This window comes from Poeciliopsis prolifica, unplaced genomic scaffold (genome assembly GCF_027474105.1).
Source record: "Poeciliopsis prolifica strain line A6 unplaced genomic scaffold, Auburn_PproV2 SCAFFOLD001, whole genome shotgun sequence".
In the NCBI taxonomy this organism is placed as follows: Eukaryota; Metazoa; Chordata; class Actinopteri; order Cyprinodontiformes; family Poeciliidae; genus Poeciliopsis; species Poeciliopsis prolifica.
This window is the reverse complement of record NW_026562376.1, coordinates 17,239,292-17,527,649: the sequence shown is the minus strand read 5'-3', so window position 1 is coordinate 17,527,649 and position 288,358 is coordinate 17,239,292. Positions and strand designations below refer to the sequence as shown.

The following is a 288,358-nucleotide window of genomic DNA, read 5'->3' as shown; positions in this document are numbered from 1 at the left end:
CTCTGCTTTCTCCCCTTTTGTTTGGTGGCGCAGATCAATTTCCTGCGGACCAGACAACAGCAGGCGAGCTGCGTGGCCCCACGCCCCCGTCATAATGTCAAAGAGCAGGTTAACACTGTTTCATATACATCGGTGTGTATAGGCTCGAGGTTTCGCCCCGGAGCAGCAGCTGTGGTTTACGTGGTTTCACATGTCAGGCCTCCGTACCGGCCGTCATCACAAAGGCTTTCATGTCAGCTACTGTACGGCGACACGCACTGCGGTTCCGGTGTCAGGCCCGATCACAGCGATGTGCTTCTATTTTGGATTTTGTAAGCTTTGGACTCGGAGCTCATATGATTTGCACATTTTTGTTTCTTTGAGATATATTTTGAAGCTTTTTGGAATTCAAACTTTTTTTTTTCTTTTTTTTAATACATTGATTTAGGATTCTGTTCTGTATGGAAGCTCAAAGATGCCAACATTTTAATACAAATAGATTTAGCGAAAGAACAAAATGGTCACAATTATTAAAATTTCATTCAAAAGTTTCCAACGTTAGAAGTTAAATTTATCTTCAGTTGCAGGTGCATAGTGTCCTAATAAAACATTTAGAGAAATAAAACTTGTAATGTGAGCTAATTTCTTCAGTTTGAGGAATATTTGAACTTTATGAAATCACTTGTGCTTCAGGTACTGATACTCCTAACAGTTCCTTTTAGGTTACTGTATATTAGATGTTTTTCTAATTTATACTTTATTTTTTTGTTGAATACTCTAAGAACTTTTAATCAATATGTAGCATGACTGCATGTAGCTTGTACTATTAATGTAACATGACTCAGAGACAAATTTATGCTAGCAACTGAGAGAGTAATAAGCACAAAGGAGATTTTATTTACTATTAAGGACTGGCAGCAGTCTGAGAACCACAAGTTGGTATGTCCTAGCATCACAAATCTCAGTAACAAACACTCCAGGTGGGTTTGCCATTAATCAGATCAAGAGGGCGATCTGTGTCTTTGGTTCTGGGTTCTTGACTATTGTGGATCGACGTGCCAGTTCAACGCTGTGCAGCGTACAGGAAATTACCTGCACTGTAAACAATGACCTTTCACTGTGAAGAAAGAAGAACTGATCCAAACAAGATGGCGGTTAAAGATAATTCAATATTTGGAAGCGTGGCCAACACTGGCTGAAAAGCTCCGCCGCCATTCCTAAAACTATTAGCGCAGAAAATCGACTTCATCGCTCACAACTTCTCCTTTTGTTTGCTGATTGGTCCATTTGAAATTCTATCAGAGGAATCCACTTCAATGGGAGAAAGCAAGAAGGTGCACCGAAGGGAGATTAGAAACGGAAATGGCCAAGCTAGTTTCCACTGGGTTTTTGTGACAGACTGTTGATTGAAAGCAGAAATGGTTGATTAGATACAAAATCAACTTCCTTTCTTTCTCTGGATGATCTACAGAGATGCTCAAAGAGGAATATTTAAAGTTCCCTCTGTCTAAAACCTTGGAGATGCCACAAGCAGATGGTACCAAAACGGCAAATAGTATTTTGTATCAAGTGTTAGCAGCACTGGAAAGTATTATGTCATTTGTGAAAAATGAATATTTTCATTCACATGGGACTTTTTTTCACTAAATGTAGTGAAATGTAGTCAAATTACTGAATGATGATAACAAAATTAAAAACAACTAAAAATATGTCTGCCACTGTAGAGCAGATGATCTGAAGGCAAGGCCTGGTTTATGACTCCATTTCGTCAACAAGGTCTGTGATGTGAATCTCGACAGACCCCTGTGGTTGATGCTGCAGCATGGCTGACCCCAAAGCACGGAGCTATGAATCAGAAAGCATTTGTTAAGCTGCTCCTTACAGCCAGACGTCACATTTTAAACAATAAAGGTTTAGTCTGACTTTGTGTCGGACGATGTGGGGAAATGGTTATGTCTGTTTTTATACAGTAAATATCTGGTGGGTTGTTTATGGCTGCACATCTAAAGCACAACCGTTTTGTACTTTGAGTTTCAGGTTAAGTATTTTCTGTTTTGCAGTGTGTGGAGAAATTCCCACACACCTACAGCCTGTAGAAAAGTGTTTAATGAAGAAAGTCCATAGACGGTGGCTCTGAAAAGTCAGCAAGAACAGATTTTGCCCTTTTATGTCTGTTGGACACAGCAAGGAAACAGCAAAAATAAAAATAAAAAATAAAAAAATAAATCACTTGTCAGTGTTTTTTGTACTTTTTCTGCCTGGTTAAAGGATTTTGTTGCAAACACGCTGCCTCACACCAACGCCTGAGACTGTGAACAAGACGGCCAGAACCTCTCGTTCAACTGTTTCACCTGGACTTGATCCCTGAGGCCCTTATATGTACCTGAGCAGATTGATTGTCTGAGTTTTTGCCTCACTTATCAAGCCTGAGCTGTTGCCACGGAAACAGAAATACCAGGAAGTTTAGCATTGATAAAAGTAACGCTGCAGCGTAAACTGTAAAATGTGAGATTCAAGGTCAATATGTTTAAATTTAAGCCAAACAATCGCTTCATCCCTTTTGTTTCGATGATTTGAACTTGATGAAATGAATATTGGCATTTGTTTTCATCTTTTTATGAGCGTGAGGAAATATTTTCTCCTGTCTTTTATGGCCAATAAGTGGATTCAGTTTCCAGAATACAGAAATTATTAATGTGGAATGAGAAACTCACAAGCCAAAAATGAGGTTTTATTTATTTTTTTCTGGGACTTTCGCCATCAAACCAGCTACAATACGTTTCTTTTAACTCCTAAAAATATTGACTGGTTTAATTTTCTTCTTCTGTCTTCTTTCACTTTTGTTTCCACCTAACAGCCACGTTTCCTCTGTTTATAACAGCCAGACAGAGCCGAGCTGATACTATCACTCTGTGGTGAGACTGCACCGCCTAAAATGTTTACATCACACCAACTACATGAAGTTTCATTATCTCTATAGATGTTTGTCTGTAATTTATGGAAACATAACCAGGAGCTCAAAGACGTGCGACAAAAGGAAACGATTAAAAACGAATGAAAAACAAAACACATCAATATAAGAAATGCCACCTTTAATTCAAGAAGATTTTTGGTTTCTGTCCTTTTTTTTTAAACACCTAGTGATATAAGCTCTCACATAAAGCTGGAGTTACCCAGAAATGGTTTTAAGACAACAAGGTAAAATGTTCTGTAGTGGCCCAGTCAAAGGCCAGACCTCTGGAAAAGTTTTGTGAGAATGAATGGAAGAAAACTGCAGCATCCAGATATGCAGGTCAGATTGGGATCGACCCACCAGACTGCATGGGAGCTAAAGGTGAATCTACAAAATACTGACATGAAGGGGTGAATGCTTACGCAGTCAGTTACATTATGTTACATATTTCTATTTAACTGTCATTATTTTTTAAAATCAGTTTTCATTATTTTTGTCAAAAAAAGCAAAATTTATCATGATTGATCTGTGAAAGCAGCAAAAGGGTAAAACATACAGAGGGATGAACGATGCATCAGCACTAACGGTGGTATCGGCTGATATGATGATATGATTTTTTTTTTACATGTCGGTATTGGCTCCTATAAACAAAACGGGGCAGATATTAACAACCGATACATACTTCCATCCTGCTGCAGGAAGGAGAGGCGGTTCGTCATGTGACAGTAGCTGTGTTTTGATTCACCATATAATTGTGGAAATTGGAATTACAAAAATAAACTTGCTTAATAGAAAGACGGCAATTGCGAAATTCAACGACAGCAGAATACCAACAATGTTTTGCACACATTTGTAGCGGAAACGCAACTACTGATACTGATGCATTGTGGGAAGTTTAACTAAAGCAAAGAAGCGGTAGTGAAGTCAGTGTTGTGGGGTTGTTTTGTGTGAGGTGTTGAAAGTGTAGTAAAATACATATAGCATTGGTAAATAACGGTTATCGTCCATAGCGGTAACAAGAGTATCGGATATCGGTACCAGTCGATATCCGATGTTCATATCAGTGCTTTTTACAGGCAATGCAGTCAGTCATTATGGTCTTTCGGAAGCGTAATTATTTAAAACATATGGCCAAAGCAACACAGAAAGTCGACACCAGACACAAAATCTACCTCCTTCCATCTGAATCCCCGGAACTACAAAATCCACCAGAAAAGCTGCAGGGTGCCACGCTAGTCCACATCTGAAACTGGAGTCTCTGATTTTCACCGTACCAGTGAATGTGACACATCCAGCCTTGGAAAACTGGGACATTCAGGTCAAGTTGTGGCAAAAAAAAATAAACCTTTGACATTAGGATCGGTAATGGTGACCTCCCTCACACCGCTTTAGACATGAAATGTGCTTGTAGATAAATCGTGTTTGTTCATGATCTCTGTAAGTTGGCACATATTTTCTTTTCTGTGCGATGGCGATGTGTGTTAGCCTGTGTTTGTGTTTGTCTGAAGTGGACGGGTGAGCTGTAATGTGATCCCCATCAGCCAGCCACCCTTCCCCTCCTTCTTCTGAGCCATTATAACTTTTCTTGCTCACACGCACCAACTCTGCCCGTCCCTCCGCCTCCCTCAGTCCTCCAGCGTTTGGGCACCTGCCAGATCCCACAGTCATTATCATAATGAGCACTGACAGCCAAACTCACTTTGGCTACAATACACACAAACACTCACATCCCGGATACCTGGGCTTTTTTTTTTTTTCTTTTTTCGTATAAATACACAACAGATCATCAGACAATGTCCCCAGCAAATACAAAACACTGTTAACAGCTGTTTTGGGAATTACGGGACGCATTTTTCCAAATAAAGATAAATGGTTCTGTCTGGTTGTTAACACTGTGGTGGTGTTGTTTTTTTTTTTTTTAAACATTATAAAAGTAGGCCAATGTAGACTTAATAAAGCGAGTAGAAATCACTTTATGTTTATGTTTACAGTCTATATAGGAATGGGGAAACTTTGAAACAGCAGAGCGAGCCTAAACAGAAAGAAACATTTAAATGCTATTTCAAAAAGTTTAAAAATTAACATGATTCGGTTTTCAAACTGGAGGCATGAAGGCTGCAGTGCACACATGCAAGATCAGACTTTAAATAAGGCACAAGCCCAGAGCACCAAGTTTCTGGGGGCAGCAAAGATTCATATCTACATATATATATTTTATTTTTATAAATGCATATTTTGCTAGCAAACTTATAAAAACTCACATACCCATATCAGGTGAGATGGCTTAATATTGTTGGATTTTTATGAATAAACATTTAATAATATTTGTGCTGTTTATGAACAGCATAATCAGATGAACTGGAACATTATGAAGTTACAGTAAGTCCTTTAGGATGCAGCCATCTGCCAGACATGTATTATTTTTCATGACATCGTTTCTTCCCAAATCAACTCCCCTAAAAATACGCACTTTTGTTTTCTTTGCCTGCAGAGAGCAGATTAACCAGGTAGGAAGTCGGACACAGGAAGCGCACAGATGGAGTCCTGGAGATTTTCAAAACAAACACCTTTTTTTTTTTTTTTTTTTTTTTACTGGATCTCATTTCACAACACAACAAAGCTGGTGGCAGTAGGTCAAAGATCAGAGGAAAGTCACTGGATTTTCAACACGGACCAGGTTAATGAAAACATAAAGGTTGCTACACGACACACAACGCCCATTTTTAATGATGGAAAGACAAGACAAAGAGGCGTGACTTTTTATTTTAGGAGCTGAAATCAGTGTTAGCTCTCTGACGTTTGGAAAACTTTTAACTTTTTTTTTTAACATTTTGTCACATTGAAACAACAAACTTTAACCTATTTTACTGCAGTGATGTATAACAAATCAACATGTGAGCACCATTGAGAAGTACAAGAAAAAGTAACATGGTTCTCACTTTTCTTACTGTTATAAATTTATGCCATCTCTTTGTACGTATCAACAGTTGTTTAAATATTGCAAGAAGGACTTTTTTTTTCTTAGAAATTCCAGATTTGTGGAGTGAAACCCAGTAGACAGTCTTCCAAGTTAGCCGTGGATCTGTGAGGCTCCTCCAGAGCGACTGTGATCAATGCTTGAAAGACAGAGTACAATGTGAATTTATTACAAGAAATCTATGTTGGACTCCCCTCATTTTTTGGGATATATTCGATGTGTGAAAATCGAGAGCTGATTCTGTCTCTCCAGTCGAAAATATCTAAACCAAACTTGATAAATGAAGCACAAATTCAACCCCATCATTAAACTGTCCCATCTTTAGCTTCTTTATATGGAAACACAGCCAATTACATGAACAATATGTGAATACTGACTGAAGCCGATTTAAAGGGGCAGCATTATGCACATAGAATCATTTTGTAGCACAACTAAGAAACTGTGTTAGCTTCAGTTGTTATAAAATTATATTCTACATGGCATATAATATCAAACATGACTCAAAAGTAATTTGACTTTGCAATGTAGCGCCTGGAAATTTGGCCTCGGTCTCTTTAAGAAGCTCCTGCTCTTTCTGACACTATGCCTTCAGAAAGTCATCACAACGCCGTTACTCCATTGAGCTTTTTACAGCGTTTTTAAGAGCATTTAATTGATAATGAGCTCAAAACTCGTGCATTTCCAACAGGTGTCTGCTAATTGCTGCTGGCTAGTCTGAAGGATCCGAATGGAGGAGTCATGAGAGGAGGGATGCTCTTTGAGGCAGAACATCGGCGAAGGTGGAAGAGCTTCGTCCTCGAAGGTGGAGCTAGGTCCAACTGGGCGTTTTGCACAGCTGAATGATTTCCATGGAGATTTCTCAAACATGCATTAAAGAATCAAAGCAACACTCCATATGTTATTGAGATAATTGAATGACACTATGACATAATATAACGCTTACAAAAGTCGATTTTATGTGATACCGCCCCTTTAAGAATGTAACTAGAGGAGGAAATAATGGAAATCCAACTCTATAGGAGTACAAATTCAAATTTGTACTCCTGTAGAGTACAGGAGTTACAAGCTATTTCCAAAACAAAATTTGGAAATAAATGATATTTCTGAGCTTTAATTCGATGATAGTCACACAATATGAGTTACCTCCCTCTACTACACATGAAGCAGCAACTTACAGCGGAGAGGCTGAAAAGAAATGACGGGTTTTCAAACCTCAGCTATTAAAATAACTGAATGGCTTCCAAAGTGAATGGATTTGAAGTTCAGGAAAGACCCTGTCTGCTCTGCGAGCTCCTCTGAATCCTTATCCCCCGAAGGTCACAGTAAAACCACTTCTGGGCGGTTCTCTTCAGACTAGACGGTAGCAGCACCAAGCGTCTGCTTCATGTGAGAAACGTCCAAGAGTTCAACACCTGGCTGCCTGAAGACCTGCAGCAACGTGACCTGAAGAGAGACGGAGCACTTCCTGACGCGACACCGCCTGTCTGGCAGCAACGCACACACACACACACAGGAAGCAGCTAAGCAAAGAGGCTGGTGTGTTCGCGTCTGTACGCACAGGTTACACCCTCAGGAGCGTGCAACATCACCGCAACTGTGTCTGTGGGAACAATACCACCTGTTGCTCCAGGCGACCAGACGGGAGGGTTTACAAAATGAAGACCACATCACCACTCACTTGAACCTTTGCACATTTTGTCAAGTTACAACCACAAAAAAGAAAACCAACAAACAAAAAATGTTACAACAGGCTTGACAAGTTTTTATTGGGATTGTAAGTGACAAATTGTAAAGTAATGATTGGTTTTCTGTTCAAACTCAAATTTAGATTTAAATTTGACAAAAAAAAAATGCTTCAAAAATTTGCTGTCAATGCCTGTGGGCAATAAGGATCTCCTGTAGCAGTTTGTATTACAGCAAGTCTGAAGAAGCCTCCGACTGAAGATGTTTGGGGATTGTTTTTGCAAATCATAGTTTTTACAAAATAAAATCTGAAAATGAGGCATTTTTTAATATTCAGCTGCCGTCCTGCTGAAAAAAAAAACAGAGTTGAGTAAAGGAGTGTCAGCGAACATTTAGCGAGTGAGAGCATAATAAAGTCCAGGGAACACAGCAGGCAGGCCAGTGTAAAAGTAGTGGATCAGTTTAGACATGCAGTGAGATACTTTTGCAAAAATATGCTTTTTACATGTTTGCTAAAACCGTTAGCATATCAGGACAGTCTATCATGAGACAAGCTGTGAGAACCTCCTTGCAGTCTTATCATACTGGCATGCTCTATAGTAGTTAAAATTTTGTTTTATTTTTTTCAGAGAAACATAAAATGCATTCCTCTGAGACGCAACCTGCGGTCGTGACCTTATAGAAAACTGGCAACAGCTGTGTCGCGCAGCGCCGGCGTTTGCACATTCAGAGCACTTTCAGACAGTGAGTGAAAGCTACTGAGGACTTTCACATCCACCACTTCAAACGCTCCCCCCATCGTCGTCTGCCTTTTCAACTTTACGTTGTTCCGCTTCACATTTTCGAGACGCGTGCGTTAACCCCTTCGCTTATCTGCTGAACGGTTGTGTGTACATTACGGCTAAACCGCCACCCTCACTCGCAATCAGACGCAGGCAGACGGCGCAGTCTGTGGACTGGGAAGGTGTATAAACAAACATTGCTCCTTGCCCTTTGCGTCCAGGTATCGCTCTTGTTCTCTTTTATGTTGTCTTCCCACACATTTAGCACCATTTTTCCTGCAAATATAGGAAGGAAAGATAAAATAATTAAAAATTCCAAACTAAGGCAGGTACAAATACATCTGAGGCTGAACACCTGGTATACAGAGATATATTTAACTCAAGGTTTAATGAATGAAGCCAATTTAGTGGAAAAACAAAGTAAAAAAGAATGGTAGAAAGTAAAGTCAAGGTTCCTGAGATATGATTACTTAACAAAATTTCAATTGGTCTCAGTCACCAGAAAAAGGGGTGTCCAAATGTTTCATAAAGTCAAAAGGACTGGAGGGCCAAATAAAATGTCCTTTACTTACTTAGAAAATAAAGTAATCATTGAGTACTTTAATTAAACAAATAAAGTAGTTATAATATAATTCCCTTTAAGAGACTGTTTGGTTTCCACCTGTTTGATTTTCCCTGAATCTCCACAGTGCACATGCATCTTCCACTTCCACACATGCAAAGCCCAACATAAACCAACTTATTTCAGTCACTGACCTGGCACAGGGGTTTAGTTGTCATCATTTGTAAACCCCATTCACAGACAGTGTCTGCACCGCCGAACAGATGCTATTTTTTCTTTTTCTTTTTTTTTCACTTGCATGCATTGAACTCCGGCTCTTAGCTGTCTCTGTCACACACACATGCTATTCTTGCAATTGGAAGCACGGGAGTGGTAGCTGAATGGATTTAGCGAATGTGGGAATTGTAGGTTTTCCACCCCGTCAGCGGCTGCCATCTGCTCTTTATCCACTTTGGCACCGAGTGTCGGTCCGGCCTTTGGCACCGGCACACAAGCACTCGTTGCATGCATAATATAATTGTAACATTGCCCAATAAAGTGAAAGGGCCGACGTGAAATGTTCTGGAAAGAGCAACAGCGACGCATTAGTAGCTAAAGAAAAAAGAAAGAAAATATGGTATGCCGGAGCCATAAAACGCAATTGAATCGGGCGTGTTTGCAAATTAAGAGCTAAAGTGTTATGAGCGGGTGAATGGAAGAGCAACAGTGAGTGTTTATTAGTGGGCTTTCCTCTGAGGGGGGTGACACTCGAGTGTGCATTTGTCAGCATTAAAACATGCCTCAGTGTTTGAGGGCGGTGAGACGAGAGGGGGCCCGCGAGTATTCGGTGTGTTTGTGTGTGAAAGCAAACCCCCGAAGAGATCGCCTCTTGTTTGTCAAAGATGAGGGTGGGGAAGGTGTGCGGCTGCAAGAGAGCTTTATCTCCTTTTTCTCGCTCGCTTGGCTCAGGTGGGGTGTTAGCACAGGAGAGCGTGCATGTGTGTGCCTGTGTGTTTGGGAATGATGCTGGTTCCCAAAACAGTCCCCCAACCCTCCAAAAATAAAAAAGCCGCACCTGTTATTTACAGGCTCGCACACAAAACTATTCATCTCGGCTCGTTTTGGCTACTTTCAGATGAACAGAAGGGCTTTTTTTTCTCTCAGCACTGCCACGTGAAGTTTCATTTTTTTTATCATGTCATTAAATGATGCTGAGATTTCTTCAGGCCAACAGATCATGGTAATGTTGGTATATATTTCTTGACAAACTCAAGTCTATCTGATAGCATGTGTTGAGCTAAGTTTTATTGTCGGTACTACTAGGAGTCCCCAAAATAAAAGTGTGTGCAAATTTGACAGATTCATCTTTTATTGTGAAGTAAGAAAGGAAGTAGCTCTTAGGCGTATTCATCGGCAACACCAGGTTGTCGAAGAAGCTAACTGTTAGCCTGCTAACATCGCTAACATCCGATTAAGACACTCATGGAACTGGACAAACTTGGACTGAAACAGTCTAAACTGATTACAGATGTACAAAAACACTGTTTTTTCCTCATTTTTATTTCTAAAAACAAACAAGAAAAATTGTTTTCCTACTATTACTTCTTTTATTGAATGCTTTAATATTGTGTGTTGCTCTCTCTCGACATTCACCAACCACCTAATGTAATGTAGAAAATATCCACTCTCACTTTGAATTTTCTGAAAACAGGTCTTTTGGGTTAGTTAGCTTGTTTTTGTTTCATGTTCAAGTTCCCACTGTACGTACTTCTTGGTTCAGTCAGATCCTGTTGCTGTCACGCTTGTTTCCTAGTCCATCTTATTAATAAATTGACAATTTAAATTTCACAATGTCATTAAACTGTTGTAGAATCAACATGGCGAGCTGCTCACACGCATCCTGAAAGCACTTAACACCAAACAAAACACAACCTCGTCACCTCTGCCACCATGACGCAGTTGCTGCTAGTCACGAGATGTGTGTATAGTGCGCGAGTGTGAATGCATGGATGTGTATGTTTGTGGCTTAAGAGTCAATCCTTCCTAACAGGACTGTCATTAACCCTTGTAGCTCTTGAGAGACCACCCAGATATTTGACTGTGTGTGTGTGTCTATGTGTGGCAATGAACTGGGGTGTGTGTTTTGTGTGTGGTCTACAAACTGCCGTTGTGTTGTCTAGCCACTCCAGTCTGTCCATTTGTGCGACTAACACAACAATCAGCGTCTAGAGAGGAAGACAGAGGTCTAACTCAGAGTGACAAAATTAATTAAATTCAGATTCAAATGAAATTATTCCAGATCTCCGTTAGGATATGGAAGTTTGAAAAGTAGTAGTTGTGATGCTCTTTTTGTTTGACCCACCGACAGCACTTTTACAGCCCAATGTGACACCTATAGTTTCCCTTCTTGCCCCAACGACCTGCTGGCAGGTCAGAGGAGGTGCGTTCAAAATGGATCATGTGTGCCATCTGTTCAGCCAGTGGGCCGTCTGATTCGCTACAGGGCCTCAATAAAGAGTCGTTGTCTTGAGAAACGCTGTGGGTTCAAATGAAGTCGCCACAATTTAGCAGAAAAACTGAAACAATAGGTGGCGACGTGACATTTTACTATGTGAGCAAAAACCATCCAGGTGAACGTTTTCCTGGACTAAAATAATCAACAATGCAAAATTGCTTGGTGTGACAATTATTATTATTTTTTACTAAACTGAAAATGAAATATTTTAATAAAATAAGCAAATTTGTCAAAGTTTTACACCTGTAACAGATTTGTTTTTGTACATTAAAAGAAGGTTTCTCTGTCAACTGCTTCGTTTCATTTTATTAGTCTATATTCTTTTTGTCTGTTCTCAGCAACGTTCTGTTCTCTTATCATTACTGTTGATATACTGTACCAAGTGTAATGAACAGGTGAAGGAAAGTTTTCTATTAAAGTAAAAGTCATTGACTTGTGTTTTCTATAAAATTAAGATGCAAGTGAAAATCATGGTTCATTAAAACATATTTTGTGTTGGGTATTTCCCATTTTAAAAATGTCCCAGTTCACCAGTAAAAATCTTATTCTAAAAAGATAAAGATTTTTAAAAAGTGTCCATCTAGATCAGGGGTCTCCAACCTGTGATTACTATTTTTTATGATTGCTTTTTTTGGCCCGTGCACTTAATGTACTTTTTATTATCATCACACAATAGATTAAATACACAAAAGTAGGTTTGCTGACACAATAGCTCCATTCAACGCCCATCTGACACTAACATATCTATAAATCCACCCTGTATGAACAAACAGCTGCAATTCCTTTAAAATACCAGATTTCTTTTAAAGCTAAAAACTTAAAATCTTTTTAAGTTTTAAATATTTTCTGTTTTGTATTTTCATTGACGAATGGTCCTGCCTGTAACACGGTCTTCATCCAACCCGGGTGTGACCGCTTGTACATGGCAACCGACTCGTCACAGGTTGTGGTCAGCTGTGGTTGCAGCTGACCACAGATCTTTTACGCTCTTAACAGGAGATTATCCCTGCTTCGTTATTGACTGAAGAAAGTTAAGAAAGCAGGATCGACATGGCCTCACAAAGGGTTTGATTCCTCTCTCGTAACGAATGTACAGATGTATTTGATGTACAGTTGTGGCCCCAAGGCTCAAAGGCAGCGGTCATGAGCGAGAACGTCACATTAATCCTGATGATCTTTGCTGATAAAGCGTAAAGCGTTCTTTTTACAGACTGGAATGATAATACAACACTCGCCGGCGATGATTTTATACGGAAGAATTTGTGGACAACAGGGCCGGCCCAACGCACACGCAAACTTAGCACCCGTTTAGGGCCCCGAGGCCGTGAAGGGGCCCCCTCAGTGGAGCTGATATATATATTCTTTTTTTAGTAATAATTTCTGTCATTATAAGATCAAAAACACACAATTTCACTATGAAGTGATTTGTTTTTACAATTATATATTTGATAATTTATGTAGAAATGACTATTTTATTGATAAAAAGAATAAATCAATTGCTCTTGGAGCCCCCTGGTGGTCAAGGTACGAACCGCACGCTTCGCGGTAACGAGCTGCCGTGCAATGAGCAGAGCATCCACATGTCCAAAGCTCCAGTCAGAAGTTAAGTAAACAAAATAATGTCTCAAAAAAGGACTTATTCTGCAGGGATGAGGGAGAAAAGAAAGAGGAAGAATAGAAGAAAGCCAAGATAAAGTTTTCTTTAATGTGCCTTGGTAATGTAATGTAATGTAAAAGATTTGTAAAGCTATAGCCTGGTAGTGACCTGGAACGGTCCAGTTCAACAGCCAAACATTTCTTCTCGGGTCTTTGTGTTTGTGTGAGTTTAAACTTTAAATTTGTTGATTTTCATGGTTGGCTCTGTATATTTCTGAGGTATTTTTGGCTTCAAAACGCCGTGTTTGATAACGTTTGATATCAATAATTAAAACTTCTCAATGTTTGACATTGTCTAGTAAAATGTTTTCACGCCAGGTCTCATAGCCGATACATGGATGAGCTGCTCTATGCTGAAGTTGGGGATTTGTTGTTTGCTGCTGAGCAGAATCATATGAGAAACCTCTGTTAAAATCATTTGCAGGCTCAGAATCAGTCCAGTATCATTACCGATCCACATTCTCAGGGGAGGAAGACGCTCCTGGTATAAATTACATTTTTAGCTATTGGAGTAACGCTCAAGAGAAATTTATTGAATCAAAGAATATCGGCTGCACCGATTGCAGTTTTCTGGCCGATCCCTGGTTACCAATCTTTAAAAAGCCTGACCTGCCGATTTTGATTTTAGTTGATATGAATTTATTTTTGTCTGAAATGTTGCTAAATATAGCCAGAAAGTCGGTGAGTTGGCAACAGTGAAGTGAATATTGTTGTTGGACAATCTTGAATTTATCAACTTTTTTTTTTTTTTTTAAGAAATATTAACATGAAGCCCAACTATGATTTAGATCAATGCTTTTTTATTACCACTGAAGGCAACATAGTTATTTGATTGTGCTATAAAATGGCACTATGTGTCTAGAAAATACATAATGCTGCCCCTTTAAAGCTGATTCTGATTTATTTTACCCAACTTTTTTTTCCTGTGGGAGGAAAAATCGTGTAAAGAAAAAAATGCCAAATCACTGTTTCTCATTCGGTCTAGTACTTCTGATGAATCAAATCGTTTTATTCAGCACATAAATTAAATATTAAACCTGAAGTAATTTTTAGAAGACTTTATTTTCAGTTTCAATATGTATTTTCAATGAAATTGTTTTGGGTTTATAGAAATGAGGAAATATTTTCTCATTTCTGTTCTGTCATATTTTTTAAATATTAAAAAAATATTTTTCTTTTAATATGTATTTCTATATTGCTTCCCATTGCCTCAAGTAACTTTATTTTCTTACTCAAAGAGGTTCCACTCTGCAAATTTTAGGACTTCATATAAACAGCACATAAACATAACTCAGTGTAAAGGTCAATTCGCTGACGTCCATCCACAAAACGTTTCCGGACTCTGCGCAAAGTGTTGAAGAACGTAAACGCGCGTGTGTGTGTTGTCAGTGTGCCAGTCCGAAAGCGCTGAGGAGTTTCGCCTGGATACACACTGACCACGTTCCAAGCAGCTAACGCCCCAGAGGACAGACGGGACTCTGTGCAGGAAACACAGGGAGTGTGAATGGAGGCTTTGGACAGGTGTGTAAGGCATGCGGCCTGCCAAATCAAAGTTTTTTACCTGAAAGGCCGTCATATTTTGGTATGCTGTTCCAAACATGTCCTGTGAGGAGGCTCGTTGTTTCCAGCAGGAAGTTACGAGGGCGGTGACGACGCTCAAAATCAAGGTGAAGAGGAGGAAAAGGAAGAGGAAAAAAGGTGAAAATGTTTTTCTTTTTCTTGGTTAAGCTGAACTTGTTTAACGAACAGACTCCTATTGTTTGACCTTATGAAAAGAAGGCCTCGCAAAAGTCTTCACACCCCTTGAAGCTTTGCACATTTTGTCACATTATAAGTCAAAACTTTTATCTTTTTTTTGTCGCAGGTTTGTAGTTTGTACTGATCCAAAACAAAGAATGGTGCGTAATTGTAAAATGAGAGTAGTACGGAGGAAATTTTTGTGCCATAATCCAAAAGATCTGGTTTTCAGTCTGAAAGCAGGGTTTGTTCTCAAAACTTCTGGCACTGCTAGCAGATGTAGAGTAGCCACACCAGCTACAAGGAAACAAATGCATCCAGTTCAACACTTTCATTCTATTGGCTGAGAGGTTGCCAGGCGACTTTGCCAAAAGGCAGATCAATGTTCTGTAAGCGAGCAAAGAGTCCGAGTAGAAACTAAGTGTGAGTGCGAGGAGAAGTTATGAGTTACAAGCTTTAAAAGTTTTGAGAAGAAAGATGTGAAGTTCTGCTCTCAAAATGAACATGTAAGCAAAAGTATTAAAAGTTTTTAGTACAAAAGTCATAAAGTCCTGCTTTCAGAATAAAAATGTGTGCTCTTGGATTATGGCAGAAAAATTCCTCCATAGGAGGAGATTTTATGGTATTTAAATATAATGTGGTTTCCAGTCTTTACATTTGCTTTTCACATGTATTCTCCAGTCAAATCAATTGATAAATCTTACAGAAAGACTACGTAGTGCAGATTCAATATTAAATGAATTAAAAAGGATGAAAAAGGTCATGCGTTCAACCTCTTGGCAGCACAGGGAGTGAAACTCGGCCTGTTGGCAAAAAAAATAAAAAAATACCGCGGGAAGTATTGTGTAATATTCACACACCTGGGAAGAGAAGGAAAAAGCTGAATGATCCTTACCAAACAGAGACTCAAACACTTTTGTTTACACACCTCAAAGCAAATACATTAAGAATGACACGGTATGCTTAACGTGAGCCCTGGTCTCACTTCACAACCAACCTTCAGTCCAAACCACCAGCAGTTTCAGATCAGGACAAAGACATTTAATGAATCACAAGACAATTTTTTGCTGCATTATTTAAGTGTTGCTTCTAAACTCCTCAGAGGCTTATGAAGCTAAACTTGAGTAAGAAATTTGATTGCACCGAATCGTCTGTTTTTGTGTGTTTTAGGTAGTTGTTTGGTTAGAAAAGGTTCGATTAGCTTTCATCAACACAAAATAACGATGAGAACGACTTTAGAGTACAAAGCAAGGCAAGTGTTATTAAACTTTGTTGTTTTGTAACATTTTTAGCACAAAAAAAAAAAAAAAAAAAAAAAAAAAAAAAAAAAAAATATATATATATATATATATATATATATATATATATATATATATATATATATATATATATATATATATATATATATATATATATGTAGTGCAAAGAAAACATACTTTAAAACTTTTAGCTCAATTTCCACTCCATCAGGATGCTGCAAATACATTAAATAGAGTAATTTATAGCTTCTTGACTTATAGCTTTACATTTAGACTAATATGAGAGAAATAAAACTTAAATTTAGAAATATTTCATTAATTAAATTAAACTCATCAATGAACAGCCAGAAAAAATACTACGATTGTAATAGGGACACTGTAGATAGAAAAGATAAAATAACAAAGGAGTACATTTGTCCCCCCCCAAAAAATCTCCTGTAAAGTGAATCAAAAATGCTTATACAAACACAGCCGTTGACCAACTATGTTGAACATTTTACCAACAAAGGTTTGTCCTAATTGATATTCTGTTTTATAAATAAATGAAAATACCGTTGAAATAAGGGCGAGATGGTTTCTCTGCACATGAGCACTAAATGAGTCAGCTGGGGATCAAATACCTATTTCTTCCACAGTCATTTTAGGCTTTGCACAGAATCTTGATCCATTTTTTTCATTTTACTTCAGCAAATAGAGCGTAACAAGGACCGACCTTACTCTGTACACGCCTTGTTGTACTCTGCTTTGTGCGCTTCACAGGGTTTTAATTACCACCTACCACAAAGTGTGGAGATTAACCTGTTTTCAAACAAACATACAAATTACACTGGGCGAATTGAATGTTTGGAGATTTCTTTTAGTGCATATTAATCAAACGGCCCGTTTTGACACAACAGCCTCGGTCTCGCAGTGATTGAGGTTACCTCGATTGCAGAAGTGCCGCAAAGTCGAAGGTTTTCCGCAACAGCAGAAAACGGCGGCGGAAGCTGAATATTTTTCAACTTTCTTTTGTCGCGTCTCCAGATTTGCTTAAAACAGCTCAAAATTTAATATGCACAAATTACAGCGGCTGTTTGGCTGGAGTAGGACAAGCCACTCATCGCACAAGCTTCACAGAAAATGAATGGAGCTTCATCTTCAACATTTAAAACAAAATTAATGTTAAAACCAGGGGAACTGTGAATCTTCAGATATGTTTGGTCTGACACAAAAAAACATTTTATGAAACATAAATAAATTGAATTTTAATTGGCTGGCATGAGGGAAGATCCAGAACTGAGTGCATACTCATATTTCAAGCTTTACAAAGTTAGTCACAGTGATTAATCATGATTAACCACAGTGCTATTGTGATTAATTTGATTAAATTTTTGACCAATCGACAGAAGTAGTAATATTACACTTAAAAAACAAAATATTGGCTTTTACATCTCAATCGCCAAAAAATTAAATAAAAAAAAGTCTACCTCTGCAGACAACCCCCTGCATCCATCCAACAATATATACTAACCCTCTCACCCTTTACTTCCTACTGACCAAGATAGTCGCTCTGTCTGACCTGACCCTTGACCTTTCCCCCTGCTATCACCTGCAATAAACGGCCGCAGTTTGAACAGGGCATTCCTTGTCAGGGGGAGTCTACAATCGGTACCAAGAGGTAACATTGGCCCCTGGGGGTCGGTGGGGAGGGAGGCTCTGGAGCCAAACTCCCTCTGCTTTATGGGGTTCACATGAGGTGACGGAGTTAAAGCTACGAAAGTGCGATTGTGAGCTGATTTAGGCTCAGTAGGCGGAGCCCAAGTGGTGCCACAGTCAGCTAACCATCAACAACTGATAAAACCAGTGAGGCTGACGCATCAGCGCAGACAGTAAATAATCTGAACACGTGTTTGTGCAATGAATTGAAATTCACTGCTGACTCTCTGTTGAGAAGCTGTGTAATCGCTCTGAGGTGTTCAAAAACCAAAGGAACAGGAAGGAAGAGTTTTAAACCGGTGACTCAACTCAGTTTATTACGTCCACTGAGCAGAGGAAACCAGAGTACCAGGACAGGAAGAGGGACGTCATGAGGGCACCACTCAAGAGTTTTTAACAGTGACACTGTCCCAATGCAGGCTCTGTGTCGTAATTAGAGGATTTGCTGATGCAACGTTTGTGTGGATGAAAGACAGATTCTAACAAAAGGAGGTTTCCTCAATGACTTTGGTCATGTGACATTAGAGAAACCCTTTTTTACTTTAGGCTGAGTAACTCACAAAAACACAAAATAGTCAATCACTTTGAACCCATTCAGAGGAAATTATTTGGATTCAGCATTTATTTAATATTGATTTTTAGTTTTTCAGAATTAAGTTCAACTCTCCTTAAATTTCCCTACTGATGCGAACATCTAGGATTGAGATACTAAATATCAGTTGCAAAAGTACTTACTCGTAGTGAGACACGCAACCTTTCTAAGTGAAACTGCATCGCGTTACTTGCGTACATAAGTTTCAAGTTCAGGTTTTGTTGACTTATTGCGTCCAAAAGACACTGGATATGTCCCAAAGTTTGGCTAGAACCGAGCAGCAGATGGTATGCGCCGACTTTTTGGGAAGATACCTTTAAACATGTAAGCCAATACTGGGAAAACACACAGAGATTGCATGCATATATGGTTTCAAAATATCTATGGAACCTTGAAAATTACTACTGATTGAATGATTGGCTTTATTCTCAGAAGGCATTGTATTTCTTTTTTTTTTAACAACTTTGAAATCAGTAGTTTATACACCCCCTTGAAAGATTTCTGCCCCTGTGCAAGGTTAACTTAACCCCAGGTTGCCTGCTGACGTGTGTATTGGTGTGTGAATGTGTGGATGTGGCTCTAAGGTAAAGCAATGTGAGTGGTCGCTACGACTCGTGAAGCCCTAAATGAATTCAATTTAGTACCATTAATGTGTCTGTATTAGTGAAATGCAGAAAGTTAGTTTTAGTCAAAAGGGAGTATGAAACTGCGCTGCGGTAAAGACTCATGTTTATGGTAGTTATGTTCTGTAAACATAACTACCTTGAACATCATAGTTTATGGTAGTTAATAAGTTCATAGCGCAAGTTGAAAACAAACTGAGCAAAGATGCTAAAGTATCAAATGGTTAAAGGTGCAAAACATTTTAATGTAAACAAAAGACCAGTTTTAAATCAATGCAATGCAAAACAGTTTAAACAGATCAAATAATAATTTGACATATAAACTGTTCGAGTCGAGCTTTGTGTTTGTCCTCCCTCACATCTGGACAGGCAGCGCTGCGTTTCTCCTGTCTCAGGGGGGGGGAAACCCCAGAAAAGCACCCAACCCCCACTGACTTTATTCTTTCTCAGAGTGTGTGCGTCTGTATGCGTGAGTGTGTGCGTGTCTTCATAAAGTGTGTGTGTATTCTCCCTTCCCAGGAGCGCTGCCATTGGTTGTCCAAATAAGTTGGAGGGAAAAAAAAAAGAAGGCAAAATTGGTGTGTAGCGGGGAGAGCGAGGCAGAGTGATAGTGCTGACTCAGGCGCTCGGCCCATTGTTCTCCCTCGCCTAGTAACCCTGCACCTCCCTCCCTCAGACTAGACAGCCCATTGGCCAGCCGCAAGTGCAGGAGCCGAGGGGACTGCGGTGTGAAACCGCACTAAAAAATCTTATCTCTTCCTCCATTAGTCTCACAAAGAGAGAATTCAGCAGAGGAAAGACAAAAATCACAATGGACGCAGGGCCGTCCAGCCTCTTAAGGGGCTTTACAATTTCTCGAGAGACACTTGGGTGATGTCCAGGCGAGCTGTTTCACCTGGTCGTTGTGTGTGTGTTAGCTGAACATGCATACTTTGTAAACCTAGAATCTGATTTGCGTGTTGGATTAAAAGTAATTGAAACTACGGCACTGAAGGTTCTGTGGTTAGGAATTGGGTTTCACACCATTTCTGGTATCACTGCAGAAACTAATGCGTCTTACTATTTCCAAAAGGTATCTTCAAAAGAATAGATTTTTCATTCTTTCTTTGTTTTTGTTTAACATGTCCATGTCTGATATGGCACTAAGAATTGTTGTCTGAGTGTCAAGGTGAAGCCCAACAGATTTTCTTCCATGAGAAATATGGATTTCTTACTGACTCTTCGCTGAAATACATATGAACTGTATAAAAAACTGCTTTTGCTTTATTTCAAATGTAATGCACACAGAGACCTGAAAGAAATGGATGAAGGAGACAAGAGTAGAGGAGAAAAAGAAGCTTAAAGACTCTTAAAGTTTGCTTCCAAATCTGCAGAAAGAGAAAAAAACTGAACCGAGAAACCACAACAATATGCTTAGATAGTACTACTAATAATAACATCACTGAAAAGTACAAGGTAATACAAGATGTATTTAATGGAAACCACAGTCTAACTGAGAGAGTACCTGCCAAACACCTGAATCTAAACACCTGTGGCTTTCAAGTTTAAAAATAGGTAAAAATTACCTGCAAGTTTAGAAAGCATTTTAGGAGATTTAGAGAGAATCTAAACAGGTGAGATTTCTGTAACCCCTTTTCTGCCATTAGGCCTGGAACAGAGCAAGATTCTCCCAGTAGGCTAATGATCAGTATATCAACATAACACTATGGTTTCAGATAATTTAGGTAAAATCTGAAACAAAACGTTTATCTTTCAACTGCTTAAATTTAATATGGAAATGGAAACTTTAAAATATTCTTTCAGGTAATATACCTTACCGTAATTTAACACCCATCTTGGTACATTTCAGATCAAATATTTGGAAGACAATTCAAGTCTATGTTCACATAACTTTTCTTGAAAACCATCCGAGTTTTCTTGGATTTTAGAATGTATTTGAAACATGACCGATTTTGATATGCACCATTTAGCATACACTGAATCGCTGACCATTGTTTAATAAATCCATCTATCAATCCATCCATCCATCCGCTTCCTATGAACCGCTAAGGGCAATTTAGCAAAAATCAAGCTAGCAGTCATGTTTTTGGACTGCGCACCCAGAATGTGGAGAATATTCGAACCTCTGGGAACAATATGATACAAGCAACTGGCACTGAGCTTCTCCACAACGTTTTGACCAACCTTGACCTTTTCAAATGCTGGAAGTCCTCATGTCTTTAAGAAAACGTCGCAATATCTCAGACTTCTTAAATCTTGCGCATGTGCGTGCGCACAGCTTTTTTTCTGGCTTTGTAAGCAGTGAAACTTGCCAATAATATCGTCATGGGTACACAGGATATGTGATACGGGGGCGGCGGGCAACGGCCGCCTCGGGGAGATGGATTAGCGGGTAACAAGTCAAAGCTCGACAGGAGCAGAGAGTGAGAGTTTCAGTGGCTCCAGTAATGGGATCCCTGGTTAACTGGGCCATTTAGATGCTCAAGGTGATAAATAAGTTCTGCCTGCGATAGCTAGTCAGCTGAAACTCGCAGCAGAACTCCCAAGCTGTACATTGTTGAAGTCATTGCACATCACGTCTTTGTCTTGGTTTGTATTATGCTGCAGGTTATGTGGATTAGATATCTGCAGTGACATAAGAGCAACTGTCTTTTCCCCCTTCTACAAAATTCAATGCTTGCTGTCCTTTCGAGCTTTTTCGATGGTGGAAAGAGGTTTCGTTTTAATTTTCAGTAATTTAAATGAGTGTTGAAAACACAACTGGGAACTGTCCAGTGATAAACTTGCATGATGAACTGGGAAGCTGGTAACACTGGCCAGCTAGACGGAGGAAATGTAAAGTGGCTTACTTACTGTACAGGTGGGCAACACAACAAAGAGATTGAATTTGTCTCCCATTGAAAAGACTAAACAAACCAAACCGCTAAAACACAAAACCTTACCAGGAACGCTTTGTCTAGTTTCTAGTACAAATATCTTAATTCACTTGATTTCACATGGGGGACAATTTATTTCTAAAAGTAAAAAGCGCACTACGATGTTTGCACTAGAAACTATACAATAAATACTTGGTAAGATTTTGTGTTTTAGCAGCACATTTCAAGCACACTATTTAGCCCTTTTTTTTTTTTTTTTTAATTATTGCATTTTATGTAACAATTTACCCAGAAGCAGGAACTGAAAATGCCTTCCCAAAGACTGTGCAGACTTGTAAATACTGCATGAACTTGTCAAACACCAGCTGATTGGGATAGTGAGCAGCTCACAAGCACCACTTGTTGTTTAAACTAAGTTGTTGATATTTTGAAATTTGTTTCCTTGGATGAATAAAAAGTCAAGTCATCCACAGATTCTCTTATTTTCATGTCAAAAGAAACGTGTTGCTAAAACACTAAAAAGATGACTTAAAATCCTAATTTTTCAGAGGTCTAAATACTTTAGGTCTTTACTAACCCTCACCCTAATGTCTATGGGCGTATATTAAACATAAATTAAAACTTTGGTGAATCAAATGTGGATAAAAAGACCATTGAACACACACACACAGACATATATAACACTAAAAGTTATGTCAAAATGAAAGCCTCCGATTTTTTACTTTAGAAACAAAACTAAAAAATGAATAAGCTCATGAAAAAACTGTACCTTAGTGGACTGAAATTGGCTTCCTCCACATGTGAGTAGACGTTTTGATTTGATTTCATCTGCTTTCACTCTGAAAATTTACATTGCATCTTGACAAAATTATGTCTGTACGTTGGGTGCAAACTACAGCCAAGTGGAAATGTGAAAGCAAGACAATGTTGCAATGTATACCCTCAGGCACGTTCACACGGATATAGCCACCCTCGTCCGCGTTCCTCGCGTTCGTCGCAGCTGACAGCCACGGTGATGCACTTCCGCACCGCCATAGCCGAGGCATTGTTTGCCATCGATGCCGGACAATTAACTGCCTTTCCCGTGTGAGACAACCGATTTCGCCCGAGCCCACGTTTATTAGATTCCGCCCTGCTTCTATGAATATGGAGGAGGGTTGGCACCGTAGGGGACAATGCCCTGCTCCTGTCCCACGCTGCACATTGAAAATTCTCCCCACGGCTGCGACACGAGACAACGAGGCTCTTTGAGCTCCGGGGGGCCGCTCAGACCCTGACAGAAATTTGTAAATTCTGTGTGTATGTCACTCGAGAGAATGTAGAGTGTAACTCAAAAGTCATAATCAGACTTGAGGAATTAGCCCGGTTTCTTGTTTTCATTGACAAATTTGGGATTTCAACATGAGGGATGAATTACAAGCACAACAATTTTCAGTTACTGTGCAAAGTTTCTTATTGTTAGCAATGACACAAGAAAGAAGGTACAATATTTAAATGGTGTTCAATGATTGGAGAGTGCCTGAAGGTTTCCTGTTAGGGTATCTTCAGAAAATCCTTTCAGACAACACTTTCAATTATGGCCTTGAGGGGTTAAGCTGATCTATTGCTGAGACTGAGGTAGTCAAGTGTGAGTTTGTGTGAAACTTTAACTAAGCGTTCGCTGCTGTCTCTGTTTCCACAATGCCGATTTCAGTGTGAGGCAGCGGTGATGCAATGAAGAGCGGATGGTGTTTTCTCGAGGTCAAGCAGAGGACAGCGTCAGAGAGCGGTTCAGGCAGGTGTGGACTGTCGGGAGCAGAAGGACGACTGTGGAACTGGTAAGGGTTTCCGTAACAGAGCGGCGGTGACTCGATTGGATCGGGGCTGGTTTGGAACCCAAAGATTTCCAACGAGAGAGACATAGAGAGTGAGGAGGGTGAGTAACTCTGAAGAGTCGTTCAGACGTCGCAGAGAAATTGCAGCCACGTGTGAGAGCTGCAGACTGCAACCATACTGTTAAAGGCAGTAAAAGAAAGTTATTCATTGTTGCTTCATATCTTTAGGAAACATACAAAGGTGCTAAATTGGGTGGTATTACTTTAGCAGATTCTAATTTCAGAAGCAGAAAGTCCAATATTACTTGATGCAGGGCAACCAGCCTAAGAAATCAGTTTAGAGCCCGTTCAGGCCCCATGACCTGACTGTTTAGGTCAGTTTTTAACATCTGGATGAATGCTCCTCAGCAGATTCACAGCTTCATTGTCTGTATAGAGGATATTGACAGTCAGCACTGCAAGTATTTCCACTGCGACTCAGAGATGTTGCTGTAAATCCAGTCAAAAGCAAAAACACATCAGTCTTTGTGTGGTTTCATATGCACCTACACTTGATGCTCCATGTTAAATACTTTGAGTTGCCTTGTTGATGAAATGTGGTATACAAACAGACTTGATTTGACTTTTCTCTAAATGTGTGTATCAACCCCAGAAGAAATGTTAAAGACCTTGTAAAGATGTTGGCTGAGGCTGGTAAGAGAGTCGCGTTAACCACAGTGAAACAAGACCCGTGCCAGTACGAACCGAAAGGCCTCTCAGCTAGGAATAAGCAAATACGCCACAAATCGCTTAAAACAATCTCTATAGCAAACAGACAAAGGGACAAACACCCAGATTTTTGGAAGCATGCCTTGTGGTTGAAGAAAATGTCTGAGGCGTGTAGTAGTAATAGCCATCGTTGAGTTTGGATAAAAACGGGGAAACCTTGAAAGTCAGAGATCATCATTCAAACTGAAGTATAACTGTAGTCTCCAATCGCAAACTAACCTTCTGTCTCCCATCCTCTTTGGATATTTGTTTCAATTTTACATGCTGGTTTTGTAAATGGATTCTTTTTTTTGTTGCTTTATGTCTACACTTCCCACCTCCTGCCTGCGTCTAGGTGCAGCAGTAAACAGCTTGGTCAAGGGGATGTACAGAATAATATTAGTTGTTATGAATAGAGTTCCAAATGCACCAAAGTGAAGATATGACCTGACCTGATAGGGGGAGAAAAGCAATTTCCCAGATTTCCTTCTGTAAACATATACTGTAGGAAGTTCTCTGAAGGCCATATACGTCCTACCCTAAGGAAAAAGATTGACCTTTTTAAGAGAATGTGTCAACACGGATTAGTTTATGAAACATTTTGCAAAACAAAACAAATGTTTTATTTTCAGGCATCGATCAAGTGTTTCCAGGAAAGAATATGAAAGAATTTGAACATTTCTATGGTCAACAAAAAGCCTCGACTACTCTTTTTAACCCAGGCGACGTTTTCTAGATCCGCTTTTACTTCTCTACCAGCTGCCCGTGTTCCTCCCCCCCTTTCCACTTTGCTCAGGGCATAAAATCCCACACAATCATATCTGTGGGGTCTTCTTTTTCATCTCCTTGTTGCTTCCAAGGACTCAAAGTGGGACCTCGCTGAGGTATTAAATATCTTTATTAAACTGCTGCTTACGCCCATTCCTCTTCACTCCCCTCTCTGCCTGCCCCCTTTTCTGTGTAAACTCCAGCTATCCCCACAAACTTGGCCTCTGTAGACTTCTCTTCAAAGGCTCCCGACATGCGGCGTCTGCCGGCTGCCTGCTGTGCTGCAAGATTATGCACAATAGTGTCCGCTGGTGCTCGCTGCGTTAAACCAGGCAAGCTCCACCGCACTCGGCTGGGTCACATCTGATGAGGGCCAGGCGAGGGTTGGGGGGTGGTGGGGGTTGGGGTAAGGAGGGTGTTGCCTGAGCAGACCATGCAGGATCAGCAAGTTGAGTGAGACAGGGGTTTAGAGAACGGAGCGGAGGCCTTCACAGGCTAGTTGTGTCATGGTTTAGTGACTGGGATCAAAAGGCATGCTCGAGTTGTCCCAGCACACAAACAGATGCGCCTTTAGATGTTTTCACTCATGCGCATAGCGGCACTGGCCTTCTGTGTATGAAGGAGTATGTGTATCTGTACACTTGCATATTTATCGCCTTTTTTGACCCACTTACCGCCAAAGACCAATGCGACTTATGCCAATTGCGACAGACACCCACTTCTGGGGTTAGGAGTCTTAACTATCCCCAGAAGTGGGGCACCAGTGGCGCCCAAAGTCAGTCCTCACGGGCCGGCATCCTGCATGTTTTAGTTCAGTTAAACTTAGACTTAGGTTAAGGTGAGAGTTACAAATACACTGGTGAAAATGCAGTGGTAGAGTTTAGATTTATGGCCCAAGCCAAAACATTTAATAAGCCAGCAATACATGCAGCACAGAGAAAAACAAAGAGAACGCACAATATAAAGTTGCGTTAATCTACTTATTGCATTCTAGAGGCGCAGGTATAGCTTACTCTGTTGAGGATAGAAAGAACGTAAGGTGCAGAACCTCTTAAGACTCTAAGGCACAGCGCACTGCGAAATAAATGCCCACAGCTCCGCTGCTATCAGTCACACATTGTCACAAGTGGCAAAGTGGAGCTGGAAAATGTTTAACAAAAGCTAAAAACTCAAGTTATTGTATGCCAACAATAGCAGAAAAATCTTAACAAAAACGTCACATTTACCACAGGCTCTGGTCAAGTCAGACTCGGATAAAATGTCCACTAGGTTGGACTTGGTTGTTCTGGATTTTTCAGGCCCGATTCGAACTCATTGCGTAATTACAAACCTGCAGTAGGTTGAATCTTACAACCCTGGACTTGAACAAGTAGTCTGTTGTGGCAACGGCATCACATCATAGTTTGCATGTAAATATCAGAATCTCATGGCTTAGCAACAGTGAAACGGAACAGAAACCGAGCGGAAACATCACCTCTTTGAGCATTTCATACAAGCATCTGCTAATGTCAGCAAGCATTTAGATTAAACCAAATCTGTATATCCACAACAGAAGATCCAAATGTAATTCGTCTGAATGATTGTTAAACATTGTTCCACTTAGCTCTGTCGCTACATGGCTGGAGGAAACGTCCTGCGTGCAAAGAAAATCTTTACACAGCTCAGCTGGGTTTTTTTTTTCCATCTCGGGTGGAATCACAGATATTTGCTCGGAGAATGTCACTTTCATCTATTCAGTTTTCTTCTTGTCTTTTTTTGGACACGGCGGCGATAGATTCTCGTAACTCAGAGCATAAAATTTTACATGAAGTTGTTGAGGTTATTTAGGTTGATACATTTATATCCACACAAAATGAGCATTTTACATAAGTTGACTTTTGCATTACAATGGCTAGCATGAAAAACCAAAATAACAACACAACAGAGGTGTCTCGTGGCTGTTTCAAAGCTTTTTCTTGCCCAACCCATTAGCTTAGATAAATTAGCTTTTGTTTCCCTTATGAACAAAAATGTCTGACATATTCTTTCTCTCACAATTGGGACATTTTGCAGATGGAAGTAATATTGATGATTTTAAATAATCTAAAACAAGAGAAGTTTTGTCTTATTTAACTTTAAGACAGTGAAAAAGGCCGTACATAGTATGTCTATGTACTCTATGTAAACTTTTGGCTCAAGGTGATCTGATCAAACATCTGATCAAACATCTGATCAAAGAGCTCTGCAGGCGTGTTATCGCCTACAACAATCACCACTGCAGAAATCTGCAAGTGTGTCATTGCTTCATGTAATCTCTGCATGACCGCTTACAGCTTAACTCTGTAAAGCTGGACGGTTTGGCAGCTTCTTTGTTTAAACAGGCAGTTTGTTTTGTCACCTGACCCGTCAGGGGCAGCATGCCGACCACAACAGCTTTAGAAAATTTAATATTGTTCTTTTTTGGGTTTTTTTTCAAAATCTGTTTTATATCATCTTCTTACTGACTTTTTCAAATGCACGTACTGGATTTATTGAAGAATTTGACTACTGCTTATTTTTTTCCGTCTTTAGTTTGCTGCACAGTCAGTCAACGCCCATAAAGTAGAGTCAGTAGGCCTGTTCCAATAAGCAATAAATCAACTGATCACATGATGAATTAAAACAAACTCAATAATTTCCATTTGTATGATTTGTCGTTTTTCTCTTTCTCCCAAAAGCTGGATGACAAAAGTCTTAAGTCTGGTGCTTTGCTCTCAATTATTTACTCTTTTAAGGGACAAATTTGTTTACGGATTTCAAAATTGTTCTATAATTCATTTTATTTGTTTTTTTTGTTCATTTATTTTGGATATTTAAAATGTTTTCCAGTTCGCAGTGTTAAATTTTCTGTTTGAGAATGTGTTATTGCCTCATTATGCCATCCAAAAATAATAATAATGCTTGAAAATGGTCTCAAAACGACAATATTATCGTTTATCGCGATAACGTCTGGGAAAATTTATCGCCCAGTGAAATTTGCTACCGTGTCGAACCAGGTCAATAACACCCATTCAGATTTAATCAACGTGAAATTTGAAAGATAGATGTGTATTACTAAAACAATAACAAAAAAGATAATTAATGAGAATTTTTCACAATACACAAAAGAGTCGAATTATTTTTTTTTCTAATTTTTTTTATTGTGAGCGTCGATCGTAGCGTCTTTAATTTCCCTCCCTCTGTTGATCGATTCCCTCCAGTGTGCAGTGGCTGCTTGTAAAACTACACTGCCGTAGTAGCTACTTACCCCCCAACTACCCCACCACTACCAGCCCACCGCCCCCACACTCGGCCCGTTGCAGAGCACTCTTTGTCCACCACAATGTGAGCCAAGGAAACAAAGACACTATTGCCGAGCCTCAGGTTTTTTGGGAGCCGTCTGTCACTCAAAGCCATTGTTGACATGTGGAGAGCTGGGAGGACAATGACGCTTTGTACAAAGGGGAGAGCCGAGACACACCCTGCTCCTCCCATATCTCAAACCCTTATCTGTCTCGCTGGCGCATTTCTCTGCAGCTCTGATTCGCAGGTCGTTTTTTCTTTTTTTTTTTTCAGGGTTGGGCTGGTTTCATTTGTTTTAAAAAGTTTTCTTTACTGTGAATTCTTTACAGGGGAGGATTGCAAAGTGGAGAGCTGCAAACTAAATGTGTGCTTGTCAAAAAGATGTGTTACTTAGGATTTTCCACTCATTCTTTCTGAAAATGTGGCGCAGCAGCATTCTTGTGTAAACACTCGAGCCACTTCGATTACCGACAGTGAGCTAACTCATAAACAATCAATTCCTCCAGTTTGACCAAAAATTGTCTTTTAAGCCAAGAAATCTCAATTTTGGGTGCCTTTCTGCTTTAAATGTTCGCACAATTAAGAGGATACTTGACCCATTTTTTAAATGATGTTTTGTTGAAATGTTAGGAGTAGTAAGTAACGGTTACTAGCAACTCATACAGTTGTCATTTCCCCAGAACTCAAACCAGTATTTCGTTTCAAACTGGTTTTCTACCAGGAATGTTAATCGATATTAGCATTTAAATTTTGTTTGTGTAATATGGCTTGCAGTTTGCTTGGACGGGAAAACTTACTTAGAACCATATGAAAGTCCAAGATTTGTTATTTGCAACACAAACCAGAATTTACACTTAATGAAGATGTTGAAATGTTGCTTCAGATAAGCTTTAATGTACTTATCTGGCATAATTTTGCTAAAGGGGCAGTGTTAAGTAAAATTAATTTTTTTGCTAGCTTTACATCATGTTATAATGTTATTCCCTCATCAAAAACATGCCTGGAGTGTTGCTTCATTCTTTCGTGCATGTTTAAGAAATCCTCTGGTCTCCCATGGCAATCATTCCTGGAGGGACCTAGCGCTGCCTTCGACGGCGAAACTCTGCAGGTTCAGAACTCCTTCATTGCAGAGCTGTCCTCCCCCCGCGATTTGCACGCTCCTTCAGACTAGCCAGCAGCAATTAGCAACCAGGGGCAGCTGTGTATTTGCTGAGCTCACTATAGGAGCCACTTCTTAGTGAAAAGCCAGTGAAAACGTTAAAGCGTTAATAGAGGAGCCATGTTGTGATGACGTCCTGAGTGCGGAGTTTCAGAAAGAGCAAGAGTTTCTTAAAAAGACAGTTGCCCAATTTCAAGGTGTTAAATGACAAAGTCAAATTTCTTTTTAGGTCATTTGATATATTTAGCATTTTTATAACAACTGAAGGCAACATAGTTGCTTGATTGTGCTGGAAAACACATTATGCTGCCCATTTAAAAATACAAAATTCAACGTGGATTTCTTTACTGACCAAGTTAAACATGATTTCCTGGATTAGAATATCCAGCTAACTACAAAATGCTGCATTTTCAGACTCGTTGGATCTCGATGGCATTTGTTCGTGGTTTGTGTTCATGTTTGTCTTGTAAACCTTCCAACTGTCTCTGCTTTGGTGCATTTTTATTTTTTTTCCCCTGTGGAAAACAGAAACTTGTTTGACAGATGAGGGAAAAAATGATTTATTCTGTGTTCCCCACTTTCAATTCTTTGTATGTCTACAACCCCACAGCTCTGAAGCGGGTCACGACGACTGAACGCAGGGCTTGTTTGAAGGCCACAGCCAGTCTGCATGACTAGGCATCACAATCCCGCCCTTTGACCCGATGACATCATATAACAGCCACTCGTGCGTCTTTCGCGAATTTTGGAGGTCAAGATTATTCAGTGGACTTTCAAACGAGTAAAGAGTGAGTGTCAAAGAGCGAGGGGGGCCTGACAATTATGTGACTGGTCTGAGAAGCTCTGCTCAGTGTGTCGCTCGGCATTACTGGCTTCTTTATTTTTTTCCATGCTGGTGAGAGTACGAAATGTCTTTTGAAGTATGCGAATCCGTCTTCGGGTCTTTCAGCGTGTGTGTTTCTGTGGATTTACGGGCAGACAAGTCTTTTATCCCTGTGTATACAGTAACTCTTTTCTTCTTGTCGGAGGCAAAGACATCATCTTTCCAGGTTATTTACATAACACAAGTGATGGTAAATGGTAAATTTCAGATTCTCATCAAAGCCAGCATTTAGTCCAGTCACAGTGTAAAACATAAGGGATAATAATAATTTACAGTGTCAGTTCTTCTGGTCTGTAAACCAAAGTGTAAAGCTCATTTCTTAAATGTACGGCAGTGTGGAAATACTGAGATATAATGAAAGGTTTTCTGAGTTCCCAGTCAAAAATACAGGATAGAAACCATTTTTTATTTTTTTTTATTTTGTCTATTTGGTTTTTAACAAATTGCATAGTCACAAGACTATTATTGTACTTATAAAATCAACTGTACAGTGTCCCATGTAGCATAATGGGAAGTTGCCCTCCACTCACGTTTGTTGACTTTTGTAAATTGTAATTTCTATAAATTTTGTTCTTCTTTCTGCAGTTATAACATACTTATCTGTAATTAATTTAACTTTTAACGCTACCATTAATTTAAGTGATTAAGAGTACACCGAGTGCTTGGGGCGGGTGCTTTTGTTTGGCAAATGTCCCGTGTGATGAAATCATTTTTACTTTATTTTTTACTACTTTTTGAACTTGAAACAACAATTTAAGCTGACTTTCATTTTAAAGTAAATTGTAAATGATTTTTAGAAGTTGTTTTTGTTTACATTTTTCCAAGAAATGAAGAATGTATTTTTTTTTACAATGCATGAATGACCTTAATTGGGAATATTTGGTTTTGGAACTTAAAAGGCTGCAACGTTGACACGAAGAGAAAAACAATATGAGCGGAAAAAGTTTGGGGTTTCTAAGAAAGGACAGTTTCTGACAAAAAAAAAGAAAAGAAAAACATTTCATTTTGTTCTCCATTCCTTCTTGTCACAACCTTCCCCCCTGTATGTGAAACTGCCTGTGAAACTGTGTTTTTGACTTTTTCAAACTGCATCTGTTTCCACATATTTTCTTTAATGGCAAAGTCATATCAAACATAGACTACTACAGTTGTCACTAATTTCCCTGCATATTTCCCTTCCACTTCAACCTCGCTTTCATTCAGAGGAACTAAGAGCGCTCCAGCGCTTCTGCTGGCGTCTAAGGTCAACAGGACAAGGGGGGTGGGGTTAAAGGTCAGAAGAGATAGAATGCTGGTAAAGACAAGAAAAAGGAGGGACGTCAGCATAGTTAAGGAGGACAAGCGCTTACACCACTTGGGGGGGAGGGAGGTAAAGGGAGGTGAAAAAAAATAAACAATGAGGGACGTTTTTGGCGGGAAAATGGAGTCTGGCCAGGAAAGTCACCTCCTGCTGAGAAGACGGTGAGTCAGAGTCTGCTTCTGCCTCTCCAGCGAGAGGGGCATTGAGTCACTCTCGCACGCTCACGCGCAGCCGAGTTGTGAAGGTATGTGCACGGACCCACACACACACAAACACCGACCCACGATGTCACTTAAATCCTCCTCCGTACACACACCTTGCTGCCTACACACTAGACATGAACTCCACCCCCGTATCTCCTTGCACCCTCCCCTCCATCCTTCACTGCAAACAGTCTTTTTGAGGAGATGATGTCATCTCTTTGACTGATGGAGTTTTTCCATCAACCTGTTTGTTTTTTTGTTTTTAAGTGATAAATGCATGAATGATCAGATCTAGACTAGTTGGATTTTCTGTTTTCGTGTGACTTAAAATCGGATGAAACTGCGAAACAGAAATATTAATAATAATCGCTAACAGGTACACACACGCCAGGAAGTGTGCGATTTCTAATCTTGTCCATCTCAAGAGAAAATTCCCCGAAGAGGGAAGCCAACAAATAAATCAATCCGTGTCGTAAGAACGCGCCGCAACGCTGATGAAATACACAAACAACTTGCTGCACAGCAGTGAGTCAACAGCGTGTGTGTGGATGTGCGCTTCTGTTTGTGCGTGAAGTTGAGTCATTAGGTCAAGGTCCACGTTTTCAGGCTGATGTCACTTATCAATGACTAATCCCTTTCTGGCGGGAGACGGCGGTTGAGGGGAAGGAAAGTTTCTTTTAGTGTGTGTTTGTTCACGTGTGTTTAAAAGGGGAGAGGTCAAGATTTTTAAGCGAGGTTTGATTCTAGAAGACGACAAGTTACACGCTGAAATGTCCCCGATCAGAACTTTAGCTCCTGATACATATTTATACACATTAGTCAAGTGAAGTTGGATGACACAATGGTGATGATTACGCAACGTTGGAGTTCCTCCTGACCTCCTGACCTGTCAGTGACAAACTGTTGCAAACTTAGTAACTTTCGGGCAAAATTTAGCAAGTTTTCAGGGAACTCAAATGAACTAACAACATGCAATGGGAGACTTTTTTTATAGCGACTATAAAACCTTCTCCCTACCTAAAAAACCATATGCTTTACTTCCAGATTAAAAGCAATTTTTTATTATTTAAATAATACTTAATTTGCACTTAGGCTATGGTAATGGGTTGACAAAAAGTGGGTAAACAACTAAATAAGTTTTCATAGTTCATATTCTGCCCTTCAATGAAAACACAAGTGTCAGTGGATGTAGAATCCCAAAGTTTTTACTTGCTATTTACTAATTCACATACAGCTGTTTGGGATGATACAAACTGTTGAGAGGTGACTAAGAAGAGCTTGCTTTGCCCCATCAGCCTAGAGGAACTTTCCTCTCAACAGGTATTTGAGGTGTGCAGCCCTCCTCTTTCGCACCACTTGGGCTGACACGTGGATATCCAGGACTGGCAGACTTCCTCTAAATGAGCAGCACATAAACACATTAAACATCACCTCCTCTCAAGTCCAATAATTGGAACCTTGGGACAAATTAAACATCCCCTGGACTCCAGTCTGGGGAAATGAGCTAATAGCTAAACCCATGACATGGACCAGTAGACATGAAAGGCCTCACAGAGCGGGCCGTTGTGGAAGAAAAGGGGTTAAAAGCGGACGGTAGCAGCAGGCCCGCGCGGATGTGGCAGGAGGGGTTTGACGTTAGCAGGCCTTGGATCGGCCGCGTGCTCTCCGGTGCCGGTGCAGGTGCTCTGAGGACGGATGCTCTCAGCACACAAACGCACCGCAATGGAGCCACGAGTGTTATGGTGTGATATATTTCCCACTGGTGCGAGAATTGTGGTGCAGGGGTGTGAAAAGAATACGTTTTTCTAAACCCTTCCATGACTTTTAAGATTTTCGTGAGCCTACGTGCAGCTAACGATTAATTTAGGAATTTAGTATTACGTTGATTATTCTGACGATTAATCAGGTTTTAAAAATGATTGACACATTGTGCAGATTTATTTATTTATTTTTTTTACAATATTAAAAACACATTAAAAGATAAATCAATTATTTTTTTTAAAGGAGAAAAATTAACATTTTACTACATTTTACTACTTAGTATCGGATGTAGATTAATTGACTAATGACCTCTGTTTCTCTCTGTTTCATTTTACAGAATTTGAACATGATAAAGTTAGCTATGTCGCTTGAGTAGTTTGTAGAACATATTCATACAAACATATTTATTTTTATTTTTTTATCTTAAATGCGAAATCCGTATATTTTTAACATGCATTAAATAAAATTAATTAATATTCTTATTACACCTAACTGGCACAGATGTAAGTTCAAAACCATATAGTGAGCATTTGTTTTGCATATTATCACCTTTCTAACATAATTTTTTGCCAAAAGTAATGTTTCTAAATAATATTTTGGCAATGTAAAGAGGGTGATATTTTGGTCAAATATAACACCATTTGGCAAAAATGACTTGGACCATTATTTTAGGAAGGTGACAATATGGGAAAATACACTTCCCTTTGAAATCACAGTGACTTCCTGCTGTAAGCTCTCACTTACTTTCCCCATACTTAATGCATAACTTTTACAGAAACTGTCCCAGGAGTCATGTTATACTGAAAACACTGAAGAGGAAGTGACACATCGTCCAGAGGAAGCAAACGTAGCAGGCAGTGGCAAGGGAAAAAAAAGAAAAAAATGCCTCTAAAATAAAACAGTTTAGGAGATTCTGTCTCAGACCATTGACCGAAAGGAAATAAATATGCAATGTTTTTGTTGGAAATGTTATTTCATCTTCTTCTTCCCAAGTAATATTTTCAACTTCATGCCAATCTGGTTAAAACAAGAAGTGTTGAAATCTTTAACAGTCACATGGTTTACTGCCAGGTGTGAGTCAATGCCAGAGAAAGCCTCTTTATAATAACACGTCAATTTGGGTTGGTGCAGATAATTCTGGGTTTATTGAAGAGCAACTTGACACTTTTTAGACTAAAATATGGAAGAGTTATGATTTTCATAGTCTTGTCTATTAAAGAAGTGTCCATTGTTATTCATTATAGGTTTGATAGGTCTGAACACTAAGCTATTTCACATTGTTTGTCTTTGCCTTGTTTCACCTTGAAGACCAAAACTCACTCAATCTTGCCTGTTTCTTTCTGTCCTTCACACACACACACGCACCCCCCCCCTTCACACACACACACACACACACACACACACTCACACCCACGCATCCAAGTTTCAGCGCTGGTTTGTGTGTGAACGCAGCTGCAACACAATAAGAGGAGGCATTTGACCTTTAGCTTGTCGAGAGGAAAGTGCACAGACCAGTGATCAGGAGCCCCTTCAGAAATCTGTGTCTGATGAATACGTTCACCCGAAGCAGCGGACACTTTATGCACACACACATGCAGGCGTTAAATCTGTCATCGGTCTGGGGATGTGTCCATGGCAACGATCCACGTGTTGGCGACCGGGGGAGGGGGATGGGGGGTGCGAGGACATTGTTCAGTTCGGAAATATTTGTTTGTTGGTTTTACTTCAGGTGGGAACAATAGGTGGAAGAGTGGAGGAATGAGTGACCGTTGGGGAGCCGAGGGCAGCTGCGTCCCGGCCTAACCTGGCAACTGTGACCTCTGAGGTTGGAGCGACACCGCGCTACACTCCCACAGCGCACAATAAAAGAGGAGGGATGTGATTTCTGTCATACACAATATGGATGTGGCTAAATACAGGACAGTCTTGGTAAAAAAAAAGCTAAGCTGTCATAGGCGGCATACAGCTGCACAAGATTCTCTTTTTAGCACACATATACTACAGGCTGAAACAATCGCATTAATCGTGATTAATCAACTATTGGAATCATTGATGACTATTATTGACTTAACTGGACTCAGCTGGTGGTGATATTTGAAGGGCATATATATATATATATATATATATATATATATATATTATATAATATATATATATATATATATATATATATATATATATATATATATATATATATATATATATATATTCCCTTCTCACCCACCGCGGGTGGTTCTTATCCTCTGAGCTCGGGTCCTCTACCAGAGGCCTGGGAGCTTGAGGGTTCTGCAGTATCTTGGCTGTGCCAAGGACTGCACATTTCTGGACTGAGATGTCTGATGTTGTTCCTGGGATCTGTTGTAGCCACTGCTCCAGTTTGGGGGTTACTGCCCCGAGGGCCCCGATGACCACAGGCACCACTGTGGTCTTCACCTTCCAGGCCCTCTCCAGTTCTTCCCTGAGGCCCTGGTATTTCTCCAGTTTCTCGTGCTCCTTTTTCCTGATGTTGCAATCACTTGGTATTGCTACATCTACCACAACGGCTTTCCTCTGGTGTTTATCCACTACGACAATGTCTGGTTGGTTCGCCATTACCATTTTGTCTGTCTGAATCTGGAAGTCCCACAGGATCTTAGCTCTGGCGTTCTCCACCACCTTTGGGGGTGTTTCCCACTTTGATCTTGGGGTTTCCAGTCCATATTCTGCACAGATGTTTCTGTACACTATGCCTGCCACTAGGTTATGTCGTTCCATGTACGCTTTCCCTGCCAGTATCTTGCACCCTGCTGTTCTGTGCTGGACTGTCTCAGGGGCCTCCTTGCACAACCTACACCTTGGGTCTTGCTGGTGTGGTAGATCTGGGCCTCTATTGCTCTGGTGACAGTTGCCCTGCTATAGACAACCATAAAAAAACAACCATGGAAACATACCAAAGACCAATTGCATAGAGCCTCTTCAGTTGTCCAAATTAATTTCCCAACATTGGACACAATCGCATTGATAAAATGGAACAAGATACAATATGTTTTTAAATGAGGCCTAACTTATTTAAAGAAAAACTGAGTTAAAAAAGCTAAATAAACTGAGTTAAGAAAAGCATTAGCATTAGCATGCTTAAGCATGCTAAGGCTCGCCATCGCTCCTTCTCAGTCTATGCAAAACCATTTATAAATTATTTTAAAAATTTATTTATTTTTAGGTATTAAATTTTAAGTGGTTTATTTTAACAACGTTATTGAAAGTGTCAGGGAGTGCTTAAGTCTCCCTGACACCCAGGTCTGACACTCCTGTGAAGTTTCTCCAAAAAAGCTTTAACCAATGCATGCAGGATGGACAGAAGAAGCCAGAAAAATATCTAAATATGCCTAAAAGCGTCACTTGACTAAGTTATTGTCAATGTTCACGATTCACCTAAAAAGAGGAGTTAGAGGAGATCAGATGGCCTCCATTCTGTGGTCAAAACTACTGCTGACCAAACAATCTGCTAAAAATCCTGTGCCTAATTCTCCAGGAAAATATTTTCATGATCCTTCATAACTTTGAAAAAGTATTTTCTGAACAGGGATTTTTTTTTCTCGCATTTTAGAAGATGTGTGTCATTGGTACTATTTCCAAGTATCCAAGCACATGTCACGTGATCTGTTCTTTGCTATTTGCCTTATCTCTGGGATTGAAGGAAATTGATAGAACCAGGAACTCTTCTCTTTGCTGGAAATGCTGAAGGAAAATGTCTTTACTTCATGACCTTTAACCTTAGCAAACTTGGCTTATGCAGCAGCATGAGGATCGAAAGCACATCGGGAAGTACACCTCTGAAACAACAACAAATCAAAAACAAAATTAACTCAAAGCTCAAGGCTTTTTTTGAGATTGAAAGTCTGTTTAAGCTCAAAAAACCTTCCGTTGTCGCTTAATTAAAACAGCTCTGCTTAGAAAAGTGAACCAAAATATCTCTGCAGTAACATAAAAGTCATCGGCAACAATTTAGGTAGAGGTAGTATTGTCTTTTTAAAAACTCCTGTTCTCTCTGAAACTTCATCTTCAGAAAGTCATCACAACATGGCTCCTCTGTTAAGCACAAGCTTAGAACCTACATTTCTGAGCAGGAGCAGCACCTCAAAGGTAGTTCTGGTCCACACAGGCATTTTGCACAGCTGAATGGGTGCCATCCAGATTAAATGATTTCTCAAACGTGCGTAAAAGAATCAAAGCAGCACTCCAGGTATGTTTGGGCAGTATAACGCTATGATTTTACATAAAAAAAAAAACTTGATAGCAGGTATCGAGGCAAGCAGACATTAGAATAGTTTATTTTCTTCTCCTTAAACAAAATTGTTCGAAAACTGCTGTTTTATTATATTCTGTGTGTAAGGGTGGATTTTGCCCTTTAACAGATTACACAAGAGGCAAGAAGCTTTGCAAAATTACAATACCCCATAAAATGCAATGTTTTATGCGTGTGCGTGCGTGTGTGTGTGTGTGTGTGTGTGTGTGTGTGTGTGTGTGTGTGTGTGTGTGTGTGTGTGTGTGATTGTGTGAGTGAGACAGAAAGGCACAGATTTATTTACACTTCCAGCAGGAGCGAAAGGAGAGAAGGTAGATCCATACCGCCTCCTGCTGGAAGGCCAAAGCAGAAAACAGTGCTGCTATTTTATTTGGTATTTTAAAATTCTTTCCCCTCAAACATGTTCTGACACGATCACGACCGGTTTAGTTACAACCTTTTATACAACTTAGTAAAAAAGAAAAACGAGTGAATATTTAGTGGATTGGTTTTATTGTATGATTCAGATTCAGTTATCAAAAAACTCACTTGTCTTGTGGAATAAAGGTTTGCAGCACAATATGTGTGATAATTAGTATTTTCAGTTATAATTATAGAGTAAGTGTCCCCACACAGCTTTGATATGAATTGATATATTAACAATGTGACTGTACCTTCAGAGCTGTAAAGAGTATTATATGAAAGGCAGCAGTATAAATTGGAAAAATAAATATGTATAAACTATATTTCATAATTGATGTTATGTAAAAAGTAATTGCCGCTCTTGTTAAATCGTACATTAGTCTATTTTACCCACATTTTTCAGAAGATTTTACAGAAGCTTTTAATAAGCTTGTAAAGATGATTTAAGTTGTGTCCTCTACAAACACCCCCCTCTACAGATTCCAACGTGCTACCGAGTTTGTTTAACAAAGATAAATCCAAGATGGAAAAGCTTGTGAAATACTCTGTAAACTCAAGAAACCTTGAAGCACTTTCTATCACCAGGACTCTTCACAAGCACACTATGAACACAAACGTCTGAATCTAATGGATGCATGCAGCAGCAGTCATGCAAACACAGGATGTGACCCTCCATTACCTGCACATATAGTATGAAGCTCATTACAAAAACCGCACTGTAAACAGTCACCCTTCAGCCATGCTAACTACATGCGATCAATGAATGCTCTCTCTCTTTCTCACATACAGACACACCCATGTAGGCAGCTAATATCGTGCTTTACTCCAACACTTTAACCTGACTTGTCTTTTATTTTAATTTCATTCATGCTGGAGGAGTTCCTCAACTAAGACCATTGACTTCCATTGCACCAGATGGCACTAATTCGGTAAGTTTCATGTGAGACTTTAGGGAACAGCTGATGTGAATCATTTGGTGGTAAAACAGAGGTCAGCATCACAAGTGGAAAATGTGATATGTATGACACAAAAACTGTTCTCAAAATAGAAGAAGAAACATGACATTTGGCCAGTGTTTCCTGCGCAGAGCGTGAGGCAAAGTGCGGAAGATCTGAATGTGAAAATGTTCAACTTCTGCTTTGAGTTACTATTTAGGATAAAAAGTTCAGATAAAAATGAGCTCAAAATAAAGCGGGTTAGATGATGACCATGAAAATTATGTGAAAGCTCAGCGGGAAAATTGCATGCGTTCTGTAAAAAGTTGTTTTCTTTTCCTGACTAATTCTTACAGAGTAAGACCAAGAGTCCTAAAATATCCCAGTCACTAATTCTGATTTTGCTGCTGAAATGAGGACTAAATAATCGTACATTCATGTCAGACTGGTGGAAGTTAAACAGCAGGAGTTCAGTTGTCAGACTAACGCTGCCTCCTACTGGTGACACTGATTAATACATAAACATAAATGAATAACAGCATCAGAATTCCCTCATAAAAAAAAATAAAATAACAGTGACATAAACTATTTAGGATGACAAATTATAATCAACTCAAAAATCAAAGAAAATAAATGAGCTTAAAACAAACGTTTAAATGAATCTATGGTCTGAGGAATGCTATACGTGAACTGTTCTATCATTTTGGGGCAAACGTGGATTTTGGGGGGTTTGCAAACAACCAGGCGGAGCAAAACTCATTGACCATTACCATGCGATAAAGATGAGAAGAGACCTTTTGAAAAAAAGTTACAAGTAAGTAGAACAATCCATGATCAGTGAGCTTTTAGTCATCTCTGTACTCAGAAACATTGAATTGACTTTTATTTAGCTACTTGAAAGAATCACACTAAGAAATACCTCGTTATTTAAACATCATAAAATACACAATTTTTCTAGAGTTTTCTCCCTCATTTTTTGTTGCTCTCTTTTCAAAATGCATCCTCTCATGACTTCTACAATAAGTCATGAGAGGATATTTGGAAAAACAGCCTGATAGCAAGGCCTAAAGCAGCTCTGTTAGATTCTGTGTTTAATCAAAGCCAGGAAACCTGATAAGCTCTGCCTCAAAATAGATGGACATTAAGTTCTTCACTCACAGCTCCAAGATAATATCTTAGCACAACCAGAAGGTCTGGAGGAGGCAACCGACTTCTGACATGTGGAAGAATGATTAATTTGGAAAGAGACAACACTAAGAAACTTCGGAGCAAATGTCTTCCAGAGAAAACTCAGACTAATGGAAACGTCCTGATAAAATCATCGCTCATCATTTGGTTAAGGTGACAGCTAATAAGTCAAAGTAATAAGCTTTTATTAATTTACTTTCAACAAATTTTCCCTCAGAGATTGCTAAACACATACTGAAAAGACCCCCACAAAAGTTAACTGTGCTATTCTCATAAAGTACTTAAAAACGTAAGTAAACTTTAAATTGTTCAGTGAGATGGAAGACTACTTCTACAACATTCTTACTGTAGTTTCATCTGTGCACTTGTGGATGCTAGACTGTTGGGTGAGACAGAAATAAAGAAGACCAGCTATCAAAATCAGAAACGTTAAAAAGTGTCCACAGTTTTATGAGTGGAATTGGAGTAAACATTAGGGAAGAAAATAAGCATGTGAAAGTTTGGATTTGTGAGTTATTGACCACAAATCAAAGTTTATAGTTTCTTATTTCAATTTCCACAAGTTAGCAACCTGCTTTTTAAATATTGTATACTTTTAAGACGATGCTTAAAACTTCCCTTTTTGATAAAGTGTATGCAATGCATTCCAAATTATTATGCAAATTAGATTTAAGTGTCATAAAGATTACATTTTTTGTTGTGCCATTAAATTTATAGATGGTATTGTGTGTCAGGGCTCTTTAATTAATTTCAGAGCTGGCTGATTAGTTTGTCTGGTGGCTCAATTAAAGGAAATCTACTTAAGAAGGATGTTCCACATTATTAATCAGGCCACAGGTTGCAAGAATTATGGGAAATAGAAAATCAGCAGATAGTGTAGTGCTATATGACAAGGTATAAAAATATTAGATATTTAACAAAAACTGAAGTGTTATACTGTGAAGTGATTTGTGTCTGATTCAGAACAAAGATGGGCAGAATGAGGAAGGTTTCTGTTAGAAAATTAATTGTATTAAGAGAGCAGCTATTAAAATGCCCTTACAACGCAGCAGTTATTTGAAGCTCACCATCATTTGCATTGACCAGTTAAGAAAATCTGAGAAAATATCACTTGCATAATAATTAGGAACACAGTGTAGTTGTAGTGGTTCAGGTTATCTCTGTGGTTATTCTGCTGCTTTTTCTCTCCTCCTAGTTACATTTTCCTACGGCTCTCCAATTTTACTTTATCTGACGATAACAACACATTATGTTATACAAACAACTGACTAAAAGAACAGCTTCAAATCATCATCATTAGTTAGTTATTTCCTTAGTTAGCCTTTTGCTGTGCTTGCATGAATAAAAATATTTAGCATCACATCCACAGCCTTTGTTCCTGCCAATGGTTGACCTGATGAAAATAACAAGAGCTTCTTTCCAATGTGCTCTTATTGCAGTCGGACCTCCAGGGACAATATGGCCGTTGCATCCTGCGAGTCCCCGAGCACAAAGTGCTCATTAAAATATGCAACGCAAACATGAAAACAGCTTTCCAAAGCCACTCTGTGCCCTGTCAGTCATCTGTCAGCCATTGTTGTGCTCCTAATCCCACCGTTGACAATAAGGGTCATTTCCACACCAGGACTCTGTGTTAATCTCAAGGCTCAAATTAGCCCAGTGCTATTAAAGAACCCTGCAAATGGTTAATTAATTGACCTCTGTGGTCATTAAACAATGCACGGATACAATGCATGATCAATGGCCGCCAGCGAGCTTTCATGTTCTGTGAGCAGATGGGCTGCGGCCCCCCTCGGATGAAACCATAACTGGATGACAGTGAAGATGACGTGATCATGCTTTATTTCTCAGACAGATGGATATGTACAGTCCCTCAACCTCTCCGCTCCTCCCCCCTCAACATACAGCAGAAGTTTCTTTATTTTGTTGTTGCTTAATCCTGTGGTACAGTATAGTTAATCCTGTGAGCCAAAAATGGAAACGTGTCTCTTTTAAATCACAAGTGTTGATAAACAATTGAGAATACTTATTGGTTTGACAAATAGAAAGAAATCTTGCATAGATTTTTTTTTCCATTTGTCAAACTAATTTTTATTATACACTTATTTATTTTCACAAATTGACCAGAGCTGTCTTTAAATCTTTTCCACAAGTTATTTATTTATTTTTTTACTGCTTTCTAAGAGGGATGTTTTTTGATCAGTTGATGACAATTCCTTGAAAAATGATCATATCTTAGGTTTCTTTCAATCTTTTCCACTAGAAAATGTGACATTCAGAACAAAAGTCCCTTTTTTCCAAATGAGAATTTGTTTTTCTTTTTGTTTTTCATCCCACAGAGAGATACGTATTATATCATGTCAACATGTCATTGTGTTAAATTTTTTTCCCCCTTGCTCTGATATAATCACACTGGAAGACAAAAGAAGCTCTGCTTTCTAGCTCACCCTTCTACCTCATTATCCCTCATCCTCCCTCCTCCGCCTCCCCGACTCATCTGACTTCTGTTCGTTTAAAGTCCCCAGACTCTCCCATCCCCCAGCCAAACAGAACAACTCGACCTCTACCGGACAAGCAGCCAGTGTGTTGCAACAGAATCAGCTGATTTTAACCCTCTCCAGGCAGGTGTTGCAGATTTGCAACAACTTAGCCAGTCTTTTCAAGTAATTTGAGCCTGAGAGGGTTAAACATATTCAAATAACCATTAAAATAATAGCAAAAAAAAAAAAACATATTTTTTTGTTTCTTTTGTGTACACCGTCACCAATTGCAGTAATACTACAGGCTCATCCAATCGCAATCATAAATGGACCAATACTCATGAATAGGCAACTTTGGAAACCTGGAACAATCACACCAATGTTATTTTATATTTTTCTCGCTTCAAAACCTTGGTACTAAACCGATGTTTTATCTACCTCTGGCTGAAATTGTTAACCTGAAGGTCACCAGGAGCACAGAATAACAGTTTCTAATTTATTCCTTTAAAGTTGTTTAAATAGGTTGACCAAAGTTGAAAACATATGATGTGACATAAAGTTTGTTCGTCGTAAAAATGGATACCATTTTATTGCAATAATTGGTTTAAACAGCTTGTAAATGGCAGCCATTTTGAAAAATGACTGTTATCCATAAATTTGAGTGGCCAGTTAAAGACATACGATGTGAGGGGTGAGCATGCAAGTTTATATTCTTATAAAATAGTTTTACAGTAATATGCTGCACTATGAGTGAAGTGATTGACCCAAACTTTACGCCAGAATTGTTTCACACTTTTCAGTTTCCTGTCAACTCTTTTTTAGGGTGTTGAATATTTATGGCTTCAAAGTGGAAGTGGGAAGATGCCACATCCTGAGTCACCATGTTGACAGCGACATCAGAACCAGACCAGACTTTTCTTTTTTTTTTTTAATAAGGAATTCTACGACTTGATGAGTGAAGCAGGTGCAGGAGTCACTGAAGTGTTGAGAACACTGGTGAAAGAGCAGCATTATGGAGGAGCACAGCAGACAGGTCAGGGATGAAGCTGTGAAGAAGTCTAAAGCATGGTTTAGGTTACACTAATAGGGTCATTAAGGTCGCATGAGACTTTGACCCACCTCCCATCCTTCGAGTCGTTTGGATCGTTAAACTCAGAACAGAGGAAGCTTTTCCGTCTCACCTCTTAGGATCCTTATGACTGAACCGTTTAGGTGTAGGTTTAATCAAAATTGTGTAGTTGTGCATGCTTAGATCCTGGACACACTGAGGACGATAAGATTTAGTCTGGACTACAAATCATTGTTTGTTTTATCTAATACTTTCAATGTACCATTTTTGAGTTACTGTGTGGCATTTTGTGGCATTACGTACAAAGCTTACAGCAGCTGCACGCAATACAAAAGAAGCCAATCGGAATACTACATAAAGTGGAATATTGGGGACATACAAATCCATTATTTTTGAAAACAAACAGAATTAAACCTTTGTGAAATATCACAAACTATGACTGCAAAACACTTGGTTGTAATTCTAGGAGGTTCTTGCAAAGTTTGTTAAAGTTATATCATTAGTTAGAGTTGGACGTCACTGTAGGTGAGCTATAAAGGGTAATCACCGTGATGGAACCATTAGTTCAGATTTTATTGCTGAAAATCTCAAGTTTCTATTTTCATAATGGGAGCCTCTTTCTCCCCCACCGACTCTCAGCAGCTGAGCCAGACTTCTGTCTTTCAGATGTTGTTGTTGGTGTAGGACTAGTAACATTCTCCAGGAGATTAATGCACATGAATATGAAAACACACACAAGAAAAAAAAAGTTGTAATTAAATATAGATTTCATGAAATTTATTTAGTCAATGAACAACATAGGAGAAGACTTTTGTGACTTGGTGTAAAATGCCATGATTGATTACCAAATTTCTATAATACTGTTGGAGTAGCTTAGAGCGGATTCATTTATACCAACCATATGAGTAAACTCAGCAATATGGTTTATGATTTAAAGCTCTTGAGCAGATTTCCACATGAAAGCATCAAGTGAAGCTAGATTGTAACAAAATGTATTGGTTGAATAATAATAAAATAACAGATTTGAAAAGATTTCTCTTTGTTTTCCCCAGTTGTTTAAGCTAATTATTGTTGAAGTCTATTTATCTGGTTCAAGTTTTAATAACTTTCCAAAGCGAGGACACAGATCACTATGGATGTAATGAATGTATCTAGATTTAAAAATATCATTTCAGCAATGACATCACATGTGCTTTGTCTTTAGTCAAACCAGTATGAACAGCCTCAGCCCCCTCTCCCTAGCAGCACAGGCCAGCTGTCTCTCCTTCAGCTTTCAGCTGACGGAGCATCGGGGAGTAGGAAGAGTACGAGTGAAGACGGGTGGGGGCTGGGTGGATAACAGCTGAGCAGATGAAGTAGCCCCTCCCGGGTTAGCAGGGGATGGGCTTTTTTCTCAGCCACCCGCGGCCGCGCAGCTGCTCAGGCACCAGCTGTCCCGACCATGGCACCAAGCGAACCGGGGACTTCCTTCGCCGTAGCGGCCGGCTGAGGACGGCGTTCAGGTGTTGCACTGTATGGAACAGCTGACACTATGGGAATAACCCCACCGCCCTCCACTACCACCACTCCAAAACGACCCCAGACACAACATGTGTGGAAATGTACCATTCTGTTGATGTCTGAGCCCTGGCATGTCGAGGAATTTGATTGGTACAGACAAATAAATTGGTGCTAAGTAATATGACCTGGTTGGATCCTATTGGGTGATCTACGAAAAGCTTTCTCGTGACCAAGGCAATCCCACAAGAAGCATTTCATGTGGTGACGGCTTAAAGAACTCTTTCAAGATTCTCACAGCCTCCCTGTTACAAAATATTTTGTTGACGTCATACGACTACACTTCTCAATCTACCAATCAGCACCACTTGCTACACAGGGCTCCACCGCTAAAGAAAAAGCTCATCAAGGCTCATTTGCAGTTTGTTGCATACCATTCTTACTGGCTACTGTATGCAGAGAAAACATAGGCCTGATGAAAACAGGTTTTACTCTTTGACTGTCATTGCACAATAGAGGAAAAATAGCAATGTACTCCCCAAAACACCACCTCTTCTCTAACACTACCCCCCACAACAATGAATCATACAACCAGAGCTACAATCAACTGGTTCAATTTAAAGTACACTGCTGTGTTAGAAAATTTAGGTGCTGTTAAATGAATCCATATTGAGTCGAGATCCATTTTCACCATTATGAATAATTTATTACGCATTCTTAAGAGCTCATCCTATATTTCTAATTACAATTCCAACATTTCAAGATCACAAGACGAGGAAAACAGAGCTTTGCTTGTCAAAGAATCCAAGAGTTCTTCAGTCTGACCTCCGCAACGGTACCACCATCTTCTGATCTTCTAAATGGGTCCTTTAGCACAGCTGGATAAACAGAGCAGCACGAAGGCCCACAGATCAGTGTGCAGAGACAGGACGCCTGACACCCAGTCAGATTTATTCAGGTTTTACGCAGCTGAGACATGTTTGCTTAAATTTATGATTTTTTTTTTCGACATTCATAACACACTCCCTCACACATCTGATAAATTTATCATATAGCTTAGTTTAATGTCTCGTTATCTGGAAATGCTGTATTTCTGGATAATACAGCATTTCTGCTGGATAATACAGCAGAAATTATAAATGTTTTGAGAAGTTGGTAGATTTAAACAAGTTGGTAGATTTGGTATAAAATACCAAATTTTCAGCCTGGTGACACTTTGTTACGTAGGATTGCTACGTAAGCAGTTGTAAGTTTTAGAGATTATAATGGTAGCATTGGGTTTCGGTTCCTTCATGTGGGGTAAAGATATCTGTGTGTGAGTGCGTGTGTGTGTGTGTGAATGCTGGAGGGAGGTGAAGCCCCCAGATGGTTGATGGATGGGAAGAGTTGTTTCCTTTTTTATGAGCTGAGCTCAGTCAGAAACACATCAACATGCCACTGAGGGTCAGGCCAGCTGACGCTAAATTAAATTACACAGCAATTGCACGAAATGAAATGGCACATAAAAAAACACTAATTTAATTTGAAATCTAAAGCGATCTGTATTTGCTTTTAGTTCAATGCCTCCAAGTGGCCAGAAATCAAAAGTAAATTCAGAATCAAAGTTGCCAAAAATGTATTAGAGCAGATGAAGTTTGACATTTTACTTTTAAAGTCTATGTCATATATTGTTTTTAATTTTTATTTTCTAACAGCATAAGGGCAAATATCCACAATATAAATATTTGCACAGATCAGAACTTTATAATTTATGGCTAAATACTATTCTGTATCTATTCTTTCTCCTAACTGTAACATTAAAAATTTAAGAACAGCTTTCAAACTTTCTTTTCATGCCTTCCTAATTAATGCCTTCATTAATTATTCATATAAGGAGCAGAGGTGACATCACACACTCTGTAAGAAAAAGCTGTCACTGTAAAACATTAACCCTTATTTTGAAAGCTAGAGCATCAACATTCTGGAATTCTGTTAATGTATTTTATTAATCCTTATTTTGAAAATCAATTGAATTATTTATTCATTTGTTTCCTTTATTATATTTCCAATATTGCATAAAACACCTTTAGCAGCTAAATGAAAAATTTGCAGGGTATTTTTTATGGGATTAATCAATTACGTCAGAATAATCAGTCGATTGATTGACTATGAAAATAGTCATTAGTTGCAGCTCTAATGTAATTTCCACCTTAAATATGAACTATTCTAAAATCAACTTTTCGGAAAGAAAAATGGTATGCCAAAAAGAAATACTATATGCTTTTTTAAGAAAAGGTGCTGCAACATCAATCATTTCAAGTTGCAACAATCTCTAAAAAAACAGCATCCCAGAGGGACTGACTGATTAGAGACGGTTTTGAACAAGTTTTGGGAGTCTGGGAGTTCTTTGGCTCGGTTTACTCTAAGATCAGATTCTCCCAACCTGCACAATCAGCTGTATCCATTAATCACAGAGGCTACCGAACTTGCAGCTCTGGACCAACATGGACGGGCGGAGGAAGAGGAGCTGCTCTGCAGTCAGACCTCAGCAGCTCACTGATGCCTGCGAACAGAACAGCAGGGTGGCAGCTGAGGAGCGGCGTCCCCTGTGGGTCAAAAGGAGCCTCTGTTTCCGTGCGTTGGCGTTTTCCTGAAGACGCCTTTTGCAGTGTGCAAAGAAATAAAGGAAGTCGCAATGAAACATAACAAAAAAACCCACCTGTATTTAAAGGAAACGAACCTTACAGACATCAAAGCACAAAGGAAAACAGGATTAAGTTGGAGGAAGAATCTCTTGCTCTGATGATCAAAAGCTTTATTGCTCTGAATTGATCCTGTTGATTCACAATAGTGTTACACCTGTCAGCCACCTTTGTTGCTTCTGCTTTGTTTTTAGTGAAGAATACAACCTCTTAGCAGAAACAAAGGTTTTTTTTTTTTTTGTTTCAAATTTGAGTCCCAAAGAGTCAAAAATACCTCAGAGAGAGTGAGAGATAGAGCTAAAAGAATCTGTTTTACACCCTCTTAAAACTTTTCGTTTTTACACGCAGCTGTGCTGGTTAAAGTGTGACCCTCTCAGTAGAGAAAAGTCTTATTTTTGTTAGGTATAATCCTCTTTAATCCTCCACTCTTCTCCGTTTAAAGTGTAGAGATTAGACAAGATTATCTTTGATTTTTCAAGTCAAGAAGGTATTGACGTAAATGAGTCAATTCGGAGCTCAGGGGAAGAGGAGCTGATCACTAACTGGTTAACAAACAGAGGACGGCTCTCCATCCACCAAACAGGAGCTCATCGGTGATGGTGAAAAACCTGCAGAGCGATGGAAGAAGTCAAAGTCTTCCATAATTATTTTATTTTATAATAGTTATTTTATGCTTTTTGGTGTCCAAGGAACCATCCTTGGGGCCATTTGTGGCTCTTAGAATGGGGCCCTTGTCCACCTTTAAAGAATTACTAATTTAATTTTACCAGACTATTAATGGTGAAATGCTGAAAACAGATGAAGAAAAAGAAAATGATGCAGATAAATGAAAATGGTCTTAAAATAGAAAACTATAACAACAACACAAACTACTAATTGTTTATTAGACACGATTTGTGCGACTAATAAATGGCACTTTTTGTAATTATTTTTATAATGGCAAGTTTATATCTTCTTGCTGAAAATGTTAAATACAACACAAAGATCTATTTTTGCTTTTATTTTTATCTCATAAAATTGTCTGGCGACTTGGGCACACCAATCCACGACACCTGGCTAAAACCAGCAAAGTTCATGGAAGAACATTCATTTAATACAATTTGCTGATTTTTTTTCTGTGTAGAAATCAGATCATTTTTCATAGCGAAAGAGATAAAACGTTTGTGTCCCACGATTATTTTTAACTTGACAGTTGTGGACCCCAGCATCACGCCGCACAGGGGGATCCTGTTGACCCCACACACAGATCCCAGAGTGTGGCTGGAGGTCCCGGTGCTGCGCTGCTCTGTGACCCTTCAGACTCCACTTCCTGAGGCCAGGAACGTGGGGAAATCTCCACCAGGAAGCACCGGTGGAACCATTTAACCCCGTCAGCAGGATTCCTGGAGGAACTGGAGTTCAGACAGGTAGGCAAACAATGTGACGTTAGGAAAATGATGTAAAATGATGAATGTCCAGAAGTGTTCATTGTGACTGTAAAGTGACGCAGTAATTTAAATATAGATAAAAATATGCTGTATACATGCATGAAACAGACATTTACTAGGTATTAAAGTGTGTAAGTAATTTAGAAATAATTTTAAAAGGACATGCCTCATTATGGGACGATGAACTGCAGTAAAGGAAATATAAAATTATTTTTTTAAATGCTGAAATAATTTTGTGTAATTTTAAAAGGTTTTACGACATCTGTGATATTGTTTAGTAATGACTTCAACATTTATTTTATGTATAATAAATCACTGACATATTATGAATTTATTATAAAAACAAAAATATATATTTTGTTATTATTTCAGAATACTCTACAAATCATCTTAAACTGGCATATTACATTAATTCAAGTGTGTGAATTTATTAGACATTTTGGTGGAGATGCCTCTGATCTTCACAACAGATTCAATACTGTGTGCCTATTTATTTAGGCACACAGTATTGAATCACTCATATTTTCCCCCCATCTTTTGTAACCAAAGATTACAGACCATAATCTTTGGTTATTGATTTGTATTTTTTGTAAACTTAAAACTTTTACCACTGCACTTTTTTATGTTGTATATTTGTTCAGGCAATGTGAATGCAAATACAGAAACTGCTGACAAAAAACCTGTTTATACATGTAAACATGTTACATTTTTAATTTGCAAAATGTTCAAAACTGAAAAAAAATCATCAGTAGAAGCACTGTAGCATTTTGAGTTGAGTAAATATTGCTGCAAAACATCTGAATCCATCTTCGTCTACTCCACTGTATTCCACTCAGACATATATAGTAGTGGAAACAGCTCATTTAATGGAAATTCAGCGTTCAAACACAATAAATCCTTTCAGGACGGAAACACAGGACAACTTTTAAAGCGTCGTTAAGACCTCACACTGAGACAGAGGCCAGCAGCTCAGCTCTATTGACACGTGGGCGTAGGTGGTAGGCTGAGGCGCTCCTCCGCCGTTTCAGGGCGTGTGCAGACCACACAGGAGAAATCAAATCTGTCACCCCAGGTGACCCGAAGAAGGAAGAAGTGTTTTGTGTTATTTGAATTTCATTTGGTTGTCATTTCAGCTTGACTGGATGAGGGAAGCTTCAGGCAGATACTGACTGTCAAACATACGTTGTAAGATGAGGCAATGGAGGGACAAAAAGAAGTAGCTATGCTCAAGATATCTAACTATTGCTTCAGAAAGGTACAAACTAAGTTTCTGTGATTTCAGAATATGTTGAAGTTTGGTTTGAGAGTGCCTCTTCAATGCAGCACAAAAAGGTTTCACAGGAAAACTATGGCAACTATAAATATGTAAATGATTTTACAGTGATTGAAATCACAGTTGGATTACATTAATAATCTGTTAAGTCTACAAAAAATTGCACAACAAAATTAAAACAAACCAAAACTAACCAATCCTGATCATGTAGAAAGTGCAGCATAAGGCCATAAAGTGACTTATATTTTCAAAAACAACAGAAAAAATGTGTTTTTCCAATGTTAGAATTTCATATTGGCAGAATTGTTTTGTTCTATTTCAGTATTTTTCTGTTTTTGCCACCAATTGTAGTTTCAACAAATAAATTTGGCGTATACAAATGTATTGTTGCTGTAAAAACATTAACATTTTGTTTGACTGTTTGCAAAAGCTTCTGTGAATTTAAACATGTTTTTCACTTCCAATATTTTTCTGATATAATTTTGTTTGTTGTTTTTTATGTGCAGCCATTTGATGCAGTCTGGATCTCGTGACCTCTCTGGTAAAGGTCACAGGATCTATAGATTGACTTGCAAAGTTTGTGAGCAGATAAAGTCACAAGAAAAATCCATACTGCTTATGTGTGTAAAAGAAAAGTGACTTTCAGCTGCTTCCATTCACAGCCACTATGCTTTACATAGTCACTGTGCAGCGCTCTAATTTAGATTATTGTGTTAAAGCAGGTGTTAAATTGGAATCCTGGTATTAATCCATATAAATCTGAATAATGACACTAATCAGAGCCAGAGCAGATTTGCCTAAAAGCTGACAGAATTTGAGTTTTTTTCAATGACAATGTTTGTCATTTGCCACTCAGACAATCTACAGTGCGGTCCGTCTTGTGACATAGCACTTTTACATTACTTGGTAGGATGCCAGTTTGCTAGATTTCCATGCTACCACTCTTAAGCAATATTTCATCTGAATTTTTTCTCGTAAAGGGAGAAATTGCCAAATCTTGAACTTCATCTGAAAAAGAAAAAAATATAATTGGAGCTGAACATTTTGCTGATACTACTTTTATCTTGGATGGCAGTGGCGCCATGTTTGTTTGTGTTGCCCTGTGATGGACTGGCAACCCAGTGATTGCTGGAGGTAAGCAGCACATTCCCAAAACCTGGTATCAATGGATGTAATATAAGGATATCTAACATAACCGTTTTATAACATCTTTATTCTATTCTTTGCGAGAAGGAAACTTATTAATCAAATAAATTGAAGATGGATAAAAATGGGACTTAAAGTTATTATCTTGGAACATGTTTGAGATAAACATGATGATTTTCTACTGTTTTCAATTTCTTGTAGAGTATTCTAGTTTTTGGCTTTAAACAACAGCCTTTCCTTGATTTTTCTTCCACTGTCGACACCTACCGGTACCGGCTTCGGTCCTGATTCAGGGGTCAACAGATGGAGACATGGTTGCATTCCTGAGCAGTTGGAGTCAACAGCGCAGCAGATGCGTTGCTTTTATTTCGACGTGTTCCTGCGGGTCATTTGGAGGTACCGCAGCCCGAGTGGGGACAAAGAGCCAAGGGCAAATGTCTTGGCTTTGTGGGGACAACAGCTGGGAGGAACTGACCGGGCAGCCGTTTCACTTCATTAAAGGCTCAGCATGAGAGCAGGAGAGGCTTTTGGAGCTCTCCCCACTCTCCTGAACACCACTCCTCCCTCCTGTCTGTCGTTACACGCATATGTACGCATATCCACTCCCCAAAGGAGATTACAAGGGGCGTTTTCTCATCTCTCTGAGGTTTTTACTTCACAGGTAGAAGGATTCTGTGCTTTTCTGTATGAATCCCTTGGATCATCTCATGCAAAACATTTCACTGTCTCATCAATGTTATGCTGTTGATATGCAGATCTACAAGTTCCTAAAGTCCGGTGATCTTAATAAAGCTCACCACTTTTGAGAAAATAAATAGTTTATGCTAATAAAGCACAAACTAAAAATGATCCAATTCTTACACAAACATGTCTGCCTTGACGGCCTCGACACACCACGACTTCATGATTTGCTCTTTTGAGCGAGTGATGGACTGGCCCCCCCTTAGTGTCACAAAAGAAAACACCTGTTAGAATCTGCTTAATCCCAGCCAGCGGCGGTGCTCCCTGGGCTCTGGGGGCCCAGTTTAATCTGCACAAGGGCACCAGGCCAATGCCAGGGCAGATTAGACCCCCAGCATCCATCCAAACATCCATCCCTCTACACACAGACACACACACACACCTCTTAAGTCTGCCTCATACAACAACTGTTTGAAATGGCTTCTTAATTTGCCCCCACCCCACCCACTAGCCCAAAACTCACTAGTCCCACTTCCACAGCACTCCATTCCAACCTCTTTTCCCTCCCCTAGAGGGATTTAAAGCCCATTGAGTTGTTGATTTCTCCTCGTTTGTTTGCAGCCACTGGAGTGCGAACTGGACATCCAGGGTCCAGAATACAGTGCCAGAACTTTTGGCATAGCAGATTAAAGTCCTAATCTAGACATCTGTGAAGGTTTAGTCTGCCTTCTCCTTCATGGTTCTGGCCAGTTTGTGAAGATACCAACTTTTTATCTGTAAACTGACAAGAATCTATGCTGGGGGAAAAAAGCACAAAAAATATTTGAATTTGAACTTGAAAGGATGATTTATTCCTAAGAGAGACTCCACCTACACCTACTGTATAAATTCAGACAAAATTATGACACTTTTTGTTTTCAGCGTGCATACATTGTCCAAATATTTCTCACCTACAAGTTATTTTTTAAATGAAGTTGTAGTTAGGATCCAAAATTATGATTATTTAAGTAAACTTAAAGAAGCTCAAAAAGAAAGTTAGGATTTTTTCAAGCGAGTTTGAAAGGTAAAGCAGATTTTCTCATGACAAAACAAATAAAAATGTTTTTTTTAAATTAAAATTAACATTTGAAAAATTATTTTATGAGATCTTATATTAGAATCATTTTATTAATGAAAAGTGGGACAATTCTTTTTTTAATTGTAACTATATGTGACTGAACAATAAAATAATCCCTGTTTTTTATGTGAAATAAAAATAATACACTGCTTTCAAAACATTTGTAGATATAAAAATCTGGTTTTGAGTGTTTTGTATTCAGCTCGTCTTCACCCTTTTACTCCTCAATTATGTATTTTTTCATAAACAAACCAAATATATGTTTCTCTTGTTAAATTTTGAAAACCATGATAATTTTTCTTTTACATAAGTTAAAAGAAATGGATTTATGTTGGTCTTAAATGTGAAATGACAATAAGAAACGTTGACCTTTGTTCTTCAACTTCTCCACATCTATGTGGAAAAGTTTAACATGTCAGACATTATGTTTCACATGCAGCTACATTAAAATTGTAATGCAGCATCTAATAAATATTAGATTAAACATCTCAGCTTTTGCAGTTTCTTAACAATGTTTCTTAGTCACAAGGGAAAAATTCTGGGAAGCGATCAATGAAAACCCAAATATGTTTTTATTGAAAAATTTGCATGAGATGTTTACGGCCTTTAAGTGACATAACATTTAAAAAACAGAACAACCTGCCATTAAATTAACACATTTATCTGTGCTATATAGTTTTATGCACCCTGCTAGAGTAGTTCCTGTATGTTTTCAGTAAGACTAAAATGTTTCTGTAACAGGAAATGACTGGCTCAGTTAATAATACATGAGTAATCATAACTCACATTCACCAAATGGAGACAACCTTGTCACATGGCAGCAGCTGGCTGACGCCGATTTTCTTCACATAATTTTTCTGCAGAAACAAATGGAAAGGTAAAGTCAGCAGCTTGCTCTAGGAATCAAAATGCATCCTCTTAAAACCACTGGAGGTCAGCAGAGATTATTAACAGTTGGCGTGGAACATAATGTTTCCTCACATGTTCTTACATTTATAAGAAAGAAATACGTAAAAGAACAACATGCTTAATGTTGGACTCCCCTTTTCACTGAAGCAAGAAATAATACATTTTGTTTATTCACTGGTGCTTTTTTGTTGTTGTTTTAAAACCATTTGTCTCTGAACTTTATAAAGTTCTTCTTAGAGAAAAAAATGGCTTCTAATGGAATTACTGCTTGAGTTTCTTGAGTGATCTTTTGGTAGAGTTTAAATTAGACTTAATTTTTAATCAGCTACTAACAATATTGCAAGGCCAGGAAACATGTTCATTTAAAAAAGTACCATACATGTCCAAGACATTTAGATATTAACCGAAATTAACAAAGTGTTTTAAAAAGCATGTTATATATTATTGTAATAATTACTGAAAGAAAACTTTAAAAATTTTAATTAAAAAAATTAAGTCATTCTTTAAATAGACAAACAGTTAATTAGTCAGATTGTTTGATCATAAAAAAATGCTGTCAGTTCAGAGCAAAAGGAATATAAACTAAATGCTGTTCTGGTGCTGGAAACACTGAATAAGTTGCCAAAATCAAATCAGTAATAAACTTTGGTAAATTAAAACTCCACCATTTTGAAAATATAACAGAACTCTGACAGCAGCATCACGGAAGAGCTGCCTCGTTTGTTTTTTGAATTCTTCTTGAACAGACCACTGAAGACAGCTTTACGGTTTTTCAGCGTCCCATTTCGAAAGGAAACAAATTTTCATGGCAGTGTTTTAAGATCATAGTGGTTGTTAAAGTCTAAAACAGCGTGCTTCTTTCTGTCCTTGCATTCCTCGGACCCAACACGATGACTTCTGACCTATTTGCAATAAATTGGAGGAAATTCTGACTCATCCACTCACTGGTGTCACGGACAGACTGACTCACTGATCACACTGGACTAATGTCTGGCGACGACACAAATAAAAAGCTGCGATTTCAGCATAAATATGGAAGCAGACATGGTTTTCAATAATTTAACAAGGGAGAAATCAGTCATGTTAAATTTAAGTGGGCTCAGAACGAATCCTAGAGGAATCCCACAATCGATTTATAAGTACCAAATGATGCAATGGAGTCTCTAATACAAGAACTTCTCCATGTGTTTTACTATATTTTACCACTTTCACTGAACTTCTGTTTTTGCTAAAAATGGCCTTCAGCACTCTGACCTCGGCAGCACTTGGTCTGCTGTTTACTCTTCAAAGAGGATTTTACAAACGACACTGAAGATAACTAGTTGGTACCTCGGTCACCAACAAACGCAGGAGTGTAAATGACTTGAATGTTTCTACATTTCTAAGTCAAAAGTGAAAACATATAAAAAGAGGGGAACATACTAGGTTGGCGACGCAGTCGGTGACTTTCCATACGCGGATGTATTTGCCATACTGGACTGCAACTAGGATCCCAAAGAAGACCTAAGACAATAACCTTTGTAGCCACCTGCAGTCAACAAATGAGCCACGATAAAAATAACTCTCCAACGGGTTCATTCCCTTTTAGGATCAATGTCATGGATTCGTAACGTAAAAGGTAAACGAAACCTGGACTAAGATTTGGAGAGCTGATTCTTTATCGTGTAGGTTTTTGAACAAAACTGAGAAATAAACTACTCATAAGTTACAATAGACAAGGTTTGTACAATATAGTCAATTTTTTCATCAAAATTACAGTTTGATGATAATTTCTAAAAGTAAAGATATTTATTGAAGAAAATATATATATATTTAATGGAGAATTTATGCCAAGATGCTTATTTGTAAGACTTATGAGAAGCATAAGTACATGCTAAATATGTGTTAAAATTTGTGCAGTTGCAAGATTCAAAGTACAGCAATAATCATAGAAAATTTTATAGTGTAAATTATTAAACCAGTAACTGTTTAAGAATCTAAAAGAAACAGGGAAACAAAGCTGAACCCTGAAAGTGGGAACAGAGAAAAACGATGTCTAGACAACCTAGAACCTTCTGCTTCAGTTCCAGGTTAAAGTGCTTCATGACCTAATATTGTTTTATTATTAATTTGAATCCGTGTCAAACACTTTGTGGTCTTAATCCAGTTTAATCCAGCAAGTATCAAGAGTCACATTGGAAGGACTTTTCTGCCATCTGGAGGTCAGAGTGTGAACTACGCCCGGTGGTGATTTTGTTCAGTTGGTGATATTACGGTATTAGATTTTAAATGCTGGATGTTTTTTTCTGTAACCTGAGTTACAAGTTAAACTCAAAGTGTCTGCATTGTTACAGTTACATCTGCACATCTTTTGAGGCTTTTGTTTTACTAACTTTGCTTTAGAAATAGATGTTTGTTTTTTTGTTTTTTTACACATTCTTTGCAAAACAGCTCAAAATGAGTCAGAATGGATAGAGAATCTGTAGCCATAGATTTCCATTTGGTTTCGATCTGGGCTTTGACTAGGACACTTTGGCTCAGTATTCTAATATCTGAACTGAATCTGTGGTTGTATGTTTGGGGTCTTTGTCCTGGTGGAAGGACACCCCTCTGCTATAATCACACAAATGTTTAAACCTCCATCAGGCTTCATTCATGGATTGTCTTGTATGTAGCCCCCAGCATGATACTCCCTCCACCGTGTTTCATCATCGGGATGGTTTGTTCAGGATCGCGTTCGGTTCTGGTCTCATGAGCAGAGCAACTTCTTCCACATGTTTGCTCAGCATGGCTCATGGAAAACCGAAAATAGGAACTAATTATTGATTTTGGTTTGCCAGTCAATTTCTGTTCCATCAATAGACGGTCAAATTTATGGGGGAAAAAAAAGTGTTACCCGACTCTCCCGATGTCTCTGTTTGAATTGTGCTTGCAATCTGCAAAAAAACTAAACTGAAACTGGAGAAGTTACTGTAAAGACGCACAGTAATAGCTTTTCGTGCCTAAACAGACCAGCTGCAGAAGCTGTCTCTGCTATTACTTTCCTCCAGAAACTCCTGATTATTGGCCCGACCACCAATCTGTTGACTTTCATTGTTTCTGAATCCTCAGCTTTTCCCCCTGTCTCTCTTTCTCTCTGCTCTCCTCTTGACTCGGGCCGAGTGAAGTAAGCCTGGTTCTACTCGCCAACAGCCTGGTTCTGCAAGTCCAACCCAGCACTAATAGGGGGCTCTGTGGAGAGATGTTGTTTTCACAGACCATGCCAAGAAAAGGGGCCCCTCCCACTCTCATCTGCATCCGTGGCGACGCTTGAGTCTCTGATTGGCTGATTTAAAAACAAATCTGGTTACTATCTTAATATTATTAATAATGATGATAATAAAGATGATGACAATAGTAATTACTATTATTGTAAGGTATAATAAATAATAAAGCAAAATGTATTCATAATTATAACAAGTATTATTATTAATACACATTGCCTTAGTATTTATTATGAATATTAATGATATAAAATTATCATTATTATTATTATTAAAGCATCAATTTTTTACAATTGCTATATCAGCAGCAAAAATTTAAAGCTTTTTTTTATTGTTAGTCTTAAGCTTATCCGTCCGTCTGTCTGTCCTTCCATTCATCCATCCAAAAAGGTTTCCCATAATATGGAGCTAAGGCGTAAATTCAAGCTGGGAGACAGAACACAGCTGATCTACATCACAGCTGATCCTCTTCAATCACGTCACACCCTGCTGCAGCCAATCAGGATCGGCGCCCTTGCGCGTCCCAGCCAATCAACGTCAAGCCGGTCCATTCAAGAAGACGAGCTTCCGGGGATCTGCCTGCTCGTCAGCTGTGCTTCGCCCACCTCCTCCCCATCTCCACCTTCAGCCCGATGACCATTCTCCAGGCGCCCTACGCGCTCCTCCATCCAAGGCTCCGCTCCATCACCAGTATTCGGACCGGGGGGGTAAGACTAGTGAGCTTCGCCGGACTCAGCATCTTCCCCCCGGCGATCTACGCTCACTAGTCTTCCGCCGGTTCGAGCGCCAAAGATTTGTTCATTAAAATCCTCTAACTGCTTATTTTCTCTGTGTGAGTTGATCCAGATTGAAATCAGATTCACTAATGTTGTGGCTAGACAGAGTTCTTCTTCTTGCCCAGGTCTTTTAACACATCTGCATAGGAAGGTCTTTATAATACTATTTGTTTAGCTTCCATAAAGGTCAGATTTGTGGAGCACTAATGCTTGTCAACAGATTCTCTAAGTTTAGTCGTAGCTTTTCTGGAGTTACCATGTGCCTCTCTGCTGCGGCGCTGGTTCATGTTTTCTTGCCGTGTCTCGGTAGGTTTGCAGTTGTGCCATATTTAGTTGCTGCACTTTGGTTTGGTCAAAGCAAGAGTTTTTTGTTTTTTTTTTACAACACAGCCCTGTGTTAAACTTCCTTAGTCTCCCTGCTGTGTCAGAAGGTCTTTATAATACTATTTGTTTAGTTATGAAACCTCCGAAGTTCACACAGACATGCATTGATAACAACATTAATCTGCACTATTAACTGTTGCTAATTAAAAAATTGCTATGCATTTTATTTGTGGACATTCATTAAAACAGGACAAATGTACTTTTCAGATTTTATGCTGTAAAAAATTTTCAAAACCCATATGTTGATTTCCTTGCTAGAACACCGAGAAGGTTTTCTACATCCATGTACAAAATCAAATGATAAAGCAACTTTAAAGTTGAGGCAGAACAATCTTAGCTCATTTTAAAAATTAGTGTGATAGGATTATGTTTCACAAGGTACAGAAAGTTGCAGAGGAGCTAATTACAGGGTAATGAACACTTTGTTGTCTTGGTCTTGATTAAATTAAAGTGTAAAACATCATTCTGCTTCTTTTCAAGCATGTAAATTTGGTTAAAAAAATGCTGCTATGATATAGAATTATATTTACAGTCAAATAGTCAAATAACACTTTGTTAGTACTCCATATAAAATCCATTGAAATCGGCGCTGATGATGTGACAAAATGTACAGAAGCTCCAGAGTACAAATATCCGAGCAAGACGTTTCTGCATGACATGCATTCTGCACTCTTTACAGCTCCAAAAAGTATTTACCCGCTTCCCAATTTCCAATTTTTCCCTTTTACACAATTAATGAAAATTAATGAAAACATTCATCTGTCATCCATCGACTGCTTAATTTTTTATTTTCAGTTCAATTTTCAATATTTTCAATTTTCAATAGTTCAATATATTAGAACTCTAATATTATATATTTCATTGGCTTACCATTTGATTTTGATCGACAACAAATACCAAAACTGTCTTGATGGTTTCAGAGACATCTTTTTGTAAGAGGTCTGGTTTGACACCAGTGCTTTGGGCCCTGGTGTGAAACTTTCTTCCACATTGCGCCATTGCTGTAGAGGGGAAAAAAAAAAAAAGCTCCTGAAAAGAGCAAGAGGAAGTACGCTCCTCCTCATCCTCCTCCTACTGTAGGGCCCAATTCTGTCCTGTAATTTGCCCTCAGACATCTGTAAGCATTTGCCTCAGACCACAGAAGGAAAATAGAAAGCTAGAAGCCCTGGGCTGTGATTTGGATGGATATAAATAAAAGAAAAGCTGCTAATGTGAAGGGCGTCAGAAGGAGCGCAACGCTGGAATCACAAGAGTGGCACAAGAAAAACCTGGTGGAATCTTGGAGATTTAGCGTGGAGGTGGCCACTGGACTTCAAATCAGCTGAGTGGGAATGTTTCAGGAAGACATGAACGTTACATGTTAACATATACATGTGTTGCATCACATAAGCAGGATTAAAGAGACAAATGAACAAATACAGATCATTAGTTAAAGTGGAATTTTTGGATTTCCATGAACTGGACCTCAAAACTGTAAATGTTCGTCATTGAATTTGAAACCTGCAGTTTTGGACTCTATTTGTTTTTCTTTGTTTAATGAATATAACAGTAAACTGTGGGACTGAAACTTTAACTTAAGCACGTCCAGCGTCTCTAACCAGTCAGGAAGCAACAACTAGAGCCAAGACCGTCTTTTCTGAAATGTCTTGGACCACTCAGTCTGAGTGGTCGTTCGTTAAACTCAGTACAGAACCAGCAGACTTGGACCGCGTCCCGTTCCGCTGCGGGCCTCCACATTCGGCCCTCTGTAGCGGTCATCCTGGGCAGCTCCGCCTCTCATCCGAAGGGCACATTCGACACGGTTCCCAGAACTGGATGTTTTGTGTGTACGTGTAAAAATGCTAGTGGGCCAAACACTCAGTTGGGAGCAAGACCCACCCCGGAGTACGGGCCACGGAAACCCAAAATGATCGCTTTAAAGCTGGATGTGGGTGCAGCGGAAGGAACCGCAGGAGCCAGCCGAAGGAACACCTCTCGGCACCTGTTCCCATTGGCTGCATGGAAATCTCAACATGGAAACTTAAATAAATCTCTTTTTGGTCTCTCTGTGATGTACTGTGCTAACATACAGTCTGATTGATTTATTTCATAGATTGAACACAATAAGGCAATACAACAGAAAACCTTCAAAGCATCAAACAACAACAAAAAAAAAACATAAAATGATGAAAAGAGATGTATAAAATAATGTGAGAAATGCTAGAAGATGAAAATGAATTCATTGTCCGTTGTAAACTTTGGCTCCACGTTTGTTTGTTATTTCAGTTCTCAATCTCAATCTATCCTGACCAAAGACAGTTCCAACCACCGATCAAATTGTACTTCACATAAATACAATAAATACCAAAAATAAAGCAGAGAAGCTGGATTTTGTGACTGGCCATAAATTAGCCTTTTAAAAAAAAACCTTAGGATTTCTAGGGTTTCTAAGGATTTCTGATGTAGTTTTAACATAGTTACATGGACATTGTCTAGCTGAGAAGACATTGACAAACGTATGAAATGTAGACAATATCTTCTGACATAGCTCCATGTTCCACATCCATGCACATTTTCAGTTAGTCATTTTAGATCTCAACCACACGCAAACAATTTTTCTCCTAAAACAAGATGTTGTCGAAAATACTTAGGTTCACGCAGGACCGTTTTCAGAAATGTTTCCTTCCTAAAAGAGGATAGCCTCATTTTTGACTCCTCCTCCCCTGTAGGTGGCGATAAACATGCACTGTGGGACATGTGCGTAAAGCTGCCGTAACAGAACAAACGCAAGTCTTTTGTGGAATATGTAATCTTTCATTGTTGCATTTGATACGTTTGAGGTTATAGGTCAGGCTAGATTGTAGGCTAGCATGTTGGAGATTTTTTTTTTTTTAAAAAGTGTTTTTGTTGTCCAAATACACAAGAGTGAATTTTTTACTTTGGAAAATGTAAAAAAAACAAACAAAAACAAAATGTTTAGGATGCCCAAAACACCATCTGCGTGTAAACATAGAGCAAAAGTTGTTCAAAACGTTTCTCTTTTAGCAAAAAAAACTGTTTTGTGTGGATGGGATGTTAACCTGTTGAAACTAGCTAAAATGCTGTTTTTGTGACTAGCTTTTTCACCAAACTCGTTGTGATATCACATCTTTTACCACAAGTACTTATAATAATTTTAAATTACTTTACTTCAAAAAATGCAAACTGTCCCTGTGATGTTTTTTTTTCTTTCCTTCATTTTGTCTTTGAGGCCATTTCAGCCTTTGGCTCACACACATAAAACATCTGCATGCTCTACATTATGTTGCCATTTTTTCCTTTTCGTACTAGCAACAGCTCAGATGTAAGTCACATTCATGGCACTGTTTCAAAAAATACTGCTTAAATCCGCCTTGACATTTTTGAATTTATCTAATTTTTGGCAGAGAGACGCTAATACTGCTAAAATAAGTTATCAGTGTTACAGTTAACTCGAATTGTAAGTAGAAGTTTTAACACATCTGCATAGGACAAGTCGAAAACAAACATTTAGACGCTGACTAATTCTAACGTCTGTCATCGTCTTCTGAATCCAATCAGAAATTTTTTTTCTCCTCCATCTACCAGCTGAACAGCTTGAGGAAGTTTTGGAAACCATCCTCTCCCAGGAAATCGAAGGAACCCTGAGAGGAGCCAAGGTGGACAAGCAGGAGGACGATCAGGACAATGGCCAGCAGAGGGATCAGCAGGTTCCAGCCGGCGGCCAGGATGTTGTACCATTTGGCCTTGTCTGAGCACTCCTGAGCCAGCTGCAGGTTCCCGAGAGTCTTCTGGTCCCGGGCCTGAAAAAAACACAAACATATCAGATTTAGTGCCCTGCAAATACTCCTTAAGATATATATTTTAATTCACACTTTGCCACAAACATGTTTGGGATGTGTTGAGGTTTTATATGACAGACCAACACAAAGTTATGCATTTCTGTGAAGTGGAACAGAATATATTTTTCACCTAAAAATCTGAAAACGGTGATGTACAGCCTCCGTGGACTGAGACCTTGTAGACGGTCTTTGGCTTGGATAATAGTCCAGTGTGGACTTTGGGCTGAATTTCCTCTGATCTGAACTATTCCATTACAGCCCTTTCTGTATGTTTATGTGGCTGTCCTGTGGGAAGGTGAGCCTTCTCCCCAGTCTCCTCTCTTTTGTAGCCTCTTACATGTTTTCTTCCAGGATTGCCACATGTTTATCTTTATCCATCTCCCCACCTTCTCAGTCTGTGCTGAAGAAAAAGCATCTCCACAGCAAGCTGCATCCACCACCATGTCTCAAGGGGAAGATGATGCGTTCAGGGTCTTGTGCTGTGTTCACTTTTTGCCCCAACAGGTTTAATCTAGATTCCAACTGACTTGAGAATCTTTCTGCCACCTGACCTTTGGATCTCTGCACCTTCTCAAGAGCCACCATGGACCTTAACGGTATGTTCCACACCTGATAGTCTGGCAGACTCAGTGCGATTGGAGTCCAAAAATGCAACATTTGTTACAGTTTCAGCTGGAGTGATTCACTTTCACATTGCAGTGTGTAAAAAGAGAGAGAAAAAAAAACCCTAGAAAAACTTGTTCACCTTCTTGCCTGTGGTGGCGCTGCACTAAGAACTACTGAAAGAAACGACACAAAAACCTCAGAAGAAGACACTGAACACAACTTCCTTCTTCATAAATTGTAAACAAAAATTAGGTAGCATCGAATTTTAGAACTTGTAAAGTTCTAATTTTTTTTTTTTTTTTTGTCTAAAAAAAGACAATTTTGGCTTTGGCAAAAGACCGTGATCCATTTCTCCTGCTAGCGCTAGACTGAAGCATTTGTTTCTGTTGTTTTTACCCAGAATGCTCTTGTTATAGAGTGTTTTCTGCTTTTGGAGCGGTCTCCAGTCTGCTTGGCGTTCACATATGCATTTGAAGTTCACTTTAGCCGAACCCAGACCTGGGTCTGGAGGTGGACCAGAGTTAGCTTGTTTTGGTCGGTATCAGCATTCGATTGCGCGTTCACACCTCTCCAAACAAACCGGACCTTCTGGTTAACAAACGAGTATTCAACTAAAGAGAACAAAGCAAGGCTGTTTCTCCGATTAACGCCTACCAGATTCAGCAAACAGCTATGTTTTGGTAATTTTCTAGTTATTCACACTCTTGTATTTTTCTTTCTACTAAGGTTTTCCTCCATAATGGATGGATTTATGGATGGCCCAACCAATAGCTGTTTTGTCTTTAAATTCTTCCACCTGAGCTGTGGATCTCTACAGCTCCTAAGAGGTTGGGGCACTATTTTACAACTTACATCTTCACAACTCTATGCCTGATCAGTCTTGTGTGTCATTAACGTTCTCTAACAAATTCTGATCCCTTCACAGAACAGATGTTATTTAGAGTAAAGGGAGATGAATATGAACATCCAAAGTGAATTTTTAGGATTTTTATTTCTAAAGAAAAGTGTTTGAATTTGACATTTTCCTTCCAGTTGACAATTATGCACTACTTTGAGTTGCTTAATTATATGGTATGTAGTTATAATTGGACAAAATGGGGGGAAAAATAAGCAAAGAGTCATGTGACCTTTGTGTCTCCTCAAGGACTCATCAGAGCGCAGTGTTACTGAACCTCTCCACCAGGACTCTCTAATTTCTTTACAGTACTTGCCCATTAAGAAGATGCCAATTATGCCATTTTTAACTCCCCACTTTGTGAGATACTGTCTTTAATTCTTGTCCTGAGCCAATCACAAGCCTGGGGTTCAAAAATATGCAGTCAGAGAGGGGGGGAGGGAGTGAAGTGACATGTGATTTACACACCCTTCTGTAGTAAACTTAAAAAAAAAAAATCCAGGTACAGAACAGGTTTTTTGTTGGTAAAACATCTGCCTGTCTCTATTCCTGTGGCTTAAGGCATTCCAGGTTTCTGGACAAGGACATTCTAGATGCTTTGCGGTTAAATGTGTTTTTTTTGCATTGAGTGTGATTCAAAAGAGTACAAAATACAACAACTCTGGGAGTCTTAATATATTTATAGACATTTTAAATGGTTATTGGTCTCAAGTCGACATTTGCACAAACAAAATGGTTCTTGAGGTTGACTAACGGAGGACGGCCTCCTGGTCTGCTGGCCTGGATTATTTTTATCTGGCTCTATTTCCCAGTGTGGCATTTGGAATATAATGCCTACTAACGTATCCGACTGTCTTTCTAATATGGCCAACTACAAGAAATTGGAGAAGGAATGTTGAATTGTTCTCATCAAATGTCACCGATTACCAAACTGCCTTCTTCCAAGAACTTATCTTCTCCATTTTGCGTTTTCTCTCATCTCCAGCTGTTGATAATTGTCAGGGTTTTTTTTATTATTAGTTAAAGGTAATTTAGACCGAAAGTCAAAGCCACTTAGTGCAAGTTTTCAAAGCTAAACTTAACTTCATTACATCAAACTGTTCTGGGTGTTGAATTGTTTTTTTGTTTTTTGTTTTTACTCTGGGTGCCATTTTAAGCTTCGTCTCATTTGAACGCCTCTTCGAAACGGTTCAAATTTCAAGTGAATTCAAGCAAAAAGGACCCGAGCTCACCTTGATGGAGTAGATGAGTGCCATGAAGCCAAGGCAGCAGAAGTTGACATAAAAGGTGTTGCAGAGCGACCAGAGCAGGTAGTCCCGGGGAGGGTTCTTCCCTGCATTGCCCATGTTCACCACGGTGGAACCCGCCGGCTTGCGGGCTGACTTGCAGTTTGTGAGTGGGGTGCAGTCGGATGGAAAGTTGTAGGAATGATTATCCATGCTGAAGACCTTTGGTTGCGACCGAACGGTTGACTTAGAGGATGGCGAGTCTCTTTCTCTCTCTGTTTGGAAGTGGTCCCCCCCACCACCACCCGGTCTGGGAGGCTTTTAAGGGCCCAAGAAAAGGGAGGCGGCTGTGAGAAGACGCATGGGCAGGGTCCTTTAATACACAGCAGGTCTGTCATTATGTGGCTGGGCCAAAAGGAGACTGAAATAGAGACAGAAAGACGAAAGAGGACGGAACTTTATACGAGACCAGTGCAGTCCTCCATTAGATGGTCCCTAATTTCATTTTTCTTGAAGGTCTTTTTTCCCAGCTGCTGTGTGTAGGAACGGGGTGGTGTAAGAAAAAAGAAAAGATGCAAGATCGTTTGTAAGCCTGAAGCTGAAGCTGAAAATAGCTTTAAAAAAGGAAAATACAGCTGCAACCAGATAGCCATGTTCCCCAAATTCTTACTGGTGTGACAGTGAGTTTAGATGCGGGGGCAGAGGTCAAAATCTTGATTTTGTAGCTGTCAAAAATCTAGCCAAAGGTCATCTTATAGAGTCAACATGTTTGTTTTAAAATCATCCTTTCAGTTAATTGATTTCAGCGCCTCTTTCTTCATAATGTGAGCGATGTTGACGCTGCTCTGATCTGAATGCAGGGAATCCTTTTTCTAAAACAGTCTAGCTAATGGAAAGAGTCAAGAAACTTTCCAAACAGGTCAAATTAAGTTTGTAGATGTGTAATGCTTGCACATATATATATATATATTTTTTCATAAGGTAAAAATGTTTGCCAGAAAAAAGGAAAAAGAACTGAAATAAGTTGTTAAAATTGATAGCTAAACCAAAGGTCACAGGCTAATATTTCCTAAAAACAAGATAAAGAATTTCCAGATAACAAATAACAACAAATTAAATGTCACATGCTATGTTAAAAAAATTAAACTCCACAGACATTCAGCATTAATAACCAGATTGTTCACTGTTTATGGTAGAGCAATATAATTGAGTATAGATAACCAACAAAGCATGGAGAAGCAGCATTCACCTTCTATGCACCACAAATCTGGAACAAACTTCCATAAAACTTCAAAGATGCTGAAACACTGAGTTTCTTTACATCAGAGCTACCCCCCCCCCATGTTGCCTTTGATTCATAGTAACTGGAACATTGACCGACATATTTGATGTGGAGTCATGATTCTGATGATGGCATTTGATAAAATGTAATGTTTTTATGGTGCAAAGCACTTTGAATTGCCTTCTTGTCAAAATATGCAAATGAACAAATAAACAAATGTACCTGCTGGTTAAAGGTTGTTCCTCTTTAAATATCTGGAATGAAATGGATTGTTTAATACATTTTGATCAAGAAGTTCATAAGAGGAGGGAATTATAGGCTGCTCAGCTTAAATGATCTCTAATGGTTTGATATGGAAATAGAAACTGAAAACTACAATTCAAATGGATCAAAAATGATGAAAAGACTCAAACAATTAGCAACCTATGGAAACACATGTTGCTTTTGTTTTTCTTAAGCCTGATTATTCCTAAATCAGAAATTCAGCTATTTGGGTTTGGTCTAGTTTGACGTTAGGATGCATTTACAAATGATTTTTTTTTTTTTGTCCAGGCTAAAAGAATGCTGTTGCTTTAAAAATGGGGTTCAGGCCTCACCGGCTGGTGGCTTACTGGGTAGTCAACTGGAATCAAGAGGGAAGAAGTAAAACATGTCATTGTGCTACGAATTGACACAAGGAGAGAATAAACGTGTTTAAATGTTCAGGTTAGCTCTGTTTGCTTCAGAACTTGTTACTGCACAACACTATTTTTTTTTTGTCAAAGAGAAGATTTGGCCTTTAAAGTTTTTTTTTTTCAATAAGGGAATGAAGGCCCTTAACGAAAGGGCTTTCATTAAGGGCATTTTCTATAAGTTAAAGTATCCCCGTCCTTTGTAAAGTCAGCAGGACTCGGTTGGCCAGCAGGGGGAGCCATGCCCCCGTTTCTCTTTCTGTCTTTGTAACGTTATCCAGATAAACTCTTCCTTCGGAACGTTGTTCCACTTCTTCTTTTGTGACTGATTTTTATTTTCAAGCAGTAAAGTAATAATGAAACATACAATCCGTTTAAATGATGATCAATTCCCAGGCTCTGTAGGAGAATGTTTTAGTTGGTGGCAATTTATCGATCTGTATCAGCTGGTTGCATGGTTAAAAAGGCAACCTACATATGCTATCATAGGTCATTTGCTTTCTTTTAGAGGAAAAATGTAAAAATAATAATAAATGAAAAATAAAATAAAGCCTAGCAGAGGATGGTTTCGATCCATCGACCTCTGGGTTATGGGCCCAGCACGCTTCCGCTGCGCCACTCTGCTCTTGCAATAGCAGGACCGCCTTAACTACACATGACTCTCTATCACGAAGTGCGCAGATGATATCTTTGCGTTTGTGGAAATGCTCAACGCATAAAGTACATCCAAGAAGTTACTTTACACGATATTCCACGGACATGCTCTCCAGGAGGTTTCACGCTGCTCACCCACTCTTGACAACGAGAGCAAAGGACACTTGACGTGGCCCATCATTAAATTATACAGAAGTGCAACGTTGTGTGCGTGCGTATTATGTAATAATAATAACAATAATAATAAGAAAAAAAAACATCAGTATCGACCGACTGTGCAGTCTTTATTTCATGACATGAGCCAACTTAGTAAATTTCTGTCTCAACATTTAGGGAACAAATCTGTTTAAGCTGAGGTCATGCATTCTGAAATGAGAACAAACGAAAACTTGAAAGATACAAAAAATCACATAGAGTGAAAGTCTGCACAGACATATGTGAACCCAGATATCAGTTCTACGCTCTGTGTCAACAGTCTTATGAAGTAAATTAAATTTAAGTCATTCAAACTGCAAATTATACCAGCTAAATGTTCATGATTATCCCATGCAATTTAATTCAGACAAGAAGCCAAGTTTTATCAATGCACTCACTTAAAATGTATTGGCTACTATGTCAAATTTACCACCAAACGTTAACAACACAGGAGACCAAAATATTTTTTTTTCTGAAACTGCACAGAACAAGTCAAATAGGTGTCATAAGAATTCTGTCTGAGGCACAAGCAGAGAGCTAACATCAAACTGAACCTAATAAAGCCACACTGAGTCGAAGCCCGGCTGGCAGCTCGGGAGCTGACGGTCCATCATCCTGGGTAAGAAAGTGCTGTCAGACACAGGTCACAAATGCGACGACCGTTTTGTCACATTTTGTTTTGAGATCACTTTAGATTTCTTGACCACAAGACATGCAGAGGACAGAGTGCTGTTAGCTTGGGAATCAACATGTCAAAACTTTCTGGTGCAGAGTTTTAACAATCAGAAAAAATAACTAGGCCCACACAAAGAGACACATTTAGCATGGCCTATAAACATGTCAGGGTTCTCTCAGGTGGCTCTGTGGAGGAGAATGCTCTCTTCACTGTCACTATCAGAGATTGCAGCTCCTGAATTCTCCTCAATAACCTGGAGGTGGAAGGAACCCTCAGGCTAATGAGAAATTGTTGCTGTTGAAAAAACTTTGAGACAGGTTTGGAGTGTGCATCTGCCTATCAAGCAAGAGATGGCAGTTTTTTTTTCTTTGTTCTTTTTTGTTTTATAACATTAAACTAAGATTTCTCTCTCTGTCTCTCTCTCTCTCTCTCTCTCTCTCTCTTTATATATATATATATATATATATATATATATATATATATATATATATATATATATATATATATATATATAGACAGACAGACAGACAGACAGACAGACAGATAGATAGACAGATAGATAGACAGATAGATAGATAGATAGATAGATAGATAGATAGATAGATAGATAGATAGATAGATAGATAGATAGATAGATAGATAGATAGATAGATAGATAGATAGATAGATAGATAGATAGATAGATAGATAGATAGATAGATAGATAGTAGATAGATAGATAGATAGATAGATAGATAGATAGATAGATAGATAGATAGATAGATAGATAGATAGATAGATAGATAGATAGATAGATAGATAGATAGATAGATAGATAGATAGATAGATAGATAAATAAACCAGAATGGAAAAGAAATATCCTTTTTGTCCATCAATGTGGAAATTCAGATCTGCCAGCTGCAAAGCCATATGCAACAATGTAGGAAGCTGTGTGATTCACACAGGTAAAATATAGTATCGAAAGTAAGAAATGGAGACTGTACAGTCAGGACAGATCTAGAACATCAGTAAAAAATGTTGTAGTTATTAAAAATAGCATGCTCAGGTTCAAAGAAGCAGGTAACTGGATAATATTATTTTTCTAGATTCCTTGTGTTCAAGGTGATAATTGCTTCATAAAATGACACGTAACAAAACGAAAGTGAGGGAAAAATACAAAAACAGGGAAAAATAGAAACACCCTTTTCAAATAACAATAGAAAAATCATTATTAGTATTTATAATTGCCTGCTTTTTGCTTGTTTCTGCTGATATTTTCACTATTTATGTTTGATGATGCGCACCAAGTATTAGTAGTTGGAAACACTCTCTTCCAGCACCGTAATATTTTGCTTCGTCTGCAGATTCTCCATGTCTCCAGCGAAAGATGTGCACTTTGAGCTTTGACACTACATGTAGGTTCTTTATTTTTTTAACATGTAAGGATTAATGTGCTTTTTTGTATGTGTAGGGGCGTTTCCATGTTTGGTAGTAGTGTTATAATATGCCATATTGTCAGTCAAGCCTTTGTGCTCGGGCAAATGTTCCATTAGTGAAGTGGATAATTATCTAGTAGCACCATAATCATTACTTGTGGGAAATAGAAGCAATTACTGGGTGAATTTTCTGAGGAGGTTTTATGTTTGACAAAAGGCATTCTCTGCTACAACTGGCCTCTTTTTTCAGATTCTGTCACTGAATAAAGCTAGCAACGTTGCTACATTTGACTTTTCAGCTGATGTGATTTCATTCAATAAATTTGCTTTTTCAGGCAAACCCCCTCCTCTCCCAAAAACCAAGAGCTTATGGATTTTAAGAGCTTCCAAGCCCCCACCTTTTGCAAACTAAACAGAGATGAGGGGAGTCAGACATTGGTTTTTTTATTATTTTACTTGAGACTTACTTGGAAATTGACTTTTTAGGACATTGGAGTTTTTTAAACCTAAGCAGAAATATGGGAATTAGGACAGCTGAACACGAGTTTAGCTTTTGCAAACTCAGTACTTTCAATGATTATGAAAACACTGAATAATTTCAATTAACTAAAAAGTGCTTCACTGAAGAACCATTTCAAGGTTATTTCAAGGATCTTTAAATATTTCTTATTTTCAGTCTTTGTATTTTTTTCAAACAGATTTAGTTGATTTAAAGTTGAATTGTAGAGAAAGTGTGTTACATTGATGGTGAAATTTGCTACAAAGATTTTTTTTTTTACTTCACATAACCTGGCATTTCCAACAGTTTTTTGTGGACCATGAGTTATGTAGATGAGCTTGCATTTCACACCCCAGATCTGACTGAAAGAGCTAAAACAAAAGATCCCTGCTACCCACTGATAGTCACACTCGACCAAAATGCCAACGCTCTGAAACACTACTCTGTCAGGCCTGAAGTCACAACTGCTTTATTCAATCAAAAAATTTGGGCTTTTCTGGGAAAAAAAAAAAAAAAAAAGAAAAAGAATCCCAGCCTTTTTCCGAGGTTTAAGAGGCTTAAAATCTTCAGAGGATGAAGTGAGATGAAAAAGTGCGAGGTGAACCCTCAGAGTCACGCAGGGTTAGAGGGATGAAAAACACAATTGAGGTGAAACTCTGAAACCGAATCCTTGTCTCAAGCAACAGCAAGCAAAATAAAAACTCGACTGTGAAAAGTTTAAAGTATAGTCTCAAAGAAACATTTTTTCTCCCCATCCATTCTTCCCGCTGTGCTCCAGAGCTTCACCTCAACTGACAGCTCTTTCTTTTGAAGTGACATCTTGGAGATGAGTAACCATTTCCGTCTCTTTTCTGATCTTTTTATTTGTTCCTGCTTCCCTTTCAGGCCCGCCATTACTTTTGGTCCCTTATTTGCGACGCTCATTCTCTGCAGCTTTCTGCCGGTTCCTCCCTATTAAATGTAGGAGCGTGTCATGCAGAGTGCGGAGTGTTATCAGCATCTGCTCTTGGTGTCATTGTGGAGCCCAGCAGCTGAATGACAAACAGACTCTTTACTATTCTATGAGCACAAGGAGCTCCTGTACGCTGATCTGCTGCAGACCACATAAATACTACAACAATCGTAGATGGTTCAAGGTTGGCATTGCCGTAACACCTTCGGCAATAAAAAGTCGTTAACAAATTAAACTTTTATTGCAAATTTAATACCCTAACACAGAAGAAATTACACATATCTGGACTTAAATTTAAGGGCATTTTCAAGAAGATTAAAATGATCAACGCTTAAAAAAATTAAATAAATAAAAGTTGACTCACTGACCTTCTCCGATAGTTCTTATGAAATAAATGCAAACTCTCCGTTTTGTGTTCATGAGAGTGTCCCAGAAGACTCTGGGTCAGTAATCTTTCTTTTTTCCTGGGTTGCAAACACGACATGACATAGAGACACACTTATCCACACTTCTAAGTGCCAAAATGCCGCTGGGATTTTAATTGTAATTCACTTTTTATTTAAGGATAGTATCAATTCACAACACATGCCATCTCAGGCACGTAACAGGCAAACAAGAAAAGTCAATTTGATCCAATCATACGTCCATTCCAATTGATCCTAGTTATCAAACAATGCGGTCAAGTTCATGTCGTTAATAGTGATGGATTGCAGGCTTCATACGGTCTGCTCTTTTGGCACCCAAACAAGATTATCATCTGTAGCCTCCAACAGTTGTACTACGACTGATACAACTTATTAAAACATCAATTAGACAGCTGCAGCTGATCCAGAAGGCATCAGCTCACATTCTCACTAAAATGAGGAAAATGGAGCAGATTTTCTTAAGTCCTCACAATGTAGCTCACAGAATAGACTGTAAAATGCTGTTGTTAATTCATAAATCTCTGATTTATGAAGCACCACCATACATGAAGGATCCACTTGTTGTATCAACCTTCCAGACTACTCAGGTCTTCTGGTTCTGGTTTTGCTCTGCATCCCCAGAACCAGAACGAAACATGGAGGAGTAGCATTCAGCATCTATGCACCACAAATCTGGGATAAACTTCTGGAGAGATTGTAAATCAGCTGAAACACTGAATTTCTTTAAATCTTTTTTGAACTATATTAAATGAGACGCTGACCAACATTTTGATGTGGTCAACAACTGAATGTGATGTTTCAATTGCTGACTGCGTGTCCTCTATGACTTTGTGTTTTTGTGTTTTTATGATATAAAGCACTTTGAGCCTTCTTGGTGCTGAAATGTGTTACACAAATAAACATGATTGAATGCATTTTATTTAAAAAGCGTCTTTAGGAAAACATAAGGCAACTGAATGTACAGCCTTAATAAACAGAAACAAATCAAAATATGAGTCAAATGTTTAATTTATCAGCTGATGAAATACAATATTGTTTTATATATAGGCTATCATAAAATGTTTCAATGAAACACAGAGACTCTCACAGATATAAAAAACACTCCACTTATCAGATATCATAAATATGTGAAGCTTTGAATAGCTCTGTTCACAGAATGTGCATCTTGTTCACAATCTGCGGAGAAAAGAATGTCAGCAGGAAATCTTTAAACACAAAAGCAAAGATAAATAAAGAAACCAAATTTATTTCAGGTTCAGTTCAGGGAAGAAAAAAAATCCCTCTCAGACTGAATTTAAATAGATCATTTGAAAATAAAAGGGAAGAATCAGAAGCCTGAATCTAATTGTCTTCTGTCGATTTCTAGAAAATGTGTTTGACTAATTACTGCAGGGGAAACCACTCTGTACATGAGGATGGGCATATTTTAGTCTCGTTAAATAATAGAGACAACTGCTCCATCCCACCAAGCAACCTCTGAAGCAGTTAAGCAGGGTTTCCCCTAAATAACTAATACATGAGGAGATCAGGAAGGCATTTCAATAGATTCAGGTCTTTTTGACTGTCAAAAGAATCAAGAAATAGAAATGGAGGATTTTGCTTTACTTGGCAATTACTTTTAGCACAGGGCGAGATTGATTTAGATTTTGTCCCTGAAATGAAATTATAATACCAACACTGCATTTAGCATTGGCTCTGATTATCTTGTTTGATATAAAAATAAAAAGTGAAATCAAAAGCAATCTGGAAGGAAGAAAACCTGTCTGCTCACAGACACACCACAGACTGCAACAACATAATGACGGCAAAGTAAAACAATAGATTGCTCAGAATCTGCATCTACAATTTAATGCATGACTAAAGAAAAAATGAATGGCTTGCTTGGTGTCAAATGTAATCAATGTGTGAATTTATGCTTGCATAAACATGCAAAATTATGTTTTGCATGTTTAAAACCGGATGAAGCAAACAAGACTACCTTCACTTGAATCCAATCATTGCCACATCTCTTCAAGATGTGGCAATGCTGAAAAGAGCTGAATGACTGCAGAGAATGTAACCTTGCAAAATATCAAGTCATACAAACTTTTGTGAATCTGAGGAATTTCAAATGATTGAGACTCTACAAGAAGTTGTAGAAAAGAGATTCAGTAGTTAATAAATATAAAAGCAGTTTGTGGCTTCCACCTGGGGTGAAAAGTTGAGCTGTGGACTTTTAAACTTGTTTTTCTGTGCTTTCCTCTTTGATGTAGATGTGGTATTTCATCTGGCTTCCAAGCCAAGCACCTGATTGATAGTGGAACAACATAGAGCAGCATAATTGAAGGAGATGTTTATGGATACTATGAACTGAGGACAAAGCCGTTTTCTTCTTTCTCAGACCCAGTATCAAAACCTCAAGAAAGGCTAAACTATTTGACAAAAATAAATAAATAAATAAATGACTTGTGATCAAGCGTAAAAACACTGGAGCAAGAATCCAGGAGAGTCTGATTAAGGTAAGAAGAGCTGTGAGAGTCTGAACTGAGGCACAGAGGGAGAATGGCTGAGGACTTTGCATAGAAACAAAGTAAACACAACAAAAGGAACACAAGGGAAATAATTCAACAAGACAAGATGAACTGAAACTGGAAAACATGTGGATGATACAATAACCATGAGACAGCGTGAGTAAACAACCAAAAATCTACTAAGATACAATACAAATCCATTATGGAACTGAAATGGTGTTGATACAAAACAGTAATTGTTAATGAAGTCTTCATAGTTCCGTTTATTGGCAAATATAAATATACAGAATAATTGTTATACATTCCTTTGATGAAATTGTCCCATAATTTTGAGATTAATAATCCATTACTTTTTGTTTCTTTGGTGCTTCTGCACACGCTTAGATGGTTTCCCCTTTCTAGTGTATTTACAAGTCAAAATAATGACAATTCAATTAAAAATATTTAACATTAAATAAGTGTTTGCATATTCTCATTCTTTTAAGTTCCTGACCTAATTCAACAGAAGTCTGACCAGTAGTCTCACAATAATTAAATTGGAGATCAACTGAAGTGACCATATTATAAATACACCTGTTTCTGTAAAGTCTGTTCACTGGCTCATCAGTTCTCCTGATACCTGATACATGAAAAACAATAACATACTTTGCACACAAACATACTTACAATAAGTCATGTGATTACCACTGCCTACCTTACATTTTCTCAAACAGCTATGCCATATCAAAGTTTTAACATCACAATGCAGGTTGTCATATTGTTTCTAAGGAAATAGTGTAACACTACTTCACTCTTAGAAGCGGTAATTAAACCCTCAACCATTGGCAGCCTTGCTTTTCTTGTAATGAATTCCCTCCTTTCAGGTGAATTGGACTGTCAAAGTTAATGTGAAGCCGGCGAAAACAGAGAGGAATGCTGGACAAAGAGAGCGAGAACGCCCACAGACTCAGTAGGCGGATGCCGAACGCTCGGTGCCGAGTCCTTGAGACTGAGAAAGCAGCTGAGCACAATCAACTCACATGTGACAGCAAAGGCAGCCCATAAACTAAGTGCTACTTTTAGAAAGTCCCTCAAGCGCAGTTCAGCCCCTTGATTAGGCAACCAATAACACATAATCAGGCTCCTGGGATCCTGCATCTGTGCCAAGGGAGCAAGGAAAATAAGAACATCACTGCAAGTCAAATGGAAAGTTACTGATCACTGCTTGAAACATTTATTAATACCTGGTTATTCAAGATACATTGATTTTAGCTGAAACAGATTTCTTTGAAGAAGTTGAAAAGGGCTGCAACCCCTTTAAATTTCAAAGAAAGGTGAGGCTCTCATTTTTCTTTGCATTTATCGGCTGTTTTGAACCCAAGTGCATTTGTGTTTGGCATAAAAAGTGATTGTTAGTGCTCAAGTGTGAAACGTGTATATTAATGTACAATACTCATAGAAAGTATGCACTCCCTTGAATATTTCAACATGCTTATTGCTTTTATAAATCAATCATAATAAAGACATATATATGTATTTTTTTTTTTTACAAAATATAACACACCCCTTAATGTTAAAGGGAAAACAGAAGTCTACAAAATGACAATTAAGTAAAAATATTCCACATAATAAGGGGTTGCATAAATATTCTCTCCCTTTAAGGTGACAAACCTCATTTAACAGAGGTCTGGATAATTGCAGGAAGCGTGAAGACAATACGACACTGCAAACAAATCTGAGAAAACATTATTGAAAGTTCAGTCCTGAAGGAACTGAACATTTCTTGCCGTTCAATTAAATTCTCCATCAGGAAATGGAAGGAATAAGGAGCAAATCCTGGAACCATTTCTTAGTCTGCTGCTGAATGACTCCATGTAGTTTGGATTTTCCTTCATCAGGGAAAATAAATGCTCATACTTTTATCACATCCTGCAGGTTTTAATCTGAGTGCTGCTCATACCTGCTCCCAACAGAGAGCGTTCAGAGTAACAGTCGAGGGCTGAACTTGCTTGGGAATATTTCCTCTGACAAGCTGAGGTTAGTGCCAAGAGACTCTGAAAAGCAATCAGTTTGCATGCTATTGCAGAAAGAGCACTGCACTCCGAAGCCATTACGTCCAACTATAGGTGGCTTGTGCATGAATCAGAGAGTTTAAGGCATAATACAGCATGATGAGGAAACATTTTTAGCCATGCATGCTTGAGAGCTGCACTCTCAGTCTGCTGGTTCACTATAATTTCCGAAGCAGAAATATTTTCGTCATAATTAAACAAAGATTTGTGGCTAAAAACAGAAACATCTATACGAGTCTAAAGAGGCTAATCTCATTCACTTCACATATGAAGTGAATTAACTTAGTAATATCACTGAGTTTATAGATATATTCATTGTGTTAATAGTATCACATTTAAAACAAAAATAGTTAGCTTCCTAAAGAATACTGTATGTCTTTATTAAAAGACATACATTACTTTACTGTGCATTACTTACTTATATTTGCAAAGAATCAGAAAGTTGCTTCCAATAATGTAACCAAAATAAAATTGTAATATTTCACGAAGATGGATTATTTATAAAAGTATTATAAGAGTTTGTAGTGTCGGTTTTTCTCTTGTTTTATATAAATGTAGAAACTAGATCATTTCAAACATCATTTCTATGATTTGTGTGGATGACTGACTGAGGAATGAGCTTTTTAAATGAGTTCGTCAGATGTAAATTTCTCAGGAGGGTTTAGTGGCAGATACATTTTATCTAAGTATGTACATTGTATAATATTAAACTACCCATACTGTGTTAAAAACAACTTGAAATGTTTTCTCTTTGCAGGTATTATAAGCCTGATGTGCTTAATTTCAATCTTTGCTCAACCAGACATTTAATCAGTGCAGTAACAAAACAATGTGGGCGAAAATAACACAAACGTCCCCGTTAAAAAGAAAAATATATAGGCGAGCTCTTACTCACCGACTCAAACTTTTCAATTAATATTTCCCACTTTATATAAATATACATAAATATGAAGATGCACTTTATATTTATATTGGAGTTAATGCATAAAAACCATTAACCCTCTCCAGGCAGGTGTTGCAAATTTGCAACAACTTAGCCAGTCTTTGCAAGTAATTTGAGCCTTAATCTGTGAGAGCTGTGTTCCCACTGTTGCCTCTACTTGAACAAGAAGGGCTTTTAAATTTATACAGTGTTTATGTTTTCTAATAGTTCAATATTGTGGAAGACCTCACAGCTTTCACAAAAAGCATGATTAAAGACTCAGTTTCCTGTTTCCTGCAGAGCTGCACAATGTATTGTCAATTTATTCTTATCGTATTATCATTGTGCACAACATGCATTAACTATGAGATTACTTCAGTTTAATTTTTGAAATAGTTTTGCTAAAGCCAGGTTTTAACACAGAAATAAAAAAGCAGTCATTTCAATAGACTGGGCTGCAGGTTGTTCATGATTTCAGTGGCACTGAAGCCAGAAGCAGGACATTTTTAAAAATGATCAAAACATTTTTTCAGGTCCACCCTACAGCACTTCAGGGTGGAAATACCAACATGGGATGATCTGTTCCCTGCTTTCAAGCATCACCTAAAAATCCCCCCAATCGTCTGCTGCATTTAGAAAGAGTTAGAGGTGTTAGAGGCCCTGAGAGAGGCGGGAAAAGAAAGCGATGAAAAGATCAAATCCAGACAAACCTCTTCAGTTCCGGAGGCAAACTAATCCTGGAGATGTTTTCCACCTGGCTGGAGAAGACAACTAGACGCTGTTGAACTGTCTTTCAATTAAAAAAAAACAAACAAACTTGTACCCCTCCTGACAACTTGTGTGAGTCAGTAGCTGCTGAAGAGTGACACTAGGGAAGAAAACATTTTAAAGATCTTAAAATGGAGCACTTTTTCCTGTCTCAAATTGAAAAAGAGAAAGCCACCTTTCATCCTTGTCACCTCAATCCCATTGATTTCCTGTCCTGGTTAAGCTTTTGCAGCATCTGTCTTTCAGACAGATTACTGAAAGGTATCCCGTACCAGCACACCACAATGTGACTTGGGGGTCATTTTTAATTTCAAAGTAGTGTGGAACAAAAGATTTTGCCAATCCCAAGACTGACTATGGCAAATTACCCTCTCTGACATCTACTCAATCAGTTACCAACCCGACAGAAGCACATTGTAACCTTGGAGTAGTTATGCTTTTTTTTTAAAATGGCTTTCATTCTTCAACTTCAAAACTTTAAGTGCCTGAGAAAAAAAAAAAAAAAAAAAAAACATCCAATAAAATCCTGACCTTTCATTTGTTGCCTTTGATTTTGGGCAGCCACATTGGGACCTGAAATGTTCGCTCAGTTTTGTGTTGTTCATTTTCTGAGGGTGTCTCTATATATGTGCCTACACTGCAAATTGTACTGCATCTAATTTATTTTGCTAAAGTCATTTTGTAAAGAGCTCTTTGTTTCCTATCATATAAACCTGTGATTCCTCAGAAATCCCACATGATGTCCAAACAGTACGGATGCCATTATTTTGCCTGTGAGTAAGATATTGCAACTTCTTGGTGTTGGTGAGTTTAAGAAGATGATGAGACTTCTCTGCTGCAATATTGTTGTTAAATCTAGTTTCAGTGTTTTATGTAGAAAACATGTATTCTTGTCATTGTTGGAACAACACAGGTTAAAAAAATAAAGCAAAAGAGGGTCGTCAAAAGGTAGCTGTCAACGGTCTTTGCTAAATAGGACACATAAATGGAGCAGAGCTTTTGGTAACGTTACACCTGAGGCAAAAGGCACACAGTTATATTTAGGTACTTACAAAGTTTTTTTTTTGTGTCATATTTATAAGAAAACATATTTCCCTGGTTTTAATTTTTTTCTCTCCCCTAATGTTTGTCAACTTGTATTTACAAACCTTACTTATAAGTAAAATTACCTTTACTATAACAAACAGTTGGGTAGGAAAGTGACTCTTGTACAAGTGGAGAAAACCAATCTGTAGGTTTATTGTTACATTTATAAAGAAAGTAATAATGCCTGTTATGTTTAATAAAAAAAATTATATATAAGGAAGGCATTAATGTTTCATTGACACCATGAATCAAAACAAGAATGATGCCTAGACCTAATTAAAGAAGCAACCAGTCCATTACCACTTGTTTGTTCTGGACAGAAAAATGATGGGAATTTGTAATGTTTTATAAAACCTGACTCGTTATTTTTAGCTACTTGAGGTGCGGAAGATCCAAGGCTTACTTTTTGTAATTTGCTCAAATATGTATTCAATTGATAACTTATATATTTTCAGTTTTGCTAATGTAAATACATATTTAAGTAGTTATCTAACAATTAAGTCAGATATTAAATTTCTGCACTTTTCTACCCTGTAGATGTAAACAATTCTGTATCATATTTTTTTATATATAACGGAAAAAAACGTGGCGTTTTATTGGTGATGAACATTTGTTTCAGAGGTTCAGAGTAGAAATGTCTTCATCTATACAGAAATGTTTGTGAAATATTCAGGCTACTTCAGTGCATTTTGAAAAAAAAAAAAAAGAAGCTAACTCTGAAAAAAGTATTGATTAAAAAATAAAACACAGCTAAAGAGCAAACAAGATGAAGTAAATATTGCTTGACTTTGATGTTTAACTTATTACGAATTCCTGAACAGCTCGAGAGCATTAAAGGCGGAGAAATCCTTCTCCTTTCACTCTAAAAGCAGTCCCTGTCAGCTTGACTGTCTTGTTTTTCTTTAATCATAATTATTTGTGACTTTTTAAAAGTCTCCAGATTTGAATGGAGTCAAGAAGGTGCTCTATAGTCTATGCCTCTCCGTATTAAATTCTCTTTTCCTTTTTATTCTTCTTCACAAAACAGATTCAGCCTAAGGTCACATCCTGTCAAGGACAGCAACTAATTAAAATTATAACTGGGAATGTTTGCTGATATGCACAAGGATCTCTGGGTCTGTATGTTGAAGCATTGCTTCATAATAAACACTCTTAAAAAAAGTTTGCAAAGATGAAGAGGTGGTCTTAAAATGTAATAAACGGTCTGCTCAGTGTCAGTGAATGGCTGGAAATCTTTCACAAAGGTTTATGGTGTTTTGTTTTGTTGACTTTCTGTCATCATTGTCCTTGAAGAGCTTGAGCCTTTGTGTTGTGTTAAGAAGGCTTTAAAATTAGACGACAAAAGAGACACAGCATTTAGACGTTGAGAGACTTAAAGAGACGGCTCCTTAACCGTAACTTAAAAAAAAAAAATAATAATTATTAAACGAAGGTCCACCGCAAGCTACTGCATTGTGAGGCAAAAGATTCAAAGTCTCAGATTTTTCATTGATATTTTTTTAGTTTGAGTAATATGTGCAGTGTAATAGCAGCTTCTTGTTAAGGCCCTTCATGTTCCAATAAATGCTAAAACTGAAAAGTTTCAGTTTGTGTTTATAGTCTGAATTTTTCTGTCTCACTGCACTCGCTCGTTTGGTCCATAAAAGAAAAGCAAACATTCATGCAGAGTACATTAACGCTCTTATTTCATGTGTTTTGTAATATATGCAGAGACTCAACTGATGCTGAAATACTTTTTAATGAGGACAATAATGAGTTTCATTAATTACCTCATTACCATGCCGAATGTGTCATGTTTGGCATTCGGAGACATCAGGCTGCTCATGTGATGCTGTGTAACTCTTCCTGCGAGTGGAAGCTCAAAGGTCACATTATTGACAGAGCAAAAGCAGAAAGCTGCTATGATATCTGAAATCAATGTCTCCGTGTTAGGAACACAAATATTTCACATCAAGTTTACCCAGCAAATTTCTCATTTTGCCAATGCTTCAGAGGAATTATACACAGTTTGTGGAAGTTCTGTTTTTTATTTTTTGCTTTCAGAATCGCTGCAAGGCGTATTTCTGTACATTTCATCAGTCTCCTTTGGTCAAGTTTCATCCCTTAACTGTTGGAACAGGATCTGATTGATGATTCTTGCTTTCCTGTTATACTTGTGGGGAGTATCTGTCTGGCTTTTCTGTACATTCATTCCCTCACAAGAAAGGTTGGGAATTAAAGATGACTTTTAACTAATCTTTGGCAAACACTTTCTCTTTGGCTGTGGTTGCAAATTGTTAATGTGTCATTTTCAGCGACCTTGTTGTTAAAAATGTACACGTTTTGGTTCCTCGGTTTTCTTCTTTTCCCTCTCTTTTGGCGGTCAGTTTGTTGAAGTTGTAGATGTAGAAGCAGACTTCAAATACATGAAAAGCTGAAACTCTCCACTTGTGAAAATAAATCTGGAGCTCTTCTCCTTGGGACTCGAACAACAACTCTACTGCACAGCCAGACAGGACCCAATGAAAACAAACAACAAAAAAGAATGGTTGATATACTGATAATTACAATGATAGGAGGAATTTGAATTTTTAAAATAAAGGTATGAATTCAATCACCTCATTTCTCTGACAACATGGCCCAGGACTTCCTGAATATTATTTCCATTGTAACCCTTTGGGTTTTTTCTTTTTTTTTTTTTTTACTGATCAAAGTAACCATCTGTATTTTCCACAACCCCAACTTCTGCAGAGGTTTTGATTTCATGACGTCCAGAAATGACTGCCTCCTGTTCAGGCCTCTGGAGCTGTCAGAACATCAGAACATCTGGTGGTGAAAGTGCGAGTAAGAACTACTCATTAAAACATGCTGAGTTGGTGCCCATTGCCTGTCTGCATTTACTGTGGAGAAAACACAAAACAGAGCAATGAGGGAATTATGACAGAAAACATACAATAAAAAAACTCTCCCTTCCTTTAATTTGATTATGCAGTCCCTGTCTTTTAAACAGGCACTATCAAACATCTACACACAGATACACAAACACTTGTTAATCTTTATGTGTATCAGATCATATAGAGAATGACATGAATAATATTATAGCCAAGGAAAGCATAGATAAAAATGAGAATAAACCTTTCTGAATAGGGAAGTTACTCTATTAGACCTGAAACCAATATTATTCCCACTAGCTGTACAGAAAAGCTTCATGTGGAAATTTTCTTTTTACTTTCTTTAAACTCATGAGCACTTTGATTCCATGTCATGGTTTTTGGGTGCAGTGATTTGTAGTTTTGTCATGGGATATTTATGGTTCATACATTTTGCATTAGTAGTGGTTTTTTGGTAGGTTTGTTTTCATGATTTACCTTCCTAAATAGTTCATGTTGTGTTTAGTTAATTCCAGTTTGAGTCCCTGACTTAACCAGGGACTTAACCAGTTTCTTGTGTTGCTCCTTTTTGTTCCAGTTCCTCTGTTCAGCTATTATTATCCCAGCCATCGGATAATTGAACTCACCTGCATTTTCCCATCTTAGTTATGTGACTCACCTGCTTCACCAGCTTTTTTGGTTCCTGGCTTTCCCTTGTTCTTTGCTAGATTCTCTGTTCTGCTTAGTTCAGATAAGCAGACCAGACAGACTAAATAAGTCTGTCTGGTCGAGTTGTTTTTGTTCTTTTGTTGTTTTGAGAAAACAGAGAAATCTCACTCTTTAGCAGTCATCTGCAGTATCTAAATCTGGCATTTTGCACTGTGCCAAAGTTGATTCAATTATGTTCGGCACAACCAGATCAGGTGTTGCGCAGTTGGCAGAATTTGGTTTTGTGTGTGAGCTGCATTCGTAACAACTCAGCAGGGAATGTTTTCACCCTTCTTTGCAAGTATATTTTTTCTTACCTCATGTCATCTTATTACAAACAGAAAAGTCGGGGCTTTGTTCTTAAAGAACTTTGAAGATTTATTTGAACGATAGGTTTGTGGCTCAACATTGTTAAACGGAACAATAAAAAATATTGCAAACTGAAACTTAAAATAGTCCAATCAATATTGAAAAAAAAAATAGAATTAAAAGTGCACCAAATTTTCATTCAGATTGATTAAACACTAATTACAAGTTAAAATACAGTAAAGTTTTTTTTTTGTATTTTTCTTTTCAAATCTCATACAAAGTATAATTTAAGAAAATACTGTGAATAACAGACTGTCTAAAATGGCTGACTGCTGTGTTATTTAAAAACAAGTTACACTTGTATGTCAAAAATAAATGTAGTGACTTATTTGTTACTTCCAGCTATCATGCATCAGAATTAATTTATGTTGTGTTTATTGCTTAGGGAGCAGTTTATGCTCTTCTGCATGAGTGCATGTGGTCACCTACTCAAACTCAATGTCTAGATTTACCACCAAATTACAGCGTACACATCTGAAAGGCTGAGTTGATCAAATCAGTGACCTCCACATTTTATTTTGTGTGTACTCCTTTGTGTGTGTGTGTGTGTGTGTGTGTGTGTGTGTGTGTGTGTGTGTGTGTGTGTGTGAGAGAGAGAGAGAGAGAGAGAGAGAGAGAGAGAGAGAGAGAGAGAGAGAGAGAGAGAGAGAGAGAGAGAGAGAGAGATTTCATGAGTGAATGCCAGACTGGAATAATAAAAATGTTCCCTCAGAAAATTTGGCACACAGCAAAACTTTAGAAACATGACTGCGGTACTATCAGATAGCAGATGACAAATTACACAGGTATTTCTTTTTTGTTGAATTTAACCACACTTTTTTTTTTCACCAGGAATGTATAAACAACACTGGTCTTGTTTCCACCTGTCTTTTCTAATGTTTAATTCAAATATATGCAAAACAAAAATACTCACAGTTTCATGGCATTGCTCTGGATATATCTAAGTTAATTATGCTTTGAATTTATGAGATTTAAAAGTGACTCAAAAAGAATTTTCTTCCATACATAAGTTAATTATGATTTGTAAAGCAAGTACTATTAAAACCCAAAAATTATATCATTCACAGAGCGGTGGTTCTTATGAATGATACCCAGGCCCGATGCAGGCAGCATTAGAAACGGGGCCATTAACATCCACTGTGAATGTTTTTATTTTATTTTTGAAAATTTCCAGTAAATTATGTTCTCTAAAAACAGAAATACTCCCAACAGTTTAAATCATTGCATAAGAATGACATGCCTTTTATATTTGTGTATAAAAGGCATAAATATAGTTTTATATTTGAATGAATTAAACACTTGGGTGTCAGATTTTTAATTTAATGTGGCAATTAGATGTTTATGGCTCTGTAAAAAAAAAGTACATGTTCTACCTTACACCAAAGCCGAACATGTCACATCTGTGTAAATATGAATTTAATTCATATTTATACCCAAAATTTGTCATATTTTGCTTTTTTTGTATGTTGCGTTGCCCCTCCACTCATTCTGTCATATTCTTTAACTGTTATGTCGTTATTGCAACATCTTCTATCCCTCTAATTTTTATTGTTAGCATTAGCAGGTCTTTGTTTGCCCCTGTTCCCAGACAGGTTGATGTGAAAACATTCCCATCTGTTCTTTCTTGTGGTGAGTGATTTTCCTGTAATGCATGGGTGAAATGGCCAATGGGGATCAGGAGGAAATGATTGAATTTGGTCTGTTCACAGAAATACCCCTGATGGAAATGTCTCCTCATCAACTTACATTGTAATTTATTTTACAATAGACAGAGAAATAGGCAGAGCTCTAAGATAATGACAAAAATGTCCCTACGAGAATCTCACGGCCGATTAACGATCATTTCTGTGGAAATTCTTTAAGTGATTGCTGAACGCATCTTCAGCTCAGATTACAGACTGATTGGCTGAGAGGTAGAAGTAGATTCAATGTGCATCCTGTGTAGTTCCTGTAACAAGAGCTCTGTTCGTTTTATGAAATTTCTCTTTTTCTTTTAGAGTGGAAGGTGTACTTACCACCTACATTATTAGGAATAACTTGAGGCCTTGCTCGTTCTGGGTTCAACCAGTCTTCCCTTTGACTGAAGTCAGGTCAAATTTACTGCTGCTGTCGCCCGTCTGTTTTAAAGTTTGGCATGTTGTCCTTTCACACAGCTGCATACCTTAGTTGTACCCATTGGTTGACTGAGCAACTGTTGCCTTTCTCAACCTGAACCAGTGAGGAATTTCTCCTCTGACCTCTGACATCAAAAAGATGTTGCTAACTCAAGACGTCTGAATTCACTGAATTGCTTTTCTGAGACTGGATGATTGAACCACCAAATGAAGATGCGCACCCGATGTAGTGGTTTATATGTAAAAAAGAGAGAGAGAGAGAAAAAAAAGCTTATTTGATCTCTTACAGAGTCAAGTTGTGCTTGGTTACTGGTGTGAATAAAAAATCCGACTTATAGTTTTCTAGACAATAGAAACATACAAAAACACGCACAAATTGCTAAAGTTTTTTTTTGTACTGTTAAACAATCTCACTTCCAGTTCAACCATGTAAGTGGAGACACATTGTTGATAAAATCATTATAAAATAACTTGCAGTATTGCAGTTTTGGCAAAGATCAATATGATGTTCACAGGTGGTAGAGTGTTGTTAGCAGCTGCTGAAAGTAACAAAAATTACTTTTAATATAACTTAGTTACTTTCCAAATCAAGTAATCAGTAATCTGATTAAAGTTACTTTTGCAAAGTAACTATGCCGTCACTATATATGTATTTATACATATCTATCGATCGATCGATTGATAGATATTATTATATATGTAATATCAATTACATATATATATATATACATATATATCTATCCAAGGCATGGCGAGACCTGTACGTTGATGTTTGGAGACAACCCCATCGTCAGCGTCATACTGGTGAGACTATTTTTAAGGACACTGCTGTCCATGTCCCTGACACTTGAAGACTACTGGCATACACTGTCACTGGGCCAAATTGAAGAAGTATGAAATTGTATTATGTAGAATGGTTAGAAAATTTTTCAAAAGTTTTTGAAAGTTTTATTTTCAGAATTTATTCTTTACATGAATCCGGCTTCAGCTAGAAAAAACTAAGATAATTTTTCTTCTTTATCCTCCTCCTCCTCAGAAATGTATTACCTTCACAAAGGAAAAATAGTTTTTGAAGACTATCAAAAACTGTCACTGCAATTATCACATTCATATAATTTAATGATCGCATTCATAAAATATTTGTAAAACATACATGTCACGTTTGTGCAACATAATTATGTTCTGTATATACTTCTTATCTTGATCCTGCTATCTAATGCAGATAAGATACATCATAAGTACTCTGTTCAAACCCATTTCTAAAAAACAAGAGAATGTTATTCATGCTATTCAAAACTACTTACATCAGTTAAACTAAAATTTAATACGTGGGTTGGTTAAAGTAGTTGGTAATCATCACCAAGAAACATTTGAACATTTTCCTTGTGATTCAACAAGAACACAATCTGCCATACATACTTTGGCCTAGAGGGGACAGGAGAGAGCTTCTCCACCAGAAACATGACAAGCAGAATATCAATCTACCAAATATCAATTACATGTTGATATTTGTGAGGATATTGTCCAAGAATGACAAACAAAACAAATCCAACAAGCCTGATTTTTTTTATTTTGTGATCTCTAACAAGCATTATATTAATATTGTTCTACCATCAGACTTTCAGTCACAAATTGCAGTAAACTTGTTTTGTATACCAGTTATACCCTTCCTGAGATGACTTAGATTGCCTCTTTTTAAAGTCCTCTTTACAACTTCTAATAACCCAACATGAACCTGGGCCGGCATTTGCACTGAGCCCAAAATATATAATGCCTATATTTTTTGCTTTTTTGCCGACTGGCTGGCTGTAGTAATAAACAGCAATTCCTTGTGTACCTCGCTGTTGTTGACCTCCATAGCAAAGCCTCGGTGGGTCAGAGTGATGACATTAGCAAAGGATTGTGAGGATATTGGCTCCTCACAGGCCACTGAAGGTCTTGGAATCAAATCTCAAACCTCAGTTTTATCTGTTAAAGTCAGCTTCAGCGGGAGAGGAAAGCTAACGTTTTCGAGTTGTCCAGTGAATTAAATGCTTGAGTGAGTGTCCCAGTGGATTATGTTTAGAAATGTTCACAAGAGTGCGTGCTTCAAAGATATTGCAAATAATTTCAGTCATTCACTAGTCAGATGTTAAATCCTGCTCCCTACAAAAACGAAGTTGCCTTTTGAGTGTCTTACTTAATAATGTCCATGCATCCATTTTCTCTGGAAGTCAGATCTGGAAATGGTCCAACCATGAAAAACTACTGATTTATTTAAGCCTTGTCACAAGGCTTATAACAATTTGGAATAAATGGAGTTCTTGGTATTTTGTACAATAAAGTACTGTGGCAACACCTTCACAAACAGAATCTGTACAGTGCTATGTATTTTAATGTGTGCTACCAACTGAGTGTTAATGCAGCAACCTTTATTGTACACAGTCAGAATTGATGGGAAACCACTGATTTAGGAAATCAAACGTCTACAGAAGCTGTTCCAATGGACTCTGGGCTTAAAACTCAGAATTTCTTACCATGCAAAACACCATCATCCTCCAAGTATTCACAGAAACATTACTATAGATTCAATCTGAGATAATTAACTTTAACAATTATGGTTGTTTTTTTAGCACTAATTAAGAATTACCTGCTTTTGGTTAAAAAAAATCATTCCATGAACATAATTTGTCTTGTGAGTAGTCATATTGAATTAAAATTATGCTTTCAAAGGTTTCCCAGAGACTCGTGTATGAGATTAACAGTGCCTCTTGATAATAACTTTTGAACATGTATTAAGCATACTTTTAATTAAGCCTACATTTATTAAAATGTTTAGTTTTATTGATCTGGTGTAATACTTTTTCATTAGGACATTCATTAGATGTTTAAACATCGACATTCTTAGTTTATTTGTGAAGTTGTTGAAAAGAAAATGCACCTCTGACTTTTTGCTATAATTGGATATGAAGGAAGAAGAATATCATAAATCGATTCCTTTGTGTTCTTGAACTTCCTGCACACTCCAAAGAAAAGGCACAGATTTTCCCTTTTAAAGCACAAAGCATCAAACTCCATATTAAACTCGCAGTTTTAAACTTTGGGTGGTGTTATACCACATCTCAGGAAAGATAAAACTGTCAGTCAGGACAGATAAGGAGAGAAGTGATCCTCCGTATAAAACTGGTTCTCTTCCACATCAAAAGAAACAACTGCAGTGGTTGAAGCATCTGTCAAGCATGCCTCCGGGATTCCTCCTAGGGACTTTGCAACATAAAAAAGATCTTGGCACAGACCTGGGACACACTTCAGCAATAATGTCTCTTGTCTTGCAGGAAAGAGCTTGAGGATGTGTCAAACTGCGAGATGACTAAGACCGTTATGTGCAGCTCCTTTTGTCTCAATCAGGATTTCAAGGTAATGGGAAACTTTTGAAAAGAGAAAAATTTCAAAGTAGGTGCTGTATTTAGACATCGTTTATCTGATTTATTTGGCATACTCAAGAAAATGTCTTTATTTATGGTTAAAAAGAACAAAAAAACGGTCAAATCCTAATGAGATAATCGAGCTTCGGAAACAAATAACTCACTAAGACAGAATCTTTGAAATGGTCAGCTTGATATTCACATCATTAATGGATTTTTGATTTGCTATCTTCTGAGACTAGAAACATCAATACATGTCGTTAATGAGCTACATCCCTGGGAGTGCATCTCTTTATCTGGAAGTCCTGTTGTAGTGAATGGAGAACACTAATGAAAGTAGGAAGAGTTTTAAAAACAGATGGCGTGGGAGAGAGCGCTTTATGGTGAACTGAGTCAGTCTTTCTCCAAGGCTCTAAAGTGCATCTCTTCTGACACACAGCGGCTGTCGTTGTCAGAGCCAAGGGAGCTGAACAAGGGACGTTTCTGACTGATAATAAAGAGAATAGGAGCGGCGCATTCATTTGTCTGTCTGATGAGGACGGTGTGAAAAGAGAAAGAAAAAGAAATCACATGTTCAGCATTTCCAAAAAAGACCAATGAGTTTAGATGAGTTAGACAGTTTTTATGCAGGGAAAGTGTGAGGAACAGAAAGAAAAATCTGCAGGGGTCAACACTGGGCTCAGCCAGCTGTGACACATTCTGAATGAAATTCCATAAGGGATTAAGCCCAGCGCCGTCGTGCAAATGAGTTACGGGTTGTCTGGGGTTCGCTGCAGCATTCTCTGGAGATTCTGCAGTCGAGAGATGTGATTCAGCTCTTTTGGTGGCTTCACTGAAGGTGTCTCACTACAAGTGTTTGCTAACTTGAGAGAAGACAGAAAGGAGGCAGTCCAGTTTCTATATTCTATACAAAATCCCAATGGAAGCAAGAAGGAGCATGGATGAGACTGGTCACAAACAGAAGAGTCTGGTAAAGACTTAGAAAAAGAGTACGAAGAAAAATAGGAAGATGATTACAAGGCTAGGAATGGGCAAGACTTTGGGAAGAATTAACAACCCACACCAATAAAAAATACATACCAAAATAACAAGAAATACATAACTGCAGGTCACAAGACATCTTAGAAACAACCAAGATGACTCTGCAAACAATTACAGACACCAGGAATATAGCAAGGTTTAACGTTGACTATTGCGTAACTAAAATGTAACTTCTGAAATACACATGAATACACTAAAACTAAGCTTTCTAAAGATTTCACATATAATTTTTCTTTGTTCATTTTTATGTAACTGGAGTGGAAACGATGATTCTGTCGACAAGCAACCGAGGCCGTCTGTAACAATGACTTTATATTCAAGTAGGAGTGACAACCTCAGAGGTCCATTTTTATTCAGTCGTAAATTATCTCTGAAGCTCTGTGTATATTAATTATAAGGAGTAAAAATTGGATCCATTTTAGATATGAACTCTCAAATCTGTGGTTTAAAGCATATTTAGGTTTGAAGGAAGAATATTCTGTTACAGCTGGAAGAACATACTTAGTGCCCAAGAGAGTGCTACTGCTAGAAGTAATTTAACGCATGGGCAAGGCTGTAGCACTGAAAAAAAAGAGACTGTAAATTGAAATGCGATGGCATGAGGGGAACTAACAGCATAATACATAACACATTTAAACGGAAGTATGCATTCAAACATATCTAAAGCATTTGTTGATGGATTTTATTGCTAACTTGTATTGTTAGAAAATATATTTTTAAGATCTGAGCTCCAGTTAAGTATAGTGTTCATTGAGGCTATAAAGGTCAGATCGCCGGGTGCTCTGCCCCGAAGCATTTTTACTTCAGAAAATCCATCTTTGCTTTCTGTTGTCATAGGGTGCAGAGATGATTTGGAGACCGTTTAACAGAACACCACAAGGCTTGTTTTGAGGTCTGTCTGTGACATTTATGAGGAAAAAGTCGCTGCGACAGCGAGACTGATTCTTTTAAGGTAAAGGCTAAAGCCGTTTACTTCTTCCCGCTAGTCAGATTATATCCACAGAACCCAGTAGGACAAGACAATTTCAGAAATAAGGATGAACGGGAGGAAGGTTTGTGCAGGTAACCACTCTGCAGCAAGGATGAGGAGGAGAGTGAGGGGTGACATGCATAACAACACAAATTCATACAGCAGCACAGCACAGATAAACATATTCACATAGATTCGTGGTAATACAGCCACAGGCCAACCATATCTGTGTCTAATACTTTCTGAGCAAATGCACAGCAGCGACAACAAAAAATGGCAAAAGATAAAAGAAAGAAAGGAAGACACAAAACAGAGGATAGAATGTATTTCTATCAATAGTTAATGAGATTTGTTCTATCTAGAGTAAAACTGCCACTTCATTGTTTTATGTTAGGAATAGTAGGAATGCTGCCATTTGTTATGTTCATTTATACAACACACTCTACAAAATGTTTTTTTGTTTTTTATTTTTAAAAAGCCTTGAAATAAAAGCATCGTTTAATGCACTGGCACCAAACATCTTGGTTCCCCTTTGTAAGTAAATATCAAATAAAGAAAGTTTGAATGAATGCAAATGGTGCGTGCATATTTACTTCAGAGCTCGTCATTTGGGAGACTATTAGGAAACCAGACTACATTTTTCAGTCATGAGATAAAGATAAGTGAGATGAATAGACTGATTAATCAGTAATTAATTTAAGTCATCTTACTCATGCATTCCTTGAACTTGTGCACTGTCCTTGAATGAATGTTATTAGGCCATGTCAACATGTCAACAAGAGTTAATGAGGGTTAAAAACTTAAATTAGTCCTCTTTGGTTTTGACAAAAGATAAGAAGCTGAAGGAAAATGAAGGCACTTTCCTTCAGCTTTACACTGCATGGCCGCCTTCTAAAAGTATTCAATTCATTTCTGAAGCCCTGTCCACACAGTGTTGCTTTTTTTTTTTCTGAAACAGGTTGCTGTTTTCAAAAACATTTGTGTCCGTATGAGGCCATTTTCAAGAATGATTTCATCCACACAGAAACACAGAGAATTCTCCCAGACCAGCAAGTGGCGCTAAACATGTCAAGCAAACAAAACAAGCTTGGCGTCTTTTGTAGAGCTGGAAAACCACCACAAACACGTATGATACCGTTATTGTGGTGGTTTTGTATGACTTGTATGGAGTTACAGGTCAAGCTAGAGGTTGGGCTAATGCTTAAGGGTTTTCACAGAAGATGCGTTTTTGCTGTCCACATAAAAACACAAGAGTGAAATTTTCACTCTGGAATCCATTTTTTAAATAATGCCTTGGGAGCTTTAAAATATTGTTTTCTTGTGGACAAAGATCACAAAGAGTTAAAAAGCTCTTAGAAACTTAACATCAGTTTGTGGATGGAGTCTGATTACGATGGACTCACAAAGTGTTTTTTGTTGACGCAACACCGTTGTTTGAACTGCAAGACAGACACAAATCTAGAGGAGGTGACAGACGGCATTTGTCACCTATTTCTGTATCTCATCTCACTAATCCGCCACATGTTGGTTGCCGACCTCTGCACTACATTTTATGATGATTTATGAGTTGCTTTACCAATTCACCTTCATCAAAACAAAACAAAAAAAAAATAAGACAGAATTAATTAAAATAGTTTACTGTTTTAACTTTGTTAGTTAAATTCAGTGTTCCAGTCTGAACAGCTTTAAATTATTTGAATAAAATAAAAAAAATAAAAATTTCCCTGATTTTTTTTTTTTTTTTTTGTGGCAAACTGACTTGTTATTCGTCTTGCTTTGTCTTCCTTAAAATCTCGCGGGGTTCTTCAGTTTGCGCACCATCTGTGCGTATTAGACACAGAAATATCTGAACAAGCATTTTCATAACATTACTGTGTCTCAAAATATATTTGCACCAATTCAGCCGAGACAACAGAATGATTCGGACATCAAAACTGGTTTTGGAAAGAGTAAAGCAGGCTCACAATAATGACTTTCCTAAATTCTAACCCTGTAAAAATGTTGTCTATGCCTGAAAATCTGGTGTGTGTCAGCTCTGCTATGGCATCAGGCATTTCCCACCAAAAGGTTAATAAATTTGATGGTCATCTACTTCGGAATATCAGTGTCAGATGTGTGCTGGTAAGTTGGTCATTATCTCAAGTATTAAATTTAAAGTATTAGTTGTTGAGCCACAAATTACAGCTGCCAAACTGTGTGAACACAGAAACAGATCCTTAGTTCAGTTTGAAATTTAAAGTATGACATTCCTGGACTGTAACTTGCCTGATTTAGAAAAGAGCTGCTAACAATAATTTGCTCTGACTGTGCTCAACAGATGGGTCTGGTTGTTGATTTGGGATGCATTGATTTAATGTGTTAAATAGTGCTTTACATTCTGAAGTCAATTAGAAGTGTGAAAACACTTTTAAACACTCAAGGGTTCTATGTATTTAAAGAAATAAATACATAGTTTCTAAAAACAAGAACTGAAACAAAAAAAAGCTATCGCAGCAATCTAGAGATTTTTTAAAAATAATTTAGGTTTAATTTTAAGGGAATCATCACATTACACATTTGAATGACTGAAAAATATGTTTTATAACTCAGGGAAGAGATTATGAGAAAATGCTGTGGAAAATAATTTTAAGACCCGGGAGAGAAATGGGTCAAACAAACCAAAGTTTGGCAGATTGTGATAAGAACAAACATGGCCAATCAAGATATGGTGAAAGCACGTAAAAAAAAAAAATCTAATTTCTTATACAAAACTCATTGTCCAGCAGCCATGCTTGAGAGCTAAAAATCTTTCTAAAGAAAGTCTAATATCATGTTTTTTGATGCTGCTTCATTCATAAGTAAGATTCATAGGAGTAAAATTTGACAGGGTTTGCACAGCTGGTACTGTTTTATGTTGTAGTCAAAATAATCCACATGCACAGTTGCACATCTGTGCATGCACGCTGTTTTGCTAATGAAACAAAATATCGTTATTATTATTAGTCTTACTCTGTGAATAACGTAAGAGCCCAAAAGGACCATTAAATTCTTAGCAAACCTCCAGTTGAAGCAAATACATTTGATGTAAAGTGCAGCAAGTTATAAAGAAATGTGATTGCAGAGATGCTGCCTTTTTAATAACATGTTTAAACACAAAACTACACATTTCTAGCTCCAATAAAGTCAGACTTTTTGCCAAGTTCTGATGGTCAATCCCAGATGCTAATGAAAGAAAAACCAACTTCCTAAAGTGAAGAAAAAGTTAGGTATTTTCATCGTACAACCTTCATGCTTCAGTTCTTCTTTGTCATTCATCTGAGCTTATAAGGTTATTAGCTTGCTGCACAGGAGGCTGCAGCTCTCATCCTTTCTGTCAGAGCAAACGCTTTTCACCACAGAGGGCTTTTCAATTGATCCACTCACAAACTGATTTAATTAAGCCCTTGTTGCACTCGGGCATGGCCCCACATAATCAGCTCTATATTGTCAGAGCCATTCAGAGAAATGGCATCCGCTGCTATGAAACTGAGATGTCATGCCAAAATGGAAAGGAAATTTTGACAGTTCCTCCTCCGCAATTATTTTTCATTTCACCAGAGATCCAGACCTGTGCTCCAGCAAAAGCTCCTGCTTTTCAGCAAACTTAACATAATCACATGACTGTAGATCACGTTGCACAGTTGAACTCAAGAATCAGGTAAAGTCAGGCAGCTGCATGCGGTTCTGTGATATAGGGACCGACATGTAGGAACCCAACCCCTTTATGGATTTTATAATTTCATCTGTATCAGTAAATCATTGCAAAATCTCCTAAATATGTTTCTCAAAGGGCATGCGGAAAAGCACTTGAAAAATATGGATGGTGAATAGGAAAAAAAGCTCTTCCAGTATAAGTTTTTGCACATTTGTAATAGACATTAAGACAAGCAAGCTAAATGTAAAGGTAACCTTTTAAAGATTGTGACTGTCTTAAAATGTACATTCTTCCTATGAGGATTTATTATGTTTCTTTATATTTATCTTCTGGTACTGGTTCAGTGTTTTAACAGCTGAATTTCGGATTTTCATTCACTGCAAGCCATTATCATCAAAATAAAAAATACCCGAGCTGAAGTTAGAAATGCATTGCTTCTTCATAAATGGAGATAATTCTTCTATTATATGTGGGTGTGTCTGTGATGGACTGGTATCTGTCTCGGGTAACCCCGCCTCTCCTCGCCTGTTGGCTGCTGGACATGGGCACCAGCACCCTTCACCACCACATTAGGGATAAGAGTGTATGATAATGGATGAGTTTGTCATTGTGTTAAAATCCAAATCAATTTTGCTCTTATGATTTTAGATGTGGAGGCGATAGTGACTCATGCATATGCTTTTAGAAAACAGTTGCTACTTATTTTATTGATCCTCAAGATCCTAAAAAGCAATAGAAACTTTATAGAATTACACAAAAAAGGATTCAGTCATTATTTAAGTGATTCGTGTTAAGACATACAGTGTTTCTAATTAACAGCTCATTTAATCAAGAAATCTAGTTTAGTGTAATGGGGTTTTTTTTGTTTTGTTTTTTCTGTATCCTTCTGCTCTGTTACATTCCCAGAGAAAACATTACACTTTCTGTTCCGCCACATTTACTCGACAGATTTACTCCCAGCTTACTTTTAAGTCGAAGGTTTTGCATTATGGCTTATATAACCATCCTTGTAAATCCAACAACATGTCGATGTTTAACCAGTCAGTTCAAATTTTGTGCAAAGTTCGGTCTTTGCCTCTCTGAAATGAGTCGGCGTTGGTCTTACTCAGCCCAAACCCATTTTTAAATTCCCAGATATCCTTCTGTTCAGTCTTCCCTCTCATTAACATAGTTTGATTTTTAAAGTCCAGCTTTCTGACTTTTCTTCAAAACAGATTATGTGGTCTTGGCTTCACTCTAGATGGCTGTGAGTTGTTTGATCAAAGCTCTACCAGTTTGGGATATTCTTGTTCATTCTCTCCCTTTTCATTAAGTGTTCAAATGATCTAATAGTCCAGGCAAAATCAAAGACCAGAGAAGCAGGTCTGGGAATAAAAATTTAATTATTTCTCTGCAAATAATAATAAAAAAACTGTTCAATAAAAAATTATTCAGACAAGATTTACCTCCATCAGATTCAGCTGCTTAAACTTTTTTTTCTATTTAATACTTTTACCTAGAAGTACTAGTTTATCTATAAGTTACTAGTTGACATTATGCAGAGCATTTTTACAATGTTTTTTTTTTTTTTGTTGAAGGAAATCTTTTTATTTCATCAAAGAAAAACCTGTGAAAAACTTGCAAGGGAAATTTTCTGCAGAACATTCAAACTAAAGAATTCACTTTTAGCTTGACGAAGACCCTGGTAATCATTTTTCCACTCTGATTGCTGCTTATTAAAGTGTGCGTATTTACAAGATCATGTTATTTTTTTTTTCTTTTACTTCAAGCACAAAGTAATCTGTAATCTTTTTTGCCTGACATATCTGGCTAAAATGAAAATGCAGCAAAACAAAAAAGGCGCAGACAAACTGACAGTTAGCTGGTCAGATAAGATTTGGAGGAAAAAAAAGCAAAGTGCAGAGAGCCTTAATATTTCACACCTAATGCATTATTTACACCCAGGGTGAAGTGGCAGAATATGCAAGGGCGCTCTTGGGTGAATGGTGAGTTTCTCAATTCTGTGCCACATGTGAGAATCTGCGAGGATTTTCTGTCTGATCGGCGGAGCAACGGATGAAAGACAAAGATGAAAGCAGCAGCCTGGAGGGCCTAACTGCAAGATCCATCTGCTAGTGGTGTAAAGCTCTGAAGTTTTTCTTGCTCTCAGGTAATCTCTTTGGGTGGTCAGATCACAAATGTACAGTCGGCGTGTGTGTGCTAGGGGAAAAGTCTCAGAAAGGAGGGGAAGATGCAAATGAGAAGGCAAACCTTGTCCAATGAAGCCAGGAAGGAATAACTTTTGACAGGACAGAATGAGAATTGGGTTCCATCAAACAAAAACATCTTGTCTTGTTGTCTTTCTGAGCGTTTGCCAGATAAAAAAAAAAAAAAAAAACTTCATCAGCCTCTCCCAAGTAAATCAGAACTACATGTCCAAATCTGAATATTGTTTTCATTTTTTTTTTAATTTGAATATCCTGCATTGTATTTTATATTTCAAAATGTATAAATGGATATTATATCATTTGTTTCTTTATATTTATCTTCTGGTACTGGTTCAGTGCTGAGGATTACAACTAAATAAGAGCTGGGAGAAAATATGCAGAAGGCTTTTACTGCAAGCCATTAAGTACGTAGAAATTGAGAATTTTAATGACTTATAAAGGTCGATTTCAGACGTAGTAGCTCTTGGTGGAGAACCAGCCTGAAAAAAAGTACAAAAACTAACTAAACTGTACATTCATTTGCCATTCCAAAAATTTTGAACTTGTTTTAGTCTTCCGAAATCACGAGGTCTGGTGAAAAATACTTCGATACTTGTGTTAGTTGGGTCTTGAAGTAATCTTGCTGCAGTGTGCACCAAGCGAATTTTCCCAAACTCTTGAAAAAACTTTGTCACACAATCTTCTCAAGGCTGCTATACTCTGTTGCATGCACTCGTTTTTTTTATTTTTTTTTATTATTACCACATTTTTCCTTCCACTCAACTTTCCGTTACCATGCTCTACGACTGGCCAGCTTCTTTAGCAATGACATTTTGTTGCTTACTCTCCTTATGCAGGGTGTGTCTGCATGATGACTGTGACTGTAACAGTCTCTGAGGTTGTTAGCTATAACACAGAGAGCACGTTACCTTCACATTTCTATTTTACTGATTAGAATAATTACATTTTTGATTTAACATACATTATTCAGATCAACAGTGGTGAATATGTATAAGAAAGAAACTATTTAACTTTTCTAAAATATTTTCATGTGATGAGATGTTCCTGTACTTTTGCGCTTTCCACAAGCCACCTGTTAGCTTTAAACCCACTCACCGCACTCTGTCTGAACTGCATCCAGCAGTTCCGTATCCGCCCGGGTCGATTGCCTTTCTGCGTCCATGCATTACCCTCCTACCCCTGCGCCTTCATCTGTGCGCTCCAGCTGTGAGAGGGGCCGGCAGAGGCCGGCAGATCCCGCCTCCTCTGCTGCGATTGGCCCGACGGGAGGCAACAGTGGGGATTTGCTGGCTTGTGTTTCACATCTTTGCAGCGGCTGAGCGCAGCGTGGCTCTCCGGCTGCACAGCGTGGGCTCTCTCTGAATCACACAGTCGGATGAGTTTCATTGAGGCCGCCGAACGCATTTGGAGCATTCTGTCCATGCAGCAGAGAGCGGAGAGCGCGGAGACGAGCTGAGCTGCGCGTTTGGACACATTCACCCCGGGCGCGGCGTCCGCCCAATCCACCTGCCCGCGCGCAGGAAGCCCGTGGAGGGATGTCGCGATGTTGTGCACAAGGAGAACTAAAACTTTGGTGTCGACGTGCGTGATCCTGAGCGGCATGACCAATATCGTGTGCCTGCTGTACGTCGGCTGGATCACCAACTACGTGGCCAACACCGGCGGCAAAGTTGCGGAGATCGGCGGCGGCGGGGAGACGGACAGAAAGTTGGAGGAGGACGGCAAAGGAGAAACGCTGAGGATTATGGAGCGCTTGGCGCGTCTGGAGAGCGTCGTGAACGAGCACATTAAAGGTCGGTGACGTTCCGCTGGGGGTCAGGAGCAGCTCTGGTACAGATGGAGGCGTTTCAAAGAGGCCAGCAGTTTCATCCACATGAAACTTTGGGCTGTTCTCGCTTCTTAAGGGAAACTTTGCTGTTTCTCTCCATCTTCTGCTATAGAGCTACTTATGTTAATTTTTCCGCGCTTTTAATATGAAGCCGGTTAAATGTCAACAGTCACTCTGGCATCTGTTGTCAGTCGCATCATATGAACACCCTCATATCACTTCATTTATGAAGACTGAGTGAAGTGGTTTTTTTTAAGAGGCTGCAGCAGAACTGTCCCAACAAAACCCAGATACCCCTAAAAGTGTTTCATATTAATGTGAGTTAATGATCCCCCTCAGACATTTTTAAAAGGATGCATCCAATTACCCTTTCTCCCCCTCTTCTGAAAAATCCAGCCAATGATTGTATGAAGAACTGAATCTGAAAAAAGTCAAATTTGTCCAAAAATGATGCTTTAAATTAAAACGTTACCTGCTTGGAGAAACTTTGCCCCTCGGTCGACTGAAGTGGAAATCAGCTAGATGAATTAACTCGGTTTTGCATTTCCATCTGAAGGCAAGAAAGTATAAGGTGGTCTTGCATGATATTTGGAATGATGGGGAAAAATCTTTCCAGCTGAGACACCACATTAGTCAGGAGAAACATTACAACCACTGAAAGAATGGCTGCAAACATACTTGAACCTATAAACTTCACTATTTTCAGCACCAAATCTCACTCATAACTTATTTCAACTGTATATTGTTTTCTGAAAATGTTGTGCGACATACTTTATTCTGGTTATGTTGCATTTGGTCCACACCAAGGTGTTGTTAAACATGGCATATTACCCCTAGACACGCCAAACTAACTCAAAGCAAATACAGTCTGGTATTTATTATTTATTGGAGACTCACATTTTTTTACCTGTAGATTATGACTAGAAGGAGGAACATTACTTGTTCAAGCGACTTGATCCTGGAAAGGTTGATGGTGGCAGATCATCACCAGCTGTTTTTTCTTTTGACTCGGGGTGAAAACTCAATATGTAGAATTGCACAAAATATTGAATTTAAGTTGTCATCACTGTGCATGCAATACAGCAAAGGATGAGTTGGATTCAACATTTGGTAGAATGCTACACTTTGTAGTAACAGATAATCAGGCAATCACACTGTGCATTTTAATATTATATTTTGCCAGTTGGACCATCTCCTGTTGCTCTGGTTTTTAGCTGCTGTAGCTCACAGAGTGGTGGAACATTGTGTAATGATAAAGTGTTAGGAACATTTGTGTGGGAATTTTTAGCAGCAGTTTCACAATTAAACAGTTCCTTAAAATTTTGCAGCCTTCGTTACAGAATTTTTCATGTCTATTTTTTCTTTAAAAAATTGTCTTTTCTTTTTTGACAACTTGCATTTTGTATTTGCCTGTGTAGCTCTAGTCAGTCATTTTCTCTTTAGTACAGTGTGTTGGCTGCGTTTCTTGCTCTTGCTCTATCTCCCAGTGACACTTATACTGTACGTGTTGTTAATCATAAACTGTTCAGTTTCTCCTCTTGGACAATCCTGAGCTCTGGCTTCACTGAGATTGGAAAATCAACCGGGGTAAATTAACATCTTCTCTCGCATTGCACGTAAAACTACATCTCATCTCCCACCACTAAAACACTTTTTGTAGCTGTTTGTTAGGAAAACACATTTTGAATTCAGAACTAAATTTTGGCTGTGTCCTGTTTGAGACTGCATTTACAGTGACCTGTTGTTGTGTTAATTCTGCTGCACTTTGACCTTTAGAGCATCAAAACTGCCTGAAGAATCAAATCCATTGGTTAGTGTCCTACTTTGAAGGACTATTTGTGATTGCATCCCTGGCCCATTTGCAGCAGTCTCTGACCAATTCCTTATCTAAATTCAGAAATCAGACTAGGTCAGTTCAGTTGTCAAGCAGAATAGCTTTCTGGGACCAAAAACAAGAGATCAAACTGGTTTGTTTACTGTTGTCAGAAAATGATACTGCACACTGCTAAATTGTTTCCGTTATACATAGGCAGGCATAGTGCTTCCTCCTGGGTCCTTCATGTTTAATTACTCCCCTTCTCAGATCAGCACAGCAACGAGTCAACACAAAACAGGAAGTGGGACAGACTCTTCTTGTATGGACCACTAAATAGGACACAATACTAACCGAACGTAGATTTCAGTGAAGAGATGCCCGCTGTGGCAACGGCAAGAGGATGAAAGCTCACGTTCTCTGGGGCGAGGTTTATCCTCTACTGCTCCAATCATCATAAAGTCATTCATGGGAAAGATAAGAAGCAGAGAAACTTTGTTTGTCCAGGATTATTATTATTTTTTTGTTTCAGATTAGCTTGCTGGGAACTGATTCTCAATCAGAAGTAAAACACTGTCAAGACTCAATTAGTGCTTTTAGGAAGGAAACATCCTTTCCATGCAGAGGCCACCTTACAAGAATAGAGATTGCTACACTTCAGTGACTTGGTTCATTTGAGCAGCAAATCATGTTGTTAGTATAACAATGCTCGAGACCTTCCTTTTGCCCATTTTTGTCAGTATTATTCTTTCATCACTTAAGGAGTTGAAAATTTTAAATGCTGAAACTTCACATAGAAGAATCCCTTTTAACAGTGCTGCTAAGAATTTAACAGGTGATTCTCTGAGCAGCAATTTCACAGACAAGATGTCTCTATGAATGGACATTGATCGGACAGACACTTCTAAGAGGTGGATCTAAATTAAATAGATATCTAATTGTTCAGTTTGAACGCAGTACAACAGTGAAAAGAAACAGACATGCTAAATTACATCTTTGTAGTTTTTTATTTTTTATTATTAATTTTATTTTATTCATATATTTTTTTACAGAAACAATTTTTTTAAATATAAAGCATTCTCTAAGCCAAATGTTTCAAGGCTGAAACTTGAAATAAAAAACTGTGCTGTGTGCACTGAGACAATTGACTGAAACACTCACCGACCACTGTATTAAGTACACTCTTCAAGTACTGGGTTGTGCTGTAATTTTTCTTTTGGATCTGTCTAATTCTCCTTGACATGGGTTCAAAAAATAAGCATGATATGTCATTTGTGCTTTGGAAAATTTGAACAAACTTTATTATTATTATTATTATTATTATTATTATTATTATTATGATGCAGGTTCTCAAAAATACAGAAGTACTCAACCCCCATCAATTCAGAAACAGTTTCCTAAGTGAAATGAGATGCAAAGATGTTCAGACATGAAAAAATAACCTAAAATTTCTCATGCATCTTTAATGTAAATATGCATTAGCCTTACCAGTTCTGTACCTTGGTTTTTCTTTTGCATTGCTCCTCAGAGATCTTGCTATGATAAAAACTCACTGATCGTTTGCATAGTGAATTGCAGGTTGATGGCTCACCGAGTTCAGAAGGTCTAACAGAATTTGTATGGATGTTGGGGTTAAAGTGTTGGAGTAAATTTAGCTTTATGAGTGCTTGCCTCACTCTTCTCCTCCACTTCACTCGGCCATTGGAGCTGGTGCCAGATTACATGAGCAGCCAGCAGCTGATGTGCTTATGCTCTGTTACTGATGCAAAAAAGAGCTCTTTGGCAGGAAGTGAATCATCGGAAGTCAGAATTGAAAACCAAAGAAGAAAGTGCTGCTTTTCATTTAGAACAAGCAAGATACTAGCAATAGGCACAACTGAGAAATGCTTTCAAACTCATACCCCCCCATCACGGAAACAACACAAAGAAGTTAATATGTTGCAGCTTTTAAGTTGAAGGCTACCGATCTGATAGCCGCTGTACTTAAGTTTGGCGTTAACGAATCCATGGTTTGGTGTTAGAGATGCAGGGCTGCGTCCTTAATATATCTATTAAGGACGCTGCATCCTTGTGGAGATACCAGTGGATTATATATGTACGTTTCCAGTTTTTTTAAAAAAAACTTTGTGAGTGCAGCTTATAGTGAGGTGCGCTCTATAGTCCGGAAAATATGGGTGTCTGTATTTGTAATGACTTTACAAATACAGACATTGTGGTTCTAATTTTGCTCTCCTTTAATATATTATGTTCATATTTTAAATACTAGTAGCAGAAAGCAGGTACTGAAATCTTCCAGTATGCAACAGCAACTAAGAAAAACTTATTCCACTACACGTGCGTTCATCTGACTCTGTTGTCTGTACTTTGCGTTGCGTGTAATGGCTAAAAGAAACCAGCACACGAGGACCACAAAACTTTCTGTTTAGGACAAAAATATTTTCAGTGCAGCAGTTCTTGGGCTCTGGCATCCCCAGATAGACGTCTCCCCCGTGCAGCTCTGTGCAAAATGTGTTCAGACCAACCAAAATTCTCAATTGTTTACAAGCAATAAACTAAAATCTTCATTCATTCAAATGGGGTGAAATGTAAAAATTTTTACACACTTGCTACATGTACATATAGTAGCAAACTTGCTCAGGAGACCACTGACATATGAGACGTATTTCTCCCCCACCGCTTTCTGATGCCGCCCTGAGCAGCTGTCCATGTCCAAGTAGTTTGTAGTGTAAACCATATATGTGTGCCAGATTTACAGTCTATAGCTCTTCATTTATCATCTTATCGGTCTGGCAGTGAAATGTCAAAAGATTCTTTTTTTTTATGTAGAAGTTTAGTTTCTGATGTAGGTGGGTAAAAAACAAACTCCTCGTTCTTGAATTACTTTGTTCTTTTCAATGACAAATATTTGGTGAAATAAATTTTCTTGCTGGTGGATTGTTTTCATAACATATTTTCAATGTTTAGAAAATATTTGTTCTTTTAGACATAATTCACTGAAGAAGGGTGATATTATTTTTACAAGTCATTTATGAAGTTTTGTGTGTTACTCTTCAGATATTAAACATTTGAAGGACAACAGAAACCAGGGGGTTATGTTGTGGTCTTGTACACGTACGAGTCGATGTTGAACAGGAAGTCAGTTTAATCAGAAACCAGATCCCATGGCTCTCCTTCACTGGATCTGTTGTCTTGGACAGGCGACACCTTCCCCCGTTGCTTCAGAGGACATTTAGGCCTCAGAACTGTGCGTACGTTTGCACATCCACAGGTGTTTGCTTCCTCACTTCTGGACAAGTGCGACGTCCACGTTTCAAGATAATTAATTCTAAATTATTCATTTCTGGTCACAATTATTTTCCCAGTGCTATGACTTGTTGGATCAGTTTTCAGCTCCTTTCCATCCTGCCAACCACACGTTTTATTTTTAGAAGTCTTTCTATGAGTCAATGCTGGTTGATCTGTTATGACAGTCTTATGAGGAAGAGGAGTGTGCGTGGACAGCGTCTGAGGCGCCGTGTGTGAGCATCAGTGTAAGTTGTGTGTCTCCCATGCCATCAAAGATTCATGCCAGTGGTGTCAGAGCTGTTGTTGTTGTTCCCGCCTCCTTGTGGAATCTCTGTATTGTTGCATGAGCAATTCAGTTTCTGTTAACATCCTGACATTAGTCAGTTTAGGCTGCCATGACCGTGTAACACATAGGTACTTTGGGAGGAGAAAAACAAAACATCTTTTGCTTCTTTTGTTTGTTTATTTTTCTCTCTCCCAGCTGTTCTACGGATGCCCAAGGATATTCTGATATAATACAGTTTAGGGGTACACCAGAGGAAGCATTGAAACACCGATCCACACAGATAGCCAGAAGCTGTTGGTTTATTGAATATTACATTAAAAGTTGCCCGAGTCCCATTGAAGATTTCAAACCTCTCCCCACCTCCCCTCCATCCATACTCACACCACCAACTTTCAAAGCAGAGTAGCAAGAAAGTTGTCATAAATTTGCAATGAATCCACCTTTACATTCGTCTGTGATCTGTCAAATGCAGGGAGGTGTGACACTCACAGTTCTGAAAGTGTCACCTTTTGCAGATTGAAGCCAGATGACTTTGTTGCACCTTCTCCACACACTTGCATCTCTGTCGGTCTCAGATGGCAGCGTACAGAGTTTAAGTCATGCTTCAGCAGCGCTTACAGGTGTTGGCAGTCGACAAAATTAACATACGCTTATGCATTTTTCTCTAAAGTGCAGTACATTTAAAGCACCAAGGGGGAATTCAACAGGCAGTTAAATTTCGTCCTGAGTTTGCTGCTGTTTTGCATGTGCAACCAGAGCTAGCCGGCTCTAACCTTTTTATTGCCTTAGGGCGGATTATGGTTTCAGCTGCTCCAACATTCTTCCCACCACCACCACCATCCCCCTTTCTTATTAAACATAAAATCTGGATCTCTTTAAAAAATGAACATATTTTCTGTCTCTATGGAGGCATTTTTTTTATTTTATTTTATTTTTTAAAGATTTATCTATTTTTCTTGCACAGCAATTATGAATGGATGGACATATGTGGCAAAAATGTCCTCCTGTCCAGGACAGATGTAAAGTACTTTTACCTGTTGCTGAGCAGTTCAAGCAGAACATTCAGCTGCAGCAGAGAGACTATTGGACGTGCTCAGCATAAATTAATTAGTCCAGATCATGGAGCTATAAAATAAAGGACATTGCAAAACATTTTTATAGTACCACAGCAGAATATGCAGTATCATGTTTAGGCAATTTGAGATTTCCTCAGACTAGGTGAGTTAAAATAAAGCAGACCCTCAACATAAAACAACATTGAGAAACACATAACTGTAGTTCTCACAAATTACTTCATAAATTTGCCTGTGAATGCTAAATGGTTACTCAACGAACCGAGTGGTTCTTGGGTTTTATTTCTGCTGTCCTTTGTTGTAACACGGCTGCTACTTCTCCTTATTCTGATTGACACTGAGAAAAAGAAAAAAACTAACTCTTTCTCTAAACTACATGTGTGTTTTGCACTTAACCAAAAACTTTTGTCCACTGTTAGTCATTGCATAGAGAAACTTACAGTCAGCTCCATCACAAGGCATAGATGAAGCCTGATAGATTTCTGCTACAATCTGGGTTTACTTTGACTAGGACTTCAGTGACAGAATGAACAGTGTTCTCAGTGTGAGTGAAATACTTTGACTCCCTCTGCCTATTAATTGCCCAAATAAGAGCTTAAATACTAAATGGCAATTTTAAATATCAGATCAGACAAAATTTGTTTAGACATGTCCTTCTGTGCTTTCATTTGTCTTTACGTAAGGGAAGCACAACCGTCTTCTTGAAATGCCGATTGAGGGTACAGAATGTTTCATTTATTTTGCAGTGCAAAAGGTTTGCCTTCAACTGTGTCTGCCAGGAAGTTTCAGCAAGTCAGCTAAATCGAAAGAAGGATTGTTCATTGTGTATGAACAACTTCACGGCAGATCGCTCACCCGGGAGACTGTGGATCGATATCTGCAGTCAAATGTTGACCGTTTCTTTTGTTCTTTTTAAAGACTTTTTGAAGAGTTTAATTAAAGAGCACTGAACTGTAATTCTTCCAATACCTATTTTATACAAATTTGAAGATTTTGTTGCAGCTCTGTTCATTTGAAGTACATTTGAATGCACAGTATATACTGCATCTTAAGATGGAGGTAATTTTCTGACCGAGTGGTGTATTTCTGCGTTTAGTACTGGGAGAACTGGGAAAACCAGAGGAGATCAATCTTTATTCTTTGATTCTGTCTGTGAATAAACCCACAGACAGATCAGTGTCTTTTGAGTCTTTAAGGACGTCACAATTCAGGTCCAGGTCTTTGAATCACAATTTGGTTGAATTACCCATGTTGTAAAATAAAATGGCTTTTTAAAAATTTTTTTGCATTTTGGATAAGCAAACCTAATATCCTGAAATCATTTTCCCATACAATTTAGGAAGCTAATCTCACTAGGAAAAATGTAACAACACATTTTAAAATTTCAGCAACTGAGATGTTAATTGTAGTTTATCACATAAGTTGTTAGCACCTCTTCTTCACTGATTTTGGACTTTTGAGACTTTTGACTTTTGATGATGGGGGATGCTTCTCTTTGAGATTCAAGCTGCTTTCCACAGAGCAATCAGTGTCGGCAAACAGGCCAATCACGCATGAAATGACATGAACTGATGTTACACCTCAGGCTTCTGATGGTCCAAAATAAAATCATAGAGAAACACTGAATGTTTTTTTTAAATCTAGCTACATTTACTACCTTTTCTGTGATCTGCTTTCAAGTATCACAAAGGTATTGAGCCTTTCTGAGAAAAGAGAAAGTGGATTATTGTAGCAGATGGTGATGTCTGCTTTATAGAAAACTACTAATTTAATAGCTTGAGGAGAAAAAATACTGCTAATGTGATATTTAGTTGGACAGGCTTTCTGGTAATTGCAGCTTGAAATAAGAGAACTTAAAGTTGCTTTATATTGCTTTGTCAACATTTCGCAGAGTAATTCAGTAACAGAATGATATAAAGAGAAGTGTACCAGCTGCATATTACTTTATATTTTCCAAGAAGCACCATTAATTCTCTGTTTAGATTAACGGGCCTTAAATCCCATCAGGGATCAAAATCTATAATGTTACCATTTACATTTGTTGAAGTTTTACTATCAGCCACCAGGAGTCCATAAAACTGTTATACTTGTTTGTTATAGCAACATCCTGCACAACACTAATATTATAAATATATGTTAAAATACTTTCCATAGGCTACAGCAAAAAGTTAATCAGATCATAATTTAACTTGGGACATAATATCTACAGTTAGTTTAAAACTAGTTATTTTTATGTCTTCCAGTAGAAGAAGGCTTGGTCAATTTGTAGCTTGTTCAGAAAAATTTCATGTATGTTCTCATCAAAACTATTATTGCTAATATTGTTTGTGTCTACTTCTTGTGAAGCACCTCATTTTTTACAGATCTATTTTTAACTTTCTGTTTTTGTGACAGCTACAGATAAACATTAAAAAGATGATTTTTGATTTTGGACGTTATATTTTTATAGCACCCTTTTGTTTTTAATTGTGTGCGCAAGGAACGATTAAAAACAAAGCTTCTCTTATTGCTTCTTTTTCTCACTTCCTGCAGCATCTTGCTATATTGCATTCATAATGTATCAAGTGGATAATTACTGTCGGCTGTACTTTTTTAAAATGATCATTTATGATGTTCTCTACAACAGTTATACATTTGTGTTTAATTTTTTCCCCCCAATGTTTACATATTTCTAATCTGCAGTAACTCCCCGTGACTCTTGTCTTTCTCCACCATTGGTTTCACGTTTTCAGTTTACTAATAACTTCAGACCAACCACATGTTTTGGGGCTGACAGTCAAACTATGCATTTTAGATGACAGCAGAATCGAATTGTTGACATCAGATTGAATATTATAATTGCAAATTGTAGCCACATTTCCCTTGAGTTGCACGATATTCAGAATGAGAGTGGAAATTAGAGCTCAAACTAAAATAAATGAAAAAGATCAAACTCCAGGAACCCAACATGAAAGATTTAGTTTAATCTCTGAGCCAAATCAGTCAGAACATGCAGCCTTTCTCTGATCAATAAATCCATAAACATAAATAAGAAATCCCTCTTAAATCTAAAAAAAGAGAGAAAAAACAAGAAAGCAGATTTTGTGCAAATCGGTTTTTCAAACGCAGTCCATATTAGCTATAGTTTTTATTTAAAACCAGTCAGATTATGACATGGCTTGTGCCAGTTTTCTTTAAACGACTCCAATTCCTTATAATTTAGCCTTTCATCTAGAATTGATTCAGAAAGAAAAACATAATTCATATAATACATTTTTGTTTTGACTTTGGTGTCAGTTGTACGACTTTGTTTGATATTTGTTTGTTTTTCATGCCACCTGTTTGTTATGTAAGCTGGATAATTATGGATAGACTTTTACGTCTATTTTTATTTTTCCTTTTTATAAATAAATCTGTTTACAACGGTGCTAAGAGGCTGTTACCAAATTGTAGGCCCCTAGAGAACAGTGAGTTAAGTGCTTTTTGAAAACCAGTTGACAGCTTCAGTTTTCCACTCAAATGCCATTAAAATCATCGAAGTCACAACATCTACGGGAAATATTTTAACAAAACCATAAACCTTGTAAACCTTGTAATGTCTATCATTGAAAAGTGAGCCAGAAAAATTTACATGAAACAAATGTAACATGTCCGACACAAAAGTATAATTTTTATAAAAAATACATGTCAATAATAATGTGTCAACATCAACCTAAAGATATAAAATAAGTCCATTATTTCTAATTTTCTCACTTTTAGCTCACGTTCAGTCAAAGCCACTTTTACTGAGTTGAATTCTGGGGCAGATTTTTTTTGTGACTGGAATATTGTGCCACGAACTGTCAGAATCCACATTTGTCCTTCTCGCCTGGTTGATCACACCTGCTCAGTATGTTGGAACAGAAACTTTGTGCTCACCATGTCGCTTGGATTCAGGCTGTCAGTGTTGCAACGTCAAACTGACAACTGTAATTGGCAAATAATTACAAAGAAATTAGTGTTTTAAAAGCCAATTTTAGCTTCATTACACCCACTTCACATATCAAAAGCCTTGAAATTTCAAGAAGTCTTGCTATCCGTGTGGATGTCACTGTGACACATGCCATCCAACAAAGTATTGTTACAGATGATGTACATCGTTTCATGGGAACGGTATTTTCTGATGGCTCTGGCCTCGTTCAGCAGCGTAATTCATCCTGTCACAGAACAGAAACTGTCAAAGGAAGATCTGAGAATTACTACAATTACTTTATGGTGCTGATTTTTTTTTTCCTCAAAATTTCCCAGATCTCATTTCTGAGATGTGTTGTACAAACATGTTTTTATCCATAGAGGCTCCTCTTTGCAGCTATCAGGACATGAATGATGCTACTGGTTTAAATTATGGTGCCAGATATTGCAACCCAGCTTCAGGAGCCAACATCAAAAAGGTTTTCTTAACATTTGACCAACAAATGATCAGTGGTGTTCATAATCTTATGTTTTCATTGGTTCCACTTGGGCTTTGGATTTTCTGTGGCCATGTTTAGTTATGAAAGTTTTATTTTGAGTTCACAAGTAGCTTTCTTTATTAAAGCAACCATAGTTTTCAGAGATCGTAAATCTAATTGGATCTCCAGATTATTTCCATTCAAAAAGACAAATTGTTTATTGAAACTGGGTGTGGGCTTTGGCAGAGGTCACTTAAAATCTAAATCAAATTAAATCAATCACTGCAGTACTTTCTAATCTCCTGGCTTTAATTGAATGTAAAGCCAATAGTTACATGTATACATTTTGAAGTGGTGTTTCCATTATTGACATTTCCTCCATAATAAGAGCTGACTTAATAAACACATTATGTGCAGGTCTGGCCATGATATTAGCTTGTTGAACTTCTTTGAAGAAAAAGCACATCCAATCAGTCCAGCTTATTTTAATGGTTTCCAATTTAGTAGTCCATATTAGCTAAGTATACTGCAAGTGACTTGTTTAGAAATGCAAAAGATGTCTCTGAGTTCTGTGATGACCAAGGGTGGCGGACACACTGCTTCATTAAAGAAGAGGCTGTACTCATAGTGGTAGGTATCCATCCTGTGAATTCACACATGCAAAAACACACAGACCGCACACTGAAGAATCCTTACCACAGAGACTGTGCAAGTAGTCATTTGTTACAGATGATGTACATCGTTTCATCTGCAGACTGGAATTTAAACAGAATGCCCAAAACTAGACACATTTTAAGTATAAGTGAGATACAATGAAAGCAAGCTGCTCCAAAGACTAATGCATAGACTAGATTCATCCTATAAGAAAGAAATGCTCCGATGTGTATGCATTTCACCATCTTGAGCACACGAGATGGGCTGCTTCAGATTTCTTCATTTGTCAGAGTGATTTCCTCACAGTGGCAGGCTACATGATCGCCTCTTCAGATTTCACACACGGTGTGTCCAACAGGGAAACCAACACACTGTTTGGTTGCCACTGTCACTCACTGCGGCTAAACTCTGCAGCGTATCGCCCTTAGGCTGCAACATAACACTGAGGAGAGGCTTTCCTCCATGCTGCCCCACAGCTAAATTCTGTCAGCAATGCTTTGGGAGGGCTGTCTGAGACAGTCACCTTCATAGAGTTGTCTTCTGGGAGCTGCTGGAAATGCTGCAGACAATTAGTTTTAGGCCTGTTTTTAGAGTGGTGGCTGTGCCATATATAGAACTCACCATAAGTAGTTGTTGTGTATGGTAGTAGTAGTACTATAATTGCTTTATTGGTAATTTAGGGCTTTGGCGATTCATTTTATCCACTCCTTTTTTACAGTAAAAGAAATGGCAAATGCCAATGAATTTTTAAGAAAATGATATGAGTTGATTCTTCTTTGCTCGACACAGGGGTCAAAATTGTACATACAGGTTTAAATTCTTATCAAATTCTGGTTGTCAAAGACCTGTGTGTTTGTCTTTAAGAATCCCTTTTACCTCCCATTCACTGCCTGCATTAATTGCACCTGTTCGAATGTGTTGTGTTAGAGATGCATTCAATCAATCAGACCCCAAACCTCTCCACCAATGCCAAGGCCAAAGAGATGCTTAAGAACACGAGAGAGCCAGAATTTTAGATCTGTGGAAGGCTGAAATGGGTCACAGGACCTTAGACAACTAGCTAATGTCCTGAGCAAGATGGCAACAACCACTGGTGTAATTATTAGAAAATGGAAGAAACTCAAGATCACTCGGTCTCCCTCAGACTGGGATGCTCTGCAAGACCATGGAGTATGAGTCCCGAGCGACATGGGAGGAACTGGTCAATGAACTGAAGAGAGCTGTAACTACAGTCTCAAAGGCTACCATTAGTAACAAGTGTCGGCCTGTCTGAAGCTTTCCAAAGGACATCTGGATAATCCAAAGGAGGCAGGGGAGAAGGTCATGGGGTCATAGGAGACCAAAATATATTTAAATATAACTACCCCTTATTGCATATTTTTTACACATCAAACGTGTTGCAGATATTTAAAAAATGTTCATGATGAGGTCTCATCCTCATTAGAAGGATTTTAGAGTAAATATTTTTGACGGGGGTGATGAGAACATTCTGGACTTCAGTTCATATTATAAAGGGATGTTTTTACCCTCTTGATTGTTGCCAGTGGAGAACTGAATGACTTGACTGGACATAATTTGTTTCTGTCACTCAGTCTGTCAGCCGGCATCAGCGGTGTCAACTCTTCAATCTGCTTCAGTGAAAATTGAGTTTGGACACAACTTCTCTTTCTGTTTTGTTCCTAAGGAGTATATATTGATTCATTGCTGTCCACTGCTTCTGTTTGCCCCAAAACAATCCCTGATGAGCCTCTAGCACCGGGTCTAGTTTTGAGATTAATCAGCAAATGAATATTTCAGCTTCACATGTGTCTGGTTTGTCCCTCCGAATCAATCAACTTTGCTTCATGCAATGTGGCGTTCTCTGCATAAAGTCCTAGTGACAGCAGGGGAGTTTATACAGCTCATAGCCAGTAGCTAAATACAGACGAGTGACATGCAGAACTGAACAAGGTTACCAACAGGGTCAAAGGAGAAACTCCTAAATCATTTAGATGGCTAGTGATAAGTCAGCTGTTACGAACACGGTAACAAGTTGCATAAACACAATGTGTCTTAAGGTTATTCTTTATCAGCATCTTACTGCAGTATTACAAAAAAAAATGTTGCAGTAAAACAAGTTTATGTAGAAGAAATAAAGAACAAGAGGTATGGTATTTATTCCAAAGGATCAATTGAGTGTGAAGGAAAGTTGAATTGAAATGATATCACAAAAACTGACGAGCTGATATAAGGCATGCAAAGTTTAGTTTTATCCTCTTTCATGAGGACACCAGCGTCCTCATGAAATCTGTGTTACCTCTATGGCTAAAGATCATGTGTTTATAACTGATCTATTTTACATATCTACAAAGCTAAGAGTGGTATGGAACATTGATGGAAGGTCTAAGTTAAATTAAACATTAAAATAAAACAGATTGTAGAGTTTAGCGAATGAAACTTAAAATTTATTTATATTTTTTTAATTCCCTGAAGAAGTTTTGGCAATTTTTCTGCATCTTAGGGTCTTTTGCTAATGAGAAACGATTAGTATTTTGCCACTTTGCCATGACCCTTCATAAAGGGCATAGCTTTTCTTTTTGACATGACAGCATGGTAGTTACCAAGGCCATAAAATGGACCCCTAAATATTTTAGCATGGATAAAAGGATGAATAAGACTGGACTGAAATGTCAAAGCATATTATGTCAGCATGACTGAAATGTCTAAAGTGCTATAAATTGTGAGGTGCCGTAATGGTAAACATGGAGGTGATGCAGAAAGCTCTTTAGCACTTAGAATGATTGCAAGTATACAAAGTAATCTCTTAGCCCTGACCCAGATTTAAATGACACAGATTTTCTTCGCATTCAGAGAGTCATCTGAAGAAGCACCTGAGCTCTTCAACCTACTCCGTTCCACTGCCGCTCACCACTGCTTTCTGTGTGGGATAATCTCCCAGAACGAAACAGCTGTAAGATGCAGGGCTCTGCACTACAAGCCACAAACTCAGCGGGAGTTGTTCCTGAGAGGAGACACTTGCCTTTTGCTTCGAAAAGATTATCTAAAATGAGTTTTCCACCCACTGCCATTCTCTGCCATTCGATGCCTGAAGCAGCCTTTGTGCGCCATCAACTTTCAAAGAAGTGCTTAATATTGAATGTCTTTGGCGCGAAGGATATCCTAAATGGCCATCTTTCACCGCACCTCTTACATCTCTATAGAGGGTCAGATCCAATTCCACTGGATGGTTGCAGGCTGGAGGACAGGATGACACTTTCAAATAAATTTAAAGGGCGACCATATTTTCTGTTTTTGTCAAAACACAGGGACTACTCTGACTGCCTTTTTAGCATCAAATAAAATAAACCTGTTACAAGAACTCCTCAACTGTTTTTATGTGCTACACTGGTCACTTTTTTATTGTGTTTTTTAAAAGCAGAGGGTTTTGCGCATAATATTTTTATGCTTAAGCATTTGACCTCCCAGAGCCTGATCACTCTGCCAAGAAGGTTTTAAGGCTTTCTTTGCTTTCTTGTGTCTTACAAGAAAGCAAACTTAGTTGAAAGTTTTCAATATCCTGAATGCGAGTTGTGTCAGAGCTCAGTATGATGAAACCATACTGATCTGAATCTTCACTGAATCTGCATATCAAATGTGAAATTTGATATGCAGAAATATTTTGCTCAGCTGAGAATGGTTTCATTTTCTTATAAAGCAGCTTTAAGTTCCTACATGACTTTAAGATCATTCTCAATCACCATACTCTTTGTGACCTTTTAACATTTTTGACAATGTCATTTGTGTGTAGCGAGCTTCAGCTGCTGTGAGATTTTGTCTTGACTAAATATTGCAACAGCAATAAAAAAACAACAACAACTTCAGAACTTGTAAAATACATTGGCCATCAATATACACTCTAAGTACTTTGCAATTTCAGTATTGCAATAACAATATTCACAATATCTTGTGCAGCTCTAATATAGTGCTTGCATGGGTTTTCTACAGATACACTTCAAAAACATGACTATTAGTTTAGTTGGACTCTGAATCTCCCTTAGATAAATGTGAATTCATGCTTCTTTGTGTCTCCATATTCCCCTGTAATGGGTTGGTGTCTCCAGGATGGACGCGCCTTTCACCCAACGGTTGCTGGAGTTGGGAACCAAACCCTGAAAGTCAGTTTTCACTTTCAAGGGAAAAAAGCAGATTTTAAAGAACCCCATTTCCAAAAATAAAAAAGGACAACATTACATTCAGTCTCTGGGTCATAGCATTTGGGTGCTTTAACCTTTTTTCCAGTGATGTAATAAAAAGTAAAGTCAGTGTTTTCCATTGATATGTGAGGCAGACTGCAGTGATGTTTTATAGTTGCAGCTCACTGTTAATCAGCTGGGAATGAACACTGATGGAGGGGATTTCTCCAAAACCTTTCCTTTCGTGTTAAAGGTTGGAATATTCAGTCAATCACGTTTATTTGTAAACCACATTTCTTCAACATGGCAACATTGTGAAGACATAAAAATAATCATGTTGTCAACAGTTGTCTGTTGACAACTTTGCTGTCAGAGCAGAGCAACACCTTTTTTATATATAACACCTTGCACTGCTGTGGCGTATGAAAGTGCATGACTTTAAATAAACTACACTCCAGACTTTCTACATCACTCTTTCTCTGGTGAGCGACGGTGATGTGATTTCCAGCTTCGTCGTGCTGTCATAGATTCTCTTGACATGTTGACAAATTTTGAAGCACGGGCATCATAACTCAGGTGCCACGTGAAACCCCTGCAGCCCACTGCTGCAAAATGTTTGCAAGTGTGACTCAAATTACTTAATATGTTATTATTGGGTAATTATAATGTTCTGTTCTATTATGCTGACCTGTCCAGTTTACTCGATGACCAGCCCCTCTGTGACCCTGCAAGGATAAACGGGTGTGGAAAATGGATGGATGGGTGGATGCAGCTGTTTATAGTTCTCTTTCTACTATAAGTCCGATCAGAATGGTGTATGTTATTTCAGGTAGCCTGTGTTTATTGGCTGTCCCACAGGGGTTGAGTCCCTTGATGGGTTTCTGCACAACATCCTGTGCCCTGCAGCTGCTTCGCTCCACCGTGGAGATCTCCTGTTGCTGCAGAGCATCTGCCTCTCAGTTGGACAAACAGCAAACTGCTGGGACAGCGAGACTTGGGATGTCTCTCTAATCAGTTTTTTTTCCCCTCTCTCTCTCTGGTGTTTTCTCCAGTCAGTCATTTTTAAAACAAGGCATTTCCCTGGGCATCTTCTGCTCTGTATCCTAATTGCATCTGAGTCGGTGTTTGAACTGTGTATCTTTTATTTTTTTACACGTTAACATTTCTTGTGTTGTTGACAAGGTTTTAACGAGGAGACATTTTGTTCCATGAAACGATAGCAACAGCGGAGCGGATGAGGTTACAGCCCTCCTGTGACAGATGAGTTATGTGCTGCCATTAAAAAAAATACAAACATGTAATTACTGCAGTCATTAGCAAAGTAAGCGACCTTAGTAACCTAGCTTGGCATATTTAGTCTCTCATGGTGATTTTAGTGACAGCTTAGGAAGCCTCTCTAAGAAGGTTTTCTTTTGTTTTTTGGATATTTAGCAATGAATATCACCAAGAAAGTATTCTACAAGATATAAAATGTTAAAAGAAAAACAAATACAGTAAGGCACATTTATATCACATGTGGTTAAATAATATTTTTGACAAAAGTGTTACATTTTAGAATGTAAAAACAGAGATGTGAACATTAAATTGGTCACAGAATCTCGAGCCTCAGCTGTGTTTTGTAATTAACAAAACAGATTAACAGATTGAAAAAGGCTGGAAGAGTAATCACACACTGAATGTAAGGTTGCAGATCTTTTTTTTTTATTATCATTACGCTCATTTACACCCACAATTTGAAAGCCAAACTATGTTAAGCTTTTTATTCAATATGTTTGCAATCCATAACGTCGTACATGAAGTACATTTTAGAAAGGCTGCAGCATCTTTGAACTAAAATTAAATTTGGCCAAATATCTCTTCATTTAGAATATCAGAAATAAATTTCATATTCACAACATGAATCTGTAGCATCCGAATAATGTTAAGAACAACTCGAGGCTGGCTTTCGGACACAGCCTGATCAATGGCTTTGTCTAAGAGAGTGACCTGGTGATGGAAGCAGAAGAAAAGTGATCAGTTTATTCTCCAGCAGTAAAACTGCAGCTTGAAGCAGCATAACAACGGTAGCTCAAGCTGTCTTATCCGACCTTTAACAAAAAAGAATCATTTTAAGCCTCCCCTTACGAATCTTGAGCCTCAGCTGTGATTTGAATCAGTATTGGTCTAATAATACCAATATTAGAAGAAGTCTGGAAAATCTGCAGGATCCCATAAATGAAAGTTTTGAATAAGATTATATTTATGAACCTTTCTATGAGGCAGATGTCCATCAGTGAATTTAGATGACAATATTTTTCCTTTTTACTTACAGAATTTCCTGCATGTTCATTGCAAATCATAGCACTGTTGTGTTTTCCAGCGCTACATGCTGTAAAACAATATAAGATTCTGCAGCTGCATTGTGAATGCTGTTGACGATTTAGACTCCAGTGACTCCTCTATCCAACACAGATGAGCTAAATGGCCTGTAGCAGCATAATATGACCGAAGCTGCATATTTAAATGCACTTTATCACATTGAAAGGACCCCAAACGCTTCATACCACATTCAATCATTCACCCATTTACGCACACATTCACTCGCTGACGATGCCAAGAAACTGGAATTGAAGTCCAACCGAATGAACCAAGAGTGCATTTAGACAAAAGCTGTTCTGACTGCATGCTGCTTCGTTCGTTTCAGCCTGAGTAGCTGTCACTTTCCTGAAGAACTACAATGTGATCTTTCTGCACATATGGGTTTAGCATGACTGGAGGTTTCAAAGAACCTGAGCTGTCTCATAAAAGGCAGTTTTATTCCAGAGTGAGGTGAATCAAAAATTTCCACTCCTGACGATGAATAGCACAGAACAGCTGCAGTCACCTACAGATGATTGGAAACTTCACAAAAGATCATTAAGCCGGCTGTTCAGAGGGATTTTCATAACATTATATAGTGGTAAAGCAATTGAAGTCGACCTTGGGAGTTTACAGGTACATTTTTGTTCCATACCAGCAGTCAGACTGCAAGGACTCCGAATCGGAATGGTGAAAGAATAGATGGAGAACTGGAAAAAAGGGAATGTGGGGAACAATGGATGGAGAGGAAGAGTAAATAACAAAAGAGTAATAGGAGGAGGGGAAGAAAGAACGAGCAGATTGAAGGAAACAAGATGCTGCTAGAAAGGAGGCATTGAGAGGAGTGAAGTGAACCCAGAAGATTCAGAGTGGAGATAAAAGGAAATGAAATGAGAATAAGGAAACTTAAGGAGTGGGTGAAGGAGTTTGAATCCATCTCTGGAGAATTACCTTTCGGCTTGATGCTCGGGCTCAAAGATAATCAGGTATTGCAGTTCAGTTTTCCCCAAGGATGTAGACAGAACAGTTAAGAATAAAAGGCATCCACTCTTTTTCTAATTCTTTTTTTTTTTTGTCCTTCGCACACATTGAAATCGGTGTAAACATTGCTGATGCTGCTTTGTTCATATTCATGTTCCAAATTCCTTAAGGAAAATATGAAAGAGCTTATTGTATTACATTCACCTGCAACACATTTAGGTAGGCTGGAGTATTCGCCTGAAGCAGCAACAAAACAAGGGAGTCGGTTAGATGTGTTTTTATGTCACAAGGGATTGAAAAAACATCCTGCTCAATCAGCCAAGAAGAACACACACAAACATCGTTCATTTTCTCAGCTTAAAAGATCCATTTTCACCATGGCATTACTCGTGTTTGGACATCAAAAACACAATAACCTGTTTGTAGTTCATGCACCTGGAGGCCATTTTATTTGTGGGGTAAACTGTAATGTTTTTATGTTTTTTTTTCTTTTTTTTGTCGGTCCTTGTTAGAAATACTCAGGTTTCATAATGAATTTGTGTCGCTTTAATGTTCACCTGTGAGCCTTGGGGAAACATTTCTTTTCCTCTTTCTTCTGTTTCACCACTTTAATAGAACCAATAAACATTGAAGGTTTTTTTTTTGCCCGTGTTGAAGTGTTTAAATGTCATGCTTGAATCAGCCAGACCACATTTTTACAAACGAGGATGTTTCTCTTTCTCTGTAGCATAGTCTTTATATATATATATATATATATATATATATATATATATATATATATATATATATATATATATTATATATATATATATATATATATATATATATATAAAATGAAGGAAACATAAAAAATGCACAATAAATTTTATCTGTACATAGCTTACTTAGTCTTTTAATTAACCGATGACCTGTCTGTATTGTGCCTTCCTCTTGTCCAACTACTGCCGGAGATTAGCACCGTTTTTTTTTTACTTCTACCACTTAATTTTCTCTACATGAGTTATGTGCGTAATATTTAACTCAATCTGTCATTTTACTTCTAGAGCTTGTCCTACACATTAGAAATTCAGAACTTTTAATGAACTCTAAATCAGCACTGCCACATAAAGAGCTTAGAGTAGTAAAACAACGCTGGCTTAAATAAGACCAGTTCTTTTCTGAATCATTGTACCAGTCATTCTCTCAGACGCTGCTGAAAATTTCATCAGTTTAAAATGCAGATTAACCTGAGAAGATGATCCATCTCTTCATCTGCTGAACTTGCTGCTGAGGTTCTGTTTAGCCGACTCCTGTCAGCATCTGCAATGGCATCCACTTCCTCCACCTGACATACAGCTGCACTGGTTTATTTGGACGAAATTGGCCTGTTATCGCTGGGAGGGAGATTTAAAAGTGAGTTTCAGATCATTCAGGTATTTTAATAAAGTTCCAGAGGAAGAAACCCGAGTCAGATGTGTTGTAGGTAAACAACCAGTCTCTGCCAGAGATGGCGTGTGGGTATATAGCTTTTACTAGGCGTAAAACTTCAAAAATAATTCATTCGGTTGTGGTTTTCTTTTTGCAAAACTACTGTAGAAAGGAGATTTTTCCATATTCATATACATTTTCCTTCTTCATCCTTTTGTTGAATGCATTTAACCAATAAAACCATTCTGCTTCAGTCAGTAATTGGATAAATCTGGTGCATAATATAGTAGCATACACAACACCCATGAGCTTTCGGGATGTTATTGTTGATTCTGTTTCTCCATTGTCTCCCCGCAATGTTGATTATAAAGTTTATAACTTTCTAAACTTTAAAGTTTATAACTTCATATGAAGTTATAAAGTGCTCTTGTTTCTCAAGCCCTTACATGAAAATTAATAAATAAAGTGATGATTAAACACCCAAAAGCAGATGTACTCCAAAGAACTGGATGATAGTCCACAGGTTTAAATGTTTGCTGATGATGGTTCTTTGGTCTGGGCTCAAAAATCCAGGGTTCTTCAGATCATCTCTGTTACAAGCACTATGTACATCAGATTGAGGATAGCATAGACACACTGAACGATAGTTGCATGAAATCTGACTGTCTTAGTAAAGAATAAACAAAAATACATTTCCCCCAACTGCATTTCAAATTCTTGTTGAGGGCTAATATATTTTTACAATACCAGTGTATTTTCATATATTCCCGTCAAATGCCATTAAACCGGATAATATCCAACAAAGGTTTTGACTTTGTGAAAATTTACAGAATCATCGCAAAGTACAGGAAAATGGCTAATTATTGACAAAAGCTAATTATTGACAAAACCATAGTCAACAGCCGGTGTCTGTTGACTATGGTTAATTTTTTAAAATTATCTTGCATTTCTCAGGTGACAAATTGATTTTATTTTATTTTTTTTAGAACCTGCTTGAAATACAATTAGATATTCTTGAATAATGTCAGGTTGGAAAAAGACAATCAATTTTAAATAATTTTCCTTACGATTCAAGGAAACAGCATGCTGATCGCATTAGTCACATCCTCAGGCTTGTCTGGCTGTAGCCAGACAAAATGAGAAGCTAAATCCTCCTTAGTCACATTTTCTTCCTTTTATACAGAAACTCGATCTCCTGGTTGAATCGGTCCTTGGAAATCCGAATCCTCTTCATGCTCTTTTTATATCTGCCGAATTGATTCATCATTCCTGCCTGTTTTCCATTTTAAACATTGTTTTTACCTGACAAAAAGGACTGGAAGAAGACCAGGCATTATTTGATTTTTCACTACCAAATTTAATATTTGATTAGTGTTTCTTTGCAATTAAAGATATAATTGTATTGGAGCATAGATTCTCAGTTCACAGTAAGTTTTAAACACTTGTCACACTTGGGGTTTTTTTCTCATCAGGACGTAACAACTGTCATGCAGCTCTGGCAGAGCTGGAGAGGAAGTCATGACTGTTAGTTTGTCTTTATCCGTGTCAGATAGACCAAAAAAAAAAAGTGATTTTTCAAGTGCTTACTGCTGCCAGAAGATTTGGCGGCCCTGAGAGCTCACCAAACAACAGCATAGGAAGACGCTAAACAAAACGAATGTGCCAGAGCACAGGCAGAGTTTTTCAAAGATTAAGATATCTATTTTGTGCTACTGCCATAAATGTCTGCTCCTTTTTCCACATTCTGTCTCCCAGGTGCTCCATTGTAGTGTTGCATTGGTGTTCAAAAAATGCTTCAAAGGAAATCAACCAATGGTTTAAACTTGCCTAAAAATAAGACAAGAACAAGAACATCATAACATGTAGTAATAAACCTCAATACATTATGCTGCAGCTCAATAAAGCTACTGGTTAGTCACATAGAGGAAAACAAGAGCAATAAACTGATTCACATCTGGAGCTTTGACCAGAGCAGCAGGTGCAGAAGTGGAAGGATGGAGATGAATTGTCTGCTCACGATAATCTGTTGTTGTTGACAGATGAGTACTTCTTCTTGGTAGAAATGAAAGCGCCATCTGTGGAGATGATTAAGATGGTGACTCAGCAATTAACCAACAACACAAACAAAAACTGAGATAAAAGATGCATATAGTAAACAGCTTCTTCTTTTTAGGTAGAACATATACTCTTGGAGGATGTTGAATTATTTAGCTTAAATTGAGTGCGAATCAGTATCAGTTTAGAATAGTTCTCCATCATTTATGTTGCAGGGTTTCCTCTGTGCACAGTACCCGTTAACATGCTAAAATATGAGCTGTTTAATGAATTCAGACTTACACAGCACTGAAAAATGCCTTGCAATAAAATCAGTCATTTCCATTCACACTGACCTGCTGATGATGGGAAGCCACTGGATTGTTAGCTGACCTGACAGAAACGAGGTTGCTATTTCTCGACATTGTCCTTCTGATCACCACAAGGTGAAGTATCTTTCCGAAGGACACAGTGGTAGAAATGGAGGGGATGGGTGTTTGAACAGGCAACCCGCTGATTGGAGAGTGAACGCCTTAAAATTTTTTAAAAAATACCTTTGATTTATTTTTAGAAGTAAATGTTTGAAGCGTTTAGATCAGATGTATGTGCGTTGCCTTTTCACATACACCACAAAACAAAACATAACTACTGTGTATTCTACATACTTTCACCGATGTAAAGTAAGAAAAGGCACTCAAGTTGTAATTATTTCCCAGTTGGCCATCCATTAAACTCTTGGTGTTCAGATTCCATGCTGAGGATATGAAGTGTTTTGTTTTAGGTCACTGCTCCGACTCATTTCCATGTTGTTCTGGTTTGTCTCTCAAATAGGTTTCTCTCTGTCGGGGCAGCAAAGTAATACTGTGATATGCACGACTTGGTGCATGCTAATGTGATTCGATCTGCTGAAGTGTGTCACTGTATCTAGTTTCCATACAAATTAATATCTACGCTGCTTAATGTCTGTTGCTTGTTCAGCAACAGACTTTTTGATTTTGTGCATTAATGAGATTTGCTCTTTCACGACATGATTTTCTTCGTTCTCTTATTAAAACACACAACCATTCCTTGAGTTTATTGTTTGCCTCAGTGCTTTTGAGCAACATTTCTCTCTGTGTAAAAGTCTCGCTGTTAGCCACTGAAGATTTGGCATTTTTATGACTGTTTTGCTCAAATATCCTCATACAAATAAGAGAAGCGTGATTTTTTTCACGTTGGAGAATGAATTTTTCCTGCACTGACGATTAAAATCTGGCAATATTAGTTGTCAAATTCTGTCTCTAAAATCTAGCTTTCGTTCAGACCTGGCCACAAGAAGAGGTAGATGAGAAGAAGTTATTCTATACTGTATGAAGCATGTTTTGTACAAATTATATTTGAAATATACAAATGTACTATATAGCAAATATTTTTTCTCTCCGTGGGTACGTAAATAAGATAAATTGTTTGAGAAATGATTCGAAGGAATCATTTTTTGAGGTGTTATACCAGGAAAAGAACTAAAACGGTCCTTAATGATACTGATTCATAAGGACTGACTTTTGATACAATTAAAAAATAAAAAAAATATGCAGTGCATTAAAACCATTGTGAAAAAAAAATATTCTCAAAAAATGGCAGTGGACTTTGACATTGTTTGTTTTGATTGGCAGTGGACGGATCACCTGAAATTTGTCACAGAGAGGCTTGCTCTCTCCGGATGAAATTTAATCGCAATAGTGATCCTGTGACTTTCAATTCAACACCTGCATAAATCTCTCCAAGCATCCATTAGCAGGTGATCCTGGAGAGACTCCAGGGGGACTGGAGCCAATCATTTGACACAGCAGAGAGTCAGTCACTTTGCTGACATGCTAGATGGCAGCCATTCACCTTCACATTCACACATATTTGAAACTTTAGACTCAGCAGACTAATCTAAGCTCTTCGGGTTGAACTTGCATCATTTGGAGGCAGAAGTCTTAAAAGCCAGAAATGTCAGGGACATTTTAGAAAGTTCGCTGTGGCGTTCAGGGTCGTAGCTCAAAATAATTCTCTGTATTTCAATGTCTAAAATCAAGAAACATGTACAAGTCATGAAAGAAAACACAGAGGCACCAGGTGTAGTTTTTTAATCTTAGCGATCCTGGAGCAGCCATCTTTCTGGTAGTTAAATCCTGGATTCTAACATTTTCATGATCCAAAAAGTTAGTTCAATGGAGTGGTCCCTTTTTGTACTTGAGGAGAAATCAGTCCTCTTCAACTGTTTTCATCTACATACGGGCATCTCTTTGACATAATCGAGAAAAACAAGAAGCTCTTTTTGTATTTTATTAAATATAAAATGGAGGTTGGCACTGGAGCTAAGACGATCTTTGAATCTTGCAAAGTTTAGGCAGTGGCATATTTGAATCTATCAGGAATCAGGAATATATATAAAATAAAAGGAAAAAAATCAATTTACATACTACTGAAAGGAAAAGCATTTATTCATAAATTTACATGGTGCAACCAATTTGATTTCAATATTTAACTACTCTGAGAGTTGGCATGGACATAGAGGGGAACAGAGAAAAAAACTTTAGAGAACAAATGAAAATTCTTCTTTTAAAGTGTGAAGGAAACCTCCAAAGGTCATTTGTGCTGTGAAAGAGACACTGGGGGGTCTCATGCAGGAGACTTTCATGCAAAAACTCAGCTTTAGATAAGTCAACAATACTTCAAAGAGTATGTACATTTTTCACTATTGAAGGTTGCACACAGTTTATCTACAAGAAGGTCAAAACTAAACATATAAATGGCTTAAAAAATGTTAGATTGACTTGAATAAAGAAAATCCATGAAAGATTTTCTTGTCTGTTTTTGTAAAAATTAGCAGTGGAAGTTTTAGTTTTCATTATTTGATTTTGCGGAGATAATTTTGCTGCTTTTACAGTGATAAAGAGTGCCTGCAAAAAGTATTTTAAAAAAGCTAACTTTTTTAGCACTGATAACAGCAGACAGCTATAAAGAGTACATACTTTATAAATTTTATTAGTATGCTGTTATTGACTATCCAGAACTTTTCTTGGTTGCTAATATTTCCTATGTGGTATTCAGTGCAGGTCTGTGCTGATTTTGAAACACATTTGTGTAAGTAAACATGGAGCATTTGCTCAGTGATGCTTTTTCTTTAATTGGAAAAGCAATGTGAATTCAGGGCAGATCTACAAGGTTCTACAAATATTACCGTCACAAAATGATGGAAAAATCTGCTTCCTTGGTTGATAAAATTCGGGATTCCACTTTCATCCACAAATTAATTTGACATTTGTCAAAGTAAATAAATCAATAAATCTGCAGTGTTAGTCATGCCAGAATTAATTATCAACACATCACTTTGAACTGCTGTTTATTTGCTTTTTAGCTGATTAAGTCTTATGCTCCAACTTCTTCTGACAAATCAAATGAGCTCTGAGATTCACAGAGTGCAAGTAAGAGAATATAAAAAAAAGATCAATGGCACTCAGGAGTATCTATCAAAAATAGCTGTTGATACCTTGAGCAGACCCATATGTTTATCAGCAGGTGGTTTTGGCGTAAAAAAGAAAAATTAATGTATGGAAACAATCCTCATCTATGATGAGACATCTTAGTACGCATGACGTCATGAGACTTTTGAAATCTTAAGCAAATAAAAACTGAAGAATGGGTCTTCACTTGGTCTTTCTGGAGAATAAAATAATCTATCCAAGAAATGCTTCATTATGCAGAAAAACATAAATCTGTGATGGAATGGAAGAATACAACTGAATAAATAGCCTTTGTTGACCCACAGAAATGTCAAAAATATATAAAAACAATTTCACAATAACAATATACTGTTTAAGATTATGACAAAAAAATACTATAACAAGCATGAGCTGAGCAGAAGACAGATGTGGTATTAATCAGTGATTTTAAAGAAAATTATTTCTCAAAGTGAGATTTTGTTGTCTCCATTTATTAAATATTTTCACATTAAATATTTATTCTTCACAACTTTTTCAGGAGTGATACTGACTTGAGAACATTGCAGTTCTGCAATATCTAGGGAAACAAATGTGTCTGAAGTCTGATCAAACTAGCATGTTTAGGAACTTTAATCATTTTCTTTGGGACAATAATTTATATCTAAACAGTTTTACATCTAATCACTTGTTTGATGTTTTTTTTTTTGTTTGTTTGTTTGTTTTGTTCCCACTTCACACATCACATAGCAGTAATTCAGAAACCTTTCTGTATGGGGGGAAAAGAGCGCTTGACATTTTATAAATCACCGGCTGCATATGACTATGCCCTCTGCGCTGGTAAGAACGTTTAATCCCTCCCGGGAAACTGAACATTTTCCACCCATCACTTCCGTGATTCACTCAGTTTATCAAACGGCTCCTCTGCAACTCCTCTCACTCTGTTGCTTTCTGCAGCACTGCTGTCTGCTTTCAGCCCACTCGCTCAATGAGTATATCAGAATGGAGATGTTTTTACGCCTCACTTTCATTTTTACACCCGTTTTACTTATCAGGTGGAACAGATTTCTGCCAAGAATAGACTTTGAGATACATGTGGCAAGTGAGATACTTGCTCAAGCGCACTTTGCTCAAGTTGGGAGACAAAGTTCACAAGTGACACGCAAACCTTTTTATTTATGTGAAAACGTATTTCATTTTACTTGATCCGACGCAATCAAATTGGAGCCGTTGCATCGGCCACCATATGAGGAAAACAATGAACAAACTTGCAGTGGCAAGAAAAATCAAAACACAAAGAAATCAGAAATGCCTTAGAGGAAACTGGAGACATATTTTCTGAGATTTCTTCCAATTGGGTACATTTTGATTATCCTTTCAGGTCAGTAGGTCTTAGTCATGTTTAATCTCTGGAGGCACAGAATGGTGGATCTTTCATGTGAAATCTCATCTGAGTGACATGAGTCAAGCTTGGGACTTAAATTATTTTGAGTTATTTCCTCTGACTGTCATTCTGAAGTTGTACGTCTGTAAAGTCTCAGAAAACGGAACCAAACAGAACAATTTATCAAGTAACTGGAAAATCTTAAGTTTTTATTTTATAAGTCGCAGTTTGGCCGGGCGTGCAACTTATGCTCAGGGGCGACTTATGTGTGGAAATTAACACATCATTATATCACATCACATGTTATTTTCACACAAAACCGCAAGAGGGCGCTCAAGGCCTCTACCTTCGGAGTTGTTTAAAAGCGACAATGAAGACGAAGATTTCATTGCATTTAGTGATTTGGAGTGACACGGATGGTTTGGTAAACATGTTAGCATGTTATTTATGCTATAGTTATCTGAATAACTCTTAATATAATCTCAGTTTGTTGTCATGTAACGTTAGCATATTATTCAGCCTGTTGTTGCCTCTATTCTATTTTTATTTTAAATTGCCTTTCAAGATGACATGTCTGTTCTTGGTGTTGGATTTTATCAAATAAATTTTCCTCGAAAATGCAACTTATACTCCGGAGCGACTTATAGTCCGGAAAATACAGTAGTCTTCTTTCATGCTGTTTTTTAAATTAATTTATACTTATCAATATTCCCACGAAAATTTAAGTTTTTTGTGATGCATACAATGCATACATAGTTATTTTATCATATTATTTGTTTTTTTTTTTCTGGTAGGAAGACAAGAAATGATGAGAATGATTGAATCCAACCACATCAGGTAGCAGCTGCTGTAGAGTTTCAGTTTTCAACAACTGTTGGCAACATCTGTGCTGTACTGCTAATTGTCTGTCTGTTTAAATGACACATTCAATAACACTAAGATAAAGAACGCTATAATGTGTTTTGTTTGCATTGTAGTTACATTACTTTGGTTTTAATTTAAAATAAGGGAATTATGAAGCGTTTTTTATTATTATTATTATTATTATTATTATTATTATTATTATTATTTCACTCTGACTTTTGAGTTGATTAAAAAAAAAAAAAAAAAAAAGAATCCTTGCACTCAGTTTGAAATGTGAATGAACTGAGCTATCAACATGTTTCCAAAAGCTGAAGTCAGTGGGATGTCTAGTGTCAGTTTCCAAACATTTGTCATTTTCTAGTGACATAATGTGTTGACTGGAACATCGAGTGCAAATCTTTTCCATTTTAAGGTTTATTTGTAGAATGATTTAGGAAGTTAAAGTCTGCTTTTCCAGGAACTGTGAAATATGATTTGGCTTTTGAACACATTTAACTTCATCTAAATCTAGGAATATGATGCTGAAACTTTGTCTGCTTGAATCACCTCCTACATACCGCCTGTGCAGCTGGATCTATTTATTGAGTGGTATAGGCAAGATCATAGCTGATGACAAGTGTGTGTATGTGTGTTTTTTGTGCTAAGCTGGGATTCTCAGAGGCATGAATAGGCTCGGCAGGAGTCCCTGCGATCACATCCAGCATGTCAGCTGTCAGCATTTCAGCCTCCAAATATCTGTTGATGAGATGGTCTCTGACAGGAAAGTGAGGCAACGAACTTTCATTGGACTGGGAAGATCTTTTTGTGTAAAACATGAGAGAAAGGGGAGATTCTGTGGAGGAAACTGGAGACAAGGAGGAGAGATCTAATAGAGCTTGAGATGATGATGTGACAAGTGAGACGAAGTAGTGAAATACACTGCAGACATGCAGTGCAGAGAAAAAGTGTTACAGATTTCCCCTGTTTTTGCTTCGCTTGTGTATGTTGTTGATCTACAAACAATAGTTAAGATCAGACAAAGACAACTTGAGTTTAAAAAAGAAGGTTTTAGATGTGGATTAAATTTATAAAAGAAAGCAAGCAATAAAAGCTGAATCCAGTGTGGAAAAACATAATTCTTCCAACCTAATAACTGGTTGTGCTGCCTGGCGACAGCGGTTGCTATCATCCTTTTAATATACCTGGCAATGAGTCTTTTTACGTCACTCTGGAGGAATCTTGGCACACTTCTTGTGCACAATTATTTTATCCTACCTAAACTGGAGGCTTGGAGGTGAGGGCCTGCAAATAAAGTGAAGATACTGCTGTAGGAATAAGGCTTGGCTCATAGCATTTAGAGGTAAAATCTAAACATGCCACACAAACGGAAAAGAAAAATGAAAAACAATTTGGATTGAAGCATGTATGGGAAGCCACGAGTTCCACAATTCAATCATTTTAAGTCATATTTAAAATTGATATTCATGCGTGTGCGCTTTTTGTGATATAAATCTATTTCATGTTGTAAATGCGTTAATTATATTTGCTTTATTGTTGTGCACAGCATCATGAATTTATTTATTTTTCTCCACATTACTGTAGATTTAGGTGATTGGCATGCAGCTCAGGTTCTCAGCAGGTCAGCCAAATAAATGTTTGGGTCTTTTTTGTAGATCGGCTACTTCTGGGGACGTTCGACCACTTCTTCGTGTTTTCTCCATCAGTGGATGACGATTCCCACTTTTCTGTATTCCTAAATATGAATAATGAGTCGCACAGAAGGGAATATAGACCTAAATGATCTGGAACCAAAGGGGAAAACCTGGCAATAAATCTACGAGAGACAAATGCCGAAATATAAGAATTAAAACAGAATACGTAGCTGGAAAACAAAATGCAAATCAATGAAACTTCACATGGCAAGACTTGTTAACAGTAATGAGGAACACAAAACATCATTAACAAGGAAGAGATAAAAACACTAATGAAACCCAAAGCTCAAACACTCCCGATGGTAACAATCTCATGTTGTCAGGTTCTGTTCTGGGGCTGGTTTGATTCTTTGGCTCGGCCCGTAATCTGACCTGCCTGGTAAACTGGAAACTAGCTTTCAAAAAATACATAATTTAACAAGAGGAACAAGTACTTTCTCATAGTTTTTTTTTCCCCCTTAATGAACTAAAATAATATCTAATAACATATATTTACTATATAATACTATATAAATACATCTATATTTGACTTTCAAAGAACAAAGTTGAGATGAATGTAAGAGAGAAACACAACAGAAAGACAATGAATAAAAAATAAACAGACTGAGCTCCCTAATGAAATAGACTTTCTCTCATGTCCTTCTGTGCTTTTATGTTTCATCTTTCCTGAGGATACCCTTTGATACTCTTCCATCAATATCTACATTGGGTTGCAAGAGGAGGAGAAATAATAATCCATATTTTATTTGTTATTGTCATTTGACAGATGTTCTTCTGTCTGCGTCGAAACCCGATGGAAGCCCTATGAAAAGTAAAATATAGTTTGGAGCTATAAAAAAAATATACAGAACAAAACATGACTTGTGTGCAGGCAGTCCCAGATTCAAGTGGTTTAGGAGGAAAGAAAAATATTGATAGCATTACATGCTGCTTATTCACATGAACATTTTAGGGATTTTGAAGGCATTCTTTGGACAATAAATGTGCTCAAAGGTTCACAAGATTCTCACATTCAGTATTCTACACAGATGAACTTTGTTGATTAAGCTATTTATCCACCCAACCCAGCTGACAGAAAGTGAGTAGATTAGATATAAAGGATTATTCGCAGATTATTTTCAGTGTGAAGGGATTTGGCATGGGCTGGTATGGAACCTACTACATGACTAAATTGGTTTTGTTTACAAAACAGAAAAAAACATAATAGTGTCATCACTGAGCTTATTTTTTTTGATATTATGAATATTTTTGATAGTCATATTTTTTAAACCTATTTTTATTTTGATCAATAATAAACACAGTGATCTAAGGAACATGAGTTCCACTGTAAACCAGTTTGAAATCAGAAAATGCAATTTAATGTATATTTGACTGATTTGTATTGGTCAGTAGGAGATTTTTATGCTATAATTACCTGAGCAGATTTTTATAGAAATAACACAAAAATGTCAAAGAAAAAATCATAAAGTATTTTTTTTATTTAAAGTAGCAAAGCATCAATATATTTACTACAATATAATTTTATTTGTGATATTTTTTGGTCTTTATGTTGATACATAGAGCAAATATAACTAAATAAAATCTAAAATCTTAATTTTCAAGACATTATTATGCAGAATATTATACCATTTTACCTTTCTGGTCACTTAGTAATTCAGGCTGTCTGCTCTGGTAGCTTTACAGATATATTGCTTGCAGATTGCTGAATGTAGTTTAAAACTGCACTTCTTTAATAGATGGAGGTGTTTTGTTACTTCCTATATAATACAAAGGGATGAAGTTGGTCCTTAAGTAGAAGATTATACTTGAATGATGCTCAGTGTTCAAAGTGTTTCAAAAGAATATACTCCACAACATTAAACCACCAAAAAGGGTCAGAAATTGTGAGTCGCCAAACCAGACTATTTCTCAATCTGTAATTGTCAGATTTCTTTTTTCCTGCATGAATAGCAGTTTGTTTCTTTTTCTTAGCTGACACAGCTGCTCTTTGTGTGGACTGCTGCTGCTGCTGTAGCACGTCTGCTTCAAGGTTTTGTGTTGTGCATTCAGAGATGCTATCCAGTATACCTTGTTTGTGACAAGTGTTGTTTGAGCTACCATTGCTTTTCAATCTGCTTATTCGTCTCTCGCCCCTTCTTCTTTTCAGACTATTCTCTGTGAACCCGAGAGATGATTATGTGTGACATAAAGGCCCAAGTCCAGCACATCTGTAGCCAACAACGACGCCATGTCCAAAAGTCCTTATATTCTCTTCCTGTTCTAAAACAGTTTGAATATTAACAAATTGTCCTTACCAAAGCTAGATCCCTTGCCATGATCACCTGCGTTGTTATTCTTCCTGACCTGTGGTTCTGTATATACTTTTTAAAACTGCATGTTCCTATTAGCACCAGGACTGTGGACTTGTATGGGAGGGAAATTACAAAAAGAGTTGTCACAGTTTACTTTGTCTGTCCTTTGTTGAATGCTGACAAGTCATGAATATGTGTTTGTGTGTGGGCGCTAGGCCTTTCCCATCTGTGCCAACCAGATTATTTTTTTTTGTAATCTTAATCCCTCTGCAGGCAAGCAAATACTGACCCAGTATCTGCTTCTCGGTTCTCATTACTGCAGTGTTTTTATTTCAACACACTGCTGTGGAGTTATTTGGCAATCAGAAACATTACAGCAAATGGAAATGATGCAAATTAGACCCAAACAATGCTACTAGATTACCTACCATCTGCCTTTTCCATCACATGATAGAAGTCATTTCTATTGTCAGATAGTTTTGTTTATGCATTGTGACATGTCGGATTTCTGATAAACGCATCTCGGCTTCTGTGCAAACACTGTGTGCTGATGACACATCTATCTTGATTTTCAACAGCGAGGCTCCTGAGATGCAGGAGTCTGGAAATGAAATGTTTTTCATGCATGCAGCCTCTCTCCCAACACGTTGGGTTCCCAAGGTCATCCCTGCTTGAATAACACTGTTACTGTGTCGTAGACTTTGAGGGGCTGCTGAAATGCAAACTTAGGAGATGGTGTCAAGCACAGTGAAGCAAATGGTCAAAAGTGGCTCGGCAAGCCAGGCTGTTGTGCCAGAAGCAGAAAATGTTGATTTTCATTCACCCGAAGTAAAGAAGATGCAGCTGAGATGTTCTTTCAGCAAATAAAGTCAAGAAGCAAAGACAGCAAAAGTGATTTATTGTCCTGGACCTTTGCCTAAGCAACACTGGCTTACTGTTGTTGTAAAAGCTTCTCGACACAAAAATAAAGTCTTGCGGTGCACACACAGACACAGACATGCTCCAATTACTTGCTGGATCTCAAACACATGAAGTCTGCATAAAAGAACATCATCCATAAACTACCTGTCTTTACTAATATAACTGCAAATGCATCACAGGTTTGGTGGAACCTGATTGCAGACAAACCTAATGTGGGTGTTTGGAAATAATAGCCAAACCTCCCAACACATGTGTACACACAGTCCTGAGGGTGTGTGTTTATTTTTCACACATTATTTTAGCTTTTATTGTTCAACTCTGGCTGAAAAAAGAAAAAGCTTTCTATAACATTTCATATTTAGGACAAAAATGTGGGAAAAATACCTGAGAATCTGAGAATTAAAAGATGCACACACCAGGTATACCCTGAACAGCTAGCAGCAAATGCTTAACCACACAAAAACACGCACACACACACACACACACACACACACATGCACAACCCCCCCACACACACACAGAAACGCACACAGGATGCAGAAACGCAGCATAATCAGTTTTAATGGCTATTGCATGACTATTAAGTTTACATTAACGCAATAAGATATTCACAAACTACAACAGGTCCCGACAAATATGTTGGTCAAACGGCCTGACCATCCATACATGCATCTCTTAAGGAATTATATGTTCAGAAGAAAATGCTCACTGAAGCTTGAATGCCATATATAGCTCACAAATTGAATGCTGAAAAAAATGCAAAAGGCTGATTAGTAACAATGTTAGTCCTACAAATGGAAAGGTTGCTCCACCATTGTTACTATGGAATATCGCTGACCAAACATTACGGTTGTATTGTTTTTAACTAGCATTAATTTCATCAATATAACTTTTCCCGCAAGTTTTAATTGTGAAAATGAAAAAAAAGAAGCATTTCTTTTCTTTGTCTATTGTTTTTGTTTTTTTTGAAAGCCATCAGCCCGACACATCTCACTAGTTTCAGTTTTGAAAGCATTTCTCCTTCTCACCTCAGGGGGTTGTGGGTTACCATCTGCCCAGGCCAGGCTGCTCTCTACTGGGCTTGCTCTTCTATAACTTCAGGACTTCCCCACTCTATGTGAAAGGGCCAGAAGAGGTTAATGAACCATAATAGCTACCTTCTTCACGTCCAGACTGGACAAACTGATCAGGCGTGCCGGCTCTGTGGTCGGCATGAAGCTGGACTCTCTGGTGACGGTGGCAGAGGCGAGGACACTGAACAAACTGCTGGACATCATGGACGATAGCAGCCACCCTCTACACGCCGTCATCGGCAGCCAGAGGAGCCTGTTCAGTGAGACTGCTGCTTCCCAAGTGCCGGACCAATAGATTCAAGAACTCCTTTGTCCCCCACGCCTTCAGACTGTACAACTCCTCACTGGGGGGTCGGAGGTGACACAGGACAGAGGGAAGAAGGAGTAGTTTTTTCTACAAATGTGAACTCCATATTTATCAGGCCAAACCATACAGTGCAATACCATATCACTGGTCAATCTATCCACCAAATTGCTATAATTTCCTTTTGTGTTGTATTTATATTCTTTGTTTTGTATTTAATTTGTATTTTTTTGTATTTTGTGTATGCTTACTGTGTGCCACATTTTTGCCTGTGAGCTGCTGGTAACTATAATTTCCTGAGGGAGTCTTCCCAAGGGATCAATAAAGTCAAGTCTAAGTCTAAGTCTCTAAGAGATGAACTTCCAGGCGCGATTCTGTTGAGAGTCTGGCTTCAGTTGAGAGATTGCACAAATGCAGTTTTAGAAACAAAGAACATCCCTTGGACCATTTAAGTGAGAATGGAAGCGTTTAAGTTTTTTGTATTGTTGCTGTGTTGATTTAACGCTGCTGAACTTCATCCAATTAAAGAAAGTACAATATAACAGGAAAATCTGGATGTGAGATAATCTTCAAATTAAACCAGACTGAAGGAAAGAGAACTACAATCTGTCCATTTTGTACATATCAAAAAGGGTGGAAGGCGATTTTGATGTCGGCAGAATCTATTGAGGTAAATGAGTAAAGAGTGACTGCATTGAGACATGCAGCAGACAGGGGCTGTCTTGAAGGCATTAAAGGTGATTGACAGAATTGGAGCTTGTCTGGAAATCCAAGTCAGGGTGTCATGCCACTGAAGAGGAACTAAAGAGGGAGGATGCTGAGGGGCTACTCAAACACAGGAGGCTGCTGTGTGCTTATCCTTGTCCTGTGAAAGCCTACACATGCATCTCAACTTATCTTCTGGACTCTGTTTGTCTGGGAGTCTGGAAGGTAATAGGAGTTGAGGCTGTTTAGAGAGGTTCACAATGAATTTCCTAGAGAGTATTTCTTTCACCCCTCAGAAGAATTTTCATTCCCTTTGATACCATTCACACAACTCTCAATATGTTTTGGCTTTTATTTTGGCTTTTATGCTGCCCATTTGGTCTGCTCCTGTTTGATCAGGCTGCAGCTTCTGCACTGGTATTTTTTCCCTATGATGTTTCTGATGGCTTTCTTCCCTGTGTGGTCCTGTGATGCCAAAGAGCTTGAAGGCTTGACAGAGGGATTGGCAACTGAAGTGTGCAGCGATCCCCGTTAGGCCCACACTTTGCATGCCTTTCTAAGCTCCACCTCTCCTTGATATTAGCTCTGCATACACAGCTCTTTTCTCCAGGGGACAGTCAAATCCACCTGGATATCAAGTTCAAGTATGCTCTTTTTGTAGTCTTTGCAATAACATATGAAAGCTAAGCTGCTGGTGGAGTCAGCCTTTAGCTGGCAGTGAAGTGGAGACTGAAGAGAAGGAATTGCCTAACAGGTGCAAACAGCTGCCAGTGTATTGCCTATGATGACACTTTCTCATGTCGCCTTCAATCTCAAGTCTCTGTGTTAAAATCTTAGAACAGAAATAAAGTAAGCTCAGATTAACCTTTCAAAGATGGGCATAAATAACCTCATGGTTGATGCCTTGATTTTAATCCCGAACATTATGTCTCTTAGGGGTTCTGTTGAGCTTGAAAAGGCAAGAATCTGGATTTTAATTCTGCTACTTTTCCTGAAGTATTCATACTACCACCATCCCAAACCCCCCAGTCCAGGCGACATTTCTCATATTCTCAAACATAAGCTTGACAGGTATGGGGCAAGATGAGAATTCATCTATTAACTGACTGAAGATGAATACATAATTAAAAGCTGGAGTATAGACATTTTTTATAAGCGTATTTGTGAGCCTGCCTCTTCATTATTAAATTTGAATATAATTTCAGATCTTTGTATCACTTTTCTTCAGGTTAACTTAGAAAGTAAGCGATTATTGTCACAGATTAGTTTTCTAAACTACAAAAAAGTAACTGTCACAGATGCTCAAAAATGAAATCGGACTGATATTGATATCTGATAGTAACTGGTGTTATGCCAGATTACCAATATTTCAATTTATCTTTTATTTTATCTGATTGCTTGATTACTTTTAAGAATAATCGATAGATTACTCATTACTAAAATATTTGTTTAGTCCTAATAGGAACCCTTAGTTTGTCTGGATGGTGCATCTGAAGCACTATAAAGCCACACACAGCCCCTGAAACGAACACACACATATATTTGAACAGCCTGCTTACTGTTTTTAACTGTGGAAATAAAGTTTATATGTAGCCATTTGTTTGTGGCTCCACAGCTTTTTATCACAACTGATGACAGAACTATGATAAAAGGATGTCACATTTTCTCAGGGAACATTGTAACTGCTAAGCCCCATGAATAACTAAGACCCAGAGGACCTTTTAGGAATAACACAGTGGATTTACCTAGACTTGAAAGTCGTGACATGTCGTAGCCGGTGATATCGCCCTACATACTGCTCCTGGGACTATTACACTGGTTGTATTAGAGTAACTTTAATGTGAAATCAGCAAAGTGTAAAAAAACAGACAGTATGAAAGTGACAACTGAGAAGCAGCAGTAGGTAGATAGCCAATATAACATCCTGAATGTCAGAATCATAAAACAGTTTTATAGACAAATGAGATAAACGGCTCTGGATGCAAGTTCCAGGACTGCGTTTATTTCTTGCGAGTGCAGCAATCACAGCAGGCAAACAACAACACAGCAGGAGCCCCACTGTCGGCTTCATTAAACGCTCCTCTTGCTTGGTGGATAGAAGTTTGGGATAAACAGTCCTGTTTATCCCAAACCGTGGGATAACCATGCAGAGCCTTTCCGGACTGGTAAGGTCAGCGTCCTCGCATGTAGGCGTAGAGAAGCTTCTCTGGTGTTGCCTGGAAACCGTATCTGAGATCTGCCTTATCTGACAATGTCACGTTCGTGCAGTCTGCTATCACCACATTGTATTCTTTGTGATTTAGCTAAACGTGAAACTCTGATTGGTATAAGTGGGCAAAAACCTGGAACATCTGTCTGTGTGTTTCCAAAAACAACACTTGTGTCATTTTGATATGTTTTAATCTAACCAACAAAATGTACAGTTTCAACCAACTGTTTGCAGCTCAAGGCCTTTTTCAAGGATTTCTACCATTTCCAAACTATGGGAAAGTGATTCCTGTATTCATTCTATATAGAATAGACTCCTGAAATACTTTATGCTTTAGAGTTAGCTGGTGGACTGGACTATCTGTCACTAGTCTAAAATGCTCCAGAGAGATAAACACATGACATTTGTTTTATCTTCTTTGCATTGATTCCTTGTGTGTTTTAAAATTATTTTCAGACATTCTTGTCTTTAAAGCATTATTTGGACTGGCCCCCGCTTACCTCTCAGACTGTGTACACTTCTTGGCAGCCGTTCGAGCGTAGAGGAGATTTGTCTTTAAATGTTACTGTGACCTAAACTTTGAAACCACAGGCAATTTCATATTAAGTCTTTTTTCCAACTCTCTGCACTTTTTTTACAACTTGGTTTTTACTCCTTGGCATTTAAACCATGCTGCATTGTGATATGCCTGGGAGAGCCCTGACTAATAGCTATGTGAAGAGCATCACAGTTCTTAAAGGTACAGGCCCACGTAAACCTTTAGACACAAAACAAATAGACAAATGCACATATGTATCTTTTTTGTGTAACTTAAAAGAGGTTTTCCCTGTTAAACCAATGCAAATTGCTTTTCATTCTGGATTTTTAAGTATCATTGCAAATCTATTTAACCATGATGATGTGGTTAAGTTAAATCTCAGGCGAGAGACTTTGTGTCTCAAGCTGTCTGTTACATTTCTCATCAACTGAAACAGCAAGTTCATCACTTGTGTGTTAGTCCTGGGTTGTGCCTCTAACAGCAAGATACTTTCCAGAAATGGCCTCACAACAGCTCAAGATTTTTAGAAAAATTATAATAGTACATCAAACAATTAGTGATTCTTAGAATGCTGACAAAAAGCAACAATGGCTAAATGAAACAACATGAAGAGTTTAAAAACATGATGTTATTATAAGCCAGGCTTTATGCATGATCTGCTGCCAGATTGCTTTGTCAAAAACAATAACGCAAAAATCCTAAGAAAGCACCAGTACATCACGCACTAATCAGCAATTCTTTTTCTTTTTGCTTTGTTTTTTCACACTAAAGTAGACTAAACCTTTCTTTTTTATGTCAGAAGTATCAAATTTATTTGTTAGCTAAATACAAGTGTAATAGACAAGATCATTTATGTTTTCCTTCATATGTGGTAAAGCTGCTTTTTAAACTGGTTGTCCATCCATCTCAAAACACTTTGCTGGAGTTTAGATCTATTCCTGCTGATCACATTCCTCAGTTAGAGATGTAAGTCACTGCAATCATAGGAATAAAAATACCAATAAACAAATAAATGTGACTTATTTTTATTTTGTTATTGAATGCATTGAAACTAGGAACTCTTTTTATTTTCAATCTATAGCATTCAACAGGAACTGCTATTGTTTAGTTTAATAAAAATCAGCTGAGATTTAGAGATTATGCTTTGATGCATAATCATTCGTATTTTTCTGTTTAGTTGTAAGACTACTTTCTCTGTCAAAATAAAATTACACACTTTTTCTTTTAAAAGATGTGAAAAAATTGAAAGTCAGAATCACATCAACTCAGGTTGAAGTCTGATCGCTTTCTCTCTTTATGCAGACAGTATTTTGCAAATTTATCTAATAGGATCAAACTGTCATACTGCTCAAGTTGTTTATGAATTTGTTTCTGTTGTTTTTTTGCCATCTTTCACAATTTCAAGGCCCGGCAGCTATTAGCATGTTAAACTTTTATGAATATGAAAGCATTTCAGTTGGGATGTTGAGCAGAGGTTTTATTGGTCAAGGGGTTATGTGTGTACTCAGATCACTCCTCCTCTTGCCTTATGCTTCCTCTGACTCGCCTTCATTGTCCATTAATCCCTGAAATCTCTTACTGCGTTCTTCCTCCTCCATTTCCAGCTCACCTCATTTCTTTCATTCGTTCACCTCCTTCCAGTTGCAGCCTTTGGCTCACTGCCTCGCTCATGCCACCGGTAGGTCACAGCTGACAGATGGCAAGATTGCAAGGGCTGGGGCTATAAGATGGCAGGCAGAATGGAAAAGACATCCCATACACTACATGACTCAAGGCTGAGGCTCATTTTTACCCTTTATTTATGTGGGGCCGGCTGACAGAGAGCTCTGTCTACATCCGGGCAAACCTTCTCGTTTTTGCTTTGGAAGTGCTGTGACATTTTCGATTCTGTTATGCTATTTTCAGACGACGGGGCACTTGACACATTCCGGGAAGGTAAGTACATTCAGACAGTCTTGTTTTTTTTGTTGTTTTACAAAGTTTGACAGGCTTCTGAGGGGGAAGCAGAATCTCAAAAACACCTTAAGAATTTTCCCTTCTGCTCTGACGAGGCCTTCGTTGTGTCTTAGATCAAATGGAATCCCTGCTTTCACTTTTTTACTTAGTTATTATAAAAATCATCCACGCACACATGCATCCTTTGATACAATTTGTTTCAATAAAATGCATGTTAGGAACCCTATAAATGTTTCTTCCTGACCGAATACCCTCATGATTTATGGGTATTCATAATTATGAGAGTATTCTCATGATATTGTTCTCATGAAATATTAGCATTATCAACAACTATCAACATGCAGCTATTTACACGGCTTGAACATTTACACTTTTTGTCGCATTGTAATCTCAAACTTCAATGCCTGCTAAAAGTAGCAGATAACAGTACAGTGGAGAGATGGCAATATAATTAAGAAACATTTTTCAAAACTGGACATATTTTAATTTTACCAACATAATTCTTCTGTTCTCATCCAAGACCTCAGTAAAATAGTTCAAAATGTGTGGTGTTTATGTGAAAAAATGTGGAAAACTTGAAGGAATATGACAAGATTTTGACAGCACGTTCATTAATGGACTCACTTTGACATTTCTGCATTAACTCTTCTTGCAGTGCAGCAATAACACCAGTGCTGTAATCTTACTAAGATTGCAGCAGCTTTGAATCGCACATTTTACACAGAGCTACAAGGCCCTGCTCTTAACCCCATCTCCTCCCACCATCCCCCCTGCCCATCAGCTGTACTCTCAGCCGAAGGCACAAAGCAGCGCAGTCAGGCAGGCGTAATCCAGCCCTAACCCAGCTCAAAACCCGATTTCCCCAAAAACCATAATCTGTCTGTCCCATACACACCAGCAGCAAATATTTGCACGCAGCTTTCTGAGGAGGAATTCTGCAAAAGAACTGTGTTAAAAAATAAGAAATTACCCCATGTTTTATAGTTTTTACCTTTTTTTTTATGCATCTCTTGTACTTCATAATCTGTGGGGTTGAAGGTTTGATGTTCTTGGAAGGAATTTAATAAAAAAAGTTAGCATGTGCTGAGTATTGTGCAATATTGTAAGTAGCCTAATTTATACGATGCTAACTTTTTGATTTATACTAAATTATGTAGAGCTCGCATGTAGAGCTTAACTAGCAGTACTGAGTTCAGAAAATCCTAAAGAGGTCAGCAGTTCAAAGAGTTTATGAAATTTTTTCCTGCTCCCTTAAATAGAGATTTGATGACTGGACTGAAATGACAAATGTTAGCAAATAGTTTTGACCTAAGTTCATTTTACCCAATTTTCCTTGAGGCTTTAACCTGACCCTACATTTTTAACATTCACGACAGGAGCTTCGCTGTCCTAATTGCTTCTGTGATGAAGGGGAAGAGTTCAGGTCCTTTACAGCATTTAACCCTTTAAAATGTTGCATTTTCAGGGCCATATATATAAAGACATAAGTTCTTTAAATGAAAAGCCATACAAATGTATTTTCTCTGTTGAAATATGTTCAATCCAAGAATTATTCTAATATCCTATGTAGATGTTTTAATAATGTTATTTCTATTTGTCTATATTTCTAAGTCTTCCAACAATCAGGGCAAAGACCAGAACATTTATATTCTTGTCACTACAACAAAAACTCAGTAAAAGCTGTTTTGTCCACAGAACCTCAGGAAATGTTACTTGGTGATCAAGGTGATAATTTTCACCCAAACAAAAGAAACATCCGAGTTTACTGGATGAAACCAACACACATGTATCTTCTTAACAATGGCTGTTCTATTACCAAATAGTGCAATTAATATTATCACTGTTTGTAAACTATTGTACCTTTGACCCATAAGAAACTTGGAAATCGATTATAGTCAGTCTTATAATGTACATTGCTTTTTAACCAAAACAAGGGCACAAAGAAAATATTAGCATCATCAACAACTATTACACTGTCCCTTTTATTTTCTCATTTCAAATAATGAATGCATTTTAAAATGTTAATTGCAAACAACGTTCCAATAAAATCCCTTCTGATATTTTCACATTGTTTTCCATATTTTTTTTTATGGTTTAGTTTTGTTTATGCATAAATACATACCTTGTACAAGTTTTAAATTATCCATCCCAATTGCACATTTCTTCTGTCATGAATAAAATAGTTATTTGTTTGAATATGTTTTATGTTTGCCTCATACATAATACTCCAGTATTATTTCTCTGAACCTATATTTTTACTTTGGTTGAATTGAATGCTTCCATTTACCTAAACTTGCTGTTGTTATGGGACATCATTATATTTCTATTCTATTCCTATTTTTTATGGGAAATATTGTATATGTGAACTATATTGCATATTATTATGCTTAATAAAATAAATAAATTAAATAAATGCAGGTTCAGACTCCCATTTGAACTTTGCGGGTCCATTGGCTGGTCAAACTTTGAGAATTGACTGTGATCTTTCCTTTTAAAATATAATTTCCTGATCAACAGTCTTGTCCAATACACTGACAATGTTACACTATTTGTAAAACCCAAACAAAAATATTTCCTGTAGTTTTACTGTTTGGACAAATTGTCCAATGTTAAGGCAATTACTGTTTCCTCTTTGATCCAACCTCGATAACAGAAAGCATTAGGCTGGAGCAGCTGAGGATCTGCTGATGTTGCCAGGTGTGGATCATAAATACACCACCAGGCCTGTCAAGGCAGCTAGCACTGAGAGACAGGGCTTGAGTTTACGCAAGTGGAAAGGCTCGAGCGTCCTGCTGCATCATTGCCTTGATGTGTTGCATCACAGGGCTTCTAACATCACGTCTCTTGAGTGAGCACACACACACACACCCACATACTGTACCAAACTTCATTTGGTATCAGAGGTACACTTGTTAATTAAGTCAGCTGGAGGAGGGTGGCAGGATGTCAGCGTCAGCCAATCTATAACGCTGCATGAGCCTGAAACCTGGCAGATGATGAGGAGCAAAAGAGAAAGTAGCTCAGTGTGCTTTCATGCTGCAGTTTTATTTGGGAGAGAGACAACTTTCTTCATCAAAATGAGGGCTTTCAGGTAGCAGAAGAAAAACGAGAATGTTTCCACAAGTTGCTCATTGGTGTGCAAAATCACTGCATATTAAGGAGGATTTTCTTGCACCAAGTGACTTTTATAGGTCTATCCAGCCAATTAGCCATCCACCACTTGTCTACATGTACTTATTAGTCCAGGGTCGCAGAGGTGATGGCTCCAGTGGCCACTGGGCAAAAGTTGGGGCACACCGTGCACAGCTCCCCAGTGCATCAAAGACTAAATGAAAACCCACAACCGTCCATGTACACGCTTATACCTACGGACAATTAAGAGAGTCCAATTAATGTAAAATTCATATTTTTCGGCTGTGGAAGGAGACAATCTAAGAGAAGGAGCATATCCCATGCTGATAAACCTGGCTTGGATAAACCTGCACCAATCTGCATCCCCAGTTTTAATGCTATGGAGGAATGAAAATCCTTCCACTCACAGACATTGCAGTGAATGAAAGGTAAGAGGCAAGTGAATGGCTCCTGCAGTTAGATAAATTACTTTCATCCTGCTTTGATTTAAATGATTGTTTGGCAGTTATTGTACCACTTATTGTCAATGACAATAATTTATTCTGATAGGACTTTGGATTTATATGATCTATGACGTCTGCAAAACCACTGAGCAGACTGTAAGTCTAAAATGGCTTCCTGTCTGAAGTGTTTTATTTACTGTTGATTTCACAAGCTCATTATTACATTTGACAAATATGATTGAATGCAATTATTTAATATAAAATATTCTTATTGCTAAAACCCAGTCAGTGTTTGTGAGTCAAGCATAGCTGGTGAGCTGCAAACCATATTGTTATTAATTTGCAGGGAAAGTAGATCTATGTGAATAAACTTTTCTCCTGAAGAAATGTTCCTCTTTTTAGCTTCTCGAGAGCTTCAGGCCAGCATAGCATGCAGAGCAGTTAGCAGATCTAAGCATAAGAATTTTATAACGTCAAGAATGGAAAAGAAAGTGCTGAGGCCAAAGCACAATTATGACAGAAGCAGTAGGACTGACCCAGTGGGGTGACTCTAGGCTCAGAGTGCAGATGATGAGTCAGAGATAAGAGATAATTTACTGGAAGGTCTTTAAAGTAACGCTAGAGTTCAGAGTCTTCAGGATTTGTTCCAGCTTTTTGCATGAATACCTAAATCTGGGGCAACACTTTAAAATTGCTGATGAATTACATTATTTATTCAGTCTGGCTAAGCTGGAGCCAAACATTCCCGAGATGTGCAAAACTGGTAGGGACACACCAAAAGATATTTACATCTGCAATTTCAGCAAGGGAGGGCTTAAGATGCGGAGTGTGACTTTTATAATTTTTTTTTTAAAAAGTGCTTTTTTACATATCTGTTAAAACTGTCACTGTTGTGACAGTGAGTAAAAAGATCAAGCTCCTCCCTGACCTACTAAAGCCAGCTGACAAAATGCATTAGTATTGTAAAAAACAACCAATCATAGCCTTTCAATCACGCTCATTTACGCACTGCTCCAGGGAAACTTTTCAGTTCATCTGACAGTATCGGTGGCCATGCTAACTAAACTGAGCATCCACGACAGGCATTGCTGTCAAGAAGAAGCTGCAGCTTTGATGTGAATACATGCAGCAATTTAAACATTTGTAATATATGCTGAGCAACATTTTTTTTTTTTTGTGCATTTGAAAACCAGCAAGCACCTCAGGAACTGACAGTATTTCACTTACTTGCAAACTGTTTCAGGACCAACAGGGAGAGATACATATGAGAGACAGTAAACATTTTTGAAAACGTTTACTCTCTGTCTGATGAGAGCAAATGTTGTCAGTGGAAGAAAAACAAACGTCTTAAATAAGTGAGAGTAGGAGGACTGATGCATAGTGAGAGGCAGAGTCACTCTGCTCGCAACAGGAAGACTCGAGACGCAAGAAATCGCTTCGTTACTATCAGTTTGTATTCATTTTCTCAGATAAACAAGAGAGCTTGGTTGTTGTCCTCCTCAGCATTTTCCTACTCTTTCACAAACTTTCTCAGAAAAGAAAGTCCATTCAGTTTGAGCTTTTTTTTGTCCTATGCAGCAAAGCACCTTGTTACACACAGCGTTAAGTGGTGCTTACAGAATAACTTGGTATACTTGAGATTGACCAGTCTTTTTCACTTAAGTGCTTATGAACACCTCATATCTCTTAAAACGTCGAAATATCAGCTAAATAGCAAAAAGCAAAAGGTGGCTCTGCCCTGTGGTACTCCTAAATAAGCTAACCTGTCCAAGCTGAGACCTCTCCACCTCCCAGGCGAGCGCTAAATGTGATCCGGCAGCGAATGTGAATAATATATGAATTCCTATGGAGCTGTAGTGATGCTCTGTGTCTGTGAGAGCAGTATGTATTGACTGTCCAGTCACATCCTCTCCTCCTGCTATTGTAACTGCTGAGGTTATCTGTGTCTGAGCTCCCCCCAGGTCAGCACATTATCTAAATGATTTAATATCACTGCAGCCACCTCGAACAGCTCCTGTCATTGTGCAGTGCAGCGTGGAAACAAAGCTCTGTAGAATGAGAGCTGAATACCTAATTGTGTTTTTTCTCGTCGGCGAAAAGTTATCACCAATGATCATAAACACACACGATCGAGACACACAAGTTTGAAAGAGAACAAGCTACAGAACTCGGTGTGAAATAGGTTTTTTTTTTTAAAAAAGTTTGTAAAGATTTATTTATTTTTTGCTCAGATTGTGTCCAGCAAATCTCAGTCAGGTTCGACTCAAACGACAGAGAAAAACTTGCATCTTCTGTCTTTTCTTTTTCATGAGATTCCTTTTTGTATTGATTTAATTCACAGAGCAGCAGCCAGGAGAAGAGCCTCTGTTGTTTGGGTTTTCAAGATGGTGGACACCATCCAGGATTTCACACAAAGTCTAAAAACATCAGAAATATTTTTCAAGCATGTGTTGGGTGGCTATATTTCCATCCAGTTTTCTTTCCTTGTCATTTTGACAAATCTCAAAACTACAATCCAATACTTTCTGAATGTATATATACAGAAAATAATTATATGCACATTCATTGACTACAAGACTACTTAAAAGCTGGGGGATTGTCTTACTCTTTAGCTTCAGCAGTAGCATCTTTTTTTTAATTACAATTACTCAAACTACATTAAAGTGAGATTGACAAATTAATGGAATTGCTAAGTGCTGTAAATGTTTGAAGCTTTGGGCAATTGCCTGAGGTTTCCAGGTTTTAGGCTTTTATGTGTACTTTAATAATACCTCTAATATCTACTTTACTTAATAAAAATGCAGGACAGTCCTTGATCAAAAGGATTATTTCCAGTTATAATTTGCAGTTGCGACTTTAAGCCTCAAAATTAGCATACAACTGTAGTCCGAACGACTTCTAAATGCTACATCATAGCCTTGCTAACAGCAATAAAGTCCATTTTGAGGCTGGTGATACTATCATAAATGGGTTATTACAATCAAAGGTGCTTTTTAAGCAAATCACAAAGACAAATATAAAACATAAAGTAGTGATCAGACACAGAACCACCAATGGACTCGAGACATTTTTTTTTTTATATTCCACTGAGGCTGAAAAGTATTTGCTTAATATTTTCTGCTAATCAAGCCCAATTTGGTAATTTTGATCTAAACTACTGCTTTTGTTAACATTTGGCTTACACATTAATAAATAGTTATCTATAGCCAAACCAAACATATTGTTACACATCATCAATAAAGATGCCAAGATAGGACATAATGTTTCCAAAGCTCGTAGAAATCGGTTTTGAGTACATTTTATTTAAAAAAAGGCGAATATTGTATTGTTTTAATTAATAAGTGAGTTAGTCAGTTAAATGTATTTATCTCTAAAATTAAATTAAATGTATTAAACACCTTTCATATTTGCAAGACAACATAAGGCTGAGCAATATAAATTGCTGTTGAGATCTACATATTCTTAAAACCAACACAAGAGCACAATGAAATCTTACATATATTACACAAATATGACAGTTTTGGAGAATAAAGAGGCTTTCAGCTGGGTTTTTATTTATTTATTTTTTGTTATTTTATTTTATTTTATTAATAAATCTCCAGAGTCAACAAAGCAAACCGAACGGTTTTGGAGCCACAGACTGAAAGGCCCTCAGTTTTGTACATTGAAGAGACCAGGTCACATCTTTGTAAAATGCATTTTTTTTTAAAATTATCATTAAAAAACATGAATGAGAAACATTTGTTGTGTAAGTAAATGTCTAATGAGGAGTCAAAGTAGCTCCTTGATTTTTACATTGGATTTAGTTGTTGGGCCTTAATTGAGTTTAGACTGCAGGTGACCAGGAGCTATTATCAAAATCTTTATCTTGTTTGAGCTTAAAATCAGAAAATAGATGAAGCCAATCACTGATCCAAGATAAACATAAGGACAAGGGCAGGTTATCTAGCGGATGCGCTTTAAAAGGTTCGCACAAATAGAGGTGCTCTGCATAGATGTGATAGGATATCAAAAAAGGACAGAATAATGCCAGCCAGTGGAAGAATGTGAAAAGGAGAAATGAAGGGTTCCAGATCTGACCCCAGCTGGTTTCCCACAACTTTGTTCTAGTAATTTACTGAGAAAAAGCAGCTTGGAAGTAGGAAGAAAGCTGCAAATGATGTTCCTACTTTGAGGAGAGACAGTTTGTCCATTATTCATCATATTTGTGAAAAATAGTTGAGACTGCAAACAAATTGTAAATAATGAAGGACATGTTGTCTTTGCTCACAGATTATGTTGCATAAATTCCACTGGTGTACATTTCAAGAGGATCACATGAGTCACAGATCAAATTAATCATTTGAGTAGCTGCTGAGAACTAAAGGAAAACAATCTGACTGGGCACAGCAGTCAGATTTAAAACTAGGACAGAACCAAGCTGCAGCCATCCTGAGGAAACTGATTTAAGTAACAAAAACACGTCTCATCTAAACATGCAGATAAGCCCATCTGATCCCCTAAACCTGACCTAAGTATTGAAGGAGCTTTTAGACTCCCTCAGTCTTTTCGATTCTGGTAGTTTCCACCAGTGACAAAAATTCTGCCCCGAGTATTTTCCTCTTCGTTTTCCTCCTCACTGGCCCAAAGGCTCTCTCATTCTCCCTCTGTCTCGCACTCAGAGACTCAGCGCACACACAAACAGTGGAGAAGCGGTCCAATGACCCGCAGTGGCTGTCAGATATTGCCCGTGTCTCTCATGCCGATGAATCAGAGAGAAAGAACGTGGAAAGACGGAGACGAGCGAGGAGACGATTTGAGAAGACAAGGCTTATTTCTGAGTCGCTGGAACAGAAACTTCTGCGGGCGCTGAAGAAAATCTGTGATGAACAGCATTATACAAGTGTGCTGTCGTCTCAAGCTGGTGATCAGTGAAGATGACAGAGAAACCAACAAAACTGCAGAAAGTCCCTGGAAGAAGAGAGGAATAGTGAGTTGAGTGCATTCATAACGAGATGGTATTTTCAGAGGGCCAGTAACAGTCACCTTGTCATTGTGCATTATGTTGCTGCCTAATATCCTTTAAGCAGCTACTTGCATCACTTAGGGATACAAAAACAAGCTCAGATTGTCCTTCACAACGCTGCTTTGACTCTGGGCATTCACCTTATAGGAATTGATGAGTTCAGTCTGTTTTGTGTTGCTGTTAGTGATTCATAATGCAGCATTTTACATAAATAGTTCAGTCAAAGGCCACATGAGCCATTTAGAGTTTTAACAATTTTCTGAGAAGACCCTCAATAATGTATATTGAGGGTTTGAAAACACATCAACCTGCCAAGACTCCAAAAACAAGTTAGCACACAAATTATTTTTTTTTTTTTAAGAATCGCAACTTCAATAGCTTAGTTTGGTTTCATTTTGTGGAATATTTTTATTATTATTTTGGCGTAACTTGCCTTTGTAAAAATCTAGATGCTTTGGATTTTCTGCAATAAAATTCAAGCACAAAGTCACAAATAACATATATTGATCACCCTCTAGAGATTTAAATGGGTTCATAGCACCAGGAATTGAGGGCTTCTGTCAAACGTTTTAATAGCCCCCAGGAATTATGCCATATGCTGCCTTAAATTTATCTGCTCATGTGGCAGCTGCAACGGCGGTGGGTGTAGCTCATGTTGACATTTTATCAGTGTGATGAGGATGATGCTGCGATGTATGCTGTGTTTGCTTCAGCTCAAAACCGAACTAGCAAACAGAAAATCTGATTTGATATTATGATCTGATTGTGAAGTAAATAAACAAACATAAATGAATAATGAATGGTTTCTGTTTTTAGGCAAGTTCATGTTTTTCCTTTTGGGATCATGATGCCAGATGTTTTTGGAGGATTTTTATATATAAAGTATAATAGAATCAAATTTTATTCTAGTTAATGTGATGACAGGTTGCTAAAATAAGTATTTAGAAAATGAAAAAAAAAAGCTCTTTCGACAGATGGTTTTGGTTTGTAAATTATGAAAATTGAGATCTGAACCTGAGGCTGCTCCTGTGCCTGAGCCATTTTATCTCATTTAAAAAAACAACAAAAGATTTGCAGATTTGTGTCAGCCAATGAGTAAGTTGGCAAAATGTACAAAAAGCTGCATTGGCTCTTTTCCGAACAATGTGCAGAGGCACTCTGAAGCAGACTGGGAAATGTATCAGTTACCATGCAAAGCCATAGAAAACAAGTAAAAACATTGATTCCATCCAAAACAAATGAGGCACTTTCTGTTAGGAAGCAGTAACCATTATTTCAGTCTTGTGATGATGCCATTTTGTAAAATCATTTATGCTATTTAGAAAAGTCAACCCTTTTTTCAAGAAATGGCTTACAGTAAATTTCTATATTCTCCTCGTGGTTTGTCATTACGATGGCATAAAAGTCACATCAACCACTAGAAGGTTGCTCAGAAAATGTGTATCTTTGAAGAAATGTAAACTGTTTTTATATTTGTTCTTTTATACAAATATAAATTGTTTGTTTACAGGAGGTAAGCAATACTAGTAAGGGATGAAATGTCAATGCATAGAGATAAGATGGGTGTGCAAACAGCAAATTGACCTGATACCCGATTCAGCACAAAAGGACCTATTTTCTATCTCCAGAAGGTGCTACTCCTCTATTGTTGTTGTGTGTTTCATTTTACCATAAAGTCATAATTCTTGAGTTTCAAGTTGGAAAAACAAATCAAATATTTGTTTTGGAAGTAGACTGAGGAAAGGCTGAAATCCCAAATTTCAGCTGTGTCAGCTGTACAGAGAAAACAGGAAGTTATTTAATTTTACTTTTGATGGTTTTATGTCATTAATCTAACAATCTTCTTTAGTTTTGAACATATAGAGTGGAGAGAAACACATTGTTAAGAACCAGCTGTGTAACAATACATAGAGCTCACAAGACAAGATGATGCATGATGGTGGTTCACAGGAAGGAGGAAATCAATATTTTGCGGGAAACAAAAAAATAAATCTCCTTTTTTTTTTTTTTTTTTATAAATAAAGTCGAGGCTGTTCACATCACAAACTTTTTTTTTTTGTCAAACCCACTTGCTACAATGTAAGATTAATTCATGAAATATTTTGACATGTTTCCTGGGTGGTTGGGTTTTTTGTTTTGTATGTTTTGCCACATTCTGTGCTATTCTCCGTAATTCTGATAGCTTTTAAGGTCTCGCCTTGTTGGGTAATCCCTTTATGTTTAACATAACAGTATCATCTTAAGACTCTGAAATTAATACATAAATCTCTGTTATATCCTGTCTGTCATTCTCATGGCATTTAGCAAATAAAAATAATGTTGGTAAATCTAAATGACCTCAAACATGAGGAGAATATTCAGATTCAGCAAGAGACAAAAAGGTGCTTTATTTGATGCACATAAATAAAGAGGAGTAAATCTCTTCTCACAAGAAATCTATTGGATCGTTTCTTATGGTATTCGATATAATATATTAGATCCTAGTGTTTCTTATAATTGACTCCACAAAACACTAGCAGTTTTATTTTTCCTTGTCGTCTCTGGGGTTGTTTTTGTCTTTAGTGAACATGCATATCCATATGTTTCCATCATTATCTCCCCAAAAGCAAAGCACGTTGAGTTGTTAGAGCAAACAGACCAAATCTAAATGTCTTTCCAATCTGTTTTGCTGAATATTTTAAAGCATGGCACAGCTGCAGTTGCTGATGTATATTTTAAGGACAGAGTTGTTCTGAGGGTAGCAATTCATCTGCCTAAAAATGACATTTCTCTGTCCCGAACTTGCTTATTTCTGTTTACCAGAGAAGCACTTTTGTTTCGTTAAAGGTCACAAAACAGAACATGGCTGTTGTTTCTTTTTCCTGGAGCAGTTTTTGCCACGTGCCGTTTGCAGAATTTTAATATTTGAAAATGTTTCAGAGGAACTAAGAAAGATAAAAAAAATTTAAAAAAACAATAGAGGGAATGGTTACAATGCTGAGCCTCCTCAGTGAAGTATATAGAAATCCTCTGCATGTAAATAGTCAACGAAATATCCACAAAAATACTTTAAAAAATGTTACTTTGTTTGCTCATAAGCTCTAAACTCTAATTCTTTTTACTCTGTTTTGTGAGGTTTCTGTTTCGTCGTGTCCTCGTTGAGAAATGTTTTGAGTGGTTGTCAACAGCCAGGCTTCACCCAGCGCTTTCATATAATTCTGCTCAGCAGACATTTTAATTAAAATCTTCCTTCATTCTGAGGACAGAGGTATTGCTTTTAGAGAGCTTTCACTAAAACGTCAACCCATTAAAACAGCAAGTCCTCCACACTTTTCATAGTTTAGCTCTTCATAAACTGTTCTAGTGTTTATTATAAGCAAAATTAACTGTAGGAAAATATCCTTATGCTTAAAAATAACAAGGTCATTAATAGATGAATTGAACTGTGACCATCTGTCGTCTTCAGCATACTCTTATTCTTTCCAAGCTTGCTTGAACTTTAAAATGAAAGCATAGCCCTGCTTCTGACTAAGTTTAAAAGATTTCAGTAAATTGGGGAGAGTAAAGTGACTGTGAGAACCACGGCGACAGTGTGGGGATGAACAGAAGGGCTGAGCAGAACTGTGGACAGAAATAAAAAAGCACTCTTTCTTTGCTATATTTAGCAACTTTCCAGCCACCTCCATCAACTTTTTATTGAAAAAAAAAAAACACAACTGATAAATCTAGCGACTTTTCTCGGTGTGGTTAGACTTTTACGGTGACAACGCTCTGCATTACTGCTGCTCTGTTCTGAACAAGCAGCGACTGCTCCTGTAAGCCTCTCTAGAAACTAGGTTGGCATTTCCCCCAGCAAAATATTTCAAGTTTTATTGTGGAGGATATGCATCACATTAAAAGTAAAAACGGATTACAAATGATTTGGAGTGCTTTTATGTTCCATATGTTTCAAAAACCTGTCTTTAGTTGGATACTTGGAGCCAAATTTAGCTTCATGAAGTGCAGCATTACATGAGATTATTTATCATCCAATACAATCTCCTGTCTCTCAGTATAACTGACATAATCTACTTTATTTAGACTCATCATACCAGAGGTGTTTCTTTCCAATTGAGCAGAATGAGATCCACTGAAGAGACACAATTATCTCTGATAGTAAACCTTCCACTGTTGTTTAGTTTTTTACCTGTCTCCTCCTTTCTCTTTAAGTAATGTCTTGTACTGCAAAGACATTGTTTCCTAGCTCATTTGCTTGGATGAGACAATGAAATCTTAACAGCTGAGCTGTAACGTAATTAGTGAGCCGTCTGTTCCAGCAGAGACCCATATGGACTCACTCAATCTGTATTGATTTCTAAAAGGGAGACGTTTGGAGAATTTGAACTGCAGAGGCGCCGCAATAAGGATCACTTTGCTCTGCTTGAGTAGCCCCGGTGCACCTCAGAGCGCAGGCTTTGCTTTCATTGAGTTCTTCCCAAAGTTTTTGAAAAATCTTTGGATGTGTTTTCTGAATGCTGCGATGCGTTATGTTTGTGGGACGGCAGAGGAAAGGAATCAATTTGTCGTCCTTTCTAACCCAGGCGCATAGAGACAGAGAGAGAGAGAGAGAGAGAGAGAGACACTGGGGATGATTTTCATCTCTGAGACCATCGCGCTGTGAAGACAGCAAGATGAAGAGAAAATGATGGCTGATGAATTTAAAAGGTTGTTAAGAAGGGGAAATGGCTTGCTAATGGAATCTACCGCTCTAATGCTTAATCTGCAGCCAGGCTGACTTTTTATTTGAGCAAAAAGAAACACACTGTGTTGCTCAGCATAGTGAGCCACGACGTCTGAGTTATCAAAGCAAGCGGGTACAAATTTAGATAAGTTGAGTCACACAAACAGCAGCTGGAAGACAGCAAACAATGCAGGACATTATTTCATATATATATACACACACGTGTGTGTATGTGCATATACATTTCTGGATTTTTGTTTTTTCCTGATGAATTGGTCAAATAATAACGAATTAGACAACAGTACAGGGGGGGATGTGAGCCATAAACTCAGTAGAGCTGCTGGAAAAATAAATCTATCTGGGTCTAGATAAAAACTCATTGTGGTTTAAATCTGGAACCCGGTTACAAAAAGAAGCAGAATGAACCATTGCTTTCACTTTTACTGGTAAAATCAGGAGAGATGCTTTTTTGCACTCAGTTGTTTATGTTTATGCATTTGGCAGATTTTTTATTTCCCAAAGCAATCTGGAAAATGACAAATGAGGCAATATTAATATTATTGTTAATGTACAATAGTTATGTATGTTAACTTTATTGTTAATATAATCAGTCTCCTATAGGAAATGGTTCAGGGTAGTTAAGTTTCACGGGGTAAAAGTTCAGGGTAAACACAGGCACACATGCCTGCTTTTATGTGCTTTCTGACATCATTTTGCCATGAAAAGCATAGGCATTAAAACATAAAAATACATTTTCTTTATAAGGATAATAACAGGCTTGTCTGGTTTCATAGAAATTTGCCATTAATCTGCTTGTTAATACTCTCAGCCTTTATAGATTGGTAAATAAGGATGTTTATTTGAGTACATGGTTAATGATTTCATACTGTTATATTTAACTCTATAAACTGTTTAACTGTTATATTTAAGCCACTGAAAGAATAAAAAACCCATCTATTTTCATTATTTTCTAATATTTCAAAGCGGGCTGATTTAAATGTGTTTATAAAAGTCAGTGATGCTGCTACTTGGATTACATTTCAGGCTCAGAGGAGCTGAGAACTCTAATAAATTGTGGCAAGCGCCAGAGATGAAAGTCCATGTTATCATCCTCAGACTTATCCTCTGTCAGTGAATCAGGGATTTTGACAAATCTGTTTCATCTGTTAACGTACATGGAGACTGAGCAAGTTTCTGAAGATTTATTTTGGTTGTTCTTTGAACTAAGAGTCTTGTGAGCTTTATTTCTTCTGCGTTCAGTAATTAAGATCAGCCAGGCTGAATTTGTTCTGCTTCTGGCTTTGCACAGGACATGACATTATTTCTGATCCTCTCCTCTCACTGGAGGACATAGCAAACAGGTAATTCTCTCCCCTAAGTCCCTTTAAGAGGGAAGAATACACCCCTCTTTTAGTCTGTTTTTCATCTTTAAATTTACTCTTAAAGACTGTAAATAAGCAGCTTCAGTTCTCTAAAATGTTATAGAGAAGGGACCTTAGAAGGCTTCCTTTCTGAATTTACATGTGTACATAAAAGATCAGGACAATAAACAGCTGTAAAACATTTTGACTGAACACTGTATCACTATAGTTGAACTTCCAATTTATGTGGCAATATAATCTTGAGGAGAGTTATTCACTTAGCTGTTTAAATAGCCAAAAGTCACAGAATAATGGAAACAGATGAGAAAGAGAGAATAGAACAAAATCCATAAGTGGATATCAAAATATTTAGCATTATCCTTATCATCCCAGGATATCCTGCTGTCATGCAGCCCCATATCAGATCGGATTGTATGTATTACTAATCTGTCTCGCATTTTTGTCTGGAGTGACATTTCACTATGAATAAACTAAAGGATTTGAAATTCTTCAACTATAACTTGATGTGGTGAAAATAGTTATTGAATACATATTTTTCTTCATTTTAATTATTTTCTTTTGGACTACTGGCATAAAATTTATACAAAACTGCTGCCAACTACTCAAGGACAGAAAATAGCAGGGCATATGTAGCACCCTTACTTTAATTATATGAACTCTGCTGGTACAATAAATACTGAAACATCATGATGTTACCACTTGCAAACTTCACTTTTGGCTTAATGTTTATGGGGATGTGCAATGATGTTAAGAGTTCCGGTTTGTTCTGTCATTTTCCCAGCATGTCACTGGTTTGCCTAAATCTTCTGCAGCAAACATCAAACAGGGTGTACCATTCTTTTTCTTTTGCAGAGGAGTCTTGTGCAGTGAGTGTGCATAGATGCTATTGAGTTTTGCAACATTAAGACTTTTTTTTGAAAGTCTCTTTTCCTACCTGTGCAATACTTATGTAACGAGACACCTTTTTGTAGATCATCACTTCATAATAAACGAGCAGCTTTTAGCAAATAGCCGCGAGAATGCTTTCTAAATGCTGACAGATTTTAGATATCTTTTTGGCTTCATTTGACTTTTTGCAAATTTCCAACCGACTTCCTGTGTCATTTGAATTGTTTACATTTACCTTCATTATTGGACAAATTTGCTGTGACTTCTTTGCATGCATTGATAACTTGGGTTGTTGTAAATATCTGTGTTGCACCTTTATGTCAGTTACCCAATTAGAAATATTTAAGCAAAAGAAGATGAATTATTAAACACTTATTGTACCTGTATTGCCCTCAATTCTTTATAACTTTCATGCACTAAATTTGCCTTCAGCTGTTTTTGTCAGCTTCTTGGCTTTACGGTCGTAAGCAATGCAGTTCAATGTTGTTTCTGTGACTTTAAGGTGTCCTCTGCCAAACAAACTAAACCCATGATTTTATGCACACATGCTGATGTGTTGTGTTTAAATATCTCTGCTTTAGGCTGATTTATCCAAAAGGCGATGCTGCGTCAGTCAAGTCACGGTGACGTATTGTTTTTAGAGAGTTGAGATGCGCTCGCGTTGCCAAACCAAATCTACCCCTACAGTTTTTTTTCTTACTTACCATTGACATTAACACTAATATGCTAATAGACTTTTAAAGTCATAAAGCTGCTCACAGTCACTGATAATTATATGCATTTGGCAGGGTTCCCTCTTTAATCCCATATTAACAACAAAGGTGAACTCCTCTGCACAAAAAGCTGCTTTTACTCAGTTTGTGCCATTTTGGCGTTCTTTCTTTGATAAATAATAGGGCTGCAATGCTTTTGTTCAGTGGAAGTTTCAACAAGACTTAATACATGACGGTTTCTAAGAAGTGTTCAGAAGCAACAGTGGATGAATGCAACAGCACTGACGTTGCTCTCTAATTTGACGAAAAGGGACATTTTGTTTTCAGGATTACAACTGTTCAACTTTTATCTATGATCTAAGACACTTTAACTGGTCAAATGTAGCCTGAATAAAACTATTCTGAACTACGCAGATAATCTTTCAAACATTTATAAAAATATAAGTGCCTGGTTATTTAACGATAACCCAGTTTAGCTTTAGCCAGTCTGTTTGCAGCATCCACATGTGACATACATTTAAATTACAATTAATTCACAATCTACTATTTTCACTTTTTGTCTTTGTTAGGTTGCAATGTGATGACTGAAATGACCTATGTAGGCTTAAAATATCCTGGTAAAGACTGTAAATGGACTGAGAACAGAAGCTGTGCACATGGGCTTCAAGTTTAGATTTGTCATTTTCAACACATCTATGAATAAAACCACAGACTCTACTGTATGTTTTTGAGCATATCTTGGGTGATGCATGAAAACAATTTAAAGTCTGGGAAATCAACCCTTTATGGTGTGTGTTTGTGTCCATATTCAATGAGCAGCTCAAAAGTTGTTGAAGTCCCGCTAGACAAAAACCCATGAGTTTTTTGTTTTTTGCCCACTTGAGAGCATCACGCTTTACAAATGACTCCTGAGTGAGCGTGTTGCTCATATGGCATAAAACAGAGAACAAAACAACTGAAGAGCCTCTATTTGTGACTCACTGCTTGTTGTGATTTGAAAAGGAGCCGTGGCGCAGTTTAAAGGGGACTCGGAGTGGATACAAAAGGCAAATGAATCGCCTGTGTTTTCCCTGATGCCTCTTTAAATACTGAAACACAAAAAGCTTTCGGAGGGAGATAATGTCACAGGGCTTGCAGAGCAAATGAGATTCTCTTCGCGAAAACAAATTCTTTCAAATCCTCGGGTGTGAGTGGGTGTGTGTTTGTGTAACAAGTGCAAAGCCTGCTGGGATCGGTTCCTGCCATACAGCAACTGTTTCAGTGCAATCTGATGTGCGACTTGAAAGTGTACGGAGGACGTGCAGAGGTCTAATTGAGCGGTTTTACATCCGCGCTTTGCTGCTTAACAAATCAGGCTCATGTCCCATTTAACGTCTTAAACACTTAAAAGCTGTTTATGTGAATCTGTCCCACACACAAATCAATACGTGAATACTCATCGGGATGCGGGTTTTTTGTGTAGACGAAATACAAGCAAGTGTATTTCTCTGGAAACCCGATATTTATACTTTCTCTCCGTCACACTAAGGCCAGCGTCCCTCTGAGAAGGGAAAGGGCTTCCTAAGAGAAGCTCAACGTGCCGGCGATTTCTTCTACTGGAGCTCAGAAGATATTTCTATGGCTTTGTTTTGAATTGTTCTCAAACAGTCTGCATCTTGCTTGTCTTCTAGCACTTTATTTCTGTCTCTACCTGCCAATCACAGCTGCAGTGACATCTCAGATGGAGAGCTCCCACAGATCAACCTTTTACCCAGTCAGCGCTTGACGACCAGCAGGGAGCCTGGGGTGTCAAATCAAATCACTCAGAAACCACATTTAGTCTTGACAAGTAAACCTAAACTGAACGGGATTGTAGGCCTTTAGGCAGAGCTGATGCAGCGAGAACAAAGTTGCATTTATTGCCTGGCAATAAAATTTAAGCGAGAGTTTGGCTCATCGTTTTCACAGCTATTCCTTTTCATTTGTATGGAGCATGATGGTTCTTCATTTTCATGTCTGAAGTTGTGTGGAAAAAAAAATCATCACAGAACAAAGGAAGCACAAAGGAACGCAGAATCCAGGCGGAAGTTGCCAAAGAGAGGCCTTTGTGCCGAACACACTGCATATCACAAAGCAGTGATACGTTTTCAGCTCCTGTTTAAATTCATAAAGGGAAAATTCATCAGAGTTTATCCAATGAGAAGGAAAAAGTCGAGGAGAAACGTTGTCTAGAAGTAGCTTTCAGATTGAACAAACCAAGCTGCTGGGATCCTGGCAGCAAGGAGATTTCTTTTGTTGTTTGCTTGTTTTGTTTTATTTAGCTGATTTTATTACAATCTTAAGTTGTTTTGATCATTTCGTTCTAGTTTGATAATTCCCCAGTTTCTTGTTTGTTAGACCAGAATTGTTTCTGTTTTACTTTAATCCAGTCCTTATTTAGTGATTCTAGTTGTATATTTTGTGTCTAGTTATTCTTTGTTACTCTGATTTAATTATGTTTCTTAGGTCTAGTTATTATTTAGTGTTAGATTTATTTCCTAATTCCCTGCGTACTCTCCCTCACCCCCTGTCTCTCTCTCTCTTTCTCTCTCTCTCTCTCTCTCTCTCTCTCTTTCCTGTCACACCTGCACCATGTTTCTAATCAACCATCTGTTTCTTGTTCAGTAATCAACCTCTTTAGTGTTTATACAACTCATCCTGTTACTTTGCTGTTTTTTTTCTCTTTTTGTTCTGTCTTGGATTCCTGTGTTTTTTTTTTCTTGTTTTTTTTTGTTGTTGTAAGTTTGTCTTTTTTCATTTTTCTGTATGATCCCATCTCCAATCTTCATTTTGGTCCAACCTCAAATTCACACAGTATGACAGATTTGTTTAGCATTGTTTTTTGGGCATGCAGAGGAAAATAAACAAAAAATAGGTACATATCACATTCTTTCAGCATTGTCATCTTTCACAGACTATGTGAAAAATTCTGATTGTTTTTTTTTCCTTGTGTTTTTCCCTTTTGTGCTGTTCTATGTGGAAGATGTAAGTCAAAGGTGACAAACTCCAGTCCTGGAGGGCCACTGCCGTATCTGGCAATGACCAGGATATTCTTTTTTAATATTAATCAAAGTAATTTTACAGAAAGTCGTTATTATTTCTAGCCATACAGATTTTTTCTTTTAGGTGCGGTTGTCTCATCACATAAAGATGCATTCAGTCAAAAATCTTAACCTTAAAAAATGCTACAAGTGTCTTTTGTTAAAATATTTATTTCTTACAACAGTGTTTTATCTTAATGCCTGACTGTACTACATTTCAAATGCATTACCTTGGAATGTACTCTGGTCCAACATGCAATGACTTTGGGACATTCCTGATTAAATCTCACTTTTAAATCTCACCAAACTTCCTCACCTAAAGCACCAGTTTTGCAGTACTAGTTCTTGGGGTTAGTCATGACTAATTCGATCTAGCTGCAGCAGTCATGATTGCCACCACGTCACAGTTTGGGCTCCGGGTCGAAAGCTGTTTCACAGCGTGCAGCCTCCAACCTGCTGAGCCAGTGGCTTGTCAATTCTTCGTAAAATGACTTGAGGACAAGGTGAAACTCTGTCGCCCGGCCTGTTTGGAATCCATTACGTTGTGGGTAGCCTGGACTTGATGCTCCTGGATCTACAGGAGGGATGTGTGTGTGCATGTGTGTAGACAGGGAGCTGTGTTAGTGCCTGAGCTTATAAAAGAGGGTGTCTCTGCAAGCTGATGTGACGGAGCTCTGAGTTGCCTGCTTTACAGATGCCTGGAGATGAATACCTTCTGTCACAACCGCTTTATTCTGCTGTTTTCTTCGTCTCTCGGCCTGCCGCTCCTCCTCTTCGTCACTCCCTCGCACCTCCCTCAGCAACTTGTCGGCTCTTTTATTTTGCTGCTCTCCTTGATCCTCCGCCTTTAATTCAGTCATTACCATGTTGGTTTTACATTAGTTTTTTTTGTTCTTGTGCCTCTGTTTTTAATTATTCAAATAGCACTGATGTCTTATTTATTATGCCCGTCTATGTTTTCCAGTCCTTTTGCCAATGAGGCAAGCTGGCTTTGTCAAATTATTAAGATTTATTTCCAAGTTTTCCATCTCGGTCTTTTATTTGTGAGTGCCGTGTGTGCTCTGTGTGTTTGGATGTAAATACTGCTGAGTAGACATTGATGTGGAGCCCATTTCCCACCCAAGACTAACAATCCACGGTCGCACTGTTTGTTGCTACAATGTAGTGCAGACTGCTGTTAAAGTCGACCATGAGCAAGGTGGTTTTCATCTATAAAAAGTATGTGACCTTTTTATTTTTATTTTCTCTATTCAAAGAAAATATCAAGGCAACTGTAAAGAACCAGAGGAGGTTACTTATTTATAAGGCACAGCTCAGGAAAATATCAGAGTGTACACAAGCACAAAAACCCAAACCAACATACACTAGATGGGGAAATCAGATTTATAACACTGTGCATGAACATTTCTGCAGGCAGTGTTTCTTTTGTAAATCACTGTGCCACTGGAAATGTGCACTCATGAATCAGCCTCATCTAACACTCTTCACTTCACACCCACATTTATTATACAATGCAAAGCACCTCATGAATGCTAATGCAAACACATGAGCTCGCTGATCTGTGATTTTTAATGGTGAATCATACAAAACTGAGATGAAGACCAAGAAAAAGAGGAGAAATGTTTTTTGTTTTTTGTTTTGTTTTTGTTTTTACAGGGAGATTATTTGAGTTTCTTGTGACTTAAGTTCATCTTAGAAAGTGCATATTTATATCTACTCTGTATTTTTGGTAGAAGATGAGCATTTGCTGTAGGAAATAATGCTGTTTGGTGTTAACTTGAGAGACAAATAAAATGAAAATGATCAGCGTGCATTTTAGTTAGTTTAAGATGAATTATACATCAGACATAGATATAAGAGAATCTTCTGCTGCTTTGACATTAGTTTTTTTTTTCTTAAAAATCGATCAAATATAACCCACTACCCAGAATGCATTTCTCGACCGCCACATGCAAAGCAAATTTAAACATAACATTTATTTTTTGCAACAAAGCTATCTCAAGTAATTATTAGGAAAATGTAAAAAAAAAAAAAAAAAAAAACTGTCTTTACTTCAAGAAATCTTCTCTATCATGAGTTTTATTTATTTATTGTTTTACATATTAGTCATATTCAATTCAATTATACATTTTCTGTAGCTGATAAAGTGTCCGACGAACTAGAAAGTGATGGAAGCTAAATATCAATATCACTTTTAATAAACTCCCATTGACCTTGCAGGGAATAATTAGGCAGTTCACAGACCTCATTGTTTTAATGAGGTCTGTTTGAAGGTTTTGCATGTAGACGTTACTACTTCAGCCTTTACATGCATTGCAGTTCGACTGGAGAAGCAAAGCTGACGATGTCTTTGGTTTGCACATTTCACACCAAAAACATTACAATGTGAAATTATTTTGTAAAAAAAAAAAAGAAAAAACAAACAAGAGACATGTTTACATTTAGTAACTGCAAAACATATTATTCTCTTTTGATGAATAGAGATTTTCACTTTCATGTCTGAACACTTATCTCTGAATGTGTGCTGTATAGTGCACACATACAGCTTCACCACTCTTACCCTTGATTCCTCCTCACTTCTACAATGTGCCCTCCAGAAACGTGAGGAACTTAATCCTAGTTCACATAAAATAATAATGAAGTTTGTTGGACATATGAGGGCAGAGTGCCACATAGGTGCTTTTTTTTTCTTTCCTTTTTTTTTTTGCTCAAAAGCACAATGCATCAACTAAAAGCTTCATTAAATATAAATGGCTCATATTAAGTGAAAATGCAGGACAAAATGGAGCAGCTTAGAAGTCCTTAAAACCTTTAGTGATTCACTATTCAGGAAAATGGGGGACAAGCCATTTGCAGAGCTTTCAGGATTCTGATGATGAGACTGCGAGGGGGCTTCGAGGGAGGTAGCATTTCACACACGAGAGCATTAAGCACCTCATTGGCAGAGTTGGAAGTACCTCTCTTCAAACTAATAAAAAAACATTGAGCTTAGAAAGGAAATGGTATTTTGCAGTCATGTGGTGAGGGCAGAAAACCTAAAAAAAAAACTAAAAAAGAACGTGAGGTCTGATTTGAGTCTGAACCTTAATATCACACACAAAGTAAATTTAAACACTTCAGGTTTTATTTACTTCCTTCTTAACAGTTACTTAAACGTATTTTTCTAAACAGTTGCTGTTGCTCTTTAATGGACTAGAGAGTTTGCCAGCATGTTGTTCATTAATCTGGTCGGCTTCAATTTCTGATATCATGCTGTGGCATGATATCAGATTTTCAATCATAGTTGTTGACATTGCTGAACGTCCTGTTAGATTGATTGCTGCTGACTTTTTAAATGCTAAGCATTTGTTTTACATTTTATTTTACAAATCAGACTGAATTGAGTACATGCAGATGCAAACATGGCTGTCAAATCCCGCTAATGGGAGTAATGTGCATGTATACGCGTCTTGTTGCAGAATTAGAAAGACGCGCATCCTTTTGGTTCCAGTGTTAGTTCTGCATTGTTACACGCAACAGAAGATTCAAGCCGCCATGAGTTTAAAATTATAATCTTGCTAATTAAATGCCGAGAAAAAAACAAGCATGGCTGTCACTCCAAACTGCTGGGGTCTTGCGAACGACACAGAGGTACATCACTTAATTTTATTTCTAAGTAGCATTCATGTTAACATTATACTTTACATGTTCAAAGCTTTCATCTTGGCATGTAACATCTGACCACTGGATCTTGTTGAATCTTATTCCTCTGTGATGCAGTAGCAGTAAAATATTACGTGTTGTGCTAAAGAAATGTATCGGAAGCCAATTCTGCTGTGAACATTGTCATTATATCTGTAATTGCATAGGAAAAGTGAAGCAGATTTCAATAACAATTTTATCACTCATGATAAAATGTGTGTGTGTGTGTGTGGGTGTGTGTGGTGGTGTGTGGGGGTGTGTGTGCGTGTGTGTGTGTGTGTGTGTGTGTGTGACAGGTTTTCATGCTGCCCATTGTTACTATTGGTACACTCAACAGATCTGCACAAATATCCATATAAGTATAATTCTAAACTGCCTATGAGTCAGTGTTGGTTTATTCAAAAGGTAATAACAGGATGAAACTCCTGGACTCTTCATTTTCCCTCAAACCACAAGTGTTCAATACGATGTAGTTCTGGGGAGAGATGTCCTTGATTTTGTGTCTAGTCAACAATTTCTGCATTGATTTTGGCCGTATAATTTGATCTTTTTCCTATAGTGATAAGCCATTGTCAGTTTTCTGAAAAGATCTAACAGATTTTTCATTTTAAAGGTCCTGGAAGTCCATGCCATTCTAGGTTTCCAGGACCTATGGAAGACAAAAAGGCTAGCTGCTCCCTCACAGATCCTCATTCATCTGCTTCACTTTTCTGTGTGTCTTTGCTATGGTGAAAAAGCACTAAGAGATATCCCCGACCCGGGGAAGCAGAAACTTTTGGATTAAAAAGTTCCAGAACAAATCCTTAAGAACTTAAGAAGTGTAAATGAGAAAAGCGCTTTAGTTTCATTTTATATTGCATGAATTCTTAAGGGTGCCATTAAAAGTTGCAACGATCTTGTGATTTCGTAAAACAACAACAACAAAAAATTAAGCTATGCTTAAACACTGAATAAACGCTGCAAAATTAAAGGATGGATGTGTCCTTAAATTTTTCAGAGGGGATAACGTCGTTTCTACTGAAATAAAATGGCTTTGCGGTTTTTCTTCAAAGTCAGCTTTTCAACACATTTCCTGTGCCTGCATCAGTGCTCTTGTGTAAGAGTTTTCCCCAGTTCTTAATTCATGAATATTCACGCTCAGATTATCACCTTTTTCCAAAAACAACAAACCACAACATTGAAATTCTTCTAACGCTTGCCTGTGTTTTCTTTTTTCTGCCAATCCCCAGAATATCTCCAGGCTGCTGTTCTCTTTTCATGCTGGTATTTTTAACCAAAGCATGTATAATATTAGAAACTACCTAGTAAGCTTTGTTGTGAGTTGAAATTTGCTGCTTTCATGGAGGATTTAAGCATCGTTTGTGTTTTTATTGTTCTTAATCATGTAAAGTAAACGGCTTACTCCTTCACACATAGCAATGAAAATCAGGCTTGCAGTGCTCATTGAAAAAAGAGGTATTGCACTGGTCATGTTAGAGTTTTTGTGTACGCCTCTGCACAAATAGACCTGCCAACGTTGTTTGTTATGACAATGAAATTCCCTGTCACCTCAAATTGCATTTGGGTTTCAACCTTTTCCCTCATGCTGCTGACATTATCCCTCAAGCTCTAAGTAAGCAGGTTTTTATGAAAACCACAGAGCATACTTAACGCTTAGTCGGAATATTATTCTCCCATGGAGGCATCCCTAATAGAGCTGAAATACATTTATTTTCCAGTCAGTTCTTCACACTGTCTTACAACGCTGAAAAAGGCAGCAACTTTTATGGGCAAATTAGATGTTGAAAACTCTTTCCTTCTGTGTTTCCACAGAAACCCCCCTGAAGGACGGTGAAGAAGCGGCGTCTTCCTCAGACTCCGCCGCAGACCCCGCCTCCTCACTGTTCAATCACTGGGGTCGTGACCTGGGCCCAGAGAGCCGACGCGTCGCGCTCAAAAAGTTCCGCTACTTCGGATACAACGGCTACCTGAGCGACCGCATCTCCCTCACCAGGCCCATTCCAGATTTACGACCGGACGGGTCAGTCCACCTTAAGTTGTGCTGCTATGCAGACAGCGAAGCATCTGAATCTCTGTTTTCCTTCTCTTCAGATGCAGAAACATGTCTTATTCGTCAGACCTTCCTCAGCTCAGTGTAATCTTCATCTTTGTCAATGAGGCGCTGTCAGTTTTATTGCGCTCCATTCACACGGTCATCCAGAGGACACCATCCTACCTCCTTAAAGAGATCATACTCGTGGACGACAACAGTAACAGCTGTAAGAATCCCAAACCTCTTTCTTGATCTTCTTTTTGACAGTTGCCCCATTTCAGCAATAACATGTTTTTTTTTTTCTTTGGGGGTTTAAAGACAGAATGTCGACTCATTTATATATCCAGTCTGCCCGGAGGCCCATTATGCTTCACATAAGAAGGTGTCTTATATTTGGATAACTCTGTTTGGAATGATTTTCTTTGTCCGAAAACCAAGTTTTGTGAGTTTGCAAAAAACACTTTACAGCTTTGCCAATATTTCTTTGCTGACATATGGATTTATTGCACTGCTTTATACCCAGCCTGTGTTCTTGTAGCTGCGGATGGTGGAGGATGGTTTATTCTTCCCTCTATACTGATATAACTATGTAGCCTCAAATTTCCCAGGAGTAACTGGCAGGAATAGCAAATAATGACACAGACCGTCTCCTTCATCCTGATGTTGGAAGGATAAAAAATGAGTAAACTTTTTGCAAAGAAACATGAGTTTAATTTTCCCTCTTCAATTGATCATTATTTTCTCATTACACTGTAATTCCAATCTAGTTGGAATTCACATAAATAATTGCAGCTGCATGTGGATAGCCAGGATGCCTCACAATGTTTTGGTCTGTTGCCCACTATCCTGACTGCCCACACATTAAACACAGTCATCTGTGTCGAAGTGGTGCCTTAGTAAGAAAGTAGCTACTTTGCCATTAAAAACAAGTATTGTGTCACAACATTTTTACAGACACTAAAATAATAAACACAGTACTTTTACAATACTGCAGTTTGTTCACTTCATTTCCTCACAGAAAGTACAGGCCAACCGATTTTCTCAAAGCATTTCTCTTTGTGGAGACAACTAAAATCACCTTAAGTCCCTAATTTGTTTGTCAGACTTGAATTTATGATGCAGAGGAATCAAACATAGTCTGAACCAGTCCATACCTGGACATTTAGAACAATTTCAATTTTGTGGAGAAGAGGGACAACTGTTGACCTCCTTTTTTAAAATTATTTGCTTATTTTTACAGTGTACTAAAAGTAAGCGATGCGTAAAATTAACTGGGAAGTTAATTAATTAATCCCTTCCTTAATTAAAAAAAGAAGAAAAAAGTCTGTTCTGAGTAGTAAAAACAGAGTTTGGGTCACTCTTTCTCTGAATATGCCTCTTGTATTTAGTGAAAGTTAACGAGTTAATTAAAAGCAGATTTGGGTGCATCGAAGCCTGTTTTTAAGTAAAAGTCACCGGCTAGTCGTGATCCTATTCACTATGAAATTAAATAGGTTGTGGCAAAAGATGACTACTTTGTTCCAAACATTCTCCATTTTACCACAGTTTTAGAATATCTCCAACAAGTTTGCCCTAATTGAAAATATAATTCTTCCTCTAAATTAACCGCCTGTGCTGGAGTCCCAAATTAGTGTCATTTTTAAATTGCAGCCAGGAGCCACACAAAATCTGCACAAGGGTGACAAATTGCCTGTGGGGCACACTTAGGACCCCCCTTTGGCACTGAGGTTATACAGTAGAACAGTGATCCAGAGCACTAAAGCAAGTCCACCTCTGGATGGCTGAAAAATAAAATGGCATTGGAAATAATAAAAGATGAATGGCTGAAAGAAAGAAAACAACTTTTTTCTAATACCACAGAATAGTCTTTGTGATCCACAGACGAACTTGCAGTATACCACTTGGCATTACTGGCAATGCATAATCAAACAGAAGCTGATTAAATCCCCCCCAAAGAAATTAAAGACTTTATTGTCACATTAAAAGGCAACGATCCAGTCCCTGAGTCCAATTAAGTGCTGGCTTCTTCAGGTAAGCTACTGCAACAAAGTTTTGTATTTTATTTAGTGATTATTGTATTTTCTGCTTTAGGCCATGTGCTAAATTAGGACATGAGTGGGCATTAACTTCACCAGTAGTGTGTGAAAACATAAAAAAATGGAAAGAAAAAAAAAAAAAACTAAAAACAAACTTGCTAAGACAGTTGCAGTCCAGGCCTGGATGTGACGTTCTGTTTCTGGGCCAGTGTTATTAATTGTTCCACATTCTGTGGAGCATATTGTATTTCATAGCTGCCAAATCTATAATTACTATTATGAAAAATCTGTCTCTGCTACATCGCCTGCAGATTTTATGGGTCTCTCACTGCCCCTCTGTTCTTCTGTAATACAATATATCACGGTTTAGTTATGGTAGCTGCACATAGCTGAATGCTGATTAGTGTAGCAACTAGTGGCATAAATACATGCATCAACTTCCTCACATTATTCTCTACTAATTCATTACAAGCATTTATAATTCTCTAAGAAATGTGACTTAATCCTCCTGCTTTGCAGTCCCTTTCAATTGCATGGTGGTGTGTAACAATCAAGACAGGTGAAGAAAAGTAAGAGCTTAAATAATAAATTCTGCTTATTGATCTACATGGTATAATTAAGACAAATTAGCCAAGGCTGGTTGAAATGCAAGAGCACTTACTGCGCACTGCCAAGTAAGTTGTAAATTATCTAGGACATTAAAAAACACTTGAAATCACAAACCTGTTTGAAAAAGATGGCTTTTTCTTCTTCTTCTTCTTCTTATATGTGTGTGTTAAGAAGCTTTGGGCTGTCAGTATTTTACCAGCAGCGGTCAAAACTCCTGGGTCGATGAAAAATAAGGGATTAATTGCCATGGGGGAGTAAAATCCCAGTTCATATAACTTCACCTTGAGATGAGTGGTTTAAATGCTGATGTTGCTGTTACTGGCTTAGCAGCACTAAAATTGTTAAGTTGTTTACCAAAAATATAGAGAACTAAATGCTAGAAATGTTTGTTGCTGTTGTTGTGTTGTTTTTTTTTTATCATTTTCCAAATTAAAATGCTAGAAGCATTTTGATTTCAAGTGTCTTTGGACAAAGTTAATTTGGTCAGGAAAAGGCTCTGATTTTGGCTTGAAAGTGAAATTATCCACTTTAATCTACTGGTACAGCTCAGTTTAAATATAGTGAACAGGCTGAATGTTTTTTCCACTTAATTCATAAAGTGAAATCAGTATATTGCTTATTGATTTCACTCTGCAATGTATCATCTTGCTGTGCAAAACATTTCAAACATTTTTTTGTGTTTGATGATTGCAGCTCACAGATGATGGAAAGGGGTTTCAGAAATCAGAATGTTGTGGGAAAATGATTGGAAATGCATAGTACCGATCATTAATCAACTAAATAGCTCTCAACTGCAAAGGTTTTACAAAGCTGTAAATTATCTCTCTTTCTTGGTCTTTAGAATGAGAGCTCAAGAATGAGCAGCAGAAAAAAAAATATATTTTTAACATAAACACTCTGCTTTTTTGGCATGCAGTTCTCTGTATTTATTACTCCACTCCAATCTATCTCGTGATTTTGAACATCCAACTTGGAACAATCTGCTATCCCACTGTCTGTCAAGTATAACTAAAAGGAACATTTTATTTTTATTACCATCCAAAATTGTAAGTGACCATTTATTTTTCTGTCCCTTTGGAAATGGCAACAGTTAATCTAAATAATATATGTCGGAGAGTGTCGCATACGCCCAGAATGAGGTGATTCCTGTGATAATCCAATCTCTTGCAATGGACCCATGTTACTTCCAGGTCAGAAACACACAGCACAGAAACGCGCTTCGTTTAGGGAAGCGCATTTTGGAGCTTCAAGGCTGAAGGCATTAACGAATAAAGAGAATATGACAGAGACCATAGCCTGCAGGCACAATTACACTGAAGAATCATAACAAGAAAATGAAAATATTGTGTGCCCAGTGTGTATATGTCTGTTTTTCAGTGACTGGGCATTAGGAAATCATCTATGAAAAATGACCCCAATAATGATGTCAATGACATTGTCTGTTCTTTAATTTCTGTAGATTGGGGCCTGAAGTGTTGTGTTTTAAGATATTTAAGCCAACTTTGTGTTTTGGATTTATGCAAGTCAATAAAACCGATCAAATCGGTGTTTAAGTAAGGTTCAATAACTTCAGCCCAACGTCAAGGTATGTTTCTGTATTTCTTTCTTTTTAGTGGAACTGAAGGAGCACTTGCAGAGCTTTGTGGATGAGACAAATGCTCAGCACGGACCGGGGTTCATCAAAGTGGTCCGCCACGCCAAGCAGGAAGGACTGATCCGGTCCAGAGTCAGTGGATGGAGGGCGGCCACTGCTCCTGTGGTTGCTCTATTCGACGCACACGTAGAGTTCAACACTGGATGGCGAGTAGAGAATTTCACAGAAAGAGAGATAAATCGTCCTTTATTTGGTTTATCCATTCTATTGGAACAAATTCAATCTATTAGAGTTTATTATTTGTAACTGTCCAGCTGGATCAGGATAATCCTATGAATGACTGACATGAGCGCAGATTCTTTTCACCATCCACATTGACGGCTATTCTGCTCAAAGGGCTGCACCAAACGCACAACAGAAAACGATTATGGATGAAACCAAATGTAGCAGAGAAGAAACAGACCATATATTTCTAGGAAATATATTGTGGGAGATTAGTGTGAGATTTATAGAATCTCACACTTTTTGTATCATACAGGGGGGAAAAAAAGCAAATGCGTGACGCCTGGCTCGTGTAATGTTCTTATGAATACATTCACACATCTTTCCATTGTGAATATAAACTGAATTTACACTCTGTAGCTGCTGTTATGTTAAATCTCAAAATATACGCATGCACAATGCAATCTTCAAATTATGTTTTCATGTTCAGGGATGGACTGAAAAGTAACTTAAACTCTATGCTTATTCTAAAGGTTTTTTATTGTTTCAACTAAATCTAAAATTCTCAAGAAAGCAACTCACGTCACTTTGACCATGGAGACAAACACCAAAAACATTAAAGCCCCAGAAGTTAAAAGAAGTGGATTATTTGATCGACTATAACCACAAGCGAGTGTTGTTGTTTTTTGACACATACAGCACGTGCTTGCAAAAGTATTCACATCCCCCATTTTACACAATAAAGATGTGACATTGACACACCTTGAAGAATATCTCCCTAAACTAGTTTTTTTTTTTTTTGTAGCCTCTAGCAGATTTTCTCCTGAACTTACAGTTTTTAGCTCCATCCATCTTCCTCTCAACTTCCTCTCCTTTAACATCTCTGCTGAAGAAAAGCGTTCCCTCAACATGATGGTGCCACCACCATGTGTCACTGTGGGCTTGGTGAGTTCAGAGGGAAGTGCAGAGTAAATTTTCTGCTACAGGGTTTGTGCCTGTGATCCATAAAAGCTAAACTACAGACAGGTGGACAATTTTTTTCTCAAGAAAACTAGTTGCACTTATATTAAGGGCTATGAAGTTACAGGGGACTGAAAGCAAATACATCCCACACTTTTCAGATTTAGAAAAACATATATTTAAAAAAAAAAAATCCACTTCAGAATTATGCTGTTGGTCTATTACATAAACTTCTGTGAAAATATAGAAGTTTGCAACTTCAGTGGTGGAATATTTCAATCTCCATCAATTCCTTTGAGACAAACTTTATAATCTACTGAGACTCCCTTATATTTCACGTGCCGTTATAATGCAAGATTGTAATAATTTAGACCCATTATATGTGCTGAGGCAGTGGGAAAACTGGAAACAGTTTGAAAAGATTGCAGATTGATCAAAGCAGCATCGTCTCTCACTCGGTTCGCCTGTGACTGCTGCAGTGAAGAAAAGAAGCAGCAATGTGTTGACAAGCTCATTCATGAAAAACCTTTCTGGGTTTCTCTCGCTGCATTACCACTATCAAAAGCTGTGTAGGTGGAACCTCCTTCTCTGTAAACTGCCACTCAAGGCAGCTCTCAGCTGCAGAGGCCATTTGTTAGATATTTACTAGCATTTTAGGTCACAGAGCTAATTGTGTAAAATTGGTTGTCATGACAGCAGACAGTCCTCACAATACAAAGTTCTTGATAAAAATATGTTGTTGACGTTATTTACGTTTTTTTTGTCACAAACGTTATTGCATATTTAATTTTAAAGCCATATACCCACACAGAGTACGACTTTGGATAATTTACTTTGCACATTCAAAGAACTACAAAAGCCACTTTTTGTTTTCAGGTTTTTACAAAAAAAATCTAAAACTTTTATTTGGTGGATTCAAATCCCCTTACATAAAGTCCAGTGCAACCAATTCAGTCCATAAGTCACTTACTCAGTAAATAGTTCACGTGTAATTTGAACTGCGTAAAAATATAGTGGGAGTATGAAGACCTCGACGGTGGTAAGCAGAGCAAATTTAATTTATCATCCAGAAAGTGAAGGAGTCTGGCAAAACGGCAAAAATGTCAAACCATTAGAGGAGCAGCCAAGACGCCCTTGATTTCTCTGGAGGAGCTGCCAGAGCTGCACACCTCAAGTCTGAAAGTCTATAGACAGAAAAACTAAAGGGCACAAACTCTACAAGTTTGGCCTTCATGGAAGAGTGGTGAGAACTGAGCCACTGTTGAAAGAAGGAAATAAAAAGTTACATTTTCAGTTTGCCTACAGTTTGAGTGTGGCAGAGAACTCAAACTGAAACTCATCTTCCCCTTTGTGGCTCGTGGTAGTGGCAGCATTATGGTGCTTTTCTCCCAAGTGGTTCTCATCAGAATTGATTGAAAAAACAGGTAGAAATTAATACACAGCAATCGTTGGAGAACGTTCTTTTTAGTTGATACTATATCAACTAAAAAGTTGATATAGAACTAAAAAGTTTCTAGAACTTCCAGGTGAATGCAAATATACAGCAGACATTTCTGAATCGTATTTATTTATTATTAAATAAAAGCAAAAACAAAATAAATCTACATTGTGACTTGCATACATCAACCCATCCCGGTTTGGTGCCGATTGTCTGCGGATACATGTACAGATGAGAGGTCATCTGTACATGTTTTGATCAAAGTGAATTTTTCAATAAAAACGTGTGTCTGCAGTATGTCCACTAAATACGGACGTCTCACGGTCATCTCAAGCTGCATAGAAGCTAATTTGTTTAGCAAACATTGAAATGCTACAAATGGTTTCTGCATTCCTGATGGACATTTAAATTATATTAGTTTGCATTCTTACTCAACATAAAGTTCACCAGACCTTCTGCCAACTTCCTGAGAAGTTGGCAGATTAATAACAGCCAACCATACCGAGACAAGGACGATGACACAAAGCAGGAATTTTTCCTAATGAATCCATTAAAGACTGAATTACAAAGCAGTAGTTAATTACTGCCCCTATTAACATTGCTTGTTATGTTTCATCTGTCACAGTGATGAGGCTGCTCAGGCTCTCTAACATTTTAAGTGCCATTTTCTGTTTCCACACAGATTTCATGTCAGTTTCTTTTTATTCTGGCACCATCTTCACCTCGGGATCCCCCCTTGAAAATACTCTGCTACAACAACAGGGCTTTGTCCCTGTTAATCAGTCTGACAGCCCAAAAAAGTATCACACTCTCATGCTCGAATCAGAGTAACAAGCATGCACGCAGTTTGCTCCCAAGCACACTTGTGTAAGCAGAGCAGGCGTTCTCGCTCGCACTGCATTATAGCGTCTGGGTTCGATCCAAAAGAGCATTTGTTGGCTGCTGTGTTCCAGATTAGAAAAGAGACACTTACAAGGTTCCTAACCCAGCTACTCTAACACCCACACAAGCCCTTTATCCCTTACTCTCTCCCTCTGTAAATGCACCTCTTCATACACACAGATCCCACACAAACCTCCTACATGGCGCTACTGTGTGGTTACTGGTCTCTGACTAATGAAATCCTTCCTGGCAGAGACGTAAAAGAGCACAGCTTGATTATAAGACTTTTAATATTTCGCTTTTAAAAAAACAAATTGTGCTGAAATATTTGTTGGTTTGGTGCCGATTGTCTGCGGATAAGTTGGAGGTGCGTTCGTGCCAGCTTTATTAGCAGTCAGACAAATACACGCTGAGGAATGAAGAATTAGAGAGCCCTGCCCCTCCAGTTCTTCTTACTTTCATTTTTCTTCCTTCGCTTACAACTTCCTCTTAATCCTTCATCCTCCGTGCTCCGAAACACGCCCACTCCCTCGCAGATTTCGTATTTACTCACAATTATCACTTTTTGTGGAAATTGAGAAATTGCTGTATAATTAGCCTCCAAGAACTGATTGCCGGATCTGCTAATTGTCTTTTTTCCCCTCGTTGTAATTATCTGCAATGTTGCCTATTCTGAGTCAAACACAAGTAATTACAGGGTGTTTTGTGTCAGAGTGATTGTCTAGCTGTTAACACGCTAATCCTTTATCTTCGATGCTTTTATCTGTGATCTCCTGTCATTCTTAACAAATTTTCCTTATGCAAAATACAGTGATTGCACATTGTGATACAATGTATGCTTTTTTTGGGGGGCTTGGAAGCAAATCACTGAAAAAAAGGAACCCTGACTAATCTGCATAACTTGGATCTAGTTACCAAAACATCAGTTTTAAATATAATCATAATAAATGGACACTTTCTATTTAAAAATATATATATTTCAAAGTAATTGTGCTTGTTTTCAGTGGGCCCTTCAAATTGGGTCAGGATCCCACAGCAGGTTTTGCTCTTGTGATGATCTCCAGATAATATCAGTGTGAAAATGGATTGTGAATAAATACAGCAGAAAAAATGGGCCATTTTGAAAAAGTTAAACATTTTTTGTCATTCATTTCAGAAAGTGAAATGTATATTTCTTGATTTAGAGCATAATCAGAGGTTTACAGAGTGTTGAGTTTGGTTTTTTGTGTTTTTTTTGTGTTTTTTTTTCATGGTGATGAATTGATGTGGTGCCAGTGTACCACACTGTACTCTTATTCACCAGTTTGGCTTGGTCTTTGAGAATTTAAAGCAACACTGGCCATGATAAAACCCTTTCACACCCACACCACACTGGCAGCACCACCAGTAACTTATTGCATTGCACTTGTCGCTACCTTTCTACAACTCAGATGCCCTGTCCATTCACTGATAAATACAGCACCAGTAAACATTTAATCAAAAAAGAAAGTTGAGCAAACTTACACAACATTCATGGCTGTAGAGTCCATATAATTATCATTTCAGTGTGTAGCTCATAAAGATGTACTGCAAGGTGATATAACATGGGAGGCTTGTTGTGGGATGGCGGACTTGGGCATCTTGTCAAAGAAAGATATAAAAACCTGTCTGTCATGTAGAGGAAGTGTCATCTTTGACTTTCAAATTAGCTGTCATCCAGGGACAAGCTGAGCTGGAGCTCACAGTGCAAAGTCTTCATCCAGGGTGTGCAGTGGGAGAATAAAATGTTTCAAATAGGAATCAAACTGGTTTTGAAAATCTCTGTGTGTGTGGGTTTAAGTTTATGTAATAAGTTACTTTGTCTATCTAAACTGCCCTTCTGTATTACTGCTGTGGTGATTGCTGATGGGTGGATGGTAATTATTGATTCTTTTTTTTTTTTCTTTTCATTAACTTACTAGGAAATATTACATTTACAAATAATTGGACAATGATCATTTCACCTCTTCACACTACGGTTTTTCATCAAAGTCTAAAAAAATATTCATCTTTAGATTCAAAATGGAATACTTTAATTCTCAAGAATGTGAAATCAAGTCTATTAGAGTTATTGTTTTCTAAAAAGCCAAATAAAGAACAAGAAAGAAGTATGTTTAAAAATTAAAACTGAGCATGTTAAAATCCTGGAGTTCATAGATGGAATGTCGTTTACCTCAGACTTTAACTTAAAAAATTAGAGTAAGCTAAAAATGTCAAGCAGATGCAAATGAATTCCAAGACTTTAATTAATTTGACTACAAAAAGTCAAAAGTTTATCTTTGCAAAAACTTGCTTGAAGACATTGTTGCTCTTGGGTAATAAATATAATTCCATTTTCTTTGCAATAAATTGGCTGATAATTAATTGGCATTTACTGAGGCTACGCTTCATTTAAATGAGAGTTTCCCAGAGATTCAAACACCAAAGACTTTTAGCATTCAGTAGTGAGGAAACCGTCTTTTTTTTTTCTAAAACTTTTAAGCCTTTACAATTTCTTAATGTGGAGGTTTCACTAATTGTTTTCCTGTTATTGCGGATTTTTTCCCTCCGACTTATTACAGGGTTGGCTAAAAATGCTGACCGTGTTTCTGTTTTACTGTGGAGTAGTAAATATCCATTTCCAGTGATGAGGTTCATCGACAAGAAAAAGACAGATCAACACAGGAGTTTCCTCTCCAATCTAATCACAGAACGTCAGAGTATTATTAATAATCTATCTATACTTATTGGCACTCTGGGAAAATATGTGTAAAAGTCTTTATTTGTTGAAGTGGAAAAGTCTCACAATGATAATAATACAACCCCATGTTTTTCTGGAGGACAACATTTTGTCTTGTAATGTAAGATTTCACAAGGATGTACCAATCAGAGAAGTTTTGCTCTATTCTATCCACATTGTCAAGAGTCCTGACTCTTCCCTTCTGCTCAACTAAGAGTTTTTTTATTGCATTAAAAAAAAACTGACTAACATGACAGTGGAAGACGTTTTATCCTATATCTGCAAAGTATCTTCTGTGTTAAGGCTATCTAAAATATCCTGATATTTTCTGACATGGCTCCGCCACAGTGACTATGAGATGATTTCCATATATCCACATTTATTTTTATGCCTGACATCTCTGAGTTAAACCTCTGTTATCCAGTAAAGTTACTTCATTTGTTTTGGTAACTTTTTTCCAGACATACTTTACACACAACCTGCTGAAAAGGATCTTATAAAAGCATATATGAACCTCTACCTTAATTCTTACTATATTGCAATATTATCTGGTCTTTCCCATTTCTGAGAGAGACTAAAACATGAGACTTGTTTCACACAATGTTTAAGCCCATTTATTTTACACATTAAATTTTATAGGAATTATTAGTGGTGTAGTGGTTTACTATCATTGTCCTGATTCTGTCATGAAACACGTAAACAGGAATAATTACACTATAAACAATTAGTTCCCTCAGGAAACATTTAGGTACACTTTGCATTTTTAAACGACGGCCCTCATGAGCAAACTCTCCCATAGGACAAAAAATTTCAATTTTTTTCCTCCATTTTATTGCCTTTATTCCAGCTTTTTAGTACAACTGTGCAGCAATTTCAGGTCTCTTTTCATTGCCATTGAACATTTGATAGACATTTTATCTATGAGAGAACTGTGTCATCTGGCAAGGTTTAAGCTATTTAAAACTTTTCAGTTGAGGCTTTTGGTTTTCCAACGAATCTTTTTTAGTGAAAACCTTTAGAAAAAAAAAGTGCTAATCTAGTATAAAGAAGACAAGAAGTGATTTACAGGTTTGCCTTCAGGACTGAATCAAGGTTGAATTTTGCTTCTGTATATGACAGCTGAGCCTGATGCAGAAAACTTGATTGCTTGTCTAAAAATGCTGAGCATTTTTCCCCATTTTTTTGTGATGTCTGTCCTTGATAAACTAACTGGACCCGGGTGAACACTAAGTCATCTCACTGTTCCTGCAGATTTGCTTTTGCATCCTCAGGATCCAGTATTATCTGATTGTGACCTGATCTATAAATTCATAACCTCAGCTCTGCTCTTTGAAGTCTGCAGATTTCCCCAGATCTCTGCTGACACCCAACCTCATCAGATTTCAGCCTTGCGCCCTCTTTGAAAGGGTTAAACAGGGTTTAGACCGATCTTCCTGGGAATTCATATTTCAGACACCTAACTTATTTCTTTCTCTAATGGCACCCTGCCATCTGTAAGGAGTCAACACCTCACCGCTTGGATTCAATTATGTTAAAGGTGCATCTGACCTTTCTAGTCCAGACTCACTCTGCACTATCAATTCACTGCACGCAATGATTACACCATATAGGTTTATGGATATTCAATAATGGTAAGAGTTGTTCTCATTTTTGTAATTATTTTTAAATCCTAATAAACATGAAACTGATAAATAAATGGCAGAAAATGTCAAAGCATTTATTATAAACTTGCTTCAATCTCATATCGCTTGTAGACAAAGTTTATGTAGGACAAGTGTAGTCGGCTTATTTTGTCTGCTTTTGCTAAAGTATGGCTGTCAAAAACGAAGTTAATCACACAATTGTGCGTCCAAAGTGAATTAATGAGTGCTCACCTCAAAGAGACTTTATAAATCACTTGTGCAATTTAAGAGCACATCTATCAGATTCAGCCTCATAAAGTTCAAGTTAAGTTTCTCGGTATAAATCCCAGCTGTTCTTAAAATTAATGTTGTGAGACTAAAACAGACCTTTAAAATGTAATAAATCAAAACTGTTACAGATAATGGAGACAATAGGTTCAAGCAGCTTTAGAGTTGGTGGGTATTTTTTAAAGAAATCGCTTTAAAATGACATGAAACAAAATCATCTTGTCTTTTATAAGTTGTTTAAAAGTTAAGAGACATTTAGTGGTGCCTAAACACTTGCTCATACAGGGACTGAATGTGGGACACATCTCATTTGTAGAAGAGTGGAAATAAAACACAGCAATTTTTTATAATTTTTACCATTTTGTTTATTTGTTTATAAAAATTAAATGTGAATTAAAAGGCATTTTTGGCTGGTTTTGGGTCAATTAAAAAGGGAGACCAAAAAAACAGGTTTTCTCTGCTGCTTTGAAAACAGGGGGCGCCGTTCTTCCACTTCAACTATTCGGGTGCCTATTGAAATAATTATTTCCAGCCAACGGCTTTTTTTTCTAATATATTTTTGACATGCAAAAAATATATTGAAGTCCCAGAAAGATCCATTTTGACATTAATCTTTAAACGCTAAAGGTCGTCTGTGCTCCTTCACCTCACAGGGCAGAACCGATCCTGCAGAGAATAAAGGAGGACCGAACCAGAGTGGTCTTGCCTTCCTTTGACAACATCAAGTATGACACATTTGAGATTGAGGAGTACCCCCTGTCTGCTCAGGGCTTTGACTGGGAGCTCTGGTGTCGATACCTCAACCCACCAAAGTCCTGGTGGATGCTACGCAACCACACAGCTCCCATCAGGTAAGCAGAAAACGTTCTGTGCATTTCTTCTGAGAACATTCCAACAATGTTGGGGCTGGGGAAAAAAATCTTGGTTGTATTAACAAGCGTCAAGTAGTACTACCTTCCCTTAAAGCATATCGGTCTTTGATGAGATCACATACTAAACTCGATGATTGAATTCTAATTCAAAACACTTTATTCAAAATTCATCATGCATGAGCTGTAACTCGCTGAAGCAAAATTGCAATATGGAACAAACATGCAATTCCACAAGGCAATGCAGGCATATTACCAGAAATTCAATACCTGTGGCCTGTATGATTAATATGGGTTGCAGGGACTGACATTAGAAATAAACCCAGCAATAAAAGCAAAGTTGCTTACTCACCGATATCTGCAAAAACCTCTGCAGTTGCTAGCAAACAAACACAATGTTTATAGATTATGACAAAAAAACATGTCTTCAGTATTATGACCAAGAAAGATGAATAGCCCCAACTATTTACTTTTCTATATGGCCATATATCTGAGAGCAAGAACCCTCCAGCTGTTTGACAAAGAGTTGTCTGAAACTTTGCCGACTCAGAAGAAAGTAGTTGACTAGCTGATTTTCAGAGCAGAGACAAAAAACACATTTATAAATTCTTCCATTATCAATGGAGTGATGAGAACCCGAATGCAGAATCAAGGCATGCAGTATGCAGAGTAAGAAACATAAAACCATCCAGCAACATATCAGGGTGCATGGGAGGATGAAGCAGGTGGATCTGAGCAGTGGTGATCCAAATATCAGCTGCTTGGATCCACAACTTGTACTTTCAGTCCTGACTTTTATCTGATGACATTGTGTGAAACTCGAAAGGTAACAAGACCAGTAAATCAGTAGATTCACATTTTACACTTGTTAGCAAAGCTGTGTTCACTACAACTGGCTGTGGCAATACCCACATTACTGCAGTCTATCCTATTGTTGGTCTTTAAAAATAAAATATTGACCTGAACTGCTTCATACTGACCTCTGATCCAGAGGGAGCTGTCTTTCTGGTTCAGAGCCATGACCCCTCTGACTTAGAGGAGCTGACTTTTTATCACGGACGTTTCACATGGCTGCACACTGCTCTAGCGGCAGATGAATGTACCTGAAGATGCCAAGAGAACCGCATCATCTTGAAAACGCAAAGTTCTCCACCTCTATTGACAAATAAATGTGGTAAAAAATCGACCATAGCTTATATAGGAGTCGTGATCTCAATGTGATGTTTGATGTTGAAACCCTGCCGTGGGAGCGCTGTCTGTTTGCCAATCTGTCTATCCTCAGGGAAGAAAAATTCCTCCCAACAAGTTGTTTTTGTCAGTCTGTTGTATTACATATTGATATGAGGAGATGTGTGGGACTGACGGGATGAATACTAATCGGAGTTATTTTTCCACTCCTGTAGATTCAGTTTGATGTCGATCCCTCCTTTTTGACAACTGTGCCGTTTGTTTGTTTGATGCCACATAGGTTGAGTTTGACATGCTGAAGCATTTCTCCAGAGCTTCGAATATGTGCCGTTCTTGGGATGAAAACACAGCTCCTGCGGGTGCGATTTCCAGTGTGGGCTAATTGTGGGTTAGAATAAGGCTTTTTGTATGTGGGCTTCAGAGAATATTTTCATTTACGCTTCCCTATTGCTTTGCATTTAAATCAGTTTTTTTTCTGACACCTCTCTTTCCTCCGTTTCCTTTCTATTTCAGGAGTCCTGCCCTGATTGGCTGCTTTGTGGTCGACAGGAAATACTTTGAGGAGATCGGCCTGCTCGACGAAGGAATGGAAATTTATGGTGGAGAAAATGTGGAGCTCGGCATCAGAGTAAGACAAATTTCAGCACCCGAGGATGTTCATAATATCTGCTGCATGGTGCCATCTGGAAAAGTGTCTTGCAGCCATTGTCACTGTCTGAATTGAAATAATCTTAATTGTAGCCTGGTTCCTCCTGCAAAGGCAGACAGATGACCTTTCCTTTGACATAATGGGAGCTTTATCTGTCATCCACATTTTTCACTTAGCCTGACTCAAGCAAACTGAGCTGATTATTAATTATTTAACTGCATTCAGAAAAAAATGTAACATCAAAATTTTAACAGTGTTAAAAGGACAATGATATTATTGAACAGCTATAAAATGAAGCAATATTACTGGTATATCTTACTTTATATTGCCGTGAAGGTGCCGTACTTATTTTCAGTATAACATCTGCTTTTATACTTTAAATAAATTTAATGTATAGGCTTAGATTTATGCATTTACAATATCTACACAATATTTATTTATTTACAGAGCTCAGAGTCACGCACGGCCCTCTGAAGAAAGAAAATGGTGACAAACGCAGAAAAGAAAGGCTGAGACTTTTAGTAAGCTTACTGCGCTGATCTTCACTTGTTTGACATGTAAGAATAGGTTATTCCTCTGCATATGAGCGCTGCAAGAACGCACACTAAGTAGCTGACTCAATTACAGGTCAATTACAGGACTTCTTAGTACCAACTCATTATCATTTAAATGCCACATCCGACCTAAATAATAGATCAGGTCTCTAATATATAATAAAACTCCAAAATTTAAGAATTCTGTTTTTAATGGGGAAGCAGATTTTTTGTCAGGTCCTTTTCTTGGATTCTCTTGCTGCAGCATTTTGGACCAGCTGACAGCTTTTAAATTTGGGAGTGGGGGTTTTTAAAGAATCACAATAATTTATCCTTTAAAAATAAAAAGTAGTTTTCCTACAACATTATGGAAAGTTTGACAATGTTATGCAGGTGAACTATGGATCTTGAAAGCACCTGGATTTAAGGAATGTTATCAGTCAAACACGATCAACGGAGGATCCAGCATTTGGTGGGCAGCCCAGCAGGACTGGTCCCATTACTGACTGCATATAGTCAGTACTGACTAATTTGGTTTGTACAGGCCAGAGCACATCTCATTGTGAATAAATGAGCTGTTTTGCACTCTGTCCTCTTCTCCACTGTTTGGAAAAGGTGATTCTGTGATTTACCAATTCTCCTTATAGGAGATATTGATCCTTTCCAATCTCATTAAAGCTGAGACGCTCCAGTCCTCCTTACTATATAACAGAATGAAACCCATTGGCAAAAATCTAAACTCACCTTAGAAAAAAATAATTGTAGATTTTATGTTTTATGTGTCTGATGCTGTGATCCATTGAAATGGTTAGTGCAGCGTTGGTATCTGCATGCTGTTTCTACCTAAATGGTCCCACGAAACATGAGATCAAGTGAAATTTTAACTTGCCTGTTTTCACAGAAATATGTTATTCATCCCGGCTATTTTACCAAAACACATCAGGAATGATGGGAAGAATCAATATCTTCATTCTTTTGCTGACTTAGCACCATAACACTATAAATTGCTCCTCTTTTAGATCAATGATTATGCAAATCAGCGATGATGTTTTGACAGAGACAGTTGTCCTTGTGTCTCAAGGGCTTTTCTCTTATTCTAGATAATTCATCGCGCATGAAGTTCAGCCCAGGGTTTAAGGCAGAGAACAGCCAGTTTGTTTTATTTCTATCTGCGTCTCACCAACCAGCGCCGCCTTTTGTTATCATTGAGATTTATTTTCTCTTTCTCCCCCATAACATCATCATTATTATTTTTTTTTTTCCGCCAAAGCGTTCAGTATTTCTGGCCCTTTTGTGATTAAAAACTGCTTTCATGAAGCTTCGTCTGCGCCTCTGCATGTCGTGGTGCACATTTAATCCTCATTGTCTCAAGACGGCTTTTCTTTATCGCCACAGGCAGTCTTTGCTTGATATGCTTTATAACACGCAACTTCACTTGTAGTTTTATCTTCTCATTAAAACTTCTGAAAGTCCATAAGTACAATTTGGTGAACATCAACCCAAAAAAAATGAAAAATAAAAAAAGAAGCAGAAGACTAAGAAAACAGTTATGTGTTGTGAATGTTCTGCATGGCTGTTTTTCCCCAGAGGAGCAGATTTTTAGTTTGAAAGAGAAAGAAACAAAGCCCACCACCTTCTATTCATATTTTTATCCCCTCTCTGTAGTTCCCAGTTTATCTCCCTTTGTCACATTTTATTTAATGTTTCACACAATTTCTCCTTTTTTTCTCTCTCTTGTCTTTTTTTAACATTTGTCTCTATCTCGCTCTGCACACCCACTTTCTCAGACACTGTTTGCTATACTTGAAGAATACCTCCTCATGCTCTAACCCCGTGTTGTAAATCCTGGATGGAGAGAGCGCCGAGGTATTTCTGCAAGTGGCGTTCACCACCTCAGAATTTGGCTCTGGTTTTATGCTCCTGTCTGGGCTCTGAGCCAGTACAACAGTTTAGTTATTGCTCTGCAGCAGCTCTTTGCTTTGAATGGACGCAGGCAATGAGGCAGCCCTGAAGGAAAGATTGAACACACAAACACAGCAAGGGTTGGTATATAAATTAAAAAAAACATCCACAAAAGTGGAAATGCTGAGACTACCAGGAAACACCTTTACAGGAATTTGTATACCTCTTAAATTTGTATGGGCAACAAAGGGACCCTTGTGAAAAGTGCTGTAAAAGCAGCTATAAAAGGGACAGTTTTTGAATAATATTGATTCACAACTTTTCTATGCTTGGTTTCTGAAATAGTAGTACTTTCAGTCATCTTTTCCTCACAATCTCTTTAGAGTACTGTTACCGTGCATCTACTGAGCTCCCAAAAACTCTGCAAACTTCTGTTTGACTTGCTGGGATTTTGTGTGACAGACCAACACAAAGCAGGGCACTATAGTGAAATTGAAGAAAAATTATATGTGAATTTAAAAAAAGACACACAAAAAAAAACATCTGTTGTACATATTTATTCAGCTCCTTTTACTCTTAAATCACCAAAAAACATCAAGTAAATAGGTTTTCAGCAGTGTGTTGGAGTTTAATCTCAGTATATGAATTGTACATTAAAGATCATTAGAGATCTTTAATGGACAATGCTGCTGTTAGTTGGGAATAAAGTTATGAAAATGTCTAAAGTGGGGTTCACCTATATCTCCAGGTCGAGCAAAGAGAGTATAAATTAGAAAAGCAGCTGAAAGGAGCATTTAACTCTGGAGGAGCTGCAGAGATCCAAACATCAGGAGACCGAATACGTTGACGGGACAATGATAAGATATATGTCGCCTTTTCAGCTTCCCACAATCAATGTAGAGCCACACTTGCATGAAAAAGGTCAGATGAGACAGAAATTTTACTTTTTGGCCTATAGGCAAGCACGAGGTATGCAGGAAAAGTGAGTACGCCACCCATACTGTGGAAAATAGTGCTGGGATCAAAAGTGGGGACACTTTTTTCTGTAGTGACCGAGAAGCTGGTCAGAGGTTTTAATGAAGATGGGTCAAGTTAAATACTGTGCTTGTTAAAACCTACAAAAGACATCTTAGTGGGTTGAATCAAGATTGAGATGCGTTAAATAAAAGCATACCCATGTATTTGATTTAAGCTAACAGAGAGCTTTTGGTTAGAAAAATATTTAAAAACAGGAAGAATAGCTAAAAATGTCAGTTTCTATATGTGCTTATTCATATCCAAGACACTTGCTTCTGTAATTGCAGTGAAAATTGTTTCTACAAACTATTACATCAGGGGGCAGAATAGATGTGCACACCACACTTTATTACCCTTTTATTTGTGAGAAGTTTTAGGGGGAAAAGGTTATAATTTTTCTTCCACTGTACAATTGTGCTACATATTGTGTTGGTCGAGCACAACAATAGAACAAAATCTATTGACATTTCTGGCATTCAGTTAAGAAAATTTGAAAAATTTCATTACTACTTTTACAAGTCTTTGCACAAAGGCGTTTAGACTAAAAATCAGGACAGCAACAAAGCTGGTTCTTCTTTCTTTATTTGTTAATCAGGGTGACCTTTCCTTCCTTATTATTAGTTCCCTGAAAAGAAAACAGGATGATGATGGCAGCCTTTTTCTGAAAGGTTCAGGCAGTTTCTGACAATAAGCATTCTTAGTGTTTGGACAAAATGATTAAGTGCTCTAACATTATGTTGAGGCTGCTATGGTTTTATTGTTAGGGAGGGGTCACAAATCATCTATTATCTTTGTGAATGATAAAAGAAAAAGTTGCTGTCAACCTCCAAAACTCAAACAACAGCTGAAATGTCATTAGATGAGAAGGGTCAGCAGGCTAGGAGATGATAGTACCCACAAGAAACTATGAAGAACTAAACTAAATTATTGAAATTAATTAAAGCTCATTATCTGTTTGGCATTGTTTTGCTTTTCTAATTTAGTTTTTGTGTCTGGCCAACAGGAGGCTAAAGACATACAGTGGCACCTTTTGCATATTTACATTGTAGGCTCATCTGTTTATTAACCAATTTGATAATTAAAATTAAAATAGCAAATTGTCAAAATATAGTTCTGTGTGTGCCTTGAGAAGCAGCACTTTAGGACTAAATTTTGTGATTTTCAATCATAAAATCCTAATTGTCCAAATACCTCAGATTATACATGTTAGCCAAACAGGAAAATATTAATATGCTTTACAATCCAAGTAGATGCTAAACTTTACTTGGTGCACAATTTGAAGTTGGCAGAAGTTATTTTTATTTAGTTCTTTTTATGTTTTTGCAAAAGAGAGGCATTTTACCTTTGGTTTGACATATGACCTTTAGTCTGTCCTTTTGTCATCTTCAGTTTTATTTTGAAATGCAACACTGGTTCCTTTTTGTCGTGCTAGGAAACAGATGTGTAAATGAAGACATCTACTGATGTGGCATTAAAGCATTTCTAAAGGCCAGTCCATACTGTACAAGAACAGATAAATGTGTTCTCTCTCCCGGAACTGAAGGACATCATTCTGTTCCTGTGGTTCTGGTTTGGGAGTTTTCACAGCTTGTTCTTGACGCGTCACCTTCTGCTGTAACTGCTACTATAAACAGATGCTGCAATCAGAGGAACCCATGAGGACTCCCAAGAGTTCTGCACTTTACTTTTTATTAGGTATAGGACATCCTGGACATCTTTCTACCTTCAGTAAAAGTAGAAATTGCTCTGTTGCTCTAGGTTATGTATTGGCCTTATGTCAGTTTTAGCTGACTTTAAGCATAAGGCTTTGCTTGTTTTTTAAGCAAAACACAAGACTGTGCATTCATTCTTATTTTTAATGAATCCTGCATGAAGTTGTCGCCAGGTTAGCTTGGCTTTGCTGACATATTTGACAGCTTTCCACTGTCAACAAGGTGTAGAAAGGTGTAAAAATAGCAAAGCACCTGGATGAGCATCCTCAGCATGGTCTTACGGTTCTGATACGCTTCTGTTAACAGGTTGAGTCAACGCATTCGAGTAGTTAATCTGCTTCTTTCAACTCGCTCTGACTTGGCAGGTGCAGAAAGCACCTGCTGTTTTTCATTTTGAACTACCAAACAGTCTCTGATTATCCCAACAGGTGTGGCAGTGTGGGGGCAGCGTGGAGGTCCTGCCCTGCTCCAGGATCGCCCACATCGAGCGTGCGCACAAACCCTACACGGAGAACCTGACAGCCCACGTGCGCCGCAACGCTCTGAGAGTGGCTGAAGTGTGGATGGACCAGTACAGGAGTCACGTCTACATGGCCTGGAACGTCCCACTGCAGGTGAGCAGCTGCTTGGAGTATCATTCTCATGTTGTATGTGGGTGAAATACTGAGGGTCTTTGGTGTAATTGTGTATGTGCTTCTTTTCTGCAATGAGGAATCTCCTTGCAGCCACCCTTAAACCAGATTTTTTATTTATTTTTTGCTTAGTTCTCTCATATGCGAGGCAAGCACTGGCCAATTCCTCAGTCAAGTAGCTTTTTCTTACCTGATTGATGAATAAAACTTTGAAAAGTGTGATTTATTGACAAAACATTTGGGGAAAAAGTTTGTAAAACTTCATAAACTCCATTAGATTATAAAATCTTCCAAACCAAGTTCAGGCTTTCTTTATCTTAATAACATTTTCAATCTTTTGATTACCACAGAGCTTTTTAAAACAAACGGTGCAGCAGCTACGAGTTTCCACCTCTAGACTTTGTACAACACAATGAAATCACATCAAAAATCCATTTCTTGAACTCTTCTAAGTTTGAATTTACATTCTCAGGCCAATGAGCTAGACTGTAATTTGACATCACAGCTGCCTTAATTCTAACTGACTTAACAAGACGCCTGAAACTGAGATTTTGGTCCCCAAAAAGGTTGCAGTGCTTATCTATTGCTGCATAATTCTCACCTGCCTCTCAATGGTGCAAATGTCCATTTCCCCCTCCCCACTTACCAGCTGCTGCTATTAACTTGGTGTCATCTACAACAAGTCTCCAACATTTTCTGCTGCTAAGTATGACAAGGCATTTCTGTCCTAACAGCTGCTACTTTGTTTTGGACAATTGTCTGCAAATCTGAGATTGTTGTGTGGGCAAATATCAGCAGATCAACAGTTTCTGAAACATTCAGTCCAACAACGGTTCCACTTTCAAACTCCCGTAAATCACCTTCTACATCCTGATGCTTTGAACTTCAGAAAGTAATTTGTAACATGGGCTAGACGAATAAATGCAATAGGTGGGGACTGGTTAATTCCTTATTTGTTTCAGCAAGCAGCTACCGATCAAAGAGCTTTAATGTTTTATTTAAGAGTAATATAAAAAAAAAATCTGTCAAAATTGGACTTTTTGTTTTCTAAGTTATGGCGCATGCTGTCAATTTTTTCCCACTTAAATCCATTCTAAAAAATTCAGTCAGAAAGTTATCAGAATACTTTAGTTTGTTAGTTAAGGCCCTTTAATCATCTGCTGTTTAGTGGCTTGCAGGCATCCTTCCTTCTTTTCTGCCAAAAACGGGTTTCTTAAATGAATGCCACCCCACCAGGACTTTCCTCTCCAAACATTTATTGTCCTTTTTGGGCTCCTTTATAATTTAAGGCTCTCAAGTTGGCCTCGTAGAACTGCTGCAGAGCTGGAAGGAGCCAGAGGCCCTGAATTCAGCTTCGTGATTACTGCAGCATTTCAAATCTGAGGCGCATTGTATTTCATTGCATTGCTTGAGGTTGTGGAGCATTAGTGAAAAGCTAAAACTGGAAAACTAATGTGCTTGTGTTTACTCCTTCCCCTAGAACTCAGGGATCGACATCGGGGACATTTCTGAGAGGAAGGCCCTGCGGTCCCGACTCAGATGTCGACCGTTCAGCTGGTTCCTCTCCAACATTTACCCAGAGCTGCGCTCGTACAGCAACACTGTTGCTTATGGAGTGGTAAGTCTTCTTTAACAACCCTGATTTCAGTGAATTATATGTGAATAACATATGAGGTTACAAAGACTCCCCACAAAACAATTGTATAGACTTTTGGAATAAATATCACGGCAGCGCAAAATCACAGCAGGGCACCATAATTTCCCTCTGCCTCAAATCCCAGAGGTTTATATTCAGCTCCTCCAACAGGAAATGAAGTATTTGGTGCTATTCACATTTATAATGAAAAAGTGGCCATTTTTATTCTTGTTATACATTTAGACGCTAATACTTTCAAATCAGATTTTGTCTTTTCAGAGACTGTAATTTTCCCCTTTTTTCAATTAAAGACCTTTAATTAAACAGTTTAATTAAATCCATTGGACTCGTACAATTAAACATGTCCAAATTAATGAGTCTCTGTTATGTTCGATCCTTTTATAAATGAGTTGGCACACTGCCGATGTCGCCTATAATTCTCTCTGCAGTCCGCAGGATTCTCAAGTTTTATTTCTGGAGTCTTTGACCATGCTCCACACCACTCAGCACTTACAGTATTTGTCTCAGTTTTTCTAATGCCCATACTGTTAATAAAAACCTTTTTATTGTGATAGTACTCGGCAGTGTAAAGTTGAAACCTTGAACTTATTTATTTATGGACATTGTAAACGCCATTATAATTATTAATATTAAGATAAGTGTCACTAATCTGTGCAGCGGGACATCTGAGTTAAAGATGTAAAAATAGTCAAATATTTAATTAATCTCTTATTGCCAGAGAAAATTTTCATTCTGAAAAGCTGAGAAACATCCAATTGTAAAGTTGCTGCATTAGTAAATAATTGTGAAAAAATAACAGTGACCTACCGCAAATGTTTGCGTCCACAAAATAAATGAAAATAAAAAATATTTTTAATTTGAACTTTACCTTTTTAAATTAAGAGTTTCTAGAAACCTTTTTTTTTTCAGCATGAGTGACTGAGCTCTGCTTCATGAGATAAACGTGAGACGTGACACAGCAGCCCATTTATCTTATCCCTGACCACTAGATCAGACACACTGAGCAATATAGTAAAAGAGAAACCTGCAAGAAGCCTGCATCGAAGGACGGCTTCTTGTGGACACCAGTTCTCCATAAGTCACAACATATTGCATGAAAAGTTAATAAAGGTAGTTGCATTAACAACTGGTTTACATCTGTTTGGTTTCCGTAACTGTACCTGCTTCTGTAATTACACAAGAACAGATTAGACAAATCTAAAACTGGGGCTGAAAATAGACCTATAAATAAATCATGATGCTATTCAAGCATCAGTAATTAAACTGTAATCTTCACATTCACAACAGGTGGAACACCTGAAATGACATGTAATCAATGCTGACCTCCCCAATCTGGATTGCCATAGAGTGGTATCAGAAGCTTAGCAGTAGGTTTCACATCTACTGATTTTGCTCTGCTGATTTCTTCAGTTGTCTGTGTGATGTTTTTGTGCATCACTGAGAGGTGACAGTTTGTCCACCCCTGTGGCTGCTCATCCTGAGACAAGAAGTACAAAAATCCTAACCTGTCTGCTCACAAGATATTTTTATTGCTGTGCAACAATCCTGGTTTTATCTCAATTGTGTAAACTTCACAACAGCTAAAAACCTTGTAATACATGACAACAGTTCTTAATGCAAAAATAAACTTTTTATTTTAATTTTACCTATTTATCTTATTTTGTCTCTACAGGCTATAGTTAAGAAGAAACATTGCAGGAGGCTAAAAACACTGGTAGAGTTTAGATATTAGAAGAAAAAAAACTGCCTTTGTGCAATAAATGAACATGTTTAAAGAGCCAAAGGCTTGCTATTTCAGAGTCAAGCCTTTGTCCCAAGCAAAAATATGTATCAAATGCAAATAAGTCTGGACATAATAATAAGGCAGGAAAGTATTAGTCTGATTTACTTCAGATATTGGAGACAAAAAGCTTAGTTATTGTTTTTATGTCTCCATGATAATTTGATATAAATGATCAAAAGTCTCCTCCTGATCTTGGTGTTGCATATCAGCTGTCAGAGACAGGAGGGTGACTTTATATTAGGGTTGCTGATGAAATGAGTTGTAGAAGAATTGCCTAAATTCAAATGTTTATTTGTATTTGAGTGAAATTGTGGTTCATTTGGATACTGGCTGAACAGCTTTCCATGTGCATTTTGTTTTCTGGCCTTGCATCAATCATGTTCAAACATGCTTTCAGACAATAATGTTTGCCATTTTGTTTACTCATCTGGGAGTCATAACCTCAAGTCATCTTTAAATTACCAAACCATTCTTCCACAGAGAAAAAACATCATATTCGAATAAAACATTGGCAAGTGAACTTAATATTTGATTAAGTTCACTTTTATACTTTTTGGAGATTTTGTGACCACAATTGAAATTTCCCAAATAAGCTTAGTCTGTTTTTTCAGTTTTATGATGTGGCCACCGGGAAGCAAATTGCCTGTATGTTCTGCCAGTGTTTGGTTGGAACTTTAGAAGTTGAATTTTAAGATGACTGTTTCCTTTGAGGCTCACTTAGCCTTCGTTCCTTTGAGCAAGAAGATGATTCGCCAACTTATGTGTGGACTTGACCTCTGACATGTGCATGAAATGGAGCAGGAGCAGAAATCCCTCAGGGGATCAATAATGTATCAGATTATTGTGAATTGCTTTTTGATATGTGACAACATGAGACATTATAAGATAGAAAGCTCAGATCAGCCCTCATAAGCTCGAGCACTACGCTGAAACCCCTGCAGGACCATATGTGATAGGACTGCAGAGGAGCACAGAGAGTCGGTGGGAAGCAGAGATGAATTTGTGATCTTGGAGCCGGAATGATAACTTGTCTAGAGAAGGAGAAAAAGAGCTCTATCTAGGACAGACATTTGCAGTAAATGAAGAAATGTCATTCAAACTACCCGCTCATCTAAAACTCCGAATTTGGCACTTAGGGGATCTGATTTAGTAGACATTTGATTCATCTCAGAATCTGAATGTGCATATGACGCTGTCCTTTATGAGGAAGACGAAAGGTCATGCCAAAGATTGCGAGGGATTAAACAGGCATTTGTATTCAAATCATCTCTTTTAAAAGGTCACTTGTATGACAGAGTTAAGTCGGATCCAACAGACTGTTTACCATTCTCAGGACGTAAATAAAAGATTCACAGCAAATCCTTTGGAGGACGGCAACTTTTCGTCAGTTCTGTTTGGGGCTGCGTGTATAACTTTGTAAAATATGATAAAAAATCTAAAAGAAGAGATGGCAAGCTCAAAACAGGCTGAAACACAGCTGGACATTGGCAAACACTGATGACAGCATGTTGGGAACACAAGACTCTTACATGACTGCATTACACAATGGCTATTTGGTAAGAAATTAAATGCAAAGTTTTCTACTAAAATCAGTTTAAAAAGCGTCACAATTTTAAAGGCTTGCAATTTGTTTTCTTTGGTTCAATACTGATAACTAGCACAATATTTACTGCTCATGTATTTAACATCCGACAGTTAACAAGTAAGTTGCTTAAATATTTTTCTATTAGTTTTAGATTACTGAAATATCTCTCCCCATGAGCAACAGTTAATCTCAAAGTCGTACTAAGTTTGTCATAACATATTATTACCTCTGGAAAGTCACCAAAGCCAATGACTTCTGGTGTTTGCAGGGGAAGTTCAAGAAGGAAAGTACGTCTAAGGAATTTGCTGGATTGTGGGAGCTGGATTTGGCTCAGACACAGAGAAAAAGAAATCATTAATTAGAAAGAGCAGCAACTGAGAATTTGAATTCAATTTGAGTCAATAAAGTGATCTGTGAAAACATCAGCTGGCAGAGGACACCCATAAGGCACCGCTCACTGAATCCAGTCGTCTCCTATAACCAAACCAAACCAAATTTACAACCATTTCTCCGACAAAAAAAGCAAAAACCATTTCTCCTACAGGCAGGCAGGCTGTGACTTAAAAAGGAGAATATCCTACCACATCTATCTGTTTTTCACCATAGAAGTGTACATGTGAGATGTTGTGAAAAAGAAGATTTACATCACTAATCAAGTCGACGTGGACAAAAGCATCTGAAAAAGGTTTTCAAAGCCTTTCTGGGTCTATGTGGTGGGTGTACATGAATGAGAATGACAGTCTGAGATAATGCGTAGCCTCAGCAAATGTTCTCATCATAGCCAAGGTTGGGCCTGTAAAATATTGCTTAGACGTTTTCTTCTTTTTCAAAGTATAAAAGAGATCTGCCTTTCATGCTGCACTTCAGGCCATCTTTTTGTTCCATCACAGGCTTTTCCCAGCCCCATCCACTCTCATGACAACTATCTCATCAGGGTTTGACACAAGCTGTCGGCAGAAACACGTACGAGTAACGACAAGGCAGGGAACATAAAGACCAATAGAATCACGTCCTGCTTCCTTTTGATATGTTTTTTTTTTTCCCCAGATATATAATTGATCTAAATGCAAAAGTCTCTTCAGTTCATTGTCCACTTTTTCTTGAATTACACAACTTTTTAGCAAACTGCTTTTATCATTTAGATAACCTGTACACTTGTTTAAGGCAATGGCTTGCATCTGTAAACATGACACCATTTCTGAAATAAGGGAGAGTCAAAGTCCTCCTTTCTTTTTCTGAAAAAGGAAAAAACAAAAAAGAAAATTATGCCTGAAGGTTTGCTCTGAGCAACAATTTATGTAATTTGATCAATTAGTTTACAATCTTTACTGTGGAGCACAGCCAAGCTAAATGAAAAGGGCTGCAAATCCAAATGGTGATTTTCTATTTGAAAAATTTCTGTAGAGCTGCCAAAAAAAAAGGTGAAGGTTAGTTGAAAGTGTCTGTGTGACTTTCTGCTCGCAGGCAGTAATTATCCTGCACCGATTCCATTTATTCCCATTTTAGCCACCCACTTAGAGCCTGCCATAATGGATTAATTATTTTTTTCAAAGCATCAAAGGACAAAACAAAAGGAAGACAGAGATGCCACAGGAGGCAGTATTTTGTGTAATTAAAAAAAAGAATGAAAGTAACATCTTAAAGTATAAAGCTTAACGGAATATTTTTATCCAAATGTTGATAAGATAAGGATTTCTCTTATCTTTGAGTTTGTCAGGCGTGCCTGAGATCAGTCAGTCTGCCTATTACATATTTACTCATTCATCTCTCCCAGGGGTCTCTAACTCTGGTCCTTAACATCTACTGTCCTGCAGGTTTTAGATGAATCCCTGCTATAACACACCTGAATCAAATAAAGTTCTTTGCCAAAGTTGATGGCGTGCTAAAGAAGTTATTCAATCACATGATTTAGATTTGTTAGTGTCGGGTCGCATCTAAAACTTGGAGGACAATAGATCTCAAGGACTAGTGTTGGGGTTTCCTAATATACACTTTTTGTCTATCATGTAACCATCTGCTTATCCATCCATCCATCCTTCCATCTATAAGAAAATTGTCAAAAAGTCATTGAAAATTAGGAGGTAGAAATTTCAACAAAGAACTTGAGGCGGCTCAGACTTATGGAGCAACTGTAACCAGTGAACATGAAAAACTATTAGTGCCGTGGGAAGCTCTCCTGTTGCTGCGCTTTATGTAGCAAATTAGATCATGACTGATTGTTTCTCTGTGCCAGGCATCATTTAGAAATTAATAACGTTCCCACTGAGGCAACTCATACTTAAATGTACGCACAACCTCATTCTCTTTAGATATAAACACATAGATCATGTTCCTGCACCGAACAGCAGGTTATTTATTAAAGGTAAAACTTTTAAGTAAACAACGACTCAAGTTTTGAATGTTTTGCTCAATCCGGTATTTTCTGGAATTGCATAAAGTTTAAAATCACTTTTTCCAGAATGTATGTGCACCGATGTGCTTTTATTTTTTTAAATTCATTTTTTTACTCTTATTTTTTGTTGAGGGACAAACATTTCTCTACCAAAGGACAAATAGAAAATTTTCCATTACACATGTGGACAAAAATATTTGTACCCCTCTGATAAAGACCAAAAACTCCACAATAGTCAATGAAATAACTTCTAACTGACAAGGGCAATAAAAAAATAATTTCAATAGAACAGCTGAATGAAAATCAGGCCTTACTTTTGAACTGTTTCAACAAAATCATAAAAAAAAAGAGTTAATGAAACAGGACTTGGCAAAACTTATGGTACCTTTATAAAAGACTGAAAATAATTTGACTGCGGGGCAATGTTAAGGTAATCTGTGTCTACTAATTAGCATAACAGGTGTGTTCAAGCTTTTAATCAGGCAGTCTGTCAATTTAAAGAATGACAAGGAGTCAGTTTTCTATTTGGTGACATGGTGTGTACCGCACTAAACATGAATGACAGGAAGGAAAGGAAAAAGTTGTTCCAGGAGATTGGAAAGAAAATGTTAGATCAGAGAACTGATCTAAATCACATTGAAATGTAACATCTGGAAGAGGCAAACCTGAGGCAGCTGGAGCAGTGTGCCGTTTTCTATGGCTTGAAAAGCCTTACATCAACTCCATTATACATATTTTTTGTCACTTTGGCCAAATAGTTCAGTCTTTGAACCATCTATTCACAAAATGTTTCTCCATGAGGAAGTTAGCTTGCACATGTGGGCAGCTACGAATTTCAGTCAAGCTTGAAGGTGGGAGCAAGGACTTCATTTTTGGTTTTTCATGGTGATGTAAAATGTATTTATTTGATCCCGTATTTTATTGACCTAGTGTAAAGTGTGAACTAAGAAAAAGCCTCAATAAATTTGGATTCTTGCACCTAGTTCTTGTAAATAGTGTGCAGGGTGTGTATTTCTATCTGGAACCCTTTGTCATACAGATTATTTCTAGCCTCAAGAAATAATTCATTAAACAAAAACAGAAATGAGACGTGAAGATTCTTGACTATTCAAATCAAAAGCAGGACTGTTTTTTATTATTATTATTTTTATTTTTTTTACAATTTTGAAATGTACTCTTTTAACAAAATGTACATACCAACACTGGATTTTCCACTTTCCCATGACATACACTAATTTAAGTTACTGCACGCCAGAAAATTTTAGTTGATCAGAACAAGAAGCACATAAACAAGACCCAAAGTGATTTGCATTTTATTTCCTTAATATTTCTAACAAAATTTAAATTTGGAGTGTTCAGCAATTCAGCATGTTGTCCTCCACAATACATTCTCCTTTTTAAACTTACATTATTGTTGTAATTTTATTCCCCTTTCCTTTTTGCTTTATTTTGCTTTTCTGTCTTTTTCCAGTTAAAGAACAGTCTGAGAGATGAGCTGTGTTTGGACCAGGGGCCAGACTCCGATAACATTCCCATCATGTATCTTTGTCATGGAATGACACCCCAGGTGAGTGAGTTTTCATTCCCAGGCCTTTCTATTCTCATCTGTCAATTCGATCTCCTGAAGCAGCAGCAGATGCCGATCACGCAGCGATTCATAGGGACACGGTCTGCAGGTGATAGAAGGAGGAACTTCATTATCTCTGATATTTTGAATAGGGGAGTTAGATTGAGCAACCTTTGCAGAATGTTAGAAGTGATTTCTGGATTTCAGCAACCTGAGGTCTTCCTCACACATTAAAGAGTAAAACTTTAAGTAGTAATAATTTCAGAGTTTTAAACAAGTAAATATTCCTTCAAAGTGTTGAGTAAAAATGTTCTAATTATGTAATGTAGTGATCATAGAGCAGCAAGTGCAAATTGAACCCATTAAAGTAGGAATATACATCTGTATGCAAATTAATGTCCTAATTTGCATCACACCACAAATTTATTTATCAGTAATAAACTGATGAGTTTATTACTCTTATCAGAAATAATTAAATAGTTTAATTAGAAATTAAACTATTTAATTAGAAATAATTAAATAGTTTTTTATTCATTTTATGTTTACTTGTATATTTGTATGTTTTTTTTTATTACTTTTTATCATAAACACCTAAATGACCAATTTGTCAGATAAAGAAAAAGGTTCCCATGGGGAGTCCCATTTTCTTGCAGTAAAATCCATTCAATAATGTCTTTTCTCACATAAATAATAGTGACTTCTTCCTTGAGGACAGCTGAACAAAAAGGCATTACATTGATTTATTATTGTTCTCTAAGCTTTTTCCAGGTCTTTAGCTGGTAAATGGTCGATTGCACTTAACAGCTGGTTGCTAAATTAGTTTGTCTGTTGCCTGCTGCCAAAAGCAGCCCTGAGGACCAGTAAGGCAAAAACAATACTAAAAGGCTGCGGAGTTTCAAGGAAGTGCATATTTGAACTTTATTTTTATTTATATTTTATTGGCCTCCGAGTTCAAGTAAAGTGGCTTAATCTTACATTTGGTAACAGATGATTTGGAGTGGAAAAAGTCACATTATCGTTGTGTGAAAAGTTGGCCACTATGGGAATAATTTTTTTTCCATCTAATTCATACATAACATATTATTGAATCGTCATGACGTGTTTTGGCTTTTTCAGTTCAGTTCAGCCTTTTAGCTCTTACAGCTGAAGCAGCAGAAAGGTTATGAGGGAGTAAGCGAGGCCAGTCATCTGCTCTATCAGCTCACTGCAGATTTAGACCTCTTAGTTCCAATGTGTGACTCTAGCTGTGCTTATGGCCTGCCTAATGGAGACTTCGGAAAAACAATTTAAAAACCAACCCACGTTTTCACGACTTTGAAATGGTCTGCAGCACAAAGAAAAGAAAACTGTCCATGTTGCATAAATAGTGCTACAAATTAAGATGTAGACTTCTATATGTTGCAGGCCTGGTGTGTGGAAGAGCTTTGTCTCGTTTGTCAGTAATGTTAATAGCTTTGACCGGCACATTGACATCTGAAACAGCGGTTTGTGCATTAATGTGCCGCTCCTTTCGTTTTGCCTCTCACATGTACTCTACTCTGCATAATCAGCAGGTACTGATAAAGGAACTGACTTGCATTGGTCGATTTTTCTCCCACTGCCACTGCAGTTTACTTACGTCTATGAATGCATGAAGCATAGTTTCTGAAGCTTCTTTCACTTTTTCTTTTTTTCCCTCCAGGAACAGCTTCTTTCGAACAATTTTCCTTAGTTTGACCCCAGTATATTCATGCTTGAAATGTTTTCATATCCACCTGATGGATTTGGCTCAGGCTCATTATGAGCCAGACAGACAGAAATCCAGTAAATGTATTCAGCCTCTAGCAGAGCAGACTGCCTTCATTCCCAGTTAACTTAGACCTATGGGCCATCTTTGTTCCAGTTCTCTGGGGGACCAGATGATGCATAAATCTTCATCTGACCTATGAGAGGACTATGTGTTAAAGTTTGAGTGGCTGCTTTGCCAAAACACCTATAAGGCTTCAATAAAATTTTATTTGAAACCATAATTGTTCTTAATTTTTCTCAACAAACTTAAAATGTTTCAAACATTCGATTTCTTATCAGAGAGCAAGAGAACTAGAAAACAGAAAAATTAAACCCACTTTACTGCAAATATTTTTTTTATATTCAGTACATGTCTGAAATATAATCATGCAAAATGTGTAAAAAGTCTTAAAATAAGTTAATAATTTGTTGCAGTAGCACAAGTCTGTTCTGCAGTTTTTGGGGAACTATAACTTTTATGTTTAGAATTTTATTTTTAGTGAATGGAGGGAAAAAAAATTTGTTTGTTTGTTTGGCTGGTTGGCGTTTTTTAAATCAATGGAGCCAAAACCTTTGGAAAGCTTTTTTAAAATGGAGAAATCTGAAGGCCATCTGTCATTTTGACAGATTACAATCCACACCCTGGACGACTTTGTGCAAAGGTTCAAGTTTACACACAGAATATAGATAACTAAATCAATCAAAAAGAGATCCATATTTGGGAATCTGAGCATTGTTAAAGAGTTATGGAGGCTTTGAAGAGCGGCTGGGACACCTACAGGTAACAAGCTGATGCAGCTGAGTTCACACAGTTCACTGTTGGAGAACTGGAGGAAAGAGGGCCGTCTTGGGGTTTCCAAGCCTCCGTAACAACCAGTAGGTTCGAATACCCTCCAAAGTAATATGTGGAAAAGTACCGCATATCCATTATGAGGTATGGAAGATGATCTCTGATGCTGTGGGCATATTTCTCTTGGTGTTCTGGTGAACTGCCAAGAAGCCACTCCCCTCTTGTTGCTTCTTTGCTCTGCCTGCTACAGATGAGAACCAGGTGGAGTCAATCTCCTGGCAATTGGAAAAGTATTTTAGGTGTGGCTGACCTCTCACTCTTGTTTGAGAGAGTGGCATAGCATGTGTGACAAAAGTGCTGATCACATGCAAGAAACAAACTGTGCAAATCTTTAAAAAACTGTGAAGGACAGCCGGTAAGCTCCGAATACTGTTTTACATGGACTTTAACTTTTGATTGTTTCATGAGAAAAAAAAAGGAAATGTATATATATTTATATGCACTTGGTGTTTATTAGTTAAAGCAGAACATATTGATAGAAAATGTTAATTTATTATACTGTAGAATTAAATGATTTAAATCAGTGGAAATTTATTTTGAGTTTTCACAGTGTATTTGTCCTGTTGAGTTCACGATGTAATTTAGATGTTTCTGTTTCTTTTGAGGGTTTTCACCTGTATGATTGGAGCATCATATAAAAATAAATATAACTAAAATGAAGACTCCTTGAGTGAACGCCAGTTATATTTCACAAAAAGATAATCCTTTTCAAGTTGGGAATGCACAGTGAAATCAAACCAGGAGAAACTTGACACTTGGGGAGATTCAAGGTATCCTAAATTACTGAACTTTTTAAGTTCAAGTATTGTGGCTTCCTCCAGAAAACTGTTAAAGAGACCCCTCAGAGAATTTTAATAGGATAATCCAAATTATATGGAGAAATATAGGAATAGATTAATATATTCCTTTTGAAAAAAATATCCAATTAGTGAAGTTTTATAGAACAATGCTTGATTACAGAACAATATACAAAATTATATATATGGCATTTCAAATATTTCTTTGGGTTTGTTTTGTCATATCTCATGCTACTGCAATAAATAAATAAATAGAAGAAGAAAAATTATTTATTTCAAGGCTTTTCCCACATTTTTCCCATGCGCATCAAGGCAACTGTATGTTGCACGAGTTCATAAGTGTTTGGACACAAGCTGAGCTCTCCCTCTTCAGTTTGGAAGCTAATGTTTTATTTACTGCAAATTAAAAGATTATCTGTGCTTATATCTTTGGAAGAATTTCAGTTTATGCAAACAAATTACTTGCAGTGAGTCCTAATTCAGCCTCTGCACTCCATCATGCTTTCAGATAACAAGGATTTTTAGGAAGGAGTCAAGATATCTGCAGAATTTCCATTGCACATTGTGAAATCATGGAGGGGAACTAATCACTTTGAAAACTCCAGCTCATCATGGTATTTGAATCCGAGGTGCATGCATTAAACTAAGCATGAATGAAGTAGGGGGTATTTTTTGAGCCGTACCTTCTGCTGTAATAAGAGACAGCTTAGAGAGCCGTTAGAGTAGAATAGGTCAAATTCATCATCCTTTCTGCATTTTCCTCGTTCAGACTGCCACTCCTTAAATTAGCCTAATGAAATTTCCCGCTCAAGTGACAATCTCCGCTTTGACAGACAGGCAGTGAAACAATTGGCAGCCTTATTCTTCATCCAAAACAATACCTCCAAAACCAGGGTTTGTACCACGGAGGTTTAAGCTGAAAGCGTGCAGCTGGCGTAACGCTTCATAGCTGATGTCAAACTCCCTGACAACTCCTCTGGTGCTTTCACATCTTCACATATTCATTCTTTATTCATGAGGAATACCTTTTTGCAGTTTTACTCTGAACAGTGCTAATCCCCATTCTGATCTTTTTTTTTTTTTTGTATTCTGGTTTTTCCCGTGCTAATGACAACCTCTTGGTCGTCTCTTCTTAAACAGAATGACTGAACTGCTATGTCCAAGCAGATGGGTGGATGTGGGCTTGAATACTTGATGATCACCTGATCCCCAGTGATGCTTGATTGCTATTCGGTTTCCTTCTCACCCTTTCACATCGATGAGAGGAGAGATGATTAAAAGAAAAATCAGATGACGGCAAAAAAACTGAAGTGAAGCAGAAAGAGTGGAGATGATGACATGTCGTAGTGGGAAGTCTCATAGAGGCGGTATTTAGAAAAGCCTTCTTTAGATGTGCTGTAGAACCACTAAAGCTGTCGCACTCACACTGTTGGTGTCAGATCAGCTTTCTGCAAATGAAAAAGCCTAGGGGAACCGTGTTAATCATAGTTTCAGGCTGGAATAATCTGGCATACTGAAACCTAAAAAGATTCAGCAAGCCACACATTAAAGCGTGTGTGTGTGCGTGTGTGTGCGCATGTTTTTACACTTTGTGGAATTCTGAAAGAATGCTTTGAAAGCTGCAGAAGAAAATCTGACTCATGCCTCCACTCTTCCTCAATTTTATCTTCCCTAAATGGAGTTTGCATTTCTAATATTTGGTTTCTGTTGATTGAATCCAGATAAGAGATTTTTTTCATTTATTTTTTTATCATCCTTTCTAAAAGTCTTTTGTGATTAATGAAAGGTAAAATGACTTGGATTCTTGCCTCCAGCAGATATTATCATCATTCACTGATATTAGTTCTTAATAAGAAAGATTTTTCAAAATGTCTCTCGTCTTTCTGACTCATCATGTTCACATTTATAAACAGCCATTACTTGTGATTGTCCGCTTTGATCTTCATTTGGAGTAAAACCATAATGACAAAACGCAAACAATTTAAGTTTTACATGTTTGTGTTCATGGTTACTAAGTGCTTGTGTGAACATGACCGATGTTCACAGTCCCTTGAAAAGGGATTCTTTTTGCTATTGTCACATTACAGCAACAAACAATATAATATTTTACATGAGAGATTATTATTGGGAAGTTCAAGGAAAATGACTGTGTTTTTATGGTATTCGAGTCTGATAAAGACAAACCTAAAATACTCCGCCCAGCTTACACTGACACCCATGAATAAAATCCAGTGCAAATTTAATTTAGAAGTCATTTAATAAGTAAATAAAATTCATTTGGGTAATTAATCAGAGTTTTGCTGTAGAACATCAGAGAGTAAACATTTCAAAGAGCAGGGAAAAACTGCAGACAGAGCAGGGAGAATGCTGTGGAAGTGCTTAAAACAAGAGCACGACATGAAGCAAGATGCTAAGATTTAAACATCTCATGGACCACCACTCAATCCCTCACCTGAAAACGAAAAGGGTGCTGCACAACTGCAACCTACCCAAAGATGGCCGTCCACCTCAACTGACAGGCTGGGAATGATGAGCATTAATCAAAGAAGCTGCCAAGAGGCTGTGAAGCTGCAGAGATCTGTATCTCAGACGGGAGAATCTGTCAGCAGTTGTACCCTCAACAAATCAGGCTTTTCTGGAAAAAAAAAAGCCACTGAAGCCAAGATCAATATGTAACTTCACCAGATTATTTTTGTTTATGATTTTATTTGCAAGCCATTAGCAAGGCGCACATTTTGAATGCCCTGATCAGTTCATTATTTGTTGATCAGAAAACTAGTTTAGAATGAAGCAAGTGTGCCTTTGCTTCATTGGAGGTGGTTGTTCACCTTTAACTGCCTGTTTTTAGCTCTAATATTCAATCTGGCTTTGCGATCAAACGTGCAGTGATTCTCTCAGCATGTAACTGGGGAAAAAAAAGTCTTAAAATGTTTCACGTTTATATACCGAAAAACATAAAAGCTTTTGTGGGTTTGTTTGACGCCTGTTTGGAGATGACGTCTTGCTGGTTGACGAACAGGAACAAACTATTTCCGCTTTACTTCTTATGAATTTTAGAAAATGCAAGAAGCAAATTTCAGGCCACTTTCAGCAGTATAGATGGTGATATTTCTGACAAACTAATATGGAATTGCTTTGTAACTCAGTCAGGTAATAGAAATTGTATCTGTGCTTCAATATTGTCCCAGCTCCTCTAAGAAAATTGGTTCGTGGCTCGATCAATATAGTCTGAAAATTAGACCTTTAAGGTTATTTGTGAGGAAAACACTGTTCCGTGTTCCTATATGGGTTTATTTCACAGTTCTGTTTTCCTTAAGATCAGTTAGAAACTCACAAGACCACGGACTGTTTCATCTTTACGTGCTTGTTCAAGGAAATGACTATGTTGTAAGGTGTCTGATGCTGATCTCCTATAAAAGCTCCAGACTGAATTGTGTCAGGAAGTGCATTAGCCAGCCTTGGAGCCAGAGAGGCTTAGCAGCAGTAATTTACCAGGATATTGAACTGGTGGGTTCCAGTGCAAATGAACAAGCTGCCAGGAATCTTGTAGCTCCATTTGCTTTGTAGGAGGTTAAAAACCAAGCAGCTGAACAGGTTTAATGTAGCCTTACAATTTAAAACAGTGTTTCTTGGCTTAGAGAGAAGCATTTCCCCTCTTAGCCTTTTCTTGTTATGAAGAGTTAGATTTATCACTATATATGCAGAGAGGTAAATCCTGCTTCAATGGAGTTATTCCAGTGGGGAGTCGATTTTAGTGTTTTGTCTCCAAACTGGAAACTTTTCCTCTTCTTTGACAAAAAAAAACCCTTTTGACTTTCTAAAAATGTATAGCTGACCAAGACTGACTTGTTTCTGTCTTTTCATTATTTGAGAAAAGAAATCCCAATGAAAGCTGCCACCTGGCCATCCAACTCCTCTTTTATTCATACAGAGTCTGATTTTAAAAATAAATAACCTTCGCAAAAGATTTCATACAGGCTTACTGAGACTTTAAAAAAAAAAAAAAACAGCCCAAGGCATAGCCAGGAGTAAAATTTACAAAAATGCAGCTGGTTAATGTTTCAGCCTTTAAAATGTACATTTTAGAAAATGGAAATATTTCAGGCACTGAAGTTATGACTGAAGGGATCAATTTCCAACTTGGCAACCTCTGCCAGGCAATTAAAATTAAGCCCAGTATGTTGGTGGGAGATACAATAAAAATATGTCCTGTGATGTTTATCAACATGGATGTAACAGCCCTTCTACTCCCTCTAATTCTCCTTTCATTCTGATCAAGCTCTAATTATGTTCTTGGACATTCTTGGATCCATAATGTTTCTGTTGTCTCCTTGCCATCACAGCAGATGGTCTTTAGGCAAACACCTGCGCTTTGTCTCTCTCTCGACATTTACAGCTGGCAATAAAAAGCTTAGCAGCCGCCTCGGACAGGGAAAAGTCACTCTCACAGCGAGAAGCAGCAGCAGCAGTCACTGCTGCTCTGTCTGGCCGCATAGGCTCAATTATCTCATCATCTGCAAGGCAATGAAATGTGATTGTGATTTTCATCTTTTTTTCCTTTAACAATTCTGTTCCATTTAACAAAAGATGAAAATTAAAACCCTCACAGTAGATCAAGCAACAACAAAAAAAAAACATAAGGACAAACAGGAAAGATAAGAATGGGAAAATACCCTCATAAAGGTTTCCCTCTAGGAGGAATCAAATAATGCTCTGGCACTGCAAGGTCATTTTAATTCAGGAAAGACTGAGGTTTGGCCTCACATGGCAAATTCTGGATGAATTTGCTTCATGAGTGGATGAATTCATCAACATATCAAAGATTTCCTACATCATACCTGGATTTTTCCAAAGTGTTTAAAGGCATTGAAATTTTAGTCAACTTTAATCTTAATTACTTTTATTTTAGATAGTCAAAAAATGTGTCTTGTGTCTTTATTCAATCCATGTTAATATTTGGTTTCAAGAACATGAAAAGCAGACTACCTGGTTTTCAGTCTGGTAAAAATCAGCCCCTTGCTTTGCTTTGTTCAGAGGGTTTGGGCCCTCAGTATTGAGAAGCGATTGCTTGCTGGAGGCGTGGACTCTGTCCCAGACAGAGCAACGAAGGGAGAGGAGAATCCAGATTTGTTCAGGCAGGCAATGGCCTGCTATTTTTATGAACTTGGTTCAGAGTTTTTACAGTCTGCTATTTGGGAATCCACAAAAGTCCAAAAGATGCCTCCATCAGATATAAGCTTTTAGGTTTTTTATTTTTATGATTTTCAATCTCTTTACATTTACCATCATTGGCAGAAATCAATTGCAACTTGTGTAGCTTTTTTCTGTTTTTACAGCAGTTGTCATAAATTCTCTGGCTGCAGAGTGAAGCGAGTAAACAGAGAAGTGGAGAATTTGTTTGGAAATAAAACAGCGCAGAGCAGGGCTTCTCCAATCCTCAGGGGTCAATGTCTTGCAACTTTTAGATGGGTTTTGCTTCAGCACACCTGAGACAAATAATGAGGTCATTAGCAAGATTCTGGAGAACTTGGCTGCGTACTGAGGAGGTAATTCAGCCATTTGGTTCAGGTGTGTTGGACCAGAGGCCCGTCTAAAAGTCTCAGGACATCAGACCTTCTCACCTGGATTTGAGGACCTCTCGCATAGGTGGATGCACTACTCTAAATTTAAATAATTTTTATAAAACTGTATCTTATTGATACTGATTTCACCTGATTATAATTACTCTTTAGGACCAATAATATAAAGCCTTATTAAAATGACATTTAAAATGTTTTTTTTTCTGGCCTTGTGAGCAGGAAGTGTTTTATATTTAGGCGCACAATGAGTATGTGGGACTGAATGCCAAATGCTTTAAAGCAGGATCTTTAAAAAGAACTAAAAGCAAATTCAGGTATTGTTTGACTTCCACGTTGTGTGAGTTAGCAACACAGTCAACAATAGCAGAAGCCATTGTGGTGCACAGCCTGTGGGGCCAATTTAAGAACTTTCCTTGGTTCAACAACTTAAATGCTCTGTCAGAGCTGTGATGCTGTCAAATCTGAACATGCCTTTTGAGGGTTCGGGCTCAGAATCATCACAGTTTTCTTTGGTATCAAAGCAATCCAGTGATGGCTGTCATTGCAGACAAAAGCGATTAAAAGAGAAGTCAGCATAGCTTTGAAGCAGCCTCCCATGTGGTGATTTTAAATCTTCCTTGATGTTGTTGTGTCTACTGTTCTGAGGCAGAGAAAAATTTGTTTTCAAACTGACTCCAACCAGCATGACCTCGGTAGAGCCATCTGGAAGAATAAACTGTGTTTTGTAATCCCTTTCTTGAATATAATGAAAAAACGCCGATACCACATTTGCCTGAAACCATGCTGTTCTGCAGCTTTTACTGTTACAGCTGAAAATGATTGTAATAAGGAGAAGGATTAGAGTTTATGTTAATATTACTAATGTTTTATTATGATTTCAGGGTCAGAAATCATAATAAAACCAGAAATGTTCATATCTTCATCACACAGTTGCATAATTTTCTGTTCTTAAAGAGAAAGGTGAACACCCAAGCAGTTGCACAGGGTTTATCTGTTTTAAAGATCCAAATTATCCACAAGCCCCTTTCAGGCTTAAACTGCAGTGCTGCTTTCCTCATAGAATTAAGCACACACACCTCCAAATTGCACCCATGATCGAGTGCGCTAATTGGTGAGACCAAACTATACTGAAACTGATACCAACATTTTTTCAGTAAAAATGAACAAAATTAACCGGCCAATGGAAAAGCCTTTCTATCAATGAGGTTGGGGAAAGATGCAGAAATAGGTCCTAGGATTTATAATTTCTTACAATGAAGGCCAACATCTATAATGTAGTTCAGGCTGGGTGATTACCTCACATTGATCAGTAAAAATTGTCAGTCCTCAAATCCTACCTTACTTTGAATAATGTAGGTATAGTGACAAGCTTCTATAAAACATCTTTCATTCACCATTAATGTTCTAGACAATTTCAAAGAAATTCTGCTGACACCTTGACCCTGATGGAGCCCATTGGTCTGAAACGTCTTTGAAATGGCCTGGAAATCAATGGGTGAATGAGAAATTCTGCTGGTTCATCTCCTTCGATTATTTCAGCTTAAACCTCAAGCCTGTATTGTTACCCCTCTAAATATTATTTACATTACATTAACAATGATGGTTTAAATAAGGTCCACAACATATTATACGACAAAAATACAAAAATAAAAAAAGCTTCACATCTTTTGCACCTTGGCAGTAGGGCACCATAAAACCCCCTCGAACGATAAATACCTGGTCAGTCCAATAACCTCCAATTTATTATAGTCAGTCACCCGAGATGAACCAGAAGGGCCAGATTAGATCATCAAGCTCTAGTTCTTTTATAACTGCAGGAAGATTTCCCTTTAATCGAAATGTCATCTGCTCACGCTGGTCTTAAGCACCACAAATCCACCCAAAGCTGACAGCTCCTGTGTTGTCCAAACGTGTTAACATTTACATCTGTCAGGAGAGATTGTTATCTGTCAAAAAAGCTCTGAACTAATCTTTCTATTATCAGATGTAAGTCACTGTGACAGGAGAGGAGATGGTAGTAAGCGTCCCGTTGGATCTACAGAAAGAAGCAAGCTTAATCACCTGCATCAGCACACATGCGTACACCAAGAATTATACCCTTCTTCAAAGTCGTTCCCACATTCTTAGCAAACTACGCACATTCAAGCTATCAGATTCATCAGTGTGAACTATTGTCTGTCTCAAGGAGTTTTTAAATGCAGGCTGAAAGGTTCTGTGGCTGTTTCACAGTGCAATAATGGCTCCTATCTAGAAATGTCTTGTTCCCGTAAGACGGTCATCATTCTCATCAATTACCTCCTGTGAGCCCTCGCGCACACTCCTGTGGGAGCACGCGCACACACACACACGCACACACACACACACACACACCCCACACACACACACACACACCCCCACACACACACACACACACACACACACGCACACACACACACACCGAGTCAGAGTTTCTGTTTGTTCTGTTCTCCGTCACCTTTCTGCTTACTTTTTCACCCCGATTTAAACTTTTTCCACTTGAACAGATTTCATGTTGTCCTTGATCCTTCTCTGTTCTCGTTACTCATCTTTTTTTAATGGCAGACTCGGCGAGATGCTTCACATATCTCACCTTTTTTTAATGAAAAGGTTTCAAGTTACCTCTCCAGGCTTGAAAAGTGGGTCAACACTTGCATGCATACTGCCTCTTTATGTTTCTTTTTTTTTCCAGGTATCTAAATATTTTCTCTAACTAATTTTTAGTCTGAACCTATTTTTCTCTGCTCACTCCTCCACCCTTTGCCACTCCTTCTGTTTCCATTCCTTTTTGTTCTTCATCCTAATTAGTGCAGCTCCTGGATTTTTGTTTATTTCTCACAACATGAAAAGTGGAAATAATGTGGAGTATGTTGGTTAATTTTGCAGGTGGAAAGAGAAACACACAATTAGCATTCAGAAATTAGCCTACTTTAAGAGAACCTCCTGTGGTTAACATTGATGAACCCTAAACCTCTTTAAAAACATAGGTTACATTGTTTTTTTGTCCAGTGATGATGGTTGTGATCTTTGTTTAATCTGGTGCCTGTAATTTAGCAAAAATGTACATTTTGATAAGCAAAGCTGCCAAAATTATCCCTTGGTTTTTGCTCAGTAATGATTTGAGCCAAGCAGAAATTGATACTGAATTGGATGGTAATTATACATTTCTTTTTCTTTTTCTCTCTCTTTTTTTAAAAATTATGATTACAACATGCAAGTAACACGCTCTGATCATTTGTAGATGATTTTTATCGGTGCACCTAACATTTTACAGGTCTTTTCAAGCAAAGACATTAATGTTTTCTGCCCGCAACGTCGCACAACCAGAAAAAGAAAACCACAACTTTTGAAGAGTTTTAAGCTTCAACATGTGTCCTGTAATATAATCGGTGTTCAGAAGGGTCCTGTTTGTCTGTTTAATGTGTTGCCATCTTGTCAAATTTATTGGACTAGTGGCAAAAGATTGACAGCCTGCTCACACATTGCAAGACTACTTAAATATTAATGACAAGACATATTTTTCCTGAAGGCCTCTGGCGAGCATTTGCACTGAGTTGAAATGCACTCCTTTATGGAACAGCCCAGTTAATGCATGTTTTGATATTATGTGCAAACCTGGCAAGGATTGCCTTCCTGCCTGATAAGTGCTATGTTGCCACACCTCAGTAGTGTCACCCCAGTCTGACAACGTTGATGGCTTGTGATTTGGTGTTAGTAATCTGTGAACTCATGTCTGCAACTTGTTGAAAAGTCTCCAGCTCAACTTCTGACAGGAGCTACAATTGTTGTAGCTCTTTTGTACTGGCTACCTCTCTATTTATTGTAGAAATGCATATAAAATGTAACAGTTTTGACATCATTAAATGGATTTTCTCTCTCCTACCTGTCAGATCATAAAGCTCGTAAAATTTGAACCAGGAAAATGAAGTCTCAAATCTAAAAACAGTCTGAGGTTCTGGCCAGCAGGTGTTCTTGGTTGTAGTAATAAGCTGGTCAAGGCTTATTACTTGAAGGGCTTATTACAAGAGGAGCGTGTAGGATAACACTTGTTTTCAAAGATGCCTTCACAGTTTTTATTAATACAGTAATATTTGCAGTTTATTTTGCAGTACATAGCCATTTTGTAAAAACACAGACATGTTTTAACATGTTTTCTTTACATTTATCACTGTAGAATAAAATACACCTTTAGTGTCAAACTGAAAGGACTTTGCTCACTTCTGACCTCCACTGACTGCCATTTCATCTTCATTGCATTTCCATTTATAGTTAAACTGAACATTACTTGCTAAATTTTTAACCAGCTCTCGAGCTGCGTTTATTGTGCTCTGTGTCACCATAGATGTCTGACTAACCTGTGAATATGGTTTCCATTATACCTGAAGTCCATGTTGTGTTGTTTTTACCTTCATGTTGGATTAGCAAAGCTGTGAATCCATGAGTGCCTGTGTATTTCTCTCAGTGCTTTTGGAGGAAACGGGATGGTTAAAATGCACTCAGGCTGGATCCCTGGAGAATAAACCAAAGCTCAGCAGAAAAAATTAACTTTTTAGCTGAATTATTAATACAAACAGACAACAGATGCTTAGATGAGCAATAATACTACTGAATTCTACAAAACTGCAAATTAAAATCAGTATGTTGTACTTTTTTCTTAGTTTTGCTGGTCCTGCAATTTAAATAAGTCTTTTTTTTCCAATTCATGACATTTTTTGACTGATGCGGTGAATGTCTGAATTGGCTGAAAGTGGTGCAGCTACCTCTCCAAGGAGATTGATATAAATGCCATTGCAGGTGAGCCTTATCGTTGTGTTTTAGATTTTGAGCAGCGAGTGTGACAATTTCAGAATTGATAGCCAACTGCTGTGTAGGACAACGTTTCCCAAGAGTGCTGCCAAAAATGTTCTTTTCTGTCTTTTTCTAATCTGTTTGCAAAAGGTAATGGTACAACACAAATAAACTAAAAGCAGACGTTTTCTTCAAGTCAAATTAAATTACATATGAGTTATGTGATAGTAGCTCAGAATTGGCCACAGGTTTTTTACGTGCAAAAATGATTTCAGGTCATTTCTTCAACACCCAGAATCAGATTCACTATGAAGAGAAAGTGTAGCAACATTAAGCATTAATCTGGTTTATATTTTTGTTTCGTTTGCTCACCTCCTCATTTGTGAAAGCATTTTAAGTTTGCAATTTTACCTAAAACATTTCCATGGTATTATGTAATGAATAAAATGCATTTGTGTCATTTTTATTTTTCACAGGGTTAGAACAACGTCCCATAATTAAAAAATGTCCAGAAAAGAGTCCTGCCTCCTGACTCCCAGTCGTATCTGTCTCCCAGCAGAATGTGTACTTCACCAGCTCCCAGCAGATTCACCTCGGCGTTCTCAGTCCAACCATCGATGACGACGATAACAAGTGTCTGGTGGATGTGAACAGCAGGCCCCGGCTGCTGGAGTGCAGCTACGCAGCCACCAAACACATGAGGCTCACCTGGACTTTCGCTCAGGTGAGTCTCAGCACCAACCCTCCGATTTCGACATGGTTTAAAAATGTCAGCTCCTTCATTCAAAATGACCACTGGGCTTCATCTGACCGAATTGCTCACCGGCCCTTTGCAAGAAGCCGCTACTTTCTGTTTTCTGTCTGCTTTGCCAAGCAGTGTTAATGCTTTAAATAATTAAATTGGATTCTGGCCTCTTCCTCTCCAATTTGTTTCCGACTCGCGGCGCCCCCCCCCGGGTTTGTCAGAGCACAGATCATTCATCTGCCATTTTATGTGACAGGCGTTTTAAAAGCACATCTGCCTCCGTTGGATAATGAGCTTCCACACGTCCACGGTTTCTGGCTTATAACAACCCTCTCTTATTTTATAATCTTCACACTTTTAATGTTGACTGAAAGTGTGACATATTAGTTGAGGGAGCTGGATAATTAGTAACAAGAAGAAATGGCTACATTCAAGCTCCGGGCTTCTCCGGGTTGTTTGCACTTGTACACATTTTTCTGTATATCTGTGCCTTAATTTTTGTCTCAAGACTGTTGTTCGGATTGGAAAATAGGCTTACTTTACAGTCATACCGACAGTTCATCTCTCCCCCCACTGAACATCCAGCATCCTCAGAGAGCCACATGACCTCACCTTTCTGCAGCGCTTTAGGTCCTTCAGTTTCCGTGTTTTCTGGGCAGACTGGCAGGGGAATCAGCCTCTAATTAGCATCAGCCTGAATCAGAAAGATTCTCTCTTTCAATTCACGTTTGGAGTCAAGGAACAGAGACCCATTAGGCAAACCCCCACAGGTCTTTTTATTTAAAAGAAAACTCCATTTTCTCCATGAAAAGTTTGAAGGAGTTAAATAACGCCCGGAGACGGAATTAGTTCTAAAAGAGCAGATGAAAGTTCAGATGTCTAAAAAGTTTCAGTGTATTGGAGGCGTACCATGAATAAATAATGTGAAGTTTGACCACTTTTACCAGGTATTTCGTACAAGAAAACTTTCATTTCATCTTTTTTTTATTCTCTGATTGGAAGAGCTGCGCCAGATATTGTGAGTTTTTCTTTTTCCCTTTGTTGTTACCAGATGTTATATTTCACAAATAACTACTAAGTTATTTAACATATTTTTAGTTTTGTCATTAAGGGGGTTGAATTTTTTGTTATTGAAATTAAAAACTAAGCTTTAATTTAGTTTCCCTTATTTTTTTTAACTTAGAACAAAATGAAAGATTATATAAGAATAGAAAATAAATTCTACTTTCTCCCCTCAAGTTTGTCCAAGTGGTGTCCCATTAGTCTCTAGTTGACCACATGTAAAGTTGTCAGCATCTCTACAACAATCCTTTTCTTTGCCATTTTTTTTTTTTTACTTTTATCATCAATTATTAAACTGGAGTTCTACAATCACAAGTACATTGAGGCCATGGTCAATCACAAGTACAATGCTCAGCCACAATCAGCAATTACCTGGCATACTCTCGTTGTGGAAGACAAGATTTCCTTTAAACATGAGTCACAAGGGCGTCACACAGCGCAGTAATCAGAGCAGGCGTCCCGTATGCAGAGGTTACAGCCCTCGACCTGGCGGTCCCAAGCTTGACCGCCACGTAGAGGCGGCAACAACATGCGGCTCCTTTGCTGCATGTCTTTGTTCCTTCTCTCTGCCCCCTTCCTATCGGATTACTGTCAAATAAAGGCCACCAGTCCCAACAAATTTATTGAAAGAAAGAAAAACAATCACAAAAGGTCAAACCAGACCAGAGCATTTCAAAGCCAAATTTATTTTGTGTATTTGGTGTTGGTCCTGAATTGCCCTCATCAGGTCAATGTGAAACAAAATCTATGGCTAAACAAATCATTTTTAATTTGGTTTACAAATCTCAGTGCCTTTTCTTTCAAGGTGATGGTTGTGATTCTTAGCTAAATCAGCACACTCATAGCTGTGTGTGCAAAATTAGGCACTACTGCCATTTTAAAGCTCTGTTGCTTTTCATTTCAATAAAACAGGAAGATTCAGAAAATAATGGTTGTATATTTAACACTGTGTCTTGCACAATCTGATTAACAGACAATAAAACATTTTACCACATGACCACTATTGTTCCCATGTGACAAGAATCTCCCATTTGTCTTTATTGTTATTATGGATAGTAGAACAATTGTGACTAAAGTGATGAGCAATGATTCTATGGTAACATTAATTTATTAATTACATTTCAGTGCCCAGGCTGGTTACTTCTGCCCTATGCTGTCTGCATTAACGTCAATCAATCCCTTTGACTTCCCAAATTCTTGAAATTGAAAGTGAAGCTGACAAGTTGACATATGCCATGGCTAATTTAGTCAATAATTATCTGATCACATGAGGGCACATGTGCACTGTTGGAATTTCATTCCCAAGCTTTTAGATTATCTTACAGAAGGGTGAAAAACACAAGAAAAAAACTTGTTTTATTGCCCAAATGCAGACTGCTAGAGAGCAATGGTTTTCTCAAAATGATTAATATGCACAAACCGCTGACCCCAGCACTCTGCATACCCTCACCCGATTTTCAAAAGTGTTTCATAAAACAGTTCTGTATAATAAAAACATTATTTTACAGAGCTGATGCATATCGGCTCTTGTTTAAAATGAATGAAGCCTATTGCTCAAAGAAACAGAAGTTGGGTGAATTTCTGCAGAGAGAGGAGGAGGAAAGCTAAAAATGGAGTTAAATGTTTGATAAAAAAAAAATAAAATAAAAATTGTAGTGTGTGGGCAATAAAAAAAAAAAAGATTTTGACTGTGATGAAGAAGAAATGGAAATGAAGCAAGCCAGACCATGGGCAGCATCTGCAGTCTGAATTATTCATAAATGGGTTTTTTAAAATATTAAATTCAACGTAATTCTAACAGAGCAGATATCAGAAGGGGATATCAGAAAAAAGGGGAAGGAGCTGAGAAAAAATAAATTCAAAGAAACATTACAGACAGTTGGGTAAATCCTCTAAATTGTACTAACTATAGTTTACTACTGATATGATGCCCATTGCATCTTAGTCGTTATGCTTTTATTAGGTTGTTAATGGCCAGAACCTACTCTTTGGACAGCCAGTAAAAAGATTCATTTCTCAGAGTTGAGGAGTTTGTCACTCTTCGTTAGATTTACAAGAGAGTAAAGCAGCAGAGTCAGAGTGCATCATCAGGCTGACCGACATAGAGCCTAATCAGCAAAAAACTGTCTGCTTTCAAATGAAATCAAAGCGTTGGCATCAAGTGAAACAGCGATTTCTTTTTGTATTCTGCTACACTAAAAGGAGACGCAGCAATAAGAAAATAAATATGAGGCATCACTTCGCGTTTTTCTGCTGCAAATTTTACATCTATTATTAACCATGGCCTAAAGTGCAAAATCAGTGCTCAAGCACACTAGACAAGCACAGTTTTTAAACGATGAACACCAACTCTTGCTTTCTTAACACTGCAAATACAACAGAGGCTACAATCAGAGACACTGTTATTACTGAATATCCATGCCTCCACTCAGTCTGTATTGCGACAGTAGTACCACATCGACCGAGCTTTCGCTCCTGAGGTTTGACTGGACATCAGGTCAGGTGATATGGAGGTCTGGTGGCAGTCATGTGGGAAGATCTGGGTGTGTCAAATTTCTGCATACATGCGAAGGACAGATGGCTTGTGGCTTTGCTTGCAATAGTCTTGGCAGAGCTTCAGTTCGTCCGGGTGAAGACAGAGACCGAGCCAGAAAGGATTGGTCTCGAGTTACCAATATAAATACAGATGATGGCAGAACGAGATCCTGGACACATCCATGGCCTTAAAGATAGGGAGAGGAACTCGGTTGCATCTCTTGAGCATCAAAGGTGTGGTTCAAAAACTGTCTGTTTTTCTCTGCATCGATGCAAAGTATAAGGAATTGCTGCAAAATTGACTTTATACAACAAGCTAGACTTCCTTTTGATCTAATATTCATCTTTAGTCTTGGACGTATATGACAAGTGGTTTTCTCAAATAGTCCAGGAAGAAATGCGTTGTACACAGGACATCAATTGAACAGCAAAGATTTGATTTCAAACTGCATCTCTAGTCAGAGTGATCGAATCATGAGGGAATCTTGGCCCAGTTGTAGAAATCTCTGTTGTGTGATCAAACAAAACACCTGTTTCCATGAAACTTGGTAGCTCATTGTTTCTGGAATATTCCACCAAATAAATCAGCAATCAAAAATAAGGCTTTGGTAGAAAACCACAAACTATCCGATCATTCCCTTGTGCATCTTACATATTTTCGACATCAGGCTCGATGTATGATGATGAATGTGTTTCTGAGGTGCATGACTCAATCTACACCCATTAAACTTTTAGACATGTAATCATTTTAGGTTATGGTTTTGGTTTCATTAATCAAACTTTTAGTAATGTTTGTACATTTTAATCAACTATGTATGACAAAAATCATGCTTTGAAATGGTTTCTGAAAACACTTTAAATCAGGGTTCACTTGAACTTAGTTGCAAAAATTAAAACTGAGGATGCTGGAATGTAGTGAAGCCAAAATATTTTGCATTATAATCAGTTATATTAAGTGGCATGCTCTTTATTCTTTTGTTTTATTTAGCAGGTAGGTAGGTAGGTTTATGTCTCAATAGTAATAAGCTTATTGTAACATAAAAAAAACAGAACAGAGTTTTGATTTTACTTTAATTACTTTTTAACATTCACTTAATGCACACCACTCCACTGTTTTCTACTCTTTGTCTTCGCCGGGTCTTTTCGTTCAGCACATCTTTTAAGCTGAGTGACCTGAAGATTGAGTGTCCGGTTGACAGATTGCCTGACTCGCCAGCCCGGCTCCATTGCCAGCCCATCTGATGGCTCCCTGGCTGAATCGCTGTCTGAGGGGCTGATTAACAAGCGCTCCTACCTTAATAGCAACGAATCAATAGTGCAATCCAACTCTGCACTCTGCAGAATGACAGGACAGTTGACTTACAGAACAGAGGAGAGTGTGGTAGATAAATGCCAAATGGTTTTCTTTCTAACAAGGATTACTATTATTAGTATTATTATTTGGTAGCATGTGTGTTCCAGTGCAGGCTTTAACTTAGCTTGCGTGTTTATTGTGATGAGCCGACTTTTTAGAAAAGCCCTCAGGAAGGGAACAGATTTTAGTGGCTTTTGTTGAAAGTCTGTCAGGAATTCACACACTTTAAATAATCTAGTTTTCTGGAGATCAAAAGACAAGGAAGATTTATGTGATCATTAATTGAAGTCTGCCTCTCCTTCATTATAAAGGAGAGGAAATAGCCATCTTTGACTCCTATACTTCTATAATCTCCCTGCAACACTCACAGCATCAAGTTATGATTAACATGAATTGCTAAAGACAGCGCTCTAAAGCTTTTAATGTTTCTGGAACCAGCTGAGGATTCATGTGATATATATTTTTTTATTATTTAGGTTATTAAGATAATATGATGGGAGCTTTCACAAATAAATTTAGAAGGATTTCTTTTAGAAATCATTGTTACTTTTTTATTTTGCATTTTTTCAGATACAAAAAAATGCTGCGTAATTTTATTTTTACACTAACATAAATATTACATTTTAAGAGGCAGTAGATTTACGCTTCGGCTTGTAAGTATAAATGTGCAGGGTACACACTTTTACTTTGCATATTGTCATTTGATCTCTTGTATTAAAGAATTAATTGAGAGCATTTTCAGTGTTTTTATACATATTTCAACATTTGCAAGGCACTTGTCCTGTTTACCATGACAAAAAGCGTTCCTCAATTAAAAACAATCAGCCACCATTCAACACAGCATGTTTTATTAAGAAAGCCATTTCAAGCAGCAAATTTAATAACTGTGATTTTCTGAGCCTGTGACCTTGTTAATAAATTGACCATAAAAGGCGTCATGCTGGCACATTGATGAGGGAAAACAATGACCTCAGCCTGAGGTGGTTCTTTGCCTAATCCTAAGCAAAGTTCACAGAAGTTTTTGTGCAATAACTGATGTGACATTACTGACAATGAACTGAAGCCTTATAATCTTATAGTGAAGAAGTTGAGCAAGATCACCATACGGTCTTTAGAGTCTCCACGACCATTGGAATAATGCCAACACCTGTGAGAGCACAGATATCTCAGTTAATGAAGTTTCCTTATAAATGAGGGACATTTGAGAGCTTTCTCCATCCATTTCGGTTTTACTCTGGAGAATGACTCAGCAGGTTCTACTTTCATAATTTTATCAGCTGCTCAAGAAAGTGCTGATGAAGGGACTTTGCAGCCCCTTTTGGGCATGCCATTTTGCACAAAAATAATAATCCGGTCAGAAAGAATCACAAACACAAGTCCCAATATCTGTGTTTTATGGATCTCTCTGAGTGGATTGGTTAAAAAACACACCGACGTCCTAAAGCTTGAATTTACTTCGTACAAGTCACAGTAATGTACAACTATATGAGCTGCAGCCACAGATTTGGATAAGTTATTCCTTTTGAATATTTCAGAAAAACTCATCTTCCCTGCAGAGTTACTATATAAATGAAAGCCAGAGGTATTGGCTTTCACTGACAAACAAAAAATATTATTTTAAAGTTCTGCAGTAAGCAAAAGCATTTTAAATAGGACACTTTCTCATAACTATTCAAACTTGTAAGTGTTTTATCCATAATGTTTACTAAGATCATCAAATCAACTTTTTTGGGGCTGATCCTGTTGCCCCCTGCTATTCTCCTGTTATTCTAACTTTTAACACAATGTCAGGGATCTCTGACATGTACATTTTCCTTTTAAATTGCAGGCAAAAGCATCAACAAAGTGGTAGGTGTGTGCGTTTCTCCCCAGCTGAGAGCCCTGTTCCATCTGAAGCACTGCTTATACCAATATTTAAATGAAAAGGACCAGATTATGACATAACATATTCACAGCAGTTGCAGTGCGTAAAATGATTTGTGCAGAAATAACTATTCCCATCAAGAGAAGAACACTTCACTCATAAACAATTTCATGTTTTGTCCCAGAATTTGATGTTCACATGGAGACTCTCAGGGGGGAAAACTGCTGTGTGCTCATTTTCTGGGCTCACACTGATGGTCATTCTATTGCGTGTGTGTGTTGTTGTTTTTGTTTCCTTGGACGTGGGTGAGATTTTTAAAGCATACTGCTTTTAATGGAAAGCATCTTTCGTGAACACCACAGCGAGTTTGACACAAATGAGTTTCGTTTTCTTTCTCACGAGGCCCAAGCTCATTAAAGCATATTACTGTTTGTGCCAAAAAAACGAAGGACCTACTTTGGTTTCCAGCCTGTTGTTGAAGAGAATAAAATGTAACACACATGCATACCCGTAGGGGAGAGAAACAGGCTCATATTAAGTGAAAGCACAGTCCTCATTCAAAGGCATATTGTGTTAAGCTATAGCTGCAATTACACTACATAACATTAAAGTACTCAGCAGCATATTTAGTCAGCGTTTTTGACACTACATCACCTTAATTATTGTCAATCATCTTAATGCCAATAAGTCAAACAAATGTTTGGTGTCATATAAACATTAAGCTTGCAATGATGTCACTAAAGATAACAATTGATGGGACCAAACAGTTTTGAAGAATTTGAGATTCAATACGAATAACAATTATTTGTGTTTACTCATATGCCAAAATTTAACTGGCTCAATCAGTAAAGTCCACTTATTTTCCGGAGCCCATTGAACTCCTCTAGTTCAATGGGAAACTATGGGAAACTGTCTAACTGTCTAGCGGAAACTAGAGGAACTGTGACAAAACTAAAAATCTGTGACGCTGAAATAAGCGAGTTGTTGATAAAATTGCTTTAAAATGAATGGACAACCAAAAGAAATGAAATTCCAACCTTAGAGTGACATGCAGTCATTTAAAAACCAATAATAAAAAGTTTTAAGTACCTCCTTGGTGCTTTCATAGGATTTAAGTGGAAAATAGCAGCTTTGATCTCCTGATCGAGTGCATTAATTAACTGGACTAGAGCAGCAAAGCACCAAAACTCCTTATTTATCTTGAAGTGGTCACACTGATGATGATCCAACAGGTGAGTGCTAGCACAATGCTAAGGTGGAAAGATGAACAGCCTTACAATTTGTTCCTTCTGATCAATCTAGTAAAGTCTTCAATAACCATTTCAAAACAATTTGTTGAAGTTCATCACACTACAGAGAGAGAGAGAGTATTCAAGAGCAGGAAGCATTTTAAACAGTTGCCAGTTTGGGAGCGATGTGACACTTTGCACACAGGTGAACTTAATTTCATTAAGCGTTTGGTTGCATCGGAGTGTCATAGGGGCTTCATAGCAAAATGTTGTCTGCAAAAAACACATGCAGCTCAAGCTTACAGTTTAGATTTTGCTTATTTTAATTATGCAAAAACTTTATTTCGCATAATAAATATTTAGCATAAATATAATATATTAATATAAATATTAAATATATGTTTCACTCAGCATTTAGCTCAAGTTCTTGAAGAGTGAGGCACCTCTCAGAACTTAAACCAGCAGAGCGGCGGCACTTTGGCCTCCTGTCCTTCCTTGTTCTGCAGTTGTAAACTGGCATTAATTTGTGATCACAAGCTGTGAAATTTCAAACACAAGGTCAAATGAATGTTGGCTATGGCTGACAGCTACCTATTTTTCACAGCACATATTTAGCAGCTGGTGTGCTGCCTGCTGGAAAAGATCCCAAAAGTTAAGTGTTAATTGTGTGGTTAATGACAAGGTTAATAGCAGGATGAACATCACCCATTGATGTAGATCCATTCACAGCCATTTACCAATTATAAGGTTTATTTAGTAATGCATGATGTGTCATATTGGTACGTGGTTGTTTGCTTAATCAGATTAATTAACATTATATAAGCAGGTGTTTACTTCAGTGTTAGAGCACAGCTCTAACTGTGCTCATGTTATTCTGCTCCCTGTGGTTTAAAGTGTTTCTGTACCCTTGCTGATTTTGAAATGTGTTATAATATTTGCAATGTACCTCTGAGCAGTAAAATGTGAATACATGTCATTACCAAAATTTAAATCTAAGGGTTATTAAAAAAATAAAAATAAAATCATGGTACAAGACCAGCCACGTTTGTGGACTTTTAAAAACAATTTTAAAAAATATTTGCGTAGAGGAGGGTTAATAGTGCATGTATTTGCACCCAGCTGCTATTGCACAAACATCATTTGCATACACATGCAGTCAGATACATCATATTGTTTTGTATGTTTCTATATTTTTTATGTGAGAGTAGAATAAACTGCTCTCAACCAAAACAATCCAATGATGGATGGTAAAAGAGACTGCCAGCATCTTAGGTAACCTTAAGAGTATAAACCACAAAGTTTGAAGACATAACATTTTACTTTGAAAAGCCTTGTGCCATTGGTGGTTGGAGGTATTCTATACATATAAAAATATACAGGAAAAACTGCCCTTTCTTATTGCCTTTAGAATTAAAAACATTTATGTTGGGGATTTATAATAGCCCCAACATAGGGGCAAAAGAGTCACATGTGGTTCCAGAGTGACAGGTTTCAGTTTTTGGACCCCTGCTGTACCGGTAGAATAAAGCTTACATTTCTGAAAAGAGACAGCTGGTTGAAATGGTTATGCAAGATTTCTCTGTATGAGGAAATATACAGTAAAATGTGAATACATGTCATTACCAAAAATGACATGTATTTGATCTGGACTCCATTTGCGCTTCAGGACTTGAGACTTGATTTGTGGTCTGGGTCTCAAGTTTTATTAGCGATCTCTTCACTTGTAATCAGGAGTGAAAGTGAGTCGATGTGCAAGCCTGCAGCTATGACAGGTGACGCTGTGCATGCTCATATTTTCCTGTGAAAGAGTGCACCCAATTAATCAGCTAATGATGTTTCATCATAATCTGCCTTAGCTTGATCACATATGTGTTTCTTTCATTTGAACACTATTCTCTTGCTCCCGGATTATCAAAAGCACTTCATGTTGTCTTCATCAGACATTGACATTCTGTATCATTCTCCCTCCAGGCAACATCCAACTTTAGTATGTTGTAATTCAGAAATCTTAAAGCTTGACATGGATTTGGTAAAAATGGTTTTTAAGCAACTGTGCCTTTAAGGTTTTTTGTTTTGACCTAATAAAAAAAAACACTTATCAAGTCTGATCCTAGTTCAGCTCCTGCTCTCTCCTGTGTGCTTCAGAGCTTCAAGCTTGAAAAATATCTGTTTTTATAGAAGCACTACTATTTGCTGTTTCTAAGTTAATCAATGCATTCTATTAAAACATACTTGCCCTCCTCATTTCTATTGAACCACTGTGGTTTTTTCACATGTGGTTTTTGTCATTTTTATTAGTTTGTGCCAAATGAACATTACAGCTATATTGTGTTTAATGTTTTTATGTCATAGTGTTTACTTTATAGCCCTTCTGACAATCAGACGATGTCTCATTATGTTCTGTTATAAAAACTGTAAAACACAAAACATGAAGTTCTGTCTTTTTACGTATCTAATGGTTGACAAGGACATTTGATAACCTCCATCCATGTAAATGTAAATGGGCTGGACATAAATGCAACTGAAAAATGTTCTCCAGTCAACATTAAAAATGGGGCTGCTCATGTTTACAGAGTTAAACATGTTTGCTTCCAAGAACAGAAGGGTATTAGAGAAAGCTGAAAACGTTCGTTACAAGTGGGTCGGTGGTAGATTATTTATTTAGGTGCCAAACTAATGTCTGCATTCCTTCATCTTGTTTTTTTTTTTTTCCTTTTTCTGCAGGGGGGAGCCATCCAGAACATTGAGTCTCAGCGTTGTCTGGAGCTGGTGGAGAGCAAGCAGTCAGCGTTCACCTTTCAGCTGGCCATTCAGGACTGCACTGGTCAGAAATGGACCATCACAAACATTTTGACTGTCCTACCGCAGTGAACTCTGTCAGGATGGAGTTATGACGCACATAAAGAAACTACTAGAGCCCAAACAGAGGTGGGCTTTTCCTCAAAACAAAACAAAAAATTAACTCTAGACGAGTTTTTATCCAGAAACTGGACAAGAATAAACATGCTTCAATCATGATCGAACCATCAGTAACTTAACCTTTTTCTACCGATGAAATGAGCAAGGAGACACTCACAGATGCTGTGAAAGCCATGAAGCCTGCCATTAAAATGAGATACATTATGGTTTGTTCTTCAAGGGGAAAGGCTCATGAAACCATGGAAGCAGACTGTTTATTGCAGGAGTGAGCTTGCTTTCTTATTCCGGGTCCCTGTCAGTTTGAGATGGTGCCTGAAATCCCATCTGTCTCTTCGCAGAATCAACAAGACAAGGTGTATGATAGTTGGGGGTCTGAGCAGAAAACTTGCTAGAACACAAAGCAGCTGATGTTTTTGCACAAATCAAACACGGAAGGCAGTCATTGGTCATTATCGTCCTGTTTGACGTTTGATTGAAGACATCAAAGAAGCTCTAAAGTCTGTCTGTATCACAAAAAGCCAGACAACGTGGAATGCTGAGCAACGACAGAGTGATTTAAACTCACAGCATGATAGAAACTCTGCCCCCTCAGAGGTTTTGTAGTGTGTTTCAAAACTAGGCTACCTGCAGGGACCACACACATGTGGTCAGAGACAAGGACTTTAAGATTTGATGCAACTTTGTGAAACATCTGGGTAACCCTGTCATGATAATGAAGACCAACTCAATTGGAAACTGGGCAGCAAAGACCTGAATTCATAAGGATTTCAGAAAAACAAAAAATTTTATTAAGGCCCCAACTTCCTTTCAAAACTGGCCACAGCCAAGAAAGAAGTTACACTTAAAAATGAAAGTTAAACTTTTTATTTTGCAGCACTTTCATCACTTATTGGCACCCTGGGTAAAATGTCAGAGGAGCTCATTTTATCTCGGTAATATAATTTCAGAGTGAACTTTGTTTCTCCTTCCTTGCGGAACATTATGCAGCTGAATGACCAAATGAAAACCCATTTTCAGATTCATGGTATCGGCCTCCTGATTTTTCTTTAGCAACATTCCTTTGGAAGAGAAACATATTCCCCACCTCATGGAGCCCCCCCATGAACAGTCACTGAACAGTTGCTTTTCCATATTTTCATCCCAGATAAGGTCCTCAGGTGCAGGAGTGTTAATTATTTTCAGGAAAGTGTGAACCCAAATGAGGATTTCAGACTAGTTTGAAGTGGATTCGCTACTTGGCTCTCCTACAGACATCAGTTTTTGCAGACATGTTTCTTTGATCACAGTCAAAATGCTCTGAGCCTCTGAAGCTCAAGTGTTGCCTGAAAATTACCGCAGAAATTTGGATATATTCTTGGCTGCACTTTGGTCCGATTGATGCCAGACATCGGTTAAGAAGAACTCTGCATCCTGCTGACTTCAATTCAACAAAGCTAGTGATTAACACACATGATATTAAAACGACTTCAGAAACTGGAAAGATGTGAGCTGATCTTTGGTTCATTTCTTTTCTTTAATTGTCTTCTAATTCAGTCAGTTACAGCTCTACAGCCGAGTGTCCAACATTAATAGACTTCACAGATAAAACGAATTTGTAACAGAACATGTTGCCTTATCCCTCAGCCAGTTTAAAAACCTCTGTGAAATCACAACTTCTACACCCACCCTCTCAACAGTTTGTGGCAGATTTTGCAGACTTGTTTGAAAGGTTAAGAATGTAGCTTTTATTAGAGATTGGAAATGTACAAGTCCCCTTCTATCTGCAAATATCGTCCTCGTAAGACCTTTAAAAGCAAAAAAAAAAAAAAAGGAATAGCTATGGAGGGTATGAAATAAATCGAGTACAAATATTGACCACTGGCATTTCTAATTTTTTGTTTTCTAAATTGCAGACACTTTTTTGCTCCAGGAAACAAAGCATGAAAAATGATAGACTACTTGTTACAGAGGATGGCACAGGAAGCAAATAGCTGATTGAGTAAGGATGCACTGAGCTGAGTGTTGCTTGCTGATGGAGGCCTGGCAGCACAGCTGTTTGCCTGGTATGGTTTAAAGCTGACTTTGATAAACAACCACCCCACTGAATATAGCTTCCTGCTAACATTCATCCCTTAGATATCACAATTGGTTATTTACAGCTGCAAGGCTGTAAATAACAGAGTTATTTATAGCCTATCTCCTATTTTAAAATAGGAGATAGCTGTGTTTTTGTTTTTGTCCATCTCAATGCCAATATCTCTGATTTCACCTGGACAGGTTAATAATTAGGCAGTTACTATTTGCCTTAACTTTTGTATGGCCAAGTTTTAAGCTTGACTTTTTTTTTGGTATCTTTAATTGCAACCCCTCCAGCAAGTGACTACTCACTGGAGTAGTCACAAGTTGGTCACAAAGATAAGACTTTGACTACAATCAACTACAATAAACCCTTGCCTTCTGCGTTTCCATGCAACACATTGTCACTCGATGTACAGTTGTGCAGTTTCTGTTGAACAAGAACCCCGAGAGGTTCTCACTTTGCCAGGGAAATCCATTTTAATTTGCGTTTTTAAATTATGTATCTGCTTTACAAAACAGTGGAAAGATCCATTGTGCTTTATTTATATTAGTGCCGTCAAGATTTGTTGGCTTTTTTGTGCCAATATTTGATTAACTATTCTTTTTAGAGTGGCAGCATATCTGCATTTGCAAGAAAGACAATTAGATTCGATATTCGTGGCTGTGGTGAAGGTTAAACAATCTGGATAAATAGGAAATAAACAAAGATGTGTCTGCAATGAGTTTGTTCACCATAAAATCTAATTTCAATGTTAAAAAAGTAGCTTCTAATCGTTGCAAGCATTTTTACTGTTGCTCAAACACTAAATCAAAAATGTTCTCATTCATTTAGCTTTGGCACTATGATAAATGACTGTGTTTGGCTGCTAATTAACTTTTGTAAATCTGTGTAGGAGTAAATCTGCAATCTGTTAGTGGATGAATTATCCATTCACTACTTGCTTCTGTCCAGTAATGAGACCAGTGTGCCTCTGTTTTCCATCATGACATGTTGCAGAAAAGAACGAGAGGTTAAGTCAGACATGAAAGGGACACACTAAGCGGATAATACGTTATAGAACCAAAAGTAACTTCGTTGTTCCTCATTTTCAGGTGCGATGGGCGCAGGACATCGTTACTGAAATGTGTTGAACGAGTCCGCAGAGAAAGATAAGTTGATGATATTATAACAAATGCAGTTAAGGCCAGAAGTTTTCAGACACATTTCACAGGCACTCATGTCATATTTGGCTCTTTTAGTGATGCATTTCAATTGCTCTTTTTTTAAATATATATTTTGCAATTATCATGCAACAAAAACATTCTAATTTTGTGCAGATTCTTCCCTGTACATTGTTAACATTGTATATTTAGGCTCAAATACAACGCTGTGAAAAATGCCCATTATTTTTGCTCAATGGGCATTTGCTGCTTATAAAAATCTGTTCTCTCTTTTTGCTGGTCTCAGAAATTAGGCACTGCCATAAAAGATCTGCAATCCACCTCTCAATTATTTAAGAACCCAGACTTCAACAACCTGTGTGAATAATTCATCTTAAAAGCTGGATGAGTTTTAATTATTTAAGCCAGTTGTGTATTGAAAACTTTTCATTGTCAATCATTAGTCAGATGGTGGAGGGAAAAGGTTTTACACCTTGCTGAAGACTGGACCTCGACTGTGTCTGTTGGCTACTGTGTAGCATCTCTTACCAAATCTTTTGTTGACCCTCAATTTCTTTCTTATTTTTTATTTTTTATTTATTTTTTCTTTGTTTTGTGACTCAGGTTTGTAGATCCTGAATTTTTGAAAGTATCTCAATTTTTTGGAAGCTTTTACAATGTCAAGTCATAAAAATTCTCCAAGCTATTTTATTAGTGTATCTAAACTAAATATTTATAAGTACCAATAATAAAAATGGATGATGTCAACACTTCCTCAGTTTGATTTTTTTCCACCATATAGTTTTTAAATGGATCCAGGCAGTGTACCTGCTCATTTTAAGAGCCAAAACAGAAGTTTCTCTCATAAAAACATAATTTTCCCTCAAGTTGTTGATTCATTAGACAGACCGGCTAAGACTGTATCTTTATAACTAATATTATATGGAGTATGAGAATACTGGACAATCCTAGAAAAGCTTCCAACTTTTTTGTCGCATCTTGTGTAAGGCTGTAGGATATTAGCATTTTTTTCAAGAAATTACTTGTTCCAATGATCAAATCCCCCAAATCAGTATTTGTTGTAAATGAAAGTACAAGAAAACAAAAGCAGGACTACAGGGGCCCATCAGTCAATCCTGTGATGACCTCGCCCAATGCTACGACTTTTTAAAGATGCGTTTAGAAATACGTTTGTTGTCTCAAAAATGCAAATAGCACTGGAAATTATAAAACTTTGATGATATACACAAAATGATCACAACATGCTTAAAAGACCAGAAGAAGACTTAACACAAGTTCAGAGGTGCAAATCTGATTTTGCGCATGCCATCGGTGCATCTTCACAGACTGCATAAATGTTCTACAATGGGCGTATTTTTGTTTTGCCATACCAAACAATTATGAAAAACAAAGATGAAAACATTTGCCTCCAGTTGTTGTGTAAACGGGTGCTATATCAGGTTTCCTTTTGCTTTAAGTGTCCTACCACCATCTTGGCTCCCAGGAAACGCCCCATCACAGGTCTGAATGTAACAGACCTCTCACACCCTAAAGTCTGTGGCCATGAAATCTTTAGAGCTGCTAAAGCTGGAGCATTTGAAGAATGAAGTTTCCCTGCTTCACCCTGCACTGGGTGTAGGGTAAAGAAATTTGCTTACCAGGCAAAAAAAGTCAACAGACGATGCAGTCAACTCGGGGCTACACTTCAAGGCTACACCACCTCGGCCACCTAGGGTTCATACACTGAGACTTCAGTTCAGCTTTCAATACCATAAAGTCAGACAACCTCCACCAGCATCTGCAGTAAATTCTTTATTGACTGCATTATAGTTTTGTTTTTGTTTTATCCCTGAAGATGACAGCAGGCAAAGTTTTAGTGGACAGTCTGCTTTTTCTGATGATGTCAAAGCATGGGGTTTAAAACTCTGACATCAAAGCAGACTAAATAAAACTTCCTTAGGGCAGTTTGTCCTCTGAAGTGCAGATGTGCCAGGGGCAGAAGAAGTGTGGGCCTCTTCAGTCTTGTATCCTGTGAGGACACTCTAATTATCACCCTCGTGCAGCATCCTACTCTCTCGTTAGGGTGCTAAAACGCTGGCTGGACTCGCTCTGTCTCTCACTCTGTCATTATTATTTTTTTCTCTCCCTCCTTCCTCCTCTCACTCTTCCTCGCTCTTTCTCTCTTTAATTCCCCTTTCCTCCTGCTGCCATCCCTTCTGTTTTAATAGTTACCATTATGGAGATTATGCATCTTCGCTAAGTAGAAACCCATCCCTTCACACACCGGCCTCTTAAAGAGCTGCAGTAATGCTTAGCAATCAAAACATCCTCTCCATAAACAGCAAAGCATCCCCCTGGATAATTTGTCATAAAATCGGAATCTCTGTTGCTCGTATTGTTTGAGGGAGTTACCCTGAGCACCTCATAAACAAGCCAGAGACCTTCTAACATCAAAGGCGTTGTAACCCAGTACTTTCAATGAGCCGTGAGTGTGCACAGCGATCATCACGCACAGACTGGTCGCACTAAAGGCTGGCTGAGTGATTAAAGCTGGTGCGAGAGTCTGAGGCCTTGAAGCGAGCGTTAACAACGCGGCGCCAGCCTTCGCTCTCGCCTCATTGGCTCAGGCTTCTGCTGAGTAACCACTGCGACTTAATTGAAGGGTACACTTCGTTAACGGTGTTGCCAGGTGACCAGGAGGGGCTTAATTGAAGGCCAGGGCTCTATTGGATCTGTGCCATTCCATCAATCAGGTGCATTAGCCAGAGCCAGGCTCTTTGTCTTCGCTGGCAGGGGAATGTGCTGACTACGAGAGGGAGGAAGGAGGAGCAGAGAGAGAAACATGGAGCACGGGAGCAGCAAAGGAGAGCAGAGGAGGGTCCATGGGAGTATGAAAGTCCTCGGAGAACTGATTATCAGATTAAACCCCAAATGCCGCATCAGCAAAATTATTAAACAGGAGGGGGGAGAAAAAAATGAAGGACCTAATCTTCTTTTTGGGTAAAATCTTTGCTGAGCAGAGAAAAGATCAGAAGCTGAAAGGAGTGACAGATATTCTTTTGCTCTGTTCAACTAGAAATATGTTATCTTCTGCAAAGCAGCGTCAGAGTTTTCTTTCCTATTTTATTAATAATTAAGACAAATTCCTCCCAACAAGTTTCCACAAATACATGCCTCTGATGAGATCAAACAAACCAATGTATCAGACATTTAAAAAAAATTTATTTCTCTTCTCCTTCATTCATGTTTAGATTTAAACTCAATTGACTGCTAAAATAAGTGATGGCCACTCTAAACTTCAACTTTCTTCTCTCCTATAATTAATTTGGGGATAGTCATTATCCATTAAATGTATCCAAGCTTTAACTTTTGGCTGATAATGTAAGATGTTTCCACGCAACATTTTTTTCCCCCCATCATGAAGCTTCCCCATGATTTTGAAATGCACCACTCCTTTCTGCAGCAAAGCACCCACACACCATAATGCGTTCTTCACATTTGGGATGGTATTCCTCGGTTTACAAGCTTCACCCTTTTTCTTCTAAAAACAATAATGCCCATTGTGTGCCAACATTTCAACTTTAGCTTCATCAGATGACAGAAAGTGCCTTTTGAAAGTTAAGATATTTGGATGCAGTGCCTCAATATAAATCCACAGGTGTGCTGCCAATTTTTTCCGCTGTCATAAAGAGAAACTTGTAAGGCTATGACTTTATTAGGCTTTCAATAAATTGCCTTAAATGTTTAGATGTATCTGCACTCCTGATTCAAATGATTGCATTATCTCCTCTGCATGCTAGCAAGTGCTACAGACGCCTGTTAAAAAGCCAAGTATCTGGCAGAAGGGATACACCTAAAACATGTAGGGAAGGGATTCCTGAGGACCAGGATTGAGAAATATTGGCTTAAAGGCCCAGTAATCTTCTAAATTCAAAAAAGAAGTAAGAAAATTTTAAACAAAGCATTCTGTCACTCAATACCCTGATATGCAGCATCGAGAAATGTGTGGGTATCACCTTGCTGACAAGATATAAGAAAGGTATTGTCTGATTTCTAGGTTACACCAGCTGGAAGAAGTAAGAAATCCCATTTTTTAGCTCTCAGTCTTCCTAGGCACCATCTGTGTCAAAGTGCTGGAAAATTATGCAACAACTGCAGATTATGAGTACAGAATATGTCTTTTTTTTTTCATTTTGTGAGATGAATTTGCACTCTAACAAACCAGACAGAAAAGTTTAAACATCACTCTAAGCCAGTGCTTCTCAATTATTTTCCGTTACGCCCCCCCTAGCAAGAAGAAAACTATTCGCGCCCCCCACTCCCCACCGTGACTATCCATCTCTGCATAACATTTTTTCATTAACATTAAAGAAAAAAAGAAAGACATATGGTCAAACTTACATAGAATAACTTTATTAAATCGTGTTTTAAGTCTGCAACAGAAAATTTTAAGTGCATCAATGCCTGAAATTAAAAATAAATAAATCCATGTCTACTGCTGCAGGCAATATCAGCTCCTCTGCTATGGTGTGGGGCTTTTTGCACTGCGCAATTTGGTACGCCACCTTATATGATGCTAGCAGCGCTCGATGGTTTACTGAAGTAGCCTTCACAAAGCGGGATGACTGTTGGCAATATTCAGCACGTTTTCGCTGAAAAAACTCTAGCGGCTTACCGCCGTGATTGGGATGTAACGTATTTAAGTGACGCGCTAATTTATTTGGCTTCATGCTGTCCGCTGCGAGCATTTTTAGACACAGCAAACACACCGGTCTTTCCTCTTCTCCAACTGTAGTCACAGTGAAGCCAAGCGCTAAATAAGATTCGTCGTATTTCCTCTTCTTAGCTTTCGGTTGACTTTCTGTTGTCTCATTATCTTTGTCTCTCTCCGCTTTTCTTTTCATCCCTGTTAAAAACTTTTTCATGTTGGGGGTTGTTGAATAACGGACGCCATAGACAGAACGCAGTCGGAGCTTTTGTTGACTTAACACTGCCAACCAAGGCAAACCTGTTGTCTTGTAAGTCGTAAAATGTTGCACTGTCGCAAACGTGACAGAAGTAACAATGAGAGCGCCACTGCCGCCTACTGTGCGCAATTACACTTTATACTAGTACGGCCAAAAAAAAGCCTGTTCCCCAGGATCACACGCGCCCCCCCAGGTATCGCACCGCGCCCCCCAAAGGGGGCCCGCCCCACTATTTGAGAAGCACTGCTCTAAGCCATGTACATCACCCTTTGCTTCAGATTTAGTAGATGTTTATTTTCTTCTCCTTCATTGTGCTTTTTTAAATTTTTTGAAAGCCTGCTGTTGAAAGCCCATCTCTGTTTTTGTGTCAGTATAAATTCATTTGAAAAAAAAATTCCAGGTAGTATCCTTAAAATTACACCTGATTTAGAGTAACATGGGCTCCTGTGGCCATTTGATAATGTTAATTTTCATGGCTGCAAGGACAAGGCATTGGTTTCTGCGCAAACAAGTGGAGATAACAGAATTTAAAAATAAATATATTTAATTATGATGGAAAGTCTTGAGAGGCATAATTTACCACCATCAAACACAGTATTTAGGTCAGGGTTAATTAAACTAATGAGTGCAACTTATCAGGAAGCAGAGGGAGCTCCCACACAGGTTTGCAGCCTGAATAGATTCAACCTGAGCATGCAGGATCCTGTCTGTTTACTCTGACAGCTTTCAAAAAGATTTTTATAAACCCCACCATACTGTAAAAAGCACTGCCAAGGACACACTTGACTCTGAAGAACTGTGCTGCACAGCGCACCTGAGGAAGAAGCTGTCACAGACAACTCCAATGTAACTGTGAGAGACCCCTAAAAGGTCAGCAGCTTGGGGCTTGATGAAGACTCCCTGCAGGTTGGAAGATGCCTGACACTCTGCTTCCTTCCATACATCGCTCTGCCTCCCACACAGACATACAACCACAATACAGCGAGCGTTGTGTAACTCCGTCTGGTTACCTACTGACTGTCAGAAGCATCTAACAAATAAACATTCTTCCGAATCAAAAGGCTGGGCTTCATGCATATAGCCCTGAAGGTGAGATGCAAAGTGCGGCTTCTCGTGAAGCGGAGTTATTTGTGCAGACAACTGAGAAGTTATGAGAAGTTCTTCTCTGGGCCAGAAATCTCTTAAGTTATTAGTGTTTAGCAGCGTGGGAGAGACTCTCGGCTGCCAGATCCAAACTGCTTCTTGCTGAGGGGGCTGCTCTGTCACCCCAGAGGCATAAAGCCAGTGTTTTTATTCTTCGTTGCACTCCAAAGTTGTACTTTTTAAAACTGCATTTAAGCTTATAACTTTATGAAGAATTTGACAACCAGTGCAGTGAATTTACTGGATTTCGCTGCGAGTTTGCTGACTCCAGCATGTGATCCTGAGGTCCACAGCACAACAAAATATACTTTATAAAATACAACCTGACAAAAAAAAAAAAACTGAAAAAAACAACTGATGGACAACAAAGTAGCTGTAAATGAAACTCAACAACAATCACTATTGTTTACAAAATCTCAAAACATTTACTTATAAAGAGCATACAGTTCAGCTCAAAGTCATTGACACTCCTGGTAAATTAAGCCATACTTTTTTCATGTCAAGGTTTGTAACTTTCCCCACCTTGTGTTATTTGTACTTTTTCTACATTATACTTTCGAACCAATGTTGATCTATGAATTTTTTTTAAAACTTATTTTCAGTTCCAAACATTCTTATAGGTAAATGTTTTATTTCAGCAATTTAAATCGGACCTCCTACTCGTTTTGGCATTAAACAACTCCTATGGGTTCGAGGGAAAAATGAGCATAGCGCCAACATGAACCAGATCGGTAAACATATATTTCTTTCTTGAAATTGAACAAACAGTTGCTTGTTGTAAAGATGTATGTCTGCATTTCATTAGCTAACTGTGAAAATTCCCAACCATAACACAGTTTCACATAAATACCAGAAAACATAAGAAGCGTCTCTGGTCTCAGGTTTGTTTTGGGATTTTTTCTCTCTCATTTCAGATACTGTTCATCCTCTACAGAGATGTTCTAGACTGCAGTGATATTGATCAACATCACTTTAAATGATTAGTAGAAAGTATTGCTCCTTGGAAGTAGAATAAGAAGATCTGAGGAGTGATTTCAAAACTTTTGATCCACATAGACACTCTTTGCCCTCACAAACTCAGTAATAATACTCCAATTCTGGGATCAATACGGTTTATCTCATCCCATCTCATCCAGTTATATTTTCTCATGTAAACAACTGGTGATTAAACATTCCTGATAAACAACTGAAGTTTAAAACCCAGATCATCTCTGTCTGACTGACTCCAGTCTGATGCTGTGTTTGCATTTAAACAAAATGTTCATCCAGAATAATATTTCTTGCATTTTGTGTTTTCATTGTAGACAACAATTTGTAACATAACTTGATAATAATTATTGTTCTGCAACACCTGGCCTGTGAATATGCATTTAAACCTATTCACATTATGGCTAACCTGTCATCCTCTACACAACATCCATGCTTAAAGGAAGAGCAACAAGAGCAAAGCCATTGTTGAAGGAAAACCATAAGCAATCCTGCAAGCCATCAAGAGGATAAGACAAACATATCGAGGAAGTTGTTCTAGTCAGATGAGAGCAAAACAGAACTGAAGCAAACAAGAGGCCAAACAATGACTATGCCAAAGGCCATGTGACATAAAACTGAATACACCATCCAAACTTTTAAATGTTTGTAATGATAGCATCATGCTTCTCAGTCTGACTGAGCTCTAGTGATTTTGCAAAGAACAATGGACAAGGGTTTGAGTCTTTGGAGGTGCCAAACTGGTAGAGACACACCCATAATTTATGATCCAATTCACCTTACGTCTGAAATCTTCAACAAATTCGTATTTGTTTTTTAAAAAATTTTTATGTTTTTATACTAAATTTCTTCATCCAATTGTAAAATCCCTTGTTGGATAGTAGAAACTCTAAAGATTTATGTGCCTTCAGAAGCTAAAATAAAAAAAGTGAAGTGTTATATGATTATTTATTTAGCAGACTCATGGTCCACAGAGAAAACATTGCCTTCAGAATTTTATTTACAGGTTTTTAAAGGTTTTTTTTTTTTTTTTTTTTACTGTTTTATTTATTCAAAAGGGAAATTCTGGCTTATTTATACCAGGAGTCATATTGAATGCATTCGGTGTTATCTGTAGCACAGCGTTCCACAAATCTGTCAAAGAGGAAGGATATCTCATGAGTTAACAGGTCCCCACCCAAAAAAAGATAGAGTAAAAGTGTACACCTCCTCAACAGCATTTTCAAGACATCCCATGGTGATTGGAAAAAGAAAAAAAGAGAGTGTATTAGCAGGTCTGTCATGTAACAAGTGGCAGGATATATTACAGCTGGAGGCAGTTTTAAAACAAGTTGGAGCCTTTCCAGGAAAGTCTCAGAGCAATATCTTCAGTCGTATGGCTTGGAAAACGCATTCTGCTGCTGCTGCTCTGGCAGCAGAGTTACTGACAATATTTAATACTGTATAGATTTTACCTGCTGGGAAATCATTTCACAAGGTCTGTGGGGCTTCAATAAAACCAGAATACAAATGTCAGCTGTTGTAAAAGTCCACAAACTTTGTTCTACGATAGTTTCTGCCGAACAACAGATGTTACCTGTGTAATAAAAATTTTAATTATGAGTTGTGAGTTGTAGATTTCAAAAGAAATTGCATTTATTAATAAAAAAGGGAACTGTCATTAAATGTCATTTGTATAATTCAAATGCTTTTAAAATAACTAGACAATTGTTTTACAGAGAAAATGGGTTCAAATAGGTCAACTGAAAGAGAAACACTGCCATCATGTGGTAAAATGCAAAAACGACGAATACTAAAAATAAAGACTAACATAACTAATTATGTAGTTATTCGTAACATTGCAGTTTAAATTGCACACATACAATTGTACAGCAGCAGTTATTTAGTCACGTTTATTGTGTTTTATTTAGAACAACCTTTCAGCGGAACCTTTTAGAGCCGTTTGAATGTTGCCAGTCGGACTTGTGTTCCAGGCAGATCGAAACCGACGCTACCTGCTGGAGAGGAGTCTGCTCGGCGTGGTGTTTTGGTCATGTTGAAGAATGTTCTGAGCAGGTTGGTGACAGAAACGGGTCGTGTTCGCCGTCATGTGGGTCGCGCTTCGCCCGTACAGACGCTGACAGCCTGCCGTGTGCCGGTGAGGAGCTTCGCGGAGGAAAAGGACGAGGTGCAGCTTCCTTTCGACTCCTCCCTGCTGGAAGTTCTGGTCTGTCCGCTGTCCAAGAAGCCGCTGAGGTAAGCAGGTGTCCGGGTCTTTGAAGGCCGTCAGGGGTAGAAAAGGTGCGTTTGAGATTGAAACAGTGAGAGTAACTCAACAGGACGGCGCTGACGTCGGCATCCGACTTGATTAAAGGACTATTCCACTCCTTTTAACGGCCCTGCACAAACTATAATCTGAGTCCCCAATCTGAAATGTTAACCTGAATTTGACTATAGGTTGACTACGCAGTTTATTAGTTGCTTTATTTTATGTGTGAACATAAAAAAAAACTACTTTAATTATTCATTTTATCTTGAAACCACCTCAGTCAGAGGTAATCTGTAAACTGCACAGGTGTGCTGAAATGTTATTCTACTACACTAAGGACAGCTCCTAAATAATCTAGGTTTTTAATTAATTAACTAAATTTATACCTGACAAAAGAGCCCAGTTTTCTGTTTCGTTTTGTTTTCACAATCCTGAATAGAAAACTCAAACTTTCCATATACTAATTTTCCAGTTTGCAGTAATGGTGACTTGTGTATTTAGTTTGTGAAAATTCAAGGACGCTATAGCTCATCTGGCTTCTCATCAATTAACTTTCAATTAAAAAAAAAAAACAACTTTGCCTTTTTAAAATCTAAACGGCTCCAATATAAAATGCTAAAACATCTAGATCCCACGTCTCACTGCATAAGTTTGCTAGCATACAAGTTATATGTTCTGTAAAAGTCATTCTGTAGTATTTTTTTTTTACAACAAGAAATAACCAAATTGATAAGGAAATAAAATGAAAGGATTATTTTAGAACACATTCATAAAAAGCTTCTTGCTTGTGTAGAGTAGGACGTGGTCATGGCAGAATAACACGTCTTCTCTATCTCTATTTCCAGGTATGACGCTAACACCAATGAGCTGATCAACGAGGAGCTTGGCATTGCTTATCCCATCGTTGATGGCATTCCAAACATGATCCCGCAGGACGCCAGGCTGATACAGAAAGACACTCAGACTCCAAGCACACCTGCAGAGTAGAATATCTTTATTGGACCGAACTCTTAACTTATATACATCTATCCTCTGACTGACTTAGTGATTTGAATCCAGCTGTTGGTTATTGTTGAACTGCCAGAATGTTCTCTCTGTCCATGATGGTGGGACTGGTTCCCATTGTGTCTCTGTGTGGTTTGTTCTTCTCTGCCGCTGTGGATGAGAACTTCCCTCAGGGCTGCACCAGCAGCAACAGTGTGTGTTTCTACAGCCTGCTGCTGCCGGTCACCATCCCAGTCTATGTCTTCTTCCACCTTTGGAGCTGGATGGGGATCAAGCTCTTCAGGCACAACTAGACTATTCTCCTGAAATGTTCTCATCCAGAAAAATGTAAATATTTCCTGATGTAACTTGGGATTTTTCAGCTTCTTCAGATGAGGTCATGCTTGATACATATTTTTCAAACAATGCAGAGCTGTTAGAAATCTGCCAAGGTGGAGGTATTCTGCTGTATTTTTTTTTAACTGCAGGTAGAAATTTGCATCCCTACACTAGTCCCAGTGTAAATGTCAAACAAACGCCTGTGTATAAAACCTGGAACTTCTGTTTCTATAAAGTTTAAACAAATAAATCTCAGTGCTGAATCCTTTTGAGAAATTTAGAGCCTGTTTTTTATAGTGAAAGCAAGTAAACTGCACTCTTTTCAATAAATTAACTTTAATAGATAAAAGGCAATTTTCTTACATAAACAATTCACAAACTACATACAGTTTGATGTGAGTTTTGTCAAATATAAAAAATTGGTGTTAGAAAATTTTTCAAACTTCAAATCTTGTAACGAAATAACTAGAAAACGTAACATCGACAGAATGAACTAGAAATTCATACGAAGTTTATGGTTGGAACTGCAAAAGGCAACTGATTTTTAACCGCTTAGTGCAAGTTAAAACAATGGTTCCCGCTAAATTGTTCTTATTGACAACAATGGCTCTTAAACTCATGTCACAAGCATGCTGAGGGAAATCCCGATGGTCTAAGCCCTCCAGCTACAAAAATGAGATGAGCTCAGACTTATTCATTTTCTTCCTGAACGGCACTTCTTGGATTCAACATCTCTTCCCTGTGCGAGTTTCATCAGCGGCGAATATGGACGAGGCGACTGCCCCTCTCCCTTCGTCTTGAAGAAGAAGGGTTTGTTGAGTCTCAGCTGAACCACTCCGACCTGAAGTTTGAGGAAAAGAAAAAGATCAGCAGTGGCACAACCATCATCGACTGTTTTTGTGTAAGATAACTAACTGCGAAAAACAGTATGGAAAGTGTAGAAACTGCTCAGAGTATTTTCTAAGTCCAGATGAGGCAGAAATGACTGATTTTTTTTCCCCTGCATCCTTAAAGGGGAAAGACGAATTCTAAACATTGTGCCTTGAAAACTTATCTACAGTTAATTAAAAATTATTGAAACATCTCTCAAGTTTGATTGTGAATGAGATATGTTTTGCTAGTCTAGTAAAACAATTAAAACTCCTTAGCTAAATAAAAACTCAGAAACAAAAGGTAGCAATATATTTATGTAAAGGTGCATCTTGATGAACAAGAATGTCATTGAAAAAAAACTTCCAGAAGAATAATGTTGACTTACTAAATCCAGTTTGAATTTGATGAGTGTTTGTGATCAAGCATCGAATTGGGTAAAGGTTTCTACCATCTACTTTGAAACTATGACGATCAATTATTTTGAGGCTTTTGTAGTGTCATATAAGATCAACTAAAATTTCACCTAACGTATAGAGAATTTTGTTTTTACAGCCAACCGTAACAGTATTAGTTTGCACAAATCAGAATTTCTCTCTTTTTTACTGTAAAACAAGATACAGCACCAGATCCAATGTTCTTTAGACTTCATAAATTATTTGCTTATTTTCAAAGATATTATTGTGAGTGCCTGGGTTTAAGTGGTGTCACCTGGCTCAAGTCTTTCCTCCCAGTGTGGCAGTGGTGGTCGTCCTCACTAGAGGTAGTGGTGTTGGCCCACTTGGTTTCAGCTTCTGACTGAGGGCTCGGAGTATCTTCGCATGAGGGTTCCTTCTTAGCCGCTGCGGCATTCTGCTCAAGGCTTTTTTCTGCTTTGTGTTTTCTGTAGACCTCAAACGTCTTCCCTTGCTCTCCCCTCGCTCTCTGTGGCAAGCTAAGATCCAAAGGTTTCATGTTCTGAGATTCTAAAGTGGGTCTGTTTTTCTGCCAGAAGCTGAGGTAGGAGGAAAGCTCGGCGGTGAAGAAGTTTTCTGTCTGAGTTGAAGTGTTTGCAAAAGCAGGACACGGGGGCGGCTCACCAGTGTACGGACGGTATGAGCCGCATTGTTTGATCAACACAGCAGGGGTTGGGTTGATAATCATCGGATCATCCAAGAAAGGATTGTGCTTCTCATGTTCAGACGCTGCTTTCTTTCCGGCTTGGCTCGAGTGTTTATGAAGCTGATCAATTTCTTCCTCCTGGTCTGTTTCCCGCACACACAGATGTATAGCTCTGTCTTGTCCTTTATCTGATGTTTCATTCCATTGTTTTCTCTCTCCCGCTGCAGCGCGCCAGTTCTGGTCTTGCTGCGTGAACACATAAGGGGATTCAGAAATAATTCCGTCACTGGATTCGCTGCCGGACGTTTCCGGGCTTCTTGCTCTGAACGTCTTCTGGGTGATGAACAAGTCCTGGCTGTTTATATCGTCACTGTTGTACTGAAAATCATTGTCAGTCTGGCTTTTTCCCATCACCTGGGAGCAGCTCTCGCCTTTTCTCACGGCTTTCGTTTCTTTTGGTGACGAAGAGGTGAAGACTGGATGCTTGACACGTATGTAGGAGGGTAATGAACCAAACGCCACCATCTTTTTTTTCTTAGTTTCTTTCACAGGTTTTTCAGATAAAGAGTTTAGCGTCTCATTTTGGCATGCGGCAAGCATTTTACCACCCTCAAAGAGTTCATCATCATCAGGATTCAGTGCTAATTTGTTTTTTTCCTTCCCTTTCTTCTTGGCCCTATGTTTTTCCTTTCTCTTTTCTTTTTTCTTTTCCTTCACTGCCTTCATGGCTTCTTTGAATTTGTTATTTTTCTTCTGGACACTCTCCTTTGTCTTTGTGGGACTGCGCTTTTTATGTTTTGCAGCTTTTTTGTTCTTCTTGTAGTCTTTCGTTGGTTTGCTTTTCAGTGGCGTAGGCCAAAGTTCTATGAAGAAGTCTGCATCCTCATAGTCACTCATGACTTTTAAGACAAAAAAGACAGACACATTATTCCACATAAACGCATGTAGAACTTTGTCCAGAGATGTTACCAACATTTCAGAGTGGTTTCAATCAGTAGTTTCAAAAGCTTTCAAAAGATTTGTTACGTTCCCATTTTTTTTTTAATAATTGAAAAGATTTGAAGACACATGCATGCTCAAAGGTGAAACATGTTACAAACATTGAAATTAAATGGAGTGAACAGAAAACCCGACAAATATTCCACACTAATCTTTAAAGATCAGATACTTTAATCCTGCTACTCTTTCAACAGTAATAACTGCTCAGGAAATTAGCATAGAAGACTTTGTGTTTATTAGGATATTCTGAATTCAGGATATTAGCTTAGCCTGATACAGCAGCTGGTGCTACATAAGCTCTTCAATGTTAAAAAGTAACAACTCCAAATTGCTGCGGTCTAGAGAATTACCAAGCACAATTGTAAAAAGGACTATATATTTTTTTTACACGTCTAGTTTCTTCTTATGCCTTTATCTCCCTAAGGGTTTTCCAAGCTGGTAATCCAACTGTGTCCTGCATATTTGCACTTTATTTACGAGAAAACTGCTGGTTTCAGGATCTATGAGGTAAAAAGGATTTAGCAAACTCACCTGCTGGAGACAACAACACTTGGCGTCTTTGGGACCTCAACAGTATGTCTTTCCTTTTTTTTTTACCACTCAGTGCTTCTTCGTCCAAATTCTATGCTTCATACGGGTTGAAATTTAGGTAAAAACGGCAGAAAACGCTTTTTGATACTACAATTATCTTCGAAGAAGAGTTTCAGTGGCGCATTGAGCGTTTCAAAGAGGCCGCCGCCTGCTCGTGGTGCTTTCAAATGCACCCCGTAAAGCCGGTGTCTAAACTATTTGCATTTTCACTTTTTAAATCTAAATGTAGCAATAGGTTAATTAAATTTGAGTTCTGTTAAACATAGCTTGACTCATGAGTGTAAGACTTTAATCCATGCTTATTTTTCCCTGAAGGAGGCTAATCTTTTCAATTTATGTTGTAAAAATAGTTTGGACCACTAGATGTCGCCATGGGTGCTTAATATGTGCATTTTGAGTTTACGAGATCAGGCTTCGGAATCAAATGCATCTAAAGAAACTCACTAATATGTATACACACAGTCACATTAAATAAATGCTTTCGGATGAGGCTCACGTTTCACACTGAAGGCGCCTCATTGAAATAATCCTTTCATTAAAACCATAATTTTTTGCACTATAAAATTTTTTTCTATAGGTGTAATGTAATATTCTAATTTTATTCTAATTTTTGTTCGTGAAAAAAAACATAAAATCACCATGATAATGAGAAACATTGTTTTGTTTGGTATTTTCCCAACTTTTCCAAAATTCAGGACCCTATAGTTCCTGAATTTATTTCAGAAACTATAGGTATGTAGGTCCTGAAATAAATTGACTTTTCAATAATATTCTGGCTTATTCTGAAATCTTAAACAATCTGCTAACTAAAGAGTCTTAGCATAAAAAACAAGAATTTGTCATTTGTAATTAGCTTTTTGCATTCACGCATTATTTCTGTTGATTTGCGTGAATAATCCAAATAAACCATCCACCTCCACTCCTCCTACTCTATATGATCACACTGACTGATATGCTGTGACTCAGACTTTCTCTGCAACTCAGTTAAAGCTTGAAACTTTCTCTGACAGAGAATGCCTGGGGGTGATCCTGAGTGGGTGAAAAAATATTTTAGACAACACAGCGGGCTGTTTTTAGTGATGTTATTCAAGCCCACTGATTGGTTTGTATACTAATCTCAACCAAAAAGTCTAACTTTTTAGAAAATTTATTACCCAACGCATTTTCAAAAGCTTTTTTTGTTGTTCATTCTAACACCATGGTTGTGAGTAATGAGATTTTACTTTAAATTACTAAGTTACATTCTTTCATTTAGTATAAAGGACCTATTGCACATTTACAGTGGAGGAGTAACTCCAGCTTGAGTCTCCCTGGTTAGGACACCAATCCAAAACTATATCATCATTTGTGTAACACAAAGATACGTAGGACAAACAAGAATGCATACTCTGAAGATCACACTCTGCACAGCCATTTAGAGTGATTAGTTACAGTGTTACGTGCATGGTTTTGAACTGTGCAAGGAAACTGGAGTGCCCAGAGAGAACCTAGGCATGCAGAGACAAAATACAAACTATGCAAGCCTTGACCGGGATTTGACATTAGTGGTAGCGCGTGCACCCAGGTAGATGGTTTTTTTTTCAATCATCTGACCCAATTATTTTATAACTTTTATGACAGGTACCGTCTCAGCATAAACACTGCATTTTCTAACCAACATTTGCAATCAATTTTAAAACAGTATGCTACACTGTCAAATATTTTCTGAGTTTCTGAGAGTGGTTTGCTAGGGAAATAGATCAAGGAGAGAAAACCATCTAATTCTTTCGATCATGCTCTACGTGTCCAAAAGAACCTGACCCTAACCTAACCTCTGGTCAGAACCCAGACAGAGCAGGAAACAGATAGCTTTTTGTTCTTTCTCCACCACAACAATCTGGAAAAGTGTGAGCATTACAGTCACAACAGTAGGCGTCAATCTGTCTATCCATCTTCCTCTCCTTTCTGCCATCATTTGTGAACAAGACACCTGAACTCCTTCTGAGCTGAGAACAGTTGGCTTCAGAGAGAGAGAAGCAGACTCTCAAAACATGATGAAATCAAATTACTTGACTTTTTAAAATTTATTGTGACATATTATTTAACTCCAAGACACTGATCCTTTTTTTATATAAACATAGACATGAAAGGATTGAGAAACTGCAAAGCCATAAAGGTAAGAAAATATCACATTTGTTGAGTCTGTCGAAAACTGGAAATAGGACACATTTAAATGTCTGGGTCATTGCAAGCTCTCAGACATATTTAGCCTCATTGATGTGCAAAGAGAGACTGAATAGATGCATTAGATTGATGTCAATTTTTGTATAAACTCGTCTGTTTCTTGCCTGAGGTGTTGAATTGCACATCGTGACTTGCAGATTTGTACAGTTCTCCAGCCCCTTTCTTCTTTTTCTGCTTCATTTATGCAGTATGGTCAATTCTGCAGACCTCACTGCTTTGACTGTGAATTCACCTGAAAAAGTTCAATAATTTCTCCATGGGTAAAACTCTTTGGGTACATTTTTTACTTAGTTTAATCCTAGGATGACAAAAAATGAACAGATTATTTTTTGCTTAATCATCCGAATATTATTGAACAATCTCAACTATCATTTAACTAACATTACCAGCTTAGTTCCAAAATACAGATAAATGAAAGTATTGTTCTTATCATTCCTGCCAACAATTAGTGTGAAACTGAAGAACCTTAAATAATGTCCAGTAGTTCTTGCAAGGTTTTTCTGGCATTGGCATATTTGTAACTTTTGGATAGAGCTTTAGTTTGTGGAATCGTTGCAAAAGTTACAAGAAACCTATCACCTCTCACAAAAAATTAAATGTACAAAAATAGTGTCAAAGAATAAATCATGGGATGCTGGTGATTTTACATGAACACTTCTACAACTTTGATGAAGAAAGTTGTAGAAATGTTATGCTGTCAGCTTCCAGGAAGCTGCCAGCAACTCTGTAAGAGCTGTAAGAATTTCTTCTTAGCTTTGGTGCTGTTCTTCACTTCCTACTGTAGTTGTCGGTAGTTGAAAGAGAGAAATCCTTTCATTCAAAAAAAATAAAAATAACATCCTGGCTTGAGTAAAATCTCCCATAAACTTGTGATAACATGCTTCTGTCTTATGAAACTATATTCAAACTTTTGGGCCACAACACCAAAAGATCTTGCACTGCAACATCAGTCCAACAAAAGACTGATGTTCAAACTCTTAGAAACATGGTGGTAGCTACATTATGCTCTATAGTTCTATTGGTTATTTTGCCAAGGATGAGATATTCTCACAATCATAAATATTTGGAGAGCCTTTACAATGTACAGACTGTAAATTGTGCCAAACCAATCAATTTTTTCTGACAGGTTCCTCACAGAGGAGACTGAATGCTTAAATTTATTGAAGACGTATGAACCAACATCACTGTTCATCATCTGTGGCCTTTCATAATGTCAAGCCAAACTGCAGTGAGAAGTATATAGTCTGTTTTTGATTTGAAGTTATAGTAGTAAAGCTTCAATTGACCATAATAACTCTGAGCTGGCTGCTGTGTGATTAATATATGACTCAGTTTCATCCCCGTTCTCTCCCTGTCAGTAAATTATAGAATGAAAGAAAAAAAAAGAGGCACTACAATAATTGCTAAAATGATTTGCCCTGAAAGCAGCTGTGTGGTTTTTAATCATCTAAAATTAGCCCATTTGGAGCTCTCCTAGTGCAATTTTGTTGTTGGAAATATGATTTTAAAAAAATCTTATAATCCTCCAGCTTAATGGGCTCATTATGCTCCCACATTTATGTTTGGTGTCTTGTAATTTTGCCTGTGGGGAGGTTTCTGTTGCCATGCCAATGGCACAAACCTGGAAATAATCCTCTCAGATTGACTGTGCTCTAAAATCCTCTTCTTTCTTTGCAAATGAAAGCTGAAAAATAAGGTATACATATGTCGAGCCACATTTTGAACAAATAATTTTGCTGACAGAACTTTTCCCATGAATTAATTGTTCACAGGAATTTTTTTATGCAGGCTGCAGTTGTCCCTGTCAAATACATTTTTGTCAAATACCAAACTATTGACTTTTCTGACTCTTATTGGTTTGAGCTATTGGTTTTAGACAGAGAACTTAATGCAGCGCATTATGTGTGTGTTTAACAGCCAGTTAGTTTCCTGTTAAATTTTCTTTTAAATCTGCAAATCTTCTTTTTGAAAATACTGCCTGCAGTAGCAACAGTTGTTTTGTTTAAAGAAGAAATATGACTCCAGCAGTGTGGTGCGGTGGTGCCTGGTGGCAGTAAAATTACATTGTATTGCCTCAGGGGGCAGTCTGCAGTTACGGGAAGAAGGGTCAGCCAGGGTTGATGAACTGCATGTGAACGTCATCACATCAGTCACTGTTACTCCTCTGCTTACAGTATAATTAATGTCAACAACCAGCCACAAAAGTGTCACTGTAATCCATTATTGTAAAATGTAAAGAACAGTGTATTTAAATGATTGAGGTCATTCATTTGTATGAAAAAATGCATTTTTAACATAAAAGCTAAGGATTTTTCCTTTTTCTTTTTTTCATTAAAGTTGAATTTTCTGTATCAAATGAAGTAACAGAGCAATTTCAAACGTCGCATTTCTTTTATTGACAAGAAGTCAAGAAATAAGAAAATGTATTGACTTGATATCGACCTTACTATACATATCTATATCTAAATATTTATATCTACATGCATATATATATATACAAATCTATATATTGTATATAGATATGTATGGATATATACATATCTATATCTAAATGCATACATATATCAAGATAGATCTATCAATCCATCCATGCACCTACCCACCCAAATTTCCAGTGCAATTTTCTCATCTTTCTGCAAATTTTATTCATTTATAATTCTTTTTAAACTCCCTGTTTACACCACACCAGTTCCGTTATTTAAAAAAGAAACATGACTGCAGCAGTGCAGTGTAGTGGTGTCTGGTGGCAGTAAATTTATATTACATAGCCTGTTTTTGCGCATCAGAAAAATGCTCTGCAGTTAAAAAAATGTTTCCATGTAAATTTTCAAAGATTTTAAAGTTCTCAGTATCAGCTTTGAATTATAGTAACATTTTGAGAAGATTTTCAGGCTAGTAAGTACATATGATTGCATTAAAGTGCCCACATCCACTCCTACTTTCCCTCAACTTTTAGATGCATTCCCTTTCCAACATACCTGAATCAAATAAAGGCTTTGTAGACTTCTCTAAAGCTGAATGACTGATGAGGAGATTCAGCAATTTCATTCAGATGTATAAAAACGGGATAAAAGTTGCAGGATGGCTACACTCTGGCATCTCTGTATTAAGAACATAATCAAAGATGTGTTTTTAGGTGAGACTGTGCAGAACTTTGGGCAGCAATTATTTTCTGTTTTCTTTGAACATGTCTGCAGATTTTCTTCTCAACAGCTCTGATCATGTCTGAACACAACCATCATTTGTCATTGCAAAAATGTTGGAGGAACCTTGACTATGATAGCGGTTAACTGCTAATATCAATGTTCTGAGCAGAATAAATATAAAAAACAACTGAATACACTGACAACAGTAGACTATAACAAGTAAAGACTTTCTATGCAATCGCTAAAACATGACTTAAAAGAAATTCGACTTCACAATTTAGCACCTTAAAATTGGACCTCCATTTCTTTATAAAGCTCCTGCTCTTTCTGTCACTCTGCCGTCACGACATTTCTCCATTAAGCCTTTAAAGAGTTTTTTTTTTTACCAGTGTTGCATTGAGAAGATGCTCATACAATGACCTCAGTGGATACCCAGTTCCACCAGGTTTGTTAATTGCTGCTGTCGCTAGTCTGACAGAGCTGAGTGGGTCACGAGGGTGACTCCCATTAAATTGTGTTTTTTTTACATCAGACGCAACATGCATTGGGTTCAATATATTTTTATGCAAAGACATTGTTGTTACACTTGGTGGAGACGCAACACAAAATACTTTCTTCCTTTATTGCAAAAAAAGTTTTCAGATTTTTCTTTGTAAATTTTCTGATTATCTCAAAAAAATGTAAAACCATGTATCACATGAAACACCTTCTGTTGATCTATCACATAAATTCTCAAAAGAAACTTTTGAATTTATTGGTTGTAATTAGAGCTGAGCAATTAAATGATGGCAACACATACTGCAAAATATTTTTTTGTCGATAGATAAATGAGAAAGGGTCATTATAGACCTTCACTATACAGAAAAGATTACTAGTTAGTGAGATAAAATGTAAAAAGTGGCACTAGGTATGCATATATATTTTTGCAAGAGTCTTTTCAGACTTGTGAAGGTCTTACTTTAACTCTATAAGTTTAAGGCAAAGCAACATTATTCACTTGACCAATCTCAGTTGCTGTTCTCGTTCTCTTACTTTCTTCCATCTGATTTGGGATGAACTGCTGAAGTTACTCATCCCAAACATGGTGCCAAATATTTTCAAAAAGTCAACGCGAAACCTGAAAATAGCGCTTCCCTTCTTTACTGCCCACCAACTATTCTTGAGTCTTGTTGAGAGGCTTTCCCTTCTGGTGTACCTGACCTGGAGCAGCTGTGGATGTCGGGATGTCCGGGTGCTTCCCGGCATGTTAGCAGGGAATCACCATGTTGACAGCCCCACTTTGCACTACAGTTTCAGTCATCTCACATTATGTCTCCCAGTTAATTCATGCTTGTCACTTGTCACCAGGCAGGACGAGGCTGCTGGGACTTCTTTGGATGTCAATATGAAATTACTGTCTTCTTGAGACACCCCATCCATCTCGCTGCTTTTGCTTGCCGCAGGTGAACCCCCTGCACATTGAGGGAGCATGAGGTAATAAGAATGACAAGCTGCAGGACGTAAGCAAAGGTTGGAGGTTAATGTCTTTGGCAGATGAGCTCTCAACAAGCTGTGACCCGTGTTGTCAGTAATAGTATCACAGAAAAGCAAGAGGAGGCTTTTACGGGTTGTGCCGATCACCACAAATTGTGCCACCCTGGTATGTAAACAATTTTATCGGTTTTCCAGTCAAGCAATTATGTGGACGCTTGACTACTAGATGATAAATGCCAATATTTTTGGATGGCAGTAATGCAAGAGTGCTCATTCTGAGACTTCTGAAAAAACGCTGGTTTGGTATTTTGGAGCAAGACTCTTACTTCCCGAGAAGTCGCTATAATTAGCTCAAACGCTCCAGAACCACTAGCGGGAATGTCTAATTGAAGTTTTTCACCCTTTTTGGTTAGGAATCACCTCAGATTTCAAAGCTTGCAGAACACAAACAGAGCAATACCTTGCTCCTGCTATATTTAGAAAACTCAAACCACTGCTGTTATGTAATATGTAATGTATGCGACCAAAATAAGAAGCTTGGGGCTTCTTTTCAGTGTGAGCTATTTGCTGCTGCAGATCAGTGACCTTTGAAGGGGAAACCTGCCTGAAAGATGAAGAGGTACACACAGGCTTAACCCAGATGATCATATGACAGACACAAAGTGAAGAATGGGGATGTTTGCTAGATTAATGATCATTCCAGTTTTATAAGGAGGAGTGTTGATGGTTTTAAAATGAAAAGACACATTGTGAGGTAAATTTATCCACTGAACATCTGAAAGACATAATGTATTTTTGTGGGATGAAGCCATAAAAGCTGAAAAAAAATACATAAAGAAACCAAACAATCAATCAATCAGTTTTTCAAGATATATTTGTTCAAGCATTCTTAATAACTTCAAGGTCATCGGTGTCTCTGAGCTTTCGAAGTTCTCTGCCTCTTCATGTAACCCCAGACTGACTGATTGACTGATGTTCAGACTGAGGTTTTTCAGGGAACACATCTGTTGCAGATACTTTTGGTCGCTGAAGATAGAATTTATGACTGCCTGCATGCTTAAGCTCACTTTCTTGCAGCGGTTTTGAACTGGGGCATATCTCATCTGCACTGCAACGTATCCCAACTGGAATTTGAGACATTCCTTTAACCTTTTCAGCAACTGTTGCAATAAGATAAAATAAATCAATGTTAAGCCTACGAATACCTGATGTTCAGCGGCCCTGAATGACACTCGTGTACACAAGCCAGTCAAGTCAGTCATGCCTACGACAGTGACGACAGCAGCATCGACCAACAACACATCTCCCAAATTCCCTCTTAACCTTGGATTCAAGATGTTTCCTCTGACGTCAAGTTGGTATAAAGGCTCTTTTTTTTTTTTTTTGAAAGGCAAACTCATTAAGACAATGTTAATTCTTGAGTTTAGTGTCTATGTAACCGGGGAGACTCTCTAATAGTCAATGAGAGTCATAAATCCATCCAAATGTTGCCTCTATTATTGTTAGGCATGCTTGGAGTGGGACAAAAAAGGTCACATCACTTGTTGACCAATTGGTATGGGGAGTTCTCAGAGATGGAGGAAAAAAATCCACGGTAGGAAAAATGTGGGAAGAAGTTCGAAACACTCAGTTTAGGATAGGTGGAAAAGTTTAGTCCAAAACTCAGACAAAAGAAACCTCCAATCATTCTATGGCTGCTTTTGTTAGAGTAATTAACATTTAATGTAGTTTTCTGAGCTTTTAAGAAACTTTATAATAGCCTTACATAAAGCTTCCTGTAAAATTCTCAGATTCTTTGTTTGGACATGTTTTTTTTTTTTTTTCCAGTCACCAATGTTTGAAAGCATTCGGGTTCAAAGCCATTCACTTGATGCCATATGACAGCAGAGAAGAGGAGGTGTTGTCGTTTGTGTCCAGCCCCCTCCAAAAGCTGGAGGTATGACATCAACAGCAATAATGAAAGCAGCTCATCAACAACTGGATACCGGGGCTATAAAAGGAGCCTGTGGAGTCCAGTGCTTATCATAACTAATAGGAGCTAACCACCAAACCAGACTGGCTTGCTTAAGAGACTATAGCACCATATTTTATCTTTCATCACACTGAGGGGAAGGACACAACTCCACCACAGGTATGCTCATTTCGACCTGTCAGTTCCGAATTAACTGGAGGCCAAATGCCTCAAATCCAGTAGGGTTACTCTTTTGTATCTGAGAACAATAATGCTTTATTTTTCACTATATGATATACATGTGAAGCTTATTCTAATTTGCTCTCTCATTCAAGAAGAAGCTTGCCTTTAAGTGTTCTCAATTATACAAAACTTAGGGGAAAGCATGATTTTGAAAGAGTTTATTTGTTTCAACAGGCTGTAAAAGTCAACATGCTAAACATGAACTTTAAACTTCTTGTCATCATCTTCTGTGTTGTGCACCTCTCCATTTACTGCCAAGGGCGTCCGCTCAGGTAATTGCGCCGGTTGGTTAAAATTTTGACCCACATGATTAAAAATAGTATAACACTTTTTTTGTGCAGTGACAGACTATTACTGGAATGTTAATGCTGTCATTCTGATGATTCTGCAGTAAAAGGACAGTGAGTGAAGTGCAGCTCATGCACAACCTGAGACACCACCAGCAGGTGCAGGAGCGCCGCGAGTGGCTGCAAACCAGAATCCAGGACATCCACAATGCTGCGGGCCGGGCCAGCAGTGGAGACATGGAGGGCTGGAAGAGAAGATTACATCCTGAAGAGTTGACTGAGCTGACACCAGATGAGATAAAGGAAGCTTTGGACTTTCTGGAGAACCTCCTCAAATCAAAGCAGTGATTTATTTTATTTTTTTTATTTGACAGTTTGCATTCACATAACATTTCCAACATCTTAGATTTAAACTGTTATATTCTGCTTTTGAGTTTATTTCTTATTTTATTAGTTTTTTTTATCTGTTTTTTTTTTTTTGCTTATTTATTCAACTTTATTTATGACATTTTTATTTATGAGACAGTGCCTCTGTTAGACAGATCTTCCGTTGTCGCTGCACTTTTATTGAACGACTTGTTAAGTAAAAAACATGAAGGAGTTAGTCTGAACTGGACCAATTATGTTTCTTTTTTTGTATATTTTGCGCAGACAAAGCCCTAATGTTGGATTTATCAAGGTTAAATGTGTAGTCTGTTGTTTTTGTGCATGTTGCCTACTCATTAAATGTTTGATACGCCATGTGATTGGGCTGAAACATAGTTAGCCCTCAGTAGATAGCCTGATAAGCTGTACTTAAAAACAATACAATTTTGTATTTTTATATACTACAACAATGCCATTGTAAAGCACAATGCTGCGTTTAAAAGATGAATCTATAGTCATATGGGAGAGGTAAAATAAATTTTTTAAAAGTTATGCTTTGTTTATTTGTCAATTTTATTTGATCAATTTATTAGTTTAACCAGAGGCAAAAAAAAAAAAAATAGGAACAAGCAAGAGCCAAGCAACTGAAAGGAGTGTCTTACAGCGACTAAACGAATTTCTCGCGATATCTTAAACGTGAATTTCACACCAAAACAAATCTACTAGCAAATAGTAGTTGGTGGAGGCGACGATTTTCAGAGGAAAACCCTAAAATTTTCGTCTTCTCCGCATTTGAACCGATGGATTATTTAGCTGTTTAGGTAGCCAGTAGATACGTCAAACTGGAATGTCACTGCAGAAGGTAAGTAAAGGATGTTTTTAACTCTTCTTAGAGTAGCAGCTAGCTAACGTTAGCAGCCTAACGGTTGTGAATGGAAGCTTAGCGCTATTTTAAGCTAGCAAAATAACCCAAAAATCCTCTTATCTGTTGTGAATTTTGTGCAAAATTTGAGTCGACGTATTTTTTTAAATTTTATTTTACTCTCATGATAAATTTACATTCAGCGAAAGAACGCCTACATTGTTTTCTATTGGACAACTTTACGCATAATAGGGATTCAGGCATGTTAGCCTTAAACATACAATAATAAAAAGGTAGAGGAAAGGTGAAAAGGGACAGGTCAAAATGCGTAAATATTTTTTTCCCTCAGTGTGCTGCTTCATATTTGGAAGCAGCTGTAAAAGCGAGTTACTTTCCCAGACAAAATGTCAGAGCTCATAGTTTTAACGGATTTATACAAGACAAAAATATTCTGATCATCCAAGTATCACCTATTGACAAAGAAATATGAGGTGATGGAAAAAAAAAAGAAAAGAAAGAAAGACAAATTCAGATTTCAGTTCAGGTTGTAATTTTATTTTTGTAATCACTGTCTTTTTTAAGTGGATCATTTTAACGAAAAGCCACTATTTCTGGCTTTTTCAGACTGTGTAAAAGCTTTGACAGACTTTGTTTATTGATGTTTTGCAAAAGTCATAGAAATGATTCTTTGTGACTTTTGAAAGGTTGTTTTTGAGCTTTTTCTGTTTAGCCCTTACGCTTGATCATACATAGCATATTTTACCTAGTGTGCTTGGAAAAGTTAGAAAAATATGCAAGTGGGGGACAACATAAGTTTGAAACCTGCCAATCTATTCAAACACTGCTTGATATGGACCAGAAATAGTTGTTTGTGTAAAACCAGAATCAATTGTTGAGACATTTTAGAGCACATATTTTTTAATTAAAACAAGAAACTATTTTGTGTCTGTTAAAGTGTGTTGCTGTGAGCATTTTATCAATCTGTTCAAGAGAAATTAGAGTAAGTAGTTTGTTTTTGTTATGAGCTGCTGTAGAAACCAGCTGCTTAAATAATGTTTAACTTTAGAATTGCTTACCTATTTGGTTTGTGTACTATTAAAGGTTAAGAAAATCCGTCCATCCATTGCCCATATTCATTTATCCATTTAGGCTATCTTCAGCTGTTATTTGACAAGATGACTGCATAGGGATAGGCACTGGACAGGTCACCAATCCATTACAGAGCAAGATGGAGACCACAGAACAAACAACCACACACACACACACACACACACACACACACTCATACCTAAGGGCAGCTGGGATTAATCCAGATGTCTAGGGCCTCCAGCTTTTAGATGTGTCTTTGCTTGAACTCTCTTTGAATTTCCCTTCAAATAATGAGGTCGTTGGTAGAACTGGGTAATAATGGGGTAATTCAACCATTTGATTCATGCTTGGTGGACCAGGGATACATCAAAAAGTTGCAGGACACCAAATCATCAAGGCCTGGATTTGAGAATCCTTGGATTAAATTAATACTCATGTTATTGGATTGTGGGAGGAAGTCAGAATGCCAGGAGACAGTCCACAAGTGCATATGGAGAGATGCGGTCTCCACACTGAGAGAATCCATGTTGAGATTTATGCTAACTTCCTATCTAACATGCAGCTCTGTTTGAGAAATAATACATTATTTAAAAATTCTGACAGGCAAGAACCGGACTAATAATAATGCATGCAAATTTATTTGTCAGATATAGCTAAGCTTTCTGTGACCCTGTCAAAATGTGGTAACTTAAACAGTAATGTTGCCTTTCTTTTTGCGGGAAATCTTGCAATTATGAAACCTTTTACAAAGTGACCAAATTACTGACATTTTGTCCTTGTGGTGCGCAATTACGCATGTGCACATGGATATATATTAACACAATCATGCATAAGGACAAATAAGTGTGCTTCCTTGTCATTTTTTTTTCTCTCATCCTTTTTTCTTTTCATATATTTTCTTTCCTTGTTTTGCCTTAAAAATGGAAGTTTTCTCAAAATCTTGTACAAACTCTGAGTGAACTTTTCTATTGTGTATTTGTTTATGAACATAAAGATGTGAAATCTCTGGAAAGTTGAGTCTAGCAAAGTACAGTTTTATTTAACATGAAAAGTGTATCGCTATTGTACTCAGTGCAATGAGCTGGTGTCATGTGTGGCTAATTTTTATTGTATAGTTTTACAGCATGTTAGTCTTTTTTATCATGACACTCTTCTTATATGTATCATCGACTATCTCTTTAAATAATTTCACATACAACGCAGCTCACAATTTATGCTTACCTTCCACATATCTCTCGTTCGATCAATCGATATTTACACGCAGCCGCAATAACGCGCCCCGGGAAGACACAGAAAGACTCCGAAGCGGCACTTTACAAAGAGTCCGTGAAGGCAACACCGTTCTGATTCAGTCTAGCACGCGGCCATTCACAGTTTCGGGTCCCTCCGGTGACTCAGGTTGACCAGCCGGAGCGTCTCCTCCTTCGCCTCGCACACCTTTTTTCAAGCCTTTTCCCCGACCAGCCCGGTGTTTTGTTATACCAGCCAGTCAAAGTCCGACCCGTCTGCTCTAAACGATGCGAATGAAGTTGGAAAGTAATGAGCGAGGATGCTGAAACTGCCGGCAAGCCCGCTTTGTTCGCAGGAGCGCAAGGCTTTTGTGCCGCTGTCATCCCGCAGCTTGTTCCCTGCTGCTTTGTCTTCTCGTGGCCCGGTGAAAACGACCGGTACGTGGACGCTTTTTTTTCAAAGTACGGAGTTTTTTTTTTTTTTTACTGTTATTATTCAGCTCTGTCATTGCAGGATGTGTTGCCAGCTGTTAGCGGACGGCTCTTTGTTTGTGAGTAAGTACAGGAGCGACCGATGGAGAGAGAGCCAGCGACCTGAATCCCATCCTCCACGGGACTCTCTTGCTTTCTCTGTTGCACAGCGAGATGGATTAACATTCCATAATGTGACAGAAATTTTGCTTTGGATTTCTTTGTGAAACTGCAATGTTTTTGTTGTCATTTGCAGCTGAGAAATTGGTAAATTCACCCCCATCCTGCCAAAGAGCAGCCGCTTTGCCTTTGCCCATTGCTGTGTCAGTGTCAGCAGCCCCTAAATAATTGATTGGACCCTCAACCCTCATGACTCTCACCCTTATGCTTTTAATAGACTGCCTGGGTGCTTTACATCTTTGTCTGAGATATTCTGTCTTTAGATGAGTGCATGAACTTGCTCTACCTCAATCCGTTGCCATTTAAAGAACCGAAACTGTCATATCTTTTTCTTTTCCCAGCAGTAGAAAATTAGAAATAAGATGCGTCTTTTTCATTCTGGCAGTTTGGAATCTTGGCTGCTGGAGACGCACAATGCTGTGTGAAAGACGAGAAGATCTGCATGCCCTCTGTGAAAAACTGCCTCTCCGCTTCCTTTGTTTCCTCCGTCCTGCTGGTCCTAACTGCAGGATCCTCATGTTAGGAGGATCTTGCCTCAATTGAGGTTGAAAATGCATTTATAATTTAGAAGTCATCATGTACGTCATCACATTCTATCACTTCTCTGTGTCTGTGATGAAAATGATGCAAGAAAAGGTGCACTTTTCATCATTGGATGACTTTCAGAGGCTTTGCCTGCATGGATTATAGCGCACGCTGAGGTGTCCGCTTGTTTTTGTGCTCAATCTTTCTATTTCCTTTTTCATGTTTACCCTTGTCTTCAAGGACAAGCCAACGCACTATCTTGTTTATTGTTTTGCCCAAGATTAAAAGCTGCCATTGTGAGTAGAATTTGGCAACATGACATTACACATATTTTTCTTAAAAATGCCCAATAATAGTATTTGCGACTTATTTTGTATAAAGCACTGAAAAGGAATGTGGCAAAAATGAATAAAACTCTGTGTCTTGGACAGTATAGCAGCGGTGCGTTGTCTCCACGCTGAATTGTGGGGCTTTTATTTTGTGATGAGCTTGCTGATCCTGCTTCATCACACTTTTTCCTGTCACTGTTGTCTGCGTCTGCTTACCCAGACAGTTAACCAATTAGCCTCTCGATCAATCTGGTATCCAGCGCTCAGACGGTCCTCTCAGCAGCAGCAGCATCCCGACCATCCAGCGCAATTAGAAATTCCACAATGTCCACTATCGTAGTCTCTCACGCTCACTTGAAACATTCAGGTGCTGCTTAATTAGTTGGAATAACTTGAAACTATTTCTTTCACAAAATGAATTATTAATAAACAACAACAAAAAAAACCCAACCCTAAACATTCAACCGACTGATGACTTTAAAGCATTTATTTCTGATTTTAGTGATAGTGGTTAATAAATTTACTGCATCCATGTACTCTACAGAATATGAACTCGGTGATCTTTTTTTTTTTTCTCTCAGCTGTAAACACTCCACACTATGATTATCCTACCACAATTTCTTCCTTCCACTAAACTTTGTATTAATATGCTTGCATGTAGCACTCTATGAACAGCTAACGTCTTTTGACAATGTCGATTAAATCATCAGACATAATTTGACGTTTCTGGGATTAAAAGTCCATGTTGTATTCAGATATTTACTTAAATTTGAACTTTTCCTAAGCTATAAGCGTGAATGAAAAAGCGCTAATTGCTAATAAAGTTCAAATCTAACATAAAAACGTGCTTTGTATTTTTATTATTATTATTACTGTCTTTCACTTTTGGAAGTGAATTACTAAACTAATGTTTAAAGGATAGCCTCATTTGTTGGGAAACTCCTGACAATGGCTAAAGTTGAAGCAAACTTCTGTTTCTTATGCAGCTACTGAACATCTTGCATGTTGAGAAGTACTAATTTGCTTTTCTGTGCATAATGCATGATATTTTGGGAACTACAAAGGTGCGTTTATTTATTACAAAGCTATTCACAAGTCAAGTAGGAGAGTTATGGTTCTGTATGTCCCACACCTCACGCTGTGTCCATTTGTCATCTCTCCGGTTTTCCAGTAGACAGTCCTCATATTTCATTGCAGCTCTTCCCACAAAAGCCAGCTTCTCTTCATTATTGAGACCTGAATGTGTTTCTGGTGTAAAGGCCCTGTGATTAAATCGGCAGCTACGCTGTTGCACAGATGCTGGACAGGAGACACTAATTATCAAAAACACAGGAAAGTAGTTTATTATAACAAGATAATTATATAAATGTTTTGCATCAGAGTACAACTCCTTATAAGGTTGCTGTATAATACCGACATGTTTGGTTTTATTATGAGATGACAGATTACAAGCGAATATCTGGTAAATGTTACAAATACCGTAATGAAATGATAATTGTATACAATTGCATGTGTTGAACACGCTGTGTTAAATTGGAGCTGCACTGGTTAGTCATACAATGAGTCCTCAGAAACTCAATTGGTAGCTGAGCTCACATTGACATTTTTTGGTGATGGTATTTTGCAAATACACATTTTCAGCCTCCATTGTGTGAGGATTTTGTGTCCATTTTAGCTTGTTTCTCTTTCTAAATGATTTGTCTTTAGAACATTTCAGAATTCCTACAGAGAGGATACTGCATGTGCAGTGAGCCCTCTTGAATGAAATAACTGAGTATTTGGACACAAGTCATTGTCGAACAAACTCCACTTGTGATTCGTGAAGCTGTGCGTTTAGTGACCCATCATAGTGTAAAAACAATCTGCTGTTGATAAGTCTGAGAGCTAGAAACAATTTTAAACTGACAGTTTCATCGCACCATTTACTAATATTGCAAGTTTTTTTTTTCCAGTGTCACTCAGCTCTAACAGGATCTTCTGTTTGTGTACTCGTTCTCCCCACAAGTGAGCAGTGTGGTTTGTCTGGGTCGGACTGCGGCCGGCGGTTGCAGTGCCATCAGGTCAGGACCATGAGTCTGTACGGGGCCGGCGCCAGCGGCAGCGGCGGGGGGATCAGTGGGGCTGCCGGTGGATCCCGGGAACGGGGATTGGGAGGAGCAGAACATTATAGGGAACAGCGACGACGCTCCAGCGATCGCTCACGGGACTCGTCGCACGAGAGAGGGGAGAGCCAGCTCACGCCATGCATCAGGAATATTACTTCTCCAACACGGCAATATGGTAAAAAGGAAACAAAAAAAACCTGAAATACTCTAGAACACTTAATAATAAGTGGCTTTTCCGTCATTATCGATCCGTTTTCCTCCCACAGATCGCGAACGCGGCGACGGAGGCTCCTCCTCCAGATCATCCAGCCCTCGTCCTCCCCGAGTTTCTCATTCTTATTCACACATAGGAGGAGCTCTGATTGGGGCACATATACCACGGCCCCTGGGCCCCTGTGGGGTAGACCACCACGCCAAAATTTTAGGCCCAGGATCCTGTGACATGATCGTGTATGACCTTGGTGGCAAAGAGCATCGAAGTGGGCTGCGACCAGGGGAGAGAGTCACGCTCATTGTGGACAATACAAGATTTGTGGTGGATCCTGCTATCTTTATAGCTCAACCCAACACCATGCTGGGCAGGTGATGACCACAAGACGAGTGCAATAATCTGTGTGATGAGTAAAGTCAGAAAAGTGTTGCTAAATATAGATGATGCTCAGTTAAGAAAGTGTACAAACACACTTTTTTTTCTTTTATTTGGTAATTGTCTGTTTGAGCACATCATATTTATAAATCTTAATTTTTAGTTGTCTTTTTTTATGAGTATATGAATGAGAGAGATTTCATTTAGATTCTTTTCTTTCCCTCATATTGGTGTTTTATGAACGAAGCTCGTGCTCCATTTGAATCAGCTCTGTGCTTTCAGGATGTTTGGTTCCTGTCGGGACAACAATTTCACTCGGCCCAACGAGAAAGGAGAGTTCGAGGTGGCTGACGGCATCAGCTCCACTGTGTTCCGTGCCATCCTGGTGAGATTTTATTCAGAATGTTCTGCTTTTTCTGCCCTACTTTCTGTTTTCCACTTTACCCCTGCATTTCCTCACTTTCTTTCTTTCTTGTCCTCTACTGTGTTCCTATCTTCTATCATGTTTTCTTTCCCATTAACCCGTCTCCTTCTCTCTCTGTCCGGTTGTCTGTCCGGGACAAAGACTGCCTCACCAGTCTTTGTCCCTTTTCTTGCTCCAGTTCGCCTGAAGATATCCCTACTTTTATGTATTTTCTTGTTCTCCCTGGGGGGGGAAATGAGTTCCAGCTTTTTCTGCTGGATAGGCTGTGATGTTTTATTCACGTACACTATATCTCTCCGTACATCCGTTCATTCTATCCAGCATCACTTCTTTTGTTATTATAGTGGTCAGTGTAAAAAGATATTTTGTGTTAAAAGCCTCTTAGAGATGGACTTATGTAACTATTGATAGGTCAAATTATTTATTTTTCAGTTTATTTACAGAAACGTCTAAGTTTAGACTTGTAGGAAGATCTGATTGGGATCTGGCTGCAAGGCAATGTGCCTTTCTTAGAAATAATGTCTGAAAACGCGCAGTCTGTGATAGCTGCTCACTTCTTTTGCCAAAAAGTAAAAGATGAATTAAGTGAAACTGTCATTTCTAATTCCAGAAAACAAATGTTAATATTCATACAGAGATACCCAGATCATATTCAGTGCAAGTTCAATGCGAGTTAAAATAAAATTATTTCCTTCCTTTTTTTTAAAAGAAAAAAAAAAGCCCATATCAGTTTGGTCCTATGTTGAATTTTCCTGTAAACCTAATAACTGCTTATTCCACCTTTGGCAACAATCGGTTATTATAACAAGTATTTATGATAGGTGGCAATATCTCTTTCACTGTTGCTGCCCATAAATGTACATTTATTTATTTGTTTGTAGCATTGTTTTAATGTAGCCATATTGGAGGGGTTCTGAGCACATTTGCCAAGGCATCACAGTTAGATGTAAATTAAGACTTTAAGTTAAGACACCTTAATTGTGTCCCTTTTAACCAATCAGAAGTGGACCAGACTTGTTGGTGTGCAGGACATCAGACCTTGTCTTGCTAGTATCAATGTTAGGACTAACACGAGGGTTGGAGTTAAGATTAGGAATAACCACGGGGTTAGGGTTAGCGCTAACCCTAGCCATCAGTTTGTGACCTTAAGCACTCCTGAAGCAAGTCATCCAGCTTCAGGACTGGATGACATGCAATAATTGATGAAACCACAAATTCTGCTTTTTAAGATTAGCGCCAACCTGTATGAATCAGTAAGCAAGTCATCCATTCCTGAAGCAACAAAGCATCCCCAGGTTTTAACACTATTTCCAGAATTTGTGACTGACTGGATGTTAGTTTCAGTCCAAATGTTATTAGATTCATGCCTTCCACAAAGATGCTCATGCAATCTACCGAATATTTTCAAATGGTTAGCATTGTTTCTTCATTCTGTCCCAAATCTACCATTTTTGTCTGGTCTTCTTCGTGTCTTTTTCTTGAGGCTGCAGCAGCAAGGAAAGCTAATTAGTACATGTCCATCATTATGAATGAACAGAGAATGCATCACAAAGAGGCAATAAATATAAAGCCACATTAAAAAAAAAAATGTTTGTCCTCAATCATTTCTGGTTGCACCTTTGATTTAAGATTCACTCATCTCTCTCACATTAGCATACCTCAATAAAACACAAAGCATGTTTTTTTTTAGCAGAATTCAAATTCTGGTGAAGTTGAGTTGTTCAATCTTGCAGCTGCATGACCCACAGGCAAATAAGAATGAGTCAGTTTACGACGACTTTGACAGGATGGAGTAATTTTTAATAATTACATTTTTAGCGTTGACTATATCTTACAAAGCTGTGACCTTGTCCCAACTTCAGAAATTGTTTAATGGCTGATCATCTCAGCATATGTAAAGTTCAGACTTAAGAGGCAGAAACGAGAAATAATATTTATCTGCTGTAATAATTTTGGCATTTAGCAAACAGAAGTAATTTCAGTAATCCTAGTTGAGCTAAAATGAAAAAGGTTTCGTCTGATTTGTTATCAGATGGTGAGGGGCAAGGTTTGTTTTTTGTATGATGTATGCAAGTATGTATGTATCTGGTGTAGCTGTGAGTCTTTAGACTTTAAGGAAAATATAATGAGGCACATTGAAGTGACTGAGGCAGAGCAGAAAGTGGGTTGTGCCAGAGCTTTGTGTCCTGTTTGCCCGGAGCGTCTCCTCTGGTTTCCATCAGTCGAAACTCCTGGGAAACCGTCACTGGGAGCAGGAAGGGCATAGTGACATCAGCAGCTTTTGCTTTCATCATCTTCCACCCCCCAAACCCCCTTTTTTTGCTCTCTTTAGCCCTCCTCTCTCTCTCTCTCTCTCTCTCTCTCTCTCTCTCTCTCTTTCTCTTTCTGTGACGTTGCTTTTTTTTTATCACTCGCTCTCCATCCCCCCTCTTATCTCTCCCTCCGTCCTCTCTCTGTGAGGCAGCTTTAATAATGGCGTCTTGTTTTCCCTCCTCTGCTCGAGTGCGCGCATGACCGTCCTCCTCACTGTGTGTTGTTTATTTCTCCGTGCGCATGCCTGCGCTGGCGAAAATGGCAGGATTACTACAAGTCGGGGATTATCCGCTGCCCCGACGGCGTTTCCATTCCTGAGCTCAGAGAGGCATGTGACTACCTCTGCATCTCCTTCAACTACAGCACCATCAAGTGCAGAGATCTCAGTGAGTACACCCTCTCTTCATCCTGCTCAGGTATTTCCTTGTGCGTGTAAAGCTGCAGAGTAATGTAGTTTCTGCTTTTGTCCGTGCGCAGACTTCGGTGAGTCTCTTGATCCTTTTGGAGTTGTTGTATCCTTGGGTTTAAAAGAGAACTTGTTTGATTTTCCGTGTCAGACTCGGATATCATGAGGTCAATCATGAATTTACTGAGATTCGTATTTCTATAGCTACATTTAATGTCTGATGTTGTGAGCGTGCGAAATTCCTTGCTTGTGTGTTCAAACTTGGGCGAAGAAAGCTGATTGATTTCAGAGTATCGTAGATGAATGTGCAGAACAGCAAATAAGTCAAAACAAATCTGTCTTTGCTTAATTGCTGTCTGCTTGCATGCACGTTTTCTGCTTCTGCAACATCCCGCATGTACACGGAGATGTCAGTGGGATACTTTGGTTGAGAACGTGCTCGTCAGTGCCGCTTGTTTTGTGTGCAAGTACGTGGGAGGAGCAGCTTCAGCGCTCTGCTGCTGTTTGCGCCTCTAAGTAGGCCATGATTAGCTGTGAGATTTACTGCTTATGTGGGCCAAAAAAAAAAAAAAAACACCCAACAAAAAGCAATCCATCCCCAATAGAGAATATTTTCAAAATTAGTTTTAGTTGTGCAGTGTGATCATACTCTGTGTTTCTGATCTGAATATTCACTGCGATTTTCTCAGAAAACGTCTGCTGCTGTTTGTTTGAAGATATTCGATGCTTACAAGAAAATGTAGATGTACAAAAACGAAAAAAAGAAGGGAAACAGACAGGATGTTCTGCATGTTAAAATGGACACAGTCACATTCAAGCAGATTTTATTTGGGTCAAAACTGCAATCCGTCCAGAAGGTTCCAGTTTTTACCAGATCCTCTCTGAAGATTTTCTAACGGTGGATTTTCTTTTTGTTTGTTTTTACAGTGAACCTTAAATCACAGCTGGTGTTTAAATTGAACTAATGAAGCATTAGGAAGCACTTTATAAACAGTTAGAAAGGTCTGTTAATGACAGTAGTTTAAAGCAGTACTTTCTTTAAACTACAGTCAGTAAATTATTTTTTGTCAAACTGCTTTTGGTATATTTGTTTTTCCAACTACATAAATATAAATGTAAATTGTCCTGTCAATAAAGCCTTTTTTTTTTGTGGAACATGGATAATTTGTAGTTTCAAGTCACTTAAATAGTCAAAGTATGGATGTAGCAGAATTATGAATATTTGATTGGCTTGCTGTTCCTTTTTTCCCCCCCGAGTGATTGTCTGTAAATCTGTTCATATATCAATCTTAAAAATATTGTGATGTAATCAAATTTTCATCCTTATTGCGGATTATTGTCTCATGTTTTTTTTTTTTTAATGGCATTAAAAGCTAATGAATTTTTAAACATTTTTTTTTATTTCTTGGAAGTTGCATCACTTACTTTTGCTTCAAAGTCCAAAGTGTTTCGTTTCCATCAATGGTTCTGCTAAAGTCTCACACCTTTAAATAAACAGGAATGCACACAAAACAGACGCCAATAAAACAAACAAACAAAAAAAAAATCCAATTTTTCTAAATATAAACAAATACATTTAACAAAAAACCGCTAAAAGATGCAGTCACATTACGTTCACACAGCTTGATGTGATGTGATCCTGTGGGTGTACTTTAGCTGCTCGTTGAAGGAGAATCTAATAAACGTGGCATTTTGCCCGCTCAGGCGCCCTGATGCACGAGCTGTCCAACGACGGAGCGCGGCGTCAGTTCGAGTGTTACCTGGAGGAGATGGTGCTGCCGCTGATGGTCGCCAGCGCCCAGAGCGGGGAGAGGGAGTGCCACGTCGTGGTGCTGACCGACGACGACGTGGTGGACTGGGATGAGGAGTACCCACCTCAGATGGGAGAGGAGTACTCTCAGAGTAAGATATAGCCTCCATATTGTCACTGTCGGCTGTGAGAAGGGTCTGGTAGAGGTCACTTTAATTACAGAAGACATGATGAGGAGAAAACCTCAGTCTGAGCAGGTTACTGTGACTCGAGAGCTTCCTGCTGTCAAAACAACAGCTGTCACTTCTCCATCGATATTAAACTTAAAGATATTACGAAATGCATCGTTCCATACTTTTTCTTCCGCTTTATTTGGGTTTGGGTCGCGGGGCTAGTGGCTTCAGAAGGGAGGCCCAGGCTTCCCTCTCCCCAGCCACTTGTTCCAGTTCTTCCGGGGGAATCCCAGGGCGTTCCCAGGCCAGCTGAGAAACATCGTCCCTCCAGCGTGTCCTGGGTCTTCCCTGGGGCCTCCTCCCGGTGGGACATGCCCGGAACCTCACCAGGGAGGCGTCCAGGAGGCATCCTGACCAGATGCCCGAGCCTCAACTGGCTCGATGTGGAGGAGCAGCGGCTCTACTCTGAGCCCCTACCGGATGACCGAGTTTCTCTCCCCATTTCTAAGGGAGAGCCCAGCCACCCTACGGAGAAAACCCATTTCGGCCGCTTGTATCCAAGATCTCGTTCTTTCGACTCATGACCATAGATGAGGGTGGGAACGTAGATCGTCCAGTAAATAGAGAGTTTCGCTTTTTGGCTGAGCTCTCTTCACCATGACAGACCGGTACAGCGCCCGCTTCACGGCAGTCGCTGCGCCGATCCGCCTGTCGATCTCCCTTCTCCCCTTATTCATGAACAAGATCCCAAGATACTTGAACTCCTCCAGGCGAGGGAACACCAAGTCCAAAGTCCTGGTCCATCATAAGGGGTCTTCGGGCTGCCCTTTGTCTGGTCCCTCACCTTGGACCTGTCTGCCTTGGGTGACCCTGCAAGGGGCATAAAGCCCCAGACAGCATAGCTCCTGTGATCATTGGGGCACTCGAGTAACACATTTTGAAGTTTTAGGTGTGTACTTTAAAGTGATGAGTGTTAAATCCTGCTGATTTAGTAATGTCTTCCATTCTCTCTACAGTTATCTACAGCACCAAACTCTATCGTTTCTTCAAATACATCGAGAACAGAGATGTAGCCAAATCTGTGCTGAAGGACCGAGGACTGAAAAAAATCCGCCTGGGAATCGAAGGTAATTTACTTTTATGGGAAAACATGTTTCTGAAATCACTGTTTATTAGTGAATTTATGGAACTTTTTCAAACTCCTTCGCTGCAGGCTCAAGCAAAACCATTATTGTATGAAATAAACTATATACTGGAGATTTTTGGTATAGTTTAATGACTTTTAAACTAATACAGTACTCTTGGATGAGATCACTGTGCATCATCTGTAGCTGAACTTGTTCTTCAAAGTCTAGATTGTTTTATTAGTACTTAAAAATGGGTTGACCAAACGGATCATCATCAATATAATAGCTAAAAGTTAGTTGGAATGTGTTATGAACAGTAATGCACATTGGTCAGTATTCCTTACAACTTGCTTTAACTTTGCTTCGTTCCCCACCAGGATACCCAACGTATAAGGAGAAGGTGAAGCGACGTCCCGGGGGTCGCCCCGAGGTCATCTACAACTACGTGCAGCGTCCCTTCATCCGCATGTCCTGGGAGAAGGAGGAAGGGAAGAGTCGCCACGTGGACTTCCAGTGCGTCAAGTCAAAGTCCACCACCAACCTGGCGGCGGCCGCAGCCGACATCCCTCAGGACCAGCTGGTGGTCATGCACCCTCCCGGCCCGCAGGTGGACGAGCTGGACACTCTGCCCCCTCTGGCCAACGATCCTCACCAGCCGGCGATAGGACAGGCGCCGGAGAACCACCCGGGGGCCCAGCTGTACGAGGGCCCGCACCAGCAGGAACACCAGAGCCAGCCCCGCACCAACCAGCAGCCACACAGCAGCAGCAGCGGCAGCGGTCACTGTCAGCCGACGTACCACTACGACCCGGACCCTGACAATCCGTCCCCCTCAGCGTGACGCCGCCCGCTCCCACACAGCCACGTTCACTACAAGTGCTTTCGTCACACAGCTGCAGCCAGCGCTGAAGGTTCGACTGGAACCAGGTTGTCCTGCCTGCCGGGCACACAGTGCAAGTTTTCAAAAATAAAAGCACCTCTTAATGTGAACACAGACTCCCATTCCTCTTCTTTCTCCCGAGAGGCAAACCACCACTTTGCCTTCTGCCGCGACACATCACCCAAATCAAGCCGAACTCTGGAGCCCGTCAGCAGACGCCCTCACCCGGTTTCTGCTGTTTCTCTGACCAAAGGAGCGGCGGCGCATTAACGCGGAGACAAGAGGACTGTTTTACCGGAGCGTTGGCGCGGGACCTCTGGTGGTTGTCACTGCACCTGATTGGTTCACTTGTTTTCAGTGCCTCATCATAGTTTATTTAATAGTAGATGTGAAGATTCCTTTTCCCCCTGAACATTTAAAGGCCTTTATAAAAACCTGTTTTACAGCGACGAGGTTCCACTCCTGTTTACGGTTTGTTGTTTTTAAACTCGGCACAGATTTATTGTCACTGCTGTGGGCACACAAGATGTCAGAAAAGATGTTGTACATTTTCTAAATAAACTGGATTCACAAACTTCTGGAAGTGTTTATTGAAATCGTTTTTGACCTCAGAGTGCAAACAGGAGACTCTACAAGGTAATTGCAATTTGTTTTAAGGACTAAAAGCAATAGGAACTGAAAGTCTAGAGATTAAAGTGCAAGAGCAGGTTTCAGAACATGAGTACCAATTATTAATTTTAAGATAAACTTTAAAGAGGTCAGCATGTGTTTTGGCTCATCAGCGAGACATGATCACTACACTGTCTGGAAATTGATTCAGTTTCTTTTGGAGATCTGTAGAGAGAGGAGGGACATTTATTCCCCATCTCTTTTCCTGAGGCCATTCTCTACAATAACTCCAAAAGATGTGAAACAAGTTACCCACAAGTTAGTCCACGTGTCAAAAAAAAATAAACGCATAGAAAAGAAATGGCCTTTTACAACACAAATCCAACTTAAAGCCCTGTGTTGTCACGTGACTCTTCATTTTTGTTTGAAATGATGAAAACTTTTCATTGCAAAAAAGCATGACCTCACCGGGTCCATTGCGTCAGAGGGTTAATAAAGTGTGACGTCAGGATAAGCGGCCAACATGACTCCTCTTTAAAACTGCAGCTGATCTTGATGCTCGAGCCCCCAAATCTGACCCGAAACTCAAAACCGATGCACTTTATTCTCGTCTTGCCGTTGAATCCGAAACCCGAAGCAACTTCAAGTCGGGACTCTTGATTTGGCAGAAGATAAAAGGAGCGCAGAAAACCTGCCGAGGAAATGTAAATCTGCCAATTAAAACATGCATAAGCAGCTCCCACTGCTGCAACCTCCACTATTTAGTTCAAAGCGCTCAGTCAGGTTTGAAATAACTTTGTGGGGCATAAAAACCAGGCCGCTGGTTCCGTCCATTACTTTGTTTCCACCTCTCAACATCCTCCACTGATCTGCACTCAGCTCCTCGCTGAGGCGGATCTTCCTCCTGCTGCATGGCGACAGTCGTTTAAAAATACAGCCGGGCCGCTCCGATTGGCTGACCGGAAACTGCCGGAAACCACCGAGAAGCTCAGAGACGAATAAGTTTTGTTTTTTTTTTAGTTTTTTTTATTTTAAAAATATTTCACTGCTGATACATACAACACACTCATCGTACTCATATATATATTTGCATAAAGTATACTCTTAACATGATAATATTTAAAGATTTGATACATTATTGTCAGATGGGGGAGAGCAATATAAACAAAGGGAAACACTTTCTTTCTTGTAGTGTGAAGAGTACAAACTCTGGATCAGAAACGCCAGCTGCTCTCTGATTGGAGGGAGAAAAGGGTATTTAATTAAAAAAAAATAAAAAAAAATAAAATAAAAAGAAACTTAAAAGAACTGCAAAGGTTTCAAGAGTTTGGCATCGAAACGTACCGCCTGCATGGAAAAAAATAACACTTGACTGATCTGCATCAGGTTTTAGAAGCCTGGATGGACGCCATGTTTGCTTTCCATCATAAAAGACAGAAGATGGAGTCGAGTTAAATAAAGGGCTTTAAAAGGTATAAACTGCTTCTGGTTAGATGTTGTGTTTTGGTCGCTTCCGCGGCTTTTATTATGAAGCAACACATTTATAGTAAAACAAATGTTTTGAAGCTACAGGGTGAACACCTAGAAAAGAAAAAAAAAACCCCAGCAGTTTTAATCTCTTGCAATTACATTTCAGTGATCTGGGGAATATGTTATCTCTATTATTTAACCGTGTTCTTAAACCACTGGTATCCGTTGATTTTTATTCACAGTGTTTTCATAAGCAATGTAGGCAAATGAGCAAAAAAACAAAAATAAAAGCTCATAATTGTAAGATATTGTAAAAACGCTCTGCTAAACCGCACTTTCGTTTATTTTACTTCCAAAAACCTGCTAATGCAAGCAGGATAACCAAGGGCCTTTACACTGAGAGATGGTGGAGCCATCATTTTATACCCTTTTTTATATTCCGACACATTAAACCCGGTTTAATGTTTAATATCGAAACACTGAAGGGAAACCTTTAGGAGGATTGATGACGGCACAGAGATTCACCAACATGGAGCCAGAGCTGCGACTCAACCCTTTCCATGAAGAATCTGCAGACAAAGAAGTATTGATTCGTCTGGGATTCATTTGCCCCGTATTAGGAACCAGACAAAACGTGACTAAAGTCCAGGGGTCTGAAGAGTATCACTTTATATATCTATATAAAAATGTCAACTGTGTAACGTTGACTTTGAGGTGCAGATAAAAACGTTGCTCCTAAATTTTCTGCTAATGACGGACCAAAATTACCAAACGATGAGGCACTAAATAAATAAAAAAAACTCTCCACTATTTAAAACTGAACAGTATTTTCTGTGCTCATGTTGTAAAGTCCTTTTATAAATTAAAACGCAGGCTTTAAACATTTAGCATTTCTCAGTTTAAATAATCCCATTAGAAATACTGTGAGATTACTAGAAAATAATTAAATTTTAAAAAATGTAAAAAGCCTTTAGTATTCCATGTTCAATGCTTTCCAGATATAAGCCACATTTATCTGCAGAATCCACTTTTGGGTTTTGTTTTTTTCCACACAGGCAGGTGTCAAGATGCTCGAACCTCTTCAAAGTGAAATAAACCCGCCTCGGCGGCTGGGCGCGGTCCGGCGAGGCCGGGAGGTTGCGTCGAAGACGGCCGTCACGATGGAGCAGAGAAACGAAGGCGGTTATTGATCCGCGGCTGCCTCATTCGGCAGGCAGTTTGGTTGACGGCAAAGTGCAGCCAATGCGACGTCTGCTCACTTTTAGGAGTCGAGTTGATCGAATTTAAGACACTGAGCTGCTTTTTCTTTGAGGCTCACAAACTCAAGTCGTTTCATCAGGAGGGGTCATGAGTGAAATTTGAGCCGAAATCCTTCAAACAGAACAGAATTTCCTCACCTACAGCCTGAAGTGCTTCTTTAGAGCAGATGGAGGATGTGTGAGTGCAAACCCTGTGACCCAGAGACTATTACTCTTAAAAAGAGTTGAAATACAAATATATATATATAGAAAAACCCTGATTAAGGTCCGTTTCATTGCTGCAGCAGTTTGGAAAGCAGCGCTGTGGCATTCTGATGGCCAACACAGTAGTAGTAGTGGTAGGTCTTCACAAGACCCCTTCAGGTTTATAAGGAAGGATATCATCCCTCTGCGCCACACCGACAAATGAGTCCAAATCAACATAGAACTGCTTCACCTGGAATAAAACTATCGCAGCTGAGCTACAACCAAATCTCTGAGGCTGGCGGTCGCCGACGTCGGAGGGCCTGACTGGAGGGAGGAATGACAACCTTGTCGCTTTAGTTTTTTTAAAATGTTGAAAAAGCACCGGAGGACTGGCGTCCGTTGGGTTTTTGGGGACCTGCTGCGACATCTACTGATTCTAGGATATCAATTTATGTTCTGTTATCACCGTTTCATTACGTTCCGCGCGAAGCACTGCAGGCTGTGTTGGGTTAAATGTTCTGTTGTCGAATCGAATGCAGAATGGTTGGGAAGAAACCCTTTTCACGCACACGTTAGTTCAGGAAACGTCAGCAAGGCGGCTTTTAACAAAAAAAAAGAAATGATGCCCAGAACTAAAAATGCACCTTGCTTAGTCAGAGTAAACTTTCTAACCGATTTAAGTTTGCTTCCAGCTGGCCGGAGCAGCCGTCTCTTAGAGGGCGGGCGCTTCATTTGTGCACAGTTGCAGGGAAACCTGGACATAAACGGCCGCAGCGTGGAGTGGAAATCAAGCGCTCCCCGCTGAACGACACTTGAAACTAAAAAAATAAACCACAGTCTTTGAACGCGTCAGGAGTCCTGGGTGGGGATGCGGGGTTGGTCGTTGACCTGTGTTTGTTGGTGGTGCGGGGTTAGGGGGTCCCAGAGCCACTGTTGGACAGGGGTCAGTCTGAGAAGGAGCATCCGCATGTTAGCACCACAGTCCTGTAACGTATGCTTCTATGATCTGGACGACAACGTCTCTCACCGCGCCCGCCCTGACCAGGCTCCCCATCTACAGGCGACCGACACCGGAAAAAAATGATGCGTCGTTTTGGTGCGGGAGCTTTGAAACCCCCCCAACGGTCTGTCAGGCCCACCTACGAGGAATGATGAATCAAAAGAGTAGGCGTGAAAGTCTAAACAACCGTCCAGCCTGAACTGGAGGCAACATCTCTTAAAAATCTTCAGTATTTACAGACTCAAAATACTCTTCTTAAGACGCCACTCTCTTTTTTTTTTCCTTCTTCTTTTCGGTGTAGTTGTGTACAGGCGGCAGAAAACAGGAGATCCAGTAGAGGACTAGGGGGATGGGGCAGACAAAAATTAAAAAAAAAAAAAAAAAAATCGAACGACCAAAGTCTCTCCATCAGAGGCTCCAGAGCTTCCCTTCCAGATTCCTCACAAAGGCCAAGGCAGGTCGCTGAAGTCGACGGGGCCGCCGAGGCCGGCGTCCGCCTCCAGCAGCGACATGATGACCGCCATGGCCGCCTCGTCGTTGCTGGGGCTGCTGGAGCCCGGCTCATCCATAATGTCTATGCTCAGGTGGGAATTATCACCTAAACGGACAAATGAGAGAATTACGTTCAGCCACAGAAACACAGCAGCCGCCTAAAGTGTAAGTAGCAGTGCCGCGACTCACTCATGATGGACTGGTTGGAGTAAGGGTAGCCCACAGAATCAGGTCCAGGGATCATCCCGGTGCTCGGCAGCTCAGGGGTCCCACCGTTCTGAATCTAGAGAGACCAAAACTCACAGGTTTAATATGAAAGTAAGACACTAAACCTTAATGTCAGAAAGATTCTCAAACTCATATGAGGACTACAACATCACAAGAAAAAAAAAAAAAGTTGCCTTTTAAAAAAAAAAAAGTTTAACTCAAATTTAGGCATCATGCTGTGATGAAACGTTCACATAAACTCCCCCCAGATGGTCACAAGCGTTCACACGCTAAAAAACCTTGCGCGTTCACATAGAAAAATTGGGATTCCATGCATGAATAATGACGTGAAACCAAAGTCTCAGGACTAAAATGTTTGTACATAAATTGCCTGTTTTTCGTTGGCAATAAAGTAAAAATAAACTGAAAACCTGCCTATAATAAGTAATCCTATAAACTATAAAACCATCGACAAGGTTAAACTTTTCTTTTTTTTTTTCCCATGTTTTTCATTGATCTGTGCCGCAATGCGTGTCGTTTTCTGTTACCTTCTTGCCCCCCGGTGAGCAGGTGTCGGGCGGAGGGGTGCTGGTTATATTCAGAGGGCTGGAACCACAGCTGGAAGGAGATGAACCTCGAATCCTGAGAGAGAAACAGACACTTTCAGTGCTCCTGAAGTAAAATACACCCCGTAACAGCAGCAAAACAAAACAAAAGAAAGAAAAAAATCCCAGCTTTGTTCATTTTGTTCACGACCTGAGATTGACAGCCACACAAACAGCTGCTCGTTGCATTAGACACACATTGCAGAGGGAAAACCAATTTAAAAGAAAAATAAAATGAAAATCACATTTTATTTGCGTATGCACAGCTTGCAAAGCTGAGTTTTGCCAGCTGAATGTAACCAGAAAAACTTGTAAAAGCGTGTGCAATTACATTTTTCATGCAATGGGAAATTAGCATCTGGTGGCAACAGCCATTTCTATTTAATAATTCAGCAGGAAGGGAAGACATACACCGTTCGTCAGGGTGTCGCTGACTGGTCAGTATGAGGAAGTCCCATCACTGACCTGTCGAGATGCTTTGATTGCTTTCATTTACATCCCAGCAATGGAGTCAGACTGACTGGCTGGATGGAAGATTGGTTCCATCCAGCCAAAACGGCACTTTGCCAATTGACCCAGAATGTTAGCGACGTGTTGTAAAAAAAACCCCCAAAATGCAGTTCAGATAGTTACTGAGTGTGAAAGGGTACAAAAGAAAAATTCTGATGTTTTCCCCCCAAAGGTCACAGCCAGCAAACTTTCCTTAGTAGCCTTTAGTAGAAAACTGTCTTTGCTCCATTAGACTAATCAGTTTTCCAGGTAAGTCAACACACTAAAGCAGACGTCTGCCTTATAAAAATATCCCCACAGTTCTTCCATTATTACAGGCGCTCATTGTAATAATGGTTAATTACAGAAAAGACCTTTCCCATTTGAAAGACCTGCGAGAATACGAGAGGAGGATGCATTTCTCGCGTTGTAAAAACTTGCCGGTTTAACTGAATTTCACAATGCCGCGCCGTCTCTTCCATCAGAAATTCATGGAGAAGATCAACAGTCTCCAGCTTACTGTCCGTATATTAATTATAACTCAAACGTCTATTCAGTTATTATGGAAGTGATTTCCATGTGTGACCCGACCCTAGATAAAGCGGAAGAAAATGGATGTATGGATGGATGGAAATCAGATGTTTAGTGACTTTCTTCTTCAGAGAAGATATTTTTACTGTGTGCGGTCCGGAGGGGTGGAGTTGACCTCGCGTTTTATTTTATTCATGAGTTTTGTTTTTGTGTCGTTTCAAGAACCGACAGTCTGATGGGACGACATCCCTTCACGCTTTCCCGCTGTCCGACCATCATTTGCCACACAGGAGAGTTAAAGTTAGTTACAGCTGGCATTTTACAGCAAAAAAACAGGAAGGACTTAAACTCTCTCACTCACCTCAGACTCTTCCAAGAGTTTTGAATAGTTGATAGAAGGACCAAAGATTTTCTTTTATGTCAAAAAATGTAAAAACCCGACTTCTGAAATATGTCAGTGGAGGAGATTTGACTCCACTGGGCTCTAAATTTGCACATGCCACTGTTTGAGATTTAAGTTCTTAAAGTAACCCCTCCAGATGAGTGCAACATGTTGTCCAATTTCTCTCTGTACCAACCATCCGATGACCCCCCATTTACCTCATGGTTGGTATTTTTCATATGATGAGGAATGATTCAGTACAAACTGTGTGAAATTACAAAGCAAAGGTCAAATTCTGTTGACAATTTCCCCACAGATGCTCCCGTACTGCCAGCTCGAACAGAAGGCTTTCAATAGCGGTTAAATCATGCCTTGGCTTCACGCAACCATCTGCCTCACGAACCAGTCCGCATTGATTTTCCTTTACCGGAATGTCTGTGTTTTTCTGCTTGATCGGTTTTGAAAAATGGCACAGGCTCGATCTGCTCCCTCTCACCTCTGAATCTCCATCACTTCCTCCGCTATCATGCGTCCGATCTTCCCGGCTCCCGCTCTCGTGCCGCCCGGGATGCCGGGAACCGTCTGCAAAGCCCGTCTCCCGCCACCTGAAAAAAAATAAAAATCGGCAGGAAAATGGGAAATATGTCATTTATACAGCGCAACAACATACAGGCTCACAACATCAGGTATGCTTCGGTGTTAGCATGTTTCTCTCTTCGGCTGTTTTACCTTCTGAGGTTAGAACGCTGTCCATGCTCTGCGGAGAGGCAGCCGACTGAGGGTAATCTGATCCTTCCATTATCGGACATCTGCAGGGGGAAAAGCACAGATGAAACGATGATCCGCCTTCCAGTGCGAAGTCTGGAGCGATGAAGCTGAAGCTTTCAGGTGTGCGGATACTCACGATACGACCGTGTTCGTCGAGACGATGTACTCCACCTCCTTGGTCCAGGGGTTCATGAAGCTGAACCACCTGCTCCTCAGCGTGATGAAGGAGCCGTCTTTGATTTTGAATTTGTAACAGTTGGTGTTGATCTTTTCCCTCATCTGCAGCACTGAGGACACAGAAACCACGGTTTATGCTTCCCCCCCCTCTCCTCCGATGGGATTATTGAGTTATTACTCCGCTTCACTTTCAAACGATACCTTGTCTGTGACACTCGGCCAGGTGGCTGATGTCATCCTGGTGAAAATATTCGTAGAAGGAGGTTCCGAGCAGCTCTTGGGGCAGGTAGGCGAGGATAGCTGTTGCTCTGCAGACACGGAAATCATGGACTTTGTGTTGAAGGTGTTTGATACACAGAATGTAGAACGTTTTTATCCCCCCAAGAAAATATTTGATGACTTCTTTTTGCCAGAAGAACTTACTAGCATAAGCTGCAACTTTCCGTCGACAACTAAACTAAAAACACCAACCAAAACATCTGGTTTACAGAGCAGTTTGTTTCAAAGTTAAAAGTTAAATGGTGAATAGCAGGGCAGTTACTAGAAATGACCAAATTTCTCTCTAAACGCATCGGAAAGAAATGAAGTGCATCAAAGAAATCAAATGTGATTTGACGCACTTGACTTTGGATTTAGTAAACATCTGATAAAGGTCAAGTGCAATAGAGATGTTTTTATATTTCACAACAAAGGGCTGTTATGAAAGTTTTTCTGCCCTTAGAAACTATGTTCATTGTCATTAAAAATATTGTTAACAAGCCTTTAAGGCAGCCACTGTTATTGATTTTCTCTGGTTAAAATCCATCAACAATCACACAGATTTTGTTTAAACGATGATCACTGGTCCTGATTTTTTACGGAATAGCTACATATCAACATATGTCATCACCATATCTATAATCCTTATAAAACCTGGTCATCTCAAATTAGAAAAAAAAAAACAAAAAAAAATGTCATAAGACTTTCATCTTTCAAAATACATGTAAAACATTTCAACAAGAAAAAACAAGCAACTCAACTACAAAGTAAAACCAAGTTATAATTTGATTTTTTATTATTTTTTTTACCTCAAAAGACTCCCCATTCTCACCTCTGGTCGACGAAGACAAACTTGCCGTCGATGGCGTGCCTGGAGACGTATTCTGTGGGCTTCACCCTGATGTCGGCCGGGCTGGGCTGGGGGACGATGTGGGGGTGTAGGCGGCCGATGGCCACCAGGCAGCTCAGGTTGCAGCCCTCGTTGTCGGGCTCGTTGTCTTCGTCCAGCCCCATCTTTGTGGGTGGCCAGCTCTTTAGGTACCCTGTGCTGTGGATGGTGCAGAAACTCTTCCGGTCAGCTGAAATGAGACAGGAATGAAAGAGAGAGAGAAAGAAAAATAAAGGTGAAAAAAATATATAAATCATCCCTTTGCTCAAAGTTTGTGATGACAAATTTCAATTCAATTCAATGAAGTTGGAATCAAAATGCTTGAATTGTGATAATAAATTCAGATATGTGTAGATGTATCAAGAGATGTAAAATCCAAAGTTAGATATTACAAATATTATTATTCAAAGGCCACAAAAACCTATTAAAATCTAGTCAGACATCTAAAACAATTGATGTAAATAAAATACTTGAAGAGCAATTATTTGCTTATTTGTCATGTCTTGAGAACGAATTAACGAAACTGTTTTAATTCCTTGTGTTAGCATGATACACATTTGGGTTTCATGTTAAAATTCAATAACAAGGTTATTCACTATTCACCTTACATCGGTCATTAATGTTTAAAAATTGCAATTCTGTAGACTTCAACAGGAAGTTACATTTTTAAAAATTCCAACCTGGCAAACAAAATGTACTGAGGTATCAATGCTGTAGATATTTTCATGAATGAATGGTAACCATAAACTATTGCTAATCATCTTTGTTTTTAAAAGCATTGAGACTCATTTATAACAAAGTCTATCAAGGCTAGGTTTGTGTATTTTATTTGTTTCCTGAAGTTGCAAAAAAAAAAAAAAAAAAAAAAAAAAAAAAATATATATATATATATATATATATATATATATATATATATATATATATATATATATATATATATCACAGACTAAGGGAGCAATGCATATCATTTAGTCTCACGTAAGAAATGAACTTCTTACTTTGCTTATTTGAGTTTTAAATTTGCATTACTTCGCTCAACCTCTATTCAAAGCAACAACCCACTGAAACATATTTCCTTTAAATAGGTAGCTCAGTGCATGACAGAGGCTCTCTGGTACCAACACAGAACAACAGGAGGACGGCAAAGTGCATCACAATAAACTATTCAGAGGAATGTTAAAACTAAAGTAAATTGACAGTGGCTTTATCCATTGTGCTGCATGACTGTACTCTGGAAATGTCTTCAGAAATCAATGATGCTTCAGTAAATCCCACCACTGACTAAGCTGGGTCACACACAGACCTTGTTCCAGGAAAACCCTCTGATAACGTCAGAAAGATTTTGTATTCAAATAAAATGTAAAACAATAAAAAAAAATAATAAGTTTATACTGACTAGATTAAACACACATAATGGTGAATGGAATAAACTCAAAAGTGGAGAATTTAAGTAATTGCAGATTTACTGAGACAAGATTCCTGCAGGTTGATCAGCAGTGAAAATGCAGAATATTGACAATAAAAACACCTCATCCAGCTTTAGTGGAAGGACTTCCAATGCACTGGGTGCTGCAAAATAACACTTCCAGAGCGAGTTCGCCATCAAATATCAATATTCACACGACTCACAGCAAGGAGGTCATAAGTTAAATTCCAGGACAGAAATTTTTGATGTGGAGTTTCTATGTTCTCTGTGTACATGCAAGGGTTTTCTCTGGGTGTCCCACAGTCCAAAAACATCGACGTTTACTATGTTTTGCGGACGAACGCATCCATGAGCTGAACTCACATTTTTGAGGAATTTAAACTGAACGAAACAGCTTAAATGTGAAACGTCAAGTTGACAAAATTGTGCTCTCTGTGGGGGCGAACTAAAAAAATTGCACTTTGGTTCTAAGGCAAACGTACAAAGAAAAAGTGTCAGCTACAATCACAACAAAAAGTAGTTTTACAAATTTAAGTCAGCGGCAGCTGGATAGGAATGCACAACGCACTGTTCAGATTTTAAACATATAAATCTGAAAACCATGCAATAATTCCCTTTATGAGTTATTTTGTGTTAGAGTATCATAGGAAACAGCTGCAGTTAGTGCTGCTGGATGGTAGTGAACTCTATAAAACCATAAGTGAACAAATTCAAGCAGGCAAACTTCCTCTGTTTTATAATGGAAAAACTGATCGGTCAACCGAAGCGTGATTCCTTTCCTTAGCTGAAGAGGCAACTAAAAATAAAAAGACATTAAAAAAATAGGAGCTTTTAGTTTTGTAACAGAATTACATCTTATTGATGTGAGGTAAAGTGAAGAGAGGACTATTGGCACTATAAACTGATATAAACCAAAAAGTGAGTTATGAAGGCAGCACAAGAAGGCTGCAGGTGTTGCTGTAAAAAAAACTGAATTCATTTTGGTTGACAGTTGTAGACGCTTGTCTTCCATTTCTTGGTACCTTTCTTCTTGGAGCAAGTGGAGGGGAAGTCTTTATCTTCTACTTTGACAGAAGGTCTGTTGCACTTCATCCTGCAGAAGAACGACCGTCTGGCTCCAGAACAGAGACGAGATGGACCGGGAGTGATATCCGTCTTCACAGGAAGACCGGCTGAAATTACAATTTAAGTTAGGACAAAAGCTTTGAAAAATACTATATATATATATATATATTTTTTTTTTTCCTCTTTTCAAAAATGATCTACAGATGAACTGTAAAGCATCCTTCCAGGATTGTTGAGACAAAATTTAGTTGTTAGTTTTAGCTGTTGCCCATTTTCTGTCACTTCTTATACATCCAAATAAGCTTTGTAAAATTTCTGATCTTGTTTTTCCCCAGAAAGTAATGAAGTTGAACAGTTTGTTTGAAGTTGAACAGTCAGTCACTATCGCTGACTGCGGCAGGTTTTTGTTCCGCCTCTTGGGATCACGAAGCAGATTAAGACATAAATTCAGAGGGAGGATCTCAAGCTCCTCCCTCTGGAGTAAGTAAGCTTGTCCTTGCTTACTTTTAGCGTCAATAAGCCTCTCTCGTGGCGCTGTATCTGAGGACGACAGCTGCTCTTTGACTTTAGCGATGTCCTTGGGGTGAAGGTAGTCAAACAGACTCTGACCTATCAGGTCATTCTTGAGACGACAGCAGAACCAGATGACATACAAAAACAAAAAGAAAGAACATATGCACGGATTACCAACGCTGATAAATTTGTAAGCTTTGTGCGACATCAAATATATTTTACAATTTACCTACTTCTAGTATTGCTTTTATTGATGATGTTCAGGCTGTGTTATAAATACTCTGTGAGGGAGGCTAAAAGTTATCTTCATCTGAACAATTCATCCTGGTTTTGTTGTGATTAGCTTCATCATCTCAGATGAACATGATTAAGATCTTGGAAGTTTTTTTGTCTAACATTTTCAATATTATTTCCACTTTTGCTTTGTGACTCTGTATAATCACTTGGAATGCTCTGCATATTTCTGAGCTTTTAACACATTTTTTTATGTTTTTAAAAATGTTATATGTAGAAAAGTGAGGAAACAAATGTTTTCCGATACTTGATTTTAGTCTTAGAAAATACCAAAGGCAACTCATATAATTAATTATGTTTCCTTCTTGTTTAAAGCATACATTTACAATAAATTATTTGTTTTACTGTGTAGTGATTTAGTTTATGATGCTACTTGTACTTGCCATCTTATGAAAAGGTTTCTAAAAATGAACAGCTTCAACAAAAATTTGCATCATACAGTATATTAAAAGCTCAAAAATTGATCATACATGCATATATTTCATCCTCACGTCTCTCCATTTTTACCTGGCTGTAGTTCAGAATCTTGTACACAGATTCAGAAACAAAAAGGATTTTGCCACGATCGCAGCCAACCACAAACAGGAAACCATCAGCAGCCTGTGTTATGAACGCAAAACAACACAGTTATAGAGACAGCTGTGTAAAGCTTTGACTAATAACTAAACTCAAACTGTAAAACTACCGCAGTAGCATTACTCACTCACCCTTAGTATCAAATGCTTCAGTTCATCATCTGACAGAAAGGACGGTTTGTAGTTTGCCTCTGTGTATGGGTTAGCCGCACCTGAAATCAGAGCATCAGCAGATATTCAAACTGCACCTGCGCATGTAATCGTTTCTTCACATGTAAAAGTCAAAACCTCTTTTTAATCAACTGCAGTTAACCGCAACTGAATTACCTTTTTACATCCAGTAGAGTTCCATATTTGAAGTAAGTCTAATAAAAACTCCCAAACAAAAGTGAACTAAATGTTTGCGCAGCTGCTGAAATTTCGGGCTTTCATAACCAATTTTCCGTCCCTTGATCAGTTTAGGAAAGAACCCACTTTGATAATCTTTAGATTTTCCAGCTCTTTGGAAATGTGAGATTACAAATGACCGAACGTTCTGTCCTTGTCAACAAGAGCAAACGCCCAGGAACCATGTTATAAAATAATATTCCTGCCATGTTTCCGGAAACTGATTTTATCATATTGAAAAACTAAAACTGGGAAGAAATGATTGATTAAAAATATTTTCTTCCCCCTTCTTGAGACCAAATACAGGGTGAAATTGTAGAAAATTCTTACTCTGAGTAACAATTTAAAAAAAAAGTAGACATAATCCACTGTATCAAAATAAATTGGAACATTTTAACCTACTATAAAGAAGTAATTTTATAGTTGTAATAGAAATTAAAATAATGATATTCTGCTATTTAAAAAAAAAAACTACTTCTGTATTTCCATTCAAAAATGTTAAACTCATCACACTAAATATTTTGGTTAATTTCAAGCTCAGGTTTAAAGGAAGCCCAGTTAATAGTGACCCTCAGCACTGAACCAGATGCACCTTTTGTAAATCTTCTGTACACCTCCAGATTTCTAGTTTTACTTCTCCTGCATTTATAATAGAGACTTTTCTCTCTCAGCAAACTTTCAAATATCACTAAAGCACATCTTGCCACTTATGCTGACCTCTGAGTGTCTTCATGTGTTGCACCGCCATACGGAGGACCGTCAGCTTATCCAGTTTGCGGGACATTGCGTTACAAGTGGGTACAAGAGAGGCCAGCTCGTCGATGAAGCTGTTCATCTTGTCTCTCCGACGTTTCTCAATCTGACTGTGAGCCTCTCTGTGCGAATACAGAAAACACAGTTACTCTTCTTGTCAAAACGACTAAATCCAGAATTCATCACTGATATCAAAGAAGTGAACTGATTTTCCACAGAGCTGAGCTGCTTTCTTGTACTGTGTATTAGCAAGCAGATAAAATAAAAATCTTTAATTATGCAATTCATCCTTGATTGAAAGAAAGACTAAAGTTGACGGAAACTGACTAACTTGCCCGTCCTGCTTTCACTCACATCAACAGCATGCTGTCTCAGATTCTAATTAACCATTAGATGTGGCCTTACAGGGCTTTCCTTCCTAATAACTACGTCTTATGAAGCTCTGTTTTCAATCAGGCCAGTGGCACCGAGTCAGTGAAAGAGAGATTAGATGGTAATGAGAGAGAGGAAAGAAGAGCAGCGTTTGTACCTGGCATTCTTAATCCTGCCCTGGTGGTCACTGCAAGGACAAGAGGAAGCGTTAAAAAGCAAAAAACGTGGTCCTGCAAGAAACATTACGGCTCCTGCAGTTGCAGAGACAAAAAGGTGAGAATTTGGCCCTCAGCAAAACCTAACAGGTTCTGTAACCTCATTTTTATGATCACGCAACAAGGTCAATGGAAGATTTGATTCAACTGTGCAACCTTTTCCTCTTTAAACAAGGCACAAAAATGGGGACAATTTCCACTACACCCAAGTCTTCCTGCTCAGAAAGAAATCTTAATTTATATATATATATATATATATATATATATATATATATATATATATATATATATATATATATATATATATATATATATATATATATATATATATATATATATACAATCATCATAAAGGGCTGGAATTTATTTTCCAACAGTACAAGACAATTACTGACACTTATTAAAGAGATCTTAAGGAGTAAAATAAACCAAATGTAATTTGCAGTCCCCACAATACTGTATTTTCCAACCACTATAACCCCAAAAAATAAAAATAAATCTAAAATCCACAGACTACATAGTTGACAGAAAAAAAAAATTGAGTTGTTTATCTAAGTATCCTGTGAAAGGATTTGGATACGTTGGCAGCTTGTAAAACATTGAAGGAAAGTTTTTTGTGCTCTGGGGTAGTGGAGTCAAACATCTGAAAATGTTTAGAAGTGATTGTGTAAAGAAAAATGGGTAAGAAAATAGCTTAATATATGAAAAAATTAAGATCTAACACAATAAACAAATTCAAGAAAAGATTATCCATTTAAAATATCAATGGAGGACAATTAAAAAGCCAGAACTTTACACGAAAACAAAAAAAAAAACAAGAGTCTTACCTCCCCAGTTTATCCTTATCTGGATCCATGTCACTAAAATGGAGGGGAAAAAAATATTTCACTGGAAATTTTTAAAACGGTAACAGAATTTTAGTCTAATTAAATACCATGGTAGAATATAACATTTGGTTTATTGACATTTTCAGACTTGTTATAAATAAATCAACAGAATATTGTTTGAACTTACTCAAATGAGAAGCCATCGATTCTGAAAAAAGTAAACAAGCACTTATTAATATCATCTAAGACGTGAAGACACACAAGATGCAAGTGTTTCGCTTTCTGTGTTAAACAAGATCTAGCAGAAACTGCTGAGATGGAAACATGTTTCAGTTCAGTGCTACGGTCTGACTATTTGCTGCTGCTTGAAAATGAACAAATGAGAAAACTCAGTGGTGTTTGTATCCTTACTGGTAGTCCGTGCTGCTGCCTTTCCTCTTGCGGTTGTAGTCCATGCCAGGCGTGCTGATGGAGCTGGAGATGAGATCAGTGGAGCTGGGGGACATGAAGTCAGTCATTGTAGACGAGATGTCCATCCGCTGGTCTGCCATCAGGTCATCTGCACAGCAAAGAATGACTGAGTAAGAGCATGCATGTGAAATTATTCAACAGCAGGAGTTATAGTTACCAAAAACTTTAAAAATACTCAAAAAATACGTTGTGGTAGAACTACAGCTGCGTTTAGCATGGAATAGTAGATGGCTTCTTGCTCAGCATCCGATTCCCTAGCATGTAAATCACCATCTGTTCTGAAATCATAATGTGCTGTGAGGTTTGCACAGTCAACCCGGAGCAATGTAATCAGATAACAAATGTTGAATTACTCCTGCAGCCTGAATTAGAATGTGATTAAGAAAATATTCACTTCACCAGTCCAATTCTAAATGTGGATGTTGGACAATAAATGGATTCATCACACACAGAGTGATGTTTTTAGTGTTTATTCCTATCAATATGGTCAAAAATGGTTTAAAACTGATGGAAATAAGTCCTTTTATCAGCATTAGAAAAAAATAAATTAAGGACAAAAACGTATATTTTGGCCTTTTTACGGCCAACACAGTCCTGAGCGCTGCCTTTCAGATGCCGAACTGAATGGGACTAACACTATCCATAGCGAGGCTCAGCCATAAGTGGTCCATGCCTAGAAAGATGGTGGTTAGTGCTGTATTTAAAAATATTAAAGTCTGATGAAAGGAAAAAATAACATTTTGTATAAAGAAGTTATGTGTCACGAATGGAGAGCTGTGAGACGTTTGCGCAGCCACAGTTAACACGTCAGCATGCCACAGGCTGACATTTATGCAAAAAGAACGCCAGCAAAGTATTCAGTGGATAAACTGTATGTGTACGAGGCTTTATTTTAATTTTTTGAGAAAAATTCTGGGTTTCCATTACTTCTACACCATAAACAAAGGAATGAAACAGAAAAAAAAAAGAAATTATAGCCACTGTTCACTTTAATTACAGAAATAAGTCTAATTTATTAAGTTCTGCCTTTCTAGATGTGGGTACTCTATTATCAGAACTCAAACTCCGCAGATTTGCTCAGAGCCTCTGACAAACAGCACTGATAATTGAGGTCTAGGTACTTTTTGCAAAGGCGGTAATTTACATAAATATCAGCAGTTTCTTGTCTACATCTGCGCATGAAACCTCAGTTATATGTGAGCACACTGTGCAAGAGCAAAGAGACAGTAATTGGTTGCCAGAGCTAATTTGAATTAGGCAAATGTGCAATCTGTAAATTGCTGCAATTTACCAAGTGCAAACATCCTGCAACGTTTCAGTGAATCAAGCTCTGAAGATTTAGTCCTCATCACATGCACTCCAGAAAGGAATAAGTAAATCATGCACAGGTGAGTCAGACCAACGGCAAAAAAGTTTCACAGGAGTGATAATTGTTATGAGTGAGTGTTCACATTTGTAGGCCCGATGCTGACTAACAAACCACAGCGTGTGCAGAACTAGTCATGTTTGCTCTGAGTGCAGAACTCTCAAAATAATGACGTCAACGTCAACTCTGGAAATATCTGCAAAATCTTCTAGAGTTGAATAAAATACTGCATGTGGAGAAAAATTACAAGAGTTTTACTGCTAAAAGCTGCAGCGTGTAAAGAGGTCACACTCACCACAGATGTTCATCACAGCCTCTGTACTAAAATCATCTCCTTCCATCCACTCTTGAGCCCTCAACTGTAGACACACAAAAGGATCCGTTTTAAGACCTTCAGACATGAGATGTGGAGCTTTTACAAAGACTTTACCGTTTAGCAAGTCAGACATTCTAGGAATCATAAAATAACCAGAAGCAGCAGGGTTCTTCAATTACTCATATAGTCATCAGTAAAGGAGGTAATCTGTCAGACACACCCAAACCAAAGAAGCAAGTAATTTCTCAAATTAGGTCATTATTAAATGCTGACTCAGATTTTAAGAAATTGAGGTGGTCTGGCTGCAAAATGAGCCCAGATCATTACTAGTCCACCATTGTGTTTTGATGTCAGCAAGACCTTTTCACTAACTTGCCGTTTTCGCTTTTCTTTCTTTCTATCTGATAGCAACATAAACAAACGTCTGTGTTTTGATCTGGTTTTAATACAAAACATTGTTCCGAATAATAATAAAAAGACTTTTGTTTATACGAAGCTTTGAAAATTGGTAGCCATAACAATAGACTCCAAGTAAATTGTTGGGGAAAATGACTCACAACTCTTCAAAAAAAATTTTTTTTTTTATTCCTTTGCATCATTGAATTAATATGCTGGCAAATGGTCATACCTAAAGAGATGTATATATTTGAACTGAGAATACTTTATTGCTAATCTTCAAAACTTTGTAATGCAAAGTTTTGAAGATTTTACAGAAGCTCAAAGTTGAACACAATCAGTTCATGATTGTGTATGAATTGATTAGCATTACAGGATGATGCTATAATTGATTGATTTGTATGATTTGGGTTTTGTGATGCATCTGAATAGGACGTTTCAGGGAGAATCACCATGTTTCCTTCCTCTACCTTCAGAAATCACCTAGTCCACATTCATTATAGTTTTGGAGGGAACCTGTGGCACATGGAAACACAGAGCTGCTTCAGATACCTGAAAAGGAAACTTGAACAGGCTTCCTGGACGCGCCTGGTGTCGTCTGGATCAGTCTGGTCCACTTCGTTCTGATCTGCTCCGAGTCTGGTTTGATTCAGTCTGACCTAGTTTCATCCGCTTTGATGTGGTTTGCCTTAATATGATCTGATCCTTATACAGCTGGTCTGGCCTGTCTGCCTCTTAAAAGAGGGGGGAGAAAAAAAGAGAGAGTCAAAAAGTAATCTCTTGTAAAAATACATAATAAAAACACATTAAACATAAGTAATCTTTGCAATTACAGTGGGTTTATGCATTTATTTGAGAATCTTACTAAAACGTACATGAAGACAAAACCAGATGCTCTTGGAAACTTGTCTGTAAGGTGTAAACACTCGTTCAAAAAAAAAGGTGGCTCAAGCTAAAAAGACTTCCATATTTCACCATATGTGTGTTTTGAAGAACACTATCTGATAAAGCCTGCACATTTTTGTTTTTATCTTAAAGCACAAGCAAGCATCCATGTGCTAATTTCTAGTCCAAGACAGCGGCGCCATTTTTGCCAACCGGTTTCTCGCCAGTTGTTTGATTTGTTCGATTTTAGGGGAGCGCAGACATTAAACATACCCTATTTCCTTAATTCATATAATTATTTGCCCTTTATCAAATAAGTCTTTATCAAATAAGACTATTTGAACAAATTAAATGCAGCACAAACAAGTATTTCAGAGCTTATTCTATCTTTTTAATAATAGGTCAGAGGTAAGTTTTAAATATTCATTTAAATATGGTCGATAAAAAGAGTTAAAGTTGGGAAAAAGGCCTCCCAAGAGACCAAAGAACTATTTTTGAGAACCACTTTAAAATGTTACAAACAATCTCAACCTCTTAGTATGTAAAAACTGAAAAATGTGTATTGGGGAAAAAAGCGCCACTAATCAATATTTATACCATTTACCAGAAAAATGTTTAACACAGAGAAGAAGAAAAAGAAAAACAAGTTCACAAAAAAGCATTTAAAAAAAAAAAAACAGGCTGTTAATAAAAGGTAAATGCATGACCAGAGCGCCCCACTGCAGGGACAAAGCAGTGATCCAGAAGGGGAGGGGAACCCGCCATGTCATCATTAAGTACTAAAAGGAACTGGTGCTGGAGTGGAAACTGGGTCACTCAGTCTCTATGGTCTCAAACCAGTCAGCCTCGATTTCCGTCCACCACCTACTTCTACCTCATCAGTGAGTCAGCAAGACATTCAGCTCTTTTCTCCCTGCTCCACACCCACTCAGAAATCCACGCTGATGAAACGAGGAAGGACCCTCAGAGCAAGATGGCTGCTGGAGCTTCTCAACGCTTCCACTTCAATCAAACATATCTGTTACGAGGTCGACATGTTTTCACAAGGGCATTGTTGGGAAATTCTGTCGACAACATTATACATTTCTGGCAACAACAAAAAAAAAGAAAGATAGAACCTATGTGGAATTTTCCCTTCATAATTTTCAGAGGACACAAATTGGCCTAATCTCCTTAGAAATAAAGAATTTCTGAGCTTTTCTGGGTCAAATTACAATGAGTGTTTAGCAAGCATGGGAATGAGAACAACAAGGCAACATCTACACATCAAAAATAAAAATAAAAAAAACAAAAACAAGAATATTGTTTACAGCCACAAAAGCAAAAAATGCAGAGTGGCAGAGGAGAAAAAGATATGTTTTAATTAAAGAAATTCAGTGCCAAATTACTAAACATTGCACTGAAATTAAATAGTGAAATTAAATCTACTGACAGGTGAAGCAAATAGCTTTCATCATATTAGTCCAGTAAAATGTTGCTTACTCTGACAAATATTATCCTTTCAATCCTTTTGCAGGGCTATGTTTTTTAATACATAGCCCTGCTATATAGTCCGCACAATATTTATGATCAATTCCACTCGCCCCATCACTTTAACTGATCCACTCCCCACTTCAATTTCACTGAATGCTTTACTGCAGTTCAACAAAAAGACAATAAATCTAATATGCCAGATAAAAATCATAAACTGAGCCTGAGTTAAAACAAACAAAGATTTTTTTTTTTAAACATTCATATTTTTAGAACTTTCTAAACCTTTCTGATGATGAACTGGATTCGCTCTCAATAAATCCTGAAAGCTTTGACAGCGAAAGTAAACAGCGCAGGCAATTTCCTCATGTTTTAGGACCGAGTTGTGCAAAAGTCTAGTACAGAGGCATCATGTTGTTTCTTCATCAACAGACTTTGGACCCAAATTGATGGAGAAATCTTCCGCCTAACCCGAAAAATCAGGAGCAAATAAAAGAACAAACAGTATGTAAATTTTGTGTTTTAATAGAGGTAATAAATTCAGCGTTGAGCCATTTTAAATTAACTCAAACTTAATTGCCACAACCGAGTGACATGAACAGTATTAATAATATTTTTAGATCCATTTTCATGTCTTTAGTGTCTCATTCATGTCTTTTTTTTCTTTATACCATATTTATAAACAACCCAGAGGGGGTAAAATACATGCATCTTTTTGCAAAATGTTTGTTTTACTTTATTTTAAATCAAAAAGTGATGTGATCTAAAAAGGATGACAAATGTCTAATTTTAGACATTTGTCAAACATGATAATCTGTCTTTTTGCAATGGTTTTGCACTGTTTTATGTATGTGGACAGAGGACAAAAATGGCACTTAGCATTGTAAAGGCTCCAGACCACAGTCCTAAACACAGGCTTCTTTTAAAAACAAAAGTCCACAAGCAGATTTGAACAGCAATGTCCTCGTTTTCAGAGTTTCCTTTGCTCGAAGAATATTGGGAAATACTGAATACTCAAAGCGAATAGAGCAAAGGTTTTTAGAAAAATATTCAACCTCACCAGACGATTAAAAACCACGTATGAATCTAGTTTAACATCTGAACTCTGGCAATAAAACAAGCCTGTGAAATAATCTCTAAACGATCAGCCAGAAGTGAATGAGTTCATCTCGATCAAATGTGCATGTGTCATTCTACTCTGTGTATGTGTGCAAAACGTGACAAACCGTGTTTAGCATGGTAAGAAAAAGTGCATGGTCAATATGGCAGGTTCTCTGCAGACCTTATCAGACACTACCTATCAGAATAATATTATGTATTGTTTGACTTGGCAAAGCTTTCTCATTGTGATTGTTTTCTGGTGGCAATCAATAAACACTTTTCGGTGCGTGGGAGGGGAAGCCTTGTTTCTGGTTTACAAACACCTAATCAACAATCTGATCTCTGGTATTGGAACATGTTCCTGATGAAGATATTTTGGATGGATCAGTATCAGAACGGGTCACAGCATCAGTTGCACATCGCCATCATCAACCGACCATCTTTGATTGCACATCAGCTGTCAAACACTGAGCAGGAACCTGCCGCCATGTCTGTGGTATGGAACTATTAGAAAAAAGAAGACGCAGAGTAAGAGCCACTTAAGATATTGGCAATTCAGGTCTTTTTTTTTTTTTAAATAAAACAAGTTGTTTGCGTTACAAGTATTTTTTTTTTGCTTTAGAAGCACATTGACTTTAGTAGACCTAGATAAGCCTTTGTACAATTTATCTGTTTGTTTACAACTTTTCATGAAAAAGCGGAAACCCAAACAAGCAGAATGCTCATAAAAGCTGGTGGGTGTGTAAAAAACCGCAATCTTTACTGTAAAATTTTATTGGCTTTAGTTATTTTATTAGCATGTTTTGATCTCCATGAACATTCCCTGCAATGTTCATGGAGATCACAAGACCTGAGCAATATCTTTGTGTAATACAATACTGTCCCCTGATTTACATCTTTGGGTGCCTGAGATGCTAAAGTTGAAGGTTTGATGAGGACATTGTACATTGGTAAATAAAACTTTGGGTTAGGTGCCAGCAAATATATATTTTTCTTATGTTTTGCTAAGAGACATTAATTGAACAGTATTTAGCTACATTCAGTGTTAAATGGCGGTCTTGAGCAGCAGCAAGGAGACAGAAGTGGTGACTCAGCATTTAAGTTTCATTTAGAAAGAAAAGAAATAAAAACAGATAAATAGGTCAAAGTGACACAGAGTTTAATGACGTGGTGATAACTTTAGTGCATCACTGGTGGACTTGACGTTAGAAATGCAGACAAAATGTGATAATCAGAGGGCACATTCAGACAACCTACAAGAGAAAGCCTTCCAACTCTCGAGCCACAAATTTGGGCTTTCTGTATGACTCATCAAGTTTCCATACTGAGAAAAAAAAAAGAGAAATCACATAATTATACACAATAAGTCACAGTGGGGCTACCAGGCTGACCACAATTTTTGTAACAGTTTCTGTCGCACCACCCACTGTCCTACTTTTATCCTTGGCTATCACTTTGTTTTTTTTACAGAAATCATTAATTGTCTTTGTAATCAAGTCTTTATAGTCAACAGCTTTGGTAAATCATAACAACAAAATGATGTTATCACAATACCTTGTTGGCAACATTCCAGCATAGATAAGCAGTCGTGTGTATTGCTTCTTGTTTAGAAAAAAAAGGAACAACACGTGTAAGGCTGAAGTTCACCAAAGAGCTCATTTCTGTCACGAAAAGGTTAATGCATAAGCTGCTGATACAAATAAAGCCACAAAATGAATGCCTACATAAAAAAAATACAAAAGCTGCAGACCTTACAATCCAAGTGGTTTCAGCCACACATTATCAAAATAAAACAACGACTTAATCAAAATCTATTTTACTTTCAAATTGGAAAACCAGTTTTCCAAGGTCCAATGAAACTAGAATTCCCAGCTGGAAATTCATATGTTCGTATGTTTCTTCCCAATCCTGATCTCAAATGCCAATATGGCCGCCTGCCACATAAAACCAAAAGCACCTTCAGAGCGCTATTTATCATGTTTGCTTCTCATTAAAAGTCTTCACACATCAGAGATGAGTAAACATGTCGCTGCAGTGTTTGCAAGTTCAAAAGCCAGGGAAACTCGTTACTAGTTTGTGTTGTTATTATGTATTAGCTCGGTGACCGAGCAAGTCGGTTATCAAATTCTACTTAGCTGGAACACCATTCAGTTTCGTTTGAGGTCATTAGCAGAGACAAGCTCAAACTTTACCAGTAAATACAGTAGAAGTTGCCACCAACACTTTTTCTGGTCATCACACACTGCAGGTAGTCAAGATATGTTCATATTTCCGTGAAATTTATTAGGAAAAAAAAGGGGTGGGGAGCAAAAAAAACTACAGTGTTTGAAACTCTAATTTTAGGTGTTGATAACTCAAGTGGTACCAATGTTACTCTGACGTCTTTATTGATGATTATACTACTTACTCACTTCAGTCACCTTAAAAAAACACACACAAAAAAACCCTATCCTAATTAATCCACAAATCCAAGTTCCATAAAAAAAAAAAAAAAACAATTTCCAAGTGGTAGGGTTAAAATGCAAGGTGAATGTTTGTTTCCAGGCAGAATATTATCTTGTGCTGCTTTTAAATACGAAAACATCAAATTATGCAGTTATGACGGTGATCTTTTCCATGGCAAATCAACTGGGTGGCATTTAATTGAATGCAGAGCATTCATTCAAGGCAGTTTGTTGTCACACCAATATCTACAACTTTTTTCAATAAAGACTTTTGCATCAATTATGTCGGGTCACAATTTTCAAAGGCTAGAGTTTAAGCTACAGAAACAATCTTTCATCATTTACATTTTTTTTCCTCCTTCAGAATAAACTCGCATACATAAATACATCTTTTATCCACATCAATGAATTAATCAGAGTCTTGTGTAAACAGAAAACAAAAACAAGCTCATGCTCAGATTACACAGTGAACATAATATCAAAGATTTATTTTGAAGTTGGCGAATTTGCATTGATTCATCACCCACACGAGATTATCGAGAAAGAGTGGTCGCCACATTTGTATTATTATTAAATATATATGTATATAAATAGCCACAGTCAACACCTCTGATGTGTCATGACGTTTTATAACCAAAAACACGGATCTGCCCTTTCAGAGTTGCGGGTCCTGACTGGTTAGGGAGTTCAAAAGTTATCGCAGCAGGATGGATGCTCTCGAAGACACGGTGTACTAAGATACCTTACCAAGGCCTGTTTACATTGCTAGCGTGTTAGCAGCATTGAAAACTGAGGTCACGCCTGGCTAACATTTCCACCGGCACATACCTGGTGCCCGGACATAATTAAAGTCTCAACAATTTTCTGGCAACAGTCGAAGCCACCTCCCGGAACAATAGCGTTGTATTTCATCTTTTCTCCACATGTACAAATTGTCTCATTGGCTAATATTAGCATTTTGTAACAGCTAGCAGCGGAACGCAAACTGTCATGACTTGGCCAGTGAGCTAACGTCCCTCCTTCTGCTCCACAAAACCGCACTGACATGACCACAGAGCTGGGAAAACATCGACGATGTCCATCACGGATTAAACGCCCGGTAAAGCCGCAGATGCTTGTTATTAATAAAAAACACAAAATCGACAGCATATCGTACTTACATGTGCGATAAAGTCCGTCCGTCCATTGAAACTCGCTCGTAATATGCGATAGCAACACGGAGACCTGTGACATAAACGATTTTCAATCGGTGACCCAGTTTCTCTTCGCCGTCATGCCTGTCGGACCACTAACCTAGTTTTTCAACCAATGGAGTTCGCCATTCCGCCGTCTGCGTCTCTCAAGCCAATCAGATGCAAGTTCAGGATGGTGGCTTGTGACGGACGCGGCCGCTAGCCAATGGGGGCGAGATGTGAACGGAATGCAGAGGCCAATGTGTGTGTGAACGTGTTACGGAAAAAACACAATGCAACAGGCCATTTCGCTGGCGCTCTGCCCGATAGCCTTTATGATTACTTTCAGTCTTTAAATAGATTTATTTGCAGTCTTCTTGTATACCTCTATTTAGTGTGGGTCAAATGATATATTTTATAATTAAACATTTTTACTATTTTTTATTTTATATTTTGTTCTCAGTTCACATTTTTATTTATCCATTTTAGATTTGGAATTTTATATATCATTTTAGTGTTAAGTTGGAATGCGTTTTTTAAAAAAAGTGTATTGTTATACTTCTCATCATCCAAGACTTCAAGAAAAAAAGTATTGTTTTTCATCAATTTTACACAATTACGCCTCCTGCTGGGTATATATTCAGACCTTCTCTTGCTTAGGTGATTTTTTTAAATGGGGTATGATTTCTGGGGTTTTATTTAAATAATGACACACTCATTAAACATAATGCACACATTTCTGTTTAACCCTGTCATTATTCAGTATTAATGCAATCAAGAATATACACAATTTGAAAATATTTTTCTCTTACTGACTAATAGAATTTGTTAATGATGCTATTTAGCTATTTGATGCATTACTGTATTCCATATTAGAGATTAAATTTTTGTTTGATGTAATTATACATTTATGATAGAAAATGTATAGACATTTTATATATAATTTGATGGATGCATTTTCAATTACTGGGTTCGGATAAAGCACAAATGATTCCTGCAACTTAAAAACGTGAATTGGAAAAACTGATTAATTCATTTTTGGTTGCTGCTTGCAGATTACAACTCCATCCGTTGCCACAAATTCTAGCAGAAATACTTTGGCAAAGAAGCGACGCCAACTTTTTCACAGTCTTCTGAACAGATGATCTGCAGTTTTTTTTAAAGTGGCTCTCCGCAATCCTCTTTTCAGATCTGCACTGAGCTCCTTAAACCTATCCACTGAATGATCCAGTGACTGCTGTCAAACATCCTCTTGTAACAGTACACAGAAGCTGTACAGTTAGATGTGATCTGTACTGGGAGGTTAAGAGGTTTTGGCAAGTTAAAACACATTGTGGGACATCCTGTACTACTACAACAGTGCTTGCAAGTATTTATGTTTATAATAATAATAATAATAATAATAATAATAATAATTATTATTATTATTATAATAATAATAATAATAATAATAATAATAATAATTATTATTATTATTATTATTATTATTATTATTATTATTATTATTATTATTATTATTATTATTATTATTATTATTATTATTATTATTATTTGTGCCCATATTAATAATTTATATCATATTGTGATTTCAAAATGCATGGAATTACAATAGGATTTGTGATTTTTTTTATTTCCTTTTCTGATAGAACCATGACTTTCAATGTATTCGATGAGATTTTATGTGATGTGCCAAGAAAAAGGCACTGTGCAAATGTGTGCATAGGAAAATGACACATAGTTTTCCCATTTTTCATATGCAACAATTTCAATTTCAGTTAAAATGAAACTTGGATGTAGGTTTAAAGGTTTACCTTTAGTCTAATCTCTGTGTGCTTCATTGACTGTGGGAAACATTCTTATGGATTACTTCTATTCAAAAACAATCTTTCAAAACTTAGGATTTCACAATATTATATAATTTTGAAGGTATATATTCTAGCTAACATATTATGAAAAACAACAACAATGTAATTACGTGGAAGGGGAACAAAAACATCCTGCAAATTGCTAAGTATTACAATATTTAA

General features: G+C 38.1%; 5 protein-coding genes across 7 annotated transcripts; 3 read left to right on the top strand and 2 right to left on the bottom strand.

Annotated features, from left to right (window-relative positions):
- Positions 1–61,348: 61,348 nt before the first annotated feature.
- Positions 61,349–66,170, bottom strand: LOC129351892 (interferon-induced transmembrane protein 5-like). Its single transcript, XM_055021041.1, has 2 exons — positions 65,868–66,170; positions 61,349–63,095 (listed from the first exon to the last, which is right to left on the bottom strand). The coding sequence occupies exons 1-2, from the start codon at positions 66,072–66,074 to the stop codon at positions 62,874–62,876; spliced, it is 429 nt and encodes a 142-aa protein (XP_054877016.1). The 5' UTR covers positions 66,075–66,170; the 3' UTR covers positions 61,349–62,873.
- A 32,456-nt stretch (positions 66,171–98,626) lies between these two features.
- LOC129361534 (polypeptide N-acetylgalactosaminyltransferase 18-like) lies at positions 98,627–223,362 on the top strand. 2 transcript variants are annotated; one of them, XM_055032449.1, is made up of 11 exons: positions 98,627–99,095; positions 163,799–164,006; positions 164,078–164,244; positions 168,277–168,463; positions 177,060–177,257; positions 178,977–179,091; positions 184,705–184,890; positions 186,389–186,526; positions 193,797–193,892; positions 208,248–208,412; positions 219,202–223,362. In XM_055032449.1, the coding sequence occupies exons 1-11, from the start codon at positions 98,846–98,848 to the stop codon at positions 219,346–219,348; spliced, it is 1,857 nt and encodes a 618-aa protein (XP_054888424.1). In that variant the 5' UTR covers positions 98,627–98,845; the 3' UTR covers positions 219,349–223,362. The 2 variants fall into 2 exon arrangements, with proteins under 2 accessions (XP_054888424.1, XP_054888416.1); XM_055032441.1 differs by having other exon boundaries at positions 208,245–208,412.
- An 8,276-nt stretch (positions 223,363–231,638) lies between these two features.
- zgc:162634 (uncharacterized protein LOC555881 homolog) lies at positions 231,639–233,045 on the top strand. Its single transcript, XM_055032488.1, has 2 exons — positions 231,639–231,926; positions 232,785–233,045. Exons 1-2 carry the CDS (start codon positions 231,724–231,726, stop codon positions 232,924–232,926), a joined length of 345 nt encoding a protein of 114 aa, XP_054888463.1. The 5' UTR covers positions 231,639–231,723; the 3' UTR covers positions 232,927–233,045.
- A 12,637-nt stretch (positions 233,046–245,682) lies between these two features.
- On the top strand, positions 245,683–261,539 carry LOC129361547 (BTB/POZ domain-containing protein 10-like). 2 transcript variants are annotated; one of them, XM_055032469.1, is made up of 10 exons: positions 245,683–245,796; positions 246,034–246,131; positions 246,251–247,374; positions 253,203–253,477; positions 253,569–253,884; positions 254,171–254,273; positions 256,891–257,011; positions 258,736–258,933; positions 259,971–260,081; positions 260,459–261,539. In XM_055032469.1, the coding sequence occupies exons 4-10, from the start codon at positions 253,267–253,269 to the stop codon at positions 260,920–260,922; spliced, it is 1,524 nt and encodes a 507-aa protein (XP_054888444.1). In that variant the 5' UTR covers positions 245,683–245,796; positions 246,034–246,131; positions 246,251–247,374; positions 253,203–253,266; the 3' UTR covers positions 260,923–261,539. The 2 variants fall into 2 exon arrangements, with proteins under 2 accessions (XP_054888444.1, XP_054888435.1); XM_055032460.1 differs by lacking the exons at positions 245,683–245,796; positions 246,034–246,131; positions 246,251–247,374 and adding an exon at positions 249,745–250,130.
- Positions 261,540–263,279: 1,740 nt separating this feature from the next.
- Positions 263,280–286,442, bottom strand: bmal1a (basic helix-loop-helix ARNT like 1a). Its single transcript, XM_055032428.1, has 20 exons — positions 286,320–286,442; positions 279,812–279,993; positions 278,843–278,906; positions 277,122–277,269; positions 276,898–276,918; positions 276,711–276,743; positions 275,826–275,855; positions 275,261–275,418; positions 274,289–274,368; positions 274,089–274,181; positions 273,279–273,396; positions 272,732–272,881; positions 270,227–270,473; positions 269,338–269,444; positions 269,096–269,246; positions 268,921–269,000; positions 268,688–268,796; positions 266,733–266,826; positions 266,167–266,260; positions 263,280–266,083 (listed from the first exon to the last, which is right to left on the bottom strand). The coding sequence occupies exons 3-20, from the start codon at positions 278,886–278,888 to the stop codon at positions 265,926–265,928; spliced, it is 1,917 nt and encodes a 638-aa protein (XP_054888403.1). The 5' UTR covers positions 278,889–278,906; positions 279,812–279,993; positions 286,320–286,442; the 3' UTR covers positions 263,280–265,925.
- Positions 286,443–288,358: the final 1,916 nt, after the last annotated feature.

Bases quoted from the DNA above. Each gene is read 5' to 3' on its own strand.
- zgc:162634 (XM_055032488.1), top strand. From the start codon at position 231,724: ATGTTGAAGAATGTTCTGAGCAGGTTGGTGACAGAAACGGGTCGTGTT. The intron at 231,927-232,784 runs GTAAGCAGGTGT...CTCTATTTCCAG, and splicing joins CTGTCCAAGAAGCCGCTGAG to GTATGACGCTAACACCAATG.
- LOC129351892 (XM_055021041.1), bottom strand. From the start codon at position 66,074: ATGGATAATCATTCCTACAACTTTCCATCCGACTGCACCCCACTCACA. The intron at 63,096-65,867 runs GTGAGCTCGGGT...TGTTTTTTTCAG, and splicing joins CACTCATCTACTCCATCAAG to GCCCGGGACCAGAAGACTCT.
- LOC129361534 (XM_055032441.1), top strand. From the start codon at position 98,846: ATGTTGTGCACAAGGAGAACTAAAACTTTGGTGTCGACGTGCGTGATC. The intron at 179,092-184,704 runs GTAAGACAAATT...TTATCCCAACAG, and splicing joins ATGTGGAGCTCGGCATCAGA to GTGTGGCAGTGTGGGGGCAG. The intron at 193,893-208,244 runs GTGAGTGAGTTT...TCTGTCTCCCAG, and splicing joins GTCATGGAATGACACCCCAG to CAGAATGTGTACTTCACCAG.
- LOC129361547 (XM_055032460.1), top strand. From the start codon at position 250,003: ATGAGCGAGGATGCTGAAACTGCCGGCAAGCCCGCTTTGTTCGCAGGA. The intron at 250,131-253,202 runs GTACGTGGACGC...TCTCCCCACAAG, and splicing joins TGGCCCGGTGAAAACGACCG to TGAGCAGTGTGGTTTGTCTG. The intron at 254,274-256,890 runs GTGAGATTTTAT...CGAAAATGGCAG, and splicing joins CTGTGTTCCGTGCCATCCTG to GATTACTACAAGTCGGGGAT.
- bmal1a (XM_055032428.1), bottom strand. From the start codon at position 278,888: ATGGAAGGAGATGATTTTAGTACAGAGGCTGTGATGAACATCTGTG. The intron at 277,270-278,842 runs GTGAGTGTGACC...TTTGCTGTGCAG, and splicing joins GGCTGTGATGAACATCTGTG to ATGACCTGATGGCAGACCAG. The intron at 266,261-266,732 runs GTAACAGAAAAC...TGGTCTCTCTAG, and splicing joins GCTCACCGGGGGGCAAGAAG to ATTCAGAACGGTGGGACCCC.